Source organism: Saccopteryx leptura, chromosome 2 (genome assembly GCF_036850995.1).
Source record: "Saccopteryx leptura isolate mSacLep1 chromosome 2, mSacLep1_pri_phased_curated, whole genome shotgun sequence".
Taxonomy (NCBI): domain Eukaryota; kingdom Metazoa; phylum Chordata; class Mammalia; order Chiroptera; family Emballonuridae; genus Saccopteryx; species Saccopteryx leptura.
The window spans coordinates 106956233-107244590 of record NC_089504.1 but is presented as its reverse complement, the minus strand read 5'-3'; the positions used below and the strand labels follow the sequence as shown (position 1 = coordinate 107244590).

The 288358-nt window shown below is 37.9% G+C and overlaps 1 protein-coding gene, 2 non-coding genes and 1 pseudogene across 12 annotated transcripts; 2 read left to right on the top strand and 2 right to left on the bottom strand.

Annotated features, from left to right (window-relative positions):
* Window positions 1-15884: 15884 nt before the first annotated feature.
* TRNAT-GGU (transfer RNA threonine (anticodon GGU)) lies at window positions 15885-15960 on the bottom strand. Its single transcript has one exon. It is a non-coding gene; the product is annotated as a tRNA-Thr (tRNA).
* A 39356-nt stretch (window positions 15961-55316) lies between these two features.
* Window positions 55317-213124, bottom strand: PPP1R12A (protein phosphatase 1 regulatory subunit 12A). Of its 10 annotated transcripts, XM_066368491.1 has the most exons (27): window positions 212567-213124; window positions 158556-158686; window positions 136204-136322; window positions 127185-127344; window positions 122733-122877; window positions 115401-115475; window positions 114266-114354; window positions 114007-114164; window positions 100241-100365; window positions 92898-93014; window positions 92299-92514; window positions 91710-91804; window positions 90463-90591; window positions 89254-89421; window positions 88678-88854; window positions 82546-82636; window positions 81267-81467; window positions 80464-80632; window positions 78683-78804; window positions 75141-75206; window positions 71447-71463; window positions 70027-70162; window positions 67309-67413; window positions 63108-63155; window positions 60697-60727; window positions 59917-59967; window positions 55317-57492 (listed from the first exon to the last, which is right to left on the bottom strand). In XM_066368491.1, the coding sequence occupies exons 1-26, from the start codon at window positions 212801-212803 to the stop codon at window positions 59936-59938; spliced, it is 3159 nt and encodes a 1052-aa protein (XP_066224588.1). In that variant the 5' UTR covers window positions 212804-213124; the 3' UTR covers window positions 55317-57492; window positions 59917-59935. The 10 variants fall into 10 exon arrangements, with proteins under 10 accessions (XP_066224588.1, XP_066224586.1, XP_066224587.1 ...); XM_066368489.1 differs by lacking the exon at window positions 60697-60727 and having other exon boundaries at window positions 212567-213123; XM_066368490.1 differs by lacking the exon at window positions 60697-60727 and having other exon boundaries at window positions 90463-90567; window positions 212567-213121.
* Window positions 138646-138762, top strand: LOC136396359 (small nucleolar RNA U3; annotated as a pseudogene).
* A 22117-nt stretch (window positions 213125-235241) lies between the features above and the next one.
* Window positions 235242-235405, top strand: LOC136396240 (U1 spliceosomal RNA). The gene has a single exon (XR_010749632.1). It is a non-coding gene; the product is annotated as a U1 spliceosomal RNA (small nuclear RNA).
* Window positions 235406-288358: the final 52953 nt, after the last annotated feature.

The window sequence follows — 288358 nt, the reverse complement described above, 5'->3', positions numbered from 1 at the left end:
GGATTGCAGACTGGTGCAGCCACTGTGGAAAACAGTATGGAGGGTCCTCAAAAAATAAGAAATGGAGCTGCCTTATTTCCCAGATACTCCACTTCTGTGTACATATCTGAAGATACCCAAACACTAATTCTAAAAAATATATGCACTCCTACGGTCATTGCAGTGTGATTTTACAATAGCCAAGATATGGAAGCAACCCAAGTGCCTATCATTAGAGAAATTCAGTTGGTTAGAGTATCATCCCAAAGCACAGAGGTTGCCAGCTCAGTCCCCAGTCAGGGCATGTGCAGGAACAGATTGATGCTCCTGTCTCTCTCTTCCTCTCTATATAATTAATAAACACTTTTAAAAAGCTGTGGTACAGCCTGACCAGGGGTGGCACAGTGGATAGAGCGTTGGACTGGGATACGGAGGACCCAGGTTTGAGACCCTGAGGTCGCCAGGTTGAGCGTGGGCTCATCTGGTTTGAGCAAGGCTCACCAGCTTGGACCCAATGTTGCTGGCTCAAGCAAGGGGTTACTCAGTCTGCTGAAGGCCCACAGTCAAGGCACATATGAGAAAGCCATCAATGAACAGCTAAGGTGTCGCAATTAAAAAGTGATGATTGATGCTTCTCATCTCTCTCCGTTCCTGTCTGTCTGTCCCTATCTATCCCTCTCTCTGACTCGCACTCTCTGTCTCTGTAAAAAAAAAAAAAAAAAAAAAAAAAAAGCTGTGGTACATATATACAATGGAATATTAGTCATAAAATGAATGAAATCTTATCACTTGTAGCAGCATGGATGGACCTAGAGTATATGATGCTAAGTAAAGTAGTTAGAGAAAGACAAATACCATACTATTTCACTTATATGTGATATTTAAAGAACAAAATAAACAAAACAGACTCACAGGCACAGAATAGACTGATGGCTGCTAGAGGAGAGAGGGTTGGGAGCTAGGTGAGAAAGGTTAAGGGCTTAAGAAATGCAAATCGGCCTTGGCTAGTTAGCTCAATCAGTTGGAGCATCATCCGGAAACAACAAGATTGCAGACTCGATCCCCAGTCAGGGCACACACAGAAAGCAACCAATGAATGAACAACAAATGAATGCTTCCTTTCCACTTCCCTTCTCTCCCCTTTCCTCTCTCTAAGAACCAGTCAATTTAAAAAAAAGTACAAATTTTTAGTTACACCAAATAATCGCAGGGATGTAAAATACAGCATGTGGAATATAGTCAATAATACAGATGGGGGCAAAAGTAGGTTTATAGTTGTATATATGGAAAATAACACAATAATTTAAAAATAATGCAAGAATAAACTCTGTCCTTTGCATACTCACAGCTGTAAACCTCCTTTTGCCCCACTCTGTATTGTAATAATTATGTATGGGGCCAGGTCGGTACTGAAAATATCAGGTGGGAACACTTTGTAATTGCATCCGATTGTCTAATCGCTATGTTGTACACCTGAAATGAATAGGAAATAACACTGAATGTAATCTATAATTGAAAAATAAAAGTAAAAAAAAAATTTTTTAAGCCTTGCCCATGTGAAAAACAAAAACAAACACAGCATGACATGCTCCCTAACCCTACTTTAAATGTATGATCAGCCTGCCCTGGCAGTGGCGCAGTGGATAGAACGTTGGACTGGGACATGGAGGACCCAGGTTCGAGAGCGCAGGTTCATCTAGTTTGAGCAAAGATCACCAGCTTGGACCCAATGTCGCTGGCTTGAGCAAGGGGCCACTTGGTCTGTTGTAGCCGCACGGTCAAGGCACATATGAGAAAGCAATCAATGAACAACTAAAGTGCTGCAACGAAAAATTGATGCTTCTCATCTCTCTCCCTTCCTGTCTGTCTGTCCCTATCTATCCCTCTCTCTGACTCTCTGTCTCTGTCAAAAATAATAATAATAATAATAATAATATAATAAATGCATGATCATCGTTTTAACTAGGCAGTTCCTGCTGTTTGGCTATCCTGTAATCCTAATGAGCTTGCTCTCCAGAGCTCCAAAATAACTAGTTCACATCAATTCTTTAAATCTCCATCCCTCTTCATCCTAACCTCACTGTCTGTTGATGAACTTGCCTTCATCCTTCATTGACTAAGTAGAACCCATCAGAGTAGGGCACCTTATCTTGCCAAGACAATTCTACCCACTTTCCTCTATCTGGATCTACTCTCTGCCTTCTTATTTTTAAGGTTTTCTACTCCTCTCAAAGGCAGCTCTGCCATTTGTATCTTTCCTCTTTAAAGGGTTTTTGTTCCTATAATTATGCTTTCTTCTTGTTCATAATCAATTCCTTCCTCTCTATGAAATCATTCCCTTCAACACACAAAAGAACTGGTAATGTCCTCTGTGTTAATCTTCTATTTACTACTGTAATAAATATACAGACTTAGCATCTTAAACAATACCACGTTATCATCTTACAGTTCTGTAGCTAGAAGTCCTACACGCGTGGCTCTGGGCTAAAATCAAGGGGCCAGCAGGGCTGCCTTCCCTTCTGGACGCTCTCAGGCAGAACCCAATTCTGTACCCTTTCAGCCTCTAGAAGCCACCCACATTTCTCAGCTCATGGTCCTGTTTCCCGTCTTCAAAGTAAGCAATGTCCTCCTGTGCCTTTCTTCCAGTCACACATCCCTGATTACCTCTTCTGCCTCTCTTTTCCACTTTCATGTATCCCTGGGATTACTGTTATAAAAAATTCAAATGAACACATTTGAAGATCCAATTGGCTTTACTAAGCAATTCATAAATCAGGCAGCATAACTTCTTGCTTACTAGAAAGGTGTTTGGAGGGATTTTACAAAATTTAAGGTTTTTATAGAAAAGAAGGGTGAAGCAAGGAAGCTATAAGGAAAAGAAAAGAAAGGATTATTTTAGGCCAGGATTTTTTTTTTTTTTTTTTGTCCCAGAGAAGAAGGAGGATTTTATTATACAAATTGCCTCTTCTTTGGGGGAACGCAGATGGCCCTTGTGACAGGTAACATCATTGGGAATGATCAGAAAATTTCAGACTGGTTAAGATTACATTTCTGGAAAAGGTCAAAACTGCAATTAGGGTGTTAAATTCAGGTTTGGTATCATGGGCTTTTAGTACAAGTGATGCAATTTTGGACCTGTGGTTTTTCTTAACATTACACTGGGTCAACCTGAATAATCTAGGATAATCTGTTTTATTTCATTATTTTTTAATTGCAGGAGATTAAGTAGTGATTGAATTCTTTTTTTAACTTTTATTGATTTTTAGAGAGAGAGGAAGAGAGAAAGAGAGAGAAATATTGACTTGTTGCTCCACTTATGCCACATTGGTTGAGTCTTGTGTGTGCCCTGACCCAGGATTGAACCCACAAACTCGGTGTGTCAGGAGGATGCTCTAGCCAACTGACCAACTCAGCCAGGGCCTTTATTTTGAAAATCAACTGATTAGCAATCTTAATTCCATCATAAACCTTAATTCTCCTTTGTCATGTAACAATATATTCATTATTTCCAGGGATTAGGGCCTGGAACTCTTTTGGAAGCTATTATTCTGACTACCACACCCTCTTAGAAAAAAATAAATAAATAAAATAATGCCCTGGCCGATTGGCTCAGCGGTAGAGCGTCGGCCTGGCGTGCGGGGGACCCGGGTTCGATTCCCAGCCAGGGCACATAGGAGAAGCGCCCATTTGCTTCTCCACTCCCCCCCCCTCCTTCCTCTCTGTCTCTCTCTTCCCCTCCCGCAGCCAAGGCTCCATTGGAGCAAAGATGGCCCGGGCGCTGGGGATGGCTCCTTGGCCTCTGCCCCAGGCGCAAGAGTGGCTCTGGTCGCGGCAGAGCGACGCCCCAGAGGGGCAGAGCATCGCCCCCTGGTGGGCAGAGCATCGCCCCCTGGTGGGTGTGCCGGGTGGATCCCGGTCGGGCGCATGCGGGAGTCTGACTGTCTCTCCCCGTTTCCAGCTTCAGAAAAATACAAAAAAAAAAAAACAAAACAACACCTATCCTTGATTCTAGAATCTAATCTAGTCAATGTCCTATATCTCCAGTGATTAGACATTTATATAACTTACGAAGTGATCACCCCATAAGTCTAGTTTCTATCTGACACCATATATAGTTATTATAATATTATTCACTATACTCCCTGTGCTGTACTTTACATCCCATGACTATTCTGTAACTACCAATTTGTACTTCTTAATCCCTTCACCTTTTTTTCCTCACCCCTCCCCATCTGGCAACCATCAAAATGTTTTCTGTATCTATAAAGTCTCTTTTTGTTCTGCTTGTCCATTTATTTTGTATTTTAGATTCTATATATAAGTGAAATCATACAGCATTTGCGCTTCTCTGTCTGACTTATTTCACTCAACACAATACCCTCTAAATCCATCCATGCAGCACTGATTTTAATAGTGAAATAATGGGAGAGCTACCTGTCGTTAGCAGCAGAGTGGCTATATCAATTATAGCTTATTAGTACAACATTTATAGTACCTCAGAAACATCATAAAAAACATTTCAAATAGATATGTAAAATATGAGACTTCATAGAAATTTCTAAAATGTACAATAATATGTAGAAATCGTCTCATAAGAAAAGGTTTCATTTTAAAAGGCTGCAACTTTAACAAAATTGGACTTTCCCAACATGTCTTCGGGCAACCTTAAAATGTTGTTCTTTTTCTTTTTTTGTCAAGCAAAAAAAAAGACACAAAATTTTAGAAAGCTTAATGAATTCCTATACCTTGTAAATACCTGAATTCGTTTATGGTTTCCAGCAAAGGAAAAAAACTGAAGCCATGTCAATTTCAAAAGGCACCTTCCCTTTTGTATCACTAATCTATCTTTGTAATGTCTGGAAACAGGTCCCTAAACTTGCTGCTAAACCACTTTCCTTCAACAGGCAAAGCACTGGATGAAACAGGTGATGCCTCTCTTTATAACTAGCTCTTCATTATCATTGTTTATTTGCACCCTGGTGCCATTGAACAAGTATTCCAATTTTTCTGATCTCCTTTTAGAAACTCAACAAGGCATTGTCACCTTCCAAATAATGAAGGAAAACTTGATGTGGACAGAATGTTTTGGTTCTCTGGGCACCTTGAGAGGGAGCACCTTGAGAGCTCAGTAACACACCTGGTTGGGCTGCTTTCTTTCTTTCTTTTTTTTTAATTTTTTTAGCTTTTTTTTTTTTTAGATTAATTTTTATTTTTATTTTATTTATTCATTTTTAGAGAGGAGAGAGAGACAGAGAGAGAGAGAGAGAGAGAAGGGGGGAGGAGCTGGAAGCATCAACTCCCATATGTGCCTTGACCAGGCAAGCCCAGGGTTTCGAATCGGTGACCTCAGCATTTCCAGGTCGACGCTTTATCCACTGCGCCACCACAGGTCAGGCCTTTAGCTTTTTTTTTTTTTTTAATTTTATTTATTCATTTTGGGGAGAGAGAGACAGAGAGAGAAAGGAGGGAGGAGCAGAAAGCATCAACTCCCATATGTGCCTTGACGAGGGAAGCCTGGGGCTTTGAACCGGCAACCTCAGTGTTCCAGGTCGATGCTTTTACTCACTGCGCCACCACAGGTCAGGCTGGGCTGCTTTCTTGATGATGCTCTGCACATTGCCATGACTCAGGCTCTCAGCATCAACAGGAATTGGTCTGTGCCAGAAATAGTGAAAGGAGTCTTGTCTACCGCTGTGAGAGTCATTGACTTTATCAGAGACTTGTCCTGACCTCAACCTTTTCAAGAAATTTTGACTAGAAAAGAGATCAGAGTAGAAAGGTCTTGTCTCTTACACACAGTCCACTGACTTTCCAAAGAGCAAATCTTTTTATTTTTTTTTTTTTTTTTTTTTTTTTTTTTTTTTTTCATTTTTCTGAAGCTAGAAACAGGGAGAGACAGTCAGACAGACTCCCGCATGCGCCCGACCGGGATCCACCCGGCACGCCCACCAGGGGCGACGCTCTGCCCACCAGGGGGCGATGCTCTGCCCATCCTGGGCGTCGCCATGTTGCGACCAGAGCCACTCTAGCGCCTGGGGCAGAGGCCACAGAGCCATCCCCAGTGCCCGGGCCATCTTTGCTCCAATGGAGCCTTGGCTGCGGGAGGGGAAGAGAGAGACAGAGAGGGAAAGCACGGCGGAGGGGTGGAGAAGCAAATGGGCGCTTCTCCTGTGTGCCCTGGCCGGGAATCGAACCCGGGTCCTCCGCACGCTAGGCCGACGCTCTACCGCTGAGCCAACCGGCCAGGGCCAGAGCAAATCTTTTTAAAAATTAGGTTTTCTTTTCAATTACAATTGACATTCAATATTATATTTGCTTCAGGTGTATAGTGTAGTGGTTAGATGTTTATATAACTCACAAAGTCATCCCCCAATAAATCTTGTATCCACCTGACACCAAGTATGGTTATTGCAATATTATTGACTCTATTCCCTCAATAATGCTGTACTTTACCTCCCCCTGGCTATTTTGTAACTACTAGCATTGTATTTCTTAATCCCATCATCTTTTCCACCCAACTCCCCAACACCCCTACCATCTAGCTAGTTTGTTCCCTATATCTATGACTTTCTTTGTTTTGTTTGTTTATTTTGTTCTTTAGATTCCACATAAAAGTGAAATAATATGTTTTTGCCTTTCTCTGACTCATTTCACTTAGCATAATACCCTCTAGGTCTATCCTTGTTGTTATAAATGGTAATACTTCATTTTTCATGACTGAGTAGTATTCCATTGTATATATGTACCACAGTTTCTTTATCCATTCCTCTTTTGATTGGAACATTTAATCCATTTACATTTAAAGTAATTATTGGTAGATATGTAGTTATTGCAATTTTATTGTTTCCTGACTGTTTCTGTAGTTCTCGGTTCCTTTTATTGTTCACTTGCTCTCTTCTCTTATAGGTTGAGGATTTTCTGTTGTGTTGTGTTTGGATCCCTTTCTCTTTATTTCTTGTGTATCTCTTGTAGATTTTTGGTTTATAGTTATATATGTTTCACACATACCAAGCTATGTTAGAGCAGTCTATTTTAAGTTTATATATCTTAAGTTTGAACATGTTCTAAAACTTTTTAGTATTTTTCTGAAGTTGGAAACGGGGAGGCAGTCAGACAGACTCCTGCATGCGCCTGACCAGGATCCACCCGGCATGCCCACCAAGGGCGATGCTCTGCCCAGCTGGGGCATTGCTCTGTTGCAACCAGAGTTATTCTAGCGCCTGAGGCAGAGACCATAGAGCCATTCTCAGCGCCCGGGCCAATTTTGCTCCAATGGAGCTTTGGCTGCGGGAGGGGAAGAGAGAGACAGAGAGGAAGGAGAGAGGGAGGGGTGGAGAAGCAGATGGGCGCTTCTCCTGTGTGCCCTGGCCGGGAATCGAACCTGGGACTTCTGCACGCCAGGCCGACGCTCTACCACTGAGCCAACTGGCCAGGGCCTTTGCCATTATTTTAAACTTCTTTCATGTATGTACATGTATGTGTATCCCTTGACTTACTGTTGTTATTACACATGATCTTTTGCCTCTATTTTTTATTTTGCCTCTTTTTTTATTCAGTGAGAGGAGGGGATACAGAGACCAATTCCTGAATGTGCCTCAAATGGGGTCCACCTGGCAAGCCCACTAGGGGGTGATGCTCTGCCCATCTGGTGCATTGCTCCATTGCTCAACAACTAAGCTCTTCATAGCACCTGAGGCGGAGGCCATGGAGCCATCCTAGTGCCTGGGACCAACTCACTGGAATATAAAGCCATGGCTTCAGGAGAGGAAGAGAGAGAGAGAAGTGAGAGGGGGTGGGGTGGAAAGCAGATGGTCTCTTCTCCTGTGTGCCCTGACTGGGAATCAAACCCAGGACATCCATGCTGTGGGCTGGCACTCTACCACTAAACCAACGGACCAGGGCCTACTTTTGACTTTTATACTAGCTTTAGTGTTAGTTGGTCCACTGCTTTTATTATATGTTTGCCTCTGTCAGGGAGAATTCTTTTCATTGCAATATTTTTTAATTTATATATTTTATTTTCTTCTTCTTAAAGAAGAAAATTTCTTGTAACACTGGCTTGGTGGTGATGAACTCCTTCAGCTTTTTCTTGTCTAAAAACCAAAGAACAAATCTTAATGTAATTGAACTTCATGAATAAGTTGTATGTGTGCTCAAAAGGGAGAGAGATAGAGAGAGAAAGAGAGAAACAGAGAGAGAAAAGCTTTCTCAGAACATTTAACTACAAGGCCTTCATTTACAGTTTTGTTACATTGTAGATATCTTTTACCATGAGACTAAGATTAATCTTTTGATTCAAGGCCCTATCAGAGGTCCCCAAACTTTTTACACAGGGGGCCAGTTCACTGTCCCTCAGACTGTTGGAGGGCCGCCACATACAGTGCTCCTCTCACTGACCACCAATGAAAGAGGTGCCCCTTCCGGGAGTGCGGCGGGGGGCCGGATAAATGGCCTCAGGGGGCCACATGCGGCCCGCGGGCCATAGTTTGGGGACGCCTGCATGGATGCTGCTAAAGGAAACCTCACCTACTCTTATAGTTCAGCCACCATTTCAGGAAGTGAAGATGGATTGCAAGCAACATTGTAACCTTTCCAATGAGGAGGAACTTTCTGTGGACTCAAGTCCGTTGATAAAGTCTTGTTAGTTTTTCTGCAAGCAGAAATCATCAATACCACTGAACAGCATCGAAGTCTTTTGACTGTTACTTCCACTCAAATAACTTTAAAATTAAAACATGAACTCATCATCCTTTTTTGGCTCACAAAAAGCTTCAATACGTATACCTCACCTAATATGATTCCATTGATTTACAATAATAAGGCATGAATTCAACTCAGTTTTGGAGTCTGTTCTTTGACCTATGTAAACTAATGTTTGTTGCACTTTTTGCCATTTAAAATAAATCAAATGGATGATATAAACCAGTATCTTATTTAAATCAAAGGCAGCCTTGCCCTGGCTGGTTGGCTCAGTGGTAGAGCGTTGGTCTAGCGTAAGTCCAGGGTTCAATTCCCGGCCAGGACTCACAGGAGACGTGCCCATCTGCTTCTCAACCCTTTCCCCTCTCCTTTCTCTCCATCTCTCTCTTCCTCTCCCACAGCCAAGGCTCCAATGGAGCCAAGTTGGCCCAGGTGCTGGGGATGGCTCCATGGCCTCCACCTCAGGTGCTAGAATGGCTCCAGTTGCAACGGAGCAATGCCCCAAATGTGCAGAGCTTTGCTCCGTAGTGGGCATGCCGGGTGGATTCCAGTCAGGCGCATGCAAGAGTCTGTCCCCATGCCTCCCTGCTTCTCACTTCAGAAAAAATTTAACAAAATAAAAAAGACAGCCTTCCCTTGGCTAAATAGTTCAGTTAGAGTTTTGTCCCAGTATGCAAAGGTTGCTGGTTTGATGTTTGTGTCTCTCTCTCCCTCTCTCTAAAATCAATAAAAAAAATTTTAAAAATTTAAGTTAGCCTTTCACTGGAATTTACTGTTGAGAAAGGTTATGGTTGCCTTTTATTTTATTGACATTTGGATTTAATTCACATGAATAAAGATAATATTTTGCATAATTATATTTATAGCAGTAATTTATTGCCTTTAAAAGAAGGTAGTACTGTGTTATCACTTCATATACAACTTTACAGAGTTTGATAAGGATAGCACTTTTATTACTTTCCTTTCAGACATAAAACTGAGGCACTGAGAGAGATAAGTAACTTGTCCAGTGTTACAGAGTACCTGATACAGCCGATAGTTATGTCAAAGGAATTGTCAATGTAATAAAATAAATGGAATGTAATCAACTCAGTTTCTGTGCATTTCTGAAAAAATTTGTTTGGATTTCATCAGAATTTTAGAGCTTCTTAATCAGTGATCCTAGGGCTAAGAACAACTGGATGAGACAAGCCACGTACCATGGGCCCCTATGGGGCCCCTTCCCTCTCTTTGTGTTATAGTGTCTGGCATACAGCAGGTGCTCTATGTACAAATATTTGTCAGATGGCACACAGGCAGGATGGGTGTCCTCAGGTGGCCCAGGAAGTAGACTGTCTCCCAGGGCTCTACTTGGGAGGAGGGGGCAGTTCAGGGTTTGGGAAGTGTTCCTTGGTGTTTGTACCATAGCCAGCCTTTGATCCTCAGCTTTGCAGATTCAGAACTCTGATTTTATCAGCAATTAAAGAGCGTATTAATATCTGAGGGACACAGTCACATTAATGTAGCCTGCTTGCCTAATATTTAAGAGCCAAAAACTCACTGATTTATAATGAAAAATAGCAAGGCCAGAAACACAGGAATGTTGAAATTGTGAATAACAGGTATTCTCCAAGAAGGCAGACCTACATAGGAGAGAAGGCATAACTGGAAACTTACCTGGTAAATAAGGATGAACAACAGGGGTTAAATAGAGGAATCCAGTCTTTATCGGCCTCTGCTGAGAGAGACTGAGACATTCATCTCCACAAATAAGGACAGTCCTGCCAAACTTAACAGAATGGAATAGCTCTCCTCGGGACCTTTGCGTTCCGACTCTTGTTGGCCAAGGTGGCTGCTCACTCTGCCACTGATGGCAGTTGTTTCTTTGTCTGCGCCAATGATTTTAATCTGGTTATGGTCATGCTTTATTGGTGAGACCTCTTTCTGATGAATTTGCATCTCCCAATACAATTCATTCATTGACTTTAAAAATTTTTTTTGCCCTGGCCGGTTGGCTCAGCGGTAGAGCGTCGGCCTAGCGTGCGGAGGACCCGGGTTCGATTCCCGGCCAGGGCACACAGGAGAAGCGCCCATTTGCTTCTCCACCCCTCCGCCGCGCTTTCCTCTCTGTCTCTCTCTTCCCCTCCCGCAGCCAAGGCTCCATTGGAGCAAAGATGGCCCGGGCGCTGGGGATGGCTCTGTGGCCTCTGCCTCAGGCGCTAGAGTGGCTCTGGTCGCAACATGGCGACGCCCAGGATGGGCAGAGCATCGCCCCCTGGTGGGCAGAGCGTCGCCCCTGGTGGGCGTGCCGGGTGGATCCCGGTCGGGCGCATGCGGGAGTCTGTCTGACTGTCTCTCCCTGTTTCCAGCTTCAGAAAAATGAAAGAAAAAAAAAAAAAGAATAAAAAAAAAAAAATTTTATTTTTTGTTGATTTTAGAGAAAGGAGAGAGAGAAAGGTGGGGGGAGGAGCAGGAAGGATTAGCTCATAATAGTTGCTTCTTATATGCGCCCTCACTGGGCAAGCCTAGGGTTTCGAACCAGAGACCTCAGCATGCCAGGTTGATGCTTTATCTACTGCATCACCACAGGTCAGGCCACTGACTTTTTAAATAATTCTCCAGGGCAATTTTATTAGTGGGCATTCTACTATAACTTCAGTGTACTAATGATTACCTTTTTTTTTTTTTTTTTTGTATTTTTCTGAAGCTGGAAATGGGGAGAGACAGTCAGACTCCCGCATGTGCCCGACCGGGATCCACCCGGCACGCCCACCAGGGGGTGACGCTATGCCCACCAGGGGGCGATGCTCTGCCCCTCCGGGGTGTCGCTCTGTTGCGACCAGAGCCACTCCAGCGCCTGGGGCAGAGGCCAAGGAGCCATCCCCAGCGCCCGGGCCATCTTTGCTCCAATGGAGCCTCGCTGCGGGAGGGGAAGAGAGAGACAGAGAGGAAGGAGAGGGGGAGGGGTGGAGAAGCAGATGGGCGCTTCTCCTGTGTGCCCTGGCCGGGAATCGAACCCGGGACTTCTGCACGCCAGGCCGACGCTCTACCACTGAGCCAAACGGCCAGGGCCTTGATTACCATTTTCTTTCTTTCTTTTTCTTTTTCTTAGTGAGAGAGAGACAGACAGATAGGGACAAACAGGAAGGGAGAGAGATGAGAAGCATCAGTTCTAGCTGCAGCACTTTAGTTGTTCATTGATTGTTCATATGTGTCTTGACCGGCCTGGGGGGGCTCCAGCTGAACCAGTGACCCCTTGCTCAAGCCAGCGACTTTGGGCTCAAACCAGTGACGTTGGGCTTCAAGCCAGTGACCATGGGGTCATGTCTATTATCCCATGCTCAAGCTGGTGAGCCCGCGTTCAAGCCAGTGAACCCACACTCAAGCTGGCGACCTTGGGGTTTCAAACCTGGGTCCTCTCCATACCAGGTTGATACTCTATCCACTGTGCCACTGCCTGGTCAGGCATAATGACTACCATTTTCCAAGGCCACTCAAAAAGGTCTAGTCCCTTGATCTTCCAATAGAAAATTGCTTCTAATTTTAAAGTCAATACATAATTTCCATGAAGAAAAGGATTCTAGCATTCTCTCAATGAACATTTGGACACACACCTACTGTGTGCCAGACTTCTTCCACGCATGTTACTGTTAAGCAATGGAGTACAAAGATCAGTGACAGCTCCTGCCCTTAAGGAGCATGCAGGTGTGTAAACATATCTGTTAGGAAAAATAGACAGCATAAAAGAATATCTATACAAAAAGACTTGTAAACACAATGATGGTATTTAGTTCTAAATAGACATGAGAACAAATGACTGTGGAAGCAATATTCACCAAGAATGAATAAGAAAATTTTTTAGGTAGACAAGAGAGAAAAGAGTTTCAGTAGATGAAACAACGTATGCTAAGGCACAGAAGTGTAAAAGGAATGGAGAAGGTGGAGCCCCTGGTGCTGGGAGGAGACGGAGGTGATTGGTGGGGACACAGACAGAGGGATGAGGCTCTCGAGCTCTCTGGGGTCAAAGGTGCAGGACAGCTTTCTCACCACCCGGAAGCCCCTTCTCTCCTACCCGTGGGCCACTTGACTCTTCGTGTCTGCCTACTGAGCCTCTGGCTGTTATTTCTGTCTCTTTCAGAAGCTTCTGCTTTTCTTGGGTCATTTTTTTTTTTTTTTTTTTAATTTTTTACTTTTATTAATTTTTAGAGAGGAGAGAGAATGAAAGAGAGAGAGAGAGAGAAGGAGGAGGGAGGAGCAGGAAGCATCAACTCCCATATGTGCCTTGACCAGGCAAGCCCAGGGTTTTGAACCGGCGACCTCAGCATTCCAAGTTGACGCTTTATCCACTGCACCACCACAGGTCAGGCTCTTGGGTCATTCTTTAAATCAGTGATTTAAGAAAAATTAGTTTTTGAGTACTTAATGCATATTTACGGAACAATATTTAAAAGCTCTAGGGGCAAAGTGTGAAAAATCAGGTTTTCCTCCCCTCTGTGGTGGCCAGCTGCACAGTTCTGCCCTCCTAGTCTCAGGGACAACCACTTGTGCCATTTTCTGCATAGCTTTCCAGAAAGTCTCTGGATAGACAAGTGTATATGCTTATGCATGCACAGGTGTGTGTGTGTGTAGGTGTTTGTACATAAGTATATAATTATTTACACAAAGAATAATATACTATTGTGTCTTACTTTCCTCACTTAAAAACAATTTTTGGCCTGACCAGGCGATGGCGCAGTGGATAGAGCATCAGACTGGATGCAGAAGAACCCAGGTTCAAGACCCCGAGGTCGCCAGCTTGAATGTGGGCTCATCTGGTTTGAGCAAAGCTCACCAGCTTGGACCCAGGGTCACTGTCTTGAGCAAGGGGTTACTTGGTCTGCTAAAGGCCCGTGGTCAAGGCACATATGAGAAAACAATCAATGAACAACTAAAGTGTCGTAATGCACAATGAAAAACTAATAATTGATGCTTCTCATCTCTCTGTTCTTGTCTGTCTGTCCCTGTCTATCCCTCTCTCTATCTCTGTTAAAAACAAAAACAAAAAAAAACAACAACAACAATTTTTGGCCCAACCAGGCAGTGGCGCAGTGGATAGAGCGTCAGACTAGGATGTGGAAGACCCAGGTTCGAGACCCCAAGGTCGCCAGCTTGAGCGCGGGCTTATCTGGCTTGAGCAAAAAGCTCACCAGCTTGGACCCAAGTTTGCTGGCTCGAGCAAGGGATTATTTGGTCTGCTGAAGGCCCACGGTCAAGGCACATATGAGAAAGCAATCAATGAACAACTAAGGTGTCGCAACTGATGATTGTTGCAACTAAGGTGAAAAACCGATGATTGATGCTTCTCATCTTTCTCCGTTCCTGTCTGTCTGTCCCTATCTCTGACTTTCTCTGTTCCTATAAAAAAAAGAAAAGAAAAGAAAAGAAAAACAATTTTTGGTGCCTGACCTGTGGTAGCACAGTAGATAAAGCACCAACCTGGAATGCTGAGGTTGCTGGTTTGAAACCCTGACTTCCCTGGTCAAGGCACATATGGGAGTTGGTGCTTTCTGCCCCTCCCCTACCTCTCTCTCTCTCTCTCTCTCTCTCTTTCTCTCTTTCTCTCCTCTCTAAAATGAATAAATTAAATCTTTGGGCCCTGGCCGGTTTGTTCAGTGGTAGAGCATCAGCCCAGCGTGTGGATATCCCGGTTCAATTCCTAGTCAGGGCTCACAGAAGCAATGATCTGCTTCTCCATCCCTCCCTCTGCCCTCTCTCTCTCTCTCTTCTGCTCCCACAGCCATGGCTCAATTGGTTTGAGAACATCATCCCAGGCGCCGGAGCCACCCACTTCAGGTGCTAAAGGTAGCTCAGTTGTAGCATGACCCCGGATGGGCAGAGCATCGGCCCCAGACAGGGGTCTCCAGTGGATCCCAGCCAGGGTGCATGCAGGAGTCTGTCTCTCTTTCTCCTCTCCTCTCACTTGGAAAAGAAGGAGGAAACAGATTTTGGAGATATTTTCATATTTATTCATTATTTTATTTATTCATTTGACAAGTGCTTATTTAGTGTCTACCTGTACCAGGTACTCTTAGGTGGTAAAGATACAGCACTGGACAAAATAGGCAAAATCTCTGCCTTCATAGTACTTATATTCTAGTTGAAGGGGACATGAAAGACAGAGAAAAACCAAATAACCCTGGCCTGTGCTGGCGCAGTGGATAAGTGTTGACCTGGAATGCTGAGGTTGCCGGTTTGAAACCCCTGGCTTGCCTGGTCAGGGCACATACAAGAGGAGGCTACTGTGAGTTGAGTTTCTACTCTTCCCCCAATCTCTCTCCCTCTCTTCTCTCTCTAAAAATCAATAAATAAAATATTTTTAAAAGGGGGGCCACATCATCAGCATGGAGTGTTGTCAAAGTTCGTGATATTTCCCTATCTAATGAGTAAACCATGTGTTTAAGGGCCATTTTTTCTATCTACTTTGCCAAATTTTCTGTTATATATGTCTGTGTGCATGGGGGGGTATTGGTATTTCATTTTGCTTTGTTTCTGACTTGTAGAAATTCTTCTTAATAGAGCATTTACTTAGCAAAGAACTTATATCTCCTCTGGGATGTAGGGTAACAAATATTTTACCCAATTTGTCAGTTCTCTTTTGACTGTTTTTATAATTAATGACTTTGTGATGCAGAAAATTTTTATTTTTATATAGTCCTATTAAATCATCATTTTTATGGTTTCAGAAATTATTTTTTTAATTCCCCGCTGTTTCTTCTAATACATGTGTTTAAAACATTTAAATATTTAAATACTTTACTTATTTGGAATTCATTCTGTGTAATACGTAAGGCATCACTCCAATTATTTTTTTCCAGCTGGTTACCCAATTATCCCAATGCCATTTACTGAATAATTTCTCACTTCTCCATGATTTTTTTTTCTGTATTTTTCTGAAGCCGGAAACGGGGAGAGACAGTCAGACAGACTCCTGCATGCGCCCAACCGGGATCCACCCCACACGCCCACCAGGGGCGACGCTCTGCCCACCAGGGGGCGATGCTCTGCCCCTCCGGGGTGTCGCTCTGTTGCAACCAGAGCCACTCCAGCACCTGGGGCAGAGGCCGAGGAGCCATCCCCAGCGCCCGGGCCATCTTTGCTCCAATGGAGCCTCGCTGTGGGAGGGGAAGAGAGAGACAGAGAGTAAGGAGGGGAGGGGGGTGAAGAAGCAGATGGGCGATTCTCCTGTGTGCCCTGGCCGGGAATTGAACCCGGGACTTCTGCACACCAGGCAGACGCTCTACCACTGAGCCAACCGGCCAGGGCCTCCATGATTTTTAAATCCTGCTTTTTCACATGCCAAATTAATTAGGCATGTGTATGCAATTTGGATTTCCTATCAAATTCATTGGCAAATGTGCTTTATATGTGTCAAGCATCATTATATACAGTGGTACCTTGAGATACGAGCAGACCAACATACTTTTTTTAAGATACGAACTGCAACTCAGTCCATATTTTTGTTCAAGATCTGAGTGAAATTCCAAGATACGAGTCATGATTCAGGAAGCTGCCACTAGTTGGCGCGTTGGCGCACAGGTCCAGTATCGGCAGCACAACACCAGCATCTCGTTCTTTCTCACTTGTTACCCGCAGAGTCAAGTCGAATCTAGTGTGCTGTACTCGTTCTTGCATCATTTTTGCATTTTTTAATAACTTTTTGTGTGTGCTATCATGGGGCTGAAGAAAGTGAGTATAAAGGACATTGGTGAGAAGAAGAGAAAGATGTCGACAGAAGTAAAGCAAGAAATAATAGAAAAACATGAGCATGGTGTATGAATGATTGAACTGGCAAGGCTGTACGACTGCAATACATCTACACTTTGTACCATCCTTAAACAAAAGGATGCCATCAAAAGCACAAACCCAGCGAAAGGAACTACAATTCTGTCCCAGTTAAGGACAAATTATCCATGAAGAAATGGAGAAGCTTCTGCTGGTGTGGGTGAGAGAAGGAGCTGGCAGGAGATACAGTGGCGGAGACTGTAATATGTGAAAAGGTACGTATTATTTACAGCGACTTGAAGAACCATCCACCTCAAAAGAGGCAGCAAAAGATACTTTTAAGGCAGGTCACAGCTGGTTTGAAAATTTCAAGAAGAGATCTGGCATCCACTTGGTGGTGAGGCATGGTGAAGCTGTGAGTGTTGACGTTAAGGCAGCTGAGGAGTACATCACATGTTTTGCTGCACTTATCGCAAAGGAAGGCTACATCCCCCAACAAGTGTTCAACTATTACGAAACAGGATTGTTTTGGAAAAAAATGCCCCAGAGGACTTTCATCACTGCAGAGGAGAAGGAAGCTGCCAGGCCATAAACCCATGAAGGGCCGTCTGACCCTTGCATTGTGTGCAAATGCTAGCGGTGACTGTAAAGTAAAGCCACTGCTAGTGTATCATTCCAAAAATCCACAAACCTTTAAGACTCACAAGATTCTTTTTTTTTTTTTTTTGTATTTTTCTGAAGCTGGAAACAGGGAGAGACAGTCAGACAGACTCCCACATGCGCCCGACCGGGATCCACCCGGCATGCCCACCAGGGGTGACGCTCTGCCCACCAGGGGGCGATGCTCTGCCCCTCCGGGGCATCGCTCTGCCGCGACCAGAGCCACTCTAGCGCCTGGGGCAGAGGCCAAGGAGCCATCCCCAGCGCCCGGGCCATCTTTGCTCCAATGGAGCCTTGGCTGCGGGAGGGGAAGAGAGAGACAGAGAGGAAGGAGGGGTGGGTGGTGAAGCAAATGGGTGCTTCTCCTATGTGCCCTGGCCGGGAATCGAACCCGGGTCCCCCACACGCCAGGCCAACGCTCTACCACTGAGCCAACCGGCCAGGGCCAAGACTCACAAGATTCTTAAAGAAAAACTGTAGGTTATGTGGCACGCCAATGCTAGGGCATGGGTTATGCAGCAGTTTTTTATTGAATGGGTAAGTCTCGTCTTTGGTCCTGCAGTGAAGAAATATCTTCAAGAAAATAAACTCCCGATGAAAGCATTACTAATCTTTGATAATGCTCCAGCCCACCCACCTGGTCTTGAAGATGACATTCTTTTTTTTTTTTCCTAGTTTATATATTTTTTTTTATTTTTTATTTTTTATAAATAAATTTTTATTTTAATGGGGTGACATCAATAAATCAGGGTACATATATTCAAAGAAAACATTTCCAGGTTATCTTGTCATTTAGTTCTGTTGCATACCCATCACCCAAAGAGAGATCGTCCTCCGTCACCCTCTATTCAGTTTTCTTTGTACCCCTCCCCCTCCCCTTCCCCCTCTCCCTCTTTCCCTCCCCCCACCCTCCGTAACCACCACACTCCTGTCCATGGAAGATGACATTCTTGATGAGTTCAAATTTGTGAAAGTCCTCTATCTCCCATCCAACATAACTTCAATCTTGCAAACTATGGATCAGCAGATCATTTCCAACTGTAAAAGGATTTACACAAAGTACTTGTTCCGCCGCTGGTTTGAGATGACTGAGAATACAAATCTAACCCTTCGAGAGTTTTGTAAAGATCACTACAACATCATGATATATGTTTACACATTATTTTTTTTAAATCCTATTTTTGTGTTTTTTTTTTTCATTTTTATTTTATTTATTCATTTTAGAGAGAAGAGAGAGAGGGAGAGAGAGAGACAGAGAGAGAGAGGGAGAGAGAAAGAGAGAGAGGAGAGAAAGACGGGGGAGGAGCTGGAAGTATCAACTCCCATATGTGCCTTGACCAGGCAAGCCCAGGGTTTCAAACGAGCGACCTCAGCATTTCCAGGTTGACGCTTTGTTTATGCATTATTGACTTGGCATGGCATGAGGTTACAAGAAGAACCTTGAACTCAGCACGGTAAAAGTTATGGCCTGATGTTGTTGCAGACAGGGACTTCAAAGGATTTGAACCAGAGACTGAGATTGAGACTGAGGTAGAAGCATTGGAGGAGACTGTGTCCCTCAGAAAGTCGATGGGTCTGGAGGTAGATGCGGGTGATGTAAATGAGCTCATTGAGGAACATGAGGAGGAACTCTCAACTGAGGAGTTGAAGGAGCTACAGATGATGCAACATACAGAGCTTCTGCAAGAGATTAGTAGTGAGGAGGAGGTAGAGTCAGGTAGAGTTGGAGGAAGTGATTTCTACAAGTGAAATTAAAGACATGCTGGCAATGTGGGAGAAGCTCTCAAGTTTCATTGAAAAGAAACACCCAGAAAAAGTTTCAACTGGCCGTGCTTCAGCACTTTTTTTTTTTTTTTTTTTTGCATTTTTCTGAAGCTGGAAATGGGGAGAGACAGTCATACAGACTCCCGCATGCGCCCGACCGGGATCCACCCGGCACGCCCACCAGGGGGCGACGCTCTGCCCACCAGGGGGCGTCGCTTTGCTGCGACCAGAGCCACTCCAGCGCCTGGGGCAGAGGCCAAGGAGCCAACCCCAGCGCCCAGGCCATCCTCGCTCCGATGGAGCCTCGCTGCAGGAGGGGAAGAGAGAGGCAGAGAGGAAGGAGGGGTGGGTGGAGAAGCAGATGGGTGCTTCTCCTGTGTGCCCTGGCCGGGAATCGAACCCAGGACCTCTGCACGCCAGGCCGACGCTCTACCACTGAGCCAACGTGCCAGGGCCGTCAGCACTTTTTAATAACACTTATTTGTCACATTTCTGTAACATTTTAAAAGGCAGGCAAAAGCAAACCTCTTTGGATAGATTTTTATCCAAAAGTTTTGCAAGTGAAAGTGCCAAAAGTGCAGCCAAAAAGGCAAAAACAGGTGATGATTAAATGAAAAATATGTAATGTTAAGCTTAGGTTAAATTTAAAGTTAAGAAAGTGCATTTTTTTTACAATTAAGGTTTTGTAGTTTCATTTTGAGTAAAGAAAGCAGTTTCAGTTTTGTTTAAAGAAAATGCAGTTTTAGTTTACATTTAGTGTTAAGAAAGTGCAGTTTTAGTTTACGTGTCTACAGTGCCTGCATCTCTTCCTCCCTCCCTCCTCCTCTGCCATTCACCTCCATTATTAGCCGCACTCATCTATCTCCAAGGTAAGAAGAATACAGTACTAAATAACACTTTTTTTAAATTTCATATATTTTGTTGTGCATTGGTAAAGTATACATGTGTGTTTCTTAATTAAAAACATGTCCTTTTTCATAATTTAGGATGGTTTGGGGATGTTTCACAGGACTGGAATGGACTAAATCTATTTCAGTTATTTTAAATGGGAAAAATTTGTTTGATATACGAGTTGACTGACTGACGAGCTCATTACAGAACGAATTAAACTCATATCTCAAGTTACCACTGTACATGCATGAGTACCACATTTTAAAATATTTTAGCTTATAAAATATGTTTTACTATCTGAAGGAAAAATGCATCCTTTTGAAAAAGATTTTATTTATTGATTTTAGAAAGGAAAGGAGATAGAGAGCGAGAAGTATCTACTTGTAGTTGTTTCACTTTAGTTGTTCATTAATTGTTTCTCATATGAACTCTGACTGGGTAAGTACCAGCGACCTCAGCATTCCAGGTCAACACTCTATCCACTGTGCCACTATAGGTCAGGCAGAAAATGCATCTTATTTTTTAAAAGACTTTCTCTGGCTCTTTTTATTTGGTCATTTTCCATTTGAACTTTAGAATCTGTTTGTCTAGTCCCAAAATAAATCATCTTGGAGCCCTAGCTGGGTAGTTCAGTTGGTTAGAGGGTTGTCCAGATACGCCAAGGGTTGTGGGTTCGATCCCTGGTCAGGACACATATAAGAATCAAGCAAGGCATGCATAAATAAGTAGACCAACAAATCAATGTCTCTCTCTCTCTCTTCCTTCCTCTCTCTTTCTAAAATCAATATAATAAAAGTAAATAAATAAATTATATTGGTGTTTTTATTAAGATTACATGAAATTTATAAATTCATTTAGGGAGAATCGATTTCTTTGTCATGCTGAAGTTTCCTAAACAAGAATGTGATATCATTTAGTATGTTGTTTTTGTATCTCTCAGTAGTGCTTTAGTTTTCTTCATATAAACTTTTCACACATTCTATATCTTACTTTCTTTTTCAGTTTTTTTCTTATTAAGTGATCATATAAAAGCCCTTAGTTTCCATATATAAATTTTGAATTCTCTTTTTATAATTATTTTTCATTTGCTTCACTTGAATTTTCTGGCTAAAAAATCATATCATCAGCAAATAATTATCACTTTGCTTTACTTTTTAAATTTTTATTTGTTTCTATTATTTAAATATTTTGGTTAAATAACAGTGGTGATAAAGAAGACCCTATTCCTAATATTAACAGGAATGCTACTCTAATACAAACTTCTTTGTCATAGCTAGAAGCAGAAGTCTCCATTCAGAAGTTTTTAATAAACATTTGGGGTGCTCACCAGACATCAAACTATTTAAAAGTAAAGAGTTTTATAAAGCAGAGGTTCTCTCTAGTGATGGGGACTTATCATAAGGATATTTGGAAAAGTGAGAGAAACAAGGACGGCAGTGGGGTTGCTAATTACTCTTTGTCTCATTTCCTCCCCTATACTACTGCTATGCTAACATTTTTATATATAGTGTGGGGCAAGAGGTAACAGTTGTTCTTATGGAAAATAATACAATAATTAATAAATACTAATACAAGAATACACTGTGTTTCATGTACTCACAACTGTAAACCTACTTTCGCCTCACCCTGCATATGAGGTTGTCTGAAACCAGTCTCTTCAAGAGTTACAATGCGGAGGCAAAACACCCCCAAAGGAAACTTAATTGCAGGGTCTTGCTCTGAAATTTCTCATTCTTTAATGAATGTACCAGAGGAGAATAAAATTGCCAAACAAATTTAAAAAAGAGAGAGAGAAAGGGAGTATGAGATCCAAATAACCTAGTTAGTACGGCTATAATTAGCCAAAACTTGGCCTAAAAGAGACTATTTCTTTTTCATCTCAAACACAAAAAAATTTGGCCCCTGCTTGCCTAGTCTATCAATGCCTAAGTTTTCCTGTCTAGAAAAACTGCTCTGAGATTGTGCAAAGGCTTACATCTTTATCCTGCACAATGCCTTCAATATAGCAGGTATTTTAAAAAATTGTTGAATGAATGAGTGTTAGGTAATTAGTGTGCCCTGTGTGGTTTTATATTAGTGATGTGTTGCAATGTTTGTTGGACAAAAGGAAAAGCTTTAGTTACTCTGACTTTTGCATCAGCTTTTGAAAAGATGATAAATGTAGATGGTTTCAACGTGTCATATTACTATAAAGATATGTTTATGGATTGCTAATAATTGGATTTGTACTGAGACTTTATCAATCATTGTTGTTAAAACTTACTCTATCTTTTGCTGTTTTACTTTTAATTTTCCTGTTAAAATGCCCAGAAGGCACTTGTAACTCTCTAAATCTGTAACTAATTAACAGCTTGTATGTTGAGGTAAGGACATTTCCAAAGTCCCAAGTTGTTGACTTTTAAAGGTTTTAGTGTCTGATATTTTTCAAGTTGTAATGGTAGAAGTAAAGAGTTGAATAATTTATGTAATACTCTACATGTGATAGAGACAAAACTAGGAAAATTTTAATGGTCTGGAAAAGGCTTTTTAAAACAACCTCTTTGGTTTAATTCTCTAAATCAGGGGTCGGGAACCTTTTTGGCTGAGAGAGCCATGAATGTCACATATTTTAAAATGTAATTCTATGAGAGCCATACCACGACCCGTGTACGTTACGCATTATCCAATAAAAATTTGGTGTTGTCCTGGAGGGCAGCTGTGATTGGCTCCAGCCACCCGCAACCATGAACATGAGCGGTAGGAAATGAATGGATTGTAATACATAAGAATGTTTTATATTTTTAACGTTATAATTTTTTTTTTATTAAAGACTTGTGTGCGAGCCAGATGCAGCCATCAAAAGAGCCACATCTGGCTTGCGAGCCATAGATTCCCAACTCCTGCTCTAAATGCTATTTAGAAGATCTGATTGATTGAACTGTCACAATCTGAGCTTATGCATGCATGCAATTTCTTAAAACTGAAGCCACCTACATGTTTTATACCCTGATGTTTTGTTCTTAATCTATCCTAACCTATTTCATTCTGCTCTCTTCATTTAACAAATTGCTAGTTGTGACTTGCTAAATTGATTCATAAGTCTGCAATTAGGAAAAGGATACTGCCCTGGCTGGCTGGCTCAGTGGATAGAGTGTTGGCCCGGCATATGGATGTCCCAGGTTTGATTCCCGGGTAGGGCATGCATGAGAAGTGACCATCTACTTTTCTTCCCTTCCCTCTCCCCCTTCTCTCCCTCTTCCCCTCTTGCAGCCAGTGACTCAATCGGTTTGAGCGTCAGTCGCAGGCACTAAGTATAGCTTGGTTGGTCCAAGCACCGGCCCCAGATGGGGTGGGGGGATTGCCAGGTGGATCCCAGTCAAAGCAAATGCAAGAGTTTATCTCCCCTCCTCTCACTCAAAAAAATAATAATAAAATTAAAAAAAAAAAAGAATGTTGTAGTTCCATGCTTCTCAAATGTTAATGCTCTTGCAGACCACCTAGGGATCTTGTTAAAATGCAAATTCTGATCCTTTTGGTCTGAGATCTTACATTTCTGACAATCTAGTAGGTGATGTTGATGCTGTTGATCTGTGGACCACACTTTGGAGAAGCAAGCCTGATATTTGCTTTTGGTTCTTGCAGCCCAATTTCCAGTTTAATCAGTTGAGATAAAGGTGTTAGAATCTTAATATAAGTATAAAGCACGGCAATCTATGCACAAAGATTTTTCGTCACTTTTTTGGGAAAGCGTTGTGGTCAGGGTCAGCATTGAGAGCAGCACAGCGTCTGATCTGGCGCAGCTCCGTTTAGTCCAGATAGTGAAGACCAGAGCGTCCAGTTAATGAAAATATATTTGTTTTACACTTGCTATATGCGAGGCCCAATTCCAGGAATAAAAAAAAAAAAAGCTTTTCTTTTTGTATTTTATATGCTATTGGGGTGAAGAAGCAAATCTATCCTTCCAGGTGGTAGTACGTACGCGCAGCGAAGGGGCGCCGTGCAGGCGGGGCTGGCGCACGGGCACTGCCGGCCTCAGGTTAGGTTGTCGGCAGCATCTACCTGGGCCAGCGACATCTGCCAGGACCCGGACGGAGGGAGAAAACTGGAAAGATCTAGAAGAAGGACAGTTCCGGCAGAGAGAACAAGGACACAGGTCCCGAGGTTGGGAAACCATGGAAGTGGTCGGGTTCGGCACGAAGACAGGTCCGACCACAGGGTGTAAGGAAGAGAGAAAACATCAGGTCAGCTCTCATCATGGAGGACCGTGGAGGCTGAGGAAGTTTGGGTTTTATTCTAAGGGAGAGGGGAACCACCGGAGAGTTCTGAGCAGGGAAATGACATAAGAGGTCAGTTTCAAACGACCACACTGGTGGCCATGAGGTGAATGTGCCATAGAAGGACACGAGGAGAAATATAAAGGCTGCGTAGGGCATGCCAGCGGTAGACCTTACTGACGTTTCCACTGATAGGATTGTGCCCACATCTTTTTTAGAACAGGGGAGAAATGAAAACATTCAGTGCTGCTCAAGTACTATAAGGTTGAAAATATGGAGATACTCATTATTATGAAGAGCTTTGGCTGATAACTGACGTCTAACGATGTAGGATGCCCAGTTTAACAATAGGTAAGTCAGTGACAAAATGGAACAGCCTGCCTCACCCTTCCATGAACCCAGCCTCCAGGGTGGGCTCTCCAGCAGCAGACTGACCCTCACCCCCAGGCCCGGTTCGGGAGTTGAACACTTCATCTGCCTGGGATAACCAGGCACTCCCTGGGCAGCAGGCCAGGTGGCAGGACTGTGCTTTTTGTCTCAAATCATAAAGTAACTACAATGGTTCAAAGCACCATCCCCTCACTTCTCAAGGAAGGGAAAAGAATTATGATATGTTGAAAACATCAAGTATGCCTGACCAGGCGGTAGTGCAGCGGATAGAGCATCGGACTGGAATGCGGAGGACCCAGGTTCAAAACCCCGAGGTTGCTGGTTTGAGCGGAGGCTCACCAACTTGAATGAGAGGGTACTGGCTTGAGTGTGGGATCATTGACATGACCCTGTGGTCGCTGGCTTGAAGCTCAAGGTCTCTGGCTTGAGCCCAAGGTTGCTGGCTTGAGCAAGGGGTCACTTGCTCTGCTGTAGCCCCCCCGTCAAGACACATGAGAGAGCAATCATTGAACAACTAAGGAGCTGCAACAAAGAATTGATGCTTCTCATCTCTCTCCCTTCCTGTCTGTCTGTCCCTATCTGTCCCTCTCTCTGACGCTCTGTCTCTGTCAAAAAAAAAATCAAGTATATATATATTTTAAAAATGTTTATATAAAATTGCCATTTTGTAAATGGTTAAATATCATCAATTTCATATGGTTCAACCTAATAGCAAAAGGAAAGGAAACTGGAGGAAAATTATTTTTAAAAGTAAAAGATATGGTCAGTACTTGTTAATGCTTTGAAGGCCTCTATAAAAATGGAGGCACCCTTCAGTATCAGAATCAGCCAGTGGCTGTAGCATATTGGTTAGGATATGAATTTCAAGTCAGACCTCCTTTAATTGAATCCTGTGTATAGAACTTACTGTGTAATCTTGGTAAAGTTCTTTATTTCTTCTGCCTCAGTTTCTTCACCTGTAAAAGGGAAAAAATAAAGAAATCAGTCTTTGGAATCAAACAGATCTAGGTCATCTTTGGGGGCATTTATTTACCTTTTCTAAGCATCATCTTTTTCATCTGGAAAGTAGACAAAAGGTTATACCTAATTCATATGGTTGTTGTGAAAATGTAAGTAAAATCCTCAACAGATAAGTCATTAAATGCTTAATAAATTGTAGCTATTACCATTAATAATAAAAATAACTACATTGACTGTCACAAATATATCTTCTTACAGTTTTCTAAAATTAACCAACTCAAAAAAGAGATTCAAGTGTTTACAAATCTATGCTTGAATATTCTTTTTCTTTTTTTTTGTATTTTTCTGAAGTTGGAAACGGGGAGGCAGTCAGACAGACTCCCGCATGCGCCCGACCGGGATCCACCCGGCATGCCCACTAGGGGGGGATGCTCTGCCCATCTGGGGTGTCGCTCTGCCACAATCAGAGCCATTCTAGTGACTGAGGCAGAGTCCACAGAGCCATCCTCAGTGCCCAGGCCAACTTTGCTCCAATGGAGCCTTGGCTGAGGGAGGGGAAGAGAGAGACAAAGAGGAAGGAGAGGGGGAGGGGTGGAGAAGCAGATGGGCACTTCTCCTGTGTGCCCTGGCCAGGAATCGAACCCGGGACTCCTGCATGCCAGGCCGACGCTCTACCACTGAGCCAACCAGCCAGGGCCTATGCTTGAATATTCTATAATAGCCATTACCCTATTCAGTTCTTTAAAAAATTAATTAGAATTTTTAAAAAAAATCCATACATGCACTCAATTTATATAATTTAGATCTATGAACAATGTTGTAATTTCAAAATGAATACTATAGGAAAACAGTAAAAACAGTATTTAATGCAGCATAAAATCACAATTATGAAGTTTTATGTAGCAAAACAGTAAAAAAATGAAAAAAATACTGTTTGGTCTTTTGGTAAATGAAAGCATATTTTGTTGCTCTCTACAATGAAGAAAGGCAATAAAGGGTTGACAGAAGCCTGGGAAAGAGGCAGCTATACATCCAAGAGACAGCTATACATCCGAGAGACAGCTCACGCTCATTTCCCTTACATCTCTGTACGGTTCTGACACAGTACTGTCATGATTCACGGGCTTCAACTCCAAGGAGATAGTCTTTCAACTAGAATGCTCTTATAAGTGATATAATTTAAAAGGCAAAGAAGAAAGAGCAAGGACATCCCAAGAACATATATTCAATATTAAGACAGGCTCAGAAAATCAAGAAGGTAAGCAGATAGAAAACGAACAAGAAAAGATCAGCTCGGATTGAGTCTTCAAATAATTATGAGAGATGTTTGTTTAGGAAGACACGCCTATAGGGATCTACATGTTCAAAGAGAAAAAGAATGAATTCAAAGATGATATCATTGCCATGAATTTGATTAATGAAGAGGACGACATTAATGGTTATAGGAAAAGTGCTTTTATATAACTGAAAAAGGTAGAATTACTACACAACCGCATCATACTTCATTGACCAAGAATGTATTTTCCCCTGAGGCTCAAGAGCTCTAAAGCCACATAAAATATTTCATTGCCTTGTGACTCATAATGCTGGCACATCTTACATCATGTTCAATTAAAGAACAGTGCTTGTTTCCCTGCACCATCTTCCTACAGAGAAACTGAGGAATGCAAAGGCGAGTGACATTGTCAGAAATACAGTCTTCACCTCTACATTAAATATCCATGTTCGCAAATATATATAAATATATATATATATATCCATGTTCGCTTCCTGTTTGGAATTTCCACACCTCACTTTAAAGTGTCTGCTCCCAATATTACAGGGTGCTTATATAGTTTTCGATATTTATTAGTCTGCAACTGTTTAGTTTGGGTTTGGACTAGGCAGACTGTGCCTGGAGGTCCTTTCTCTATGCATTTGTTTTGCTTTGAAAGGAATGAGTCACTATGGCGAGGTAGTTAAGTTTAGTATTTAGTTTCATATAACACCAGTTCAAACACAAGACCTGTCTTATTTAGTTCAAGTTTCTACGTCTCACTTTACTCAACTGTAGAATAGAGAGTTGTGGCAATGCTTACTGCATTTGGTTGTTAAGAGCACTAATTGTGTGTAAGACAATCAACACATTGTCTGGCGCATGGTAGAAAGCTAAAGGTACAATAATTATATTTGAACTATTTATTAGATAAAGTTTGAAGGACTTTAGGAGTTATATGATGGCATTTACTTATTAGGATAGGAACTTAAGTCAAGTCCTTGCTTCATGAAGTGTTCCTAAGCTATAACAATCTCTTCTGCATGTGACACTAATTGCATGCTTTAAGATATCTTTATTATCATTTTTATGATGGGGTAGAGATTATTGCCTCATGGCATGAGTTGCAAAGATCATAAATGAGAGTTCTATTTCTGGGAAGAGGGAGTAAATATACCTTTTCCTACATCTTCCATTAAATATAACTTAAAACCATGCCCATCATCCATAAAACAAATATAAATATACTCTGAAAGGTGGAGAGAAGGCAGACCACCTGGGGACCTCAGGATCCAAGAAATGACATAGTGGTGAATTCCCTGGGTTCTCCTTCTTTTTCTTAAATTTTTTTTTAAATTGATTTTATAGAAAGAGGAAAGGAGAGAGAGAGCGAAACATTGATTTGTTTATTCCACTTGTTTATGCATTCATTGGTTGATTCTTCTATGTGCTCTGACTGGGGATGGAACCCCCAACCTTGGCATATGAGGGTGAGAAGCCTTCTGCCTAGGAACACCAACAGGCACATACAAAAATAAACAAAAACCCATGCTTTATCTAACCCAGTGCTGGTCAACCTGGTCCCTACTGCCCACTAATGGGTGTTCCAGCTTTCATGGTGGGCAGTAGTGAAGCAACCAAAGTATAAATAAAAAGATAGATTTAACTATAGTAAGTTGTTTAATAAAGATTTATTCTGCCAAACTTAGCGAAAATCCGACATAAAGTACTTGGTAAGTAATTATTATTATATGCTTTAACTTGCTGTAACCCTGCTTTACAAATTTCATAAAGTAAAGTTACTTTCCTACTTTATAAATCACCATTACTGTGGAACCGGTGGATGGTTAGAAAATTTTACTACTAACAGAGATACAAAAGTGGACGGAAGGTATAAAAAGGTTGACTACCCCCTGACCAAACTATCAAGAAAAGGCAGTCTAGCATGATAGAAAACTTTGAGACAATAACTAGTCTACTCCAGCCCAAAACCAAAGACAAAAGTCTCCTCACCTTTACTCACATCAGGCAAGCCCAGACACCCATCCTCTCCAGGTTGAAATGATGTATAGTCAACGGGCCCAATAGCGTGGGGTGGGAGAAGGCGAGGGAGGGAAGTGGGAACTTTTACCCCATGAAGCAGTGATGAGCCCTCACCCCCCATACCCCACAAAGACAGTATGAACCATTGAGGGGCCTGGACTTCCACTCCTGCCTGGCGGTGACGCAGACTTCTTCCTCCTCACTGTGGTGGTGTCCCGCAGGCATTGCGGAAAGACAGGACTGTCACCACTGCCCAGTGATAATGGTTACAAGGCCATTCTCCCTTCCCTATCTCGGTGTGAATGTAGTCCCGTGGAGAGTAGTGCGGAGGCACTCCTACCTCTCCCAGCCAAGGAGATATCAATGGAGGTCAGGTGGGAAGGGAGAGCCCCCACCCCCACCCCCACCCAGCAGTAACAAGGAGCCCCCACCTGTGCTGCCAATAGAGGCTGAGTACTAGATTCCCACTTCACCTGGAACTAACAGGGAGCACTCCCACTCACCTCTTCCGCTGCTAGAGTGCTATCAGAGGAAGCGAGCTAAAACGGGCTTAAATACGATTCAGAGTGTCATAACACAATGTCTAAAATGTCCCCACTTTGCCTCACCTGTGGTGGCGCAGTGGGTAAAGCGTCACCTGGAATGCTGAGGTTGCCGGTTCAAAACCCTGGGCTTGCCTGGTCAAGGCACATATGGGAGTTGATGCTTCCTGCTCCTTCCCCCTTTCTCTCTCTCTTTCTTTCTCTGTCTCTCTCTCTCTCTCCTCTAAAATGAATAAATAAATAAAAATAATTTTAATAAAATAAAATGTTCCCACTTCAAGTGAAATTCAGTCACCATACCAAGAACCAGGAAGATCAAACTGAATGAAAACAAAATAGGTACTATTAGAAGAACTAGCACCCAACACATAAGCTCTGATTTCTTCCAGAAAATAGAAGGAATGCTTCCTAACCCATTTTGTGAAGCTATTATTATCTTGATGCCCAAACCAGACAAAGACAGTACAAAACAACAACAACAAAAATACACACACAAGCCTGACCTGTGGTGGCACAGTGGATAAAGCGTCGACCTGGAACGCTGAGGTTGCTGGTTCAAAACCTTGGGCTTGCCCGGTCAAGGCACATATGAGAGTTGATGCTTCCTGCTCCTCCATCTCTCCTCTCTCTCTCTCTAAAAATGAATAAATAAAATCTAAAGCAAGCAAACAAAAAAACAACAAAAACACACACAGAAAAACAAAGAACTGAAAACCAGTATCCTTCATGAATATAGATGCAAAGATCCTTAACAAAATGTTACCAAATAAAATTCAGACATCCAAATCCATTCATATATATATATATATATATATATATATTAAGTAATATGTATATTACTTAAACACATAAAGAATTATACATGGTAACAGTGAAGTTTATTCCAGCGATGTATGCTTGATGTGATATTTGAAAATAAATGTAACTTGCCATCAATAGGCTAAAAATTTTAAAATTACATGTTTTTTTAAAATTATTTTTATTTATTTATTCATTTTAGAGAAGAGAGACAGAGAGAGAGAGAGAGAGAGAGGGAGCAGAGAGAGAAGGGGGCTCAGGAGCAGCAAGCATCAACTCCCATATGTGCCTTTACCGGGCAAGCCCTGGGTTTTGAACCAGCGACCTCAGTGTTCCAGGTCGACGCTTTATCCACTGCTCCACCACAGGTCAAGCCAAAAAATTACATGTTTATATCAGTTGATGCACAAAAAGCATTTGACAAAATTCAACACACGATAAAAATGTTCAGAAAAATAGAAATAGAGGACTTCCTCAATCTGATCATGAGCCTTTATAAAAAACCTACAGATAACATTATATTTAATGATGAATGAGAATACTTTTCCTCTAATATCAAGAACAAATAAAGAATGTCTACTCCTGGCACTGTTACTCACCATAGAGCTAAAAGTTCTAGCCAGGGCAATAAAGCAAGAAGAAGTAGAAAGACATATGGATCTAGAAGAAAGAAGAAAAAAAAGCTGTTCTTATTTACAGGTGACATAATTGTCTACATAGAAAATCCCAAGGGATCTACCCAAAATTCCTACAACTAATAAGTGAATTCATCAAAGCCACAGGATTCAAAATAAGCATAATAAAACCAATTATGTTTTATATGCTAGTAATTAATATGTTGTTACACAGTTGATTAATTAAAGACACAATACCATTTACAATCACTCAAAACGTTGAAATACTTAGATATAAATATTACAAAAACAGGTACAGGATTTCTACACTGAAAATGACAAAACATTGGTAAAAGAAACAAAAGGATGTTTAAATAAATGGAGAGACATACCATGATCATTGATTGGAAGACTCAATATAATAAAAGTGTCCATCTCCCTGGATTTGATATATAAGTTTAATGCAATTCCTATCTAAATTCTGGTATGATTTTTGTAGATATAAGCAAGATCATTCTAAAATGTATATGAAAAATCAAAGAAAGTAGAATAGTTAGAACAATTTTGAAAAAGAAGAATGAAGTGGGAGAAATCAGTTTATACAATTGCAAGATTTTTTTATACACTTCATTGATCAAGACAGTGTCTATCCACAGATAAACAATGAGATAGAAAAAACAGCCCAGAAATAAGTCCACATAAATATCTGACTTTTTAAAATTTTATTTATTGATTGGTTTGAGAGAGAGAAGAAGGTAGAGAGAGAGAGAGAAAGAGAGAGAAACATCAATTTGATGTTCCAGTTATTTATGCACTCATTGGTTGATTCTTGTATGTGCCCTGACCAGGAATTGAACCCATGACCTTGATATATTATGATGATGCTCTAACTAACTGAGCTTTCTGGCGAGGGCACTTATGTGATTTTTGACAAAGTTACAAACACAATTTAGTAAAAGAAAAATCACTTTAAAAAAATGGCGTTGGAGCAATTGGAGCAAATTCATTTTAAAAAGCAGAATTTCAACCTAAACCGAAAAGCTTATCTAAAAATTAACTCAAAATAGATCAACTACACAAGTGTAATAAAGAAATGATAGCCTGACCAGGCAGTGGCACAGTGGATAGAGCGTTGGACTGGGATGTGGAAGGACCCAGGTTCAAGACCCCGAGGTCACCAGCTTGAGCGCGGGCTCATCTGGCTTGAGCAAAAAGCTCACCATTTGGACCCAGGGTCACTGGCTCCAGCAAGGGGTTACTCAGTCTGCTGAAGGCCCGCAGTCAAGGCACATATGAGAAAGCAATCAATGAACAACTAAGAAGTCACAATGTGCAACGAAAAAACTAATGATTGATGCCTCTCATCTCTCTGTCCCTGTCTATCCCTCTCTCTGATTCTCTCTCTGTCTCTGTAAAAAAACAAAACAAAACAAAAAGACTGGTTTCTTTGCATTCTAAAAAAAAACAAAAACAAAAACAAAAGACATGATAAAAATTTTTAGAAAAACATACAATAAAAAAAAATCTTTGAAATCTAGAGACAAAGAGTTCTTAGACTTGGCACCAAAAACATGATCCATAGGAAAAAAAATTGATAAATTGGAGTTCATTAAAATTAAAAGTTTCTGCTTTGTGAAAGTTCCTGTTAAGAGAATGAAGAGACAAATACTAGTGTTTAAATACATAAATAAGTCTCAAAACTAACAGTTCAAAAAAAATCCAGTCAGAAAACGAACAAAGACACGAAGAAGCATTTCACTGGGAACATATAATATATATATAGCAAATGAGCACCTAAAAAGATGTGCCATGAGGCAAATGCACATTAAAACCACAATGATGTATCACTACAAACCTATCAGAATGGCTAAAATAAAAAAAAAAAGTAGTGAAAACAGCAAGTTCTGTATCATTCCTACATTGCTGGGGGGGATGTAAAATAGTATAAACTGTTCTGGAAAATAGTGTAGCAGTTTCTTAAAAAAACTAAACATGCAACTACATAATGACTCAACAAAACACTCCTGGGCATTTATCCTGGAGAAACGAAACCTTACCTTCACATAAAAACCTGTAAACAAATGTTATAGCAGCTTTACTCCGAAGAGCCAAAACCTGAAAAAGACCCAGATACCCTTCAGTGGGTGAGTGGTTAAAAATCTCTGGTACATCCATGTCAGCCATAAAGTAGAACGAATGTGTGATACACGGGACAAGCTGGATACATCGACAGAGAATTATGATGAGTGAGAATGTCAATCCTAAAAAGTTACATACGATTCCACATACATCATATTATTGAAATAAAAAAAATGAAAGAACTGGAGAACAGAGACACGGTTCCTGGGTGGGGCTGTGAAGGGGGAGGGGAGGAGGAAGTCTGTGCCAGTGGACAAGCACAACACAGGGACTCCTGTGCAGGTGCCACTGCTCTCTACTGTCCGAATGCCAATATCCTGGGAGTGACACGGTACTACATTTTGCAAATATCACCATTGGGGGAAACTGGGTAAATGGTACTTGGCATTTCTCTATGTTACTTTTTACAACTGCATGCAAACTTATACTTTTCTCAAAACGAAAAGTTTAATTACAAAAACACAAAAAAACAACAACAACCCAGTTCTGGATTCCAATCCCATGTGCAGGTAATTTTAAAAAGACAGCCACTTACTCAGCCTCAGGTTACTCATTTGTCTAATGGAGGAAATAACATGTGTATGTACTATATCCTGGAATTGGGCAAATAAAGAGAGAGTGTTTAAGAATTTGCACACAGTTACATACTTGGCACCAGGCTTCTGGAACAGAAGGAACTATGGTAATTTTCTGTTTTGTTGGTCTCCAGATTATTATTATTTTTTTGGACCCTGGAGACCAGGAGCTGGACAGTGTGGAGCGGGATGGGAAGGTAGAGCAGAAAGTGCCCGTACATGCTGCGCCTAACGTCCCACCCATGTGCCCCACCCCCGCAGCCCTGCTCTCCTTTGCTTTCCATACTAGAATTCTGAAGGGCTGTTTCTTTGTTTCGGGAGGCGCGCGGGGAGGGGGGGGGGTGTCCCATTTCCTGACTAGGAGACTGATAACCAGAAAGGTTTAATGACTTACTCAAGATACGAAGATTGTTGGTGGTGGAGCTGAAGACAACACAAGGACTACTGACCCCGAGTCCAGCGTTTTTTCACTGATGCCCTTGTATTTTGCTTGAATTCTCAATACAGTATTTTTGTCAAGAATGCAAATAGCTTCTTAAACAGCTAGTAACTTGCTGAAGTAATAACATTTATCACTGTCTAGAACCATAACTTTATACAGTGTTCCTTAAACAGATGGGTTGAATCTGTAGACCAGGGGTCCCCAAACTTTTTATACAGGGGGCCAGTTCACTGTCTGTCAGACCGTTGGAGGGCCGGACTATAAAAAAAACTATGAACAAATCCCTATGCACACTGCACATATCTTATTTTAAAGTAAAAAAATAAAACGGGAACAAATACAATATTTAAAATAAAGAACAAGTAAATTTAAATCAACAAACTGACCAATATTTCAATGGGAACTATGCTCCTCTTACTGACCACCAATGAAAGAGGTGCCCCTTCCAGAAGTGCGGCGGGGGCCGGATAAATGGCCTCAGGGGACCGCATGCAGCCGTGGGCCATAGTTTGGGGACCCCTGCTGTAGACAAATTTGTAGTGGTGGTATTGTTTATAGGTGGATAGAATTCTAGCAGTTGTCAGCACATATTTGAAAAAAGCTTGTTAGTGCCACCTAGTGGTCCAAGTGATAGACAACAGAGCAGTAATTCAAAAGATATTTTAGATTCCCCCTTTTAAGGCTATTTCAATTAATATACTAATATACTAAAAGTCATTGCCAACTACTTCAGCCACTTTGTTTCCATGTCTTAGGTGAAAATGCTTTTGAGAATGCAATGGAAATGTCTCATTCTTGGTTTAACTATAAAGTTAATCTCTGCTAATTGAAAGCGTTCGTCTTTGACAGCAAATTACTTAGAGGAACTATTTTTAAGGCCAAATTACTTGATAGTTCCAACTAATTTTTAAATCAGAATAGTGAATGCTGACTTAATCCAGATCCTTAAGATTCTTGTAAAACTAGTAGGTAGGTTACACTAGGAACTTAACAGTCTTTTTCTAAAAAGAATCTGCGATCTACACTTTTAAGTCTTACTCTGTGTAAAAGAAAATCTCTCAATCGTGTTGAAAACTCATGTCATAGTGTACAATTATAAATAAGTGTACAATTTAACCATTAAAAGTGTTTTAACTGTTTGAAGTTTTCTAATGAACATACATTTCTTTCAATGAAAACCTATACTTAATAGATATAATCCTCCTCCTAACATCAAAGCAATTATTTGAGCACACCAAACCCATCTTAACAACTATTGAATCCTTACAACACTTAATTACATCTATATTCTCACCATATAACAATTTTCTTTCTTTTATGAGGGGTCATGAAAGGAGTGAATCATAAAATAATTTGTTTGCCCAAGGTGTTATTAACTTTAGAAATTGCTGGTCTTCTGGGATGGCCCACTTATCAGAGCTCTTCTCAGAACAATTATGCCAATGATGACTAAATCGTTCAGTACATAAAGAAATATCTGGTAGCCAAGGATAAGGGAAGTTGTTAACAAGTCTGTGGAGGGAACTTGAATAAACCCAAGAACATGGGTTACAGAGACAGCCACTGAAAGGAATGAGACCAGTGACAGAAAGAGAAGAGAGAAAGGTGTTTGGAACAGAGGCGAGGCACCAGCCTGGCAGAAGCAGAGAGGTCTGAGACAATGCTTGGGAGGGCTACAGAGCTCAACAGGAGACGTTTGGAAAACAGTTTTATGTGCCCATTTAAAAGTTTCAACGCATGCAAATTATGCTTTCCGTTCTTCCAGATTTATTTTAATAACTGATTTTTTTAAAAGTTTATTTATAGATTTGAAAGAGAGAGAGGAAGAAAGAAAGAGATAAACATCAACCTACCATTCTACTTATCTGCGCATTCATTGGCTGACTCCAGTATGTGCCCTGACGGAGGATTGAACCTAAAACTTTGGTATATCGGGGCAATGCTCCAAACAACTGAGCACCCGGCCAGGACTTAATAATTAAAAAATTTTAAACCATTGACTAGATGTTTATTTCCACACTGCCAATTAAAAGAAATTACTAAGAAAGTATGAAGCAGGCCTGACCTGTGGTGGCGCAGCGAATAGTGCATTGACTTGGAATGCTGAGGTCACCAGTTCGAAACCCTGGACTTGCCTGATCAGGGCACATAGAGGAGTTGATGCTTCCTCTTCCTCCCCTCTTCTCTCTCTCTCCTCTCTCTCTCTCTCTAAAAATGAATAAATAAATCTTTAAAAAATATGAAGCAAATGTAGCCCATTTTCAAATGTTAAAATCAGCGATGAAGTTTACGGGTAGCACTCATTAGTTATGTCAGGCAGTAGTAAGTTCTTATTGTACATTACCAACTGACCAATTAAAGTTATTTCCTGCTTTAAAAAATATATCTGAACACTCTTGTAATATCTTCATATTTTTCCAGTTAAATAGTTCAGATAGAATATTGGAGACAGGTAGGAACAAAAGTAGGTCTCGAAAGGAAAGTACGTGAAGCCTTTCAGGTTGACTTTTTGAAGTTACAAGAAGTAGAATGGGTGTGAGTCAGATAGTGAACGTTTAGATGCTGGCTTCATGGTTTTTGTATGCCCTGAGCTCATGACTCCAGCTTTTCCCTCTGTAAACTGGGAATTATTCTTCCTCTTATGGTCATTGTGAGGATTAAGTGATATAAATATATTGTGTGCAAGGTGATTATGAATGCTTGGCACTCAGTAGGTGATCAAGAAATGTTCACGTCTTTCCCCTTTGAGACTAAACATACCAGGCAATATATAAAAGCAATCAGCAAAGCATTCGCAGCTCTTTCCCGTGGTCCTCTGGTTTCACTGGCAGCACAGACCTGCACTGGCAGAGAAGTCACGAGCTGTTTTTAGTAAGCGTCACATAAAACTCATAATGCCCTAAGAATCTATTATTGCACATAATTATAACAACTAGATTTTGTGTCTAGGGATCTATATTTTTAAATACAATAATTATAAGAGAGCAAAACTCACTTGTTCTATTTTAACTTGAGGTTGCTACTGTCTTAGTTTTAGAGCCCACATGGAACTTCTTAAAGAATAAGGAACGGTAAGTACGTAGGCTACAAAAAGAGCACTTTTAGTTTTAGAATCGGTATCAACCAAATGTGAAATGCTGCTGGTGTCTAACGAAATTTTTGTACTGAGATTTGAGAAAATACTCTTGCTTCCATGAACACGTACAAAGATGTGTAAATTAAAACAGATTATGCTTATTAAGGATTTTATTTGACTCACTAACCCTTCTGATGTTATTACCATCCAAATTCCAGAACATAAACGTGCTATCACTGAATAAATGTCACTATTGAGATGTAATGTCTACATTAGGGATCCTCAACAACTGTTTAATACTCACCCACTCTCATAATAATAAGTTGTGTTTATAGGCATATCCATTCTTAACTCAGTGGTTTACTGATGAATTTAGCAAAAGAAAAAAAAAAGGTTGGCATATTGAGAAAGGGCAAATTCAGCCCTTTGAAAAACAATCTGGCAATATTTAAAGTAAAACTATAATGGAAATTTAAAACTTTTAAAACTTTGAGTAATAATTATCTATAAGAAATAGTCTTTGCCTGACCAGGCGGTGGCGCAGTGGATAGAGCGTCGGACTGGGATGCTGAGGACCCAGGTTCGAGACCTCGAGGTCGCCAGCTTGAGCGCGGGCTCATCTGGCTTGAACAAGGCTCACCAGCTTGGACCCAAGGTCGCTGGCTGGAGCAACGGGTTACTCAGTCTGCTGAAGGCCCACGGTCAAGGCACATATGAGAAAGCAATCAGTGAACGACTAAGGTGTCGCAACAAAAAACTAATGATTGATGCTTCTCATCTCTCTCTGTTCCTATCTGTCTGTCCCTATCTATCCCTCTCTCTCTGCCTCTGTTAAAAAAAAAAAAAAAAAAGAAAGAAAAGAAATAGTCCTTAAGTATACCTATTTATATAGTTTGGCATTTGAAATCTTGCTTAACATTTTCCTTCTTAAGCCACGCAATGTATTTTGTCTCTTTATGTTTTTTCAAGTAGATCGTTTAAAAAATTAAAACCCCTCAATGTTGTTCTTTGCTTTTTAAAAAAATTTATATTATTCTCGTTATTTATATCTAATATTATTCTACTTATTCAATCATTTATTCATTCACTCCATTTTGGGTGTGTCTCACAATATAGAAGTTTGGATTATGCATAATTCTAGCCATGGCAGCTGGAGAAACATGTGCATTTCTTTAACTATTCTGAGCACTCCTCAGAACTTGCCTTTAGCTAGTCTTACACTCCTCTCTCTCTTCTTGTCTCAGGAAGAGAAGTATGGAAGTGAGTAAAAAAGCTTTCGAATGTCGCTCTGATACCCTAAATCCAAACGTAAAAAAAAAAAAAAAGGACATGTGTAGGGGTGAGCTGCACAGTCACCACTGGGAAGTGCAAGGAAGCTCTGAAGGTGTGAGAATGGAGGGGGCCTTTTCACACCGCGACTGTAGGTTAGCAGCACTCACTCCTCCCCCATCTTTGCTTTTCCGTCTTCATTCACACCTCTGCTGCGACACCCCAGCCCACCTGCTCGAGTCCTCTGGCCTGAGGAAGAGACGCCAATGCAGGCTACAAGAGCAATCCCAACTCTGCAATTTTATGGTGCTCACTAGAACTTTTTATTAATTTTTGATAAATGACAACAACTTCATTAAACATAGCTATTATTATAATATTATTTTGTTAGATTCAATGAGTATCTTTTGTTTCCATTACTGAACTAGTTTTACCTCTTAGGGTATCATACATTTTGTTTATTTTTATGCTTAAAATAGCCTCTAAAATGGATTCAACTTGGATTAAGCATAAAGGGAAGAAATGACTCATTTCAGGGCCTTCGACAAAAATAAGACGTGCTGCTGACACGGCCTCACAGGAGGAACTGATGAAGCTCATGGCCTATTATAACTCCTGGGGCAGAAGCAAAAAGTAGTGCGGTGGGGGACCCAAAGAGAACCAGACTTCCGCCCTGGCCAGTTGGCTCAGTGGTAGAGCATAGGCCCTGCATGTGGATGTCCCAGGTTTGATTCCTGGTCAAGGCACAAAAGAGAAGCACCCATCTGCTTCTCCACCCCTCCCCTCCCTCCCTCCTCCGTGGAGCCTCCACCTCAGGCACTAAAAATATCTTGGCTGCCAGCATGGCCCAAGATGGGCAGAGCAACAGCTGCCCAGTGGATCCCGGTTGGGGAGTGTGCGGGAGTCTGTCTCTCTATCTCCCCTCTTCTCACTTGGAAAACAAAACAAAACAAAAACAGGCTTTACAAAAGGAGGCCCATTTTAGCCGAGCCTTGCCGGCCATGCAGGAAACAGCGCAGATCATGGGAAAAGCATGGGAAGTCTGAGGCCTGTTCAGAGAGGGCACCGATGTTAGTGTGAATGGAGCGCAGAGGGGCTTTAATCATTAAGCCCTCAGGACAATGAGGTTCTGGTCAGCATCAACCAGTATTAAGAACAAAGCCTCCAGGCTGTTGACCACAGAAATAGAGTTGAAGTCAAACTAAAGATAACATCGAGGGCCCCGTTTTGTTTCAGCTGCAGAACCAGAAAAGTGGAATGACCCCACTGTCCGTATCCCTGAAAAGCCAGACAGAACAATGCTATGGCTGACATTGGGACCAGAGGCATTGGTCACCAACCCCTGCCTTGGCCTCAACCATTCAGTTGATACCATGACCCTCTCTCCTTTAGTCATCATGATTAATGATTTTCCCCCTATATAACCCTTTCCTAAAAGCCAGCAGGAATTTGAGATCTACTGCTTTAAAAACATCCCCAAATTTCACCTCTCAACAAATAAATTGTTTTCCTTTATCCATATCCCTTTCTGATTTGCACCCAAAGGCATCTATTAGTTAGATATGTATTTTTATTCATTATTTTGTATAATATTAAGTTGGAAATTTAGAATAAAATATTTAAGGTTTTCTATGACAGTATTCTTCTCCGATGTTAGGTAATTCAGCAGGTTTTAAATGCCGGCAGTAGATGATAAGTTGACAATAATTACCTTGTGTAAGGTAGGGTTTCCTAGTTCCTTCACACTTCACTTCCCCACCCCTGCAAAACCGCCCAACTCCCGCCTAACAGCTGACCCAAAGATGACTCAGGCTCTTCACACAAACACACCTTTAACTTAAAGTTATATACTTCCTACCTCTGAGAAGCCTCTTAGTCCATTGAAACTCTATTAAAGCCCTGGCCGGTTGGCTCAGTGGTAGAGCGTCGGCCTGGCATGCAGAAGTCCCTGGTTCGATTCCTGGCCAGGGCACACAGGAGAGGTGCCCATCTGCTTCTCCACCCCTCCCCCTCTCCTTCCTCTCTGTCTCTCTCTTCCCCTCCTGCAGCTAAGGCTTCATTGGAGCAAAGATGGCCCGGGCGCTGGGGATGGCTCTGTGGCCTCTGCCTCAGGCGCTAGAGTGGCTCTGGTCGCAACATAGCGATGCCCAGGATGGGCAGAGCATCGCCCCCTGGTGGGCAGAGCGTCGCCCCTGGTGGGTGTGCGGGGTGGATCCCGGTCGGGCGCATGCGGGAGTCTGTCTGACTGTCTCTCCCCGTTTCCAGCTTCAGAAAAATACAAAAAAAAAAAAAAAAAAAAAGAAAGAAAGAAACTCTATTAAAAAAAATGTTTAATCTAAAAAAATAAATGCCAGATCACAGAACATCTTATACATGTCCTACTGGGATGCCTGTCACTCCATGTAAATGCTATTCATTAAACAAAGTGTAACTTAAAAAAAAAAAATCATGAAATTTTGGAAAATAGAAGAAAAAACTACTACCTGTAAAGCTACTCCAAGTACTGTATTTTGGTCTATTTGGTAGAGCCTTTTTTAAAGCTAGTTTTTTAAATTGTAGAAGTGATACAGAGGTTTTGTTTCCAGTAATGACAGAGCACTTACCCTGGACTAAGCCTCCCACAAATAACAATTATGAACTCTGGACAAAACATAAAAAATAACTAGAGAGTGACCAAAAGCAGGCACAAACTGGGGAGACCTCAACCCTGGAAAAAAGGGAACTACACTTGGTGAGACCCATGGTTAAACAAATTTACTCTACTCCTGAGTGCAGCAGAGCATAGCTAGAGCTTAAGCTGAACTTGAAGCCTGAGAGTCAAAGGACAGAGTTTGGCACTGCCAGAACAACTGAAAACCAAGGGGTGTTTCTGGAAATAAGAGCCATAGAAAAGACAGCCCCAAAATCTGTGTATAAACTTCCTTCAAATTCTTGGATGACCTCTTCGTTGCACATGCATGGTTTCAAAAAAGCCCAGGATAGCAATGACTAGAAAATGCTAAGGAGGAATTTTGGTTGCTGCCTACCAGAAAAGAGACAGAGTCTGGATTTTTTATCGTATCTACATTTTTAGTCCATTTGGGCTGTTATAACAGCTATCACAGACTGGCTTAAAACTAATAATAACTTATTACTCACAGTTGCGGAGGCTGAAAGTCCAAGATCAGGAAGCATGGTCAGGTGAGGGCCCTCTTCCAGGTCACAGACTTCTCAAGGAATCCTCACATGGTGGACAGCTCTAGGGAGCTCTGCAGGATTTCTTCTATAAAAGCATTGATCCCATTTATGAGAGCTCTACTCCTATGACCTAATCACCTCCCAAAGACCCCAATTCCTAACACTATCACATTGGATGTTAGAATTAAAGCATGTGAATTTTAGGGGAACACAAACATTCAGACCACAAGTACCAACCAAGTCAGAGGGCTTAGTAAACACTTCAAGCTCTCAATCAAAATAAGAGTGAGACCACATCTTTGGAGGAAAAACCATTCCCCTAAAGTTTTGTTCTAAAACTAAGTTTTGTTCTAAAACTAAGAATAAATTAAAATAGTTTTTTTTTTTTTTTAAGTGAGAGGAGGGGAGATAGAGAGATAGGCTCCTGTATGCGCCCCTACAGGGATTCACCCAGCAACCCCTTGTCTGGAACCAATGCTTGAATCAGCTGAGCTATCCTCAGTGCCTAAGGCTGACGCTCAGACCAATCAAGCCACTGGCTGCTGGGGAAGAGGGAGAGGGAGAGAAGGGGGAGACAAAGGGGAAGAGAAGCTGACGGTTGCTTTTCATGTGTGCCCTGACGGGGGATCAAACCTGAGACGTCCGCACACCGGGCCAATGCTCTACCCTCTGAGTCAATTGGCCAGGACCTAGATACATCTTAAAAATATGAAAAGTCGCCTGACCAGGTGGTGGCACAATGGATAGAGTGTTGGACTGGGATGTGGAAGGACCCAGGTTCGAGACCCTGAGGTTGCCAGCTTGAGCGCAGGCTCATCTGGCTTGAGCAAAAAAAAAAAAACTCACCAGCTTGAACCCAAGGTCACTGGCTTGAGCAAGGGGTTACTTGGTCTGCTGAAGGCCTGTGGTCAAGGCATATATGAGAAAGCAATCAATGAACAACTAAGGCGCCGCAAGGAAAAACTGATGATTGATGCTTCTCATCTCTCTCCGTCCCTGTCTGTCTGTCCCTATCTATCACTCTCTTTGACTCTCTCTCTGTTCCTGTAAAAAAAATAAATTAAATATATATATATATATATATATATATATATATATATATATGAAGTAAACTTACAGAAGTTCAAAATCATCAGCCAATATCTTAGCTGCCTGCTAGAATGGAAATCAGATCTCTTAGAGGAAGATAAATTAATTCATGTTCATGGACACTATCTACAATGTCTTGGATAAAAAATATTAAACATGTAAAGAAATAAGATAATATGACTCAAGATCAAGAGAAAAAGTAGTCAATAGTAAGAGACCCTGAGATGACTCATACATTAGAATTAGCAAACAAGGACTTTCAAGCAGTTATAATTATTTTCAAAGACTTACAGGAAAAAATATTTATAATAAGTGAACAGATGGAGGAATTTCCGAAGAAAAATTAAAGCCATTAAAAAAAGTATTAAATAAAATTCTAGAACTGAAAAGTGCAGTATCTGAAATGAAGAATTCTTTGGATAGGCCTAATAACAGACTGGAGATGGCAAAAGGGTCAGTGAATTAAAACATCAACAGAAAAAATCCAATTTGAATAACAAAAAGGAAAAGGATATAGAAAAATTAGCAAAGCCTTAGTAAGCTGTTAAACAATATCAAGCAGCCTAACATGCATGCAATTGGAATCTATAAGAAGACAGAGATAATGTAACGGGAATAAGAAATATTTGGAAAAAGGATGAAAATTTCTCAAATTTAGTGAAAATATCAATTTACAGTTTCAAAAACTTCAGTGCTCTCCTAGCAGCCAAAATACAAAAATAAGTAAATAAATAAAATTAAACCAATGCACTACCAAACTGCTGAAAACAAAAAGTACAGAGAAAAGTCTTAAAACAACCAAAGGAAAAAATATGTATTATATATAGGGGAAAAGTAAACAAATTATAGCTGCTTTCTCATCAGAAAAAAAAACGAAGACTAGAAGACAATAATATAACAATTACAAGTGGCTGAAAAAAAGAAAAGAAATAAGTCAATTAAGAATTCTATACCCAGAGAAAATAATCTCCAATAATGAAAGGTAAAGTCATAAAGATAAAGGAAAGCTAAGAGGATTTAACATTATGGGCCCAGCATGCTTCTGCTGCGCAATCTGCTAGCGGCGAGGATTTAACATTAGAGGCCTCCACTACAAAGAATACAAAAAGATTTTCTTCAAGTTTAAACTAAAAGGCATGATATGAGAATTTGCATCTACAGGAGTACCAGTTCTGAAAAAGCAAATATGAAAGGCTATATTTGTTTCCTTTTGCTGCTGTAATACATTACCACGAAGTTGTCTTCACACAAATATATATATAGTTATCAAGTGAAAGGCAGGGAGGCAAAGAGACTGCCACATGTGCCCTAACCGGGATCTGCCTGGCAACCCCCGTCAGGGGCTGATGCTCTCTGTCTACCTGAGGCTCCTGCTCCATTACTCCGCAACCAAGCTATTTTAGTGACTGAGGTGAGGCCATGGAGCCATCCTCAGCGCCTGGGGCCATGGCTGCAGGAGGAATAGAGAGAAGGGGAGAGGGGGTGGAGAAGTAGATGGCTGCTTCTTCTGTGTGCCCTAACTGGCAATTGAACCCAGGACTTCCACGCACTGGGCTAACGCTCTACCGCTTAGCTAACTGGCCAGGGCCAAGACAAATATATTTTTAAGATATAACTCTGGAGGTCAAAAGTCTGAAGTGGGTATCAGTAGGTAGGCTAAAATTAAGGAGGGCTATGTTTCTTCTGGAAGCTTAGAGTTGAATCTGCTTCCTTGCTTTCTCCAGCTTGTCGAGGCCCCATTTTTCCACCTTCAAAGCCAGTAATGTCAACTTGTGTTCTCATGCTGCCATTTCTGCTTTGCCTCTGTTTCTCCATTTTAGGGTTTCCTGGAATTGCATTGGGCCCAGTTGGAAAATCCAAGACAATATCCCTGTCCTGAAGTCAACTGATTAACATTCTTAATTCTGTCTGCCATAATTCCCCTTTGCCATATAACCTATTCACAAATTCTGGGAATTAGGATATGGAAATGCTTTGGGAGCCATCATTTTGCCTTCCACACTTTTATTACTTCTTAATTTATTTAAAGGATAACTGATTATTATTGTAAAAATTCCAACATAGTCTGTGGTATTTATAGACAACTAGATATAGAGTGTAGGATAGCAAAAGCAGAAGGACTGAAGGGTGGTAAATGGAATAAAGTGTTGCAAGAGGCTTCCATTTTATATGAAGTACTATAATATTATTAGTGCTGGACTAGGATAGTTAAGGATACATACCGCAATCCTAGATCAGATTCTCTCAACTGGGGTTCCATGGAACCTCTGTCTCTGCAAGGTGTTGCTAGTTTTGTTTGAGGTCATGATTTCATGAGATGCCTGAAACAAACAAAAGACAAGATTCTTGTCTTCCTGTCTGAAACAAAAGATCTGTCTTAAAGGGACTCTGTTGGCATCTGGAGTGATGATGCCCTACCAATGGTTGGCTGCATCCTCTTGTTAAAAAAGAGAAAAGAAAAGCCAGGTGTTGATGTTGTCACAATATGCACTTTTCTCTACAGAGAGGTGCATGCCATTCAAAACTGTTAGAGATGCAATGCAGAACTGTTGAATGATGTTACAAAAAAATGGTTATGTTTATTAAACAAAGACCAATTTACTCAAGGAAACCTGGGCTAAGAGTGCATGTATTTCTTGCCATATGCAGTAACCCTGAGGCTTATCAGAGGAAGAGTTCTTGACAGGGTGTCTGAGCTTAAGAGAATTGCAGGAGTACTTTAAAGAAAATAGTGAGCTAGAGTTGCACAGTGCTTTGAAAGGAAGAGGAGTTTCAGAAATAGGCCTACTGTGCAGACCTGAAAAAAAAATTACATAACCAGTTGAACAAATCTCTGCAAGACCCTGTTGAAAACATTTTGATATCAAGTGACAAGACTCCTGGATTTGAAAGGGAATTGAATCTTTGGAAAAATCATGTTGCAAAAGGAAATTTTGAAATGTTTCCACCACTCCTCAAGTTTGAAAGTGAGGAGGGGTATCACCAAGTGTCAATTTTCTTGAAACCACCTGGATGAATTGCAGCAATAACTAAACAGTATTTTTCTTCCCTTCCAGAACAGGGTAATTCGGGAGGGTCCCTTACTCTAAATCTGTTCAAGACACTTCTCCCAGGAAGAAATACAAATGGCCAACAGATATATGAAAAGATGCTCAGCTTCATTAGTTATTAGAGAAATGCAAATCAAAACTACAATGAGATACCACCTCACCCCTGTTAGATTAGCTATTATCAACAAGACGGGTAATAGCAAATGTTGGAGAGGCTGTGGAGAAAAAGGAACCCTCATACACTGTTGGTGGGAATGTAAAGTAGTACAACCATTATGGAGGAAAGTATGGTGGTTCCTCAAAAAACTGCAAATAGAACTACCTTATGACCCAGCAATCCCTCTACTGGGTATATACCCCAAAACCTCAGAATCATTGATACGTAAAGACACATGTAGCCCCATGTTCATTGCAGCACTGTTCACAGTGGCCAAGACATGGAAACAACCAAAAAACCCTTCAATAGAAGACTGGATAAAGAAGATATGGCACATATACACTATGGAATACTACTCAGCCATAAGAAATGATGACATCAGATCATTTACAGCAAAATGGTGGGATCTTGACAACATTATACGGAGTGATAAGTAAATCAGAAAAAAACAAGAACTACATGATTCCATACATTGGTGGAACATAAAAACGAGACTAAGAGACATGGACAAGAGAGTGGTGGTTACCAGGGGTGGGGGGAGGGAGGACGCAGGAGGGAGGGAGGGAGGGAGTTAGGGGGAGGGGGAGGGGCACAGAGAAAACTAGATAGAGGGTGATGGAGGACAATCTGACTCTGGGTGAGGGGTATGCAACATAATTTAATGACAAGATAACCTAGACATGTTTTCTTTGAATATATGTACCCTGAATTATTAATGTCATCCCATTAACATTAATAAAAATTTATTAAAAAAATAAAATAAATAAATCTGTTCAGCTTGAGAACTTCCGAGTTGTACACTCTGTACATCTGGGTGGGTGAGATTTACTGATCTGCCCCGGGACAAGTTCTGGATTTCTTTAAAAACAAAAACAAAACAAAAAACAAATCCTGTAATTCATAAAAAAATAATGAACATCTCACTGCAGTTTTCAATTGCTTTCACATGTGAACAAGCTTATTTATTTCAGGTAAAAATGAAATTTGTACTTATCCCAAGTTCAACTCAGAATTAAAAGTACAGTAAAGCATATGTAGTCTAAGAATTTTACATTGATGTGCTCTGAATTCTTCCCTTCCATCTTTTGTGCTATTGTTGTAACACATTTTACTTTTACATGTTATAAACTCTCAATATATTGTTGTTATTTTTGAGTCAGTTATTTTAAGAGCTATTACATATAAGAAAAGATGTCCTTTAGATTTATAGTCTAAGCACTTCCTCAAATCTTCATTTCTTTGTGGAGATCCACATTACCCTATAACGTAGTATTTCTTCTGCCTCAAGAGCTTCCTTTAAACTTCTTTTTGTAATGCAGATCTGCTATTGAATTTCCCCAGCTACTGTCTGAAAAAGGGTTTTTCCAAGATAGTTTTGCTGTGCATAGTAATTAGAAATCAGTTTTTTTCTTTCAGCACTTTAAAGATGTCACTCTGCTGTTATTTGTCAGTTTCAGAGGAGTCTATTAGTCTCATCTTTGCTCTGTAGATAATGGATCTTTCCCCCCTTTTGATTGCTCACAAGACTTTCTCTTTGGTTGTCAGCAATTTAATATAATGTATCTAGTTTTATTTTTAAATCCATCTTGGCATTCTCTTGAGCTTTTTGCACCTGTGGTTTGATATGTTTAATTATTTTTGGAAAAATCTCAGCCACTGGTGCTTCAAATATTTCTTCTGCTTCATTTTAACTCTCTTCTCCTTCAGGGATTCAAATTACGCATATATTAGACCATATAATATGTTTTAATTTTTAAATCGTTTTTAAATTTTATTTTTGAGTTTTAGTTTGAATAATCTCTATCTTCAACTTTACTTTCTTTCGCTGTGCCAAATCTGATGTCTTTAGAAGGCATTCTCTGTATGTTACCATGATTTTTTATTCTACCCTTTCAACCCATCGCTTCTATACCTGCTGTGTTTCCTTGTCTGTTCATTCATACTGCCCACTTTTTCTACTGTGTTAGTCATAATGATTTCATATTATTATGACAAAGGTTTTCTTGGTTATTGTTTTAAAAACGGGATATTAATCTCATAATGATTTTAGATTTCCTATTGCATGGTTCTTATATGCCATCTCTAAATCTGGTTCTGTTGATTTCTTTGTCTTTTGACAATGGATCTGAAAATTTTAAAATATTGGCCCTGGCCAGATAGCTGGTTTGATTAGAGCATCGTCCCAAAGAGCAGAGGTTGCTGGTTCCATTCTCTGTCAGGATGCATGCAGGAACAGATTGTTGTTCCTATCTCTCTCTCTCTCTCACTTTCTCCCTACCTCTCTCTTTAAAATAAAATTTTTTTTTCTTATTTCTTGATGCATATATGTAGAACAGTAGAGAATAAGGTAAATGTATGTATTACTGTTAGGCCTGGGAAGTGCTGAGTCAATATAGTTAGGCACTTAAAAATATATATATATATATAGTTAGGCACTGAACTGGATTTGTCTTTTATGGTTGCTGTTTACCTTCCATAGATCACTTATTTTACATTTCATTGGATTTACTTCCGTTAGGGTGGGAACTGGTTTATCAGACTTTCTCAATGTTCCGCTTCTCCCTTGTCTTCTTTTTAATTTATGCATGCATGCATGTATGTATGTATTCATTTATATTTTAGAGAGAGGGGAAGGGGAAGAGAGAGGGACAGAAACATCAATCAGTTTCTGCATGTGCCCTGATCAGGGATCGAATAGGCAATCTTTGCTGGGATGACGCTCTAACCAACTGAGCAATCTGGCCAGGGCTTTTAAAACTTCTCTTTTAGTTAGTGCTTCAGAGGGGGTCTCCATTCTCTTGACCCTTCCCCAACCATACACTTTTGCTGCTTCTTACTTGGACATTATTTGGTGCTTGCTGGGGTGTGGGATGGGCAGAGAGAGACCAGAAGAGCTTTCTGTGGTTTTCCTTTTGCCTCAGATTTCACTAGACCCTGTATCCTGGTTTTAGGCACTAAGTTTTCTCAGTGATCCAGTATCTCACTCAGAGGCAAGACCCCCTAATGGACTGAAACTTCACTTGCATCTTGGTAAGCACTGAATAATAAACTCCATATTTTATAGTATAACCTTATCTCCCCCTGCCAAAAAAAAAAAAAATCTTGTTGGGTTCCTTTTGTGAAGACTCATTGAAGGTGATGCTCCTATACTTTAAGGTGAATCTGCTCCACTTCAGCTTAATTCATCTGATTAGGAAACCTCCCCAATCCAATTCAGTTTCAAGAGTAATATCTTGCTTGGTATTTTCCAGATTGAGTGGAAACGGTAGCACATTCTTGACATGGCTAGAGGTTTTTCACACACCCCACTAATAATTCTCTTGCCTTTCCACCAGTATACGTAGTCTTTGAGGAAAAAAGTGTATGTTTATATATATAAATGTATATGTTCTATTTCAGCCCAGGTGATATAGAGTTAAAACATGCAGGACAGTAGTTCTTAAAATTCAACTTTGCATCATAATCCATTGTAAGGTTTACTGAAAAAGATTGCTGGGCTCAATTTTCAGCTTCTGATTTAGCAGGTCTGGGGTGTGTCTGTGGTGGGGCTCAAGAATTTGCATTTCTAACACATCCCAGGTGTTGATTGATATTGGTCCCAGAAGAACCTGAAAACTTGAATGAATGAACTGCTTAAATTCACCTTCCCTTAATCCAAGGCAGTTTAGCTATAGTAAGTAGCAGCCTTGCTACATCTAAATGGATGCATTCAGATGAAGCAGCCCCCCACAGCACGCTGCGTGGTATTTGTAATGCACTACACGGAATGCAGGCAGCTTGAGCATAACAGGTAAGAGGACACTTTTGTTGGTTTTCTTGATCTAAGTTTGCAAGACACTTAGATTTTTAGGACATTTGCCTTTCCACCCGATAGTATTAGACTTACCTAAGAGGTAAGGGGATTGCTTCCCTCTCACCACCCTGACAAAGTGTGAGGAACTGTTGTCAGGATGCTTGTCTCATACAAAAAAAGTCCTTTTGATTTCTTGGTAAACTGGATTCAGTATGTCTGCATTTGGCAATCTTTCCCCAGCCAGGGTATATGTGCTATGATAAAACACGGGATCTTTTAAACTATCCTTGGTGTTACTTATTCAAGGTTTGATGTCTATATGATCTCTTACCTATTAACGGAGGATACTGTACCTACATTATAAGTTATCACAAGGGATTCTACTTCTGAATTCTCTTTCTATTCAGAAGATGAACTGTGGACATTAGAATGTTGTATGTCTTCAAAACATGGCCCTTGGACCAGCCATATCAGCATCCCCTGGGAACTTGATAGACGTGAAAATTCACTGGTCCATCCCAGAACCTAAATACTGAACTAGAAATGGGGCCCCAACTATGTCTGCAACAAGCTTTCTAGGTGATTCAAGTCTGAGAGCCACTGCTGTAATGATTAAGCTGACCATCCCTGGGACACGGCTAGGACAAGAAAAAATGGTGACTACACCCTTGGATTATGATACTCTGACCCCTCCTGAAACTACATCATGACATTTTTGGAAGTACACCTTATATTTCAGATTTTTCTTTTGAAAACAAAATTAAGAAATCAGCCTAACAGAAATACTACACAAAAAAAAGTAGAGACAAATGAAGACTGTATATTTACGTGTACAGACCACTGGTTAAATCAATGAGACAATTCTCATCTCTTATAAAAAATGATTTTAGTTTATGGGTAAGAATAGTAAAGTTCTTGAGGGAGTCTATCACTCCCAAGTGCCTAGCGCACAGTATGAGGTCAATGAATGACTCAGCCAAGTCCCTTGCCCCACTCTGCTGCCTCTGACCTTCTCTCCTGCTCTTCTCGCTCACTTGCTATACCCATTGTGCTACTGTTTGAGGACAGTATGCACAAGGCCTTTGCTCTTGTCGCCGCCTCTGCCTGGCAGTCCTTTTCTCCAGGGACCCGCAGTTATCCCTTCCCCTCTTCCAGTTTTGGCTCAATGTTGCTTTCTCAATGAGGCCTTCTGACTGGTTCTCTCCTCACTCCTGAATTCCTTTATCCCACCTCACACCTAAAATAGTGGAATTGCTTATTTTCAATCTACCTTTGAATGTAACCTCCACAAAGCAGGGGTTTTATTTTTGCCTGTTTTGCTTCTGGGTGTATTCCTACCACAAAGGCAAGTACGGGCCTGGATGTGCTAGCAAGTACTTACTGAATCACAGAGACAAGTCTGCAGAAATCAGAATGTTTAGATTTAGAAGCTTAAAAAACTTTCTTAAAAATCTAGATGCCATACTCTGGCCAGATAGCTCAGTTGGTTAAAAAGTGTCACCCTGATACGCTATAGTTGCGGGTTTGATCCTTGGTCAGGGCACATACAAGAATCAACCAATAAATGCATGAATAAGTGAAACAACTAATTGATGCCCCCTTACCCGAAGTTGATGATTTAAAAAATTTAGATGCTAGCAAAGATTTGTTCCTCCACAAAATTTGTTCAGATTTACTCCTTCCTTTTAAAAAACATTCAGTAAACACCAAGTAGGTGCCAGGCAGTGTGCTAACTGCTAATAACAAAGATGGAAAAGACCTCCTATCAAGGAGCTCACAGTAGAGTAAAATAGCTTAAAAAAATTAAACCTAGAAAACCAAGCTGTGTATAGGATCTGATACACAGAAAGTACTAAAATTCCACTCCCTTCCCTCATGGTTTTCCTAAAGTAAGTGCAGACACCAGAAGGTGCAGTCTAGCATGGGGTATGGGCAGGACTCTAATTTCAGACCAAGTAGGTGAGATTATAAATATCTTATGCAGAAGATCATTATGTTAACAAGGTTAGTCTGTGAAGGCTTATAAATGGCCCAGATAACTTCAGGGTATTGTATGACAATTATTATGTAAACTTTAAAAGCATGCAAATTAGTGACAACCCTGACATTCCAACAACTGTAATTTTTAATGGAAACAAGAAATATTGACCATCAATTAACTAATTATTCTCTATAGCAAATGCATTGTTGTACGTCACACCTGTAAGCTCCCTGCCGCTTCCCCATATTTCTCCCTCTCTGCTTATGGAAACTGGGGTCCATAAGTGGGTTAGATTCACACAAGTGGAGTCAGTGTCCCTGGGGCCCCTTAGATGTGACATGGTTACAAAGGTGTCCTTTCCTTTCTAATAATTGAAGGAAGTTCTTTGAAATCTACCTCCTTTTTCCCTAATTCAAGTTTAAAAAAATTAAGTATTTATGATAACTATAAATTATTCCAATATTTTCTTTTAATGTATTTTAAGAAATAATACTATTAATTTTATTTAACACCACAAAACTGTTGGGAATTACCTGTTACTAACATTTATCAAATGATCCTAGCAAAAATTATGTTCCAAAGTAAATTAGTACCTTGAAAAGTCATAATTAACATAATTTCTTCAAAGCACTAACATAATTCCATTTGTTCAGCATCTACCGACCAAACTCCAAGAACTACTCAAGGCACTTTATACAGGTATGTCATTCACCAGAAGTTATGCAATAATGATTAAGCAATCTGAGCAGGCAGTGTCACACCATTCTAGAGTGGTAAAGCTGAGATCTATGTCTAAATCTGACTGAATCCAAACCTCTTTCTACCTTGTGTTTAAAAATCAGTACCCCATTGATTTTACAAAGGTACTGTCTGGATCCCACAAAATACACTTAAGACACACACACAACTGTATAACACTGGAGAGCACTAATGGTCTATTTAGACTGCCTAGTTATCTCATTTTTGTGTGGAACTTTTCCTGTCCTGTAGTAGTTTTTTTTTTTTTTTTTTTTTTAAAGAGGGAGGGAGGGAGGAAGGGCCTGACCAGGAAGTGGCACAGTGGATAGTGTCGGACTGGGAGGCAGAGGACCCAGGTTCAAAACCCCGAGTTTGGTGGCTTGAGCCCAAGGTTGCTGGCTTAAGCAAGAGGTCACTTGCTTTGCTGGAGTGCCTCGGTCAAGGCACATATGAGAAAGCAATCAGTGAACTAAGGTGCCGCAACGAATTGATGCTTCTCATCTCTCTCCCTTCTTGCCTGTTCCTCTGTTAAAAAAAAAAAAAGGGAGGGAGAAGGCATCAACTTGTTCTGTTTTAGTTATGCCACTAGTTGCTTCTCATACGTGCAGTGAACGGGACTTGAACCAGTGACTCTGTGATCGAGCAGGCAACCCTGGGCTCGAGCCAATGGCCTTGGAACTCCAGGGTGGCGCTTTATCCACTGTGCCACTGACCAGGGCTGATTTTGGTTTTCTTTAGGCCAGAACTTACTGACTCACATAAACCAGTATAGTACTAGAGCAGTTATTATAAAATCAAGTGAGGATAAGGTGCACCTGCTCAGCAATACACTGGTCCTAAAACCATACAGGAAGTAGTGAGGTCATCATGCTTTTAGAGAGACCTATTCGGAGTATTCTTTTGGGGTGTGGTCATATCTATGAGTGATGTAAATACACATTTTATCTGTTTTACACATTGGTACTGTATTCCACTTTTTCATTGGAGGAGAAAAATTTGCTCCTAATACCACAGCACTTTAATATTATCTATCTTACTTGGGAATAAAAAAGGTTCTTGGGAATTTAAAACCATCTGTTTTTGAAGAATGCTAAATAAGTTCTTTTGCATGTAGGTATGTAAAATCTTTTACAAACTTATGATGGTCTACCAGGTACAGTTAGACTTCCTACAGGGAACCAACTAGCTTCTTGGGCACTATAGCATTTATCCTTAAGTCCCATTATAGGGCAAATGTTTTAGTAATAGGATGTGAAGGAGAGGATGTGGGATTAGAGAAAAAATGTGGAAAGAAAAAAAATCCAAGAAACACCTTTCTCAAAGATTACCAAGTTTTTAAGCCTAAAATATATACTCATAGGTAACTTATGCAAGTTCACAATCAAATAAACAATCAAACTGACACAGTGGGAAAAGTCCCAGATAAAGAGTTGGCGATAATCACCATCACCACTAATAGGGTTAATTAAGAGCTCTACTCCGCATGACAGAATGCTGGATCAGTTAATTGTCTAGAAATCTTAGTTTTCTCATGTATAAAATGGAGGTAAACTTTATTTACCTGTTTTAAGGATCAAATGAGATATTCTACTGAAATGGACTTACTCTAAGAACAACTAAGCATGTGGATGAGAAAGAAAGCAAGTCTCGCCTCTTTCCCACTACCACTCTCTGACCTCCAAGGACAGATCCTACTCGCTGTGTATTCTTCAGGCCAGAGTCCATTGATATTGCTCATTTCTTCTAACTTGTCTTTTTCTCCCTTTTTTCTCTTCAGCCTTTTGAAATGAAAATCTAGTTAATTTGAAATAAAATTACAACCAGACAGAATTGTTACCTCATTAAAGAATCTTACATTTCTGGCCCTATGTTTTTATTTTGCATTTCTGACTTGGTAATCTGGTCATTCTGTAGGCAAGCAATGACTCTGTCTACCACTTGGCTAAGAGAAAGGGCATTTGGTTGTTCATATAGCACTTAACTTTAGACTCTTTCCATAACGAAAGTCAAGAAATATATTGTTATTTATGTACATAAATAGAAAATAAATATACCCAATTCCTTTGGACAGCAGCTCTCATATGTACATTATCCCTGTTGAACAGGCATACTTCAAGATACAGAGACCGAATACATACAGCGTAAAACACGAACCATCACAGAGAAGATTGCTTATCAGCCAGCTTTCATCTCTGCAACCAAAACTTTTCATTAGCAAGATGTGGCAAATGGATAGTTAATAACTGTAAATGGAGTGTGCTCTGTATTCTGCATATAATGACAAAGCAAAGTACAAGGTACAAGGCTATTATGTCCTATGGGAAACACAGGTCCAAGTTTGAAGAAAACCTGTCACTCTGGGTATTTTCTTCTTATAACACACTAAGTGTTGACACTGGTAGTCATGACTGTTTCAGATTAGTCAGTAAAGACCAAGTGGTAATAAATCTTTAAGCAAGAGAATAAAGTAGCCTAATGAATTAATGAAGATCTATTTTTAGTGACTACCCTTCTAGATAGTTCTATAGCTGCTTTTCATTTGGTTTTGAAGTATTTGCATGGGAAATTATCTTTTTATGGAGGACAAACAACAACAGTAAAATCTATCATTCTGTGGGCATGCATGGGAAAAATACTGGTAAGCAGAAAGGAGAGATCCCATTTAGTTTTAATTTAAACACAGGCTTACTACAAATCCTCTACCGAAGTTCCCAACTGAAAGCAACTCTTAATTTAGTTACACATTAGTAGACTGGGGTTGAACAAATCTATCAATAGGTTGGAAAATGATCTAATATTGTACATTTCAATGGAATATTATCTTTATATGTATTCTCAAGCCTATGTTTGCAGCTCAGAAGAAGTACAGGTCAAATTCAGAAACCACCAAATATTTGAGTAAATGAAATCTTACGCTACAAAGCTACTATCTTGAAATTCACTGTTAGTATTTTTTACCCACTTATAAAAAACTAGTTCTCAGATTCTGCATACAGACAGCTTTATGTAAAATATATAAACATTTGTCCAAATTGGTACACAGATTGCATAAATATGGCAATTAAGATTGCATTTACAGATGTGCATGTACAATGTTATGCAAATTATCACAATATTACAATTTCAAAAATTATTCCAATTGGAATCAAAGTAAAGCAATTAGTGAAAAAATACCCATGCAGAATTTAAATATCTCAGAACAAAATTTAAAATGTCCCAGTAAAAGTTCACACATTTAAAATAGTTTTATTCATTTTATTTGTATATGTCAAAATACATTTTTATTTTCAAAATAGTGGGGTTTGCAACTAGTTTCATGCAGAAACAAGGTCTGCTCAATACTACCAATAAAATCAATATAGCACAGTAGCTGTTCAGTTTTAGATACAAAGAATAAATAACCTAAATACAAAACACTAAAATATTAGAAACACGTATTTAATCATCTTCACAGGCATCCAAACTTCACAAATATAACCTTAGCATGCCTCACCACTGTGCAAGCAGAACATGTTGCGGCCACTCAAGCTGATCAACTATCTGTATATGTGACGTCCACATAAGACCATGGAAATCCTCTCTATTCAGACCCACCACTCATACAGTTCAAATACAACCAAAAATAAAATTCCCACAACTATCCTTGTACCTTTAAAAATCAAGAATCCTGAGCTTGGTAGTAAGAGCATAACCTTATATCTTCATAAAACCAATCAAGAGAGAAAGGACTTGAAATCCTGCTTACCAAAACACCTTTTCCCAACCCCAAAGTAATCTAAAATAGGCAGTAGAACACAATGACCTTTTAAAATGAAGGGATACAAATTCACATTTAATATAGTATACAATCAATAATACAATTAGCTACTATAAGCTTTACAATGTACAATTTTTTCAAATGGCTGAACTGTTCAGTGGTTAAGGAGACAGTTATGTGCCAGAAAAGATGTAATATTTTTTGCATGGTTTAATGAAAATATAAAAGCTGTTTGTCCAAATAAAAGCCATCTCCACTATGTACTTGATTTTACTATTTTTTTTTAAAGGCCACTGAAATGTATAAAATGGTCTGAACATGATGGTGGTATCAAAGTCAATGCCTCTTCACATGGCAATACAGTGCATTTAACAGGAAAACTCACGGGGTTAAGTCTGCTGATGACTTCATCGCATTACTTTGGCGAGCACAACAGTTCTAGACAGCACTCAGATAAATATCAGTATGTGAAATGTGAAGCAATTACCTTATGCAACTTTAATTATGGTTGAATGCTATCAATTAAAAACTGAAAATAAAAGTAAAAGCACTTTACAGTAGAAAACTTTTGTAAAGATAGGGCTCCACATAATGTGTTACTTCTAAAGTCTGTATATCACATTGTTAGCAAATTTTGTTTTCAACAATATGATGGAGTAGCCTACTTTGCATTAACAGACATCTGAAATAAGAAAACAGTCAAGCATGCCATGTGGCGGTCTAAAAATCAAAGCAATACACTTATTGATATATACAGCGTCACTCAGTACCTGCTAAAATGAATGTGAAGATTATAGAATCTAACATCTTGTACTACACTAGTAAAAAAACAAAAACAAAAAAGTGACCAATGAATGCAGAAAAAAGGACTTAAAAATCTAATCTCAACTGACTTTAAAGCATTCATATAAGAAATAAATGCATATTGCACAAACAGTGAAAGCAAATGTTCCACCAAGCCATTCAGTTCCAGGTGGGAGACAACACAGCATCAGCGTAGTACATGACAATGACCTCAGAGGAGCAAGTGTTCTGTAAATGAAAACGCTGTGGGAACATAGAAGAGTCTGCCACATGAAGAGTTAGAAGGAAAAACATACAAACCCAAACTTAGATGTAAAGCAAAAAAAAAAAAAAAAATTAAATATTGAAAAACCGGAAACTGTGGCACATCAAAAAATGCTGAATAACTGTCTTCTGTGCGAGCTGAAAGTTTCTGTTGACACAAAAGTATTTATGTACAACTAAGGCTTACTGGTTAAATATCTGAGGCATATCTGGCCTTGAACACTTTCCTTGTATGCTGGAGCTGTAAACAAGTTTTCTCAGTCTTTAAAAAAAATCTTCTCAGCAGCTGCATTAACATGAAACAATGGTCTTGATACAAGAAAGAAAAAAAAACAACCCCAGAATATTAAACAAAACAAAACAAAACTCCAAGATAAGAGGGCATTTGGCAGGATATCCAAAAATGACAGTCTCCAAGGACTCACTCCAGGCTTCCAGTGACTGTCAATTATGGTCCACTGGGTTACTAATATGTGCAATTCCATTATGTGCTGCTTTTTTTTTTTTATTTGGAAAGTTTGCTTATAACTCTGATCAAGGCCCCATTTTCATCCTTTAGCCTCTGGTTATCTGCTTTTAGGTCTGGTAACATCTAGAAGGAAAAAAAACGAAGACAATGTTTTACTTCAATATAAAGATAAAATATTACTCTTAATAAATGTTATATTTTCACCACAAGACACATGAACAAGCTTTGTCAGTTATATATTTTTCTAGTGACTACAACATATATCAGGAAGAGAAAAAAACACAACCCCCAATGTATGAAGCTAATTAGTTTCATAAATGATGGAATGAAAGGTTTATTTTCTCAAAGTTATCAATTGAAATGTACTAAATCACTTGATATTATGACTCACAAGCACACCATATTAGAGCAGCCAAGAAAATGAAGCCTGTTTTTGGTTAGGAGAAAAGGGAGCTGGAAGGGAGAGCCTTTAAAAGTTCCCATCAGAACCTAAACCAAGGCCTTTAATTTAATTTACTTGAGACCTCAAACATAATACTTACACATTTCACAAGGAAACAAACCTATTTGGGAAAGTTTTGAGGGAGTCAACTTGTTCTAAACTATTAAAATTTTTAAACGAATTCACCTATGGTACTAAGTTTAAGTGCCTAGTACAATGTCTGATCCAAAAATAGGGTCATTACATGGTAACAAAGCAATTATTATTATAATAAGGCTAGAATAAAATAATTTATAAGCCAACTTAGTAAGCCTGTATTTATGAAAATAATTCAAGCATAAAAAAATAATCAGTTATTTGGAGCAAACAGAAAAACATACCCTCGCAGCTTCAAAATAAGGCAAATCAATTTTGTTTTACAGACAAACTGAAGGAGGGGGTGAAAATATTATAAATTACCTGGATTTTCTAAGAATGATTGAAACTACATGTGCTCTGCCAGATTTGCTAGGACATGGAACAGCTTATATTTTGGTCCCTACTTTTCAAGACATCTAGCAAAATATAAGCAACATCTATGTGAAGTTTAATTTTATGTGGACCCAATCAATTCCTATCTGTGTTCGAAATGTATGAATATAAGATACAGTAATCTGAAGTGTATGTACTAAGATACCTTTGTAACAGAGAACGAGGTGAAGATAACGATGCCTCTGACTGAAAGTGACATTTTGAAAAACAGATACTGCATAATCTTCAGCTTCAACATATGTGTAAAATACATGTCACATTATTTATGTTCCATTTTCTGTCTAGTTAAGAATTTTAAACATGACAGCCATATTTTTAAGCCTTAAAATATTTGTAGAGCCAAAATATGCACAAACTTTGCAAAAGTGCAGACAAGTCTTTTATTTAAATTCCAAAATCATTTCCTAAGTTTACTGTAGTTTAAGTTTAAATATACAATTAGTGACACTTTCTAACGTTCTGAAAAGCCATGCATAATTAAAGTTATATGATAAGCTCCAGACAAAATGGCATTAATTTGTAAAAGTGAAGTCAAGACACGCTTACTAATACAGAAACACCTGCCTGGCTCTGCCAGGAAGAAATGATGCAACTATAAATTACAGGTGCACAGACTGCAGGTTCCTACAGAACCCTGAGCGCTTGGCTACCACTCTGGTCAAGGCCCTATTCTCAGTCAGCAGTCGTTCATTTAACTCTCTCAGAGTTTGAATTTGCTTTATTTGGTGCAGATTCTGCAGGAATCAGAACATAAAGAAATAGAAAATAAAAAATAAGAAAATGGAAAAGAGTACAATAAAAGTATCAAGACTCACAGACAATAAAGAAAATTCGTTAAAAATCCCATTAATTTATCCTAAAATTTTAATCCTAAAATTGCATATCAGACAAAATACATTAGCAAACAAATCAAACAAATCTTTCCCAAAGGCATTCAATAAAAATGTTCTAATAAGTAATCAAGTGATTTAATAATCAAAATAAACATTTAAATCTTGAAATTCTAATTCTATGGGCACAATTTCCTCTGCATTAGTTCCTTAATTCATAATGTGATACGGATATTTTATGTAAGACAATGGGATAAGAGTTAGTGCATTAACTATGCTATTTTTTCCCCCTGCAAGTGTGTTCTTTCCAATCTCCAAAACAAAGAGCTGTTTTCCCAGGTAATGTAGTTTGATAAACTACAGCTCTGCTTGTCTACTACTCTAATGTCCTTTATTTTCAGAGCAGAATATTTTTATAGTGAAACCCCTCTACCACTTACTCTCCAAGAAAACAGAGCATGTGAATGTAAAGAATAATAAATCCCAAATCTTATAATCATTATTGCTTAATTTGTTCTATACCTGAACTTCAAAAGTACCATAAAAGTTGATTAACAAAAAGATGAGTTTCATATACTTTCCCAGTCCACTTAAGACCTGGATTTAGGAAGAAAGGGAAGCACAGCTATACGTAAATCACAAACAGCTCTGAGAACAATTATTGTAAACATAACATCTATAATAGTACTGTGAAATCTGAGTTCATAAACAGCACTATCTTTATAAGTAGCATGCTTTACTTACTTTGAGCTCTTCTTCCATTTCAGATATTCTTCTTTCTAGAGCTCTTCGTTCCTAGATCAATTTAAGGTACACACATTAATTATATAGTTATTATCTTCTTATATTATCTTCTAAATTGTGAAATAGTGCCGCTTTAGAATCAAAAACCAAATCAAGAGCAGTGTAGAAATAGATGTGATGCCAGTGATGTGTAAAGAGCTTTCCAAAATTTGATAGAAATAAACTGAAGGTCATTTGTTCCATTACTTTCCATAAGCTCTTTCTTTAAAGCTTTGACTTTCTGGTAAGATGCTACATAATATGTTCAAACAATTTTTTTAGCTCATGTAACTCAAGGATAGAGTAAACTAATACAACTGAAGATTGAGGATTGTATAAAAGGGAAAAAAGAAACCATGAAGATGCAATCATTCTACAGTGATAGGAGCAGAAAAGCAAGAAGCAAACGTGCCTAAGATATCTGTGCTTTAAAATTTCAACTTCTGAGAGAAGTTGATCTCTTCCACGCACATTATTAACTGGCCAGTATTTATCTAACAGACTTCAAAACTTTGTATTTAGGTTGATACTATGTAGCATTAATGCAGTGAATCTAATGAAGAAGCAACTGCAGCATTTATTTTATTTCAAACTACCTTATTTCAAAGAGTGACAGGCAAAGGCAACACACATTATTGCAGTGTACTGTTTTATTCTCCCTCAAATAAAAAGCATTCTAGGGTGTACGCAAAAAGCAAGCAGCAATAATTAATGTGCTGTAAAACTGTGGTTAGGTCATACCGCCCAGAAGATACTGACTCCTGCCGGTCACCTTTCAGATACAAACCATTTAAATTTAGTTTAATCACACTGAAACTATTTCCAAGACATTCTTTCCCAGATTAATAATTAATGTTAATATTTAGTGAAGCATTTACTGTATGTTAATGTTTTTACGGTAATTTTAAAAAACAAATGGAATCCTACTAACAGTCTTATAAGTACGTTATTCTTTATCAGCATGTTTAAGCATTATTACATAGACAAAAATGTTATTTTCTATAAACAGACTTTTCTCCTAGTTAATAATACAGTCACAACAAATTCATAAAAACCACTGCACTTCTCAAATGCTAGGACATACAGTGTCATATTTAATTTCCCTAATTTTGTGAAGTATCAGAAATAGTGTATTTTCACCGACAAATAACTGCCCTATTATCTTCAACTTTATTAGGTGTCTTCAAGGTTTTCCTACCCAGTGGTAAAGACAAGAACATCCAAACTGCCTTGTTGCCAAAATCACAACTGTAAAGTTATAGGCAATTTCTTATGTCTGACAAATAAATTAATTAACATTAAAGAATACGGTTATTGCCATGACTAGATAGCTCTGTTGGTTAGAGCATCGTCCTGGTACACAGAGGTTACTGGTTCAATCTCAGTCAGGGCACATACAGAAACAGATTGGTGTTTGTCTGTCTATCCCTTCCTGTCTCTCTAAAATCAATAAATAAAAATGAAAAAAAAATTATCTTTATTAAAATATGTATATACGGCTACAAGTAAATGCATGTAAAGTTATGAACAATATTTTATGCATTACAAATAAACTTATTAATATTAAAAAATATGATTAAACTGCATGTGAAGTGGTAGCCCAGAACCTGCCTAGCACATAAGAGTGCTGAGTAAATGTTAGCAGTTATTACTAACACTATGATTACCAATGTCTGTTAAACTGAGAGTGAATTAGTCACTTTGTAAATTTATCTGCATTTAACAGGCAGAAAAAAGTCAAGGTCCCTATAAGAATGTCAGAATCTGAAAACGTGCATCATGTGTCTAAGAGTAGGTAAAATGGAGGATAGACATTGAAATATCAGTTATCTCTCATGATAGAATTATGGATAATTTTATTTCTTTTGCTAAAATTTTTGTGATTAATATATAGTTTTCACAAGAAAAATTATTCTTTAAAAATGTGACTCAAAAATTATTTTTTGATTAAGTGTATTCTGTTATCTATGCCTTTTTATCTCAACCATTTATATAACAGAAGTTAATGGTTTTTAAGATTTCTACATATTTTAGACATAAAATTCAATAATAGTTATATTATAAAAGAATATAATACTAAATTTAATAAAAGAAGTGATTCTAAACTTTTAGCAATTATTAGTTATATCAATATTTTTTTAAACGGCCTAGAAACAGCTGAAATCATAAAACAAGTAGTTATTTCATGGTATAATTTAGTAAACAGCATAGACTTTTTACATTTATATATTCTATATTTTTGTGTCATTTCTCTTTTTTGGTGAGAAGGGTTAATTGACTATTTTAAAAATGAAATGCAAAAAAAACGTTTTAATATCACCTGCTCTTGACTGTTTCTTCTTTGATCTAGAGATTGCACATACCCAAGATGTCATTTCTTCTCTATCTGAACCTTTACAAGTGCAGTTACTGCTCACTTGCATTACTGACACTCTCTGAGCACCTGTCCTTTACCTTTTTTAACTTACACATTCTCAACTGCTCAGACTAAACGTGTAGAATTATTCCTTAGGCCCTGAGCAATAATAATAATATATGGAAAGAAATACAAATGAATATATCATACCCAGATGACAAATTGCAGGAAAATACAAAATGGCAAAAGAAATTTTCTTATAATAATTTCTTTGTTTAAAATAGTTTAATTAAGTTAAATATTTAAAGTCAAAATGAAACTATTATTAAATTAACTTTAAAAAGAATTTGAAAATTTGATATCACCCAAAGCTTTAAAAAATTTATTTCAAGAATGGAAGTATTTTAATTTTGCAAAGAATTAAACTAAATGTAGACAAGATTCCAGTGTTTTCAGTGTATTACCACAGATAATCAATGAGATAAACAGCATCTCAAAAAGAGCAGATTACTATAACAATGCGGACATTTTGGAATCAAGGCAAGATAGTTTTAATTCATTAAAGAATAATTTGGTAAATGAAGTGTTATTTAACAAGGCAATTTCACACCTAGAAGGACCCCATAGAATTCTTATCTAAAGAAGGTAAGCTAGAAAACATTCTAATTAAATTAATGAGTATTATTGTAAACTCATCAAAACTACTAACCACAAACACTAAAGGAAAAAAATCCTATCATTGCTTACACAAAATAATAAAGTGGGAAAAATGATATTCAATAAAATGGACACTCACCCTTTTTTCCATTTCCAATAGTGATCTATCAGCAAATCTTTCTTGTCTCTGAAAGAAAAGTAAATACACAAAGGATGTAAGTGTAATGAAAATGAAGGGGGGGATCATTTCAATTGCTAATTGTAATGAATCACTGAGAATTCTTATTATGATGAAACTGTTTCAGCTAATTCTGCTTTCCTTTGACATTTAAAAATTATATTTATATTTTAATTGCTAGAAATGTAAAACAAAGGCTAAATACCATTTTAGAACATGTAAATGAATCCTAAAAACACTTAAAAGATTGGAGAATTTAAAAATTACATTCAAAAGCACCTGAAAGAAATCAGAAATAGATGGAAAAATATAACCAAATAAAAGTAAAATAAATTTTAGATGGAAAATTAGTAGTTTACTGGGGATTTTTTTTCATATAGGACTGTCTTAGCAATTTTATGATTCATTTGCCAATTTCTTAGGTAAAAAAATTAATTAAAAAATTTTTTTTGGTAAACAGTCTAGTTAAGTGTTATATTAAAATCACAATCAGTGCCTGACCTGGCGGTGGCACAGTAGATAGAGTGTCAGACTAGGATGCGGAAGATACAGATTCAAGACCCCGAGGTCGCCAGCTTGAGCATGGGCAAAAAGCTCACCAGCTTGGACCCAAGGTTGCTGGCTCGAGCAAGGGGTTGCTCAGTCTGCTGAAGGCCTACGGTCAAGGCACATATGAGAAAGCAATCAATGAACAACTAAGGTGCCACAATGAAAAGCTGATGATTGATGCTTCTCATCTCTCTCCGTTCCTGTCTGTCTGTCCCTATTTATCCCTTTCTCTGATTCTTTTTCTGTCTCTGTAAAAAAAAAAAAAAAAAAAAAATTGCCATTAGTAAGTCTGGTGAATTGACAGTGGACAAAATTCATCAAACCAGTGTCTTGTAAGTTAGCTAATTTCTCTCCCTTGAAGACTGTACATGGAGGAGGGTAGCTGAGCTGAGGCAGGATTCAAGGATTCTAGAGTCCACTGGCTGAATACTATTAAGTACATCCAAACTTCAAGATTAATTATTAGTAGAAGCATAGTTCCCTTGGAACAATCCCACACAACTATCAAAACTGCTACATAGTGTATATTCATGAATAGTTGTGGAAGTAATGCTTAGAGAGAAATCAGGTATTCACAGTAGACTTAAACACTCAAGATAATCTAAAGTAGAAAAAATGTTTAATGCTATCAGTTTTTAATCCTACATATATTCTTAAATTTTAAAAATAATATTTATAGTTTTTCCAACTAAGATATTAACTTTGAATATTTACTCAATATGTTACACTTTGAAATACCCTTCCTATTATTAATTCAGCAGTGTACATGATACTCAATGCCTATGAAGGCAGAAACTGTCATATTTTCTTTTCTTTTTCTTTCTTTCTTTCTTTTTTTTGTATTTTTCTGAAGTTGGAAACCAGGAGGCAGTCAGACAGACTCCCGTGTGCGCCCGACTGGGATCCACCCGGCATGCCCACCAGGGGGCGATGCTCTGCCCATCTGGGGCATTGCTCTATTGCAAGCAGGGCCATTCTAGCGCCTGAGACAGAGGCCATGGAGCCATCCTCAGTGCCCAGGCCAACTCTGCTCCAATGGAGCCTTGGCTGCAGGAGGGAAAGAGAGAGAGAGAGAGAGAGAGAGAGAGAGAGAGAGAGAGGAAGGAGAGGGGGAGGGGTGGAGAAGCAGATGGGCGCTTCTCCTGTGTGCCCTGGCCGGGAATTGAACCCGGGACTCCTGCACGCCAGGCCGACGCTTTACCACTGAGCCAACCGTACAGGGCCCATATTTTCTAATACAGTGGTTTGTTTCTTTGGCCAGTAGATATGACCGAAATTGGTTTATGACTGAAAAACAGTTTGCTCTTAAGTTATCCAGTGTCCCATGAAATGGTCACTAAGAAGGCCATGAGTACTAACAGGATGGCTCCACACTGATAACTGGCTAATTCTATCAGTTCTCCTCTCTTAGAGTTTAAATGAGATGCAGAGGAAGAAACAGTTGAGAACAGAGAGGCAAACCGAGAAGGCAGTAGCTGAACACAGAGTGACTGAGTCAGTATGATAGAACACTACACTATGGAGCAGTCAACTTTTTATTTTATTTTATTTACTGATTTTAGGGAGAGAGGAAGGGAGACTGAGAGACAGACAGAAACATCAATCTGTTCCTTTATGTGCCCTGAACAGGGACTCAACTGGCAACCTCTACATATTGGGACGATGCTACCAACCAAGCTATCCGGCTAGGACGCAGCGAACATTTTTATTTGGAAAACATTATTACCAAATTTCTATAAAGTTATTTTCAAAAAGCTAGTTATACTATAAATTTTTATGTATGGAGGCTCATTAAGCTACCTTTCAACATGAGAAATGATGACATTCCAGTTTACCATGAAGCCTAAGTATTAGCAAGCAAGTTTTACCTTGTATAACATTACAAGTTTTTGACATTACTATGAAATGTGTTCTTGTTCTGCCTTACTTCTCTGCAGAGCTTTCTTTTTTCCATTTTTAAAATTAAATTCATTAGGGTGACACTGGTTAATAACACTATATGAGTTACAATTCTATAATACCTCATCTGTACATTGCATTGTGTGCTCACCACCCAAAATCTTGCCTCCTTTTGTTACCATATATTTGACCCCTTTACCTTCTTTATCCTCCTCCCACCCTCCATCCCTCTGGTAAGTACCACACTGACCTGTGTCTATGGGTTTGTGTGCTCTGTTCTGTGTATCTTGCGAGCAAATCCTCAGTAACTAATGGGCTGTGGAGAGCCTTCAAAACCTCTAGGCTTAGCCTGAGCCCTGGAACTCTAGCACAACTTCCATTCGGCATTGATACTCCTCCACAACATAATAGTGAGTAATAACAACAATAAAAAGGGAAGCTGATAACAAGTATAAGTTCAACACAGAAAACTAATTTTAAAAATTATAAAAAAGATGAATGTAAAAAAATGTCCAAAGAAAGTATGCAGAATCATTTACAAGTGGAGATGGCATTTTAGGTCAATGTGGTTAACTGGATTCCAAGAGTTGTACTGCAGATATGTTTATGCTAAAAAGTCCCATGTTAAATTTAAACACGATTGTTTTCTTAACAATTACAAGACCTCTTAGACCTTCTAACATATAAATAGACCCTGTAAAATCTCTGAGATGCAGAATATATAGTATTTCCCAAGTTTCTTGGATCATAAAGCTTTTTTGTTGTTGTTAAATGGAGGCAGGAGAAAAAGGAGGAGGGAATGTGCCTGTTACTGTCTTTCAGGACCAGTGTTACATGGAAAAAGAGCGTGGGAAACAGTTCCTAGATCATACACATCCTAGATCAAATAAACAAGGTTGTGGATTCTGCTTGGCTATCCCAATTTTCTGGTCTAAAATACTCTCCCTAGGCCACTGCACAGAAAGAAGGCAAAATGAGTTATACCTAAAATTATCTTTTTCCAGCATTACTACATCTAATCACCTTTTTTTGAATAGAAAATGCTCATAATGAATAAAAATTATTATGAGGAAACTATAACTTTAAGGAGATTCTGTATAGATGTGCTTAATGCCTTGCTACATCAAAAATGAGCCCTTCAGTTCTTCACATACCAAAACATAGGGATTAAAAGGCTTAACAATAGACTTTCCATTATGATGCTACACTTTTGTATTTTTAATTCACTTTAGAAAAAAGTAGATAAAATTATTAAACTATATTATTTTGTTTCCTTCTGATTAATTCATAAGCTATTATAAGTGATCAAACTTCTTTTTAGAACTCTATAAGAGAATACTTCAATGCAATCTTTTAGATCAGTGGTCCCCAACCCCCGGGCCGCGGACCTATACCGGTCCGTGGGCCATTTGGTACTGGTCCACAGAGAAAGAATAAATAACTTACATTATTTCCGTTTTATTTATAAAGTCTGAACGATGTTTTATTTTTAAAAAATGACCAGATTCCCTCTGTTACATCCGTCTAAGACTCACTCTTGACGCTTGTCTCGGTCACGTGATACATTTATCCGTCCCACCCTAAAGGCCAGTCTGTGAAAATATTTTCTGACATTAAACCGGTCCATGGCCAAAAAAAGGTTGGGGACCACTGTTTTAGATAGAAGAAGTCACAACCAGTACCTTTAGAGTAACAAAGAAAACAAGGTTCAAACCTGGGTAGCTTTCTCCAATTGCAATTTAAGATCGGTCAGTTCCATGTTTGTGTCATGTAGCTGTGCTTTCAGCTTTTCATTTTCAGCTAGAATTTGTTCATAAAGCTGTAAAAATAGGGAAAGAAACCAAATTACTTTTCTGCTTTCCTCATATTTTATTAAGATTTCCTATTGATTATTTTGTAATATTAAAAGTTGTACAGAAAGATTAATGTAACATCAGTGATTAAGAGATACATTAAAACATTTAATGTTCTATAGTTATAATGCAGAAATTTTTGATTACATAGGTGTTTGTCCTACATCAACTCTTTTTTTTTTTTTTGGTATCTTTCTGATGCTGGAAACGGGGAGAGACAGTCAGACAGACTCCTGCATGCGCCCGACCGGGATCCACCCGGCTTGCCCACCAGGGGCGACGCCCTGCCGCGACCAGAGCCACTCTAGCGCCTGGGGCAGAGGCCAAGGAGCCATCCCCAGCGCCCGGGCCATCTTTGCTCCAATGGAGCCTTGGCTGCGGGAGGGGAAGAGAGAGACGGAGAGGAAGGAGGGGGGGGTGGAGAAGCAAATGGGCGTTTCTCCTATGTGCCCTGGCTGGGAATCGAACCCGGGTCCCCCGCACGCCAGGCCAACGCTCTACCGCCGAGCCAACCGGCCAGGGCCCTACATCAACTCTTAAAAACTAGTTTCAGTATTTAAAATTTAAGACTTGGCTGAAAAATCTGACTTTTCAGTTTTCATGAAAAGAAATTCAGTTTTCTAATAAAAAGAAACCACAGTGGGAGCTAAGGAGACATTGTGATCTTTATTTGTGGTCTGTGAGCTTTTTGCCTATCATGCGATCTTAAATTTCTGACAGTGAAGAGGGAGTATCAGTTACTTTTATCATGACAGTTGTATTATTTTTCCTAAAGTTAAATGGCAAGTGAACTATTTCTCGAACACTTCCTTAACATCTAAACTTTTCCCCTCATCTCTACTACTACCAAGATAAATGAATATAATCAATCTCTTACCTAAACTATTCTAAAATGCTAGAATTATTCTTCAGACCTCCATCTAATCTGTTTTATACATAGCAGCAAAAGTTAACTTTTCAAAATGACAATCTCATTTTCATATAGCAAGCATTCCATGAGCACCTCCACCTCATGCACTGAAACCCCTGAGTAACTACCCAATGTTCTCAGTATGAGGACATCCTTACAATAGCTTGTAAGGCACCCTATGGTCTTGGTCCCAAACTACATACCTAGTTATAATCTTATATCATCATCTCTTCCCATTACTAGCCATAATAAAAATTTAACTACTTCAATGCATCGTGTGTCCCTGGCCAGCTGGCTCAGTGGTAAAGCATTGGCCTGGAGTGTGGATGTCCAGGGTTCAATTCCCAGTCAGGGCAAACAGGAGAAGCGACCATCTGGTTCTCCACCCTTCCCCTCTTCCTTCTCATTCTTCTCTCCTCCCACAGCCATGACTCAAATGGTTTGAGCAAGTTGGCCCCAGGTGTTGAGAATGGCTTTGTGACCTCTACCTCAGGAGCTAAAAATAGCTCAGTTGCTGAGCAATGAAGCAACGATACAGATGGGCAGCGCACTGCACCATTCCAGTATGGGAGGACGCATGTGGGAGTCTCTCTGCCTCCCTTGCTCTCGCTTAATTAAAAAAAAAAAGTGTCATGTACTCTTCCACCATCATGTCTATGTGCTTGCAGTTCACACCATCTGAAACACTTTTTTTCTCCCGTTTTTGCCAGTTAACTATTAATCACCTGTCTGTTCTTTGGTCAAAGCTTCACTTCCTTAGGAAATCCATCTTCAGGCCCTGTCAGTTTCCTTTGTATATACATTTATAAAACTGTTTCCCTACTCTATATGACTTTATATAATTTCGTTATACACTTTATAAAACTGTTTAAGAATTATTATAATTTTAAAAAAAAATATATATTTTAGTATGATTGTATGAAAATGTCTGTCTCTCCCAATAGATGGAAGATGCTCATAAAAGCAGGGACATTATCTCCATTTCCATTACCCACAAGTGGAAGTTCAATCTTGTAGCACAGTTCGGTGTTTACTTCTTTAATGAATAAAAGATCGAATCTTATCTATCATGTAAACTGATCCCCTACCTTCTCTTGCAGATTTGGTTTGTAAGAAAGTGGGTAATTCAAATAGGTGCCATATACCTGGGAACATATACAAATTCCACAAGCCTTCTTTCTCACCAAAAAAATCATCAGGTTCATTCCAAGCTCATAATATGAAGAATCATGACAGTCAGAACCCTATATTATTGAGCTTCCATTTAATTCCTAATCACTATCACCCTTAAATATTAACAGTAGTTGAGCTACTACAAGTTTTTCAGTTACCTAGGAACACCATATATTCTCTTAGGAAAAACCATACTCTTTGGCTGCTTCCTAGTAATAAGCAAAGTATATGTTGTGCATTTGTACACATGTGCATGTGTGCCCTGTCCCAATGCCTCTTTTCAGCTCAATCACAGCACTACAGCACTGGTCTGAGACACTTACATGTGAAATAAAGTCCTGGGTACTTTCCCCCTTCCTTTAAAATACAAACCAATGAATGAACGGCTATTTATATTCTACTTACCATTAATTGTTCTGAAATAAATATCAGAATATTTCAACATATAACTTAACAAACAGATTTTAAATTAAATTTAACTAAATAACCCAAGTACCTTTTTAAAGTCAGTTGAGTCATCCTTTTCAAGCCTGCTACTGTAAGGTTTTCTTTCTTCTAAGTAACTGTATGATCCAGAGCGACCCAGCAAGGAATCATACCGATCACTAGCTGATGTGGAACTGGTTTCATATCTTCAAAAGATGAGTTTAAGTGAAAAGCTTTATTATAGACTTTCACAACTTACATTAACATGCATCCTACTATATATTAACTTGCTTTCCCAATAGCAGGTGACATTCCCCCTCATATATTATCTAATCAACTTTTATCATATATAATAAATGGGAAGTTATTTTTAATACTACGAATTTCCAATATTTGAGGAAGGGATTTAATATTTCTATATGTAAAAGTCAAAACTGGTTTTCACATTATGATAAATTTCAAAAAATTTTATTTGTACATATTTTTCACATTTTAATATCTCTAAAACCAGAACATCACTTACAACTGATGGTGTATTGATTTATTTAGTAGTACTTTTCTTGTTTTTAAAAGTCGTACAAAATTGTGCTCTATAATTATAATATTTTTGATTTGATGAATGTAACTACAGTTTCTCTGAAGTGATGAACAGGTTTGTCCTAAACAAGAAAAACATTATCTTATTTGAAAATGAGAATTTTCTTATTGGGTTTTGAATTCAGGTTAAATTTTCTAATAAATGTTATTGCCTCTACATTTCAACTCAATACAATCATGAGTACACAAAATTTGTTCCTTGTTTTATAATATTTTAGATAACAATGATGGGTAAGAGAAATGAAATGGAGATTAGATTCAAGGAAGTTCTCTAAAAAGATCAACAATTTTGAGCTAGATGACACTTTATGTTTTCACTGGCTTTATCTTATATAAAGTAGAAAAGAAAGAGGATTCTGAATACTTAATGCAGTGGTTGGCAAACTCATTAGTCAACAGAGCCAAAAATCAACAGTACAATGATTGAAATTTCTTCTGAGAGCCAAAGTTTTTAAACTTAAACTATATAGGTAGGTACATTCCTTATCGAGGTAGTGCCTGCACGTGGTATTTTGTGGAAGAGCCACACTCAAGGGGCCAAAGAGCCGCATGTGGCTTGCGAGCTGCAGTTTGCCGACCAGGGACCTAATGAAATCAGTTTATGGCAGGTTTCATCAGCCTCTTATGTTAATAATGACATAGTCATTGTTGAACTAACTTAGGAAAACTTAAAAGTTATCACGCTTGTAAAGATTTAAGAAAAATTGTGACTATTGAACTAAAATTAAACTTTGACAAAGAAAGCTAGTAACAGTTACTAGATCATCTAAATATCGATAGATGTTTATTACTCAAAATATTTCAACAACTTATAAAATCCATAAATATCTAGCCAATATTTTTAGAAAGAATAAAAAAGAGAAGGTAATAAAAAGGTAAGAGGTAAGACATACCTAGAAATGGAATCCGTCTAGAAAAAAAGAGAAAAGCAAACATAGGCATACTCAATTTTTATGCTTCTTAAAGTAACTTGTTGATTAATCAAATAAATTTAATGTAACATCAATATGGTTTTCACACTATTAAACTAACATCTATTTCCTATACACGTTTTAACTTTAACATGGTTGTTCTTAGAAGTTCTAGAACAAGAGTTATTGTGTGTTTACATGCACAATACCATATAGTTACATTTGACAATTTATAGTCATCTTTTATGAGTTCCTATAAATGCCACCAGACATTATTAAATTAGAAAAAAATGAAAAATAAGACACATATGCATTATACCCACTCAGCAGAAAACGTAATATATTTATATTAAAAAATGTCAAGTTGCCCTGGCCGGTTGGCTCAGCGGTAGAGCGTCGGCCTAGCGTGCGGAGGACCCAGGTTCGATTCCCGGCCAGGGCACACAGGAGAGGCGCCCATTTGCTTCTCCACCCCTCCGCCGCGCTTTCCTCTCTGTCTCTCTCTTCCCCTCCCGCAGCCAAGGCTCCATTGGAGCAAAGATGGCCCGGGCGCTGGGGATGGCTCTGTGGCCTCTGCCCCAGGTGCTAGAGTGGCTCTGGTCGCAACATGGCGACGCCCAGGATGGGCAGAGCATCGCCCCCTGGTGGGCGTGCCGGTGGATCCCGGTCGGGCGCATGCGGGAGTCTGTCTGACTGTCTCTCCCTGTTTCCAGCTTCAGAAAAATGAAAAATCCCGGTCGGGCGCATGCGGGAGTCTGTCTGACTGTCTCTCCCTGTTTCCAGCTTCAGAAAAATGAAAAAAAAAAAAAAAAAATGTCAAGTTTACTATGTGCCAACTCAAGGCAACTACTTTTCTCATTTTTCTGTTTATGAGGTGATAACATGCAAGATAAACAAATGTCTAAGGTATTTGCTATATATAGTATATACATATTTTGTTTAAATCATAATAACCGAAGCAATAGTAGCCCCATTTTTGAAATAATAAATTATGTTAAAGTAATTCAAATTTTCTGTGATAAAATTAATTTTCTTTAAACTTATATTCTGAAGGCAAACGGCTTGAGCTTCATATGCAGTTTAGAATATTCAAGAACTTTCTGGCATCTGCCATATACTTTTCTTTGAAGAAAAAAATGTACATGCCAGAAAACCATTTTTCAAAATGGTTAACTTAGATTCTTCTGTCAACTCAATAGCAGTTTTGTTATCAAACACACTTTAGAGGTGATGACACTATTTCAGAAAATGAACAGAACTTTGTTGCTCATAATTTTTCACAGAAATGAAAGGGCTAATTCTACAAGTTTTCAAAAAGAGAGTAGCACACGTATGGGGTAGAGTACTTTTCTAGTTTATCATAGAAGACACTGCAGTACGTCTTAACTTCCTTCCTCCTTTTCCTCATGGTGTAGCAGTCACTGGGTTTAGGTGAGATAGTATGCAGCCACATTAGTAGCAGATGGCTGCAACACTGCACCAGTAGGCCTTGGCTGGCCTGCGTATTATCCCAGCCCTATGAGATGAACCAGCCTGACATAGAGTTGTGTAATATAACTGGAGTGCAATAAATTCTCTTTGTTTAATCCAGTTTGAGTAGTGTTTTCTGTTACTTGTAACTGAAAGAATGCTAGCACAAAGCAAGATCTAAACAATCCTAGATTTAAAATTAACAATTTAACTGTTTAAATTTTCTAGAACTAAGAAAACTTTTCCTTGAAACAATGGTCTGTTCAACTTTACTGTATTTCATGTATAATTTTAACAGTAAAACTTAATGCAACATGTAACAATATGTTTAAAAGTCACAACTCTGGAAGCCAGAATATCTTTCCTTTTACCCTAGTCTGGTGGGACACAGGATGTCCCATGTGTGATATGACAGTGAGAAGTGGCAGCTGGGGATGGTTTCCTAAGGAACTATCCATTGTTTTTCCTTAGAATATGGCAATTCATATGGTACTACTGGGAAAAATGACTTGGAAGTTTATAGAATATATAATCAGAGACATAAGTGAACTGGGGGAGTGTTGACAATTGATATACAAAAGGTTTAAAAGTGACAAAGCTTTAGCCCTGTAAATAATTTACTTTTATAAGTAACTTATTTCTCAATGTGTCTGTCAGGCCACATAAAGATAAAATAAAAGTGGCCTGACCTGTGGTAGTGCAGCAGATAAAGCATCAACCTGGAACGCTGAGGTCACCGGTTCAAATCCCCGGGCTTGCCTGGTCAAGACACATACGGGAGTTGATGCTTCCTGCTTCTCCCCCCTTCTCTCTCTCTTCTTTCTCTCTTTAAAAATGAATAAATACAGCGGTAGAGCATCGGCCTAGCGTGCGGAGGACCCGGGTTCGATTCCCGGCCAGGGCACACAGGAGAAGCGCCCATTTGCTTCTCCACCCCTCTGCCGCGCTTTCCTCTCTGTCTCTCTCTTCCCCTCCCGCAGCCAAGGCTCCATTGGAGCAAAGATGGCTCGGGCGCTGGGGATGGCTCCTCGGCCTCTGCCCCAGGCGCTACAGTGGCTCTGGTCGCAATATGGTGACGCCCAGGATGGGCAGAGCATCGCCCCCTGGTGGGCAGAGCGCCGCCCCATGGTGGGCGTGCCGGGTGGATCCCGGTCGGGCGCATGCGGGAGTCTGTCTGACTGTCTCTCCCTGTTTCCAGCTTCAGAAAAATGGGGGAAAAAAAAAAAAAGAATAAATAAAGTCCAAAAATATATATAAAAAAAGATAAAAGTATCCTTCGTGTCAAAACAGGCAAACTTGGCCCCAAAAGTAATATCCATAGTCACTACAAGTAACCTACTTCTGGTCACTTTAAATTATGATAGATCCTTGCTGACTAAAAGAAATTTTAACAGTTCTATTTAGGAACTCCAAGTCAAAATGAAGAAGATATGACCAGAATGCCATTTCAGGCTAGACAGTGCTGAGTATGTAAGATTAGAGCCAACTCATGTTGTTGGATTCTACCCCTTTGTGAATAGAGCTCTTTAAAGTATGCCAGCTTTCTGCACAACCAAGCAATTGGGAACAGGGTGGGGCAGGGGATGAGTTGGAAGAAATCTGCACCATTTGTTAGTTATGAAACCTCCAGTCTTTCAAACTTGCCTTAGATTTTCTATCGGTAGTGAGGAAAAAAACTGCCCTTTTCAGAAGACAGTTGGAAAGATCAGTTGCAATAATGAATGCCAAAGTCCCTTAGAGATACTAAATTTCTAAACAAATGTGAAGAAAATGACAGAGGTCTTCGCTAGAATATAATTCTGCCATTTAGAAAACTAAAATCTGGGTCTGGTAAGGTATGCACTACTTCTGGTATCCTCTACATACTTTTCTTTGGTCAATGGTATCGTTCTTTTTTTGTTTTCCTTTTCTACTTGATAGACTAATTTATATATGAGAAACCATATTCACTTAAACACTTTAATGAGTTTTGACAGTTGTGTACATCCATAAATTTACCACTATAATAAAGATTCAGAACATTTTCATTAATGTTCACGAAAACATTCTTTGTGGAGGGCCACCCTGACCACAGCAAACCACTGATGAGTCCATTCCCGGCACGCATGTCCAGTGTACAGTAACTGTCTTGCATGAATAAATGTGAACACAAGTAAAGATAATCCTTAGAAAATATGAACAATTCTAAACACAAAAAGGATTTTACCTGTGTTTCTTTCTTATTGGATCCCTCTTCTGTATCTGACTGTTGTTCTTGTTCATTTTCATCGCTCTATAATAGATTTTCAATTTATTTTAGAAAAGTTAAGATACATTTCAAACAGTTAATATTTAAATACTTTAGGGCTTTTCTAATTTAAAATGACCCTGGAGAAAAATCCACCAAGGAAATGGATCAAAAGGAACTTTCAAGTGGAAATTTTCCTACCCTATTTAGAGGAAGCCTATTTGTTTGCATGGTAGAATCTAAGTAGTTTAGCACATATGGGAAAAAAAGACAACCTGGATTTAGGAAATACTCATAATGAAGAAGAGAAAGCTGGAGGCTAAGCATAAGGAGAAGATATTCCACTTCATATTGTAATAATAATGCATTTATAATAGTCAATATAAGTACCATTTAGTCCTTAAACCATAATGAGGCAGCAGAAATAGAAATCCATCATCTTAAGGAAGAAAAGCTAGATTCTATAAGCTTAGGAAGGTGTATGTAACAGTCCTGTTATGTTTAGGTAGTTTATCCATCTGGAAATTCCTTGGGAGTTTACAGCATGCCAAACAGAAAACCAAAGTCTCAGCAGGTTAAAAGCCTAGAATTCCAGACTATGGATATGGGAATGTCCTATTATAAGGTCTTGAACATCTCAACAAACCTTAAAAGGATAAAAGAAAAGGGAAATGTGCATTCAAAAGTATCTGTCTTAGGCTCACTATAAAAACAGCACAGGTTTTAAAACTAGATCAGCCTAGTTTCACTTTGGTATAGCTATTTTCAGCTATGTGGCTTATGGCAAATGTATTTTAAATTTCTTTGAGCAATAGCTACCTCATACATAGGTGTAAAGATGAAAACTTAACAGAATTGTTCTAAGGAGTCAAGAGAATCTGTACAAACTAACATTTTGGTACCTAGTAAAAATGATATGTGAATATCAGGCTGGAAACAGGAGAAATCAATGCTGCTATTATTACTTATTAATATAATATGCTAATTCCATTAACATAAGCTATTTTTATGCACTGCAGTTTCATGGGAGAACAAAGGAATTGGAAATAAAAAAGGGAGAGGAGCTCAGAAGTCCTGAAAATTAGCAAAAAAAAAAAAAAAAGGAATCTAATAATACAATAGAATGAAAAGTTCACACCACCCTGTGATGACACAGACTATATTTTTGTATGTTGTATCATATAGGTGTGGTAATGCAGGGGAAAGGAGAGCTGTGCTTTGATGTCTGATTAGTACACAATTCAATGCGGCTCAAATTGAAAAGATGAGGATTGCCAACATGGATCTCAGAAAGGATCCTTATAGTGCCAGAATCCAGAGTTGAAGGGAGAGCTAGTCTGAATAATACAGGGGAAATACCTTGCCAAAAGAACTGTGAACCAGAATCGGCTCATTTCTCTACCGGCAACTACCAGGTAATAGGAAATAGAAAAAATTACACTTCAGGAATATGTAAACCCTGTCCATTAGAAAATAATCATAAGAAAAAAAGATAATGAGATGGAGAAACTTTGCAATTAAAAGAGACTCAAAGGGATAACTAATCACCATATATGGTCCGTATTTGAATCCTAACCAAACTAGCAAAGTATAAAACTACAACAAACCATTTATGGCACATACAAATTAACTAGACATTAAAACTGACTGGATATTCAATATTAAGGTATTAATGTTAATTTATTTAACAATAAGCATGATCATCGTATTGTGATTACTATGTGATAACATTGTGGTTATTATTTTAATTTTAAAAAAGATGTCATTATCTCTTAAAAATACATACTGAAATTTTTATAAATGAAATGATATACCTAAGATTTTCTCAAAATAATATGAGAGTTGGGGAAGTGGTAGAAATTAGCTTAAATAATGTATACCTGGGGTGGGATCACTATACTTTTCTGTTACTTCTGTGTGGTTGAATTTTTCTATATTAAAAATTAAAAGAGGGCCCTGGCCAATTGGCTCAGTGGTAGAGTGTTGGCCTGGCGTGCGGAAGTCCCGGGTTTGATTCCTGGCCAGGGCACACAGGAGAAGTGCCCATCTGCTCTCCCTCTCCTTCCTCTCTGTCTCTTTCTTCCCCTCCCGCAGCCGAGGCTCCATTGGAGCAAAGATGGCGCGGGCACTGGGGATGGCTCCATGGCCTCTGCCTCAGGCGCTAGAGTGGCTCTGGTCGCAACAGAGCGACGCCCCAGATGGACAGAGCATTGCCCCCTGGTGGGCGTGCTGGGTGGATCCCGATCGGGCGCATGCGGGAGTCTGTCTGACTGCCTCCCCATTTCCAGCTTCAGAAAAATACAAAAAAAAAAAAAAAAATTGAAAGAAAAAAAAAAGCTTGATCAGGTGGTGACACAGTGGGTACACGAGAGCCCAGGATGCTGAGGACCCAGGTCTGAAACCCCGAGGTTGCCTGCTTGAGCATGGGCTCATCTGACTTGAATGCGGGATCATATACATGACCCTATGTTTGCTGGTTTGAGCCCAAAGGTTTCTGGCTTGAGCAAGGGGTCACTGGCTCAGCTGGAAAGCCCTGCACCCTCCCTCATCAAGGCACATATGAGAAAGTAATCAATGAATAACTAAGGTGCCACAACAAAACATTCTTCTCATCTCTCTTCCTTCCTGTCTGTCCCTGTCTGTCTCTCACTAAAAAATAAAATAAAGTAATATAACAAGACAAATTCTGTTTGCCCTACTATAGTAGTATGCTGCACTGAAATAGTATAAATTTCTCGTTAATAGAGCTATCGTATAGTTATTTTTCCTGCATGTGAATGGCAATGACAGGCATACAACCTGGGATCAGGAATCAAATTCAGTTCCACAGAATTCATTGTTATAATTTGGTAAGTAAAGCACTGCTTCTATTGAGTATCACTGAAGATGGAAATAAATGTTATACATATCTTATGGTCATATCCATGAGAATGTAATCAAATATAAAGCATCTTTTTTTTTTTTTTTTTACAGAGACAGAGAGTCAGATAGGGACAGAAAGACAGGAACAGAGAGAGATGAGAAGCATCAATCATTAGTTTTTCGTTGTGACACCTTAGTTATTCATTGATTGCTTTCTCATATGTGCCTTGACTGTGGGGCTACAGCAGACCAAGTGACCCCTTGCTCGAGCCGGCAACCTTGGGTCCAAGCTGGTGAGCCTTGCTCAAATCAGATGAGCCCGCGCTCAAGCTGGCAACCTTGGGGTCTCGAACCTGGATCCTACGCATCCCAGTCTGAAGCTCTATCCACTGCACCACCACCTGGTCAGGCTCAAGAATCTTTAAGAGAGCAGTTTAGCCATTATAATTTTTATTCTAAAAGAGCTCCTGCTTTTAATAACAAAAATCTGAGTAGTTGTTAACTATCCTTTATAAAAGAACTTTTCCTAATTCATAATGTGGCTCAAAAACACATAGTTATGATCTAAAGAGTACAACCTGAGGCATGTAAAAAGTTACTAGAATGTACTTTTGAAAAGAAGCATACTATCAAGGAGTTCTATTTTAATAGGTTCTCACATCTTGTGTCCAGAATGAAACTCCAGTAGATCTTCTTTTCTCTCTCGGTCGCCGTCGTTCTCTGATTGATTTAGGCTGGGATTTATCTTCTCCTTCTTTCTCCTCTTCTCTCTTTTCTCCCTCTGTTAAGGATTACAATGCAAGACATGGTAGCAATGTACCTTGACAGTATTTTCCAAGGCAAATGTAAAAATAATTCTAAGTCTACCTCCTTTGTGAGGCCTTCTAAAATTCTCTAATCTATCAAATTTTGCCCCTCACTGCTCCTATAACACTTGGTTTAAACATGTATTTGTATCTCATCAGGTACATTCATGAGGATCAAGACAAGAACAAAAGTTCTGCTCAAAAGACACACTTAATATTTGCTGAACAGAAAATAACTGAATCCTAAGAAGAGAATGGGGCTCCACTTATTAATGTCTGATAGGGAGATAGTTATTATACCCAAAGTTAATACTTCAAGAAAACAAGACAGTTCTTAATGATGGAACAGCTAGGATGCATCCTACAGCTTTATCAGTTTCTGCTTCTACTATTCCTAGTTTCTACTAGAGAGCACCTAAGAGCAAATCCTTTTCTTTTTGGAAAAAAATATTTATCTTTTATTAAAAAAATCAACATAGTAAAATATTAGTCTTAAAATCTGTTTCCTTCTTGAGACAGTTAAAATGGCTCCAGATATACACACTAGAAGAATTTTAGGGACTTTGAATATGATTTAAGAAGTACATATATATGGAACAAAGCAATGATTTTTAAAAGGTTCCTTGTTTCATTAGCAAAGAGTCACAGCAAAAGATAACCCAAAAGTATGGTATTCGGAGGGGTTTTAAAAGTTATTTCTAGAATCAGTTTAGAGCAAAGATCTAAAACTCCAACACCTACAAGTGGCAATCAGGTAATAAAAATGTATAAAATGGGCCAAGGGGGTGGGGGCTGCTACTACTTGGCTTCAGCCAATTGACATGTGAGAGGAGTTCAGACCCACTGACGTTAAATCTTCACATTTTCAACAGAAGAAAAAATTTGAACCATTATGTAAATATCTATAATTTTAAACATTGGCTCAAGATTTTTATAAACATTATGTGGCCCTTTCAACTTAGTGGATGAAAGAACTGAAATATTTTAATGACCAACAAAAAAAAAGCAGCTAAAAATTGAAAAAAATTTAATTTTCTGAAGTCTATCCTACATGATTACTGCTATTATCATGACTAAAACTATGAGATTTTGCTTTTAAAACATAAAATGCCTATAATTAGAAATAATTTTATTAGTACCCATCTCTGATTTAAAGTAGACATTAATTAGAGTTTAAATAGTTTATGTGAAATAGAAAATAATAGTGAGCATCTGCAAACCAATAAAGTTAGGAAAAAAAAACCCCTCAAAAAAACAACTTTCCTTCAGCAAGGACATTGTATGTGTTAAATGATTTTAGTTTAAAACAATTTCACAAAAACATGTAAAAGGCAAGAAATAATTTAAAGCACTAATAAACTGCTCCACCAGTTCTTCTATATTGACTTTTATATATTGTAGACATAAAGATTTTTGTGACACCTTGGGTTACAAAGATAAACGTATCAATGTTAGTTCATACAATTTCCTTTTTACATTTTCTACTTTACTCATTCTCAACCATCTTATCATTTAGGTAAAATGAATCCCAGTTGAGAATGTTGTTTCCTTTCTGTTGAAATATTACTTAGGAAAAACAAAATCAAAGGATTCTTTGAAGGAAACAAAGTGTTTTCAAAATTTGTTCTTCTTACCTCTTTCATTTTCTTTTGTTAATCCTCTTGAGTAAGCAGAAGTTATACCTACAAGACTATTTGGCCTGTTTAGTTGACTTGAACCATACAGTGAACTGCTCATGGTAGAAAGTGAAGAGGATGGAGTGGTTGAACTTGAAGTTGATACTGATCTGTAACGCTGATAAGTCTGAAATATTAGATTCAAAATCCATTTGAAATATTTAACACACTTAAAAACAAAACACAAATTCATTTTAATGGAAAAGTAATGTTCTACTCATGCCAAAATAATTTAGATTTCTAATTAAAATACTTTTGAGTATTTTGTATATGGCTTGTTGGAATAAAATCTCTTTTGGATTTTGAAAATCACCAGAATTATTGCCATCATTTTTTTTTTCTTTTTTTCTTTTTTTTGTATTTTTCCGAAGCTGGAAACGGGGAGAGACAGTCAGACAGACTCCTGCATGCGCCCGACCGGGATCCACCCGGCACACCCACCAGGGGCGATGCTCTGTCCCTCCGGGGCGTCGCTCTGCCGCGACCAGAGCCACTCTAGCACCTGGGGCAGAAGCCAAGGAGCCATCCCCAGCGCCCGGGCCATCTTTGCTCCAACGGAGCCTTGGCTGCGGGAGGGGAAGAGAGAGACAGAGAGGAAGGAAGGGGTGGGGGTGGAGAAGCAAATGGGCGCTTCTCCTATGTGCCCTGGCCAGGAATCGAACCCGGGTCCCCCGCACGCCAGGCCGACGCTCTACCGCTGAGCCAACCAGCCAGGGCTATTGCCATCATTTGACCTAGCTGTGTTATTAGTAAACTATTACCTCATCATATGTCCTGGAATACTTTTGCTTATATTCATCTTCTCTAGATGTTTCTGACTCCTTTTTTTCTTCTTGCTTCTCTTTATCCTGTTTTTCTTTTTCTTCTTTTTCTTTTTCTTCATTTTCTTGTTCTCTGGTTCGGATAGAACGACTTCTTCCTATTGTTTTTTCAGCTTCCTGAAGATCAGTCAATGTCACCCCCTGCACACAAAAAAGATAAATTTAATTATGAGAGGCAATAAAGCTCGTTTCAAAGGAATACTTTATAAGCAGATAAAGTAAATGTGAATGTATTAAAAGTCAAATATGCATGTTTAGAATTGGTTTGCAAACAGAAACATTTCTATTTAGCTAGTCATATTATTCTACAAAGAATCATTAGCAGCAAACACAATAACAGGTGTAAGAAATAAAATATGTGTAAGTAATGTCTCTATATTCAAGTAATTAATTCAATAACTTGGGATGACAAAAATACCATATGAATATAAATATTCCCAATAAGTTCAGCAAAAGAAGGAAAAGCCAAAAATGCATTTCTCTATATTAAATTTATATGTATACTGCTCACAAAAATTAGGGGATATTTTATTGCTTCATATTCATTTTGAAATATCCCCTAATTTTTGTGAGCAGTTTATTTGTTTTTATACATGTATATGTACACAGAGATTTTAGTAAAGAAATAATATTGAAGGTTAAGCTTGAAGAATAGATTGGATTTCAAGAAGTAAAGGTTTAAAGACAGAAACATTAATAACAATGTTGAGATTCTAGCAAATAGTTTAGCTTGATATGTAAATAATAAGGATCAAACAGCTGAACCTGAACTCAGGTGCTCTATTGGAGGAAAGGAAAGACACAAAGGGATATACGGAATATAATTACACTGGCAAGGAGAAGGTAATGAGATGATAGCTAACTAGTCTGAATGACACATTTTTTCTCATACTTGCACAATAACTATTTTATATACTGAATAGACCTACTTCCCCCCAACTCCAAATATTCATGGAATTCATTTAAAATTATTAGACATCAAATATGATTAAAGCATCTTAACACTTATCAAATACTGTCAGATACTATATTACGAATAAAAAAATACACCAAGGTAGACATCTGCTAATTAGATGAAATATTATCAGTGTAACCATATTATAAAAAGGTAAAGATTTACTCACATTATATGCAGACATCAATATATTCACAAAAAAGAGAAAAAGAAAAGGTAGTTTGTTTTTAAGTTTCATATATATAGTATCCACATTAAATATACCTGTGTTGATCTTCTAGACTGTCTTGCTTGTCTAGATCTTGCTTTTCTTTGGGATTCTGACTCTTCATCTCTAACAGGAGTGAGGTATGATCTACAGTAATATATAATTGTTAGTTGGAAATACAATACCTGTCAATGTTATTACATATGAATATGTGAGTGATACATACAAGTTTAGCATTTTAATAGATTTTAAGAGTCTTCAGAAAATGGTTACATCCATTCTGAAATTCAACAATGCAATATAATTTTTATATGAGAAAGAACTAATCTTATTAACATAACACATTTTTCAAATTCCTCCTAACTACAGTTTTTTAAAAATTATATGTCATTCCTCTTACCACCTTTTAAAATTCCCCTTCCTAGACCATATGTGAACTTATGTGGCAAAACTCTAGACTATCTATGTCTTTATGGTACAATGATTAGGACTCAATGCAATATTTAGGCTATGGGATGATGAGTGACTAAGTAGTACTCCTTGCATTCATATCACTGTGCACTTATTAATAAAGTTTTTGGCAGACATCATATTCTTGTTCATACTATGAGTTCTCTAAAAACTCAAGTGGTTTTATATATGCATTGCTTTAAATCAGCATAACTCTTGCAAACTGATTTTCTGATGTAAAAAAGAGAACCTGGCATTTATTTCACTAAATTTTATCTTATAAATCTCAGCCTATCTTCTATCCTGTAATAGGACATGAATAATTTCAAAAGCATGAAATTTGTATCAAGAGTTAAGTAATTAAAGGATTGAACAGCAAAGATAACACAGAACCCTGCAATACTTGATAAGTTTTCTTTTTGTATTGCAGACTGTTTTACCATTTTCATACTGTCTATACATCAACTTTACCGTTATATGGCTTTTTATTTTAGATATGACAGATCCTTCCTATTTTTATAATATGCTAATGACTTTTCTGGGACAAGTAATACAAAAGAAGAAGAAATAACCAAGAAACTTGTTGCCTCACCAGGTGGAAGCATAGTGGATCGAGTGTCAGCCTGGGATGCTGAGCACCGAGGTTTGAAACCCTGAGGTTGCTGGCTTCAGCGCCAGCTCACCAGCTTGAACGTGGGATCACAGACAAGATCCCATGGTCGCTGGCTTAAGCTCAAAAGTCGCTGGCTTGGAGCTCAAGGTCACTGGCTTGAGCAAGAGGTCAATGGCTGGGCTGGAGCCCCCTGGTCAAGGCACATATGAGTAAGCAATCAGTGAACAACTAAGATACTGCAACTATGAGTGATGCTTCTCATCTCTCTCCCTGTCCTGTCTCCCCCCCCTAAACAAAACAAAACAAATAAACTTGTTATTAGTTTCAGAAAAATTAATTCTGGAATGTAATGAGGAGCTTGTTTGTTGATACTGGTGTTTTAATTTGGAAAATGCTATACATTCAAATATGTCCACAGGAAAATCACAACATATTAAAGGTCTGCAAACTACTGAGGGAAGAAACTGGATTTACTGTATTTAAACCCGCATTTCCCAAAATCATTTAAGTAGGGGATACTTTTTTTCCCCTTTTGATGGTATACTTATTAAATGTGGAAAAGTGTTCCATGAGATATCAGCTTGGATAAATACGGTCCAATGGCCATTCTTTTCATCCTTTCATTTAACACTTTATGCAACAACTGGCCCTATGCAATTTATTGCTTTTTGAACTTCTATCATATAAGGAGAAGAAAATAAAAAAAGGAGATGAAACCTAAATGTGATAGCAAATACAGTTAAACAGAAGTTTATAGCAGCCCTTATGGCTACATAGCACTTCATCATTTCATAAGCTTCTATAAAAAGTAAGCATGAAATTAACTAGTGCATTCTAACACTTACTATTTGTATGATCAAAGTTTTCATGTTTAATTTAGAACTGGGAAATTTGCATTGCCACTTTGCCCTTTTATTCCCATTAAATTACTAATCAACCATCATACTCTCTTCAGAGGAGCCATGATTCTTTTTCAAGTTTCAAGTTGCCATGAAAATTAATAAAGTTATTTCTTATATCTGGTTTAATATATGCAGGTTAAGGGGATAAAAATTAGTAGTGAGAAGACCTGTAAGATCTGTTCATTTACTTTTCTCAAAAGACATTTGCCTTAGATTAGCATAAAAATCTAGCCTATCAATTTCTAAAACACATATATACTGTATTTCATAGTCTCCATAAAATATTCAGTTCCTTTTTCCATCCTTGGGAGTGCCTATTTGAGCAAGATCTCTAAGAATAGGATGCAGAAAAAAAAAAAATGTTTCATTATTTATGTATTTTTAATTCCAAAGAGCTGATCATCAAAAAGACTATACCAGCCAAACTCCGTCACTGCTTTAATCATTATTGTGTCCTATTGTCAGAATGGATCTCTTTCATATTATTACATAAGGTATATAAACTTTCTCCCTAGTAGTCTTACATTGTTTACAATTTTCTGAGCAATCCAAAGGTTATTTTTAAATTAAGAATTTTTCCAATAAATTCAAATATTCCATATGTATTTTTTAATTCACTGGCATTCATTGGCTGAAATAGTTAATTTTTTTTTTAAAGATTTTATTTTATTGCTTTAAAGAGAAGAGAAAGAGAGAAAGAGAAAGGCAGGGAGAAAGAGGAATGGGAAGCACCAACTCACAGTTGCTTCTCATCTGTGCCTTGACTGGGCAAGCCAAGGGTCTTGAACCGGCAACCTCAGCGTTCCAGGTTGACTCCTTACCCACTGGTCAGGCTATATTTCTTTATAATGTTTGCATTTTGGTTAGTCAACCAAATTACATCTTTAAAAACCTGAATACCAACCCTTGTTTGTCATTAGCTTCTTTCTTTCCAGAGGGAAGCTAAATGGACAAATGGGAGCTGGCTGAGCAAAGGGAAAATGGTGAAAGAGTCGCTATACTAAAGCAACAGTTCCATGTGAATCCATGCCACAAACATGAAGTTATTAAGTTATTAAGAAGGTGCAGGCCTTGGCCGGTTGGCTCAGCGGTAGAGCGTCGGCCTGGCGTGAGGGGGACCCGGGTTCGATTCCTGGCCAGGGCACATAGGAGAAGCGCCCATTTGCTTCTCCACCCCCACCCCCTCCTTCCTCTCTGTCTCTCTCTTCCCCTCCTGCAGCCAAGGCTCCATTGGAGCAAAGATGGCCCGGGCGCTGGGGATGGCTCCTTGGCCTCTGCCCCAGGCTCTAGAGTGGCTCTGGTCACGGCAGAGCAACGCCCCGGAGGGGCAGAGCATCGCCCCCTGGTGGGCAGAGCGTCGCCCCTGGTGGGCGTGCAGGGTGGATCCCGGTCGGGCACATGAGGGAGTCTGTCTATCTCTCCCCGTTTCCAGCTTCAGAAAAAAAAAAAAAAAAAGAAGGTGCAGTCTTGCAGTTGGAAAAGACTATGGAGAATTAGAAATACTTAGACAATGAAAGAATTTGCTATCGTGCTCGATCTGTTTAAAGCCAGATTTTCCTCCTTACTCCACCCCCCGCCAAAATTAATCCAATGAAAATCCTATCTAACAAAAACAGGGCTCCTTATCCAATCCTGATCAATAAAAGCAGCAAAATTCTAAAATACAGTGGATATGAACAGTGTGCATGGTCATTTTACATGATATCCAAAAGTATATAATATCTAAAAGTACATTTTAGGTATGTAATGATATCCAAAATGGCATAAAGGTGTTGAAACTAATTTTTTTCAGGCCACAATATATCCTTAAATCATCTTATATACATTTTGGGGATACATTTTCAACCATATACATTTCTAAAAAATTAAATAAATTTATTTAAAAGACAAACAGGAGAGGCAAACAATGTATTCAAAATTGCAAACAAATACTTGACGTGAAACAAAACACAAACATTAATATTACTGCAAACATCACTGAAACAAGGTAAGACAAACAAATTATATGTAAGAAACCAGAAAACATATCAATAGGCACATTTTGTTTCTAATGCTGTTAGAATCTGCTCTGTCCTTACAAATCTCCAAATACTTAGTACTCAATCTAGGATTATTACTAAAAAGTTGAAACTTAACTTTCTATAACATAAAAAAATTAAAAATTCTGAGATTAAGAATAATTTGTTCTGAAACAACATATGATTCTGGGGAGATACTCATTAGACTTTGTTGTTGGAAAAATTTTATAAAGCATGGAATGCTAGAGTTAAAAAAGGATTCTAGAAGTTAAAAATTATATAAATCAAACACCTCATTTTACAAAAAAAATTCTGATTAGAAAAGACTCCTAACTTTAGGATTAAGGCAGAGCAAGGAGTAAAAACACCAATGACTTCTGATACTTTTCCCTCTTTATGCTCCCTCCTACCTCATAAAAGTGAAATCCTCAAATGTATTTTCACTAGAAAAGAATGACAAATGACTATGCTCCTCTAATTTTTGTTGGCTGTACGATCTCATTAAGAATACTTCAGTCCTGGCTGGATAACTTGGTTGGTTAGGGCATTATCCCAAAGTGCAGAGGCAGCTGGTTTGATCCCCAGCCAGGGCACAAATGGGACAGATCTATGTTCCTGTCTCTCTCTTTCCTGTTCTAAAATCCCCTCTTTAAAATCAATCTATTAAAAAAAAAACCACTTCAAAAACCTAAAACTGACTTAAATTTATAAAAAATAAGAAAAAGCCCTGGCTGGTTGGCTCAGTGGTAGAGCATCGGCCTGGTGTGCAAGGGGTCCCGGGTTCGATTCCCGGCCAGGGCACACAGGAGAAGCACCCATCTGCTTCTCCACCCCGCCCCTTCCCCTCTCCTTCCTCTCTGTCTCTCTCTTCCCCTCCCGCAGCGAGGCTCCATTGGAGCAAAGATGGCCCGGGCGCTGGGGATGGCTCCTCGGCCTCTGCCCCAGGTGCTAGAGTGGCTCTGGTCGCAACAGAGCGATGCCCCGGAGGGGCAGAGCATCGCTCCCTGGTGGGCGTGCCGGGTGGATCCCGGTCGGGCGCATACGGGAGTCTGTCTGACTGTCTCTCCCCGTTTCCAGCTTCGGAAAAATACCAAAAAAAAAAAAGAAAAAATATTTAACATTTAAAAATTCAACATTTTGTTACTTTTTATATATTCACCACAAATACTGCTGTAAGGATCTACATGTAAGGATGCACTGAGCGAGGCACCAGAGACCAAGGATGTGTAAGACTGTCTAGGAACACTATGTGCCAGAAATAAAACAGAGTTAATCTGGTCGGTATTTTACTAAGAAAATACCAGTTATGTAACTAATTTAACTTTGCAAGAATAAAATATAAAAAAGGTTACATTTAGCCTAAGATTTTCTTCTTTGTCAAGAGGAAAAGCAAAATTCAAAGCTAGAGACTATGAATGATATAGCAGAAAGGAGACCAGACTGCCTCTTCTGTAATCTCAGGTGTAGCCTTAGCTTTCACACTATAGAAAAGTGGAAAATTCACATAGTATCTCTGAGTCTCAGTTTCCTTCTGTAAATTGAGGATATCACAGAATAGATAAGTTCCTTTCTAAATCTCTGATTCCATTCCCTTACAGCAGCATACAAAATAAATTCATAGACTCTTAAAAAGATTTAATTAATGAGTACCTTTCATATACCAGAATTAAAGCTAAGTAAATGTATTCAACACAGTTAAAGTTATTTGGCTTATACATATCTACAAGAAGCCATTTTTCACCAAGAGAATCTTAAAATAAAACTCTCAAAAATAATAACATAACAGTTTAATATCCATCAGAATTCTTAATAATGAGGGGAATAAAAAACCCTGTTTTTGTTACGTTGTATTTGGTTTTCCAGGAGTATGCCTGCGTGTTAGGATCTTCATTACAAAAATGTCTTAAATTAAAGCACCATTAAAAAAAGTAAGATGGCTAACTAAGTAAGAGGCATCTGTCTGGCTCAATGCCTTTAAACAAAGACGTCACTTTTCTTCAAGGTGGGTTATTAAGCCTGAACACTAATAATGGCTAATTATACCAATTTACATAATTCTGATCTGATACAGGTTACTTCATTTATTAACTTACTGAAGAGATGGTAACCAACTTCACAAGATTAAAACAAAACAGAACAAAACAAAACAAACAACTTTCACACTGGGCAAGATATAGCAGCAGTCCTAGTAGGACCTTTACACACCTGCGTCTCTCCCTGACCTCTGATGTGGAGGAGACAGTGCCAGCAGTAGTTGTAGTCAGGGTTGTGGTAGAGGCTGCAGCATTTACAACAGTTGGAGCAACAGGAATGGTCACTGCCGTAGGAACACTGTCCTTTTCTTTTTCAGTACTATCCTCAGCCCACAAACGATTTGAGGTACTATAGCATCACAAGCAGCAACACAAAAAGAGAAAAGGAAAACAGCTAAACGATGAAAGCACTTTCTAGCAGCTGAAAACATGTGACTACAGGGATGGATTTTTTTAAAACACAAGGCAACACAGCTTTTAACTATGAACCAAAAAGCTCAACCAGAGCTGTCAAAGAAGGGGAATTTATATTTTAAGCAGCCTAATTCAAGGAATGTTTGTAATTCAGGAATCTAATTTATTTTCCCCAGACATGCATATCAGCCTCTTTTTGGAATAAGTTTTTGTTTGTAAATCATTTTAACAAGGTAAATGAAAAAATCCAGAGCCCCACAATCTTCTAAACAAAAATGCATGCACATACATAAGCACATAGTCGGCCTGAACACAAAATGTATCTGCAACTCACCTGCTTTGTGTGCCTGCTGAGGAAGAACCCGTGGTAATCTTTGTAGTAGTGCTTGTGCTGGAGAGCAGGCTTTTCTGAAGCCCAGCTGCAGAGGTAACTGTTGGTGTTGATGTGGTGCTTGGAACACTAGAACTAATCAAATCATCTTGTCTTCTACCAAAGGAGCAACTAAAGGAAAGAGTCATATCTATATAGGATGTGTTTGTATGTGTATTCTTTAGTTAATGTCTATACATTATACAGAGTCACAAGGCTAAGGAAAGTCCAAAAACTGTGTTCCTAAATACTCCACCAGCTCCAGCACCAAGAGTTGCACCTACGACCTGCTAGAGTTTAGATGATTTCACTCATTTGGTAGTGTATTATTTTACTGCCTCCCCATCTCCCCAACAAAGGCTGGCTCAAAGATGAGCTGATCTGATGGTTTACATTTCTGGAACTGTTCCAGATCACATGGTCATGCCAGGCTGGCTCTGAGAAAAACACTTTGGTTTGGATTTATTTGGGAAAGCTAAGACAGACATTTTTGAAGAAAATTGTTGCAGCAATGGGTCACAACCTCAGGAGCGATCCATGCCTATATTATACTTGTCTTTTACTCTTCTTTTTGGTTGCTTTAAGCCATGAAATAATTTATAGACACCCCCCCCCATGATATTACCAACATTCTAATTCAAGGCATTACCATAGTTCTGAGTTCTAAGACAAGTGAAAACATTCCAGGTCACAAAATGATGACCAGATCAATCAAGACAATGATCTACTTCAACTGCTCCAGTCAATTATATAAGGAGTTCTTTTTAATATGCTACTATCTAAATAATACTTCATAATATATCAAATTTAATTAAATAGATATACAGCAGGTCCTTAAATAATGTCATTTCACTCAATATCTTTTCCTTGTAAGACTGATGAGATGCTATAGAAACTTAGCCTAAGGTAAAATTGGTTTTGTCAAACGTCATTTTGCTTAAAGTAGCAGAACCTGTTCATGTGAGGACTCACTGTAATATAATAGGAAGGTATTACTAGGAGCAGTTTCACTCATCTTTAAATATATATTCTGTGTCTTTAATGAAGTTTTATTTAAATAACAAATAATATATTTAAGAAAAGCACATATTTTTCTTATGATATTAAATTGAGGATCCAATTGGCTCATATTTTTATAAATACCTAAAAGTTACTTAAGATTTATATTACTACCTTTTATGGTAAGTTGATCCTTCATTAATTGAGCTATTCTTTTTGAGATCGTCTTCCCATTTTCTTCTTGTATAGGAACTACTTGTTCGCAAACTTGAAGAGTCTCTGTAAAAAGAATATCCCCAGATTCTGGTAGATATTTTATAAATAGGGTTAACAAAGCTGTACATTAATAAACATTAGCAGAAGTAGAAACTAGAAAATCCTTTGGGAAAATACTTTGGATTATTTAGTAAGAAGTGGAATTAATTCCAGTTCTAAGATTTTATCCCTAAAATATAATCCTATTTATAGGGGAAAATTAAGATGTTTACACAAGTTTAATTTATGATCACAAGATATTAGATAATTTAAATGTTCATAGTTTGAAGAGGGGAAATGGTTACTTTAACCTCAACACATCTACTCTATGGAACATTACGTAATGATGAAAACAATGTTAACTGAAAATACATATTAGCACAGGGGTCCCCAAACTTTTTACACAGGGGGCCAGTTCACTGTCCCTCAGATCGTTGGAGGGCCGGACTATAAAAAAAACTATGAACAAATTCCTATGCACACTGCACATATCTTATTTTAAAGTAAAAAAACAAAACGAGAAAAAATACAACATTTAAAATAAAGAACAAGTAAATTTAAATCAACAAACTGACCAATATTGCAATGGGAACTATGCTCCTCTCACTGACCACCAATGAAAGAGGTACCCTTCCAGAAGTGCGGCGGGGGCCGGATAAATGGCCTAAGGGGGCCGCATGTGGCCCGCGGGCCGTAGTTTGGGGACCCCTGTATTAGCATATAAGACTGTGTATGAGATGTAAGATAAAGTCAAGATACAAAATTGGATGTATCATGATTATAACTACATATATTGAAAAGCGGACACACTCTATGTACAGAAACTAGGAAGAAACAAATTAAATTAACTATGGGCATTTTCCCACCCTTCTTCTTTCTCCTTTCCATATGTTCCACAAAACTGGAGAGCATGTACTAGTTTGTGACATCATTTGCCACGATTACCCCTCACTCTGAGCCAACCACAATCCCTTTGTTGTTGTTGCTATCTCATGAACATACAACCCAGAACTTCTCAGGAGTCTTCGGTGTTCTATTAGAAATACCCTCCATCTCTTCCCATAATCCATATCCCACATAATTACAATAATGCTCATGTTTTAATTCTCATGTTAGATCATAAAGATACCACAGTAAAAACATAAAGCAAATTATAATGAATCTACCTGTTTTCTTTCTCTTCAATGTCAGATGTACTGGCTAGTCGTCTTGGTATTGTAGGTGTAACATATGCAAGCCTAGTTCCTTTACTATCTTTCTCCTACACAGTAGAAAAGAAACCATGAATGAAAATAAAATCTGTGTGATAGTTAGAAGCAAGAGTACTTACTAAAGAAAGCATATTCAAAAATGTATAATTACACAGCCCTCACAATTTACTTTATAATATATTTCCATAGTTCCTAGCTAAACTCTAAAACAGATGTCTATCAATAATTCAAGTTCTAAACTTAGAAAAACTCCTAATAAATAAAATAAACTTGCTCCTTGATACATTTTATTGTAAATTCTCAAGATAAAGGGTTCTTTTAAATGAGTATGTACTCAAATCTGATTCCATATATATGGAATCAAAAACAAATATATATTTGTTTAAGCTAGGTACATTTGAATTAACATGTAATTCATTAAGTTAGGTGAATTAGGTTGATACATAAATCTAATGATTGATACATAGTAGAAAATCCAACAAATCTGATGTTCCTGGAAGACAAATCATAGTTTTTCTAGAAACCAGATTATGAAATAAAGTACCTTTTCTTTATTATCCAAAGCGGAGGAAAGTCTGGGACTTGAAGCTGAACGCATAACACCTGCAGTATCTTTTTCTTTCTGAGCCTCTTTAGCTGCTGTGATTTCTGCAAGGGCACCATAACTGCCAGTCTTTCTAAGTCCTAACCTCCAAGATGCAGGAGACTCATCTTTTCTCTCTTCTTCTTTGGAAGAAATTTTTGTAGTTGAGGCTGGAAACTGTTTTATATTTTAAAGGAAAAGAAAAAATAATTATCAAGACATCAGTCCTTAATAGAAATGATAAGTTTAGAGAAAAAAATGTTTAAGATTACAGTTAATAGTTTCAGGAGAAACACTTTTACTAAGTAGATTAGTTAATGTCTTAGTCAAAAGTGTAAAAAATCTAAAACTGTAAAAAGGAATGAGTTACCTTTCCAGAAGTTAGATTTAAGAAAACACACTCCACACTTTATATCACACAGAAAAATTATGATGCAAATACAGAGAACAGAAATGACACACCGTAAGAACTTAAAACCATGCATCTTTGGAACCAATGTTCACATTAAACTTGTTATGGCGTAACCTAACATAAACCCTTGCACATAGAAATGCCTCACCATAGATTTTTCACCCTTAGTGGGCACAAGAGCAATGCCAGTTTTGCGCAAGCCCTGCCTCCATGATGCGGGATCTACTGATTCCACCACAGGCATGATAGGAGCAATGAAATCATACTAAAGCCAATTAAAATAAGACAGGTAAAGAGATAAAGGTTGAAAGCATGAACACAGAAAAGGAAGTTATGAACAAAACACACTTTTCTCTTTTATAAAAGAATTTTATAATAAATTAAAACCCAATAATTGGATAATAATAAAATCTTTAAAAGTTACTGGGAACAAATTCCACTTTCAGCATGAGATCATCAGAAAGAATCTAACAGAAAAACTTTTAAAGCAGTTAAGGACATATAGAGCAGAAAATATTATAGAATGTGGGTAAACATACTACTGCACTTGAATTTTATTTTTATTCATTTATATATTTGGGTTAAAAAATTTAAATCCAGCATAATCAACAAAAAAAGTAATGTGACATTTTCTAGTTATAATATTTTTTCAGTAATATTTTAAATATTATAACTTTATATTTACTGTTTGATTTTCCACTAAATATTAAACATTTTAACTGAAAACTATTTTGTACAAATATTTGTTTCATTTCTAGGGCTTTCCTTCCAATAGCCCTAAAAATGAAACCCGTTATATCTTTAAATAGTTCATGTCAACAACTTCACTTACAGAATTTAAATATTCAATCAGAGTTAAGTATAGATGGGTGAATACAGAAACTAAGCAGCTGCTACAAGCATAGGATATCTAACAGTTAAAAAAAAATCCCTTTTTTTTCATATTTATTGCCGAAGTTTGATATACTCAGCAGTTTAATAGAGCTTGTTAGAGCACCATGATGTTGGAAGGTTACTCCATAGACAAAAGTGTTATAAGATACCTCTGGTACTTGCAGTAGTTAATTCCTATCAATAGCAGTAGGCCTGGAAACAGACTCGTGATATGCAGCATCCCCAGATTCCTAAGTGAGCACTGAGGCATTCCAGAGCGCCAGGACGAGACCTCAGGGGCGCTATGGGATGCTTTAAAGTTGTGAAAGAAGCACAGTGACATCTGTTGGGCATTGTACAACCTGTTATTATTAACTTATTTGCACTTAACTACTGAATAAATGAAACAAATTGTTATTTCTTTCAGCAAAGTAGCACTGTGAAAAAAAATTAGTAAAATGTTAAGGGCTCATGATTGAAAAAGTTCAGGAACCTCTGTAATGTTTTATGCCACAAGACAGGTGATTGGAACTGATTTCTGAGATTTAAAGCTGTAGTCCTCTAGAACAGAGGTGACAAACCCTTTTCTGTAAAGGGTCAAACTGTAAATTTTAGGCTTTGAGACTAGAGTCTTGGCTGTAGCTACTCATCTATGCTGTTGTAACATGAAGCAGCCAAAGGTGAAAAATGTGGCTGTGTTCCAATAAAACTTTATGTAGAGACGTTGGAATTTAAATTTATGTCACAAAAGATTCGTCTTTTGAGTCCCTCCCCTACAACCATTAAAAAAATGTAAAACCGGCCCTGGCCGGTTGGCTCAGCGGTAGAGCGTCAGCCTGGCGTGCGGGGGACCCGGGTTCGATTCCCGGCCAGTGCACATAGGAGAAGCGCCCATTTGCTTCTCCAACCCCCCCTCCTTCCTTTCTGTCTCTCTCTTCCCCTCCCGCAGCCAAGGCTCCATTGGAGCAAAGATGGCCCGGGCGCTGGGGATGGCTCCTTGGCTCTGCCCCAGGCGCTAGAGTGGCTCTGGTCACGGCAGAGCGACACCCTGGAGGGGCAGAGCATCGCCCCCTGGTGGGCGTGCCGGGTGGATCCCGGTCGGGCGCATTGGGAGTCTGTCTGACTGTCTCTCCCCGTTTCCAGCTTCAGAAAAATACAAAAAAAAACAAACAAAAAAAAAGTAAAACCATTCTGACTTGTAAGCTATACAAAAGCAGGTAGTGTGGGCCAGGTTTGGTCCACAGACCACGATTACCAATTCTTGCCCTATAACCTCCCCAAAACAGAAACAAATGTTATTTTCCATGATAAAATAGACAGCAGGTAACATTTACTGAGTGTTGTAACAGAAACTAACATTCAAGAAGTGTTTACTGGTGTCAGTCCATAAGCTAAGTGCTTCGCATGGGTTATCTCATTAAATTCTTATAACCACCCAGTGAAATACTACTATCACTACTATCTTAGAGTTGAGAAAACTGAGGCAGTATTATCAATTTTTAAACATTTGTCACACTATAGTGACTGATATACTTCCGTTCTTTCTAACATGAGTTTGCATTTAAGTTCTAGTGTATGTATTCAAAAGCACCTTTTGATTTTATTTGGTGCATAAGTGAATCTCTTTGAAATACTCAACTGTACCCACTCCCTCAAACTTTTATTTTGGCTTTTATAATAGGTCACTATTTTACTTCCTACTGTTCTGATCACCCTCTTTTTTGGTCTTCTTGTTGTTAGCAACTTCCCTTGTCATAGCCCTGCAACGTAAGTACATACTCCAAAAGTGTTCTCAGATCTCTTAAACTCTCTTTCTAGTTTCTTCCCCTGGAGGTTGGAAGTAGGGTGTTCTCTACTTCCTCAGGCTAAATATTAACTGTGTTCAGCTTATTCTCCAATATGTTACTCTCCAGCTCAGTCCTAACTTCTAAATTCTCATTCTTGAAATTTACCTTTAGCATGGCCTATCTAGAATGATAATTGGAACGTGAAACTCAGCATGTATGAAATCAAACACCTTTATTTTTATTAGATTTTTGTCATCTTCCTTCATTTAGAAATTAGGTGCCAAGCATCTAAATCTCTTCCTCTCCTTTATAGGCCACTGTAAGTTCTCTAGTTTGTATTCTTATTCTGGGCAACTTTACTGATTCTCTAATAGACCTTCACTCAACCAGTTTCTCACCTTCAAATGCACCTGTACAAAGTTTTCAAAATAATATTCTATAAAGAATAATTCTATCACGGCCTTGTTCAAACATCCATAATTCTCTACTATCTGTCAAACTGTAAATGAATGTTACCAAAGAAATAAAAACATTTCACAATTTGGCTTTACGTTTTCAGTTTTATTTTGCATATGTACCCTATAAATTAATCAAACTAGACAACTCATTTTTCATGCAAAATACTCTACATTATCCTTATTTGGTTCAGATTATTTTCGTTTCTCTCTTTCAACAAACTGTACAAACCTTCCTTCTCTGTTTAGTTGAAATATTGCCTACTTATTCTTCAATATCTCACATATCCTAATTCCATTACCTCAAACATGATTTCTTCCACTTTTAAACTATAATTCTACATTTGTACACTTAAAAACAAACTTTACTTAGTTAATTTAGGAGAGAGAGAACATCAATCTGTTCCTATAGGTGCCCTGACTGGGGATCAAACCTCTATGCTTTGGGATAAAGCTCTAAGCAACTGAGCTACTTTACTTATCCAGGGCTACATTTGTATACTTTTATTGGCATACTTCATATACCTACAGTGCACAGTAGTCTTTTCTTAAATTACTATTATGCTAAATAATTAGATTCAATTAACTAAGACATTTTTAAATTTTATATTTTATTTATTAATTTTGGAGAGGAAACAGAGGGTGTGGGGAGAGGAGCAGGAAGCATCAACTCTCGTAGGTGCCTTGACCAGGCAAGCCCAGGCTTTCCATACGGCAACCTCAGCGTTCCAGTCTACACTTTACCCACTGAGCCACCACAGGTCAGGCAACTAAAACATTTAATTCCAAGTAAATTCTGATTTTTATCACCTAGTAAAGAAAAAATAGTTTGCCTTATTGAAATCAAAAAGCATACAGCAAAGTAGGTAATCGTCTCCAGAGATCCCAGAAACATTTATTTGACTAGAGAGCTATATAAACTTATTGTTGGTTAAAATTTTAATCATAAAATCAAAGTGATGGTTTTATATCTAACATTTCCACAAATCATTGGCTTGTCTCACTACTACAGAAATCGTTCTTTATTTTTAGCTGAAGAAGTTGAGAGCTTAAAGGAAGATCGTTCAAAATAAATACATTCGTGTTTCTCTGTAGTTACTCTGACTTATTATGTAGAATAAAAATGATATTTAATACTGTTTTAGAGCTTCCTGGTTTGTGATCTATCCTTTACCATATGTGTGTATGTGAGGGCTCATGTGTAGTTTATGGACTGGTGGAGAAAACTCGAGAACTTAAGATAACTCTGTCTAAATATTAGAAGCAGAATAGTGAGTGGGAATCTAAAAATGGAACTCATTTGTAAAATCTTTAAAAATAATTTTACAAATTAACAACTCATATAAAGAAATTTGTATCCCTTAGGTCTCAAAGTTATGGGAAAAACCTTGCAACAAACTAAAAAACACTAAATTAAAAGTACAAAATATATTAATATTACTGAACATTAGTAAGAGGCTTTAAGTATCATACAATACTGATAAAAAGACTGCTCTATCCATTAAAATAATACTTCACATTTTTTGTACACTGTGAATGTATTGCATTATTTTAATTTTATTTTTTTAATGTTTATCTTATTATAGACTTTAGAGAGAGAAAGAGAAAGAACAGGAGAGAGACAGGAACATCTGTTCCTGTATGTACCCTGAACTGGGATCAAACTGGCAACTTCTGTGCTTCAGGACAATGCTCTAACCAATTGAGCTTTCCAGTCAGGTGGGATGTATTGTTTTGAATAAAATTTGGCTACAAACTTTAAAAAACAAAGACTAAAACAATATAATCTTCAAATTAAGTTATGTTTGAAATCGAATATTGGAATTTCTAAATATTCAAATTATAGAAGCAAATATTGTCATTAGATCGATTTAATTACAAAATCATAAGTAATTCTGAATAAGAATTTTATAAGCAACAGGTTTTTAGCTCACGAATCTAACAGAGTTATTAAGTATTTGCTTTCAATTAGGGTAACTGGTATAAATCAAGAAGTAAACTGCCATAAATCTGGAGTTATGCTTGAAAAAACTGTAATTAATCACAAGAAGTCTATTGTAATTATTTGACTGTGGTAAGAAAGACACAGCTTAGATAAATACGCAAAAGAATGACAGCCCGCCTGACTGGTTGTGGTATGGTGGATAGAGCGTTGACTTGGGAAGCTGAGGGCCCAGGTTTGAAACCTGGAGGCTGGCTTGATTGCAGGTTCATCAAGTTTGCATGAGGGCTCACCAGCTTGAGCATGGGATCATCAACATGATTCCAAGGTTGCTGGCTTGAGCAGGGGTCATTGGCTCAGCTGGAGGCCCCGGGTCAAGGCAATGAAAAAACAACTAAAGTGCTGTAAGTATGAGTTGATGCTTCTTATTTACCTCTCTGTTTCTGTCTCTCTCTCTCTCTCTCTCTCTCTCAAAAAAAAAAAAAAAAAAAAAAAAAAAAAAAAAGAACAACAGCCAGTTTATTGGCCAACTTCTAAAGGAATGGAGCTATTGGGAGCTTTTTATAATCCCTGTTCCAACAGATAATAAATCAAAAGAGCTGAAGTTTAGTATTCATTAAGTATACAGAAGTGCTAGGATTAAATACAACTTGAAAGCAGCACATGGTGACACCATTTATGTATGGCACGATAACGATCTTAAAAATTCTGCAGACAGTTTGCTTCTGGAGAATTCCATGTTCAAGCACAGAAAATTTTGATCATATGAACATGAGATCTGGCTGAATTCAAGAAGCCTTTAGGTTCTAGAAAAAGTTTAGACAAGTACTCATTCGTATACTTTATGGATATTCAAACTGTCCCAGTGAAACCCATATATTTCTACCACTAAAAATTCACATTACTGCCTTCCTTAGGGAAAGTCTGAGAAGAGGATTATTACTAACAATAAAGATTTTAAAACATACTTCTCTACTTTGTGATTTTAAAAGATGCATATTTTGACCACTTGAAGCCAAGTCCAAAGAATAGCAAGACTGACACTGATAGAAACACTATAGAGATTTAATATCAGACCTCAAACCCAAGCAACCCAAATAATGTCAGACAAGCGACAAAATAAAAATCCAAAGGCAGAGAATTATGACAATTATACAAGATGTACAATTTCTGAATGTATCCTTGATTTGAAAACAAACAAACAGAAAGATGTAACTGCAACTTGAAGGGAAACTGGGAAAATCTTGAGTGCAGTTTGTACATTAGTGAACATAGATAATAGTATCATATCAAAGTCATTTTTCCTGAGTATGACATTTTTAGTACGGGAGTAAAAGATAATGACTTTGTACCTAGGAGATACATACTCAAGTATTTAGAGGTCAAGGGTTACATTACTTGCAACCAATTCTTATATGGTTCTGCAAAAATAAGTATGTGTGTAAGTGTGTTAGTTTGTGTGTACATATACAGAGGGGCATGAGTGTGCTCATTAAAGGATAACTAAGGGGCTGGTAGAAAGAAGCCTTTAAAAAGAGATAAGCAGGTAAATAAACACACACACTCTCTCTCTCACATGCACACACACACCCGAATGCTTAATCTTTAAATCTTTAATTTGGGTTTAAAGAAGTACAGGTTCTAGACTAGCAGGGGAAAAAGAAAGTCTTTAAAAAGACTAACACATTAGTTAAAGAGCGGTTTGGTAGAGAAGAGGAAGCAAGAAGGACATAGAACAAATGGAAAACAGAGTAAGGGAGAAAAGGAAGATATGAAACTAACATTTTAGAAACTTCAGTCACTAGCCAGGCTCTCTCAACCAAAGCTTATAATGTTAACTTTGTTTATTATCTTTTCTTGGGGGGACAGATTAAAAAAAATAGTAACTTGGTCAAGGTATAAATTTACAACAGGTGGCGCCAGGTGCTAATCTCTGGTTTTTCATCAAAGATCATACCCTTACTGGTATGCCATACTTGCATGTTTGGATGGTGCTTTGTATTGAGTTAGAGAATGTAGAATCTAGTTTTCCCATTGACTTGTCATGGTACTTTCTGTGCTTAACTTAATACTCACATGAAAAGTATCAAAATGTACCTTTCCTTAAGAGATAAAAGATAAAAAGCCTGTGTTTCTCAAAGTTTCAACTGAAATAAAAACTACCCTGATTAATTTTCATATGAAAATTTTGATCTTTATACCATTTATTTCTAATAACTATCAACTATAATATCAACTGCAACAAGCATTAAAAAAGAATACAGTATGCTTCATAGGAAAATCTCAGCCAAATTAAAGGAAGAAAAATATATTCTTCTAAAACCTGAAATGTTTTTGGAATAAACAATACAAACTTAGAACTGTCTCAATGCTTTAGTCCAAATGGAACTTAAACAGGATATATGTATCTGTAGCAAACATAATTTTGGCTTACCTTTTTTATAGGTGATGTAGGCGTTGCTTGACCAGACGACACAGTAGGTGTTGTAACAGCTACAGGAGCTGCTTGTGTACTGGAAGTATTGGCATTAGTTACAGAAGCCATGGGTTTTGTCTTATCTATTACAAAAAAAAAAAAAACAAAAAAAAACATTATGAGTCAAAATTCTATATGAATTTGGTTTTAATGGCTGGGAAGCACTATTTTATATTCTATTTTTTGCTTAAGGTTTTGTTAGTCCAAAGTCTTCTCCCACTATTATTATTCCTTTTAACAGGTGAATTTTTAAGGAGTTTCTAGAAATGTCTGTCTGTATGCTAATATAAACAAGATAATATAAAGAAATACAACAAAGCTTCAAAGAATTAAAAGAATAACTAGAATTTGACTTTTGTATTTCTAATACAGTGGAAATTAAAAAACCCCATCAAATTAATATTTAAAATTTGAATGCATAAATACACTATATTAACTTCAAAAAATTACAAGAGTTGTACAATTCTCTAATGGATAAACAACTTATATATCTAAAACTGACGACTTCTCTTTATTCCAGGAAATCTAAAAGTGCTTTTGGTCAACAGACAGCTTCGATTCCTGACAAAAAGTATGCTTCAATGTCACAAAGAGCATGTTTTCACCTCTAAGAGTTAAATGAGCACAATATCAGGTTAAATCTCTTTTCACAATTGATTGAGACAATTTCAAATGGTAATGAGTTAGAAAAAAATTTTTTGTAAACATTAGAAAAATCAATTTAACGCTAGAAAAAAATTCAAAGGCTATTTTTGAACATACAAATCAGACTTTTACCAAAGTGTTGCCATATAATTGAAGTCTTTAACTATAATTTATAAGTGAACTAGAAAATCTTACTTTATAAATAGTCAAATGTCATTTTATCTAGTTTTAAGGTATTCCTTTAGTTTCAAAATGGGGTAGGACAGCTATCTTTTTATATTTTGTATGGAAGAAGTATAGTTAGTGCTTTAAAGCCCTATGAGATACTCATTTTCATTATACTACCTTCCTCCTTCCTTTAGATCATCAGTTTTCCAAAGAAATCTTTCATTTTAAGATATCATTATTATATGCTACTATACTTTATAAGTAGACAATATTTAAAAAGCCTTATCTTTAGGGCAAGAATAAACATACCACAATACTCTGAATTTACAATGATTAATTTAGTTCTATTCGTGACTACAAAAAACTTCCATAAGTTGTTAATAAGGTGAAAAATGTATCTCAAAATAGACCAAGGGACAAGGCCAAACTATCACATTTAAAACCTCAGGTTTCCAAATAAACGGAATTAGCTAGACTCAGTCTAATAAACTTTATTGTCACTGTTAAATAATACCTTTATTCCTTCAACAGAAGCTAAGCCTATTAGCATAGTTAAATGCACATCATGTATAACCTAATTAATAAGATCATATTCCTGAAAATATTCCACTTAATGGAGAAAGTAATTCAACAAACACTTACTGTCTCCATACTTCAAGCACTGTCCTAGGTACAAGGAATGTATCAATCACTGAAAAGACAAACTATCTTAACTGCAGAGAGCTTATACTCTATTAGAAGAAATAAATAATAAAGATAAAATTCAATAATTTTCTTCCAGCTTATTTTTTTCCTTTTCTCCTTTTGGTTTAAGAATTTGTTTTCATATCAGTGAATCTACACCAAAGAATGTATATGAATGTAGGTAAACATTTATATTTGGTTTAAAAATAATAATGAAAAAAAAAATAACGCAGGTGTCCACTATCAAACAAATAAACATTATTAATACTGCTGAAGTCTTTTTATTCATTTGATTTCAATAAAGAATGAAAATTTTCCCAGTCTGGAGGGAAAAAAAACGTAAAAGCAAAAATATGCTTCCATTTTCTTATTTCCTCAACTTTCACTCAAATTCATAAATCATTTAAAAGGATATTAAACTTTTCTTTAAATTCCTATTTTCATCTGATTTATTAAAAAACACTCATTAAAAACTGGTTTTATAAATAATTTATGAAAGATAATTCAGCAAACTAGTTATTCTATGTCCAAGAGTTTCCCAAGGAAATAACCATACAAAACTTAGAAAAAGAAAACAGTTTAGAAATTGTCAAATCAAGCTGTAGCTCTACAGGGAAATGGTTGCTTTCTTACCCTTGCCAAATAAAGTATGATAAAGCCTTGTTGATATTAAGAGTGAGAGAGAAGGAACCACACAGCATTTACATGGATTAATTCTTGAGATAGAGTCAAATTTTCCTGGCACAGTCCACTGTTAGCAACAGGAAGAACAAAATTAACATACTACAATGCTTTAGAGGAACATTTAAAGTTAGCTCAGTAAAAAACCAAGCAGAGCCCTGGCTGGATGGCTCGCTTGGCTGGAGCATTGTCCTGCAATGCAGAGGTGGCTGGTTCAGTCCTTGGCTGGGGCACATACAGACACAGATTGATGCTTCTATCTCCTCCTAACCCCCTCCCTTCCTCTCTCTGGATTCAATAAAAATAAAAGATTAAAAAAATAGAAAAAACAAAAGCAAAAACAAAAAACACCAAGCAGAGAGTAGTATGCCTAAGCCCTAGACAGGGAACTAATACAATGCAATTTGATGGTAATTAGTTCTGTTTATATTTATACAACAGTAGAGTTTAAAGAACTATACAGATTATCTAGTCTAATGCTTCTTTTTTACCAGCAAGGAAATTTCAACCAAAACATTGCCAGTAGCAAAATGGGCCTAATCTGGTCTTTTGTTTGTTTTAAATTGTTCCCACTGCCTACCACTAAACAGTGAATATCATAGAAGAGGAAAAAAAAAAAAAATTAGAAAACAAAATCTCAGAAAACTCTGTGAGATACTTGGACTTCCAGTTCTTGAATTTTTACTACATAGTAGTAAAAGATGTCACACATGGGATCCAGAAGCCTGCAACAGAGTAGGTGGATGTTACAACTCCCACCTCCCAGAACCAAAGTGGATTACAACTTAACTTGGGAACAATCATCTTGAAAAACCAACTTTGGACTAAACTAAGAGGAATCTATAACCCAACATCACCGAAGAAATCACACTGAGATTGGTAGGAAGGGCGGAGATGTGGAAAGGGCTGCCCCACTCCAAAGAGCGAGGGGCAGCCCAGAGGGTCTGTCATGGTGGGGTGGGTAGCTCAGAAAGTTGTGGGTCCTCAGCTCCAGGACTGGAGCCCCAGAAACTAGAAGAGGCATATGGACAGTATTTAGCTGAAAGAAGAGCCGGGTTACTGTTTGCGAGAGGGAGACAGAACTCTGAGTCCCAGGCTCCATCTTAAAGGGACTGTGCAAAAAACCCGTTCACAGCCACTTATCTGGGGCTCCGGGAGTGGGGAACACCAAGAGGACTGAAGATTTGAGAGAAGAGTGTAGTCTCAGAGGCACAGGGAAAGACTGTGGGTGACAGACACCCTAAACCCTATACTGGGTCACTCCCCAAACATAAAGTGGCCATTTGAAAAGCAACACCAGCAAAGGGAAGCAATTACCCCACCTACCAGAGGCTCTCCTACTCCAGTCAGAGCAAAGAGTCACTTAGAAGCAGGGGGTGCATCAGGGACATAGGTTTTGAGTACTGAGGTCTGCGCTACAACACCCCTACATGCTGCTGAGTACACTATAAACAGTGGGTGGGCCGGCTGCTTGTGGTGGCGGAGCATGGTGCCTGGCAAGGTGGTCCATGTGAAGGCCTGGGCTGTGCCCAGCGGTGCTGGAGCACCCAAGGAGGCGGCAGCGGAGGTGGGTCGGGTGACAGACCACACCTCAGGAGTAGAGAGGCCATACCCACTGGCCAAGAGTAGATAAAAGCCAGCCTAGGAGTGCAGCTGATATTTACAACGGCATCTTGACCCAACAGAAGCAGCCACAAATTGTGGATTGCTTGTAGCTCTAAGAAGGTTGCTAAGGGCCAGTCATAAGCAGTGACCCCCTACTAGTCAGCATCAAGTTCCGGCCAGGGAGGTCCAGGGCTGGCACATTTAGCGGCCAGATATGAAGAGCATCAGCTCAGGACCTAACAACCCTAGTTAGAGTGGTATCTTAAGGAAGGGCTGCTCAGACCTGACCCAACTAAGGCATAGAAAACGCCAACACATAGCAAAAAGAGTAGTAGCAACAGACAGGTAGACCACAGTGGATTATAAACAACAGCTGAGGCCAACCCAAAAAGATCTAGAAACAACACAACTGAAAGCTTGAGGCAGACAACACCAACCCTAGACTCAGCTAGCTATACAAACAGCACATCCAAAGGAGGAGTCTATAGACAGACAAAATGGGAAGACAGAGAAATGCAGTCCAAATGAATCAACAAGAGAAATCCCCAGAAAAAGAACTGAATGAGATGGAAATAACCAAGATACCTGAAGCAGAGTTTAAAATAATGTTTGCTAGGATGCTCAAGGATCTCAGAACAACAATGGACTGACATAATAAGCACCTAAATAGACAGCACACATAAAAAAGGACGCTGAAATCATAAAAAAGAATCAGACAGAGGCCCTGGCCAGTTGGCTCAGCGGTAGAGCGTCGGCCTAGCGTGCGGAGGACCCGGGTTCGATTCCCGGCCAGGGCACACAGGAGAAGCGCCCATTTGCTTCTCCACCCCTCCGCCGCGCTTTCCTCTCTGTCTCTCTCTTCCCCTCCCGCAGCCAAGGCTCCATTGGAGCAAAAGATGGCCCGGGCGCTGGGGATGGCTCTGTGGCCTCTGCCCCAGGCGCTAGAGTGGCTCTGGTCGCAATATGGCGACGCCCAGGATGGGCATAGCATCGCCCCCTGGTGGGCAGAGCGTCGCCCCCTGGTGGGCGTGCCGGGTGGATCCCGGTCGGGCGCATGCGGGAGTCTGTCTGACTGTCTCTCCCTGTTTCCAGCTTCAGAAAAATGAAAAAAAAAAAAAAAAAAAAAAAAAAAAAAAGAAATGTGAAAAAAAAAAGAATCAGACAGAAATGACAAATACAATATCAGAAATGAATATGCTAGAAGGAATTAAAGGCAGGCTGGATGAAGCAGAGGATTGAATCAGCAATTTAGAGGACAATGCAGGGGTCTCAAATTTGCGGCCCGCAGACTATGTGGATTAGTCTGCGGGCCGCACAAAATTGTTCGGCGGGCCGCATGCGGCCCGTGGGCCACGAGTTTGAGACCCCTGAGATAAATGAAAGCATGGAAGCAGAACAGCAAAAAGAAAAGAGGATCAAAAAGTCTGAGGAAACCCTAAGACAGCTGTGACAACATGAAGAGAAACAATATCCACATCATAGGGGTTCCTGAAGGAGAAGAGAAAGAACAAGGAATAGAGAACCTGATTGAAGAAATCATAGCTGAAAACTTCCCTAAATTAATGAAGAAAAAAGTCACACAAGTTCAAGACGTACAGAGTTCCATTAAAAAGGAGGCCCTGGCCAGTTGGCTCAGTGGTAGAGCGTTGGCCTGGCGTGCAGAAGTCCCAGGTTTGATTCCTGGCCAGGGTACACAGGAGAAGCGCCCATCTGCTTCTCCACCCCTCCCCCTCTCCTTCCTCTCTGTCTCTCTCTTCCCCTCCCGCAGCGAGGCTCCATAGGAGCAGAGATGGCCCATGCGCTGGGGATGGCTCCTTGGCCTCTGCCCCAGGCGCTAGAGTGGCTCTGGTCGTGACAGAGTGACGCCCCGGAGGGGCAGAGCATCGCCCCCTGGTGGGCGTGCTGGGTGGATTCCGGTTGGGCACATGCGGGAGTCTGTCTGACTGTCTCTCCCCGTTTCCAGCTTCAGAAAAATACAAAAAAAAAAAAAAAGGAACCCAAGGAGACTTGCAGCAAGACACATCATAACTAAAGTGTCAAGGTTAAGAGACAAAGAAAGAATACTAAAAGCAGCAAGAAAAAAGCAGTTAATTACCAACAGAGGAGCCCCCATAAGGATGAAATCTGACTTCTCAACAGAAACACTTGAGGCCAAAAAGGATTGGCACGAAGTATTCAAAGTGTTCAAAGCAAGAACCTACAACCAAGATTTCTTTATCCAGCAAGGCTATCATTTAAAATTGAAGGAGAAATAGAAAGCTTCCCAGACAAAAAAACAAACAAAACTCAAGGAATTCATTACAACCAAACAAATGCTGTAAGAAATGTTAAGGGGACTGTTGTAAACAGAAAAATGGGGGGGAAAATCTAGAAAAAGAGGAATGTAGATTTAAAGAATAAAATGGCAATAAACAACTACATATCAATAATAACCTTAAATGTAAATGAATTAAATGCCCCAATCAAAAGACATAGGGTAGTTGCATGGATAAGAAAGGAGGACCCGCCTCATCAGGCGGTGGCGCAGTAGATAGAGCATCGGACTAGGATGCAGAGGACCCAGGTTCGAGACCCTGAGGTCGCCAGCTTGAGTGCGGGCTCATCTGGTTTGAGCAAAGCTCACCAGCTTGGACCCAAGGTTGCTGGCTTGAGCAAGGGGTTACTCAGTCTGCTGCAGCCCCTGGTCAAGGCACATATGAGAAAGCAATCAATGAACAACTAAAGTGCCACAACGAAAAACTGATGATTGGTGCTTCTCATCTCTCTCTGTTCCTGTCTGTCCCTGTCTATCCCTCTATCTGACTCTCTCTCTATCTCCGTAAAAAAAATAAAATAAAAAAGAATTTGAAGAAAAGAGGACTTGGCCCTGGCTGGTTGCCTCAGTGGTAGAGCATTGGCCCAGTTTGTGGAAGTCCAGGGGTCGATTCCCTGTCAGGGTACACGGGAGAAGTGCCCATCTGCTTCTCCACCCTTCGCTCCCTCCTTCAACTCTGTCTCTCTCTTCCCCTCCCACAGCCATGGCTCCATTGAAGTAAAGTTGGCCCAGGCACTGAGGATGGCTCCAAGGCCTCCATCTCAGGTGCTAGAATGACTCCGGCTGAAACGGAGCAATGTCTCACATGGGCAGAGCATTGCCCTCTGGTGAGCATGCTGGGTGGGTCTCAAATTGGGCACATGCAGGAGTCTGTTTGACTGCCTCCCCTTCTAGCTTTGGAAAAAGAAGAAAAAAAAAAGAAAAAAAAGAGGACTCATACATATGCTGTCTACAAGAGACCCACCTCAAAATAAAATATACACACAGACTGAAAGTGAAGGGGTGGAAAAAAATATTTCATGCAAATGTAAATGAAAAAAAGCTGGGGTAGCAATACTTATATCTGACAAAATAGACTTTAAAACAAAGGCTATAGTAAGAAATAAAGAAGGTCACTACATAATGATAAAGGGAGCAATCCAACAGGAAGATATAACCATTGTAAATATCTATGCGCCTACTACAGAAGCACCTAAATATATAAAGCAGATTTTGATGGACATAAAGGGCAAGATCAACAGCAATACTATAATACTAGGGGATTGCAACACCCCACTAAAATCAATAGATAGATCTTCAAGAAAGAAAATTAACAAAGAAACAGCCGCCTTAAAGGACACACTAGATCTACTGGATTTAATAGATATCTTCAGAACATTTCACCCTAAAGCAGCAGAATACACATTCTTTTCAAGTGCTCATGGTATATTCTCTAGGACAGACCACAATAGGACACAAAACCAGTTTCAATAAATTTAAGAAGACTGAAATCATATCAAGCATCTTCTCTGATCACAATGGCATGAAACTAGAAATCAACTACAATAGAAAAACTGAAAAGTATTTAAACACTTGGAGACTAAACAGCATGTTATTAAATAACAAATGGGTTAACAATGAGATCAAAGAAGAAGTAAAAAATTTCCTTGAAAAAAATGAAAATGAATATACAACAACTCAAAGTTTATGGGACACAGTCCTGAGAGGAAAGTTTGTAACATTACTGGCATATCTTAACAAGCAAGAGAAAGCTCAAATAAACAACTTTAACCCTGTATCTAAAAAAACTAGGGAAAGAACAGCAAGTAAAGTCCAGAGGAAGTAGAAGGAAGGAAATAAAAAAGATCAGAGCAAAAATAAATGACATAGAGGCTAAAAATAAATACAGAAGATCAATGAAACCAAGAGCAGGTTCTTTGAAAAGGTAAACAAGATTGATGAACCTTCAACCTGACTCACCAAGAAAAACAGAGAGAGGACTCAAATAAAATTAGAAATGAGAGTGCAGAAGTAACAACTAACAGTGGAAATACAAAGGGGATTGTAAGAAAATACTATGAAGAACTATGCCAAAAAATTAGACAACCTAGATGAAATGGACAAATTCCTTCAAACATATAATCTTTCAAAAATCAATCTGGAAGAATCAGAAAACCTAAACAGACCGATGACAACAAATGAGATCGAAACAGTTATCAAAGAACTCCCAACAAACAAAAGCCCTGGGCCAGATGGCTTTGCAGGCGAATTCTACTAAATATTCAAAGAAGAACTAACACCTATCCTTCTCAAGCTATTTCAAAAAAATCAAGGAGGGAATACTTTCAAACTCTTTTTATGAGGCGAGCATTATTCTCATTCCAAAACCAGTCAAAGACAACTACAAAGAAAGAAAACTATAGGCTAATATCCCTGATTAACTTAGATGCTAAAATTCTCAACAAAATATTAGTAATCTGGTCCAGTAATACATGAAAAAAATTATACATCATGATCAAGTGGGATTTATTCTGGGGAGGCAAGCCTGATACAATATTTGCAAATTAATCTATGTGATTCATCACATAAACAAAAGGAAGGAGAAAAATCACATGATAACATCAACAGATGCAGAAAAAACATTTGACAAAATCCAGCACCCATTTATGATCACAATTCTTTAGCAAAGTGGAATACAGGAAACACCTCAACATGATAAAGGTCATCTATGACAAACCTACAGTGAACATCATACTCAGTGGGCAAAAATTAAAAGCAATCCCCTTAAGATCAGGAACAAGGCAGGGGTGCCCCCTTTTACCACTCTTATTCAACATAGTTTTGGAAGTCCTAGACACAGCAATAAGAAAAGAAATAAAAGGCATCCAAATTGGAAAAGAAGAAGTAAAACTATCATTATTTGCTAATGATAGGATACTATACATAGAAAACCCTAAAGTCTCAATCAAAAAGTTACTGGACCTGTTAAATGAATTCAGCAAGGTGGCAGGATATGAAATTAATATTCAGAAATCAAAGGCATTTTCGGTTGGCTCAGTGGTAGAGTGTCGGCCTGGCGTGCGAGGGGTCCTGGGTTCGATTCCCGGCCAGGGCACACAGGAGAAGCGCCCATCTGCTTCTCCACCCCTCCTCCTCTCCTTCCTCTCTGTCTCTCTCTTCCCCTCCCACAGCGAGGCTCCATTGGAGCAAAGATGGCCCGGGCGCTGGGGATGGCTCCTTGGCCTCTGCCCCAGGCGCTAGAGTGGCTCTGGTCGCAACAGAGTGACGCACTGGAGGGGCAGAATATCGCCCCCTGGTGGGCAAAGCGTCGCCCCCTGGTTGGTGTGCCGGGTGGATCCCGGTTGGGCGCATGCGGGAGTCTGTCTGACTGTCTCTCCCCGTTTCCAGCTTCGGAAAAATACAAAAAAAAAAAAAAAAGAAATCAAAGGCATTTTTATACAGCAACAATAAACTGTCTGAAAGAGAAATTAGAAAACAATCCCCTTCACTATTGCAACAAAAAAAAATAAAGTACCTAGGAGTAAATTTAACGAAGGAGGTTAAAGACTTATACTTGGAAAATTATAAAACATTGATAAAAGAAATTAAGGAAGATACAAATAAGTGGAAGCATATACCATTTTCATGGATAGGAAGAATAAACATCATTAAAATGCCTATATTACCCAAAGCAATTTATAAATTCAATGCAATTCCTATTAAAATACCAATGGCATACTTCAAAGATATAGAATAAATATTCCAAAAATTCATATGGAACCAAAAAACAACATGAATAGCCTCAGCAATCTTGAAAATGAAGACTAAAGTGGGTGGTATTACACTTTCTGATATCAAGTTATACTACAAGGCCATTGTACTCAAAAGAGCTTGGTACTGGCATAAGAACAGGCATACAGATCAATGGAACAGAACAGGGAACCCAGAAATAAACCCACATGTATACAGACAATCAATATTTGACAAAGGAGGTAAAAGCATACAATGGAGTAAAGACAGTCTTTAAAAAATGGTGTTGGGAAAATTGGACAGGTACCTGCAAAAAAATGAAACTAGACCACCAACTTACACCATTCACAAAAATAAACTCAAAGTGGATAAAAGCTTTAAATGTAAGTAGTGAAACCATAATCATGTTGGAAGAAAACATAGGCAGTAAGCTCTCTGACATCTCTTGCAGCAATATATTTGCTGATTTATCTCCATGGGCAAGTGAAATAAAGGACAGGATGAACAAATGGGACTATATCAAACTAAAAAGCTTTTGCACAGCAAAAGACATCACTAACAAAATAAAAAGACAAACCACACAATGGGAGAATATATTTGCCAATACGTCTGATAAGGGGTTAATAACCAAAATTTATAAAGAACTTGTAAAACTCAACACAAGGAAAGTAAACAATCCAATCAAAAAATGGGCAAAAGAAATGAATAGACACTTCTCCAAAGTGGACATACAGATGGCCAACAGGCATATGAAAAAATGTTCAACATCACTAATCATTAGAGAAATGCAAATTAAAACTACAATGAGATACCATCTCACACCTGTCAGAATGGCGCTCATTAACAAAACAACACAGAATAAGTACTGGCGAGGATGTGGAGAAAAGGGAACCCTTCTGCACTGTTGGTGGGAATGCAGACTGGTGCAGCCACTGTGGAAAACAGTATGGAGATTCCTCAAAAAATTAAAAATGGAACTGCCTTTTGACCCAGCCATCCCACTTTTAGGAATATATCCTAAAAGTACCAAATCACTCATTCAAAAGAAGAAATGCACCGCCATGTTTATTGCAGCATTGTTTACTATAGGCAAGATCTGTAAACAACCCAAATGTCCATCAGTGGATGAATGGATTAAAAAGCTGTGGTACATATAAATGGAGTACTACACGGTCATGAAAGAGAAGGAAATCTTACTTTTTGAGACAATATGGATGGACCTGGAAACTATTATGCTAAGTGAAATAAGCCAGGCAGAGAAAGAAAAACATCACATGACCTCACTTATTTGAGGAATCTAATGAACAATGTGAACTGAGGAACAGAATAGAGGCAGAGGTGGGATCAAAGGGACCAGAGGAAAAACGGACAGAGGGAAAGGGGATGAGAGGATAAGACCAGAGAAGGGAAAGAGATTAGTGAAATTATATATACATAACACAGTGTTATAGAGAGCAGAAAAGCAAATCCTGGAGTGAAGGGGGGAAGACATTGGGAGGAGGTGGCAAGGGAGTGTTGAGGGGAACACGGGGTGGAGGGGAGATATATTCGGTGGAACACGAATCTATGTAAACACAATAAATTAAAATCAATAAAAAAAAAGATGTGACACATGAGTTAGGAGATCTGGGTGCTAGTCTTGGCTTTCTTGTGGACATGTCCATATAGTTCAATTCATAATTATGTATTTTACTGTAGATTAGGGGCCAAGCATGTCATACAAGGAGGAGATTAACTACATAAAAAATAACTAAATACTAGCAAAAGTATCTGAGGTTATTTAAATTTCAATGCTATCATTTCATATCAAACATGGGAAATAGCATAAATTTAATTAAAGTGATACTAGGTTAAGCATGTATATTGGTAATACTTAAATCAGCAGTGTAGAATTTTATACAATTACTATAAAAAAGCCAACACATACAGCAACTGATTGTTATGTAGTACCCATACAATGCAGGTATTATTACTGTGATTTTAAAGAGAAATCTGAGATTAAATAAATTACCCAGTCTACAATTACATGCATGAAGTCTGTGTTCTTAAAAACTGTGCATACTGATTTTCATATATCTTGCTTTTATAATTAGAAATACTTGAATTAGCACATTATAGAAATAAATTATAATATTCAATGCCTACCTGTTGCTTTAGCTTCATTTTACCCATATTACTGTCTTGCCAAGGCAAAAGGTATATTACCTCATCTGACCAGCAATGTGACAGCAATAAATAAATAAATTAAAGCCCTAAATAGAAACTAGTTATTTGTATATATTAAAAACTGTGTACGTATTACCAAAAAATAATTTACTTGTACGATTAGCCAACTTAAAAAAAAAATAAAGGAATTCAAACATTTTACCTGGCAACAAAGTTAGCCTGATTCTGTTTAGCAACATCTTGTTTTTAATGGAACCAGAGTTATCAATAGTATGTCCCCTGACATAGGTTTATTTGGTAAACTTTACATTCTCACCTTTTCTTAAATGAAATATATTGTTGAGTAAAAATAAAATGACTCGAAATTGTTACTGCTGTTTTTAGAAGACATATAGGTAGTCCAAAAAATTATAAGGCTCCATTTGTGTTCCCATGACCACCAAACTGGTTTTGATAATGATGACATGTTTTTCATTAAACAAAAATCTTAATGGAAATGGTATATATTTTTTCTGATAGTTATGTTAAAACATCAGGTTATGCAACTCAAAGATGGCAAAATTAGATAGAGTGACTGATACAAAATAAGAAAATAAATATTAATTAATAAAAGAAACTTGGTAAAAATCTATGAAAATATGGAGAGGAAGAAATGCAGAAACAATATCCTTGATAATAAAAAGGAAAAGAATGTAAATTGTTATAGTAGCTTTGTAAAGCAATTTGGTAGCATCGACGAAAACTGAAAATCTGACTGATAATTCAATTTTAAGGTACAACTAATAGAGAATCTCCTGCACACAAGGAAGCAATTACATAAATAATCAATGCAGTATTATTTGCAACAACAAAATACTTGGAATAAGGTATATATCAGAAGAAAACAGATATATTTAATGAACATTATAAGAAATTAAAGGGATGTTACGTAGATAAAGCTATAGATATGAACAAATCTAAAAAATACAACTTTTGAGTGAAAAAAAGCAAGTTGCACAACAACTCCTAGGTTGAAAAAATAAAAACACAAAACCTTATAATTACTTTGCATTTATTTCTGAATGTACATGTAAGACAAGAGTATAAAAATGGACTGGAAGACTGCAGGAAAAAACTCATGAGAGTGATTGCCTTGGGAAAAGGAAAAAGTAAGTAGACTAGGGTACAAATAGAAGACAACTGTAATGTTTTAATTCTATTAAAAGAAAAATTTAAAGCAAATATAGCTATTAAGTTTGGTAATTAGAATATGAATGTTCATTATATTGTACTTTTCTGTGTCTTTAAAATTTCTCAAAGTACATTTCCCTACACCCCCACAGGAAAGTATCTTTACTGATCCCCAACTTTCTAAAATTTTACTATTTCTTAGGTATATTTGGGATGCTGCTAGGACATGCTTCTAAACTGTTGGGCCTGAGAAAATGGCAGAAACATTCTTGAATTGCTACAAATTCATTTACACCCTATCTATACCTTTCTGAGGGAGACTTAGAAGTCTCTTAGCCTTCAATCCTAAAATGGTCAGAAAAAAGAGTTCTGAACTAAAGCCTCCAGGTAATTAGAGAAAAATAAAATCACAACTAGAGTCCCTAAAAGGTAATTTACTGGCTTGGTACGTATCCAAACAAGTAGCAAATCAGTCTGAAAGTTTCAAAACTAAAGCCTGATCTCATCTTACTGTACACTGAATCAAAAATCACTGAATATCTTTTATTCCTTTAAATTTTACCTGTTTCAGCTTCTGATTCGGAATCATCTTCTTCATCTTCTTCACTAGAGCAGCTAGATTCATCTTTCTTTCCTTCTTCTTCATCATCAACCTTTTCTTGTTCCAGAGATTCAATACGGGATGCATTTTTCTCTGGCTCAATAATCAATGTCTCTTTGCTGTGAAAGAAAAATACTTTTAAAATCTAACAATCATGCCTGTGGCCATCATGCCAACTCATTCATTAAAATAAGAAAACCTACTTTATTATTTTACTCACTTCTTAAAGGTCTTCTGTGACTGATTATTGTCCATATTGGCTGTTGATTCAATTAATGGAGATTTCTTCTCCCGTTTTTCACTATGGAGCTTCATAAAAGTTAAAGCAAAAGAAAATAAGAATACTATTTAAATAATATTAATTAGTAAAATACAAAATTTTAAATAATAACAAAGTGGTTTTCCAAACATTAAACAAAAACACAATAAAACAAAGAAAATATTTACGTTTTAACATAAGAAAAAAGGGGGTGGGGGTTTGGATAAATAAAAAAAATTGTACAGTTAAAAAACTCCATGAAGGACAAAGTTAGATTCTTTTAGATCCCTGTCAACTTTAGTTCACTAAAAAGTCAGCATCCAATCATCAGGATGTCTGATGATATTTTACTTAAAAATCTGTTCCCGGCCCTGGCCGGTTGGCTCAGTGGTAGAGCGTCGGCCTGGCATGCAGGAGTCCCGGGTTCGATTCCCAGCCAAGGCACACAGGAGAAGCTCCCATCTGCTTCTCCACCCCTCCCCCTCTCTTTCCTCTCTGTTTCTCTCTTCCCCTCCCGCAGCCGAGGCTCCATTGGAGCAAAGTTGGCCCGGGCGCTGAGGATGGCTCTGTGGCCTCTGCCTCAGGCGCTAGAATGGCTCTGGTTGCAACAGAGCAATGGCCCAGATGGGCGGGGCATCGCCCCCTGGTGTGCGTGCCGGGTGGATCCCGGTCGGGCACATGCGGGAGTCTGTCTGACTGCTTCCCTGTTTCCAACTTCAGAAAAATACAAAATAAAAAAATCTGTTCCCTAATTAATTACTCCTTGTTTATCAAGGGCCTGCTATTTGACAAATCTGAGATTTTACAGCCTCCACGTTCTAAGTAAACTTTCTTATGAAATTAGAAGAACATGTTAAACTTCAGGAAATATACATTATAGAAACATTAATTTTGTGAAGGGCAAGTGAGAAAAATGGGGATAAGCAACACACAGGCAAAACCCACCACTCGTTCTCCATTCTCTCTCACTGTCATTATAGTTTGATGGCCAGAAAGTACAAAACATCACAAAAATACTCTTTTTAACTTGTCTGATATTCAAGCTATTAAGATAATTCACTAATGTTGACAATTTTTAGATAGTCATCAAGCATACCAGATTTTGTTTCTTTTGCAACTCTTCTAAATATCCTAAAATGTCTTCATCTGCTACATCAAATGCTGTCTGGCCCTATATAGGAAACAAGAGGGCCAGTGGTGATGTTAAAAAGTCAATATACTATAAAATGCCTTTGGTGATTCTGTATGATTACAGAGAAAAAAGTTAGATAACATTTTTATGGTAGCTATAAAACACAGTACTCATGACTCTAAGGAGATGTATAAAAAATCCACACGAGAGAGAAGCAGCTGATACACGTTTCCTTACTTTTTTGGTAAAAGTTTATTAAGATAAAACTCACATACCATACAAATAACCCATTTAAAGTATACAATGCAATGGTTTTTTAGAATAGTCACACAGTTTTACAACTATCAACACCATCAACTTTAGGACATTTTGATTGCCCCAACAGGAAACAACATCCGCATTAGCAGTCACCTCTGCTTACCCATCCCCAGGAGCTCAAGCAAACTCTACTTTTTGTTACTATGGATTTGTCTATTATAGGCATTTCATATAAGTGGAAACATAATATGTGATCCTTTGACTGGCTTTTTTTCACTTTGCATAATGTTTTCAAGGTTCATCCACGTTGTAGCATGTGTCACTATTTCATTCCTTTTTATTGCTGAATAATATTCCATTACATGATACACATTTGCTAATAATCTATTCATGAGTTGATGAACATTTGTTTTGCTTTCCGCTTTTTGCCATATATAATGAATAATGCTGCTATGAACATTCATGTACCAGTTTTTGTTTGGATATCTGTTTTAATTTTCTTGGGTGTATAGCTTACAAGTAGGATTACTGGGTCATATGATAACTCCATATTCAGAGACCTTACTATTTTTTGATACCTCTATAAAAATTAACCAAATTCTTTAGAGTAATAAAAATAAAAATATGCATTTCTAAACCGCTTAAAGTTCAGCCTCCCACAGGTATGGGTTAGTTTCAAAAATGAATCCAGATAGAACACCTGTCAATCCATTTTTATTCACTATGAAAAAGAAAATTTAAAAGAGCTGCTGACCAAACATAAGATTTTTCCTGCTGCCTGCATTAGTCTTCAGAATAACCATACTGGTATGAGTTTCCAAAATGCCAAGAAGTTCATTATTTATAATACGTATATTCTAATCTAACCTATATGTTAGCCAGTGTATGATCCTTTCTTAGAAAACATTTAATTTTTTTCAACTAGAAATCACTCCAAAAGGAAATTTAAAATTTCTTTCCTAACAGGTGTCCCCTATCCATGACAAAGTCAGATGGGTAGACAATAATAACCGCTAAAATCACACAAACGCTTCATTTAAAAACAAACAAAACTACAACTTCAATTCTATAACAATATCAAGATATTGACATTTACTTAGGAGTTACATTTCCCTACACTATGAAGCTAAATAGAAGCTACTCAATAGTTGAGCTAGTTTTTCCATTGCCTGCTATGACATATATAGTAAAAGTACATAAAATACTGCTTTATCAATAAAAGATTGGAGAATGTATTTAAAATAAACAAGGTTCAAAAACACTTTTATACCTGCCTTTTCTTGTTAGAAAGTGTTCCCAGTGGTAAGAGGCAGTCTATCCTTTCTTAAATAGACCAAAAGTTTTAGCTTTAATAAACATTTTCCCCATTTCCACCATGAGTATTAAATGCTAAGAATCAAATTCCTGAAGAATACTGAGCTTTGAGACAAAAATAACTGGCTCAATATTAGAAAATGGCTTTTAGATTTCTAGTGTATGTTAATCCTAGTTTTACAATATCATACTGTCTGTGTGATTAGTTCTATAATGTTACACATGCTGTACTTGTTAAGCAAACTGTGTCCAAGATTATGTTATGTGGAAATACCTCATTGGCTATTATTTGAAGCATTTATCAACCCTAGTCATAAATGAAATACCACAGATTGAACATTTAAAAAAATTTTAATAAAATTTTAGCACTATTAAATGCAATGTGCTCATGTTAGTAACAAAAAAATTTTCCTAAGAATAAGAAACAAGCTCACTTTACTCTTTCTTGTACTTTCTCCCTTAATAAATGAGTATACTTTGCAAACAGCAGCTTATACAGACTAAAACCTGGAGTAAAAAGTAGGCTATAAACACAGAAAAGTTTCTAATTTCAAAAGAGCACACCAATTAACTCAATCACTTAACCATGCTGTTTAAACAATTGATAGGACAGTTATGAAGCTAACCACCATAACTACTATAAGGCTAATATGGTTCATTAATGGAGTACTAACAGAAGATGGGCATATAAGCAGTCACTCAAAGCAACCAGGAAACCTAGGGCACAATGCTGAGGTATGAGGAAACAAAAACTCTATCAATCAAGAAAACTATCTTTAAAAAATTACTGCTTAAAAAATTAGTTCAATACATCTGTAAATTACTAGTCATCCTAGAGCCATTGTTTAACTGTGCCTCTTCATTCTTCCTTCCTTTTTTACTCTAACTGATCGCTTTTGCAGGTATGATCTCTTTTATCTTTACAACAACCAGTGAAGTAGTCAGGACAAGCATTACTAAGATTCCCATTGTACAGAAGAGGAAACCCAGATTTGCCCAAGGTCATGCAGGTAATGAAGGGAATAGAGTCTATGTTTCTATTGCTCCATTGTCTTTACAGAAAATAAGAATAAGCTTAGATAGAATCAGGAAAAAGAATCCTTGTGTCCATTAATAACAGCAACACTTCTGTTATTCATTTAAGTCTTTATGACAGCTATGAAGCTAAAAAGCGGTTTACTACTGATTGTAATACTGCAGTTGGAGAAAATTCCAATTACAAAGACACCTGAGTTAATATTTTAAAAGAGCCAATATTTGAGTATATTTTAGTAAAACAATTATTTTAATTAAAGAAACAAAAATATTTCTATTTAAAATCTGTATCACACAATTTAAAATAAGTTAAAATGACAGCAAATATGTTTTAGAGTCTACCAATAAGTTAAACAAGACAAAAATTTCTAAATATTGTAACTTTAGAACAATTTCCCCACTTTAATGTAGAAAAACTTTTAAGCTTTCATAATATAATATACTGCATTTTCTATATTATACATTTCCCAAAATCATGTTTTCTATTAGTAAAGAATTCATCCAAAACTGAAAGTACCTTAACTACATTTCTTGATATCATTAAAAAAAATTTAGTAAAAAATTTCAATTACATATACTGAAGAAAGTATCAAATGACAAGATAAATTCAAAGGCAGGCTTACACAATTAAGACTAATTTGCTTTGACTGAACATGAAGTATGACATGTTAATTTAAAATTTACTCAGTGAAAACAGATACAGCCTAAGTCACATAGGCAAAACAACAAATTAAAAATTAAAAGTCTTATAAAAATATCTTCCATTACTATAGACTATAATTCTAAAAACAAAAACAAAAAACCCACAAAACTTGTACCTGGGTATATTTATGCCACAAAAGCCTTCAGAATCCTTGTATATTATGTAGCCCCTTGCTCTAAAAAGAGGTCTTAAAAATCTTGACTTTTTTTTAGAGAGAACCAGAGAGAGCAAGAGAGAGAGAGAGAGAGAGAGAGAGAGAGAGGCATTAACTTGTTTCTCCTAGTTGCTTCTTTTAGTGTGTACTTATTTGACTGCTTCTCTTACGTGCCCTGAATGGTGATGTCTGGCATGCTGGGATGATGCTTTATTCAGATCCACCTGGCCAGGGCAAAAATCTTGGTATTTTAAAAGAAAAATCATATTTTGATTAAAATTTTAAAATCATATTTTTTACAACTTATGAGTTAGTATCAGGAAAAATAAAACATGAGAGCTCAAAAACTAAGAAATGTTATTACAGAAGAACTTAGCAGACCAAAGGAAACAATTATTAGGGCTTTATGAAAATAACTCGACTTCTCTGATCATGTTCCTGAATCTGCAAAACTCAGGTAACAACTTTATACTGTTGTTAAAAGGATAGCATTGTCCTGAAACAAGCTGAAAACCAAAAAAATTTTAAGGAATTACAAGACATAATTTTTTTAAGATCATATTACGATGCACTAAAGTGATGAGGAAATGAGATATTAAATTATAGGGTGACTCAAAGAACTGCTAATATAGTAACATGGAAACAAAGGAAGATAAAGCAAAATGATTTTTTTTTTTTTGACAGGGAGTCAGAGAGAGGGACAGATAGGGACAGACAGGAAGGAAGAGAAATGAGAAGCATCAATTCTTCACTGCGGCATCTTAGTTGTCCATTGATTATTTGTTCACTGATTGCTTTCTCATATGTGCCTTGACTGAGGGGCTGCAGCAGAGTGAGTGGCTCCTTGCTCAAGCCAGCGACCTTGGGCTCAAGCCAGTGACCATGGGGTCATGTCTATGATCCCATGCTCAAGCCAGCAACCCTGTGCTCAAGCTGGATGAGCCTGCGCTCAAGCCAGTGACCTTGGGATTTCAAACCTGGGTCTTCTGAATCCTAGTCTGATGCTCTATCTACTGCACCATTGCCTGGTCAGGCAGCAAAATGATTTCATATGTAGTTTTCTTCCTAGGGCATAATCATGAACTGTCTGGCAGAGGAGTTAGATAATAATAGAACAGATAAAAGATAAAATTTTTTTTTCTCATACATACTACATATTGAGTATATTTCACTAGCAAAACAATGTGTTTAAAGTAAAAAGTGCTATAATCTTTTGGAAAACCATTTCAAATAACAAGCTTCTCTCTTTTGGTCTTTATTTGGAGACCACTATCACTAAATGAACCAGTATCAGCACTACCCATGTCAGTGGACAAGTGCTCTGTATGGGGCAAAATGTGGGAGGCAGGAATGCAGAACAGTGATCAGAAAGTAACAAGTATTCATTTGCTAATTTCTTCATTAAAATCTCAACTGCTGGGGAAAATTTCTACACAGAAGAATATAAATTGTCAAGCTAAAATTGCTGGCCTTTAACTTAAATAGTATCAGCATTTACCTGTCCTGTAACGCTGATTATAAAACAGGAAACTGTTATAATAAAAAAAAGACAAAGCAAATTATCAAAAGTTGGCTAGTGTAGAGCATTGGCTTGGCTTGTGGATGTCCTGGGTTCGGTTCTGGCCAGAGCACACAGGAGAAGCGCCCATCTGCCTCTCCACTCTTTCTTGTTTCCTTTCTCTCTATCTCTTTCTCCCCCTCCCACAGTCAAAGCTCCATTGGAGCAAAGTTGGCCTGGGCACTAAGGATGGCTCCATGGCGTCCGCCTCATGCGCTAGAATGGCTTTGGTTGCGACAGAGCAACGCCCCAGTTGGGCAGAGCATCGCCCCCTGATGGGCTTGCTGAGTGGATCCTGGTTGGGCGCATGTGGGAGTCTGTCTTTCTGCCTTTCCACTTCTCACTTTGGAAAAATACAAAAAAAAAAGTTTTGATAAAAATTTAGATTTAAAAAAAATTTAGATTGAAGACAACTATTTGTAAAGGGCCAACCTATACTTAGATGAATCATTCTCAAACATTTTTTATCTTGACTTTCCTGATCTTCTTGCCTGTACATTTCTAATTTAAAATATATTTATAAATACATAATGAAATCCTCTAGGAAGTACAAAGAAGTTCAGAGGGCTTCTTTATCTCTTTGTGTCAGCATCTAGGTCAGAGGTAGTCAACCTTTTTATACCTACCACCCACTTCTGTATCTGTTAGTAGTAAACTTTTCTAACTGCCCACCGGTTCCACAGTAATAGTGATTTATAAAGTAGGAAAGTAACTTTACTTTATAAAATTTATAAAGCAGAGTTACAGCAAGTTAAAGCATATAATAATAATTACTTACCAAGTACTTTATGTTGGATTTTCGCTAAGTTTGGCAGAATAAATCTTTATAAAACAACTTACTATAGTTAAATCTATCTTTTTTTTTAATTTTTTAATTTAATTTTATTTATTCATTTTAGAGAGGAGAGAGAAAGGAAGAGAGAGAGACAGAGAGGGAGAGAGAGAGGAGAGAGAGACAGAGAGAGAGAGACAGAGAGAGAAGGTGGGGAGGAGCTGGAAGCATCAACTCCCATATGTGCCTTGACCAGGCAAGCCCAGGGTTTCGAACCGGTGACCTCAGCATTTCCAGGTCGACGCTTTATCCACTGCGCCACCACAGGTCAGGCCAATCTATCTTTTTATTTATACTTTGGTTGCTCCGCTACCACCCACCATGAAAGCTGGAACGCCCACTAGTGGGCAGTAGGGACCAGGTTGACTACCACTGGTCTAGATCCTAAATCTGCACTAGTACCCTTAACCTCCAAATACTTATCTGTGACCCATGGGAGAATCTCAGACATGTGATATATATCTCTTCCCTTTGCAGATCCCCAACTAGAAACTACAGCACCACCACTCATAGTTAATGAACACAACAGAATGAGATGTCCCTATTTGAATAAAGATGAGATCATTTTAGGGACCTATGCTAAGTATAATTTACTACACTAGCCTATCAAATGCAATACATATGGAATATTCAATGGAAATTAAGGATAATTAAGCTCACTAAAAGAAATATGTTTTGAGTTCTGCAACTGTGCATGATCCTTAACATCTACTGACACGGCGTGGGAGGGAACTAGTAAGAATATTGGTGACACTGGTGACTAACCGATGGCACTTGAAAGGGAGCAGAGTCGAAATCTAATCTAATAAGGAATCTGATAGCTTGAATATGTTCATGCTTTTGTGACAAGCCCTTGTAATATGACATTCACTCCCTCGTAAATCATTAACCTCACTAAACTTTTCTCATCCACAAAACTAGGAGACTAGATGAGGTCTCTCAATGATCTTATTTAGCATAAAAGTTTATGGTTTTTACCAATCTTACGTGATATAATACCCTACTATTCATGTCACTTAAAAAGCTACTATATGCAAGCTAATAAGACAATCAGGTGCAAAGAATTAGAAACTTACTTCTATATGTATTCCAACTCATAAATATAATAATGGAAGAAAAAATTCATTAGAGATGCAAAATTTTCTCAAGTTATGAATTCTTAATATAATTTCAATTGAAGTACCCAAATCTATTCTCTATGTATGGTAATATGAACACTGAAAAAGTAGTAATTCTTTCTTTGCAGAATAAGGCCAAAACCACCTCACAGGTAGCTGAAAAAGACTTCAACAATTAATTAATAATAAAAGTCAATAAGTAATTGACAATATATTGTTTTATATAGTTAATAAAACAATACAATTATATAACTTATATTCTTTTAATATTCTTAAGACTAAAATTATATTTCTAAATGTTTAGAATACATTTAAAAGGCCTACCACTTTGTTGACCATCTCCATATCACATAGATTGTCCACTAATATTCGACATGCTTCTTCTTTACCCCAGTGAGCTGCAGCATGAAGAGGTGTCCAGCCATCATAATCTTTAATATTAACATCATAGCCTGCCTGTATTAAAAGTCTAAAGAAATTATAGTAAGTTAGATCATTAAAATCTAGAAATGAACAAATGTAATCAATAGCTTTATACCATGCAAGTTAACAAGTATTTGCAATATATTTCTCTCTTCATCATTCAAATCCCCCCTCTCATCAATGAAATACGGCAAATGAAAGTAATTCTCAGAAAACACTGGCAAAGAGCATCTTGAGTTACTGCCATAATAATGCATTCAGCTTTAATTCATTCCTAATGACTATAAGTCTTATGGTTTGGTATGACACTGATTAATTCTTGTTAATATGACCTGTAATTAAAACTTTCAGAGGAAAGCCTATAATTTTTCAATGTGAGATCAAAAACTACTGGATCAATTTGTATGTTGGATTTATTGCAGGGAAGCCTTCAAGTATCCATACAATAAGTTATCTCAGGCTAAACGTATTCTAAAAGTATATACCTGGATCAAACAAGCTTACTCTATAGTGATTTTGTTTGCTGCTTTACAGTTGAGAAACTGGTTTGTGAAAGCTTTCACAACCTTCGTGATCAACCATGGGAAATTTTCCTAGGACAGTGACTTTCTGACTATTAGGAACAAAACAAAGCAGAATAAGTATTCCAAGGGGTCAAGTCTACTTTCCTACAGCCATAGAAAGCAGATATTCCAATCATCAAGAAAGCTAGAAAACAGGAATACATTTTAATACAACACAAAGAGTTGCACAAATTGTTAGTATGCCCTTCTAACTGTGTACTGACATCAACCTTTATTTTATTTAGAAATTAAGCTCACAGAGAGCAAGAGAATGGGTCTATAAATTGCACATAGCACAGCCCAACACACACAGGCAAAACACTAAATACTTTACAACCCAGGAAATCTGGTGACCTTTACCTTACTTTCCAAGATGTTGAGCTTGAGAAGGGCTTCTTTTTACCTACAGAAGGTGGTAGTGATAGCTAATACATAACCCTTCATTTATTTATGGTTTAAGAACTGGTTCCCTAATTCCAAACAGTATCTACAGCAGCTGTTTCCGATTCTGGCTCTGTAGCAGAACCATCTGAAAATTTTGTTTAAAAAAAATATTCCCCAGTTCCACCCCAGACTTACTGGATCAAGCAGCATACTGCAAGATGGGCCCTGTGAATCCGTATTTTTAAAGCCCATATGATTCTCATACCACTACCTGTCGTCTGCCTGAAAACCAATTTTAAAGAGCCACCAATCTTGTAAAAAACAGGCTAAAACATATAAACTATCAGAAAGTTTATAATGATAGAATTAATACTGGGATACAAGATAAAATATATCCCCCATCAAAAAATGTGAACTATAATAATATTAAATATCCTGAACAATATAAAATTATAAGTACCTGGGAGCCTATGTGGACAAGAAGAGTCAGGAAAATAGATATAGCCCCCCCCCATATATGGTTCTTTGTATATGCTAGGCCAAACAAGGACACTAAAAAATATAAGACAGTACTCATTATATTCAAAGAGCTTCTAATGGAGGACAAAAGTCAAGTAAAACAACAATTAACACAGACAGGTTCTAAGATGGAGAGGCAATCGGGTTGTGTGTGTTTGGGGGGAAAATGGTAAGTGGGGTATTTGAAAAAGATACCCTCTATTTATTTTTCATTTCACATATATTTTTATTAATGTATTATCATATGTAATACATTCACAAGGTTCAAAAATAAAAAAGAATAAATGGCTATACAGGGAAGTCACTCTTCCACTGCTGACCTTTAACCAGTTTCCCACTCAGTGCACACAGGAGAAGCTCCCATCTGTTTCTCCACCCCTTCCCCTCTTGCTTCTCTCTATCTCTTCTCCTCCTGCAGCTATGGCTCGATTGGAGTGAGTTGGCCCCAGGCACTGAGGATGGCTCCTTAGCCTCCACCTCAGGTACTAAGACTAGCTCAGTTGCCGAGCAACCTACTAATGGGCTTGCTGGGTGGATCTGGTCCGGGCACATGTGGGGAGTCTGTCTCTGCCTCCCCTCCCCTCAGTGAATAAAAACAAAACTACAAACAAAACATCTTAATGCTCTTTCCATATCTTGTAGTGTTTTAATTGCTAGAGTATTTGATGCCAGGTATTTTGATCTTTGTTAGTATGACAGATGATAAAATTACTTATTATAGCTTTATCTGCTCTTATTAAGAATGAGGTTGGGCATTTTACTTTTCATAGGCTTAAGGGTCTTGAACTAAGTCAAAGGATCAATAGAAATGTGACTCCAAATTAAAGAGATGGTGAATAAAGGTATCTAGACAGAAACAAGAATAGGCATTAAGACATCATGAAAGAACTTCAAGTGTATATAAATGGAGTAATGCATGCCTGAGGAGCAATGATAGCAGCTTAGTTTAAAAGAGGAGCCCATGACCAGATGACAAATGGTCTTATATGTTAAGTTGAGGAGTTCAACATATATCCTGATCCTCATTGAGAATCTTAATAAAGAATTTTAAAAGCCTGGATAACCTAATTACAAAGACCATCTGAAAGCAGTTTAAAATCTATTTTACAGTGTAATCCAGTACTCAAGTATATGTTTATAGAAAAAAATTTTAGCCTGACCAGGCGGTGGTGCAGTGGATAGAGCGTCAGACTGGAATGCAGAGGACCCAGGTTCGAGACCCCGAGGTCGCCAGCTTGAATGTGGGCTCATCTGGTTTGAGCAAAGCTCACCAGCTTGGACCCAAGGTCGCTGGCTTGAGCAAGGGGTTACTCAGTCTGCTGAAGGCCCCCGGTCAAGGCACATATGAGAGAGCAATCAATGAACAACTAAGGCAGTGGTAGTCAACCTGGTTCCTACTGCCCACTAGTGGGCATTCCAGCTTTCATGGTGGGTGGTAGTGGAGCAACCAAAGTATAAATAAAAGGATAGATTTAACTATAGTAAGTTTAATAAAGATTTATTCTGCCAAACTTAGCAAAAATCCGACATAAAGTACTTAGTAAGTAATTATTATTATATGCTTTAACTTGCTGTAACTCTGCTTTATAAATTTTATAAAGTAAAGTTACTTCCCTACTTTATAAATCACCATTACTGTGGAACTGTTGGGCGGTTAGAAAATATTACTACTAACAGAGATACAAAAGTAGGTGGTATAAAAAGGTTGACTACCCCTGAACTAAGGTGTCGTAACGAAAAACTGATGATTGATGCTTCTATTCTCTCTGTTCCTGTCTGTCTGTCCCTATCTATCCCTCTCTCTGACTCTCTGTCTCTGTAAAAAAAAAAAAAAGTTTTACACTCTTTAATATTCCTAATTCTTTCTTTTAAAAATGCTGTTGGGAAGTCACTAAGTTTATTTTATAACCTGCTAATGGGGTTTAAAAGTTTGAAAAGTTTTGGATTAGAGAAACCGATGGGGGACAAGGAAACTAATTAGAAGTTAATTGTACTACTTAGTATAGTGAAAGCTTAAATTACTTAAGTGGTAGAAATTGAAAAAAGGAAGAAATTTAGGGATAGTTGATACACTTAAACTGCTTAACTTTTTACTGAGAAGAGGGAATAAGAACATGACATTAGAAACGCAACAGGAATAAAAGCAGTATTAAAGGGTATAGTATAGTTTGCTAGGGCCAGTCTTATTTCCTCTCACATACACAGACAAAAGTTCTGCACTGAATTTTCATGTAGTTGTCAACACCTTTGCATTCCATAAGTAAAAAAAGAAAAAAATTTACTGTGTCATAAAAAATCTTTGCTCCAAGTAAATTTGTTGATCACTACATTGTCCTATATAGTCTAAATTGCTTCTGGCTTGATATTTAATATAGTATTATGCTAACAGCACTTGAATCCCAGTGTTCATGTAGTAAAAAGAAACTGTATTTTAGATAAATTACATGTATATAAATATTCAATAGGAACCAAGCTCTCAGAGTTCTGAGAATTAAGCTCTCAGGATATATAAACAAAAATATATTAATATATGATATTGATCTTAGTGTCAGAAATCAGAGTTTGCCAATCTGTGAACCTCAAAATGACTAATAATTTATTAGCCCAGGTGGGCTAATAAATAACATACTACGGTTGTCTGACACTTAGTAACTTATTGGAAAATTGCAACTATAGAAAACAACAGTAAAATAATAAAAATGTGAGAGTGAAAAAGCTTTAGAAACAAAGCAACAATATTCAAGGTAGTTTTTCTTTTTGTAAATGAATATTAAATGCCTTTCATAAGTTGTTTCAAAATGTTTGCAAGTATCTTAAGAAATGGAATACCGGAGTACCAGAGTAAAAACCAAAACAAAGTAGAACAATTGTGAAAAACAGTACTTACTTTAAAACTTCCGTATAGCCTTTAGCCGCTGCAACATGAAGTGCTGTACCTCCAGATTTAGCATGCCGAACATCATTTATATGACCACTATTGAGCCATTGTCTTGCATCTCTTAGCATAATCCGTTCTTCTTCCTTTCGAGCTGCTTCTATATCAACCCCTGATAAAATTAAAATTGTTTTTATTTTTCTTTATAGAAAATGTTCTTTCTATATTAGAAAACAAAATTACACAAAACATTCCAAGTTCAAATGAAAAGTCAAATTATATTTTTGAAAAATGGGCTGCTCACGGCTCCATTGGAGCAAAGATGGCCCGGGCGCTGGGGATGGCTCTGTGGCCTCTGCCTCAGGCGCTAGAGTGGCTCTGGTCGCAACATGGCGATGCCCAGGATGGGCAGAGCATTGCCCCCTGGTGGGAGTGCTGGGTGGATCCCGGTCGGGCGCATGCGGGAGTCTGTCTGACTGTCTCTCCCTGTTTCCAGCTTCAGAAAAATGGAAAGAAAAAAAAAGAAAAAAGAAAAATGGGCTGCTTATAATAAGTTGGTTAAATAAAAAATATGGGAATATTATATTTTATTAGAATTTTCTACTGATATTTTAGTCTTTGCACCACAATATTATTTTGGCCCTCTTTTTACCTTTTCTTTCTTTTTTCTTTATTTTTTTTGCCTAGACTTGACCTTTTTTCTGTTCTCCAGACTCTGACATTCAACTGACAACTTGATACCTCCAATTAGATGTCTATTAGGTCATCTCAAACTTCACATTTTTCATATTAAAAACTTTGTTTTTCATATTGCTCAGGCTAAAAACCTTTGATTCATCTTTGACTTCTCTTTTTCTCCTATGTCCAAACTAACAGCCAATTCTGTTGGTGTTCCTTGAAGAACCCAGTATCTTACTTCTTTACCATCTTCACTGCTATCAGCCTGGTTTTAGTAACCATTATCTCTTCCCTTGATGATTGCAATAGCATTCAAATTAACATTTGTTTCTGCCTTAACTTTAGTTTAAGGGATCCTCTTAAACTAAGTCATATAGTGTCACCTTGCTCATTGTAGATACCCTGGTTTTTCTCATCCAAAGATCTTTCCAGGCAGGCCCTGGCCAGTTGACTCAGTGGTAGAGCATCAGCCCAGTGTGTGGAAGTTCCAAGTTCAATTCCCGGTCAGGGAACACAGTTCGAGAAGTGCCCATCTGCTTCTCCACCACTCCCCCTCTCACATGAAATAACACCTTTTCCTTGTACTTTATAAAAACAATCAAGCATATACACTATATATTCGATAATTTTAATGAATAAAACATACTATAATTCTTCAACCCATCTTATTTAAGATGCCTTCTAATGTTATTCAGAAAAAATTATAAAACTGCATCGTAATACATTAAAAATAACCTTTTCACTAAGTGATTTTTCTCAGACTGATTTTTTTAATGTTTTATTCTTTTACTACGTTTTTAAATCATAAACCTCTTTATTTTCTTTATCCCTTTTTTGCCTTTACCATCTTAATAAACATTCTGAGTTTTAATGTCTTTTACTATTCTAAATTTCCTCTGGACTTGAACTTAAAAAAGAAAACATACTTCTTACTTATTGATTTACCTAATTTCATAACGTTTATCTAATTATAAAAAAATGATCTTTTTATTTCCAAATCATGCTTATAACTTGAATTACATAAAAACAAAAACACTTAAGTTTACAATTAAAGTATATGTAAAGGGAAATCCCTTGTGCTTAAGAAACTTCAGTTAGAAAAAAACTCTTGTTCTTAAAATTAAAAAAGAAATTACTGACTAGTTATAGACCCTATTTAGTTCATTAAAAAGAAAAAAACAACATACTCTCATTGTACTATATATTATAATACTTGTTTCTTATCCCAGTGCTTTAGTCAGTGACCTTGAGAAAGCCATAAGTTCTTTGAATATTTGTATAATGTGTTAAGAACAAATACTGAAATTAGACTGCTGGGTTTCAATCCTGATCTGCGAATTGACACTTACTAGTTTTATCTTGAGCAAGACACTTAATCTATGTTAATGTTCAGTTTCTTTATTTGTAAGATAGGGGTAATGAAAGTACCTTACCCATAGGGCTGTTGTAATGATTAAATTAATTGATGTATATGAAATGTTTAGATCAGAAGTAAGCACCAAGGTGTTAACTACTATTATCAGATCTAAAAGTCTATGATCTTGCTTTATTGTCTAGTAGAATGTAAATCTTATAAGGCTGGTTTTTAATCTACCTACTATAACTGCAAGGTTTTTAAACAATGAAAAAAAGATACTACAACTAAATTGGGTATAATATAACAAAGAGATTAGACTAACATCTGTCACTACTACTGAAAAACAAGTATTTGATTGATATGTAGCCAAATTTCTCAGTAAAAACAAACAAACTGAAATTTGGTCAGGTAAGAGATACAAAAACATGACTGTATCCCAAGCGAAAGAAATAGAATTGCATTAAAATGTAAAACAGAAATAGGTTTAGCTAGTGTTAAATCATTACTACTTTCAAAGGATATTTATTTAAATATTAACTTATTATTGATAAAATATATTAGAATAAGAAATAAGAGCCAAAAAATGATTAAAGAATTTAAAAATATTAAATAACTTTCATGCCAGGATAAACAATTTGAAAAACCTTATCACTACTAAAGATATATTTAGGGTGCTCTTTTTCATAATTATTAAAATCTATTAGAGCTGCCCCTATCTCTTGGTTTCTTTGGAATAAGTGTATAGTTATGCTATATAAATTCATATATTCCCATTATATAAAAAATGAACATCAAGTTTTCTAGGAGACCTCCTTAATAAATGCAGTCTGAGACAGTGATGTAGAATGTGGGCTCAAGATGTCTATCACACTGTTGGGACTGAACTACACACCATTTCCTACCCATATAACTGTGGGCAAATTACTAAGCCTCAATTTCTTATCTGAAAAATGAGGATAATAGTAGTATGAACCTCTTAAATTGTTATGAGCATAAAATGAATTGAGATAATGCATATGAAGCTCTCCTCTCCATACCTGGCATATAACTAACATTTAATAAGAGTCAGCTACTCTTATTAGCAATAGTGGTTCACTTTTCAGTTCCAGTCATCTCATCTACTATTTTCTAGAATTCTTCCTCATGTATTAATCTCCCACATTTACATTTTGTATCCTGACATCTCCTAAATTTCAACCAGCCACTGTTGTCTAGAAATGTTTACCCACCACAAACTTAATATATATCAAAACAAATGCACTTATTAAATCTTTTCCCCGCTTCATCTCACATTTTGCATATTAATTCATCCAATCGCTTCATACACTGGAAACTTCAGGAAGCAAATATTTTTTTCCTTCATCTCCACATTCAGTTCCTCACCACACTGTTTTAATTTTACTTTAACATTTCCTCAAAACAGCCCTACTTTCCCACTTGAAATGTAAGTTTTGGTCCTTATCATCTTCTACTTGGATTTAAGAGCCTTCTTAAAAGAAGGCATGTCACCATGCGCCCCCACCCCCATTTAAATTCACCCTCCAAAACATCATCAGCTTTAATACTAAAAACCAAATCCAATTAACTTCCTGCTGAGATCCTTGGTGCATCTGTCTAATGCCTGCAAAATACATGTCCTTTACCATCTGGCTCCAGCCCACACTTTTCAAGCCTCACCTCCAACTCCTAGTAATTCCATCCTGATTTCCTATCTCCATTACAATTCTAATGAATTCTTCACATACGCTATATTTCCAATTCCTTTTCTTCACACGTTACTAGTCTCCCTGACCTGCCTTTTCTGTCCACTGCCTCTCTTTGCTGCCAATCAAACTCCTCAAATGTTATCACTTTGAAACTTTTCCTGACTACTGCAGTAAGTCATAGCCACTCCTGTTCTCCCACAACATTCTGTTCCTATCTGTATTTCAGCACATAACACACTGCATTGTGAAGTTGTTTATATATTTGCCACCGTAAAATTCTTGAGAACAAAAACTGCCTTACGTTTTTCCTTCAATACTCAACACTCAGAACATTTGCTGACACATTGATCAATACTGAATAAATCAGTACAATTAAAACCAGCATTGCTAACAGTTTCTTTTATATAAAAGGAAGCTAAAGGCAAGAAGTTTCCAGTACATCTCCATGCCTTTTAACCACTGTTGTACAGGCAACTTAACTATCTGAGCACTCATCAGGGCACGATGGCAAATGAGGTACTCCTCTTTCTAGCTCATGATACTTTCTATCTGTCCCATTACTCCAAAATGCCTGCCTGAACCCTCTCTGTACTTACTCAAACTTCAGTTTAAGACAACAATTCTAACGTGTCCTGTAGCACCTGGACTCCAGGTATCTTCAACCACTTGTTATAATGCCTCAATTCTATTTTGGCATTTAACTATTTTCTCAAGTTTTAGTGCCTAAGATTTTTCTTTTTAAACAACTGAGTGGTCACTATGAATTTTCCTAATCTCAAGTAATAAAAATCTCTATTCCAGGGACAACTGAATAGTCATTATAAAATTTCCTAATCTCAAGGAAAAAAAAACCTCTTTCCAAGGAACTGGCTTAACTTCTATTTCCTACTGAATGAAATACACTTCAGCAGGAGTCAATCCTCTAAACCAGTTGTTCTCAAAGTGTGCGCCAGGGCACACTGGTACACCCTAGAAAATTTCCAGATGCACCTTATGGTATTCCAGAGAAATATGTGCCTGTTGGGGACCAGAAAACCAACACGGTTTTTGGAGTTTAGATATTTGGGGGACAGAGGTGTGGGGAATTGGCTGTAAGCAGACAGTCTGCCCAACCCCTCACCTCACTTGCCTGATTAGGTTGCAAAAGGCTGTTAAGCTGTGGTGCTGGATTGTTTACACTACCCCCCATGTTCCCCAGAAAGACTGGAGGCAAGTTTCTTCTATCCTTTGTTTGGTGTAAAGTTAAGATGATATGTATGGTGGGGGTTTTCTGCACTTGGTAAAATTCTTGGGTTGCCTTGGAAACATGATCAAAGATCTCATTGATTTGCTAATGGCCCACTTTGCCCTATAAATAAAGCAAGATGCGGTTTTTGGGCGCTCTTTGTTCCTGCCAACAGCAATTACAGGGCCCTACAAACCCCGTATTTTCTTAATTCCATGTATTTTCTTAATTCTGCACCATTCCCACTCGGGACCTGGAATTACTAGCTCTGCTGGTTTGCGGCATGTGCCCAGATAAAAAAATAAATATAGTTACTCTATTATACCATTTCATTATGGAAATACTACTCTTTTTGTTAATACATCATTATTATATTTATTATTAACACATCATTATATTATTTAATACACCCAAATAAAATGGATAGATTTCTCAAAAAGAAGCATGATATTGAAGAATCCGATTCTGGAAGTGAGCAAAAGTTAAGTGTAAATAAAATAAGACTTTAAGGCTGATGGGCAGAATTTAATTTATAGCATTTTCCATCATTTAACAGTGAATAATATGATTGGATTAGAAACTATTCATGAAAGCTTCAAGTGATTTTGGTTTAACATTAACAGAAGAAGAACTGGCAACTATATCCACTGATCGTGGATTGATGATTAAACATAAGGAATTGTCTCTTGAAGCCTTTTGGATTTCTATAAAAGATGAATATGTGGCAATATCTAAAAAAGCTTTGAACATTTTACTACAATTTTCAACATCCTATTTATATGAATTAGGATTTTTTACCCTCAACACAATTAAGACTAAAAAGAGGAATTCTTCAATGTATTGACGAGGAAATGAGAGTTTGCCTTTCAAATATATGCCCAAACATTGAAGAAATCGCTAGGACACATCAGGCTCATGTTTCTCATAAACACAAGAATAAAAAAACTTAACACATTCATGCTGGGTCCTGCCAAATTTACTAAATCTTACCAAGAATGTATCTATATATATAAAAAGATAACTTTTTTGTTGTTTTTTTTTAACTCTTTTTTACAAATTCTAAAAAGCATAACAAAAAATATAACATAAAAATGTTTTTTAATGTCAGAACAAATTTAATTTTGTCATATTTAATTTTGTTTAATTACCATAAAAACATGCTTGGACTTTATACATGTTTTTCTTTAATATTTGACTTAATTATTATAACATATTTCTCAGAAATTTGTATATAGTGCGCCTACAATTATTTTTAGGATTTTAAATGCGCCCTGACTTCAAAAAGTTTGAGAACCAATGCTCTAAACCAATATTCATACCTTTCCTTTATCCTTTAACACATTAGTAAAACACATTTCTCTTCTGGTAATACCCACTTAATCACTGCCATAATAAAATATAGTGAGAATCACACAGAGTAGTTTTATACACACGCACACACACGTATATGTATATATATACAATATTAATAGTAAAATAACACAAAATGTGCCACCTTAATAACCATTTTTAGTTTAGTACTGTTAAGTATACTTATATTGTTGTGTAAACCAATCTCCAAACTACTTTTCATCTTGCAAAACTGAAATGCTATACTCATCAGACTCAATCCCATTTTCATCTCCTCCCAGCTCCTGACATTTATTATTCCACTTTCTCAATGAATTTGACTACTTGAGGTATATACACCTCATTAAGTGAAATAAACCATACAGTATTTGTCTTTCTGTGAGTGCTTATTTCACTTAATATGCCTTCAAGGTTCATCCATACTGTAGCATGTTTTGAAATTTCCTCCTTAAATGTACAGTATCCAATTGTATGTATATACCACATTTTGTTTATCCACTTATTCGCTGGACACTTTCTGTGCCTTCATATTTTGGTTATTGTAAATAATGTTGTTATAAATATGGGGGTATAAATAGCCCTTTGAAACCTTCCTTTTAATTCTTTGGGTATGTACCCAGAGGAGGAATTGCTGAATTATATATACAGTATAATATGTAATATTTAATATATATTATAATATATATAAATATATAAAGTTACTGCTTTATTGAGATATACTATTTAAAGTGTTCAATTCAGTGGTTTTTAGTAAATTATAGCCGAGTTGTGCTATGATTATTATAGTTTTGGAACACTCATCACTCTATCTATAAGTAATCAATTCTCATCTATAAATTGACACTTCTCAAATTCATATTCCAAATTGTACCTCTCTTTACTCACACATTCAATTGCTTGGATAAATAATAGGTAAAACAAAAATAGAAAAAACAGTAAAACAAACAAACAATGTTCTTTTTTGTGTGTGTATGACAGAGAGAGAGAGACAGAGAGAGGGACAGACAGGCAGGCAGGGAGAGAGATGAGAAGCATCAATTCTTCATTGCGGCTCCTTAGTCTCCTTAGTTGTTCACTTATTACTTTCCGATATGTGCCTTGACTGGAGGACTACAGCAGAGCCAGTGTGACCCCTTGCTGAAACCAGCGACCTTGAGCTTCAAGCTAGTGAATCCCCGCTCCAGCTGGATGAGCCTGTGCTCAAGCTGGCGACCTCAGGGTTTCAAACCTGGGTCCTCTGTGTCCCAGTCTGATGCTCTATCCACTGCGCAACTGCCTGGTCAGGCCAAACTTAACAGTTCTTGAAAATGAACCTCTAAACCAACGGTTCTCAACCTGTGGGTCGCGACCCCGGCGGGGGTCAAACGACCAAAACACAGGGGTCCCCTAAAGCCATCGGAAATACATATTTAAATATTTTATTTAAAAATGTATTGTATAATAAATATGTATTTTCTGCTGAGAGGTTGAGAACCGCTGCTCTAAACTTTCATTACAAAATCTGGTTTTCCCACAATACTCACTTCTTAAATTGAAACAAAAATCTTGGAATCTTCCCTGCTTTCTTTTGCCTTACACACCTTACATAAATCACTCAATAATCCTCTTGGCCAAAACTTCCAAATAAAAATGTAACCTCTTCTCATCACTTTGTTTACCATCACTCTACTTCTGCCCTTGCTTTCCTACACTCTATTCTCAACACAGCAGCCACAGAGATCCTGCCTGAAGTAAGTCAGATAATGTCACTTCTCTACTCCAAACCCTGGGCTCCCAACTTCACTCAGATTAAAGGCCGAAGTCCTTCCAATGGGCCATAAGGCCTTATATAATGTGGTCCACTGCTACTTCTGTGACCTCATCACCTTCCGGTCTCTTCCTTGTTCTGCCTGTTCCAGTCACACAAGTCTACTTGATGCTTCTTTGAATACATGAGATACGCTTTGATCTTTGCATAAGTTGGTCCCTGTCTGGAATGTTTTTTCCCCATACCAAGATGATTCATTCCCTCACCTCATTCAGATACCACTTGATCAGTGACAACTTTTTTTGGATGACATTAGTTAATAAAATTATACAGGTTTCAGGTGCACATCTAAAACCCATCATCTGTACACATCACTGTGTGTTTACCACCCTAAGTCAGGTCTCTTTCCCTGACTACTTACCCTCCCTCTACCCTCTTCTATATCCCCTCACTTCTCTGTCCCTCTGGTAATCACCAGACTGCTGTCTGAGTCTATGAGCTTTTGTTTGTTTAATCCCTTCCCCTTTTTCACTTAGGCCCCATCTACCTCCCCTCTGACAAGTGTCAGTATGTCCTCTGTATCTATGAGTCTGTTTCTATTTTGTATACTAATTTATTTTGTTCATTAGACTCTTCAGTGAGAACTGCTTGACTGCTTTAAATTTACAATGTGTCACATTTATCCTACCCACATCTTACCTTTTTTGCCTATTTTATTTCTCTCCAAAGCTCTTATTATTCTATGCCCGATAATACTTCTTTCAACTTTAAAAATAATAAGATGTAGAGTTGAGAAGCATATACTAAATTTTTCAAATAGAATGTTATTGCACACTGTTAGGTAAGCTGATTTTTTTCATTCAAATTATAATTATCTTTCGATGTCAACAAATATTTTACTGAAAAATTATCAGGTTCTTTCTAAAATAGTTGTAAACATTTTCCCATTCAGGCTGCTTTTATAGTACCTTGCCGATTAACTTCATTTTGAAGTAATTCTTCCATTGCCTCCTCCTCAGCAATATCTAAAGGTGTGTCTCCTTCACTGTTGACAGCTCCTACATGTGCTCCCTGACCAATCAAAAACCTGTAAAATCAAAGGGAAGATAGTTAAGTAATGATATCATTGAAACAAGAATAAATGCATAGCCAATGAGGAAAACTATGTAAGAGCAGCAATAAAAAACCAAGGAAAGCCCTGGCCGGTTGGCTCAGTGGTAGAGCGTCGGCCTGGCGTGCAGGAGTCCCTGGCTCAATTCCCGGCCAGGGCACACAGGAGAAGCGCCCATCTGCTTCTCCACCCCTCCCCCTCTCCTTCCTCTCTGTCTCTCTCTTCCCCTCCTGCAGCCAATGCTCCACTTGAGCAAAGTTGGCCTGGGCGCTGAGGATGGCTCCATGGCCTCTGCCTCAGGTGCTAGAATGGCTCTGGTTGCGACAGAGCAATGCCCTAGATGGGCAGAGCATCGCCCCCTGGTGGGCATGCCGGGTGGATCCCTGTTGGGCGCATGCGGGAGTCTGACTGCCTCCCCGTTTCCAACTTCAGAAAAATACCAAAAATAACACAAAAAAACAAACAACCCCTCCCCCCCCCAAGGACAGGATATATATTATTTAAGTTTTAAAAAAGCCTGACCAGGCGGTGGCGCAGTGGATAGAGCATCGGATTGGGATGCGGAGGACCCAGGTTCAAGACCCCGAGGTTGCCAGCTTGAGCGCAGGCTCATCTGGCTTGAGCAAAAAAGCTCACCAGCTTGGACCCAAGGTCGCTGGCTCAAGCAAGGGGTTACTCGGTCTGCTGAAGGCCCATGGTTAAGGCACATATGAGAAAGCAATCAATGAATAACTAAGGTGTCGCAACGAAAAACTAATGATTGATGCTTCACATCTCTCTCCGTTCCTATCTATCCCTCTCTGTCACTATAAAAAAAAAACCCAAAAAACAAAAAAACCCACAGAGAACATTTTAGTTTTTAAAATTTATATTTCCTAATTTTTCTATAATGTATACATACATTGCCTTACTAATACAAAAAAAAAAAGGTGATTTTAAATAATACTTAGAAAGTCCTTCACAGGATCATTTCAGATTGCCTCCACTAAGATTTTTTTTTATTATCTCCATATTGACTGGTTTTCTAACTAATTTCCATGCTCCCTATCCTGTGTCATAACCAAGATTTAACTTGGAGTCCATGGACAGAATTCTGAAGACCATTCCACTGATGCAGATACCTTAAAATATTATTTATGCCCGCCACTATTTTGAAATTAAAGTAGTTATTAGACCAACCATTAAGGCTTTTCATTTAATGTGTTAATAAAGAAGCACATATAGCTCTGGCGGGTTCATTTAGTGGACAGTGTCACCTGGTATATGGATGTCCTGGGTTCAATTCCCGGTCAGGGCACACAGGAGAAATGACCATCTGCTTCTCACCCCTCCCTCTTCTCCCTTCTTCCCTTACCACAGCCAGTGGCTCAACTGGTTCGAGTGTTGGCCCTGGGCACTAAGAATAGCTCAGCTGGTTCTAGTGCATCAGCCTCAGGCACTAAAAATAGCTTGATTGATTTGAGCATCTGCTCTAGACAGGGGTTGCCAGGTGGATTCCCATCGGGGTGCAGGTGGGAGTCTGTCTCACTATCTCCACTCCCCTAACTTAAAAAAGAAAAAAATAGTACATATAAAACTATACCACAAATGTGTTTTTCTAATATTTTGAGAAATGAAATCCAATATAATTGATTTTCACTGTACTCTGTATTTTATGTATCCAAAATACAACCCTGTGGAAGTAATCACAGGCTTCATCAAACCTGCCAACGGGATTCAGACACAAAAGGTTTTCAGTCACTTTCATGTGTCTACTGCATATCGAGAATCATCTATTTAACATGACCTTTGTAAATTCCCAACTAAAAAATTTCTGAATGGTTGTACCATAGTAGGAGAAAACACACATGGCATCTCTGATTTTCCTTTTTTATATGTAAAGAATGGCTGCTTTTCTCTTTCCATAAACAATTTAACTCATTTGTATTTTTTTCCACAAACTACATAATATTCTCATTATAAAAACAGTAAAAATAAAAGCTTGCAAAGTGAGAAAGAAATAGGAAAGACATCCTTTAAACCTTTTCTACTATCATGATCGCTTAGAAATAAACACTACCAACAGCATGGCAAAGATCTTCCCAGTACCTTTGTTATGAATTTATATGTGAGTATAAAAACATATATACATAGTCACTTTTTCAGGTTCTTTTTGTAAAACAAAAACTAATGAGACTATTTTAAATGCATGGGAATGTAATGCTTCTCTTGTAATAGCTGAAAATATTCCACAGTATGGCTGGCTGATACTTTTATTTAATAACATCCTCCTAATGGGCATGTTTTGAAACACTTAGTTAAGACTATACTTTCAGGGATCATTTCTATAGTTTGTGAAACACTTAGTTGACATTATCAATCTTTAAAAATTCCCTCAACATGATGGGGATGAAATAATCACTGTTTTATTTCCTGATTACACATAAGGTTGAAATATGTTTACTGGCATTGGTATTCTATCCTTTTGTGAACTTATTTATATTTTTTGCTTGTATTTCTAATGTGTTAATTAAAACAAATACTTACAGGCTGTTGTTACGAACTCAATGTTTTATTCCCCTAAAATTCGTGTTGAAACCCCAACCTTTAATGTGATGGTATTAGGAGGTTGGGTTTCTGGGAGGTAATTGGGTTTAGATGAGGTCACGAAGGTGGAGCAGACCTGATGGGACTGGCATTCTTATAGAAGAGGAAGAGACTAGAGCTCAGTACCTGTATGTTGGAGGACACATCAACATGGCAGCCATCTGTAAGACAGATAGAAAAGGGGTCCTCACCATATACAGAGCTGACCAGCACAGGGGACTCTCTATTTTCCAGAACTGTGAGAAACGATTGCCTATTGTTTAAGCCACCCAGTCTATGGTATTTTGTTATAGCAGATAAAGTTTACTAAAACAGGTGTCCAGTATGTATCTAGCATTATGTTACATGCCAAGCATACAATGGTAAGCAGACACAAACTTGGACCCTCCCCTTACAGAACTTATAGTTTAGTACAAGAGTCAGATGAATCACTCAAATGTAAAATTATGGTAAGTTTTACGACAGAGAATTTTGTCATATCTAAACCTGAATAATAGAATAACAATTTGGTGGTTAGGAAAGAATTCTAGGAAGAATATATAAGTATTAACAAAGATAACTAAAAGAGTACGTTCCAAGGAAAACAAAAGGAACCCAAATCTGGGAACAAGAAATGTGTACAGCTAGACAGGGGCCAGTTTCATTTTCATGAAAGCAACTGAAATGACTGACCAATCTCTATTTCTGTTGCTGATACACACACACACACACCCATCCATCAAAGTTAGTAATGTCTGTATTTGTAAGATGCTTACATGATGAGGTATGTGTTTCAAAAAGATCACTTTGTGTGGTATGGAAAACACATTAGAATGGAGAAAGAATGAAAGTACGCAGACCAGTTAAGTCGATATAGCAGTAGTACAGAACAATTATGGTGGAAGCTTGAATTTGATGGAGAAAATGGATCAATTCCAGAGATACCTAGGAGATACTGGGAGAGTAGCTGGATATATAAAGTGAGGATGAAAAAGGTATCTAAGATAAGAGTCATTTAAAAAAATTTTTTTTTAAATTTTATTTATTGATTGTAACAGTGAGAGAGGAGGGATGGGGCAATGAGAAGTATCAACTCATAGTGCTCACTGACTGCTTGTTGTACGTGACTAGAATAGGCAAGCCCAGGGTTTTAAACCGGCGACTTCAGTGTTCCAGGTCAATATTTTATCCACTGTGCCACCACCACAGGCCAGCCTAAAGTTCTTGACTTACATGATGTGATAGGTGGATAATGGAACTAACTAATGACACACAAAAAACTTATTCTGTGCATTTGACTAATAGATGTGTTGCAAATATTTTTTCATATTATCGCTGCATTAAAAAAAAAAAATCCCACCACTTTTTTTTTTTATCATATTTTGTGGCCCTGGCTGGTGGCTCAGTGGATAAAATGTTAGCCCTGCACATGGACGTCCTGGGTTCAATTCTCAGTCAGGGCACACAGGAGAAATGATCATCTGCTTCTCTCCCCCTCCTCCTCCCGTTTCTTTCTCTCTTCCCCTCCCATAGCCAGTGGCTCATCTGGTTCCAGTGTCGGCCCCAGGAGCTGAGGATGGCTTGGTTGGTCTGCACATGCCAGCCTCAGGTGCTAAAAATAGCTTGGTACTCAAGCATTGGTCCCACATGGGGTTGTCAGGTAGATCCTGGTCAGGGTACATGTGGGAGTCTGCCTCACCATCTCCCCTCCTCTCACCTAAATAAAAAAGTATAGTATTTTGTGTTTTGCTAAATTCTGAAGTTTTTACAAAGTCATGTTTGTCAATCTTTTGCTTTAAGAATGCCTTTACTCATCTAGCTATATGTATTTATGTGGAGATATAACTTTCATAGATACATATACATACACACAGAAAGACAAAGAAAAATAAGAGGATATACATTAAAGTTAACAGAGATCACCTATAAGAGGTAGGAATTAGGAGGGATTTGTGTTAGCTGTGGGTTTTGGTGAGAAGAAATTTTTGTTATCCAAACTAAACAAGAGCATTTATATATAACAAATATTGATAAATGAATATGAAGCAAAATATATATACTCCAAGAAAACATGAAACTACTCTGCTAGGCAAAACCTTGATCAATAGGGCTATTTACACACAAAAAAACACTTTTATTTTTCTTAGGTACAATATTAGAAATCATTCACAGGCTATAGAGACCGAGAATAAAAGAAATACCTCAACCCTACTCGGTGGCTCAGTAGACAGAGCATCATCTGGGTGCACTGAGGATGCAGGGTTGATCTCTAGTCAGCACACATACAAGAAGCAACCAATGAGTGTACAACTAAGTGGAACAAGTTGTTTCTCTCTTTCTTTCCCTTCTCCTCTTTCTCTCTCAAATCAATGGGGGAAAGAAAAGGAATACCTCAATGTAGCTGCTGTGCTTGCAGCAGACGGGAAGTAGAGTCTCAAGGAAATACCAGGTCAAAGCCAAATACAGACAATCCAAAATTTATATAAACAGGAAGGATGTTAAGAGAAAATAACAAGAGTAAAGTTCCAAAACTACAGGCAGGAAGCAGGGCCTGGAGCAAACCCTGAGCCAAAAATTTAGGTAGGGGGGGTGGGGGGGTGGTGGGGTGTGTGTGTGTGTGTGTGTGTGTGTGTGTGTGTGTATACAATTCACAAACCATTCCTATACGCCAGAACTAGTGTTTGCAAATGTAAATATACATTTAAAAAGGTATATTAAATTACATAAAATCCCATGGTATTAATTCCTATCTGCCATGAATAATCTCAAAAAGCATTCAAATGTTGGTTGTATGATAAAAAGCAAAAATGTTTTAAGTTCTACAGACTTTGGGTTGGACTCCCACCTCTGCCTGGACAGCTGTGTGACATTCACTAATTCAAAACATTCGAAGCCTCATTTATAGGTCACTTATAGGGCTGTGTGAAGTTTATATGAGTTAACACATGTAATGTCTAAAAATAAAATAAACAATTTGTTACCACTATAGAGACAGATGAGTATAGCGACAGCCAGCGGGAAAGGGGTGTGGGATAGGTGGGGGTGGGCAAGGAGGTGGGGAATGGGGACAAAAAAGAATTTGCTTGGAGTGGAGGGTACATGGTGCAGTGTGCAGTTGATGTTTTGTTGAGTTGCACACCTAAACCTGTACCCCAATAAATTCAATTAAAATAAATATTAAAAAATTTAATCACGTCATACAAAATCATGGCATTTAGAAAGTAGTGTTTAAGGTAATGTGAAACAAAACTTGCTACCTGGAATTACAGAAATTCACTTTGAGAGACCCTAGAGATACTAAAAACAGATGGCTAATTTCCTTTAGAAAAAATAATTTGAAATATTACAAATAGCTCATGCAACTGCTAATTAGAAAAAATATACTATTTACTTTAAGATTTCTTGGAAAGAAAACCCCCCCAAGATTTCTCATATGAGTTCCAAACTGAGCTGAATGATTGCGCTATTTCTCAGATGGAAAACTTTTTTGATACCTCAGGTAAATGATTAATAATTTATTCAAGTAATGCAAAGGAGGTGAAAATAGAAAATGTCACTTCATAAATGATGACATTCTTTATGAGTTGTATAAGTGAAAAATGGCAAACTACCAGGTTATTGAGATTTATAATAATCTAGCAGCTTTGAGTCAATAAATAATTTTGGATAACAGATCTCAAAATGAAGACATGATCCAAATGGATTTTTACCAAATTATTTTAAAAACTAAAAAAAGGTATAAAGTTGTTAACCAAGTCACTGGTTATAATTTGGATATGGCATATTAAATAAGCAGGTAGAATTCTATCTGTATTAGAATTACACAGTGATGGGAGGGGGGTGGAGGTGGGTGGAAAAGGTGAAAGGATTAAGTTAGAGAATAGTCCTGGGGATATGTACAGTACAGCATAGGGAATAGAGTCAATAATATTGTTAATAACTGTATGGTGCCAGGTGGGTGTTAAACATTATAAGTTATATAAATGTTAAAGTCTATAACCACTGTGCTGTATACCTGAAGCTAATATAATAATGCCAACTGTAATTCAAAACAATTTTTTAAAAGAATCACTCGGTGTTAACTAAATTTATAAAACAAATTTTGATAGTCTATTAATTATCTTGGATTCTGAGTTTTGTCAAAAATCAAACAACAGATGAAAGTGAGGGAAAATTTTTTTAAAATTTGATCTTTTACTTAAAATTCTTTAAATCGGAAGCTGAGAACACAATGATCAAAGAAACAAAGAGAGCCTGACCTGTGGTGGCGCAGTGGATAAAGCGTCGACCTGGAAATGCTGAGGTCGCCGGTTCAAAACCCTGGGCTTGCCTGGTCAAGGCACATATGGGAGTTGATGCTTCCAGCTCCTCCCCCCCTTCTCTCTCTCTGTCTCTCCTCTCTCTCTCTGTCTCTCCCTCTCCTCTCTAAAATGAATAAATAAAAAATAAATAAAAATTAAAAAAAAAAGAAACAAAGAGAAAAGTAACTATCAGCAAGAGCTGAATACATTTAGTGTCCAAACTGAATGAATACTGAGTTTCTTATGTAGTGCAGGAAAACTTGTATCACCCAATAGCACAAATATCAGCTCTTTGTTATAGCTCCACAGGCTCATGATGCTCTGCTCATTTTATTTTAGTCTATTTTCTCTGCTGCTGAGATTTGTTAATTTCTACTGCTCTACTTTTCAGGTCACTAAACTCTTTCTTCCATCTCTTCCATTCTGCTGCTGGGGCTATCCACTAAATTTTTATTTATTTTGGTTATTAATTTTTAAGTTCTAAAATTTCCATTTGGTTCTTCCTAATATCTTCCTTGTATTTCTTTTCAGACTTTCTATTTTCTATTTTTTGCTGAGAGTTAATTTTTTCATGTTTTAAGCATGCTTGTAATTGCTTATTGGTACATTTCCACGGTATTTGCTCTATAATCATTGTCACAATTTTAAGATTAATATTGCTGTCATAGCAATGTTGGTTTTTATTGATTATCTTCTCTTGAGATTTTCCTTAGTATGACAACTGATTTTCAGTTGAAATATGAACACTTCAGGTAATGTGTTGTGACTCCAGACCTTGCTGAAATCTTCTATGTCAGCTGGCTTTGTCTGGCCCTGCTCTGTCAGAGGAAGACCGGGGTGTAAGTCCAGGCTCCCCACTCACCCTCCAGAGATACCAGAGATGGGGCAGCTCTTTGTTACTTCTGGCTCCCTGTCAAACCTACACTGATACCTCCTGGCTGAGAAGGATATCAGTGTCTCACTACTATTCGCCATGTAGCCTCCAGTACAAGGGGAGAGAGGTAGGACTCTTTACTGCTTGATGTTGGTGGTAAAAGTACACACCGTCCATTAGGCCCACCACCCCGCCAGGAAAGAGCAGGAGCTCCTCATTATTTGCAGGTGGGGGTGGAAGTCATGCTTCCCACATGGTCTCTACTACGCATGCGGGGAGGGGGGGAGAATTAATCATCATCAGATGGGGATAAAAGTCTTATCTGGCTCTGTATCTAGCCTAATCTGACATCACTACAGTGTGTGTGTTGGGGTGCCTTGTTACAGTCTGGTAAGTGTGGAAGTCTACACTCCCCAGCTGGTTTTTGCTGATGTGTGTAACTAAGATTTTTTTCCCCAAGTATATTGTTGGAGTAGAGTGGTTATATTATTATTACTTTTAAGTTTTCTGCCTTGCAAGTGTGCCCCTCTCTACATATCTGGCTAAAGAGATCAAGCTTCTGTTGTTGTTTTTTTTGGTCTGCATCTTTTGGTGCTTTGGGTTACCAACTTTTTCAACTCCATGTATAGGACACATGAGACAAAAAGAAAAGCCAGAAAACTCATCCCTATCATTCTCTAGTTCTTGAGATGCCTAGATGCTCTGCCTTCTTCCCTCCACCTTTTAGTTTCCTTATGTTTATATATATATTAGGGTTTTTAGTTGTACTTAGCAGAAATAATAGGGGAAAATCAAACATTCTAACTGCCCAGAGGCAGAAATTCTCTCTCCCATTTTTAATTGTCAAGAAATTGCAAAGTTTATAACGTTACCAATATTTAACTTTTTAAAAATTTCAATTTGCCGAAACACATAGGTCGAAGTACTATTTTTGTATATAAGTCATGTTATTAGTACATTTGTTAGTAGTCCTGACACCTTGCCAAATCTTAATTTCTGACATCAGAATTCTACAATTACGCTACAGATATAACTGATTATGCCAACAGAAAAGACCAGGTAAATACCTATGAGAGAAATGAATCTATTTGTGAAACTAGGCTCTATTTTCCAGTTGTTGAGGCAACTGGGTTGTAATTTGTAAACAAATTCAAAATGTGGGAAAGTATTTTAATTCCTCTTTTCTCTTTGCAAAACCACCTTTAAATACAGAAAATCCTGAAGATTCTGTCTTTAGCATTTCCAATTTCTCTCAATTCTTCCCGAGAACAGTGCCTCTATATTTCTTTGATCATGCACTAACTACTAGAAACATGTGTTTAAATAAATTAAGACTTTATTACTGTAGCTCCCAGTTCCCAGAGACAAAAATCCTACAAATTGTATAACTCTAAGATGTACATTTCCCTTACATTTTAATATCACTGAAATCTTATATAATCAATAAATCTTAAAATAAATGATGTTGTAAAATGGATACTAGCCAGGCTGTAGACATGTGTTGTCCTCTCTGTCTTCATATGACCCTGGATGGTCACTGCTATTAATATTATTTTTACTTCAACTGACTTATGTGCATTGTTATTTCTTATTTTTTGAGCTTGTCTGAAACTTAAAATGATCTCTTGGATGTTGTCAGAAACATTTTTTTTTATACCTTCTGGTAAGGTCAAGAAAGCACCAAAATCATATCTTGTAGAACGCTATCAGTGGCTTAGAAGAAAATCCCAAAGGTAACAACAGAACATTCCTACACAGTGTGACACCAGTAACACTAAATTGCCCAAAGGATAATAATGTGTAGAAACAAACAAACCAACCTTAGGTGATTTAAATGTTAAAAGAACAACACTATCATAGTTTTTTTTTTAACCTTTTAAATTAGTACATAAAATATTGGTACTGTGTTACAACAATAGCATCTTAGATTTGATAAAATCTAGTATATGCATTATAAACATATCCAAAATATTCTGGTTTCCTATGGCATCTTTACCATTGGGATCTCAGATTAGGCCAATATAAATCCACATTCCACTACCCTCTCTCCTCTGCTTTCCCTATCTTGCTCTTTAGATCCTTTAATAAGTTTAATATCATATAATCATTTTCCCAACTACAAAGGCAAGATAGAAAGGCAGGATAGTATAGTGGATAAAAGTGCAGACATGAAAAGTCAGACTGTGTAGGTTCAAATCCTATTTCTGCCATGTACTGTATGATTTCCCTCTAAGATTCAGTTTCTTCATTTATAAAATAAGAATTATAATGTAGGTCTATCATCACTCATCCAAAACAATCACTCATCTAAAAATATAAAATTATTCGTATGTTAGAAAGATACTATAGATTAAGTAACAACTCCACTGAGTGTGAGACAGTACTCTATAACAAAAAACACAATATTGTTAAAAAATAAATTACAGTAAGCAGAATAAACAAAGACTTCCAGTCTTATCTTCTACTCTCTCCACTAATGCTTTTCTCCATGAAAAACTATATCTACAAAGAAATCTTTTTATCCAATACAAGCAGGCCCAGTATTTAGTTAACCAGAAAAGCTGATTAAAATAAGAAATTGTAAAACATAATACATATATAAAATAACTAAATGTAAAGAAGACAATTATTTCAATATAAAAGATATCGAAGAATGTCTCCAATGACTTAAATCCATGCTACCTTCCTTGCCATAAACCATACCCATAATGTTCTAAGACTTTAACGTGTTTTTAAAGTGAAGGAAAAACTTGAAGTGAACAGAAAAACAATCTAGGTATTTTTTCTTTTAGTCTTTCAGTTGACAGCACACATCTAACTAATTTAATTTAAGCAACTATAATTTTAGGGCCTTGCTTTTATTGACTCTGTCCAAATGTTCAATTCAGTTATAGCAACAGTTTTCTTTTTTGTACATGTTTCCTCAGTTTGAGGTTATCTAATAAAATTATATAATCACTAGCAAGTTCAACATGTGTTAACAGGCTAAAACATACACAACTAACTTTTGGTAGTCTTGCATTTCTATTGGTGGGAATGAAAGTGAGTGAGCTTAGCAGAAAGAAATAGCCTATTAGCTGCAATGTTCAGTTTTTAAAACTTCATGGGAATCAGTAACTTTATGGGAATGTTTTAAACGAAAAGGCAAATGTCAGTAAATACAGTAAGAAGACAGCTAAAAGTTTTATACATATTATTTCTCACTCAGGAGTAACATGACTTCCCTCAAACAGCTCTCAACTCCCAAAGGCAAAAACTCTACTCATTTTATTTATTTTTTTTACTATTATTTTTTTCATTGGTTTTGAGAGAAAGAGAGGAAGAGGGGAGAAAGAGAGAGAGAGAAAGAGAAGCATCAATTCCTTGTTCCACTTAGCTGTGCACTCACTGATTGCTTCCCGTTATAGGCCCTGACCGGGGATCGAACCCATAACCTCAACACACTGTGATGATGTTCTAACCACTGAACAACCTGGCCAAGGCCTCTACTTATTGTTTCTTTAGAATCTTTCTCTTGTTGGCCTAAATAGAATCAATCAATTCTTCCTCAATGTTCTTATTCATCACTTGATCCATTCATTCTATCTAGTTAATTGACTCACATGTATCTGTAAGCACAAAGATTAGACTGTTGCAGTCACTTTTATATCTCCCAAATGCATGACAGTAGGAAACAGTTGTGCTACAATGGAAAGAATATCAGAATTTGTATTTTGAGAATGAGGATCCAGGTCTGACTGTGAAGTGGAAATATAATGAACATTCCCATAAAGTCGTTTAAAAAATGGAATAAGAATGCAGATGAGAGCATTATCTTTATAGTTTTAGACAAATATACCTCATTGTCATTACGGCAAGATGAGAGTACCTCTCAAATAAAATCTTACTATTTTCACAGGAGCCTAGATTTAGTTTTACCTTCTGAGACTTTTAATCAAAACACATGGTCTGGTTTACACTAACCAAGAATCATTTTTGACAAAAATATGTAAATAAAACCAAAACTCACAGATTAGCCCACTCGTGAGGCTCATAATATCCACATATCAAAATAATTATGATAAATGACTACATTTCTCCTCTGCTCTTCTTATCTAGTTAGGTTTGAACCGAAAATTATAATCCAGGAGAACTAGAGGCTTATCTTTTTTTTTTTTTTTGTATTTTTCTGAGGCTGGAAACGGGGAGAGACAGTCAGACAGACTCCTGCATGCGCCCGACCGGGATCCACCCGGCACGCCCACCAGGGGCTACGCTCTGCCCACCAGGGGGCGATGCTCTGCCCCTCCGGGGGGTCGCTCTGTCACGACCAGAGCCACTCTAGCGCCTGGGGCAGAGGCCAAGGAGCCATCCCCAGCGCCCGGGCCATCTTTGCTCCAATGGAGCCTTGGCTGCAGGAGGGGAAGAGAGAGACAGAGAGGAAGGAGGGGGGGGGGTGGTGGAGAAGCAAATGGGCGCTTCTCCTACGTGCCCTGGCCGGGAATCGAACCCGGGTCCCCCGCACGCCAGGCCGACGAAGAGGCTTATCTTTTTGCACTAAAAGTAGTAAACAAAAATGGCATTATCAATAAGAAGTAATTTAGCTAACATTTACTGAATACTAAATATGTACCATACATTGTGCCAATTGTCTTACACATATTATCTCATTCAATCTTCAAAACTATCTTATAAAAGTAGAGACAAATATTAAATTTCCATTTTATAGACAAGAAAAAGAGGTTCAGAGAAGCTGATAATTTGTTCAAAGTTGAACTCAGGGTATTATAATGTTTCTCATTAGTGTGGTGAAGTTTATACAGTTCTTAATTGATAAGAACTTCTGATCCTTTTACTAAAAATAACTATAGTATTTAATTACAGACAGAGGAATCAGCAGGTTCAGACTATGAAGTAAGATGTCTAGTTAGTTTAGACGCTAAGCAAGGAGACCAGACCACTGTGACTAAATGAGAAAGCCTGGAGAAGCCTGGAGAAGAGTGAAGGAAATGAAGTCAGAAAGGTGAAAGAGACCAAACAATAGCTCTGTCAGCCACTAGAACTCCGGCTTCTATCTTGAATGCATTCTGAACCTATCGGAGAGCTCTGAGTAACAATGTGATGCCACGCCACTTACCATATTTTAAAAGGATAATTCTGGCTGCTATATGCCAAACACATGGGGAGAAGAGAATGTATGTTTAGAATTATTGCAAATGTAGTAATTCCAGTGAAAAACAACAGTATCCTGGATCAAGGAGAAATGAAAGAGGTGATGAAAAATAGTTACTGGGTATATTTTGAAGGTAAAGCCAAGAAAAATCTTGAGGATACTGTTGGATGTTTATGGAATAAAGGTTAAAAAAAAAAAAAGTCAAGCTATAAATAAGCCACCAAAAGTATTTAAAAAATGTAATATCCTTAGATTTTTAATAATCAGGTTACAAACCTAATGAAACTTTTTCCAAGCTGTAAAAGAAACCATGAAAATATCACTGAATATAATCTTATCATCATTTTATAATGATACAAAATCAACAGTAGTATCTTTAAAACTACTTCAAACAAAAGTACATTAAATATATTATTTAATCAATATTTTATTCTATATATTATGAAACTACATAATGTTAGCCTAATACAGGGCTGATTTTCTCTATTGTAAAATATTATAGCAAACATTAAAGCAACTCAAGATTAAAGTGTTCCTTAAGCATCTGTAATGAAGACTTAAAAAAGAAATGGAGTGATGAAATTAAAATACAAAAGATTACATCAGAATAATAAACACATCAATGACCAAAACATTAATAAAACAAGTCATTTAAGTTTTATTATTCAAATACAAAATATTTTTCACAAAAATATAAAAATTCCTATCATTAACAATAAAAAAAGTACAAACAAAGAAAAACCAGTTACAAGGTTAAAACTGTAGTCATTCAAATAACATTCATTCATTGGTCAACCAAGAAGGACAGACTGAATAAACTACAATGACTTTTACTACTCAACGCAATACTAACCCTAAAAAGGACAATGAGAAATATGTCTATATTCCACTATATAGTATTCTCCATAATAAACTGTTGAGTGAAAAAAGCAAAGTGCAGAAATATGTGTACGATGTTCTACCATTTATCTACAAAGAATAATACTTATTTTAAAAAACACATTTAAAAAAACAGAGCTAAAATATAAAATTTAAAAATTATAGGATGTGGGAGGGTAGTGGGTGGTAGAACAGTGATAGCCATTAGAACCAGGTATTTTATATAAATTATAACAAAATTCAATGTTAAAAAAGCAAACTCTAAAAAACTAAATAAAACAACAAACCTAATGATACATTTAGTTGGTGGCATGACCAAACAAAAAAGAACTATTTCAAATGACTTCAACACAGTAATTTCATGGTATATTTCAAGTGTGATACATTAAAGACAAAAAGAAAATTCTTCCCACAAAACCCAGCCACCCACCCACCTACCCACCCACCCAACCATCCAACCAACCAACCTTCAAACTACTTTTAGTAATCATATTGTTGCTGTTGGTAGTATTGTTAAGTAGTATAATGTATGTGTTGTAATATATCATGAAACAAACTAATTATGTGTTACTTCAATCTTATACTTCCTGGCAATGAAATGAGGGAGAAAGGAAATATTGATACAAGATAGAAGAGATTAAAGGAAAACACCTGATGCTGAACTTAAATTGGAAACAATTTTAGTACCCATTCCAAAGAAGGGGCTCCTTGGAAAAAGGGCAAGTCTAGACCCAGGGCAGGAAATGTAAAAGATGCCTGGAATATCTTGTAATACTAAAATACAAGGAAGCTTTTATTATTTTTATTAAAAACATGTTTTTTAGATTTCATTTATTCATTTTTCAGAGGGGGGGGGAGAGAGAGAGAAAGAAGGGGGAGGAGCAGGAAACATCAACTCCTATACATGCCTTGACCAGGCAAGTCCAGGGTTTCAAACCAGCAACCTCAGCATTCCAGGTCAACGCTTTATCCACTGCACCACCACAGGTCAGGCTAAAATACAAGGAAGCTTTAAAAGTTCACTTTATTTGGTTATGTCCCCAGGACTCAGAAGCTAATATGAAGATACTCTTAATGACCAAAGTTGATACAATTTACTAATCAATAAGGATAATATAACTGCAGTGGAGTGAAACACAAGTATGTTTTAATGCAGGAACTTCTAAAGTTACTTAGATCGCAAAAGACCAATCAGTCTATTTTGAAGGTATCTAGAGAACCAACTCATTATCTTTGGGGGATATATATATATATATATATATATATATATATATATATGGATACACACACACAGAGAGAAGAAAAGAATAAATAATATGCCCTGTGTTTCCTATAATACTTGTACTAGGGAGTAACCAAATAGTAGATATGAGGAAGTTTCTTTTTAAAAAATATTCTAGCTAATAAATAAAAAAATAACAATTAAAATGCTGCCATTGATAGGTCTTATGTTTTCACCTGATTATTTTCTCAGAGGACTTGGTTTTCAATGCTTTATACATAATGATTTGCATATATAATTTAGTTATCATTTATGGTTGGAGAGCTATAAACTAATTGTTACAGATTCGAACAATAAATTCAATACATGTTTTCTTCAGCTCCACATTCACTTGCCTTTCCTAGTATGTTCAAAAGTCATACTATTTGGCCCTGGCCGGTTGGCTCAGCGGTAGAGCATTGGCCTGGCGTGCAGGAGTCCCAGGTTCGATTCCTGGCCAGGGCACACAGGAGAAGCACCCATCTGCTTCTCCACCCCTCCCCCTCTCCTTCCTCTCTGTCTCTCTCTTCCCCTCCCGAAGCCACAGCCGAAGCTCCATTGGAGCAAAGATGGCCCCGGGTGCTGGGGATGGCTCTGTGGCCTCTGCCTCAGGTGCTAGAATGGCTCTGGATGCAACAGAACGACGCCCCAGAGGGGCAGAACATCGCCCCCTGGTGGGCATGCCAGGTGGATCCCGGTCGGGCGCATGCGGGAGTCTGTCTGATTGCCTCCCCGTTTCCAGCTTCGGAAAAATGGAAAAAAAAAAAAAGTCATACTATTCAATTTTACTTCTAAACTATAACCCAATGACATTAACACTACAATTATTATTATTATTATTATTATTATTATTATATTTTTACAGAGACAGAGAGAGGGATAGACAGGGACAGACAGACAAGAACAGAGAGATGAGAAGCATCAATCATTAGTTTCTCATTGTGCATTGAAACACCTTAGTTGTTCATTGATTGCTTTCTCATATGTGCCTTGACCGCGGGCCTTCAGCAGACAGAGTAACCCCTTGCTCGAGCCAGCGACCTCGGGTCAAAGCTGGTGAGCTTTTTTGCTCAAACCAGATGAGCCGGCGCTCAAGCTGGCAACCTCGGGGTCTCGAACCTGGGTCCTTTGGCGTCCCAGTCAGATGCTCTATCCACTACGCCACCGCCTGGTCAGGCTACACTACAATTATTAGGGAAGAATACCTTGATATGACAGTGAGAATTTTATACTGCCTATATTAGTTTGCTAGTGTCACCAAAACAAAATACCATAGATTAAATGCTTAAACAATAGAAATTAATTTTCTCATACTTCTAGAGGATGGAAGTCCAATAAGGTGTTAGCTAGTTTGGTTTCTCTTTGGCTTGCAGATGGCTGCCATCTGTGTGCACACCCCTGGAGTCTCTTTTTGTGTATATATATCTTCTTAAAAAGGATACTAGTCAGACTGGATTAGGACCCACCCTAGAGGTCTTATTCAAAAATAATTATCTCTTCAAAAGCTTTATTTCTACAGTCACCTCTGGGGATTAAGTTTTCAATATATAAATTTTGTTGGGACACAATTCCAACAGTAACACTGTCAATTTGGCACACCAAAGGAAGAGAATGATATTAATGCACACATTTCAATACCTGACCCACCAGTGTTTAGTAAAATAATCATATGCTGAAAATTAACATGATATTCCTAAACTCACCTCATTTATACTTTCTTTAGGCCACTCTGGAGAAGAGGCATTATTAAACAACCTCTATTTTTAGTTCCCTACAACTTCTACCTTATTCAAAGCATAGAGGTTGAGGGTAATTATCTTGGTGAAAGGTGAGATAATGGAGCCAGAATATGAAGAACTATCATTTATCTATTCTCTTGGCTTTTGCTAGGCTACAGACCAAATATGAAATTGTTAAATTTCTAAAAACTAAACTGTAACCTCATATTCTCTGCTCTCCTCTCTCCCATAAAAGTAAAACATTTAGAACTCACTGTACGCTAATAAGCCTCAAGTTCTCACAGTAAACTATATCAATTTCACTGTTTCAACTTTCATTTCAATAGGGATGAGTTAGCACTATTCTGTGCATAATACAGTTGGTAAAGAAGCATATAAACAACTGGTAAGAGAGAGATGATGATGATGAGTAAGCCAGGAACATCAGAAAGGGTTTTGGAGGAAGTGACCCTTACACAAACTGCATCTAGAGAGTATGGTAAGAACTGATCAAATAACGAAATGAGGCAAATGAACCACTACACACAAAAACACTCTGATGTGAATCATCATGTAATGGCAGGAACTGAAAGTAGCCCAGTATTGACACAGGAAAAAATATGGAAAGCAGTATGAGAAATAAGAACTAGGAAGATGCCACATTGTTCCTAATAATCATATTATTTCATAAATAATATTAATCATAGAGGCTAAGTAACTTGGCCAATGGCACAGAATTAGTGAATGCAGAAGCAGGATTTGCAACAAATTTAACACCAAATACTTCACTTAACATAGTGACTCAATTATCGTATTTCTACTTTATAACTGTTGCCTCTACATTATTATTAACAGAGCCTTTTACCCTACAAATGCTCTGATTTGGGGGATATCTTTACCTTATCACTTCTTCTTTTTTTTTTTTTTTTTTTTTTTTGCATTTTTCAGAAGCTGGAAACAGGGAGAGACAGTCAGACAGACTCCCGCATGTGCCCGACCGGGATCCACCCGGCACGCCCACCATGGGGCGATGCTCTGCCCACCAGGGGGCGATGCTCTGCCCATCCTGGGTGTCGCCATGTTGCGACCAGAGCCACTCTAGCGCCTGAGGCAGAGGCCACAGAGCCATCCCCAGCGCCCGGGCCATTTTTGCTCCAATGGAGCCTTGGCTGCGGGAGGGGAAGAGAGAGACAGAGAGGAATGCGCGGCGGAGGGGTGGAGAAGCAAATGGGTGCTTCTCCTGTGTGCCCTGGCCGGGAATCGAACCCGGGTCCTCCGCACGCTAGGCCGACGCTCTACCGCTGAGCCAACCGGCCAGGGCACCTTATCACTTCTTAAGCCACTATGCTATATTTTTCTAAGCCCAAGAAAACTAGAGTTTCATTAACACCTCATACTCATTAGTGAAATTAATTGTTTAAGGAGATAATGCAGATAGAAATAAACATGCATTTGGAAAAGCTGGAAGGTATTATCACCTTAATAAATAACTCAATATGTATTAGCAAAATTAATTTTTATAAACCACTGTCATTATTTAAAAATTCAGACGGCAGAAAGAGCAAAAAAGACAAAGTCATCATTTTTTTATTTTAATTTGATTCAAAGAAACTATGTATTTAAATACTTCAGTTATACCACAGCCATAAACTCTAACTGCTTCAATGGAAGGGAGTTAGATCAGCGAAATTCCAGTCAACCTTGGTAAAAACACATGCCTCTCGTTTGCACAAGTCCTGTGAAGCACATATTCCATGTCCCACCTTCCAAAAAGCGAAAGCTGCAGTCAGTCTTTTGAAAACATTAATATTTGAGCAGACTGCTCACCCCCACATAACTTGTTTACTGGCATGTCAAAAACGGAGTATGCCTGAGGTCTTCTTGACATGCATAGAATATGGAGAAGATATTTCCCACTTACTACCCAATTTGTATTTTGCTCTTGGGATGTGCATATGGAAACACACAATTTAGGAGTTGTGACAATCATTTTGTGACCAGGAGGGAACGGGGGTAAAAATAAGGTCTATATTTGGAAAAGTCAGAAGAAAAACACTAAAAGACCCCAGGCTCTTGATGACATCAGTGAGAAGTTTAATAAACCTAATGCCCTTCCTTTAATGCAGTGATAGTCAACCTGGTCTCTACCGCCCACTAGTGGGCATTCCAGCTTTCATGGTGGGCAGTAGTGGAGCAACCAAAGTATAAATAAAAAGATAGGCCCTGGCCGGTTGGCTCAGCGGTAGAGCGTCGGCCTAGCGTGCGGAGGACCCGGGTTCGATTCCCGGCCAGGGCACACAGGAGAGGCGTCCATTTGCTTCTCCACCCCTCCGCCGCACTTTCCTCTCTGTCTCTCTCTTCCCCTCCCGGAGCCAAGGCTCCATTGGAGCAAGGATGGCCCGGGCGCTGGGGATGGCTCTGTGGCCTCTGCCCCAGGCGCTAGAGTGGCTCTGGTCGCAATATGGCGACGCCCAGGATGGGCAGAGCATCGCCCCCTGATGGGCAGAGCGTCGCCCCATGGTGGGCGTGCCGGGTGGATCCCGGTCGGGCGCATGCGGGAGTCTGTCTGACTGTCTCTCCCCGTTTCCAGCTTCAGAAAAGTGAAAAAAAAAAAAAAAAGATAGATTTAACTATAATAAGTTGTTTTATAAAAATTAATTCTGCCAAACTTAGCGAAAATCTGACATAAAGTACTTGGTAAGTAATTATTATATGCTTTAACTTGCTGTAACTCTGCTTTATAAATTTTATAAAGTAAAGTTACTTCCCTATTTTATAAATCACCATTACTGTGGAATCAGCGGGTGGTTAGAAAATTTTACTACTAACAGAGATACAAAAGTGGGCGGTAGGTATAAAAAGGTTGACTACTCCTGCTTTAAAGTATATTTATCCTATACCTATATAACAAGAGCTCTTATTCTTTAGGGCTTTTTAAACTTGATAACACTTATTTGAAGCTAAGTTATCCAAGTGACACAATGGGTTATCAATCAAGTCTCCAGAAATTATTCCACAGAAAAAAAATTCAGGACAATTGTTATTGTCTTTTCAAACTTAGAAGCATAAATAAAAAGAAGAAAACATAAGGATTAAATATCTAAAGAAAGAAATTGGGTTTTCACTTTTCAGAAGAGATAAATGCGAAAATGGTTAAAAGTTAATATACAGAGTATTTCCTATATGCCAATTACACTAAATGAGTTACCTCAGTTAATCCTCAAACCTAGGAAATATAATATTATTCTTATTCTATAGCAGAAGAAACTGAAGGTTATAAAAGTCAAACAAGGTCAGACTGCTTGAGAGTAGTTGAGGAAGCCTTCATAATCCACATCAGTAGATTCCAGAACCTATGTACCAAATGTATATATATATTGTATTTTACTGAAGTGAGAAGCTGGGAGAGAGAGAGACAGACTAACGCATTTGCGCAACTGGGATCCAACCAGCATGCCCACTAGGGGGTGATGCTCTGCCCATCTGAGGCGTGGATCTGTTGCAATCAGAGCCATTCTAGCGCCTGAGGTGGAGGCCATCGAGCCATCCTCAGGGCCTGGGCCAACTTTGCTCCAATGGAGCCTTGGCTGCAAGGAGGGGAAGAGAGAGAGAAAAAGGAGAGGGGGAAGGCTGGAGAAGCAGATGGGCACCTCTCCTGTGTGCCCTGGCCAGGAATCAAACCCAGGACCTCCACATGGTGGGCTGATGCTCCACCACTGAGCCAATCTGCTAGGGCTAAGTACCAAATATTTAAAGACAGCTAAACATAAATGCACATTAGCTATTCTTTTCTATAATGAAGAAGTTCAAGTCCTCTGATGAGCATGAGAAGAACAGAGGGGAGTAAGAAACTTCTGAACCATAATTACGATTATGAACAACCACTATTGCTTTGCAATGGCAAAAAGACCCCATTTTACACATAAAGAAATCAAGGTGCAGAAAGAGGAAACAAACTACTAAAAAACGTAGTACAGCCTCACCTGTGGTGGCACAGTGGAAAAAGCATTGACCTGGAACGCTAAAGTTGCCAATTTGAAACCCTGGACTTGCCTGGTCAAGGCACACACGAAAAGGAACTATTATGAGTTGGTTTTCTGCCCCCCCCCCCCAATACAATAAATAAAATCTTAAAAAAAAAAAAAAAAGATGCAGTGCAATTAGTGTTAAGAGTCAGTAATAGCCTGATCAGGCAGTGGCACAGTGGATAGAGCATCGGACTGGGATGTGCAGGTTTGAGACCCCAAGGTTGCCAGCTTGAGCGCTGGCTCATTTGGTTTGAACAAAGAGCTCACCAGCTTGGACCCAAGGTCGCTGGCTCCAGCCAAGGGTTACTCGGTCTGCTGAAGGCCCATGGTCAATCCACATATGAGAAAGCAATCAATGAACAACTAAGGTGTTGCAACAAAAAACTGATGATTGATGCTTCTCATCTCTCTCCGTTCCTGTCTGTTTGTCCCTATCTATCCCTCTCTCTGACTATCTCTGTCCCTGTTAAAAAAAAAAAAAAGTCAGTAATAAAACTCAATGCAGATCTTTTGATTTCCAGGCCAGAGCCTTTTCCATTTCACCAGACACTGTGCCCCTTTAAGTTGAAATATTGTATCTCCACCTTTAAATTGAAATATTATATCTCCAATATACATGGAGTGTGGGGGAGTGAGTAGGAGGGAAACATACAAAGAAATAAAACTATGAAGGCTTACTGAGAGAAATACACAGAGTAGAACTCTCATATTCAATATTTATTAGTTAAAAAGCTTTGATGCGAACAGATATACAACAAAAGCGTTCATAGTATTGATACATAGTAAGAAAAAATTAACAAAGAAAAAATATTTTTTCAAGATATACATACTTCCTGTTAAAAGCTTAAAGAACTGAATTTTCTTGGAAAATACCCACTCTTTAAAGATAGATAATACAACAATTACTTCTTACTGAATTTTACAAAAACAGTATTTTGAGAAAACAATAAAAACTAAGCCAGCATAAATTGACTAAATGGAGAACTAAGCATTATATTCCCCGATAGCAAAGTAATCAAATTGAAAACAAACACTACTTTCCCCTAACAATTCATAATTACATAGGGATAGACTAAATATTAACCTTGAATCATAATTACATTGGGATAAACTAAATGTTGAATCATTTGACAATCCTCTACATATACTCAAAAAAAAAAAAAAAGGAGATGGGGTGGAGCATATATACAATTACATATTAATACATAGTACTAAAAGCCAAAGAGAGTAGGGAGCCAGGAAGATGATCTCATATCAACAGACTCAATATTTGGATGTCCAAGAACCACTTATTCTCTTTCCTAGGAATAATTATTTTTGGTGAGTTACAGAAACATAAAATATCACTCATTTACCTTTAACAACAATTTCTGTAAAATCTCAGGTCTCTATAATTGTATTTGGATAAAAGTAAACAGAGAACTGGCTTACTCTGCAATATCGAGATATCCACAGGAAGCAGCTGCATGTAGTGGTATCCAGCCTTCATTATCAGGTTGATTAATATTTGCTCCATTTTCTACCAGAAACTTCACCATATCAACATTATCATCGATGCAAGCCTAAAAACACAAAAGATTACAAATGATTTGAATCAACACTCCCAATAATATACCAATGGAATAAAATTCCTACTTTGCAGCTGTTACAACATATTCTCTGTAAATAAGTCTGCTATCTTGTTTGCAACTGCCATCAAAAGGTTAAGAGTTCTTGCTTAGATACATGTACAATGGTAGTGTATGTGACTACTATGCCAACCTCATGAGGAAAACAAGTACACTTCATTAACATGAAAACAATCAAAACGTTATAATTAAGCACTAAAAACATTCTCTATAGCAGGGGTCGGGAATCTATGGCTCGCGAGCCAGATGTGGCTCTTTTGATGGCTGCATCTGGCTTGCAGACAAATCTTTAATAAAAAAAAAAATAACGTAGCCTGACCTGTGGTGGCGCAGTGGATAAAGCGTCGACCTGGAAATACTGAGGTCACCGGTTTGAAACCCTGGGCTTGCCTGGTCAAGGCACATATGGGAGTTGATGCTTCCAGCTCCTCCCCCCTTCTCTCTCTCTCTCTCTCCTCTCTCTTCCTCTCTGTCTCTCTCCCTCTCTCTGTCCTCTCTAAAAATGAATAAATAAAAAATAAAAAATAAAAAAAAAGTGCAAAAATTAAAAAAAAAAAGTTAAAATATAAAACATTCTCATGTATTACAATCCATTCATTTCCTACCACTTATGTTCATGGTTTGTGGGTGGCTGAAGTCAATCACCTCTGGGACAACACCAAATTTTTATTGGATAATGCCTAATGTTGTATGGCTCTCACGGAATTACATTTTAAAATATGTGGCGTTCATGGCTCTCTCAGCCAAAAAGGTTCCCAACCCCTGCTCTATAGCAATGGTTCCCAAAATGTGGTCTGCTGAGGGGGGAGAGATCCTTTCAGAGAGCTGACATGGACAAAACTACTTTCAAAATAATACTAAGATGATATTTTCCCTTTTCACTGTGTTGACATTTGCATTTGAGGGCGCAAAAACACGAGTGGTCAAACTGCTTGTATGGTAGGTAGCACAAATTATTACACAGCAGTAAAAATCATAAGTTTCAGTAAATTTTCACTCTTAAATACATACTTTTTTAATATTCTGTTGAACTTGACAGAAGTAAGCATAAAGTACTTATGAGTATTACAACTGCCCTGATGAAAAGTATTGATACTTGTACGGCTGAACTGCAAGCTGAAACCGCCGCCTTCCCATGCAATATCGCTTGTACTTAAATGACAAACCACAGTTTGTCTAACTTGAATTTCTGGCATTTCAAGAAAAAGAATCAACAGTATTTGCTGCCAATAAAACCTAAACTTCTAAAAAGAGCAAAATAGTTATTTTAATTAAAAATTGTTAATATAGGTAAATATTGCTATTTTGAAATGAATAAATACTTAAAATTCTCAGTTTTAAGTTCTAGCATTGTAAATTCACAGAAACAAAAGCCCTTTTCAATAATTTTTAAGAGTTTAAAGGGGTCCTTAGGTGAAAAAGTTTGAGACCCTCAGCCTATAGTATATAAGGGGACTTTTACCAATGCTTACTTTGTGTCAAGTAGCGTGATTGTTCTTTATTTTATTTACTTATATGCATTATCCTCACAAAAACCCTCGTAAGAACAAGAATTTTGCTGCATCCTTAGCACCACATACAGTTCTCAGAATGTAGTAGGGGCTCAATAAATGAATGAATAAACAAGAAAATGAAGATTCAAAGAGACTATAATGAAAAAGCCACACAGGTGAGAAATGATAGAGCTTGAGATTCCAACGCACATGTTCAGATTCCAAAAAATAAGCTCTTTCCAAACTTATCACTGCTTTCCACAAATGCTCCTATTCATCAATGTACTTCTCACCTATTGTAGTCTCTGTAACAGGATACCATACATTTTAGGCACTTAAGTGTTTGTTGTATAAATGAAACCAATTTTCCTTTCCCTATCACAGAAGCAATCAAAACGGTAACACTGATGTGAAGAAAAGCAGTAGGGACAAAGTATCTTATATGTCAAGTCAAAAGGCACTGACTGGGAATCACAGCTTCTGGCTCTAGGCTTTAGTTCTGGTTCTGCCACAAATTTTGTGGCTCTGGACAAGTAATTTGTTTTGGCGTTTGGTATCTTTCTTTCGAGTGGAGAAAAAAAATTAAAAGTCCCTAACAAATTTAACATTCTATGTATCCATGATTCTTCCTCTTGAAATAAGTTATAAGCAACCTTTAAGTATATAGTGCTTGGAAAAAGAACTTTTTTCAAACAACAGTGGTTAAAGAAACGGTAGGAGAGATTTGAGAACTATAGCTATGTAATAACAAAAGAATAAAAATTCTATTGTATTAGAAAGTAGTTTATGCTATTAAAGATAGCTAACGACTCACAGTGGCTTAAAATAACAGACCTATTTATAAGCTAATTATTAATTATTCTTGAAAAAAGACATTAAATTGTATTCTTTTTTCTCAACCTCTTTTAATTCCTATAGGCTTCAAAGCAGTATTCTGATTTTTATCATCAGTATAAAAATATAAAACACTATTTAGTAAATGTATCTAATACAAATATGATTATTGGTTTTTAAAAGTGGAGAATGTCACCCTGGCCAGATGGCTCAGTTGGTTAGAGCATCCTCCCAAAGCACAGAGGTTGCTGGTTTGATCCCTGGTCTCAAGGCACACATAGGAGCAGCTCTCTCATTCTCCCCTCCTCTCTTGCTAAAATCAATAAATAAAAATTCAAAAAATTTACATATGTGTGTGTATATGTAGAATGCCAAGCAAACAAAAAATGACTCTTGGCTCTGGTTGTTGGCTCAGTGGATAGAGCGTTGGCCCAGCGTATGGACAACCCGGGTTTAATTCCCAGTCAGGGTACACAGGAGAAGCAACCATCTGCTTCTCCTTCTCTCCCTCTTCCCCTCCCACAACCAGTGGCTTGATTGGTTTGAGTATGGCCGTGGGTACTGAGGAGAACTCTGTTGGTGCGCACCAGCCTCAGGCACTAAAAATAGCTTGGTACTTGAGCATCAGCCCCAGATGGGTTTGCTGGGTGGGTCCCAGTTGGGGTGCATGGAGGAGTCTGCCTCACTATCTCACCTCCCCTCACCTAGAAAAAAAAATGATTCTTTATAAAGGAATATGGGAAAATGTCTCAATATATTAAGTTTCTTAAAGAGGATGTGAAACAAGTTGCCTAATGAATGCAATTTTATTAAAAGTTTGTACACAAAATGATTAAAGTATACTAAATGTTAATAATCATTATCATTGGTGTGAGACTGAATACTTTTTATTTACTTCTTTAAATGAAGAAAATTTTCCTCAATATGTTAAAATAGCTTCCTTTAATTTCTATCTCCTGCCTCCTGAAGCTTCATATATCAAGTGGAATTCCTCTTTCAACTGATAACCTTAAATATTATAAAGACTTTCTCCCCCTAACAATTCCCATGTATTTTTAGACTAAATATCCCTAGTTTCTTTAGCTACTCTTCAAATTACATATTTTAAAAACTGTAAATGCCAATGCCCTAGGAACATAGGGAATGGAAAAGATCACATTATAATATAAGAGACTAGTCTATAAATAACAATGATTATATAAGGGCATAATAGCATAGGCTAGAAAGTTCTAAAATATCATTGGGTACATAACCAAATATTCTTATAACTATGATCATCCATACAGGTCTCACTAAAAAGTATGTATTTGAGCAAGATTCTAAAGATCACGTAGAAGTTGTTCACTTAGAAAGTTAACTGCAAAAAACTTCAATGAGCAAATGCACTATGATTTTTAAAATTCAAGAAATAAACAAGCAGCAAGTCATCCAGTGGTATAAAGTATCTATAGATTGCAAAACAATATAGGACTAAATGGTAAAAGGTCTGAATATATTACAGGCAAAAAATCTGAATATAGTGTAAAGATGACTAGACTTGACATTATAGGTTGTTTTAAATCTGCTTTTCACTCTTATACATCAAGGGCAAATGCTATATTCCTATCAATGATAGTGGCTTAGTTCAGCAGTAGGGCGAAATAGGAGAAAATATTTTAGAATTTAAAGATGATGATGTCTGAAAAGCTATTGTTGGGCAAATAAGTTTCTGAAATGTGATTTTTATGCTCACTTTGTTAAAAATGGTGCTGCCCACATGAACGATGCTGCCTAGGTAAAATGGCTAATTACCTTCCAGCTTGGGAAGGGGCTTTGTTATGCTAATGTATGCTGGAGGAGAGGTTGTCATGTCAAAAAGTTTTAAGAAGAAGAGGAGGAGGAGGAGGAGGAGAAGAAGAGAAGGAGGAAGAAGGAGGAGGCTATTTTTGCAGAGTGAAAGAAGGAAGCAGCCAAGATGGAGGGGTGCTGAAGGAGAAGCCAGTTTGTACAGAAAGAAGGAGATGGGAACCAGAGAAGACTGAGCTGGTGGGGTCTTTGATTCTAGGAAAACCGGGATGTGTCAGTAGCTTTGTAAGCACTGAATGAGTGGGGTTTGGAGCCCTCTGTGTGTTTGTGTTTACTCGCCAGCTGGGTGCGAGGCTAGAATAAAGGAATGGCCAACCAGTTTTTGGTCCGCTGTTTCCTTACCATCTGTCTGAATCTCTAATGGGAACCTGCACGTGCCTGGCTGTGATGGCAGCTGTGATGGCCGTGACTACTGGCCATATAGCTAGCTACTCAGAGTTTTTAAGCAGCGGGGATGACATGATAAGGTCATTTCAGAAAAATTACTGGAAGGAATATGAAGAGGGAAAAGTCTGAACTGAGCAATATCAGCTACTCAGAATGGATCTATATTAAGAAAAGCTTCGGAGACAATGTGCAAGATTAAGTAAAGACTGAATATGAAAACTGAAGGACAGAGAGAAGTCAATTCATGGAAATAAATACCACAGATTCGAGGAGCAGGTTGGAAAAAGTAAGATGATTTTAGCTTTGGGTTTATAGGTATCTGCATACCTATCTAACCATGCATATCTAGGGGTCAGTTGGATATGCAGATTCTGAAAATAAATGTAAAATGAAAATACCAATTTGGGAATGAGCTGCACTGAGGTAATAATTAATAAACAAGTGGACCTGAAATCACTTGGGAGAAAATATACAGAAGTGATTATGACAACATTAAGAAAAGGGATAAGATTAAATCATGATCAGTAATTTTACTTGGAAGATGAGGCATTTGTGGTATTTTATTCATTTAGTTAAAGAGATAGAAAGTTCTCAAGTCCACCATCTGGTAAGAAGACATATAGACATATAAGTAGATGATTATATCAAAAGGAATGTTACAAATACAATTATAGAACTCTGAACTGCTTACTTTGGAAGTTTAGGGGGGAAAAAAAACTAAGGAGGCACTGCATCTGAGCTTAATATATGAACAAGTGACCAACACTTCCTGGTACACGAAGATGCAAAGTTGCACACTATGAGGGTAAAGGAAGGGAGGATCCAAAATAGTCGCATTTGCCTTATCTGAGTATTTATTTCACATTGAAGATAAAAATTTTTTAGAAGGAATTGTTAAGTTTTAAAGTGTCCCCATTTTAAGAAGGTGACTGACCTAGATATTTGAAAAACACTTATGTTTTTCAGTATAATGTAAGAAAAACCAACAAAAATATCTAGTACTGTTAAACATACATGTTCATTTTGTTACAAGTTTTTGAAATGTTTTAATATGAATTAAGTGCTAAAAACAATGTCACAAAATATACATTATATATGCATCTCAAGTTTGTGGTGTAAATTGTTCTAAGTATTCTCTTGAAGATTTATACACAAGGAACTGGCAAAGCATGTCCATAAAAATATTATTGCTAAAAGAATCAAAAACTAGCACATTAAGAGACACATGATTTGCTAACTTTAAATATTTGACTAAATATGGAAAGAAACAGAACTCAAATAAACTTCCAAAATCTTATCTGACATGGTTTATCTTAAGTTTTTCTTGAATACATATCCAGAGCAATTACCAATAATGAATGGCTGTGTGAAGACATTTTTGTCATTTAAATCGAGGTAGAGGCAGCTTTGTCAACTTGAGCTGTAAACTAATTCAATAAACTAGTTCAAGTATATAAAACATCAGTTTTTATTTTAAAAGGGGCCTATTATTTTTCTCAGGAATTTAGCTAAAGGACAAACTTGATTCCCTACATATTTTAAGGAAAAAGTTGAGAAGCCTAATAACAAAATATTGAATAATGTTGGCTCAAAGTAGAGAGTCCGTAGCTTAAAGACAGATTTTAGGTGTGGTATGTGTATCTTAAGAAAATCATTAATTTTGTTCCTTGACCTGGCTGGTGGCTCAGTGGATAGAGTGTCAGCCTGTCACACGGATGTCCAGGGTTTGATTCCCAGTCAGGGCACACAGGAGAAGAGACCATCTGTTTCTCCCCCTTTCTTTCTCCCCTTTCTCTACCTCTTCACCACCAGCAGTCAGTGGCTAGATTGGTTTGAGGGTGACCCCAGGCACTGAAGATAGCTCCATAGGTCAGTGGGTCAGTCTCTGGTGCTAAAAATAGCTCAGTACTCAAGCACGGGCCTCAGGTGGAGTTGCCAGGTGGATCCCGGTCCAGGTGCATCTGGGAGTCTGCCTCAACTATCTCCCCTTCTCTCATCTTAAAAAAAAAAATCATTCCTAAAAAATATAGAAACAAATGTGTTTATCAACTATGGAATTTAACTGAGTAAAATCACAGTAACAAATTTAGTGGCGTCTAAAATATATTCTAGTATCATTATATTCCTTTTCATGAAAGGCGTTTTGTTAAAAGTACAGACTAGAGCTATTACTGTCTAGGATTAATCCAGTTCTGCCACTTATTAGCTGGGTGTTGTTGGGTAAATGACCTAAAATTCTGTGTGCTACCGTTAGTTCTGGAAAAGGAGAATAACAGTACCTATCTCAAAAGTTCACTATGAGAAATGAATTAATACATACAGCACTTAATGAGTACTACCTGTCAAACACTAATGCTACTATGTTTATATTAATACATGAGCCATGTATTATATCATGCATTTAAATTTCTTTTTATATTCTTATCCAAAACTTCCTTTTTCATCCTTCTATAAATTACAAAGATATATAGTGCAGAGTTGTCAAATATTCCTTTTAGTATGACTACCTTTGGTAGAAGTCCCATCCACCAATGCTTTTTAAGAGGATGATTAAATTCTTATCTTAGAAAATCTTTAAAATTACAACTCTTAAGACTCCTTAATAAGGAAAAGTCAGTTCTGTTCAACTGGTAGGAGCAGGAATTTGTAGCTATACTAGAAAACTGCCCATGCCCTAAGCGTTCAGGGCAACACAGAAGTCAGTGAGTACACTTAAAGAGAAAGTTAACTAAAGATATCCCAGCAAGTTTTTGGTCTATTTTAAAGAAAACTGGATTTGGATATATCAAGAGAAATTATGGGTATGGTTTACACACACACACACACACACAAAACAATGAAAAACTGCAAGCAGTATTCTCACACTAAATAATAAAAACAAACCTTGGTCTTGAATTAAGACTGGCAAATAAAAGAGTACGGATAATCTCAGGACGTCATCTATCATACTCAGTTATAAAAACAGCTAACAATTAGCATTGCATTTAAGGTTAATTGAAATGTTTTCGCCTTTCTACTCTTATCACATATACAAGTTGGAAATTTAGATGTAAAAATAAAAACCTGTCTTCATAATAAATCATATTCAAATGATAAAATTATGAAACAATAAATTCTAAATAGATTATATACAATGGCTGGACCATGGAAAAATTCTTCATTTGGGTTAAGAAAAGTTCAGACTTATGCATAAACAGTGTCCTAGAGAAAATATAAAAGATAATATATATTTGTGGATTAATGAATTAGATATGGCAAACAGACTATAAGACAATCAGAAAATTTTTTTTGAGATTTAAAAAAAGAATGAAAGTGTCTTGAGTAAAAGTAACCTAGAGATTGCTTAAACATTCATACATTACCCAATAAATACTAAGTACCTGAATGAGAATGCCAAAAACTGAAAAACATATTCAAAGATTAAAGTTTGCCTTAATCTACTTTTACCACATAGCATTGGTATTTCCTTTAGTGATGAGTATCCGTAAATAGAGGACTAAGCTGAATCTAGATCTCTAAAGGCCAATACTATAATATGAGGACTTAGTAAGGGAACAGCATTTCCTCTAGAGTTTAGAATTCTTGAGGACATTTTAAAAAATCAACTGCAAAATCATTCTCTTACAAATAATTCTTACTGGTTGCCTATTATATATAATGGATTCAGTTAGCCATTTTGATGGATACAGGGATCAGCCCTAGAGAGTATACATATACCGGTATATTCTGTTTCTCCTCTGCAAAATGCCTGAAATACAGCAGGCATATAATAAATATATGTGGAATGAATTAAATAAAATGCCAATTTCTCATTAAAAAGTAGGCATTTATGACCCACTATGCACATGAGTACATAAAACTGTACTACTAAGTACTGTGTAAAATATGATGCCTTTATTATTGTTTCAAGCATTCTAATTTTTTCTGCCAACTAGATTACAGTCCCTTAAGAATGTACCCTGGCCGGTTGGCTCAACGGTAGAGCGTCGGCCTAGCGTGCGGAGGACCCGGGTTCGATTCCCAGCCAGGGCACATAGGAGAAGCGCCCATTTGCTTCTCCACCCCTCCGCCGCGCATTCCTCTCTGTCTCTCTCTTCCCCTCCCGCAGCCAAGGCTCCATTGGAGCAAAGATGGCCCGGGCGCTGGGGATGGCTCTGTGGCCTCTGCCCCAGGCGCTAGAGTGGCTCTGGTCGCAACATGGCGACGCCCAGGATGGGCAGAGCATCGCCCCCTGGTGGGCAGAGCGTTGCCCCTGGTGGGCGTGCCGGGTGGATCCCGGTAGGGCGCATGCGGGAGTCTGTCTGACTGTCTCTCCCTGTTTCCAGCTTCAGAAAAATGCAAAAAAAAAAAAAAAAAAAAAAAAGAATGTTAAGTGCCTTAGGCCCTGGCCGGTTGGCTCAGTTGTAGAGCGTCGGCCTGGCATGCAGAAGTCCCGGGTTCGATTCCCGGCCAGGGCACACAGGAGAAGCGCCCATCTGCTTCTCCACCCCTCCCCCTCTCTTTCCTCTCTGTCTCTCTCTTCCCCTCCCGCAGCCAGCCGAGGCTCCACTGGAGCAAAGATGGCCCGGGCGCTGAGGATGGCTCCTCGGTCTCTGCCCCAGGCACTAGAGTGGCTCTGGTCGCAACAGAGCGACGCCCAGGAGGGGCAGAGCATCGCCCCCTGGTGGGCAGAGCGTTGCCCCCTGGTGGGCGTGCCGGGTGGATCCTGGTCGGGCGCATGCAGGAGTCTGTCTGACTGTCTCTCTCCGTTTCCGGCTTCAGAAAAATATAGAAAAAAAAAAAAAAAAAAGAATGTTAAGTGCCTTAGATACTTCATAATACGTACCAGTGCTAGTCAATACATTTTTGTTAGTAGACTGAAATAATCATGTAGTATTCTCCTTAGGATGCTCATAATCTAATTAGGATATCAAAATAAACGGATGAAAAATACAAAGCAATTTATATAGGCAATATAGCATTAATAAAGTAAGAGTCGATATGTGAGCAGAGATAAGCTAAAGAAAAAAATCTTTTTGGGGAAAATAAGTATTTTGCCAGGTTTCATTACTAAGCACTGACAAGAGACAAGAAAGTAGCTACAGACAACTGTTTTCCTTGATAAATTATTATTTTTGTGACAGAGAGAGGGACAGACAGGAAGGGAGAGAGATGAGAAGCATCAATTCTTCATTGCAGCTCCTTAGTTGTTCATTGATTGCTTTCTCATATGTGCCTTGACAGGGTGAGGGTGGGGGTGTTAGAGCAGATCAAGTGACCACTTGCTCAAGCCAGCGATCTTGGGCTCAAGCTGGTGATCTCAGGTTTCGAACCTGGGTCTTTTGCGTCCCAGTCCAATGCTCTATTCACTGCGCCATTGCCTGGTTAGGGACCCTTGATGAATTCTTTAATCAGACATGGTCAGAAACTAAGAGGCTTTAATCACTGCATATATACTAATAAAAAAGAATTTAGTTTCAGGAGACAAAATAAAAGCATCTGCTTACTATTTTATTCAATTAAGTTAAAAAAAAAACCCAATAAGTCACAAGAGTATGCATTATATGACACATTTCTTGCCAGTGATATGCTGAGTCAAGAGTCTGAAAGAATATATGCTAAAATATTAATTGGTAGAAGTCAAAGTCATTGAGTTATTTTCCAAAAGCTTGTCTATAGTAAGAACATAAAATTATTATGGTTTTCCAAAACAAATCAAAATATTCATATAGTTCTCAACTACCTGATTCTTGATGAATTTCTTCCATGCTTAGCAAAATATGTGGCCAAGAAAAAGCACAATTGTTCATAAATTCAACCAATAGGAGATCAGGGGACGTGAAGATACGCCAGTTCTTTCAGCATTTTGTATAGTTCATTTTCACCAATGAAATAAAAGTTGGTTCTGCATCTCATTTACATAACTGAACAACTTTCTTTGACTTGTCATTTGCTTTTCTGATGTTCTTGCTTAAATTAAAAAAATCAAATGCTTTTTTTTATCGCTTCAGTCATTTTGAAATATCCCCTAATTTTTGTGAGCAGTGTATTTATTGAGTGCCCACTAAAGCCAGATATTATGCTTGTTGTTAGGAAAACATTGGTAAAGGATACTGGCCAGATTTCTGCACTCAAAGAGCTGCAGAATCCTGTAGGCAAGACAGATAAGTAAACAAACAATAACAAGAAGAGGTAGGATAAATGATATGTACTATACTTAACTAGAGTACTAACCCTAGATTTGGGAGAAATACTGTAGAATAGAAATCAGAATCTCCAAGGGTAGTCACCACGAATTTCCACTTTAAAGAAGTTCCCTAACTAATTTATAAAAACACACTAGCTTGAGAAACACTGATATCCATGATAATTAAAGCTGGAGAAATAAATGACATGGCATAAACTGCATATGTAAAAAGAGTAAGAAAAAGAATATGTCAAATCTGAGGGACCATGACTATTTGAGAAAGTAGGGACAAAACAAAATGGGGGGCAGGGGTAAAAAGTATGTAAATATGCAGAAATCCAGATAGAAAGAACAGTATGAGAGAAAATATAAATTGACAAAACAGGAAATGAGCAACATTTTGGTGCTACTTAATAACATACTGAATAAAACACAAGATCAAAGGTAAGATGATAAACCCTATTTAAGAATAAAATCTAGCCAATGAAAAGAACAAAATAAATTCAGAAATGAAGACAGGGTAGTTACAAAACTAATCATAACTGAATCAAGAAGAAAGTAAGCCTGGTCTGTGGTGGATCGTCATCCTGAAACACTGAGGTTGCAAGTATAAAACCCTGAGCTTGCCTTGTCATGGCGCATACGACAAGCAACCAATGAACTACTAAAGTGAAGCAACTATGAGCTGATAATTCTCACCCCTGCTGCCCTGTAAAATCAATAAATAAAATCTAAAAATAAAATAAAATAATGCATTAATAAAGATTATAAATTCTAGCAAGGTAGAAATATTAATATGACTAACAAAATGAGATGAGGGGGAAAAAAGTAGAAATATATGCATGTCAATTTCCTCATCTTTCCTTGTATCTTTCTTAAATTGGAACGTGGCTTAAAAAATCCTATTGCAGGCCCTGGCCTGTTGGCTCGGCGGTAGAGCGTCGGCCTGGCGTGCAGGGGACCCGGGTTTGATTCCCAGCCAGGGCACATAGGAGAAGCGCCCATTTGCTTCTCCATCCGCCCCCCCCTCCTTCCTCTCTGTCTCTCTCTTCCCCTTGGGCAGCCAAGGCTCCAGTGGAGCAAAGATGGCCCCGGGCGCTGGGGATGGCTCCTTGGCCTCTGCCCCAGGCGCTAGAGTGGCTCTGGTCCCGGCAGAGCGACGCCCCCCCCCCCCCAGGGGCAGAGCATCGCCCCTGGTGGGCGTGCCCGGTGGATCCCGGTTCGGGCGCATGCGGGAGTCTGTCTGACTGTCTCTCCCCGTTTCCAGCTTCAGAAAAATACAAAAAATAAAACAAAAACAAAAATCCTATTGCAACATATTCATAGCCTATTTTCTTAATCTTAAAAAAAAATTATGAAAATATTTTCCAGTTGTAAAGAAAACTAAAATTTAACCATTATTCTATTTTTCTTTTGGCAAATTAAATTTAATGCAATCTAATTAAAATAGTTTGTAATGTGTCCTTTTACATAGAAGTATGTCAAAAGATTTGCACATTCTGAAATGATGTTCCCTAAATGAATGATTAGTTATATTCAACATCCAATAAGCAAATATAACATTATTCCTTTTAGCATACAACACAGTGCTTGGTTTGAAGTTTAAAAAAAGCCAAACTCTGCTTTCAATAAACTCATAGTCTAATTAAAATAAACTTAAATGTAGATAAAATTACAAAATGACATAACCTCTCTAAATCTCTATTTCTCCTCATTCTAGAATACATGAATTATTTCATAAAACCTCATGAATCAATGTTAAATTTTAAGGAAACTTAGGTTTGTGTGTGTGTGTGTATAACTTCAAATTGTGGTAAAAGAGGAGATGTTTGAAAAGAGAAAGATATTTTTTTGTCATGCCATGATATGAATACGAGGACTAAAAGGAGGGAAGAGAGCTATATTTTTAAGTCTTCTTCAGAAAGGAAAGAACAAAGATATATCTAACGGGCTCCAAACCTGGTAATTTTTGCTGTATTCAGATATTCTTTAGCAAAAAATATCAGGATGAAGTAAAAAATATATAATCCAGGGTCCTGGGGAAGAAAACTGAAAATAATCTTATTTGGTTACTTTAACCAAATATTATTTCCTATTTTGGACTACTAAGCTACTCTGTACTTCAGGGACCTCTGATAAAGGAATTAAGAAAGCAGAAGTTAATAATTCAAGTCACAAAATAAGAAGGGCACCAAACATTTGAATGGAGAGCGGAGGGAAAAGAACAAGCAAAGATATACAGATAATTCATTTCCAAGTGTTTTGTTGAACAGTAAGAAAGGCAGAAATAAAATGTTTCTAGTAAGCAAGCATAGTAATAGGAAACCAACTGTTAAATATTTATTAATATAAATGGAGGTATGTAAAACTCCATAAAAAATTATTTGTAGTTTGCTACTATGGTAGCCTCTAAGAAGGCAATGCTCTTCCTCAAGGTAGTCACACCCTGTGCAAACTCCTTGCCTTGAGTGTGGGCTGGACCAATAACTTGCTTCTAACAGACTGAATGAGGTTGATGTGATGGGGTGTCACTTTTGAGATTAGATTATAAAAGACTATAGCATTCATTTTGTCATGCACTCTCTTGCCCTCTCTTGGATTACTCACAACCTGGGTGAACTCAACTGCCATGTCAAGAAGCAATCATGCTGAAAGGCCCATGTGGCAAGGAAGCAAGGTCTGCCAATAATGACGACACGCATGAGCTTTGAAGCCCCTTTAGTTAAACCTTCAGATGTGACCACAGTCCATGCCAATAGCTTGAGGGCAATCTCATGTGAGACTTTAAGCTAGAAACACCTAGTTAAGTCACATCCAAATTCCTGAACCTTAGAAAATGTGAGATAATAAATGTTTAGTATTTGAAGTATAGGGGTAACTGTCTACACCATACCACCCTGAACGCGCTTGATCTCGCCTGAAGTATAGGAGTAATTTGTTATGCTGCAATAAATAATGGCTACACTGCAGATTTTTTAACACAAAAGGCATTTATTCTTACCAGTTTTTATTACTTTAGCTTGTATGTATTCAAGCATCATATTCTCTTCTATATTTAATCTCTAATCCGTCTTTTCTCCTGCATTTCAACTCCCCTTACATACTATCAGTTAGTCCTTACATTAAAAAGCTATCTAAATTTAAACCTATCTCTCCGTTTCCACAAATTTAAAGCTCTAACACTGAACCATCCTTCATTTCTTGAAATTCCAAAAACAATCTGAGATTATAACTTCATAATAAAGAACAATCATCTGATAATATGTCAGTGCTCATGCTTGATGAGTAAAAGAGCTTAAAAATACACTTTTAATTAATAAATAATAAAAATTTTTATTTCTTTTCTATTTACTTTTTAGGAGGGAGGGCATGACTACCAATTATAAAATCCTTTACATTGAAGAAAAGGAATTTTGTATTGCATAATTTATTAATTTAATCACTTTTCCCCAAAATGTTATGAAAAGGTGCCATTATTTTTACAATTACAAATAGTGTATTACAAAAATTTACCATAATATTTCCAACTGTTTCTATGAAACTACTGAACTAGAAAAGTTAATAAATGATTCCTTTTTTTCCTTTTTAAATGAGAGGGGGGAGGCACAGAGACAGGCTCCCGCATGTGCCCCTACTGGGTAATGCTCTGTCAGCTGGGGCTGCTGCTCCGTTGTCTGGAAACTAAGCTATTTTAGAGCCTGAGGCGAGGCTATGGAGCTATCCTCAGCACCCAGGGCCAACTTGCTCAAACCATTCAAGCCATGGCTGCAGTAGGAGGAGAGAGAGAAGGGGGAGGGGGGTGGAGAAGCAGATGCTTGCCTCTCCTGTGTGCCAACTGGCCAGGGCCAATATAAGTGGTTCTTAAAAAAAACTAGATTTAGAAAATATTGGAATAAAACAGCTTTACTTCAGAACTTATCAACAAATCCCTTTTCCCACTATTTTTATTACCAAAATCTATTTTTATGTCCAAGTTGAAGCTCACAGTCTGGTAATCATTATACCATACAATCTATCTATTGTATAATAAATGTATATATCACTGCACTGTGAATTCTAAGTCTCTCTCAGATACAGATAATTGGTAATTAATAATTTCATCATTTTATACTATTTTTCACCTTTAGGAGGAAAACTTTGGACATACATTTTATGCTCCGATAACTACATGGATCTAAAAGACTTCTTTTGGGATGGTTCTCAAGCTATCTAAAAAACTTGGACACACATAGGTATTTCTGCCAGAAAGACAGGAGCTACAAAATTCTGCTGAGGTACACATGGCAAAGAAAGGGTCTTCAGATAAAATAAAACCCAGTACTAAAAACCCTACAAAAAGCACATTCTTTGCTCTATCACAAAAAGTGGTTGGCGGGAGGAGAGGGTTGAGTCATTGCCAAGAAAAAGTAACCTGATAATAAAATTTCAATTCTTTCTAACCATAAGAATTAACTAAGGTAGTGTGAAACTTTATAACAGGGGTCCCCAAACTACGGCCCGCAGGCCGCATGTGGCCCCCTGAGGCCATTTATCCGGCCCCCGCCGCAATTCCGGAAGGGGCACCTCTTTCATTGGTGGTCAGTGAGAAGAGCATAGTTCCCATTGAAATACTGGTCAGTTTGTTGATTTAAGTTTACTTGTTCTTTATTTTAAATATTATATTTGTTCCTGTTTTGTTTTTTTACTTTAAAATAAGATATGTGCAGTGTGCATAGGGATTTGTTCATAGTTTTTTTTATAGTCCGGCCCTCCAATAGTCTGAGGGACAGTGAACTGAACCCCTGTGTAAAAAGTTTGGGGATCCCTGCTTTATAACTTTGCAGGAGAAAGACGAAAGAGTAACCCTGATTAATGGCTGATGCATTGCTGGATCCAACAGACTGCTCCCCAATTTAGTCTTTTAACCATCGTAATCCTTTTTTCTAAGGCCTTCTCCAGCCTATGCAAATGTAACTAGAGTTAAATCATTCTCTCTTTCCATTTTCTGTAATATTATGAAAATAACCTATTCTAACAACATGTCAGACACGGAACCATCCTCCATTTCTTGAAATTTCAAAAACTATTTGAAATTAAAACTTCAGAATAAAAAACAATATTCTGATAATATGCCAGTGCGCATGCATATAATACAGTGCTTAGAACACTGTATTATAATCTACCAATATGTACTTTCTTTGCATTCATCCCTTTTGCCTCTACTATTCTGAGCTCTCAAAGGCAAGTACATATAATGAGTACCCCATTATATATTCATAAGAGTATCTAGAATACAAATGACAGTTATCAAATATTGAAAGGAGGAGCCTACAAATATGGTTTTAGCTTCACAGGTAGGATTCAGAGATAAGTTGCTGATTCTTTGTGACTTGTAGATGGTAATATTAGAGAAATTAATTTTTTCCCTGCCATTTCTTACTACAGGAGGATAGATTAGTTATAACACATTTTGTAATCTTATGTTGAGGGGAATAATACCTTCTCTTTCCCTACAGGAAAAATATGTAATTTATACTAAGAAATTTAATATCTACAAAATATTAAACAATCTTGGAGTTAAATGTACAGAGGAGTGATACTCATAATCACTCAAAAGAAATCACATCCTTCAGGCCCTAGCCAGTTAGCTCAGTTGGTTAGAGCATCATCCCTAAACACCAAGGTTGTGGGTTTGATCCTGGATAGTACACATAAGGGAAGCAATCAATGAACGCGCAATGAAATGGAACAATAAATGAATACTCCCCCCCCCGTCTCTAAATATATATACATACACACACACGTGTGTGTGTGTGTGTGTGTGTGTGTGTGTGTGTGTGTATTAAAAAAATCACAATCTTCAAATAAGAAAGATGACTAGGTCTAAAAATTAGATCATACCAGTGTAGAAATAAGCTATTGTTTTAGCAGCCTTTTCTTGGCTATCACTGCCATTCTTGAATGTTCACCCCTCCTCCCTTGTTTTTTAGGTAAGAAGAGGGGAGAGATAGTGAGGCCAACTCCATGTGTCTCAACTGGGATCCACCTGACAACAATATCTAGGGTCAGTGCTTAAGTACCAAGTATTTTTAGAGCCTGAGGCTGATGTGCTCCAACGGAGCCCATGGCTACACTTGAACCAACTGAGCAACTGGCTGTGGAAGGGAAAGAGGGAGAGAACGGGAGAGGAGGAGGAGGAGGAGGGAGAGAGGGGGAGAGAAGTAGATGGTTGTGTCTCCTGTGTGCCCTGACTGGGAATCAAATCCAGGACATCCATACCCTGGGCTGATATTCTATCCACTGAGCCACCAGCCAGGGCCAGGATGTTTACCTTTTTTACCTATCCCCTAACCAGGCTGCAGGAGTTCCAAGGTAAGAAAGACTGGAAGTAAATAATTTCACTTTCACTTTCTCTAATACCTGTCATTAAAGAAACTAGAATTCCCACTGTACCATATGTAGATATTATCCCCTCATAAAATAAACCAGAACTGCCTCTAAGCTTCCTTTAAAAAATCAAATGATATAACCAACAGCATTAGCAATCTAGCATAAAACTACTGCCACAAAAGGAATTCCTTCCACTAGTAAGACAGACTAGACTCCCAATGCACATAAAGTTCTTAGTAAGTTAGCTACTGTGTTAACAAAGGCAGCCAAGAAGAGAGCACCGAAGACAAAGTGAAAGCCAGCTACTCTGGTTTTCTTTCTTTTTTGGAGTGGTGCCTTGCATTTCACTGAAAGTCTAAAAGCTAACTCTTGACCATATAAGGGCTTGGGATTCCCATAGATGGAAACGCCTAGTCAAATCTAATAACCTGAAAATACATGAAACACAGGCATTAAACTACTATGATAAAATTTTAATTTTTTTAATTCTAGCTTCACTTAAATATATTCTCATAGATAATATCAAAAGTGTTCCTGTAAAATATGATCAAGTCCACAAAATTAAAATATATAAAGAAGAGTACATATTAAACACTGAAATTTCCTTAAAACACAAAGTTTTAATGGAAAATTTTCATCTTATTATACATTCCTTTGTTACTTTAAACAAGTACAAAAAGACGTATTTAACTTTATTAACTCATTATGGTATCAACTATTAAACTCTGATGTTTTCCAATAATGTCCTTGTTGCCAAAAGTTTATGCAGCTAAAATGATAACTAAAATGCTTTTTGGGAGCATTAGCTTTTAACAGATTTTCTGCCCTCTATCTTGCTTTCATCTGTTTACTCTTTAAGCTCTTTAATGAAATCTTCATTTTAATTTGTAGCTCTTAATTTGCCAAACGTTTAAAAAAAATTGAGCCAAAGCAAAAGTATACATAAACCATGTAAGGGCTTCTCCAAGTAAATTAAAACACTTGGGCTTAAGTGTGTGGATTCTGCAATGTATGTTTCAGTTCTATGAGTAATGCTTATTTTTCAGTTATTTTTTTAGGTCATAAAGTTTCTAATATGCAAAAAAATTATCAGAGAAATTATGCCTGGTAAAATGTAAAGGGCTGACCTAAAACTAAGTAACATTAAAACTGACAAAAGAAGAAGAAGAAGAAACTAAGAACAATCATGTAACATAAATAGTGATCATTTCAGAGCTTATGGACAAAATACTGGTGACCCTAAAAAAAATGATCAATATATGGCAAGTTCTGTATTTTGTAGGCACTCAGAGAATAGAAATAGCCTAGGAAAGAGTCAGGGCTATTGAGAGAAACTAAATCTGTGTCTTTAAGGATAAGAAAAAATGATGAATGCTAAATATTTTCCTAAAGGGGGAGTAGCAGTATATAAGATAGAGAGCATTGGCATTGCTGAAGGATCATACAAGTGCACGAATGGATGGTAGGAAGAATTAAGTAGTAGAGATGAGAAGAGGAAGATTGGCCTTATAAACCAGGCTCAGGAAACTAATGACTCTGGACAACAGTATGTCAAAAATGACTATTAGGGATACCTCTAAAAAAAAAATTCCCACAGATTTCCCTAAAATTGACTGAAATTTTATTTCTCATTTTCTTTAAATAGCTACCAACAAATACTTGGGCCTTTATACATGTTTAGTACATATATAAATCAAAACAAATTTCTAAATGTTCTTTACATTTTTTTCTTTAGTTTGCAAAAGGAGTCTTGTGATTCTCATTTGTCTACAAATTGAACCGCACCCATCGCAACCAAGACATTTTCATTAAATTCACCTTGGTCTTTCCTCATTTATCTATGACAGTTAAATCTATTATATTGGTACCAACTCCAACATAACTGCAAATGTAAGCAACTGAAACTAAAGAGGTATTCAGTTGTAAGACAATCAGTCATTCGTTTGTCTATCTACCCATCTATGTAGCTATTCATGTTTATGTATTTTACATGATCTTCACAATGAAAACTAAAGAATTACAACATTCTTGTTGAAATGGAAATTAAGAAACAAAGAATTTTAAGACTCATAAATTTCTGGCTAATATGATTAGGTGGAAGATAATGCCACCACTTCCAAATGCCTCACCACTAAGAGCACCATATCGCATCCTCCCATCTTTCTCCCCCCCCCCTTTTTTTGGTCCTCATTTTGAATTCCTGATTCTTGACCCCTTCCAATTCTTCCAAGTCCACCATCCACAGGCTTTACTTGCCTACTCTCTATTTCAACTATCCGTTCACCACCCCAGAATTTTTTATATCTTTTACCAAAATCTCTATGGCTGAGTAATATCATCCATTTGCTCTCAGTGCTCGTATGCAGATGCTGCCAAGCAATGCTAGACAAATCATGAGACCAGGCTGGTTTGGTCCACTATAACTTCACCCTAACCTCACTGTAATATTTCAACCTTATTCTTAAATGTCTTTTGTCTGAATTACTATAACATTGTATTTACCACTCCAATTCTCCTCCCATCTCTTTAAGATCCCATTGATATTAAATCCTACTGCTCCACAATGCCACTTAATGATAAATACAAAATTACTATATACTCTTACACTATCAAGAAAATAGAAATGATCAATGGTAATTTTCTAAGAATCTCACTCTTTCTTCCTTTCCTTTGGACTAGAGAAATGTCCTACTTCCTAAAAAAAAAATTCCTAATGATTTCCTAGACAAATGCCTCCTACTTTTTCTATGTTCATGTTTTAATATTTTATCCTGTGGAGCTAAACTGACCTATTCACCAGTCTAATTCTTATCCTGGTATTTCTTTTAATGGTGCTCCTTTCTCCTACAATGCTTTCCCTATACCTCACCACCCCAAAATCTTTTACATGCCTTTACATCCTAAAAACGAAATAAAATATAAAAATACTTCCAGATACTACCTTCTACGTGTAATATTCCCTTCTTCTCTCCATATTTTATTATAAAATTGTTCAAACATACATCAAAGCTGAAAGAATTTTACTGTGAATACCTATGTATCCATCATCTAGATACTACTATTGACAAGTTACTACTTGCTCTGGCATATATCTATCTACCCTGTCATTCCTTTATCCATGTAGTATTAGTCTAGCTACTTGAAGTATACCTGAGGTATAAAACAGTAGAAATTAGTGTAATTAGTAAATTATCTCCTTAAATACTTTAGCAATGGAGTATTTGCTTAGTTTCTTTTTTATATAACACCCCCACCCTGAATCAACCACTATTCTGTTTTTCCCCCGCCATAAATGCAAGATGTGGCCATTCTAAAATGCATAAAAGTGGAATACTAGAGCAGATCTGTAATTTGGGAAAGACTTAAGCAAAATATTTATGAGATTCATTCATGTAGCTGTGGGTACCAGTAGTTTGTGTGTGTGTGTGTTTTGTTTTCCTGCCTAGTAGTTTATCTGTTTCCCTATTAATAAATACCTGGGTTGTTTCCTATTAAGAATAGTTGTTTCAACTATTAAAAATAAAGCTGCTTCATATGAACATTCTGGTACAAGTCTTTTTAGAACATGTTTTCCTTTGCCTTGGGTAAACATCAGGAATATAATTTCTGGGCAAGTGTACATTTACTTCTTTAAGAAAATTGTAAACATTTTCCCAAAGTAATTGTGAGAAATTTTACAGCACTAACAATGAGAGTTCCAACTATTCTACATTTTTGCCAACATTTGATGATTTGAGTTTCTTTCATTTAACCACTAATTAATATATATAAAACATCACCCTTTGTTGATATAATTAGCATTGGGTTGTACCTTCCATCTTGTTATATATGGTATTACTTATATGTGCACTGGACTTACCTCTATTAGATTATATGCTACTACAAACTGTATTTACTGTACCCTCATTTTCCTCCTACAATGTTTATAGCAGAGTGCTACATGCTGGATCAATAAATATCAGTTTAATCAAAATTGCTTATTAAGCCTGACCTGTGGTGGCGCAGTGGATAAAGCGTCAACCTGGAAATGCTGAGGTCGCCGGTTCGAAAGCCTGGGCTTGCCTGGTCAAGGCACATATGGGAGTTGATGCTTCCAGCTCCTCCCCCTTCTCTCTCTCTGTCTCTCTCTCCACTCTCTCTCTCTCTCTGTCTCTCACCCTCTCTCCTCTCTAAAAATGAATAAAAAAAAATTGCTTATTAAAATTTACTTGTCTTTCCTGTTCTAGTTAAGCCATAGGGGAAATAAAAATCCAAAAGGCACACCTGTGAAAAAAGGCTACAGACAATCAAGGTTTGGTAACTACCCTCCAATTTAAAGTGCGACCGTAAAGTCATGGTGCACTTTTGGCCAGTCACAGGAAAGCAACAAAAGACGACAGAAATGTGAAATCAGCACCAAATAAAAGGAAAACTCTCAGCCCTGGCCAGTTTGCTCAGTGGTAGAGCGTCGGCCTGGTGTGTAGAGGTCCCGGGTTCGATTCCCGGCCAGTGCACACAGGGGAAGCGCCCATCTGCTTCTCCACCCCTCCCCCTTTCCTTCCTCTCTGTCCCCCCCCCCCCCCCACAGCCGAGGCTCCATTGGAGCAAAGATGGCCAGGGCGCTGGGGATGGCTCCTTGGCCTCTGCCCCAGGCGACAGAGCGACGCCATGGAGGGGCAGAGCATCGCCCCCTGGTGGGCAGAGCATCGCCCCCTGGTGGGCGTGCCGGGTGGATCCTGGTCGGGCGCATGCGGGAGTCTGTCTGTCTGTCTCTCCCTGTTTCTAGCTTCAGAAAAAAATAAATAAATAAAATAAATAAAATTAAAAAAAAAAAAAAAGGAAAACTCTCCCAGTTTCATACCTATTCAGTGCAGTTTAATGTGGGCTCACGCACAGATTTTTTAGGGCTCCTTAGGTAGCTATCCCGTATAGCCTCTACAGACTCGTCACTGACGGATGGCCTACCAGAACGGGGTTTCTCCACCAAACTGCCGGTTTCCTTCAACTGCTTATCCCATCGAGTAATGTTATTCCTATGTGGTGGCACTTCTTTATAAACGCACCAATATTCACGTTGCACTTTGGTCACGGATTTGAATTTAGCAAGCCACAGAACACACTGAACTTTCCTCTGTACTGTCCACATCTCGACTGGCATGGCCTTGGGCTGCTCCACTGTATACACGGTGTTACATCATCATCTGTGCATGCGCACATGCTGCCACATCATCCTACAAAAACTGGGAGGGTTTTCCTTTTATTTGGTGCAGATTTCACATTTCTATCGTCTTTTATTGCTTTCCTGTGACCGGTCAAAAGTGCACCATGACTTTAGGGACACACTGTATGTAAAGTTAGGTTCCTTTCTGGGATTTAAAATATTTTCCAAAATGCGTCTTCACACAATCTGGAATGGTAATTCTCCTTAAGTACAGAATATGACTTCAGGAAGTGCACTCTCTGAATTTTAAAGAAAGGAGAAGGCTTCTGAATGGTCACAGCAGATGTAACAAATCAAGCCAGCAGTTAATGAGATGTCCTGTACCATAATATAGAAAAATATCCCACCTATTAAAATATCTTAATTTAACTATTTTCTTGTATATCTATACATCAAGTAAATTAGAAAGATTTTCAAATGTCCACTTCTATTCCAAGCCCTAAGATTAAAATCTTTGAAATAGGTGATTGTAAAGAAAATTCTTCATATCATTAACCATTTCCTAAATGTCTAGTAATGAGTATTCTTGGTAATGTGCTAGGTACTAGGGCTACAAAGACAGAACAAAAGAACTTAAATTTTAATGAAACAAACAGTCAAGTAAATTAACTGTTAACAGTAATAAGAGTTCAAGGACAATACATAAGAAAGGCTCTAGATCAGGAACAAGTTAGGATAAGTTTCTTGGCAAAAGTGTCTGCATGATATACCTAATCACGTGAGCCAGGAGCAACTGAAACTCTTCAGACTGTTCATAGTGTTCTGAAGGGTAAATGAAGGACATTTGGGTTCTTGATGTGACAGCTAAGGGGCATACGATTTGTTTTCAGTTCTCGGTTATAAATAAAACCACTATAAAAACTTTCGTACTATTTTTTGTATGACTATATGTTTTCATTTCTCTTGAAGAGGCAAAAAAGTAAGCTTTCTATAATGCGCTGCTTAGTTTTTGCAGTCATTACCCCAAATCCCCCCAAACTGTAAAGGATAACTGCATAGCTTCCTTAAAGGTAAATATTATCATGCAGTAATAAGTTATTTACTAACTAAATCTAGCAACAACAAAAGAAATAAGAAAGAGAAAAAGAAGAAAAGTAAAAATTAGATTAAGATCCAGGGAGAAGCTACTAAATTTTTCTTTTTAAAAAAGTTTGCTCAGTGGATAGAGCGTTGGCCTGGTCCAATGCCTGGTCAGGGCACAAATGAGAAGCAACCATCTGCTCTCCCCCTTCTCTCTTCTTTTGCAACCAGTGGCTCTACTGGTTCTAGTGTTGGCCCAGGGCACTGAGGAGAGCTTGGTTGGTCTGAGCCTCAGTCTCAGGCACTGAGGAAGGAAGGCTAGGTTGATTTGAGCATTGGCCCCTGATGGGGTTTGCCAGGTGGATCCTGGTTGGGGCACATGCGGGAGTCTATTTCCCTCTTTTCACTTAAAAAATAAAAATAAATTTAATGTAATGGGGTGACATTGGTTAATAACATCATATATGTCTCAAGCGTGCAGTTCTATTATACGTTATCTGTATACTGCCTTGTATGCTCACCCTCTTAACATATATTTGACCTTCTTCACTGTTCATCTTACTCCCACTCCTCTTCCCTCTGGCAACCTTAATACTAGTGTCTGTGTCAATGAGTTTATTTTGTTTGTCCATTTGTTGCTGTTTTATATCTCACATATGAGTAAAATGATATGATTCTTGTTCTTTTCCATCTGATTTATTTTGCTTAGCATGATACTCTCAAGATCCGTCCATATGGTCAAAAATGGCAGTATTTTGTCCTTTCCTATAACCAAGTAGTATTTCATTGTATATATGCACATCTTCTTTATCCAATCATTTGCTGAAGGACACTTAGGCTGCTTCTATATCTTGGCCACCGTGAATAATGCTGCGATGAACATAGGAGAACATATATCTTTACAAAATATGTTTTCAAATTTCTGGGGCAGGTACCCAGAAGAGGAATTGCCGAGTCATATGATAGATCTATTCATAATTTTTTGAGGAGCATCCATACAGTTTCCCACAGTGGCTGCACCAGTTTATACTCCCACCAGCAGTGAATGAGGTTTCCTTTTTTTCCACATCCTCTCCAACACTTATTTCTTGTCTTACTGATAAAAGCCATTTTAACAGGTATAAGGTGGTATTTTAGTGTGGTTTTTTTTTTTTTTAATTCATTTTTAGAGAGGAGAGAGAGACAGAGAGGGAGAGAGAGGGAGAGAGAGGGAGAGAGAGGAGAGAGAGACAGAGAGAGAGAGAAGGGGGGAGGAGCTGGAAGCATCAACTCCCATATGTGCCTTGACCAGGCAAGCCCAGGCTTTCGAACCGGCGACCTCAGCATTTCCAGGTCAACACTTTATCCACTGCACCACCACAGGTCAGGCTAGTGTGGTTTTGACTTACAATTTCCCTATGGCTCGTGAGGCTGAGCAACCTTTCATGTATCTGTTGGCCATTTGTAGGTCTTCTTGGGAAAAGTGTCTGTTCAGATACTCTGCTCATTTCTTAACAGGACTGAAGCTACTGAGTTTTTAATCTTAATCACCCAACAATTACTTAGTGAGTGTTCACTGTGAGTCAAGCACTATGATATATATATTCATGAACTTCACTGGTAGACAAGTAAACAAATAAATGTATAATTACATACTAAGAGAATAAGTGTGAAAGAACAGGGTGCTAACAGGGAAAGACAGGTTTGTGAGAATAAGCCAGGGAGTCAGTGAAGGCTATTAATGAAGAGGAGTTAGTCAAGAGGTCAAGAGGTTGTTCCAGGCAAGAGGAAAATATACAGGGGCTGAAGGTATGAAAGAGCTTAGCATATTTTAGGCACTGAAGGAAGTGTAGCTAGAATATAGATAAACAAGGGTAAGAGACCACAAAAGTCAGCAGGCCCCAATAGGTTTTGTTAAGGATTTGGAATCTTATTCCCTAACAAGTCTGTTCAACTGGATAGAGATGAACTACTTATATACCTCATTAAATACTTTATACCTGTACACCTCACAATTCATTTAAGAGAGATACAAATTTTGAAGTGGCTTTCAATTTCAAGTCTACAATAAATGTTCTCTAACAAAGAACATCATTTCCTTTAAGCTTCAAGTGTTACTGATAATATCAGTACCAATGTTTAAGATGAAAATTTGACATTTCCTCTTAAGCTTTTTTATTAGTATTGCTTTTTATACATTTAGTATTTCATTTAATCCATACAACAGGTCCATTTTTTTTCTAGCACATGCTAGATTTCTGAAATCTTTGATTCCCAATTAAAAAAAAAAGTAAGAGATTCTTATTTTTAAATTATAAAATGCAGTTCAACAAACATTTATTTATCTGATACACAAAAGATGACTTTCAAAAATATAAACAATGAATGTTGGACATTAAAAGTAACTTACTTTTTCTAGCAAGTCTTGCATCCAACGCTGTTTACCTCTTAAGTTATTTTTTACCCGATTCTACCTAAAATACTAATAAAGCAGAACCTAAATTTTTGTATTATTCTAAATATCACAATCTGGATCTTAATAAAAGTCCCCATCTTGCTATCTAGTTTCATGCATATATGCTTTCTTTTACACTACAAAACTATTACTATATAGCTAATCCAGTTGACCCTCTGCCTCCCCCTCCACACCCCACTGATTTCCACCCACTGAAAATCTGCTTGTGTATATCATCTACAAACATAAAAGTAATTACTTTTATGAAAAAACTCTTTCTGTTTCTTCCCAATTCTGCTGGACTAGAATAAAAGGATATCATTTATGTGGTTTCAAATGGTATAACATATGGTGTTTAGTTAAACAGAAAATGCTCCAAAGTCATTTCAGATACAGTCATTTTGTATCACTAAATAGACTACTAACTCAAAGGCATCAGCTACGTGCCACAACACCTGAAGGTCTGGAGGCCTTGGCTGGATAGCTCAATTGGTTAGAGCATTGTCCCAAAACATCAAGGATGCCAGTTCCATCTCCAGTAAGGGCACATACAAGAATCAACGAATGACTGCATAAATAAGTGGAATAACAAACTGATGTCTCTCTCTCTCCCCCCTACCTCTCTCTCTAAAATTCAATTAATCAATAAAAACAAATAAATAGAAAAGGTCTGAAACAGAGTAGTGACTTAAATATTAACCCTCTTTCCCTTTAGTGGGAAAAGCTGTGCTAGGTACTTTCACATATATATACTATCTCATTTCATCTTCTGACAACCGTGTTGCAGAACATTATTCCACTTCCTTTACAAACTCTGAAGGGCAAAGGACTCAGAAAGATTAAGTAGCTCACTGCAGTGGTACAAGTTCTTCCCTTTACACTTCACTAGCCCTGTATTTTTAAAATGCCTAGGCTACCCTACAATGTAACATTTTATTAAGCATTTGACTGTCTAATAAACTTGAAAATATCAGATTTCATTTGCTCTACTCAAATTTTCAAAAGGCAACAGCTCTAGGTGCTTATACAGAAGGGTCAAAGAAAAGTGTGTGTGGTATAGAAGCAAGCAGAACACAAGGGGAGAAATAACTACATATTTTACTTCTTCAAGACACACTGAAGCATCTTTACTTTGCTTGAACTGAATACCAAGACCATGCAAAAGTTCAAATAAAAATATAAAAACATTTCCAAAACCTAAAATAGCAAAATTCATGTTTGAAAATCCACTTTAACACATTATACTGTAATTTAATTCACAGATGGCTTGGCTAATCTTTCTTCCAGCTGCCATGTTACTAAAATAATCTTTTTCCACTAATTCTATTCATGTTTTACTATAGCTATTATTTTACTGCCTGATATACTTCAAAGCCTTCAAGTAATTTTTTATAGGCTACTCTGCAAAATTCTGTGTAAGCATTCTAGCATAATAAAACTGAAAATCCCACTAATCTAAAGATAGCATAACCAGAGCTTAATACACTAAAACAAAAATATTAACCGAGAGCTGATGCTACATACAGAAAAGTTGTTCCAATATTCTACTCTGGAATCTTTTTTTCTTTCTTTTGAAAGGGGAGGAACACAGGAACTATGTATTCCAAATGTTCTTTCCTGCTTTTCCTGGCAATCATGTTCCAGGCTTTCATCATCCACATTTTACAAAAGCAGAGATGAGCTCAGAGAGGTTTTTTAAGAACAGAGAGGGAATAAATGGCCCAGGAAAGATTTAAACCTAACACAGAACCAGTGTTCTTTCCAATTATCTCCCCTCTACTTGCAGTTTTAAATTTGACTCATTATTTGTTATTATAGCTTTCTTTCCAATTAAACACATTTTTTTTTTAATTTTATTTATTCATTTTTTTTTTTTTAGAGAGGAGAGAGAGAGAAACAGAGAGAGAGAAGGGGGAGGAGCTGGAAGCATCAACTCCCATATGTTCCTTGACCAGGCAAGCCCAGGGTTTTGAACCGGCGACCTCAGCATTTCCAGGTCAACGCTTTATTCACTGCGCCACCACAGGTCAGGCCGAATTAAACACATTTTGATTGCACATTTGTTTGTGTTTTTGCTTTGTCCTTAACTCTTCTATATACATTTTTAATTATGATTCTGAATAAAGCATTTTCTGAAGAAGAAACCACAAAAATAAATTATGAAATGGTATCATATACACATATTTTTTAATTCACATAATCTAGCAATAGTAATATATTTACATGCTAAAAATCAAGCATATCTCTACATTTATCTGAGTAAAAATAAAACAAACTCTCATTTCAAGAGGTCAATTAGATTGGTTGTAGTTAACTGACCTCAAGCCCTAATCCTTTTCTTGGTTCTACTGGAACTCATTTGCTTATGAATTTTAATTTACAATAAACATACCTTGGCTCTCAAAGACAACTAAAAACATAAACTAAATTCTAGGCCCTGTCTGGTTGACTCAGCGTTGGTCCGGCGTGCGGAAGTCCTGGGTTCAATTCCCGGCCAGGGCACACAGGAGAAGCGCCCATCTGCTTTTCCTTCCTCTCTCTCTCTCTCTCCCCCTCCCGCAGCCAAGGCTCCATTGGAGCAAAGTTGGCCCCAGGTGCTGAGGATGGCTCCATGGCCTCCGCCTCAGGCACTAGAATGGCTCCAGCTGCAACGGAGTAATGTCCCAGAGGGACCCGAACATCGCCCTCTGGTGGGCATGCCACATGGATCCCGGTTGGGTGCATGCGGAGTATGCCTGCCTCCCGGCCTCTAACTTCGGAAAAAATAAAACACACACACACACACTACAGAACACTAATATTATCATTTTCAAAACTGGGGGAGGAAATTGAGTGTCTGAAGATATTTAGCCTGTGCTAACAAAAAGATCAAGTTTAAGAAAACAAAATAAAACAACAAAGTTAAAGTGTAGACTACTTCCTTAGGAGGGAATGAAAGGCGAAATTAGTAAACAGAGCAAGCAACTTCAAAGGAAGATAAAATAAAAGTTCATTCTACTACTGTTTATTTAATGGTAGGCATACCCTAATTTTATTACTTTAAATCAGAGATTTTCAATCAGTGTGCTGGAAGAATTTTTAAAACATGAAAATCTGACAATTTAGTCATGGGCATAGACCTCTTTTCCCTTAGATTGTCAAATAAAAAAAATGACAACAGCCAATACAATAGCCGTCTGATGTGAATAAATCAAAATTACACTTTTGTCAGATAAGCAAAAAATATGTATTTCGGTGTGCCGTTGAATTTTTGTGATTAGTTCCAGTGCGGCATGAGATGAACAAAGTTGAAAACCTCTGCTCTGAATAAAAATCTATTTTCTTTAGAAGTTGGAAAACAGCGATACTGTTTGGTATATAAGTCAATAAGGGTTTATAATCTTATAAATGGAGTAGCCTCCATTATTAAGTAAAGCATCAATTAGATTGCTTGCTATAGTAAATTTCTGGGAAAAAAAATAGACTATTTCTTTATATAAATGGGTCTCCGGGACTAAAAACATTTCATTAGGATACTACTACCTCACAATTAATTTTTCTTATAGAAGGCTATCTTTAAACAATGTTATATTTTACAGTGTCCTGCAGAGTAATTAAAGAGCAGATTCTTTCTTGAAAATTCACTTCTATTTAAAACAGGGTGATGAACCAAAGCATTTAGTTATTTCAGATCTTCAAAGAGCATACTGCTTGCAGTACTGGATCTATAACTACCCCATACCTAAACTAGGCACTAATTTGACTTTTATTCCAAAATAGGAAGAGAATAGTTAATAACAGAAAAAAAAGGATGCCTTTGAATTTTCTGCTGAAACTAGGAACTGCTTTTCTTGTGGTCTTTTAGTTTTTTATCTCCCTGTCATCCACAGTCCTATAAAACGTAGAAGTTCTAAACTTGGAATCAGATTATCCAATAAAAACAAACAAGCTTTTAGTAATGGAAAAAATTACTTAATGCAGGAGCAGAAGCGAACAGAAAATCAGGTATGAGATCTCATATACGTAAATTAAAAATAAAAAGCATTTTATAAGGCTTTTTATACAATGTCTTCTAACATAAGGAACATTTTAAAGAACTTAATGAAAAATGTAAAATACCTAAGATCTGTGACCTGCTAGTTCTATTATATTTTAGGCATTATATGTTCAGTTAACATTTCTTAGATAATGGTATTTAAAACCAAGGACTGAAAATATAACCATACCTACCAGAGCCCTAAATTTCTTGTCTAATAGCACCTAAGATCCTAACAGCAAGCCCTGGGAGAGTAAAGCATGCGAAGTGGCAAAAGCTAGACCTTCCCATTCCCTACCTGTATCCAATCAGTTTCCTGGAACACTCCATTGGTACAGCTTTAGAAAATAACTGACCTTAGAGGATCTGCTCTGGCCCATCATATAGCCCTACAAGTTAGCCTCTGGGTTTCCTGAGGATACTATAGAGATAGAATCTGGTGATTCAAGTAGTCCAGAGGGAATAAACATGCTGTTTAAGAGAACAGTGTTGAGTCAAACTTCCCAGGTTTAACTCCCAGCTCTACAATTTAATGGCTTTGTTGTGACCTTGCAGTCACAAGTGTACCTCAGTTTCTTAATTTGTATAATGGAGTAATAGAATAAAAGATATTTACTTCATATTTTTGAGACAATATTTTAACTGCCTAAAACAATGCCTATTATATAATACTTTATAAAAGTGTTTTTACTATTTATTATTCCAACAAACTAGGTCCCTCTGAAGATACAGAAATATTTTAAGAGCCTGTTATAAAAGTTCTACGCCCTAACCATAGCCCTTTTTAAAGCCATATCGTTTTCACAATTGAAAGAAGAAGAATCATTTTTTAAACTGATAACAAGTCATATTTATCACTTGGGTTGTAGTACAGACAAAGGAGTTTATTGGGTGAGAAAATCGCCCATGTAAGTTAGTCTAAAAGACTTAACTAAAACAAAATGAGATGGAATAGATATGACATCTAATTAAAATAAACCTTAAAAGTCTATTTCAAAAGATAATCTACATGAATTACTTTGTTCTTAAAAAAATTTTTTTTTATGATCTAAGAGATACATAAAATTAAACTGCCTTAAATCTGGTTTATTCTACTATGAAAATGTATAATATACTAGTGAACATACTTTTAAAAACCCTTCAACTTCAAGGGTTAGGCATAGTACAAGATGAGAAATAACAGTTCCAATTATTTAGAAACAAGTATATGACCTTCTATTAAACACAGAACATAGCTAATGGCTATGAAAGCTAATATTACTGACTTGAAGAGAAAAGCAGAAAAAGATTTATCAATCAATTCCTAACTTCTTATAGCTTCTAATACAAATCACTTTGTAACTTAAGCACAAAATTCTAAAGATTAAAAAAAAGCATTGGTTCAAAAAAACCCTCTTTTTGGGCAAATAGGAAACTTACAGTATCAAATAAAATCAAAGGAAGACCCAAAGGTATGTCTTTGTCTGAGATGAACTACTGAAATGGCTTCCCAGCTGCTATGTCCTAATCTATTTTCCATAACTATTAAATTAATTCTCCTACATAGACCTTAGTTCATTCACTCTACTGTTACAAATTCTTTACCAATTTATCAATCAAGTGTATGTTTCCAGACCTCCCAGGATCTGTCCTCCCAACCTTTCTTCGCAGACCATTCCTCCATTACCTAAAATAAACCTCCTTCAGGCAAATACACCCATTCCATTTCTGTCATTTGGGTTCACCACCTTCCTCACTCATGCCTTTCAGCACATTTTAAAGACTGAATAATTCTGACAAAATCTGCTTAAACTTTTGTTATGAAACATCTCAAACATATCAACCAAAAATTTCTCCACCTCTAGCCACTTCAGCATGCCTTTTAACATTTTGTAAAATATCAAGTGTTCAATTGAAGAGCCATCTGTGAACATATCTCTAGTCTAAACTACTGCAATAGCCTTAGCAACTAGTCTCCTGGTTGAACTCCATTCCCACCCCCATCCTAATCTTTTCTATAGGCAGAAATTGTCTGTTAAAAATGAAAATCTGACTACATTAAGGTAATTACAAGTCTCAAATGCATTTCTAGAGCTCTTTGTATAAAATGGATTTAGCAAGGCTTTCTAAGTCCTACTAGATGTGAGGCTTACCCTAACTTCTCCAGATCTCTTGACATACCATTCTTCCCCTTACCACTGTGTCCAGTCACACTTCTAGTGTTGCTATTGAGCCTTGCCCCCTTTCCTCCTTCTTATAAAGGGCCTTTATATATTATTTCCTTTAACCAGAAACTATTTCTCCACTTTCTACCACCAAAAATTTATTTTTCCACCTTCTACCAACTCTTTACCAAATGATACCTATTCATGTCATTTCTCAGTTCAATCATCACTTCTACAGTGATCCTGATAGGGGAACTCTTGAATTTAAATTTTTAGCTTTAGTTGTAGACTTAGTGTTTAACACTTTAAATTTTAGTTTTAATGAATGGGTTTAGGGATTCATGCATGTAAATAAATAGAGTACTTGTTGTTACAGGCAATTAAGCATTTGTTCAGAGGTCTGCAGCCAGCAAGCAAGCAGTTAACCATTTGTTGTGAGGAGGACTAAAAACCGATCAAAGTACATAGTATCTGAAGTGCCCGACCTGAATCTGCCTTCAAGGAGGCCTAGAAGCAAACCTTTTCCTTCTGTTTCAAACCTGTAACTTCTCATTGTAAAAGGCCAGTCTGAGATGAGATGTTAAGACAGTTTTTAGGGTACAAACCTGCTGTCTTCTCAGATCACAAGCACTCTGAATAAAGCAAAGATTCAATTCCTGTCTCTGCCTATTAGCACACAGTAACAGGCAGCATGAATGCCGCCTTCTGGTTTCAATCTCATCCAAAATCTCGAAACCCTCTGCTCCCTTATAATATGTGTATTATTTATTTAGGGATATACACTTGACATACACAAGGTTGGGCAGAGGTAGTTTACTGTTGTGAGAATGTGAAAGTTTATTCTCTTATTATTTCTTAATTATTGTTATTATTTTAAGATTTTATTTACTGATTTTAGAGAGAGGACAGAGCGAGAAAGAGAGAGAGAAGGGAAGAGTAGGAAGCATCAACTCAGTAGTTGCTTTTCCGTATGTGCCTTGACTGGGCAAGTCCAGGATTTTGAACCAGCGACCTCAGCATTCCAGGTCAGCGTTTTATCCATTGTGCCACCACAGGTCACAAAGGTCACAGATATTTATTGTATTATTTTCCATATGAACTGTAAATCTAATTTAGCCCTACCCTATAAAATATTTTATACTTTCCCTTCAAAACACTTAACACAAATCACATTGAATATTTATTATTGAGAGCAAAGTCTCTTGCTAATCTCTGTATTTCCCTAGCCCCTAAAAACAAGTCTGGTACATACAAGACACTCAACAGTCATTAAATTCATGAACAGTGACAGTTCAATCCCCACCTAATCAGTATAAGAGAATATCTACCATTTATAAATAGAAATTCTTTTTTTAAATTTAATTAATTGTGTTTACATAGATTCTAGGGTCACCCCGAATGCATCCCCCCTCTTCCCTATTCCTCCCCTCAATATCTCCCTTGCCTCCCTCCCTACAGCGCCCTACCCCCTTCCCTTCAGGTTTATCCCATCCTATCATCCCCTTTCCCTCTGTCCTCTTTTCCTCTGGTCCCTTTGATCCCTCCTCTGTCTCAATTCCGTTCCTCAGTTCACATTGTTCATTGAATTCCTCAAATGAGAAATTCTTAAATTTATATAATCAGTTTAACAAAAAGCCTCAGCAGAATTTTGTGAAATTTTAGCTTTCAAATGTGCATTAATCCACAGAATAAATGATTCCTTTGGTATTATGTATGTCCAACTCAGTTGGAGAAACAAGTTTTAATATACTTGAATACATATAAAAGTCACATACTTCTCATACTAGCAGTGTATGAGAACTCGAGTTTCTCCACATCTTCCTCAGCATGTAGTATTAGTCTTAATTTCAGCCATTCTGGTGGATATATACTGACACCTATTGTTGTCTTAACTTGCATTTATTTGATGAATGATACTGAATAACTTTTTGTATGTTGATCACCATTTGTATATTTTCTTTTGTGATGTACCAACCAATATTTGCATCCTTCTGAATTCATTCCTTAAATTCTAGCTTTATGTCTCTCTCATCTCTTCAAAATACATACAGTTAGAATTATATAGTTAGAGTAGGTATGTCTGTTTAAAGGGATCCAGTCCCACCAACCACTGCTGATGACCTAAGGTGATACAGGAATAACCTAAGGTGGAACAATTCGTCCCTTCCTTCAAATCTAGAATTAGAATTCAGAAGCTCAACATCTCTAGATATGGAGAAGAGAATATAAACTCTGGAATTGTTGGTGACCTTATATTTTGACTTCTGAACTGGGAAAATAAGAAATCTAGTTTGCTATAAAAAAGAATAAAGTGAATTTGTTGGAAACAATGAAAAACTCAGAGGACTACCTGCCTGCATACATTTCCTTGTTCTAATTCATTTCAAAAACCCAAATTCTATGAGATTATTTCTATAATCTTAGAGTAAATTAACTTTACTTGGGCTAGTGATGGCCTTTTACTACTTAAAATAAAAACCCCTAACAATAATATGCAAGAGATCCTTTTATCATTTTCCTACTAGTGGTTGGTGTAAGTAAGCTGCTTTGAAAATGGACACTTTTCTTTTTTTAAGGGGTTCAAAAGAAATAGTTGAGTTGATGTTGGGGGGGTGGTCTTAGGACGTATGAATAACTGCAAGTATGTGTGTAATTATGTACAAATTTGTTAATAATTCTAGAAAACAGTATTGGAATATAGTTTTTTTTCTTCTCTGTAGAGCTTTGTTAACAAAAGCCATTCCTCCGGTGGGTAATCAAAAGAGGGCTGTGATAAGAGCTGCTCAAACAGTAGCAAATATCAGGTGACAGAACTAGACACAGTTTTATGGATAGGATATCACAGTAAAAAGGAATAATTTTTTTTCTTTAAATATAGGCTAAAGGCTAAATTTAATTTAGTTTTACACCAAAGTAGTAATATTTTAAAATTATTATACTGTTGTCAGACCCTGAACTTGATTTTAAACTTTCAGTAACTTTTTTCTCATGTTTGCCAATGATTTCTACTAAACTATACTTACTCATCAATGCTTTAATGCAGAATTTTACATTCATCTTTTTTGAAGTTCTCAGCTCTACAGTTTTATCTACTAAAATATTGAACAGAATAGGTTCAAAATTAAGAATACAAAGATCACTACTTTAGTCTTCCCTCTGGGTTGACACTGAGTGATTAATCAGTAGGATGACGTGTATACAGTAGTTCATCTGTGCCACATTTTTGTCATGTTAACATCAAAGATCTAACAAAAGCCTGTCCAAGTGTTTTACTAAAAATCAAGCTATACTCAGTTTACAACATTTTCCTCATTTATTTATTTTTATTTTTTATTTAGTGAGCAAAGGGGAGGCAGAGACAGACTCCTGCATGCACCCTGACCAGGATCCACCCAGCAAGCCCACTAGGGGGGATGCTGTGCCAGTCTGGGGCATTGCTCCGTTGTTTAGCAATTGAGTTCTTAGCACCATGAAGTCATCCTTAACACCCAGGGCCAACTCGCTCCAATTAAGCCAAGGCTGCAGGAGTTGAAGAAAGAAAGAGAGAGAGACAGAAGTAGATGGGCGCTTTTCCTTTGTGTCCTGACCGGGAATGGAACTGGGGACATCCACAGGCCAGGCCGATGATCTACCACTGAGCTAACCAGCCAGGGCAAACGTCCCTCATTTAAATACACCAATCTTGTAAAAAAAAAAAAAGGAAGTAAGGATAGATCAATATAACCTGTTTTCTGAAACCTCAAACTGGCATCTAGTGATCCAGACATTATCTTCCAAAACTACCTGTTTTAGAATGTATTTAGAATAATGAATGTATTTTTGCCTTTTAGAGTAGAAGACCATTTTAAACAAATGTTCATGTAAATTAATTGCCTTGCTGCTAGTTACTTTTTTTTCTTGCTCCAGTTTACAATTCTTAAAAGCCCTTTTTTCATTATATTTGAAAATATTTTCACAAAATTCATGTAACTCTGAACTTCAACATTTTAAAATCTATTCTTAGAGTTTTGTGGACTTTTTTTCCAATTCATTCTTAAAACAGAGATTCATTATTAAATGCTTTTTATAATCGTATAAAACAGAGCAAAAGAGTTCACTGTATTTAAACACAATTGCTTTTCTAGATCTTTCCTCTACCTGTCTTACACTGGAATTGTTTAAAATTCTGAAATCTACACTGTGTCTATTAAAATCCCTTTATCCCTCAAAAACTAGTTACCTTTTGAGGAATCATGCTTATATGTAGTCCACTTGTCAAAAGCCTCAAAATGCATCTTACAAAACTTCTAATTCATTTTCTTCCTTGTTTTAAACTCTCCCAAGGTGTCCATCACAGTGCCACTCAGTCTTTCCTTCTGACATAAAAAGACAGTATCGTAGAAGTGTTTAACCATCAATTCAATACTAGTTTTCTTGAGTGGCCAAAGACTAAAATTCATTAATTATGTTAATGTTTCTACATTTAATCCTTAACGGAGGCAGTCATTTAGGCATTATTCTCCATTTCAGATTCATCATCTTTTTTTCTGCTTGTTGTAAAAGATTCAAGTATAATTTAAAATCTGCTATATTTTCCTCCCAATAAAGCACTGATAATAATTAAGGTAATTTCCCCAAACTTTTTTTTCCATATAAACAACTTCTGCCTCCAAATGGAATCATACCACACATGTTGCCTTGCAACTATCTTTTTGACACGTGGTTTTTGAAGAACAATTTATATACTATCAGTCCATTTCACACATAAAACAAGCACATTACCTTCCCCTCCCCACACCTCAACCCTAAGATTGGCTTTAAATGACAAGGGTAAGTTAAAAAAGGAAAAAGATACCACGTTAATTTTGATTTAAAGTTTAAGATATATAACCACTTGTTTAATTTGAAACAAGTCGAATTCTGCTCGCTGACAGTCAAGATAACCCACAGTCTTTTTGTACAACTGCTACTTTCCTCATTAACTTTGCAACTTTAAAAGACTAAAATTTCAACAGTCACAAATACAAGTACTAAAAGCAACTACTCAACTACTCAAATATTTCAAGCAAGAAAAATTATTAATATATTAAGTAAAACAAAAAATATATCAAGGTGTAAGTTTCTTAGTTATAATATTTTATCTTTATTTTCCCTGAAAACACTATTCATTAAATTTAGAAACCAAGGGAAGTTACAGATTATTGAATAAATTCTTTAACTGTTCTAATCTTAGCAAAATCCAACATGCTATGAGAAAATGTACTCTCACCTCTTATTTTAACCTCTGACCTTATTTTCACAGTGCACTACTTCAGGCAATAAAGTCATTTAGACTGTTCCTGCCACTCCTTTATTACTCTCCAACAGGTCTGCACCCCACCGCTCCCATACCTCTTAATCGCGTACTCTGCCCTTCCTACTATATCAGAAACGTCAACTTGGTCCTAGTTAGGGGTCTTAATTTTTCTAAACTGAAAAGTACAGGAAAACAAAATTTTGCATGTATTTTTAGACAGTTCACCAAACCCTAAACACATCTATCAATTTTCTGTGGTTTTCCTGTAGCCTCATAAATTGTTTTTGCATTTGGTAGTCACACTTTCAGATAACCAGAAATATCCAACAAGCTAAGTACAAGACAAAACAAAACAAAGCAAAACAAAAAACCATCTCCAAACAAGATTTTGACATATTATTTATAGTTAGGCCACCCCTTCTCCATGCTAGCTCAACAACCTATATATCCTTCAGCATACATTTCACACTTGATTATAATTTCTTGTTTACTGCCTATCTTCCCCAATATCATTCAAATATACCCTGTCCCTGACCTATCGAGTAAGCACACTAAGTATTTATTAAGGGATTGCATGCTGTGAAAAACATCTTCATTCACCCAGCTGTCCAAACCAGAAACCAAATTCACACACCTCTATTCCCTCAAGCCAATCCATTTCCAATTCCTACTATTTCTTGAATATGTTGAGTCCATCTGTTATTGTTTTACTCCATTGACATTAAGCTAGTTCATTTTCCTTACAGTACTCAACTTCTTAAACTAGTCTCCCTGCCTCAGTCTTGTCCTCTTTTCCCTGCATTCTCCACACAGCAGTCCAGGTGAGTTTTCTTAAAGAGAAAATTTGCTTGTTCCTTTAACCTGATAAAATCCTTCAATACTTCTGTTCACCTCTGGCTCTTTGCATAAGTTATTCCCTTTTTCTGAAATAAGTTTCCCATACCCTTCCCTCGTTCACAACCTGGACTAACTTTTCCTGATCACTCCAGGAAGAATTTCCCCCTCCTCAAATTTATGTGAGATGTACCTTTATGAATTTCCATAGTACTCTGTATTACCACCATTAAATATCATTACACATAACTGATATAAATGTAGAAATGCTTGTGTATCTATCTATATATCCAAGTGCACTACAAGCTGTGTTAGGTCAGGAATAATGTATTCTTTGCCATCATAACTACAGTGATAAACACTAATCTTATGCTGGGATTGGGGGGGTGGGCAGAATAAAATTATAGCCTCTGCCAGTGCCTCAATTTTTAGTGGTGAACACTCATCAATACATAAACAATTTCATTCTTTAAATAACTTAACAGCCCTGGCTGGGTAGTTCAAAAAGTTGAAGTGCTATCCTGATACACCAAAGTTGCAGGTTGGATTGATCTCTGGTCAGGGCACGTACAAGAAACAACCAATGGAAAAAAACAACAACAACCAATGAGTCCATGGATAGAGGTAGAACAACAAATCAATGTTTCTCTCTTTCACGTCTTTCTCTCTCTAAAAGCACGAAAAAAATATATATATATATAACAGCTTACTGACACATAATTAATGCATCACACAATAACTGATTTAAATGTACAGTTAAGAGAGTTTTCGTATATCCAGAGTTGTTCAATTGCTATAATCAATTTTAGAACATTGTTATCACCCTAAAATGGAATGTTATACCCAGCAGAAGTCACTACCCACTTTCCCTCAAGACCTCCACCCTTTGGCAACCATTAATCTATCTCCTGAACATTTCATATAAGTTGAAATCATATAATACAGTATGTGGTCTTTTGTGACTGGTCTCCCTCAGTTAGCATAATGTCTTCAAGATTTATCTATGCTGTAGCAAGTCAAGTATCAGTACTCTGTTTCTTTCTATTGCACAATAATATTCCGCTGATTCCAGTAACAAAATACACATTTTATTTATCTATTCATCAGCTGATAGACACCTGTGGTGTTTCCACTTTCTGGCTATTATGAACAATGCTGTTATAAACATTAATGTACATGTTTTGTGTAGACATCCTTTTTTAATTCTCACAGATCTATTTTTTAGTCTCATAGGAGTAGAATTTGCTGGGGTATATGGCAACTATTTTAACCTTTTGAGGAACTGTAAGGCTGTTTTGAAAGTAGCACCATTTTATATTAATTACCATCAGTAGTGTATGAAAGTTTAATTTTCCAATACCCTACTCAATACTTGGTATTATCTTTAGTATTTATTATAGCCTTCCTGGTGGTTATGGAGTAGTAACTCATTATGATTTTGATTTGCACTTCCCTGATGGCTAAGTAATTTCATTTAACTGTGAATTCCATGAGAATCGGGTTACTATCTGTTTTGCTTTAAAATATATCCCCCCCAGCACTTAATAGTGTATGGCACAGAGCAGGACTTTAATTCTGTTAAATGAATATTTTGGTGTGGTGAACACAAAATACAAAATACAAATGATGTATTATAGAATTGTACACCTGAAACCTGCATAATTGTATCAATGTTACCCCAATAAATTCAATAAAAATTTTAAAACTGAAATAAGAAATATTTAAAGCTAATATGAATTTGGGAGTATTTTTTATTTTTTAATATTTATTTTCTTGATTTTAGAGAGAGAAGAAGGGAGAAAAGGAGACAGAGACAGGAACATCAATCTGTTCCTGTAATGTGCCCTGACCCGGGATCAAACTGGTAACCTCTGCACTTTAACCAACTGAGCTATCCAGCCAGAGCTGAATTTGGGAATATTTCTTCTGTAGCAGTTCATGTAATAGTTACTGACTGTACATAGGAAGTAAAGGAGAAAACAGAAGACCCTGAGATTTTAGTTTAGTAAAAGGAAGAATAAATGATGTAAAAAATAAGAAGTGGATTACATAGGAACGAGAACAGATTACATAAAAACTGTAGAAACTGTAAGAATGAATAATATGGAAAAAGTAGACATGTAACAACCCTGAAACATTCTTTAAGAAAGAAATAGATCAGGCCCTTGCCGGTCGGCTCAGCGGTAGAGTCTGTTCGGCGTGTGGAAGTCTCGGGTTTGATTCCTGGCCAGGGCACACAGGAGAAGTGCCCATCTGCTTCTCCACCTTTCCCCCTCTCCTTTCTCTCTATTTCTCTCTTCCCCTCTTGCAGCCAAGGCTCCACTGGAGCAAAGTTGGCCAGGGCACTGAGGAGGGCTCCATGGCCTCTGCCTCAGGTGCTAGAATGGCTCTGATCACAACAGAGCAGGGCCCCAGATGGGCAGAGCAACGCTCCCTAGTGGGCAAGCCAGGTGGATCCCACTCGGGCGCATGCAGGAGTCTGTCTGCCTCCCTGCTTCTCACTTCAGAAGTAAAAAAGAAAGAAAGAAAAGAAAAGAAAGAAATAGGTTAAAAAAATGAACAGATGCATTCAGAGGACAAACAAGGAAGGAATGGGGCTCAAAACATCTGTTAAATTACCTGTAATTTAAACATAACTTTCTCGGGGATGTTTTCCCTAACAGTCTAGGTTAAACCTCCTAATAAAAACTTCATCTCACCCTTTACCTCTATTCTAACACTCATTAAACTAGAAATTATTTGTTTACACTGCCATTTCTATAAGACTGTACACCACATGTAGGCAGGGATCACTGTGTTTAGAGATTAGTACAGTGCCAGGCATACTATAAATAATAATTTATCTATTTGTTGAATGAATGAGTGAATAACTAACTTAACAGCATCATAATCTGTAAAATACAAACATTATATTAAAAACTTATTTATATATCAAAAATTTTATTAACATAGATGGACTAACAAAGTAATAAAACAGATTTTTCTATGGGTGACGTAACGAAGAAAGATGTTACCATCACATTATGAATGAAACAGGTATGTGTCGGCAGGACTACATTCGAAGTTAATCTTCTACACTAGATATACTAGAGACTTTACTAATAATGTATTTTGCACAAATAAACATTATAACAGTATTGTATTTTGAGCAAACAGACATATATAATTGCCAGTAAAATTTCTGAGAAACAATCCTAGCAATACAATGTCAAAAAGGAGAAAAGATGTACATCAGCAATTTTCAACCCTTTTCATGTCATGGTGTACATAAATTAATTACTAAAATTCTGTTGCACACCAAAACACATATTTTTTGCTGATCTGCCAAAATAACCAAAAACAAAAACAAAAAATTTTGTTTCATTGGCATAATTTTGATTTATTTGTACCAGACAGCTATTGTTGCATTGGGTGTTATCATTCTTTTTGACAGTCTAAGAGAAAAAAGGTCAGTGTCTTTGACTAGCTAGGTATTGTATGTTTTAAAAATTCTTGTGGCACACCATTTGAAAATGCTGGTGTACATAGTATAATATTCATCATATAAAAAAATTGGAAATATACTAAATATGTATTCATCATCAGATGACTAAGAAAATAAATTTTGGAATATACATGTATATGCACACACATATACACACAGTGGAATCAATATTCATTAACAGAGATATTTCTAAAAATGTATAATATAAAAAGCAAGTTATAAACAAGAAAATTAAATAATTATAGAAAATTATATTAGATAGAGAAAGGTAAAATAAGTTTACCAAAGTTTTAAATGGGGCTAACCTCCATGCCTGAAACTTTAGATAGCACTAAATTTATTTATTTATATTTCTTGATGCTTTAATTACTTAATTATTTTTCTTAAATTTTTTAGATAAAATACATATAGAATTGCGAACAACTTGAAAATAAATCATGCTTAAAAATAAAACAAATATGGGCCTAAGCAGACAGTGGTGCAGTGGATAGTGCGTGGGACTGGGACGCAGAGGACTCAGGTTTAAAACCCTGAGGTCGCTAGGTTCAGCGCAGGTTCACCTGCTTGAGCAGGGGGTTGCTGGCCTGTGCGGGATCACAGACATAACCCCATGGTCGCTGGTTGAGCTGAAAGGTCGCTGGGTTTGAAGCCCAAGGTCACTGGCTTGAAACCAAGGTTGCTGGCTGAGCAAGAGGTTACTCGCTCTGCTGTAGCCCCCCCCCCCCCCCATCAAGGCACAAATGAGAAAGCAATCAATGAACAACTAAGGTGCTGCAACAAAGAATTGGTGCTTCTCATCTCCCTTCCTGTCTGTCCCTATCTGTCCCTCTCAGTCTCTGTCAAAAATAAATAAATAAATAAATAAATAAATAAATAAATAAATAATAAAATGAATATGAGAAAGACAAAAAGTAGATGGTATTGAAGGTGTAATAATTACTTAAGGCAGTTCATGTACAACATAGACAAATAAAAACTGAGATAAGAAATGTAAAGGCATTTTACTGTAAAAAATTATGATTGGAAGAGTTAAGTAGAGATAGATATTTTGAAAGTTTAAAAAAACCTTGATGAGGCAAAGATTTATGCAGATTATTTCATGTACTTGGAAAGGATATAGAAATTGCTGAACAAGTCATCTGTTCAAATCTTTTTAAGAAAACCTGTACAAATTAACATATCTCTGAGAAAACAAGCTCTTAATAAAAATACAGTGTCATTATCTGGCAAAAGCAGCATTCAATTCATCTATGGAAAACACAAACATCTACAAAAAAGACCATGTTCAAATCACAAGCTACAACCCTGAATTTGTTTCATGCAGAATTTAGAAAACAAATGAAGAGTACACTAGATTAATCATAAAGAAACTTTGAAACATACTCAAGGCCAAACAACATGAAAAGAGTTAACTATGTAAAATACAAGATGGCCTTTTTATGATCATGCTCCAATTAAGAATAAGCTTTATAGAAAACATCATCTAATCATGGCAGTATATACTAACCATGATTACCCATGATCTACCTAACCACCAGACCTGTTTCCAAATGACTATTATTTTCAAAATTAAACAAGTCTCCTGAAAAAATTAAACAAATAAACATAAAACCTCAACACTGAAAATATTTAAAAGAATGCCCTGGAACTGAAGCTCAACTAGAAGATTTCCAGAAAAGTTCCAAGCAAAAGTATAAATACTGAAATAAGTTTATAACTGTCTAAAATAATTCTGAAACAATATACTTTAGTATGCTTAATACAAAGAAAGGATAATTGGTGTGTGTGTGTGTGTGTGTGTGTGTGTGTGTATTTGTGTGTTTTAACAGTTTAATACAAGAAAATATTGTATTTTCCCACATGGTTAACTTCTAAGAGGTTCTCAATTCATATCTCATAAAATTTCTCTTTTGCCCTATGCAAGTATTCATGAAAATGACACAACTTTCTACAGCCTTAGATTTCTTTTGTTAAAGAACATGTTTAAAAAAAATGTAATCTCATATGAGTTAATAATCATGTAAAAGTAATGCTTTTTATTCAGTGAAGCGCTCCCTGCAGAATATCTCACTCAGTGCATATAATGCATTTAAACAGATTATTAAAAAGGTGGCAGCTGAGGAATGCTTCATTTCTTTCCATGGTTTCTACTGAGTGTCATTTCAGAAATGCCTACATGACACATGACAATGTGGAATGTCTCCACCCATGAAAGGACATTCAAGTCAAACAAGCACACTTAGGGCAGTAACACAGAGCTCATATTTGTCTTTTTATGGTTAGCCAGCATAACAATGAAAAGATAAACAACCAAAATACTAATAAGGTCAGAAAATACTGATATACAGGGACCTATAGTAAAAATGTTATTGAGAAAAAAAGTATGGTTAAAATTGTTAGAAAACATGAGTTAGCTTCAAATGTCAGTATGCTAGGGATTCCTTTTCTAAACAAATACCCAATGATTTGTTTAACGAAATTCATTTTTAAAATGTTACATAAACTGGGCAAAATTCTACTTGTATTGGCAATCAGGAATATATTCTCTTTCAAAAATAAATCCAAAATCCTGACAAATTTTGACTGTAATAACAGATACCTTTACAAGTATTATAAAGGTTATTGGTATACACTTTTTTTATCAGAACATTTTTAATGTTAGCTCTGTCATCACTTTGTTGTCTACGAACTCAGCTCATTGGCAGATTAGTTGACATTTTGTTCAAATGTTTTAAATCAACAAAAATTTACTGTGCACCTACAAAAAACATGCAGTCACCAAGGGAATTTATAGAAAAATGAAACAAAGTCCCTACTTGAAAGAATTCACTACTTTATCAGGAGATAAGATACACTAAGTATAGTAGTTAGTGTATAAGTGCCAAATTTAGGGTTTAAATAATAAGTTAGAGAATCATTGTGCGCCCATTGGTTAAGCAAGTCCATTCTTTGTGCTTTGAGCTGTGCCTTAATATAAATAAGCTGGGAAGTATATTCCAGAGAAAAATTACATGTATAAAAGCTTATGGAAGTATAAATATAAAACCAGTCATTCCTGGCCCTGGCTGGTTGGCTCAGTGGTAGAGCTCCGGCCTGGCGTGTGGAAGTCTCAGGTTCAATTCCCAGCCAGAGCACACAGCAGAAGTGCCCATCTGCTTCTCCACCCTTCCCACTCTCCCTTTTCTCTATCTCTCTCTTCCCCTCCAGCAGCCAAGGCTCCATTGGAGCAAAGCTGGCCTCCGCCTCAGGCGCAAAAATGGCTCTGGTTGCAACAGAGCAATGTCCCAGATGGGCAGAGCATAACCCCCTAGTGGGCTTGCAGGTGGATTCTATTGGGGCCGCATGCTGGAGTATGTCTCTCTGCCTCCTGGCTTCTCACTTCAGAAAAATACAAAATAAATAAATAAACAAATAAATAATAAAACCAGTTGTTCCTAAAGAAAGCTTTCACCAACCTCCTGAATCTCATCAGGCAAATTGTAATTTCTGCTCCTTATTGGGTGATCAGTGCCAAGTGCTTGCACCCTGATGACCTAGCCTGCCACACCACCTGCACTCTGATATACTACCAAAAGAACATAAGGAATAGTTATGAAATCTGTTCACCCTCAACTACTCTTTCTACTTATACAAAAGAGCATCAAGAATATGCTATCAGTATTTCAATACTTTTCGATTAATATAAGACCCGCACTGTCCTTTATTTTAACATACTCATATACTATATTCTTTTGTTGTTAAAATATTATTTTTCTTTATAAAATGATGTTAGAAGGTGATCAGATTGTTGGTTTTAATTCCCAAACATGGCAAAATAAAAATTAGACTATCTTCTCTTAGTCATCAAAAAATTAAAAAGCAAGTTATTGGTTTACAAAATGCAAAATTCTGAGAATTGATTTGATGGGCAACAAGCAAATCACATTTCAAATAGTGCTCTCACATTTAAGTAAAAAGGAAAAAATATTCTATTGCTTTTTCCAAATTAAGATCTGAAATATAATTTGACTAAAGTTTGCAAAGTAATTTAATGAATGGAATATTCTTTTAACCTGGCTACTCCTAATAATAAAGGCTTCCAATTAAAATCAAACCTGATTAACATATAAAAGTTTGATTTACTAACTAAGGAGTTAATTCAAGTAACTTTATTAGCTTTTCATGTGTCTCAAGTCCTATTTATAAATATCAATAATCATTGCACAGAAAGTAAATTGCAGGTTAAGTTGAATGGTAGTGACAAACTGGAGGTTATTTTTCTTTCTTTCTTACTATCAGTGATAGGAATTTACCTAAAAGTTATCTCTTTTCATTAAAAGAACTAAGAATGTGTATATTCACCACTTTTAATATGTAAAAATGCCTAAAGCAATAATGCAAATTATGACAATAAAAACATAAAGATCTTTAAGGATTAAACTCTATGTCTTATAAAAAATAGAGTTTTTGTTGCTATTTTAACTTCCTTTGAAAGGTCCCAAAGCACTTGATCAAATATTCTGCATAGAATGGCTAGTTAAACACAATATTGGCAGTCTTTAATTTTTAGGACTCTGAGATTAATTTAGGTATAATACCACTGCATTTAAACTACCATAGGAAGTTCTTAAAAGTGTTGGCTAGGTAAAACAAAAGTGATGAAGAAAAAGTTATTTGCCTGACCAGGCGGCAGTGCTGTGAATAGAGCATCGGACTGGGATGTGGAGTACCCAGGTTTGAGACTCCAAGGTCACCAGCTTGAGTGCGGGCTCATCTGCTTTGAGCAAGGCTCACCAGCTTGAGCCCAAGGTCGCTGGCTTGAGCAAGGGGTCCCTCGGTCTGCTGTAGCGCCCCCCCCCCCCCCCGCCACTAAGGCACATATGAGAAATCAATCAATGAACAACTAAGGAACCGCAACAAAGAAGTGATGTTTCTCATCTCTCTCCCTGCCTGTCTGTCCCTATCTGTCCCTCTCTGATTCTCCCTGTCTCTGCCACTAAAAAAAAATAAAATTATTTGATTCTCTGCTGACTAATGGGGGAAACTTCCAACTACTAATCATCAAATATAATGACTAGAAGACTTAAAAAATATGTATTTTCTTTTTCAGACTTAAAAGCCATCTAGAATGAGGTATCACCTCACATCTGTCAGAATGGCTACTTAACAAATAATGTTGGGCAGACTGGTGCAGCCACTATGGAAAACAGTATGGGTTTACTCAGAAAATTAAAAATGAAACTGCCTTTTGATCCAACAACCCCACTTCTGGGAATACATCCAAAGAAACCCCAAACACCAATTTGAAAGAAATACATGCATATCTATGTTCACTGCACCATTACAGTATTTATAATAGCCAAGATCTGGAAAGAGCCCAAGTGCCCAATGGTAGATGAGAGGAGGAAAAAAAGCTCTGGTACTTTTACACAATGGAATACTACTTGGCTATAAAAAAGAAGGAAATCTTACCTTTTGCGACAGCCATGGATGGACCTGGAGATGATTATGCTACGTGAAATAAGCCAGTCAGAGAAAGACAAACACCATATGATCTCACTTATATGCAGAATCTAATGAAAATAAACTGACGAACAAAACATGGACAAATGAAACAGTTTGACAGCTGTCAGAGGGGAGGGGATATGGTAGACTGAATGAAATAAGGTAAAGGGATTGAGCAAAACCCCCCAACATATACATACATACATATATGTATGTATACATAAAAAAACACATAGAGAACACTGGGTAAAAGCCAGAGGAAAAGAGGAGTGCGAAGTAGGTGGAGGTGTGTAAAAAAGGGGAAAATGGGGACAGAAAGAGACTTTGCTTGGGGCAATGGGCACAAAGTGCAGTGTGTAGATGATGCTTTATTAGGCTGAACACTTGAAACTTGTACCCCAATAAATTCAATTTAAAAAAAAAAAAAAAAGAAGAGCCTGACTAAGTGGTGTCACAGTAGATAGAGTATCAGCCTGGGATAATGAGGATCCAGGTTCGAAACCCTGAGGTCGCTGTCTTGAGCACAGGCTCACCAACTTGGGGGGGGGGGAGTCAGGGGGGTTGCTGGCTTGAGCCCAAAGTCACTATCTTAAGCAAGAGGTCACTGGTTCCGCTGGAGTGCCCCCCCAATCAAAGCATATATGAGAAAGCAATCAATGAACAAAGGTGCTGCAACAAAGAATTGATGCTTCTCATCTCTCTCCCTTCCTGTTTGTGCATTTCTCTCTCTCTCTCTAAAAAAACAAAAACAAAACAAAACAAAAAATATATCTAGCATAGTGTTAAGTTTTGGCTTTTGCAACCAGACAGACCTGTTAGATCCAAGCTATGCTGTTTATTACCCTAGTAAGCTTGATCAAGAAAAAAGGAACATTCTGAGAATTAAATGAGATACTGGTTGCAAATGTACCTACCATAGTGTTTCACAAATAAAAAATCCCCAGTAAATGTTCACCAGCCATTTCCATTCCTCAATAAAACACTGTGATAAATCACGGCTACTACATATTTAACTTCAAATTAGAATAAACACAAAGATGACTGTTGGAGGTTTTCAACCTTTCAAAGATGTATACCGAAATGGCAATACTCCAACTTTTCAACATAATTGTTGAACCTCACAAACTTTCAAAAGAAAAGTGGGGGTAAATGGCAAATTTCTGCAGGCAGAGATGCAATAAAAATAGCAACTTTAGGAAGTGTCAAGAAGTAACATGTTATAGCAGTAACAAAAACAATATTTTCTACCCCCTCCCTAAAGAGTTATATATTAAAAATCATCTAACCAGATTTTTTTTAAAGTACAGGTACTTTTCTTATTTGAACAGTGTTTTGTAAAATATGGTAAGAAATGCATGATGAAAAAAAATTCTCTATTCCATCTAGTGCTTCTTCTACCTGGCTATATTAGAAAATGCTCAGTCACCTCCTGCAATCACACTGTAGCTGAAGCACATGAAAGATGGTCTTGGTTGTGACACTTCAAAGTCAGACCACAAACTGTTGCCAGGAAGCACAAAGGCGGCAACTGCAGAGAAGGCATTGTAACAGCAACAGTGTGGGCACTGCTGCCCTACCAGCACACCCCATATATGGCTAGGGCTGTCCATTTAGTTGCAGGAAGTGAGGGGCCAGTATAAGGTTAGAAGTTTTGCTTGTTTGTTTAGGTGGGATTTTTTTAAAAATGAATTTAGTGTAATTTCAATAAAACAATGTTTAAGAGCCATCAGCTTTCTGACAAGAAAAGTATGTAGAGAAAAATAATTTAAACTGCACATACTTTTAAACACATATTTAACAATATTTATAAGTGATCCCACAGATTCTTCCAAGATTTTAACATTCCTCCAACAAAAAAAGGGATAAACAATTATAAACTCTATATTCAGTTTTAAATAGATGTCTCATATACACCAATTACACGATTGTCTAACAAGAGACTCAGTATCAGCTGCTTCCAGTCTCTTTTCCTTCTGCTTGGAAAACACTTTAAGTAGCCCTATTAGAATACTTTTAAAAAGAGAGTTACATTTCAGATTACAGTTCAGTGAAAATGGATTGGCTGAGAAGATTAAGCGCTTAAGAAAAGATTGCACAAAAGTATTCCTTTTACTGACAAGACGGGAGTCACATATTATTACAAAGAAGCTTCAAATGGCTCCCTTAGAAGTTGATAAAATTTGTATTTTAAGGGCAAAGGGACTTAATACTAAACTTATCTGCAAGTCTGTATTGAAAAGTATAAATTCAGTATTTAAAATTATAATCGCATAGAATATGAATCTAATTTTACTTTGTATTCCTCCACAGACCTAGTTCAGACCCTTATAAAGAAGGCAGCAAATTAATGACTCAACTGAATATTTTTCTATCACTTAAACAAGATTTAAACAGGTTTTGAATTTTTTAATAGAAAGGGGTTAATATAAAATTTTTTTTAAATTTCAAGATAATAAAGAGATTTGTAGAAGATCCACAAGTTCTACTCAGTGCAAGAACAATACTCTAAGTATCTGAATATAAAGGTTTTAAAGATTAATCTCACAGCATACAAATAACTATAAAACTTCATATCTATGATATGAGGCAAAGGATAGAATTCAATAAATCTTTAGTGAGCATCTATTATGTGTCAGGCTCTGGAAATACAAAATGTGAAAGATTGGGTCCGTAGAGCCATCCAGGAAAGACAAACTTACAAACACTATCCGGTAAGAAGTGTTTTAATAGCAACAGCGAGGCAAAATGTAAGGTACAGTGAGCACCCCACAGGAGTGTCTCTCTAGTGCCATATGATACTCTAGTGGTAGAAAAGGCATGACCATAAGCATGGAAATAGAAAATAAAGAGTAAAAGTTATAACACAATGAACATATATCATGTATAAGCTAAATAATGAAACACTTGAAATCTAAATTTATGAAGAGTGATACAAAGTGGTATCATTGAAAGATTAATCAGATAGCAATATGAATGCTCGATGGGACCAGGGAGAGGAGAAATGGAGAGAGCAATTAGATATTACTATACTCTGGGCATAAAAATAATAAAGGGATGAACTTAGGTCGACAGCGCGAGTGGCAAAGAAAATAACTGATGCAAAGGCAAGTGTGAAGAAGACCAATTGGATTTAATGTAGACAAGGGAATGAGGAAATAATTAAAATGTTTAAAGCTTGATCTAGAGATTAATGACATCGTTAATACAGAGGCTTCGGTGAGAAGAGTAGACTTGGTGAAGAAAGATAAGTTTAATTTCAGGTTGAAGCAAAAAAAGTAGATTATAAAAGTGAATTACAAGTATGAAAATCCATCCATGTTTGAGTAATAAGATCCTTTGAAGAAATCACTAAAGTATATGTAAATACAGTACAGTACTTGTTATTCTATGGCAAAAGAATGGACCTTTATTTACTGTATTACAACTTAAAGATATATTTTTAAATATAAATCACAATACATTAAATAACAAATATTTCATTTTAAGTCAAAACTTCATCAGTAGAAAAATGGAACTGAGGAATTGGAGGAGCTCTGCAAAACTGTGAGTACTGGAAACTGACTGAGAATCATTTGCACAGAGGAAGCAGACAGGATTTTTAAGGTAAAAAACAAAAGGCTAAACTAAAAACTATTGGAAGAAATCTCAGTCCTGCATTTTATTCACACCAATATTAGTAAGAATCAGCAATAAAGTATTCTATGGAAAACTCTATTAGTCTCCTAAAACCTTTATAAAGTAAACTGAAATATAGACCACATAAGTGTAAAACTCCCCCAGGTAGCTATAAAATCAGAGCTGATTATCACCCACTGTAAAATCTATTCTAGTCCTTAGCTCTGGAAAAATAGATATTTGTATCATAATTTCCATGTGGGTTTCTAGCTATGGGGGAGTGGGGACACTATTCTAGAGTCCAAGATAGGAAGTCTGACAATAAACTGTTTATTTCCCTATATGCATGATGGATTTCTATACAGAATAGTTGAAAACTGATTATCTTTTGTAACTTTTTAAAATTTTTTATTTATTATTTTTTAGAGAGAAGAAGAGAGAGAGAGACAGTCTGTCCATCTGTTCATGTATGTGCCCTGACCGGGGATGGAACCCACAACCCTTGTGCATCACGACGATGCTCCAACCAACGGAGCTATTTGGCCAGAACTCTTTTGTAACTTCTAAGGAGATACATATAACCAATTAATAAAGGAATTTCTAAATGTAAGTAAAATATTAGATTAAGAAGTATATTAGATTAAGAACTATATTTGTGTGGTGTCACATCCCTAAAACTTTCCTCCTGACAGTGAAACTTAGGACACTTGATCAGAACCAAATAAGTAAATGAATATTCCAAGACTAACCAGTGATTAATCTAGTAAAAAACATTTTAAGTATTTTATAATCTTTCAAGAGGCTAAATAAAAAAAACTATTCAAGGACTATTAAAACAGTAGGTCAACTTTAGGTTTTATAATTTAACTATTTAAAACAAACAGCATTCAAGAGATTCCATATAGCTTAACATTTTCTTGACTTTCTTTTTATTGCAATTCTTTGAAAAAAAGTTTTATTTATCACCTTTCACTATCTGTTGTCCTGAATTTGCCCCAGGCAAACTCCTTGTGCTCACAATCAAAATGGGGAAAAAGTACAAGAGTTAATAAAGGAGAAATGAGAGTGGAGAAAGCATAATAAAAATTTTAATGCTTGATATTTTAAAGACTTTGGTTTCATTGATCTAAGAACTATGCAGATAAATCACCAAAAACTTTTATGCAAATTATTATGCATAAACTTGGAAACTTCTGCTGAATAGCTTATACTATACTATACCTATATAATGCCATATTACTATTCCTATATAATGCCAAAATAACCACTGAATTCAGTTATTCAGGAAGACCTTGGAATGTCCGCAACATGTCCAAATTGAGAGAAAATTAAAAAAAACTTTAAGGAGCCTGTTAAATGTTTTTTCTCTGCCTACCTAAGTCAATAATATTATTAGAAATTTTCCTCCACAAATTGGACTCCTATACAACAGTAATAACTTTACATTTCTATTTGACACTTTTAATAGAACATATTGATGTAAACCATTATCCAATTGTATCCTGACCTCAGGCATACAGTAACCGTCTTTCAGAATCAATTCCATATAAAAATGTGTTAATCGCACTTGAAAGAAATTTGAAAAGATTCATCTTATATAAGTACATCATCGTTTTCAATGCCAAACTTATTTTCACTCTCAACACCATGTTTTTAAAATTTAGAGCTATGTTATGCCTTAAAATAAACCTCAGCCAAATAAAAACCTTCACCTACATCACAGACTCTGAATTAGTGCAACAGAGAAAGCTCTCAAGACCATGGTATATTTTCACTGGGCGCCACATTCTGAATTCCAGATTTGTCCCGCAATTTGTCAGTCATTTCAGTTCATCTAGTCAACTTTGTAAACTAAGGCTATAAGCCAAGTTTGATATGAAAATTCAATTAAAACTTAAAAGCGATTGTCATTCATTAAAGAGGAAAAAATAAAAGGAAAAATGCCACTATACACCTCTTTTTTAAAAGGCGGCAAGATGATATGCACAAATTATAAAGTCTTAACTTTCAATTTCCCAAACAAGTTTCTGTTACAGTATTAATCAAAATAAAGCGACAAACTTCTATATATAACCAAGGCAACTTTGAGATACTGTACAAGTCTTTACAATGTAAGGGGAGGCTTTGCTATAAAGTCGTTTTCCAAGTTGCCCACTAAGAAAATGGAAAGTGTCTATGTCTTGTCACCTATTACCATCACTAAAATTGCTTTTTATGCAGAACTCTCTGTGGTTGTGTTGCTTTTGGCCTGTTAAAGGCAAAGGAACATTATCTCTGGATTGCCAATAGTTTCTCCTTATTTGGCTAACATTGAGAGATCCCAATCAGACTATAAAACTTTAACATGCACAAAGCATCCATTTTGAGAAAAGTTTGTGACCAGCTTTCTTTTATCCTATCCCAGAAAGAAAAATCAGAGCCTGGTAAACTGGTTTTGAAAAGACTGTCCCGTGTTTATTCTTCTCATTCTAACCCCAGCGCACACCCCAGGACCTGGGCTCAAGGATCTCTGACACTGCAGCAAACTCTTCATTCAAAACGGTCGGGTCCGGCGGCTGGCGAGCCCTTGCGCACCCTTCCTTACCCCATCCCTCCCTTTCAGACGGGTCAGATCAGCTAATTACACCCCGTCTACCCCTCCCCAGTGACCCAGAGTAATAAAGGAGAAAACAGGAAATCGTCCGTTCAGGGCACTAAGGTGAGCGCTCTTGATTATACTATTACCATCATCAACATCATCACCATCATCGTTGGTAATCAAGTCCTCCCCACCACAACAAATCCAATACCCCTATAGCCAGGGACGTCCAACTGCCCAAGTGTCCCCAGTGCCCCTTGTGGGTCGTTTTCGGTAGCATCCCCCGTCCTTGCAAGTCTATCACTGACGTCGGGGCCCAGGCACAGCCACACTACAACCCTCCGGGTCTCGACCCCAAGTCCCAGACACACGTTCACGTACGGCCTGGGGGCCCCAAGCCGACCACAGTCCCTTTTCCCCTCCGCCCCGGAAATCGGCCGGTACCCAACTCCACCACCAACTGGTCTGAAGGGGGCCTCCAGCCCGGCGCCCTCCCTACACCCGTTCTCCCTCCCTCCCTCCGTTCGTCCACCGCGGGCAGCCGCCCCCAGCCTCGGGCGGCCCGCAGCGCGCGGAGGCCCGGGCGGAGGCCGAGGGAGCCCCGCAGCTCAGGGCGCCGGGCGCAGGGCGCACAGACCTGATGCAGGGCGGTGAGTCCGTCCACATTGGCGTAATTGATGTCGGCGCCGCGGTGCAGCAGCTTGAGGACCTCATCCGTGTCGCCGCTGGAACAAGCAGCCAGGAAGACGGCGCCATCGTCGAACTTCACCTTGGTCTTCTGGCGCTTCACCACGGGAGGCTCGAGGTCCGTCTCGGAGCCGATCCAGCGCTTCAGCTGCTCGTTCCGCTTCTGCTTCGCGTCCGCCATCTTCATCCCCTCTCCTGCCGCCGGGTCTTCTTATCGCGCGGGGGGAAGGGGGAGGCGGAGAGGGAAAAGAGGGGAGGCAGGGGGTGTGTGACTGCTTCTGTGAGTGCGGGCCAGAGCAGGGCTGGGAGCCGGGAGGAGCAGCGGAGACTTCCAGTATCCCACAGAGCACTGGGGCGGCGCGCCCGGCCGAGCGGACCTCCCTTTCCACCACAGAAGCCCTCCCGCCCCCGGCCGGCCACCCGTCACCGGCCGCCAATCTAACGTAATTTCGCGAGATCCGGGCAGGGAGGCGCCCAGCGGCCAGGACGCATGCGCCGTCGGGCCGCGCCGCCCCAGGAAGAGCGCTCCCGCGAACTGCGGCGGGGGCGGCCAGGCCACCGGAGGGAAGCGGGTGTGGTCCAGGCCGCCGGGGCTGCTGGGGATGGGACCAACCTGGAAGGGCGGAGACAGGGGAGGAAGGTGGTTCTACCGGGCTGAGGTTCCTGCGGTTCCGGAGGCCGGCAGTCGGGCGGTACGGCGGCCGTACGGGGCAGTCCGGCTGCCAGCGCTGTCACGGCTCCGCCGAGTCGTCGGCTGCATTATTTGAATGGAATGGAGGATAGGTTGTGAATTAAGCGCTTGTGATTTCTCTTTCTGAGGAACTGGGATGAATTTGGGCCTGTCAGTATGGATAAGAACGTTTTGAAAGTTGGGTCTGTTGTAGCGAAGGGCTTTGGTGGTAGCCAGATCTCAGCAGAGGTGACCGCTGGTGACCAGGGGCGCCCTGCGGTAATTGCGGTGGCTTCCTGCCAACCTCAACTATAGAAACGTCTTTCCTCTTACGCCTTTTCTTCTTGTTGTTACTTTGTTTTTTCTTTCTTCAGTGCTTTAAGCTTGTCTGTTATTACCCGTGAGCTCAGCCCTGTTACTAGTCCTGACCTTTTTAGGGATTTCTGTTCCTGCTCCATCGCTTTCTAAGGATGGGTAAAGACCCAGCTGCTTCTCAAGTTCAAAAGGAAAGTTAATATTACACAATTAATTCAACCGGTATTTATTGAATACTTACTATGAGCCAGATATTGTTCTAGGCACTATGGATAGAAGAATCACGATAATGACATATTTAAACCACTTCTTGAGGTCAGGTGTTCAAAAAAGGACATAATTCATCACACAGAAGTCTTTTTAATTTTGTCTTTATGATGATACCACACACCATTTGTAACAAATACTAATGTGTTTAAATTTTGCTTTAATTTTTCTGTTAAAGTTGATGTTCAATATTAGTTACAGGTATACAAAATAGTGGTTAGACATCTGAGTATAAAGTGATCCTTTCCAGAAGTCTGTTAACCACCTGGCACCATACACAGTTATTATAATATTATTGACTGTATTTCCTATGCTGTACTTTATACCCACAGGACTTTTATAACGGCCAATTTGTACTACTTAATCCCTTCACCCTATCCACACCCCCTACCCCCCAATAATGTTTTTGAGCTATTTTCGATCTCCACCAATTGATATTGTTCTAAACGTGCCACTGTTTTCATCTACTGTTTTTCAGAGCATTTAGAGGCAAAATAAAAACTTGACCACTGTACCATTGACTGGAACTTTAGGGATCACTAGACTGAGTTCCGAAAGACTGACATAATTTCTTACTCAGCATCAGGAACAGGATTTGTTCAATAAATATGCACCTGGACAGGGTCAGGGGTCCCCAAACTTTTTACACAGGGGGCCAGTTCACTGTCCCTCAGACCGTTGGAGGGCCACCACATACAGTGCTCCTCTCACTGACCACCAATGAAACAGGTGCCCCTTCCGGAAGTGCAGCGGGGAGCCTGATAAATGGCCTCAGGGGGCCACATGCGGCCAGTGGGCCATAGTTTGGGTACGCCTGTATGCTGCAGATACAGCAGTGACAATTAAGCTTTTCTTATTCTCCAACAGAGTAATCACAGCCTATCCTGTTGAGAAATAAAATAGTCGAGTAAAATGTGACTAGGAAACAACCTGCCTGTAAGACTGAATTTTCTAAGCTGCAATTACTGAGATAGTAATAGAACCTGTTAGGATGAAAGTATTTACTCTGAAAGTTTGTAGAAATAGAAAGTGAGTATAACATGCATAAAATGCATCAGTGGTAATATCGGACTTTTGAATATGATGATGTTAGGTGATGATGAATTCTGTTAGCACTAAAATACAAAATTGCTATTCACTTAAAAAACTCCAGACTATAGCTCTTAAAAGATAGGAATTTGAGGATTACCTTGTCAGCTACTCCTTCTACCTATAAAAACTGACAGCTTATCTTACTCTTTTCCAAGAATGTTATGGTTTATTTAATAGCTCTTTAAAGTGCTTTGTAATATAGATTGCTATCTCAAGTTTTCATTTAAGTATCAGTTTGGTGGGAAGTATGCTATTTCTATTCAAGCACTTCAGGATATGAAATTAATAAACAAAACGAGCTCATTAATGAATAGTTACTCTATTTCCCCGTGTATAAGACACTCCCATGTATAAGATACACCTTAATTTTGGGGGCCCGAAATTTGAAAAAAAAAAAGTATTACATAAAGTTATTGAACTCAAGTTTAATTCATCATAAAATTCATGTAACTCCTCATCACTGTCAAAACTCCCATTAGCTTGTCCTCATCTGTGTCTGATGACGAATCACTGTCTTCAACAATGAGTGCAAAAGCAAGTGCGAAAAAGTGGGAAATGCAAGTAAAAAAAAATCTACAACTGCTGTATAAGGCATACCCAGTTTTTAGACCCTAAATTTTTGAAAAGGGGTGCGTCTTATACATGGGGAAACATGGTAAGTATCAGTTCCCAAAAGGGACCAGACAAAAACAAAACAAAAACCCACCTGGGCTATTAATGTATGCAAATTTCACTATCACTTTCCTTCCCCAGCTCTACTTCCTAGTTCTATGTTCATCTCATTGGAAGCACTCTTCAACTGCCACTGGCTTTGGTTTTCTTTTTTGTAATGTTGTTATTGAATTAATGACATTGAAGACCTATGGCTAATTCCAGAACAGGTCAAACTTTAAAAAACCACACAGAGCCAGTTGTTAACCTGAGTAGCTAAGTGAACTTAAAATTTTAAGCAGAAGAAGAAATTGAGAAATGCAAATATTTTCATTTCCTAATGGCCTCTAAGTAGATTGGGGTGTGAGGATACTTTTAGCATCTTCAAAGCAACTGAAGCCTTAAAATAGAAGTCAAACATTAATTTGCTAATTGTTTTTCTTTGTTGCAGCAAATCATTAATCATGTTGGGGTAATCCACACATATCTTTATCAAAGCTTAATTACATTACAGATATCCCCTACTAACCATCAATTTATTTGTTAATTATGTTCAATTTGAAGAACTTTTAATTAAATTATAAATTTAAATGCACACATGCAAAGCTTGGATCTTATCTCTTTGCTCTCTCTCTGATGGACCATCACCTAAAGAGTCCAGTGTAATCTGTTGCTATAGTTAGAGTCAAGTTTATTTTTAGCAAAACAACTGGAGAATGTAATACAAATCTGTATGTAAGGCCTTAGTACCAATTTAAGCAATGTGAAGGTTTATTTATTCATTTATTACTTAACTTAAACATGAAAATGTTATTTGATTATGTTACAATATGTGAACATGGACAAGAAAAGGAAAATTTTAAAGTCAACCCAAGCAAAAATACAAACTTCAGAAGTTTGTATTTTTTGTTCATAAAAGGTTAATTAATTGCCATTTGGTAAAAAACAAAACAAAAAAGTCACCTTTTTTTATATGTAACAAGTTAGTTTCTGTTGTAAAGAAAATACCAACTCTTGTGATCTAAGTTGTTTCTTTGCATGTTTAATTGGAAGTCCACTGCTTTGCTGACCATTACATTCTTTATAAAATAATTATGAAGGTATGTATAATTAATACAATGTAATATACTAAAAGTTCTTATAAACCAACTTTCTGTTCAGTAAATCTTTTTTTCCCATTTACTTTTATTATATAGTTGGAAATGTATTTTGGTACAAAAACGTACATAATATATTGATAGGTATTTTTAAGTCATATATTTAAGTTCTTACCCCTAGTCCAAACCTGAGATTCTAACTTACATTTATACATTTGAGAATAGAATAGTTAGCAGGCAGTTTGGTCTTTTCTCCTGTACTCTACACCTGACCTAGGCTCTCTTCCACTGTATAATTATTTCTTTCCAATGTTGTTCTTAGGAACTTGAAGAAAAGTTTATAATTTGCTAGCATTATAAAATAGTTCTACCCAGGCTGTTGACTGAAACCAACACTGAACCACCCTAAATTACTTCAGACTTCACTTTTAGACCAATCCTAATTTCTGGGTCATAGCATCTAACCCTTTGCCTTACCTGTGGGTTACGATGTCAGCCTCATTCCCCAGACCCAATAGCTCTTTCACTATGAAAGTCAGCTCACTTTTACCTGTTCAGGGTATATTCTCTGTCCCATCTATCTTCTTCCCAACAACCTAATCCCAGGGCAATTTCTTGTGGCTGATATATCCATGAAGCTCTTTTGGTCCCCACAAGTAGGGAATCAGATGAGTGTCTTGACAACAATCCAAAGTACAGGCATATTTCTAAGGTGATAACTTGCCTCTCATGCACATGACCTGCAACCTGTTTCATTGTCAGTGTCAGAACATCACGTGGCCATTCATATAAATTGTTTAATTTAGTGTTTCCAAAACTGTCATCATTTTTGCTTGATCCAGGAAGCACAAACATTATTAACAAATACTATATTATTAATAAACATTGTTAAAAATCTTTTAAGAAACTTAGTTTTATTTTAAAAGGGAACATATCCTTTGTTAAATAGAAAAAAATTCCAATTGGCAGAAAGAAAAGACCTTAAAAACAAGTGCAGTGAAAACAAAATGTTACTTCAGTTAGGGAGCCGATCAAGGATCTGAGCCCACAGCTCTCAATTCTTTTTATCAGAGGATTGGTAAGGTTTGTACATATTAGTTTCAACCTGACATTTTCCTACTTAATGTAATTGGGTAGATTAAAGAGTATTGAAAAAGAAAAGCATTTTTGCTGAGTGGCTTCACTGGTGTTTTAATGTCCCATCCATCTAAAATTACCTCATGTAGATCAGGGCAAGCAGGAGCCAAATGACAAGGAGGAGGATTAAGCCCACCCATCCCCTCTGGACTGGGGGAGTGTCTAATTTTCCAGTCAGATAATAAAACAGATGAACACTTTTTTTTTTTTTTTGTATTTTTCTGAAGCTGGAAACGGGGAGAGACAGTCAGACAGACTCCCGCATGCGCCCGACCGGGATCCACCCGGCACGCCCACCAGGGGCTACGCTCTGCCCACCAGGGGGCGATGCTCTGCCCCTCCGGGGCGTCGCTCTGCCGTGACCAGAGCCACTCTAGCGCCTGGGGCAGAGGCCAAGGAGCCATCCCCAGGGCCCGGGCCATCTTTGCTCCAATGGAGCCTTGGCTTTCGGGAGGGGAAGAGAGAGACAGAGAGGAAGGAGGTGGGGGGAGAAGCAAATGGGCGCTTCTCCTATGTGCCCTGGCCAGGAATTGAACCCAGGTCCCCCGCACGCCAGGCCGACGCTCTACCACTGAGCCAACCGGCCAGGGCGAAAACAGATGAACACTTTAAAAAAATAATAAATAAAATTACCTCATGTACCACCAAGTATAGGAAGCACTGGCTGGTTTAAATTACTATGTATAATAATTATTATAATTAATGCAGTGAAGGTTACAGGAAAGGCCTTTGTGGCACACCCATATCGGGATACCACGGCAAGCTACTGGAAAGCCAATTTATATGGAAGTATCTGTGAGCCTTGGGTGAAAAGATGAAGGGAATTTAACAATTAAGAATCATCCTCCGGAGCGCTGAAATTACAAGAATAACTAAAAGCTGCTTCAACAACTGGAGGGAGACTTTAGGTGCATGAGCACTATCTTGGTATACCAGCATTCAGTTGAGGGATTCATTTATATGTCCTTCAACTTAAATCCTAGGGAAAGCTTCTAAATACCTCCAGAGAACACAGTTCAAAACCGGACAGAGTGGGGCACTATTCAGAATAAACATGTACCGTGGTAATCAATATAGCATCCCTGGTAATGACTATGTTTAGTTTTGGCAGGTGGGAGTAATATCAGCGCCATGTGGTTGTTTTAAGATTAAATGAATAATGTATGTGAAAAAATAAATTGAGATCTTAATTGTTTCTTTTTTTTTGTATTTGCCTCTTTTCCTTCCCTCATTTAAGCTGATAGCAACTCTGCCTCCTTGCCTCAGGGGATGTTTGTGGCAGGGAAGAAAGCAGAAGTCACTTTCAAAACTCCTTCCCTCCTAACTTGAAATGGTCACCCCTTAATTTCTATTTAATGAGTTTAGGGCTAGTAATATGGTTGGAAGTAGTGTACCACGTGGCTAGAAATTTAGTTGTATAGTATTATAAATCAATGCAAACAGGAACATTTTCTAAATTTGTTTTTATTGTCACTTTAGAAAATGTTAATTCCCCTGGGCAGTTAGTTAAGTCAGTTAAGAGCGTCATCTTGAAACGACAGTGTTGCAGGTTTGATCCCTGGTCAGGGCACACAAGGGAAGCAACTTATGACTTACTCTCTCTGTCTCAAAAAAAAAAAAAAAAAAAAAAAAAAAAAAAAAAAAAGCCCTGGCTGGATAGTTGGGTTAATTGAAGCATAGCCCTGGAGCATGGAGATTGGCGATTCCATTCCTGGTCAAGGCACATACAGGAGGAGCTCAATTTCTTGAGCTCTTTCTCCCAGCTTCTGTCTCTCTCAAAAAAGTTAATTTATAATATATAATATTTTTATTTAAGGTGGAGAAAGAAGGACCAAACAGAGAGATTCTGCCAAGCCATACTTGGGTACTGTCATGGGCAAGAAGGATTCACTGAGATAAGAACCGATGCCCAGGCTAACAGGATGAGAAGGACGGTGATGTATCTTTAGAGCAGTGCAGATTTGCTCCCTGATCCCTGGAAGTGTCCTCAGAATGTTACAGGATCTCAGGCTGGAACCTAGGCCTGAATTTCCCACTAGGGACTCCTACTAGCAAAACATGGTTGTGCCACAAACTTGGCCAGTGCTACAGTCTGAATGTTTATGTCCTCCAAAAACTCCATGTTGAAATCCTGATCCCTAGGGCAGTAGTATTAGTAGGCAGGACCTTTGAGAGGTTGTTAGGTCATATTACCGCCCTACCGAAAGAGGCCCCAGAGTGCTCCCTGGCTCCTTCCACCATGGTGAGGCCACAGTGTAAAGATTACCATCTTCAGGTAAGCTCTCACCACACACCAAGCCTTATGAGCTTCCAGAACTGTGAGAAATCAATATTTGTTTATAAACTGCCTAGTTTAGGGTATTTTGTTAATAACAGTCTGAATGGACTAAAATATATAGCTGGAATGTAGCAGTTTGGTAGACATGATATGGATTGGTCAGTACATACTGACCCCTTGTTGGGCAGATAAAATGTATTATGCTCACTTTTTTAAAAATGGCGCTGCCCACGTGGAGGCCGTTGCCCAGGTGATATTAATGTGTGTTGGGGTGGGCTAAAGGCAGGCAGAATCCTTGTAGCCTGGGGCTTGGTTTTGGGATTAAGCCTTTCCTACCCTTTTTGATGTGGGGTGGTACAATCCAATCATGCCTCAGAGAAGTGACTTTGTATTAGAGACTTCCCTGTTTTGTATATTGGATTAGAGGTTGTGAAGCTACACTATAAAATAGGGGCAGAACGGGAGCTTGCTCTCTTGGTTCCTGAGATGATTAGCATGAGAGAGCAGAGGGAGCAGAGCAGAAAGAGGCCATGTGGCCAGGAGAAGCAGCCAAGATGGCAGAGTGCTAAGTGAGATGCCAGTTTGTGTAGAGTTTGTATCTGGGATAAGGAAGGAGATGGGGAAATGAGGAGAATAAGGCTGGTGAGCTAGAAACCTTTGATTCTAGGAAACTCGGATAAGTCAGTAGCTTTGTGAGCACTGAATGTGAGTGGGTTTTGGAGCCCAGTGTGTATTTTTACTTGCCCGCCAGGTGCAAGCTAGAATTAAAGGCTATGGCCCACCAGTTTGTGGCTCCATTGTTTCTTTACCGACTGTCCGAATCCAATGCGAACCTGCATGGGCCGGGCTGCTGTGATAGTGGCCCTGGCCGTGGCTCCTGGCTTTACACCCCTATTATTTATCAGTTGTTATTCAAATATAAGTATAGTGAAAAAATTAGGTCAAGAGAGAAAGTAAAAGACAATGTTTAAAGTTACTTGTAAAGCCAGTAGCCATGGCCACCATCACAGCCGCCTGGCCTGTGCAGGTTCGCATTTGATTTGAACAGACAATAATGAAACAACAGAGCCAAGAACTGGTGGGCCATCATCTTTATCCTAGCTTGCACCCAGTGGGCAAGAAATACACACAGTGGGAAAACACTTCCCTTTCCATTCAGGGTTCCCAAAGCCAATGACTTATCCGAGTTTCCTAGAATGAAAGTTTTCTACCTCACCATCCTTATTCAGCTCTGTTCCCCATCTCCTTCTCTCTTCACAAACTCTGCACAAACTGGCTTCTCCTTCAGCACTCCGCCATCTTGGCTGCTTCTCCTCTCCTCAATATGGCCTTTCTCTGCTCTCCTTTCTCTGCTCTCTTCTCCAGTGCTAATCTCAGGAACCGAGAGAGAGCAAGCTCCTGGTCTGCCCCATTTTATAATGTAGAAATAAAAACCTTTATCCAATATACAAACAAGGAAGTTTCTGATACAAAGTCACTTAGGGTAGGAAAGGCTTAGTCTTAAAACTAAGCCTTAGAGTATAACAACCCTGCCTGCTTACAGCCTGTCCCCCATACCCAATGCAAACTATAAGCAAGCAAACCTATATATCATGTTTGTAAACTTATTTGACCAACACTTGTCAGTTAAAGGGATGTGCTGATAGGGAAGAGGAATTACTTCACATTTTTTAAGTTTTATTGATTTTATAGGGAGAGGAAGGGAGAGAGAGACGGGAACATAAATCTGCTCCTGTATGTGCCCTGACCAGGGAACCAAACCTCAACCTCTGTGCTTTGGGCCCATGCTCCAACCAACTGAGCTATACAGCCAGGGCAGAAGAAGAATTACTTTAATTAGTTCATCAGTCAAGTTCTGAGCTGAGGGGGTATCCAGGTTTTGTGGTGCCTGACATTGGTACAGTTTTGGGATTCTTCTTGAAAAAGGATATACAATCGCAAATTCTCAACTAAGTATAGGACTTTGGAAAGAACTCATTTAATTGAGAGGCCTTGACGTTGTACAGTAAATCTGTCCTTAGCTGGGACTTAAACATCAGGAATATACCTGAAGAGGTCATCCAGGCTAGAATAAATGTTCCATTAACTAGTTTGCACATTAACTAGTGTGCAAACATGACTGGTGACCATAATAACACTATGTGGCATGATCTCAGAAAGTTGTCACATCTCTGGTAGAGGTGAAAGACCTCCAAGAATGACTGATACAGAGTTTCTTACTAGCCAGCAGTGAAGGTTGAAATTAAGTTCTTTATTGAAAATTAGAAAAGATGAGTCTTTAAGTGAAATTTACTTCCAATACATATGTAGTGGACATACAGTTCATTTTCTATTGATGCTATAAGAAATAACTAGTATAAGATGTCATCTAGGTAACATCTAGTAATAATATTCATTTATTATTTCACAGGTCTGTAAATCAGAAGTCCAGATGGGCTCAGTTGGGTTTTGAGCTCAGGGTATCACAAAACCAAAAACAAGGTGTCAGCCGGGCTGGGTTCTTATCTGGAGGGGTTTTGGAGCTCATTCAATCTGCAATTGTAGGTCTGAGGTCCCCATTTCCTTGTGGGTGGTAATCTGTGAGTCCCTTTCAGCGCCTATGGGCCTCTGTTTTGTACACATCACCCCCTCCACCCTCAAAGCCAGCAGGGGTAAAATCCTTTTCATGCTATGCTTCCTCTTTTTGACTTCCCCTTCCCTTTCAGATACCTGAGAGAGGTATCTGTTTTTAATAATTGCTGGGATTAGATATTGTCCCTATTTTAAGGTCAATTGACCCTATAGCAGAGCCTAATAGTAGGAGAGATACCATATTTACAGGTTCCAAGGATTTAAGCAGGAATATCTCTGAGGGACTGTTTTAGAAATCCTGATTGACACAGGCTCAATAAATAATAGTTCCTTAACATGTTATGTTTCAGTGAAAATTCCTTGATCACCTACTATAATCCAAGAACTAAGTTTTAAAAAATGAATTAAGACATTGTGTTTTAGGTTAATGAGTTTACACATTAGTAGAAGAAAGTGACACTGAAAAACATAATTTTTTTTCTTTTATTTTTGGGTGAGAGGAGGGGAGATAGTGAGGCAGACTCTCTCATACACCTCAACTAGGATCCACTAAGCAACCCCATCCCAGGGCTAATGCTTGAATACCAAACTATTTTTAGCACCTGAGACTGATGCGTTTGGACCAACTGAGCCATCCTCAGTGCCTGTCCATGCTCGAACCAATTGAACCACTGGCTATAGAAGGGGAAGAGGGAGAGAAGGGAGAGAGGGAGGGGAAAAGAAGCAGGTGATCACTCTGAGTGCCCTGAACAAAGAACCCAGGACGTCCATAGGCTGGGCTAATGCTCTATCCACTGAGCCACTGGCCAGGGCTGAAAAACATAATTTAAATGCGACAAGATTTAATAGTTATACTAATTGTACTAAGTGCCTATTCATTTTATATTAAGCAATACACACACATACACACACACACACAAAGAGATACAGATGAAGCAGTGTATACTGTTGTAGCACAGAAGAGTGTACTTTGTGGGAGGGCCTAAACGGAAGGGCAGAGGAGTGTAACCTGTTAAGGAAATCTTTTGAGAATGCAATGATACATAAACTCATCCTTAAGGAAGAGTAGGAATTGGCTAGGTACAAACATGATGTGTATGTGTGTAGGGGGTAGAGAGTGGGGATTTTATATGAAAAGGCAGAAAGGGACTGTTAAATACTATGAGAACACAATACATCAAGAAAATCATAGCAGTACAAAGCTGGGGAAATAGAAAGTAACCTTATCATGGAAGATCTTGTATGCCAAGGGGCATATTTATCATAAAAACCATAGAGCTGACTGAGGACATTTTAAAGAATTACACAGAACTAGTCAGCGTAGCTCAGATAGCTATAGATAAAATGTGAAGAAAACTTAATTTGTCTTTGAAACTTTTCTCTCCTTCCCAAGCATTTATCCTGTGACTCATTCTTACTATTAGCAGATAAATCAATCATTGGCATAAACTAAGAATTTAAATCTTAGCTAATGAAGCTTAAAATATGACCTATCTCACTTTAAAAGAAAATTCTCAAAGAATGGCATTGGTGTGATGACAAGCCACCAAAACCCTCATATATTTTGACAAGAATGGAAAGTGCTTTTTCTTTATATTTGAAAGACTAGTTTAAATGGCAGCTGGAGTTGTAGAGGGAAACTAATGGGATGATCTGAGGACTAGGTGTCCTGCTCTCTTTCTCTGTTCATTTGTCCATTCTAATTGCATGTAGAATTCTGGGCATATCCTACTGGGCTGTCCCCATTCCTACTTCAGTCAAATGTTCTGGCTCCACTACATGACCTCACAGATCATTGGAACTTGCAGAAAAAATTTATTTCTACTTCACCCTCAGAATTTAAAGATAACAAACGAAGACTTGGAGCACCAGTATAAGACAGTGGAGACTTGTGATTAAAAATTAATACTAAAAAACTAAGAGAAGATTAGATATAAAATAATATGTAGATAACCAATTAAGTTTTAAGTTAAATATACATATACACACATACATACATCTGATTTGTTTTTTTATTTTTTTAGATTTTTATTTATTTATTCATTTTTATTAGAGAAATAGAGAGGAGAGGGGGGCAGAGAGAGAGAGAGAGAGGAAAGAGATAGAAAGGACAGGGGGAGGAGCAGGAAGCATCAACTCTCATATGTGCCTTGACCAGGCAAGCCCGGGATTTCGAACCAGCGACCTCAGCATTCCAGGTCGATGCTTTATCCACTGCACCACCACAGGCCAGGCTGTGTTTTGTTTTTTAAATTTCACCTGGCTGGCATGCTTTTCCTCATTCATTAATAGTAATGCATAGGTGTAAAGCCAGTTGCCATGGCCACCATCACAGCAGCCTGGCCCGTGCAGGTTCGCATTGGATTCGGACAGACGGTAATGAAACAATGGAGCCAAGAACTGGTGGGCCATCATCTTTATCCTAGCTTGCACCCGGGGGGCTAGAAATACACACAGTGGGAAAACACTTCCCTTTCCTTCCGGGATCCCCAAACCACTGACTTATCCAAGTTTCCTAGAATCAAAGGTTTCTAGCTCACCAGCCTTATTCACCTCTCTTCCCATCTCCTTCTCTCTGTACAAACTCTGCACAAACTCTGCACAAACTGGCTTCTCCTTCAGCACTCCGCCATCTTGGCTGCTTCTATCTTCTCCTCCATGTGCCCTTTATCTGCTCTCCTCCTAGAATATAATCCCTCTTCTCCCAAACAACGTGATCTCTCCTTTTAAAAACCTTTTGGTGCGAAAGCCCTCCCCCAACACACATTAATACAATCACGCCTATCCCAAGTAAGAAGGGCAATTAATACTAACACCTGGGCGACGGGCTTTCATGTGGGCAGCGCCATCTTTAACAAAGTGAGCATAATATATTTCATCTGCCCAACAATAGGTTTTCCTGGAAGGGAGAGGAGATTATTTATTTCATGGCACAGAGTTTTGGAATTATCTGTTAAGATTCTCTGGCCAAAAGTAGTTACATGAACGGGTTTTAGATTGCAAATAAGAGGCTAATGCTGTCTATTTGTACTATTTTATTGCTGTGCAACAAATGACCACAAATTTGATAGCTTAAAACAGGGGTAGTCAACCTTTTTATACCTACCGCCCACTTTTGTATCTCTGTTAGTAGTAAAATTTTCTAACTGCCCAACAGTTCCACAATAATGGTGATTTATAAAGTAGGGAAGTAACTTTATAAAATTTATAAAGCAGAGTTACAGCAAGTTAAAGCATATAATAATAATTACTTACCAAGTACTTTATGTCAGATTTTCACTAAGTTTGGCAGATAAATCTTTATAAAACAACTTACTATAGTTAAATCTATCTTTTTGTTTATACTTTGGTTGCTCCGCTACCACCCACCATGAAAGCTAGAACACCCACTAGTGGGCGGTAGGGACCAGGTTGAGTATCACTGGCTTAAAACACCACAAATTTTTAAACCAGTTTCTGGGGGTCAGGAATCTGACACATTGTAGCTGTAACATCTGCTTAGAATATTTTAAGGTTGAAATCAAGATGTTGCCAGCTACCTCCTCAACTGAGGCGTGGGGTTCTTTTCCAAGCTCACTGATTATTGGCAGCATTCACTTCTCTATAGTTGTGGAAATGATATTCCCATTTTCTTTTTGGCTATTAGCTGGAGGCTGCCCTCAGATCCTAGAGTCTGCCTTCAGGTCCTCGCCAGGTGGCTTCCTCCATGGGCAGCTCACAACACAGTGTTCAGGCCAGCAGGAGAATCTCCCTCCAGGGAGGCCAAGTTCCTCTTTCACAAGCCTTTTCTACTAAGTGAGGCCCACTCAGGATAAAATAAAATTACATTTTGAGATTTTAAGTTAAAGAATATTTTTAGCCTGATCAGGTGATGGCACAGTGCATAGAGCATTGACTTGGGACACTGAGGACTCAGGTTCAAAACCCCTGAGGCCCTCAGCTTGAGCACAGACTCATCCAACTTGAGCATGGGTTTACCAGCTTAAGTGTGTGGTTGCTGGCTTGAGCGTGGGATCATAGACATGACTCCATAGTCATTGCTTTGAGCCCAGAGGTCGCTGGCTTGAGCAAGGGATCAATGGCTCAGCTGGAGCCTCATGGTCAAGACACGTATGAGAAAGTAATCAATGAACAACTAAAGAGCCACAACTATGAGTTGATGCTTCTCATCTCTCTCCCTTCCTGTCTGTCTCTGTCTTGCTAAATAACAAAAAGATTTTTTTTGTTATTTATGTTCTAAGATGTGGTAATAATGTTGTGATGATAAAATCTGTCCTTAATTCTGGGAGATGCATCTATAAAGTCTCATAATTTTGACCACTTTGTTTCAACTGGTCGGCAAAATAAAAAAACAAATAAATACAAACATACATAAGTAGATTAAGCAAATTGGCAAGATATTAACAATTTCTGAACCTAGCTAATGGGTATTCAAGTGTTCATTATACTATTTTTTTTTAATTTTTTCATAGAAAAATGTTGGGAGAAAAAAGATCCTATTGTGTGTGGTTTGTAGTTTTGTTTGTTTGTTTGTTTGTTTTTATGTCCAGGGGCATTTGGAAATGAGAATGGGTATATTTCTGGTTATCAAAATGACTGGTGAGCACTACTGGGGTTTACTGAGAAGGGAGGTGGCAAGGTGCTAAATAACTTGTAATGTGAGGGAATTCTCCACACAAGAATGAATCAGGTTCTCAAAATGCCAATACCTCCCCTGTTGAGAAATACTAAAAGTAAACTAATAAATAGCTCTTCCAAAAATATCTTCTCTTAACACTGTATACAATTCTAGAGTTTCTTTTAATCCACAAAAAATAATCAGATATTATGGGAATGTGCTGTGAAAACATGCAGAGTTAGGACAACAATAAGAGACAGCAAGGTGCCCTAGGGCGAAAACCCAGAAAGGACGGGAGTCCAGGGGCGCTGGAAATAGCAAAACAGCAGGATAAGATTTAGGAACAAAAAAATGTTTAGGCTCTCAGAACAGAGATTAGGAATCAGCATGTTCCTTGTCCTTTATTTCACCCCCTGAAAACTTCTGCTTCCCTGAGTTATTTGGGGCTTCAGTCCTTCGATCTGCTGACTAGGACTGCTGCCTCCTCTTGGCCCCTTGGTGCATTTCATCTGGTCTCCAAGTAGTTTTTGACATTGTGACAAAATAGAGTAACTTTACTTAGAGTTTCTACTTTCTCATTTTTTACTCATTCCTTAATTCACTCTCATTTGGTTTCACAACCACCTTTCCTTAAAAACTGGTCTTATCAGATGGCCACTGATGTTATTGCTAAATGCCATGGACATCTTGTAGTATTTGCCAAGATAAATACTTCCTCCTTCCTGAAAATTTCCCTCAACTCCATGACACCACTTTCTGTAAGATTTACTCCAAATTTTCTGACTACTTTTAAAACTCCTTTCATATACTCTTTTATTCGCTTACATCTTATTTCACAGGATTTCATTTGTAGCCTTCTTTTCTTCCCCTTTACGAAGTTTTTCTCAGATCCCCACTTCAAGGCCAGATATTGCATCTAATTTCAATACCTATTTCTACAATTGCCTGCTGACATAAAATACCCAAGTGTACTAAACACAAAATGAAACTTTGCTCCTTACATACATTTGCTTCTTCTCTTAGTCTTTATTTCAAGTAATGACTGGATTTTACTTAATCTTTTGGGAGCCCCCTGTAAAGACACCTATCCTAGAAGACAAAGGAGGTTAGGAGTGGGAACAGGGGTGGTTTTTGGAAGGAGATGACTCTTAAGGGAGAAATTCCTCAAAGAGGAATTTCATGAGGTGTTTGGCAGTGATGCAGTGTGAGAAAAATGATAATTCATCAGAGAGACAGAGGCAGAAACACAACAGCAAGTACAACTCATATCTCCTGGAACTGAAGGAAATTCACAATTGATGAAGCACACATCTTTTTTGGGGGGAAGAACTGGCATGACACAGGGTTGAAAAGGTAGGCAGGAAATGGATTATGAAGAGCCTTTTTTTTTTTTAATTTTTATTTTTTTTTGTATTTTTGTATTTTTTTGAAGCTGGAAATGGGGAGAGACAGTCAGACAGACTCCTGCATGCGCCAGACTGGGATCCACCCGGCACGCCCACCAGGGGGCGAAGCTCTGCCCCTCCGGGGCGTTGCTCTGTTGCGACCAGAGCCACTCTAGTGCCTGGGGCAGAGGCCAAGGAGCCATCCCCAGCGCCCGGGCCATCTTTGCTCCAATGGAGCCTCAGCTGCGGGAGGGGAAGAGAGAGACAGAGAGGAAGGAGAGGGGGAGGGGTGGAGAAGCAGATGGGCACTTCTCCTGTGTGCCCTGGCCGGGAATCGAACCCCGGACTCCTACACGCCAGGCCGATGCTCTACCACTGAGCCAACTGGCCAGGGCCATGTGAGCCTTTTATGCCATGCTCAGGAGTTTGGATTTTGTCCTATCAGTCAGGTCAGAATTGATTGATTGCCCACAGGTTACAGAGGTGGTTTGTCTGGATCATGCTGTATGTGTGTGTATGTGTTTTAACTGAATAAGTTGTCAACATTTAAAAATTGAGAGCCCTTGCTGGTTGGCTCAGCGGTAGAGCGTCAGCCTGGAGTGCAGGAGTCCGGGGTTCGATTCCCGGCCAAGGCACACAGGAGAAGCGCCCATCTGCTTCTCCACGCCTCCCCCTCTACTTCCTCTCTGTCTCTCTCTTCTCCTCCCACAGCCAAGGCTCCATTGGAGCAAAGTTGGCCCGGGCACTGAGGATGGCTCTGTGGCTTCTGCCTCAGGCGCTAGAATGGCTCTGGTTGCGGCAGAGCGACGGCCCCAAGAGGGGCAGAGCATCGCCTCCTGGTGGGCGTGCCGGGTGGATCCCTGTCGGGCGCATGCGGGAGTCTGACTGCCTCCTCGTTTCTGGCTTTGGAAAAAATACAAAAAAAAAAAAATTGAGAAATTTCACATACAAATCTGGATTTCTAGCCTCTCCTGAAGAATTGTGAGTTCTGACCACATTTTCCCCAACTTGACAGACTCTGCTCACCATTCTGCAGTAGTTTCCATCTGACCTGCTTTATTCAACTGTTACTTAGGCAACCTGCATGATCCCTGTGGCCATCAGCAATTGTTACTTTGGTTTCACACGATGGGGAGCCACTGAAGAACAGCTGTCAGGGGAGTAGTATCATCAGATATTGGGTCAGAAAGATCATTCTGAAAAAAACATCGAGGTTAGATTCTGAGGCATACAAAAAGGCTGCCATGAAGAAATGAAACGAGATTCTGGAGCATGGGTCTTGTACTCGAGAGCCGTTCTGGTGTTTTTACTGTGGCACTCTCTCCGGCGTCCTTAATCTTCAACACTCCATCACAGTTCAACCCTGTGTACCTCATTTCTAGAGATGAACGCTAATATAGTGTAGTTTTCTCGTAAAGGCTTTTGGTATGTTATTAATTCTGGAGACAGATGTTTCCTCTTGCCTGGGTAAGGGAAAATAAAAAAGAGTAATACTAATCTTTTGAAGTTGTTCTATATCTTGATTATGGTGGTGGTTTCCCAATGGCATACACTTGTCAAAACTCATAGAAGTGTATGTGAAAAAAGAGTGAAATTTCCTATAGGTAAATTACTCCTCATTAAGAAACAGCCAACTAGGTTCTAAGACTGTCAGTGTTGCAGCTAGAAAAACCCAAGCCATACTCATGAAGTCACATACATAACTTAGATGATAGTTTTCCCGTTCAGATAGTAAATACTACTAATATAACCTTCAGGAGAGCTTATTCTCCTATTGAAAGCTTTGGAAGAAAACAGTGAAGTTCTCAAAAGCCATCTTACATTTGTTTTTTTAGAAGTTTAAATTTAAACTCCAGTTTACAATATCAGACTGGTTAACTGAGATAGAATGCCTCCAAGGGAGCCCTGAGTGAGTCTCACACGTCCTGGTGTTCACACCCTTGTATGGTTCACTCCCACAGTGAAAAGGGCTGACTGTGTAACCAATAGGATAGCCTAGGTCAAAAAAGCATTCAAGTTTCTGACTTGCTGTCTCAGGAATCACTGGCTCTGGGAGAAGCCAACTGCCATGTTGTGAGAACACTCATGAAATTTTCCATATGAGGGAATCCTCTTGGAAAGGGATCCTTTAGCCTAAGTGACTAATGTCTTGAATACAAACTCATAAGAGATCTAGAGCCAGAATCATCCAGCTATGCTGCTCCTAAATTCTTGACCCATAGATACTGTGAGATAATAAATGTTAATTATTGTTTTAAGTTGTTAAGTTTTAGAATAGTTTGTTACATAGTGACAGTAAAAACACTAGTATCTTATTTTTCTGAAATGTGTTTAAACCTAAATATTCCAGGCCATACTTCATTGATGTGGAGTGCAATCCACTGGAATTTTAAGCTTTGTTATATTAATTGATAAAGTGAGGATACTACAATATGTAGACTTGCATTGAGTCTAATTTCTAGTACTTAGAAGATGGTCAATATGCAATCATCGGAGAATATATTTTTAGTCAGAGACTGTTTATTCATAAAGAACTGAAAATCAAAGTAGCTTAAATAAAAACAGGATACATAGAAAGGATGAACCTCATAAAGGTATTCAAGAGAAATACCTGGATTCTTGGGAATTAGAAAGTCATCAGGTAGTATATGTCTCCCTTCCTTTTATCCCTGCTTTTATCTATTATTCTGTCTTTATGCATCTATTTCTCTACCTTCTTCTCCCTATATTTCTTTTTCTTTGAGTCTGTTTCTCTCTTTCTCTCCACATCTGTTTCTCCTTTCCCCACTGTTGCTTTAATTTTTGTTTCTCTTCTTTTCTTGTCCCTTTCTCTGCATCCATTCTTCCTCTTCTCTGAATATTTCCATCTCTCCTTCCCTTTCTCTTTGTTCCTAATATCCTCACCTCCTCTTCCCTCCTTCTTGCCTTCTCCTCTTCCTTCCCTATTCTCTTTACTCTTCTCCCCCTTTCCTTTTGTATTTCTTTTTTTTATTTTGCATCATCTTTGTTTTAATTTCACTTACTAGGGTGCAAGGTCAGGTGTACAACTCAATAAAACATCATCTGCACACTGCATCATACGCTATTGCTCCATTCAAAGTCTCTTTTGTTCCCATTTACCCTCCTTTGCTCACCTCCCACCCCCAGCCCCTTTCCCTCTGGCTAGCACCACAGTGTTGTCTGTGTCTATGTGTTATGTAAATATATCTACATATATATTTATATATGTGTTATATATATATATGTGTGTGTGTGTATATATATATTTTTTGTTAATCCCTTCACCTTCTATCATCCTCCCTGTCCTCTAACAACTGTCAGTCTGTTCCATGTGTCCATGCCTCTGTCCTATTATGTTCGTCAGTTTAATGTGTCATTAGATTCCACATATAAGTGAAACATATGGTATTTGTTTTTCTTTGACTGGCTTATTTCACTTAGCATAATGCTCTCCAGGCCCATCCATATTTTGCGTCATCTTTTATCATTTACTCAATGTGTCTTCTTTACCCTTTTCTTCTGAAGGATGCCTGCCTTCAAACTTAAAATATTAGGAAGATTTCTAAAATCAATTTAATAGCTCCCATCAAAGTGTTCTGAAATGCAGAACACCTCAGAACTCTGAAGATGATGAAACACTCAACCGTCTACAGCAGTGGTCCCCAACCTCTGGGCCGCGTGGGTCATTTGGTAACCAGTCTGCAGAGAAAAAAATAAATAACTTACATTATTTTCTTTTTATTTATATTTAAGTCTGAACGATGTTTTATTTTTAAAAAATGACCAGATTTCCTCTGTTACATCCATCTGAGACTCACTCTTGACGCTTGTCTCAGTCACGTGATACATTTATCTGTCTCACCCTAAAGGCCGGTCCGTGAAAATATTTTCTGACATCAAACTGGTCCATGGCCCAAAAAAGGTTGGGGACCACTGGTCTACAGCAGCATCTAGTGTCTGGAAGATGAGAAAGGCCTCAGAGAAGCCAATGTCAATGTCTCAAAAGCCCATGAACCTGTGTACCTGACACAAGAGAGTTCCTATCTTTTCCTATTCAGGTTCTCATTCTTAACCTGCCACAAATTAGAAAAAGAAGTGAGAGGAGGATGTTCCTAAAGTCACGTTCTTGGCAGCAAATGACAGGTAACACCTGAAAAGCAAAAGATTATATAGATTAAAAACTATAACAGCAAAAAGCGGAAACAAGGACTGGGAAAATGTAATAGCAGGAGTCCAATCAATGAAGGGGCAAACAGACCTATACTCTTCAGTAGTCTGTAACAAATATTTGTTTCATAGTGGATACTCATTATAATAAACTGTGGGGAAAGTATCACATTTTATTTAGACAATTAAGAAGGAAGAAATATACTTTGAATATTTTGGTAAAATATTAAAAAGTGTGATCCTTTACATATAAGCTCTGGACATTGAGAAAATTTAGATGTAAGGAATATTGCCCCTTCAGATAATTTAAATAAAATGCTGATTATATTTAACAAAGTCTGTGAGAGCTTCTCCATTATTGTAGGAGAAAAAAGTAATAAATTCATAAATTTAACTTTTGGTAAAGTAGAATGTAACACATCCTAAGACACTAATGCCTTTAGAATTAGACATAGTAAATGATATACAAGTATGGGAGATCTGCATCAACCCCATTTTATGCACAAACATGAAACTGGTTCAACAAGTAGCTAAAACTTCCTTCTGCTCATGAATGTAAGTTAGCAAGTTTTACATTCCTTACTAGTTAATAGTAAAAATTAGGTATGTTTTCATTTTCTAGTTGGTTTTAAGGTCCTTTAAGGCAGACTCAATTTCTTCTATTCTCCTATGTTGTGTTTCTCCAATGTAAGAAAATATCATGTTTCTTACATTGTACAGGCTTGACAACTGCTTGTAGCTGATTAATCGATATACTGTAGCTTGCAATTGGAGCTGCATCAAACATAATAGACTCCTTTCAAATGTGCTATATACATGGACATTGCAATTATTTCTCAGGATCCATAGAATAATTTTTCCCAAATGCCCATCAAAGTTATTTTTTTAAAGATTTTATTTATTGATTTTACAGAGGGAGGGGCAAGAAATATAGCTTCAGTTTAATTCTTCTTTGCTTACTTGTTGCTTGTTGTGTGTGCCTTGACCAGGCAAGCCCAGGGTTTCAAACTGGTGACCTTGGCATTTCAGGTCCATGCTCTATCCACTGCACCATCACAAGCCAGGCCAGACTTGTTTTTAATAGTTTTCTTTCTGATTATAAGGCTAATTTTATCTTCATTGAAAAATTATCAAAAAATCACAAAAATGAAATGGAGAAAATAATATCATTACAATTCTATTACTCAGAGATATGCTAACATTTTCATACAAAATGTATTTTTCAGATTTTTTTCTTTGAATATATTCATGAACACATGCATGCTTATTTGTTTATTTATTATCTTTATTGAGGTATAATGGACATAAATTAGTTTCAGATCTACAACATAATGATTTCAATATTTGTATATATTACAACGGACCAGCACAGTGAAGCTAGTTAACATCTATTGCCTCACATTGCTACAGATTTCTTTTTCTTATGGAAAGAACTATTAAGATTTACTCTTTTAGTCACTTTCAAATATTCAATACAATATTATTAACTGTATCACCATGCTGTACATTACATCCCATGACTTATTTATTTTATAACTGGAAGTTTGTATCTTTACACATCTCCCATCACTTCAGTCCTGCCTCTGGCCAACACCAATATGTACCTATGACTTTATTTGTTGTTGTTGTTTTTTAAGTAGATTTCACATATAAGATATTTATTTGTCTTTCTCTGGCTGATTTATTTCACTTAGCGTTATATCTTCAAGTTCCATCCATGTGGTCATGAATGACAAGATTTCCTTCCTTTTTTATGGCTAAATAATATTCCATCATAAATATATATGTGGTGTGTGTGTGTGTGTGTGTGTGTGTGTGTGATATCACATTTTCTTTATTCATCCACTGATAGATGCTTGGTTTAATTCCATATCTTGGCTACTGTAAATAGTGCTGCAATAAACATGTGGGGTGCATATATCTGCATTAGTGTTTTCATATTTCTTGGATAAGTATCCAGGAGTGGAATTGCTGGATCATATGGTAGTTCTATTTTTAATATTTTGAGGGAACTTCATACTGTTTTCCATTGTGGCCATACTGATTTACATCCCCACCAATAGTGCATGAGGGTTCCCTTTTCTCCACATCCATGCCAACACTTGTTATTTCTTGTCTTTTTGATAATAATCAACAGGTGTGATGTGATACCTCATTGTGATTTTGAACAGGTTTATTTTTAAAGGAACAAAAATGATAACATTTTACACATAGAGTTTACTAACCATCTTTTTCATTTAGCCATATATCATGGACATCTTTCTATGTCGATGACAATGGATATGTCATTCTGTGTACTTTTTTTATTTAATCGATATTCTTTTGGTGATTTTTTCAGGCTTTTTACATATTTCTTTATTATAAAAAATATAAAGTTATACTTACCTGGCAGGGGAGATACCATGATCATGAAGGTAGTTTTCCCAGGGTGAGGCTAACCCATTGCATTCCAGGTGTGCTGACCCCTACAATTTCCCCAAATGTGGGAAACTCAATTGCATTACTTGTGGTAGTGAGGGACTGCATTCATGTTCTCCCCTGTTAAAAATAAATGGATAGTTTAACATCTTTGACTTACCTTTCTTAAAGAAAAACTTCTTGAAATGGAATGCACAAGAGAAGTTTAAGATCTGAGCATAAGATCAGTAAATACTGATTGATCATTATGACTATATGACTGATTCTAGGGATACAACTATTGTTTAGCTAATTTAGAATGGTTAATTTTTTAATCATATGAAGGTATATTATAAAAGTACATTTTTTAGGTACTTCTAATTAGCTCCATTGACATCTAGTTTGAAATGGTTGTTTAGTAAGGAAAATAATTGAGAATCTTTGTGGTAAAATGTTAGATAAACTCAATACACTGTTAACCATCAAAGTTTGGATATCAACATCTGCAATAGGGAAATATGAAACCACAGTTCTTGTGGCTGATAAGAGCTGTGATGTTAAGCATTAATAATGTTCCCCACCAATGATAGGCTGACTCATTATAACTGTAGTTGGGTTGTCACATATCAGTGGAAGTAGTAAATTCAAATTAAATTTTTTTTTTTTGGTAACTCAAGGATCTTGAGCAGATATTGACCTTCTACCCTTATGTGATGATCTAGTTTGTTTAGTTTTCTACATAGCTTTTTAATAAACTTATAATCAGCCAAATTTATGAATTCTTAAAAGTATTATGTGAGACAGTTAATATAACAAAATTAACATAATGTTAAGGACCATGGATAAGTTTTGATATTTGGCAACTTGGAATAGAATCCTCCCATTTTCACTAGGGCAAGTAATAGCTTCTTTAAGCATTAGTTTTCTCATTTTTAAAAGTGGAATAATAATATAACCTTAGAGTTGGTGAGAGGGTCAAATTAAATAATTCAAGGTACCAGCCAGATGGTAAACAGTCACAAAATATTAGTCTCGCCCTGGCTGGATGCTCAGTTGCTTAGAGCATAGACCTGATACACCAAGGTCATAGGTTCGATCTCTGGTCAGGGCACATACAAGAATCAACCAATGATTGCATAGATGGCTGAAGCAACAAATTGATGATTCTCTTTCTTACTTTCTCTCTCTCTCTTTCTTCCTCTCTCTCTAAAATCAATCAATAAAATTTAAAAAATATTACTCTCTTTCTTATAATCATAATGATGGTCTACATCAACTCATTAATGTTATTGAGAGATGACTGTACAAACTCAATGATTATTGAATTAATTAACATTAAATTAATTCCATATGCATATAGAGTTTTGAATACTTTTTTATATCCTTTTTTAGTATAATCATATAAATATGTAAAATCACACTAATTTTATTGATTGTTATAAAGAATCCAGAATTAGGAAAAAGCATGAATTAGAGTTTTTAAAAAGTAAAATAGTTATATTACTTTTAAATTTGTTTAATGACTTTAAGTAAACTAAAGGAGGGTTGTCAGTAAGTTCTTTCTGGCAATAGATTTTGTTATAGAAGTAAAACTAGTGCTTTTGCTCTTCCAGATTCCTCGTAAGTTATTGTGTGTTCTTGACACTTCTTGCAGTACCAACACACCTGAAAAAGTAATATAAAACATTCTTCTCCCCAAACCTCATTTTCTTATAGAATATTTTACTCACAGACAACATTTTTCAATCCATATTTTAAATAGCACAAGTTGACTTACTGTGATTTTCTCACTGTGTGAGAGTTCCTTATATAAGCTGGGTTAAAAAAAAATGGGTGAAAAATAACATTCTCTGAGGCCATTTATATTTCATTTTTAAACTTAATATTGAAAGCAATATTAGTTTTGAACTAAAACACTGTAAAACAATGTATTAGAGATCCTGGTGCAACTTCAGTCTAATTCAACTAATAAATATATATTAAGCTCATATTGTGAGTTAATGCTAGGAGGGAATTGAGAGATAATTTAAAACAAACCCCTTAACAGACAGAGGAGGAATTTAAGGCCTCTGAGAGATGAGTGGCTTACGTAAATTGGTAATAGAGCCAAGGTTAGAACACTTCCAATGTGGTATTCCTTGTATTGCCTCACACATACTTCCGAGAAGGTTTTACAAAAGATACCTGGTATACTTTTCACATGTGCTAAAGCTCCTGTGGCCAGGCTGTCCCAACATAGCAGGTTGGGAAAAAATTCATGATCGTCAGCAGCTCAAAATAGCAACAGGTCACTGCAGCTTTGTCCCTAACTCTGCAAGATAGAAAGAAATTCTAATTATACAACTGGCACTGGACAAATAGTCCCTCTCAACAAACATCTGAGTACTTGCTATGTGCGTGGCTCTGTGTTACAGCCCAGCAGTATAAAGTAGACTCAACACAGCCCTTCTCCTTAAGAAACTAGTAGCCCAAAAGAGGGAACAAACCTTAAGGAGATCGTTTTAGTAACATTACCCAGCCCAAACCAGTTGCCTAGGACAATGCATACTATTTAAAATAAATCGCTATTTATTATAAATTTTTTTAAATTTTATTTATTCATTTTTTACTTAGTGAGCCAGAGAGAGGGACAGACAGGAACAGAGAGAGATGAGAAGTATCAATCATCCATCCCCCATTTTGTTATAATTTGGGTGTTTTAGCCAGGCACAAGTAAAATTCTATCTGAAGAACCCTCCAAAATGTTTCTGTGCTAGGAATATGCAAAAGAAGCAATGGGCAAGTAAGTTCAGCATTTTGGCCCTTCATCTCAACAAAAAGGACTCTGATACACTAAACTAGAGTTTCAGGGGATAACCCTTTTCTTAATCTAATTGGATTTAAATAACCTTAGGCCAAAGCACCATCTAGCATCCAAACTCACATTTTTAATGTTATTCTGGTCACATTAAGCCAAAATAAGTGTGAGATCAAGATGAGCTAGCTGATTAAGCCTCTGACATTCTGGGCCAGCCTTAGTGCTAAATCTCGATTGCCTGGAAAGGGGAAAAATCAGACAGAGCCCCTATCTTTGATGTTTAACACTTGGAAATCCACTCACTGCCAATACTGACTTATCAGTGACTTTAAACTTCATCAACCCTCCTCCTGACTTGGATAGTTTGCTGCCCTTTCATACGGCATTATTTCCTTCCTACAGTGTTCTTTTCCTTTCTTCTTGCCAGAAAATCTCCTTTAAACTCTGCTTAAATTTTATTTATAAATTTTTTTTTAAATGTTAGCATCTTTGAATTAATCCTTTTCATAATTACCTTATCACATCTTATGGTTATAAATAGATAAACACCTAAGATGTTTAGATCTAGTTTGCTTTCCCTAGTTAACAGAAGAGTTAAATTTTTAACAAAACTGACCATCCATAAAGAGCTTTAAATATTTCTAGATGAGTCATGAAAGTAACACAAACATTGTGAATGATTACAGCTTTACAGTTCTACTGTGAACCCATTTTTTACTTTTGAAAATCTTTTGCCAGTTAACCTTGGCATTACACAAGAAACAGACAGTCTGACATAACGATGATTATCTCAGGAGGAAGTACAGTTACATACAATAAAAAGCAACAACATGGCAATCCATGATGCAAGGTTTTTGCTTATTAAAGTTTACCAATTTTTTTTTTTTTTTTTTTTTTTTTTTTGCATTTTTCTGAAGCTGGAAACAGGGAGAGACAGTCAGACAGACTCCCGCATGCGCCCGACCGGGATCCACCCGGCACGCCCCCCATGGGGGGACGCTCTGCCCACCAGGGGGCGATGCTCTGCCCATCCTGGGCGTCGCCATGTTGCGACCAGAGCCACTCTAGCGCCTGAGGCAGAGGCCACAGAGCCATCCCCAGCGCCCGGGCCATCTTTGCTCCAATGGAGCCTTGGCTGCGGGAGGGGAAGAGAGAGACAGAGAAGAAAGCGCGGCGGAGGGGTGGAGAAGCAAATGGGCGCTTCTCCTGTGTGCCCTGGCCGGGAATCGAACCCTGGTCCTCCGCACGCTAGGCCGACGCTCTACCGCTTAAAGTTTACCACTTTTGAATGACATTGGGCGGATAAATTTTTGCCTGTCAAGTCTCAGTGGTTCTCCCAAAACACCTTTTAATATTCCCATGGAAAGAAGTATTTAATTAGCTTGCTTTTCAGAATACAATCTGCAGGAGAGTTTTATGTAGATATTCAATTCCACTGAACATTGACTGTGTGCCTACTGTGTGGCAGGTTGTATGCCAGATGCTGGCAATCCAAAGATGGGGAATTCAGTGTGTAAAGATGGGTAGACTAGAAAGCTATAATAAAGTACAGCAAATGCTATAGGAGCATAGTGCTAAACAAAGATAGAACATGGAGGCATACTTCTTTCTGGGTGAAAGGGAGAGTCCTGGGGAAAAGCAACTATTGTGATCATTATCACTACAATATAGTGTCCAATTTCAGCATCTCCCAGAGGGCTCCTGGACATTCTGATTGTACACCCCAATCTAGCTGCTTCTTTCATGCTCTTCCTTAGCTATTCCAACATTCACCATCTTTTGTGTAACTCAAACTTTTTCTTGTGTTTTATCTTCCTTTCTTCACTCTTTCCTTTCAGTAAACCACCAGGAAATAGTTTCTTTCACATAAACTACCTCAACTTTCTGCTCTTTTTCTCTCCCACTCCTTGTATTTCAAATGATATTTGAGTGAATGCATGTATTCTCCCATAATGTCCAGCTCAAAGCAGTGACTCAGTTAAAACTTAGTGTTGTGATTAAAACATTATATGATGACTATTTTTTTTTTTTTTTTCTGAAGCTGGAAACGGGGAGAGACAGTCAGACAGACTCCCGCATGCGCCCGACCAGGATCCACCCGGCACGCCCACCAGGGGGCGAAGCTCTGCCCACCAGGGGGCGATGCTCTGCCCCTCTGGGGCGTCGCTCTGCCGCGACCAGAGCCACTCTAGCGCCTGGGGCAGAGGCCAAGGAGCCATCCCCAGCGCCCGGCCATCTTTGCTCCAATGGAGCCTTGGCTGCGGGAGGGGAAGAGAGATACAGAGAGGAAGGGGAGGGGGGGGGTGGAGAAGCAAATGGGCGCTTCTCCTATGTGCCCTGGCCGGAAATCGAACCCGGGTTCCCCCGCACGCCAGGCCGATGCTCTACCGCTGAGCCAACCCGCCAGGGCCTATGATGACTATTAATATGGAGGTTATTGGTTATTAAACCAGGCTGATGATCAGAGTTTTTAGGAAAACTTTAAAAAATATGGACTCTAATTCAGGAAGATTACATTTGTATTTGCCATTTGACCCAGCAATTCTATTTCTAGGAATGAACTCTGGAGACTGGTTGATTTAATGAAGTATGATACTGCCATTTTAATTATTATTCAGCTATAAAAAGAATGAGAGAGGTCTCCATGATGTGTGGCTAAGTGAAAAAATTCAAGGTGCATATATTTTGTTTATTTTTGCAAAATGAAATGTTGGTAGTATAACAATGGAACTAGAATAATGGTTATCCATCGGGTGATTTCAGAATGGAGTGGAGGGGGAAGGGAAAGATGGAAGACTTAGAAATCTAGGAATGCTTTTAAATTTAATTTAGTATTTGAATCATGTAAATATTTTATATATTAAACAAGACAGGATTAATTTTTTAAAATATCTAAAATTGAAAATAAGCAAATAAACTATAACTGTATATCAAATTGCTAACATAACCACCCAGAGGGAAAAAAATACTTCCAGTGAAATTTAAATGTAGTATTTACTCTGTGCATCCTTAGTGAGATATAATCTAATTACTAAAAGGACGACAAAGAAAAGTTAAGTACTACTTCATGATTTTAGTGTTAGTAGTGATATTGCTATTATAATTTTTACTCATTATTGTATATTTTGGGGAATAATAAGTATTTTGGAAAATAGGATTTTATGTAAGAAAAGAACACACAAATATGAAGTCAAAGAAGTTAAGGAAAAAAATCCCTGTAATGTTAATTTGCATTGGAAATATTAGCATGATATGTCTTATGTCTTTTTATCAGACAGTCTAGAAACAATGACAACTCTGGGGTACCTAGATCTTGATTATTAAATTCTCTGAAAGAAACCAGATTTACCTAAAGAAATGGCTGATTCCAAGTGTGAGGCAGTTAGGTAAAAGTTGAGCATACAAGATCTTGTGGCAGAAAGCCTGCAAGTTCTCCAGTACAGGGACCCTCCTGAGGCAGCTTCCATCCACTAAATTTAGTACAAGCCAACCACCCATAAATAATAACCAAATGACTATAAAACATTGAATAAAATTAATCCATGCTTTATGGATTCCATTAATTAAATGTGAAACCAATTAAGCATCCCCTAAAATAAACAACCATAAAATACTAAATAAATAAAAAAAATCGATAAGCTTTTTTCTTCTGTGTGACAGGGACAGAGAGAGGGACGGATAGGGACAGACAGACAGGAAGGGAGAGAGATGAGCAGCATCAATTCTTTGTTGTGGCTCCTTAGTTGTTCATTGATTGCTTTCTCATATGTGCCTTGTCAAGGTGGCTACAGCAGAGTAAGTGACCCCTTGCTCAAGCCAGGGACCCCGCACTCAAGCCAGATGAACCCACACTCAAGCCCTTGACCCCAGGGTTTCGAACCTGGGTTATCCATATCCCAGTCTGATGCTCTATCCACTGCATCACCACCTGGTCAGACTTGCTTTTTGTTTCTGTTGTTGTTGTTTTTTTAGAGGGTGGTTAGGGTGGGAGAGAGAGAGACAGATAGGAAGGGAGAGAAATTAGAAGCATAAAATCATAATTGCAGCACTTTTAGTTGTTCATTGATTGCTTTCTCATATGTGACTTGACCTGGGGGCTCCAGTTGAGTCAGTGATCCCTTGCTCACCTCTCGCTCAAGCCAGCGACCATCAGGTCATATCTATGATTCCACGCTCAAGCCAGAGACTGCATTCAAGAGGGTGAGCCTGCACTCAAGCCTCCATCTTGGGTTTTGAACCTGGGTCCTCAGTGTCTCAGGGCAATGCTCTGTCCACTGCAACACCACCTGGTCAGACACACAAAAAATCCATAAGTTCTGAGGGAGAGATAGAGAGAGAGAGAGAGAGAAAGAGTGAGAGAGAGAGAGAAGCTTCATTTCCACCTTTCCAACTTTGAAGGTAATATTATATATTATATCAACACTTTACTCTGGAAATAGGTAAAAAAGTACTTATACTGTTCATTGAAATCATTAATGTGTGAAAACTCCTCCTCCCTTTTTTTAAACAAAAGAATGCCAGCTCATTAATATGTAAGAAATAATAGAATTATAAAAATCACCATTTGGAATCCCTAATGCAATTAGAGATTTGGGCAAAGATCATTAATAGAAACCAAAATCATTCGGTGAGAAGCTGCTGGGAAAGAGGGTATTCATGTATAGTATCCAAGAATACACACACTACTTTTTGATTGCAAAGGGAAAAAGCTTTTACCTTTACAATGGAGATACTTGAGCTCTTAATTTAGCGATCAAACCTGGTGTCAGTGATGGACAAGTTAAATTCCATGGTTCTGGGTGTGTGGTAGCAGGATTATAGTGTAAGTATGAAGTATTTGTGCCAAAAACTATTTAAATTAAATTTAATCAAGTTTTAGATTCCATTCTCAGTTATATATATATAAAAAAGAATAAAAAAGCTCAAGTTTAATGACACCAGAAGGCAAGTCAAATTGCCAAAAGGCAGTTTTTGTACATAGCTAGCAAGAGGTTGAGGGGTTTGAGCAGAGAAACATGAAGGACCTTTGCATTTTGAAGGTAGGCAAATAGGGTTGTTTCCCTCGGGTTTATTCACAGCCCCTACTCCTTCATCTGGGTGGCGTGCTGCAGCTGCTGTTGGTCAGGGTGTTTTATCCAAATGTAAAGAAATATTTTTATGTTATACAGAAAACAAGTGCAATTTCAACACGAGGAAGCAATTGAAATTTGGGAAACATTGAGCTCTTCCTAGAATGGAGACCTTTCTCCAAATAAAAGAAGAAACTGTTCTTGTCTAAATACGGGCATTTGATTGTGAGGTTCCACTGATCCCTTGTTGCTGCTTGCTCCATTAAGCACTCATTGAATGTGCACTTGCCTTCTTAGCAGTGAAAGCAAATTAATCTCCAACATTGATTTTTAAAATGTTCTTTAGACTTTTAACTGGATCATTTCTGGTTGAGGCTGTTACACTGCTATGACATTTGGACTTAGTGAATATCATCTTAAATTATATTTATGCTCAGGTAAAATAGCAGAGAAGCATATGATTCTGTCCTTCCCCACAGGATGGAGAGAGCCTCGAGGAAGAGTTCTCCTCAGTTTGGAGGGGAGAGCGCTGGGGAGATGGCCGAGCAGCTACATCCTGTTTTGGAGAGGAGAAAATTCAGGCTCACCCTTTTGGAGCTGCCAGGCAGCATAGCTTCTGAGCAGAACTGCCCTAATTCTGCCATTGGCAACTCCACCCTTGCCACTCCCAGAAACACCCTCTGGTTTCTCCTCTTCTCAAACTATGCCATTTTCTTCCCCTACCGGTTTGCATATGTCATTATTGTTTAATACTAATTAAATAACTTTTTTTATAGTTCAGAGAAATCAATTTTATAATCTTGTTACATTCATGTTAAATCTTAAGTAGCATTTCTATCTTGTGTACGTGGGCATATATAAGAACTAGGCTACCTGTATATATGGATAGAGCTCTTTGTAGCCTTACAATCATGTACTCTTATGGTCTGAGCTAATAGTTCTCAGTGTGTAATTCTGGACTGCAACATCAGCATCATCTGGGAACTGGTTAAAATAGCAAAATTTAGGGATTTGGAGCCAAGGAATCTGGATACGGAACCAAGGAATCTGTATTTTAACAGACATTTAATCTAGGTGGTTTCCTGTGGACACTAAATTTTGGGAACCTGTTTAAGCCATGAGATCCCCTATGTTCCTTTATTAAGTCAGCAAGTATGTTTAATCATTTCTGTGTACTATGATCCATTAAAAAAATATAACAACTTCTGTCCTGAGAGTAGGAAGATGGTGCATTGAGATACAGGTTCACACAAAAAGCTATAGCAGGCTCTGCCCCGGAGGGGCAGAGCGTCGCCCCCTGGTGGGCAGAGCGTCGCCCCCTGGTGGGCGTGCTGGGTGGATCCCAGTCGGGCGCATGCGGGAGTCTGACTGTCTCTCCCGTTTCCGGCTTCAGAAAAATACAGAAAAAAAAAAAAACCTAAAAAAAAAAAAAGCTATAGCAGGCTCTTATAATCATCCCAACTACTGGGTGTTTCCAAGTTAGCTTCTGTAGGCACGAGTGGATGAACCACGGTAGCCAGTGGTGAGGAGACTAACCTGGCATATGTGGTGTAGAAAAGAACAGCTTCTGATGTGATTGAAGATAAAGGGGGAGTTTTCAGACTCTGAGCGTAGAAAAGAAAAGACCCTGTTTTATTTCATATTGGGAAAAATGAACTAAGAGAGAGCTTTGAGAAATGGTAGGAGAAATGGTAGAACTGTGATGATCTGGCTTGAAGGGAAAATTTAAATTATGGATAGTCTGTGTGAAAGCATTATCTGTCCTTAGGCTGTAGACTAAGCTGGTTAGAGTTTTCTACTGAGGGCAGTTCCCTACAGAGACTAGAGAAATTATTCCTGTTCTTGGCCCCAGTCTATGTCTCACAATCCAAGGTGGAATGTGGCATTCGGAAGGTTGTAGATCATTCTACATTCATCTCTATTCCTGGGCAAATAACTGAAGGCTGCTGAAGGTAGGTACTAGCACCACATTTGTAAGACATAGTAAATAATAAAAAGGAAATCTCCCAAATTCTTTCCCAAAGCTTTCATTGGTACAAAGAGTTGTTTTTCTTCAGGCAAAATTTACCTTTGTGAAGAAAGAACATCATAATTTCCCCCAGAAAGTTATTAATGTTTGACTTAATCTTTTATTATTTTTATGTTATATAATTTCTCAAATGTTTCATCTGTAAAATTAGCTTATTTAAATATTTATATCAGCACATAACCATGTGTCTCTTTTTCTCTGCACATGAAAGAGGTTTTAAAGATATTAAAAAATTTAGGGGTTAATCTCTTGCATCCTTATAAGGACACAGAAAATAAATGTCACACTTTTAAATATAGCAGATGGCATCCACAAACATTAGTTAGTTAAGGATGCCACAATTTTTCCATTTAAAACGTTCTTCCTAGCTCAACCTTAGGAAAGTGACTCAAGGTAAAAGTTCAACGATTCATATATCTTTCAGCAGACTGTTTCATAAAGTTTCTGAGTTGAAAGTTACCATGAAGATGGACAGTGTGGTGGTGTATTCATATGCCTGCTTTCTCCTGCATGTAATGCTGGAACAAATATAAAAAGTTCATTGTGGACATAATAATAATAATGAAAATCAGTGGCAAAAAAGAAATTTTTCTTTATATTTTTCCATCATCAACATACTTTAAGGAAAAACTCCAAAGATTGCTTTTAAAATAATCAGTTTTAAAGAAATAGAAAGCAAGTTTATACACACATAGATACTTCCACAAGCTGATGGCTGGATGTTTGATCTTAGGATGCTTCATGGAAATATTCAATGCTTCATATACAAGAATAATGCTATTTGTCAACTATCATTAAGACTGTTTTTCTAGTAGAAGGGTAAATAATTATATGGAAATTTGAACTTACAAAAATATTTTTTTAAGAAACTGATAATCCATTGAGTAGAAAGGCTTGGCTTTCTGGTTTTTAAAACAACTAGAAAAAGAATTTTTTTTCTTTTTGTTTTAGGATAAGAGAGCCTTACAAAAGACTATTTTGAAAGCTAATAACAGGATACTTTAGTCAAGGTATCAATATCCTCCACAATAAAGTAGGAAGAAAACAGAGAAAATTAATTTTTGATTAACCAATCTACTAGATAAGCAAATTAGACTCCCTAAGAAAACAAGGGGTTGGAGCCTCAAGTATCGCAGGAGCCAGGCGGGTAATATGAATGACGAAGCAGCCCATGGACAGCATGGGGCCAGTCTTTGAACTGGAGAGTCATACCCAGCCTAACGGAAGTAGCAGTACCTACTCGGCTCAGTCTATACAGGAATGAGTGTCCAATTGTTCCAGATCTTTTGATTGTCAAGAGAAACTCCAAATGTAGATTTTAAAAATAAAATCTGCAAATCATTTTATGCTGGGAGTTAAGCAGTTTTTAAAAATACTGTGTCAAACAAAATATATCCACTGGATAGATTTGCCCTATTAAAGAACTGATCTACCAGTTTCAATTGACCCTTCATTTCAACCCTAAATTGTGGTATTCTCACCTATCTTTCCCTGCCACATAAAACCCTAAATGCCAGATGTAGATACTGTAATCACAAGTTATTGTAAAATATAAGGAAAAGACTCACCACTATTTAATATTTGCTGAATAGTTATTAGAAATACTGATACAATTTGTATATTTTTGGCAAAGCCTTCACCAGTATCTGCACACACTTCATATGAACTTATGAAACATATGAGCTTGTTTCCACTGAATGAATGAGATAAGAATGTTAATTTTACTGATCTAACACCACTGAATCACTGGGGGGTAGGGGGGAGGAACCTGGTCTTACCATCTCTCTCAGTCCTTCCTCCTCCTTCCTACACACACACACACACACACACACACACACACACACACACACACACACACACACACACTGTAACAGTAAATGCATTCGTAGAAGTCACTGTGCAATTGCAAGTCTAAAAGGCCAAGGTCCATATTCTTAAAGAAAAAGTTCTACTATAGGATCTTCAGCCTAGTGTTGGGTGGCTAGTAAAACATGTGCAAACATTTAGTGATTAGAGTTTCTAAGAATTTAAGAGAGCAGGCCAGTTGAAAGTGACAGAGATCTTACCTTTAAAATTCTTCATTTAACTTTTAACACGATTATGGATCATTAGAAACAGGCAGTCCTTGCCAGAAATAAATGAGCTTGTTTTATCAATTAAAGAGATTTAGATTTATGCTGAGGAAAATATAAAGAATGATGAGTTTTATTTTTTGTATCGATAGTTTAGAATTGTCATCATCACTGGTGCCTATTAAATGTATTAGAAGGTATGCATTTTTTCAAGTATAATGCATACATACAGAAAAGGGCATCAATCATTAAATAGCTTAAAAATATCTTACAAAGTAAACACAAGGCTGTGTATTATTTTCAAAGGATCAAACTTTAAATCTTTTGGAATGGCTTAATGCATTTTACAGATTTGTTTACGTCTGAAAATATCATTATCTGGAAGTTGTGCCTTTTTGTTTTGCCATTAACCCTTTGGTGTGTCTATGAAGCATCTATCATCTACAGTCTTTTCATCACACAACACGAAGGCTGCATCTGAAGCAAATTCATCAATATTATTTCAAAGTTACACACTGAAGTTACAACATCAACATTCTCTAATATGACACTTATTTTTTTAAAAAGAAGGGTCATTTTAACCTGACTTGTGATGGCATAGAGGATAAAGTATTGCTCTGGAATGCTGAGGTTGCTGGTTCAAAACCCCGGACGTGCAAGGTCAAGGCACAAACTAGAAGCAGCTATGAGTTGATGCTTCCCGCTCCTCCCCAGCCCTTCTCTTGCTCTCTGTTCACTCTCTAAAAAAAAATAAATAAATACAATCTTTAAAAAATATAAAAGAAGGAGCATTTGCCACAGTACCTGAAAATGCATAAATATTAGTAAATACTTTTACCCTTTCAAAATGATAGTTTTTTAAATTTTCAAATGAACTTTTTTGCAGAGAAGAGTAAGAAGAAAGCACATTAAAATAATTCTCATTATTAGAATTAGAGCCTATCACAAATTCATCTAAGCAAATTTACTACAAAGTACATACCTATAAACATATTATGTAATGTGTCTTGTCTGAATAGCTTAAGCAGGTCACATATCACATCAAAACAAAGATAAACACATGTGGTAACTTAGAAACTTGATTAAAAATTTCATTATCTTACGTAATCAAAACATCATTTAAGTAGGTGAGCCAAAATGATTACATGCAACTAAGTGTATTAATCCATAAATTCAGAAGAAAATTTAATGTCCGTGGTTAAAATGTTATGCTCCTGCATCTATTTGGAGATTTAGTTGATTATTTAAATGAGGTTAGACTATTATGGTAGAGTTTTTAAATTAATGCTTCAAGAGACCCTGGATCTTCTCCAGAAGGATGGTGCAAAGTAGGCTATCTATAATTATAATCAAGGGAGACAGCCCAAGTTTGGAATGTTTTTTTTTCATCTTCAGAGATATAGTATGCATATTATAGAACCACAGACAATTGCATTCACAGATTGTTGATGAAAATAAATCATGCCACTGAAGCAAAAAATTCTAATAAACTAGAATTTTGTCTGTTATTTCAGAAACAGTCTGGTCCATTGCATTGTGAGTGTCAAGAAAAAGTTTTTACACTATGGTTCCAAGACAACCCACTGTTAATGTTTTGTGTATGCCCATGTGATTAGCGGAGAGATGAAAGTATCTACTAATCCAGTCTTGCTTTTAAGGATATAAATACTCAGTGATTAGGTTCACTTCAATAGATACTATGTTAGGTACTGAGTATTCAAAGATGAAGTCTCACATTTGAGAAATTCAGCACTTAGTTATTAGGAGGTCTGACACCTAAACTCATAATGAAAATATGATATTGTAAATGTCAAATAGAAAGTATGGGAACATAGAGGAACTATGTAGACCGTGGTTTTCAGGAATGTGTCTCAAAGTAGGGGATCCAGTCAGGTGGCAATTGCAGTGCTTTTCACAAATGCTGAAGGCCTGTATCAGGGCAACAGTTTTGGGGGGTGGAGGAAATGAGATGGAATCAAGAAGTATAGAAGAGGAAGGGTTTGATGATTGACCAGATAGCAGAAAAAATAGAAATACAGAGAGTGACAGAGACAGAGAGAGATAGACGATAGACAGATTTCTGGCTTAGATGAGTGCTATTAAGACTGGCAATAGAGGAGAAAAACCAAATTTTGAGAGAGATACTGTATTGGTTGGGGCAAGAAGAAGTGATACTTGTCTTTCTCTGACTGGCTTATTTCACTCAGCATAATAATCTCCAGGTCCATCCATGCTCTTGCAAAACATAAGATGTCTTTCTCTTTTTTTTATGGTTGAGTAGTATTCCATTGTGTGAGTGTACAGCCACTTTTGTATCCATTCATCTGCTGATGGGCTCTCGGGCTGCTTCCAAATTTTGGCTACTGTAAATAATACTGCAATGAACCTAGGGATGCATATACTCTTTTGAATTAGTGCTTCGGGTTTCTTTGGATATATTCCCAGAAGTGGAATTGCCAGGTCATAAAGCAGTCTCGTTCTTAATTTTGGGGGATAACTTCATACTGCTTTCCACAGTGGTTGTACCAGTTTGCATTCCCACCAACAACGCATGAGGGTTCCTTTTTCTCCACAGCTTGGCCAGCACTTGTTGTTTGTTGATTTATTGATATGATTTCGCTTATATGTGGCATCTGAATCTAATGAACAAAATAACACACAAAATAGAAACAGACTTATAGAGAAGGAGGACAGACTGACAGCTGTTAGAGGGGATACAGGTTGGGGGGCTAGGTGAAAAAGGTGAAGGGAATAAGCAAAGAAAAAGAACCTTTTATCACAGAAAACAATATGGGAATTGCAGGAGAAAAAAGGGGTGGCTAGAGGAAGAAAGTGAGGGGATACATGGTGATGGAGGGAGACTTGACATGGGGTGGTGAGCACCCAATACAATATACAGATGATATATTATAGAATTGCACACCTGAAACCTGTATAATTTTATTAACCAAGATCAAGCCAATAATAAATTCAATAAAATAAAAAACTATGTGGGAGACAAAGTGGGAAGTTGATATGGGTTACCTGTGGCACATCTTTATAGATAATAGCCAACATGCAGTTTAATAGAAAAGTCTGGCCTGATTGGTGGTGGTACAGTGGATAGAGCCTTGACCTGGGACACTGAAGTTTCTGGTTCAAAACCCTGAAGTTGCCAGCTTGAGCATGGGGTTGCTGGCTTGAGCAAGTGGTCAATGGCTCTTCCTGAGCCCACCCCCTCCCCATCAAGGCATGTATGAGAAGCAATCAATGAACAACTAAAGTGACAAAACAATGAGTTGATGCTTTTCAACTCTCTCTTCCTTCCTCTCTCTCTCTCTCTCAAATCAATAATTAAAAAAAAACACCTATAAGAAAGTATTAAGTGTCTGCAATAGCCTTACCAGGAGATGGCACAGTGGAGAGATGCTGAGGACCCAGGTTTTGAAACCCTGAAGTCATCGGCCTGAGTGTGGGCTCACGAGCTTGAGTGTGGGGTTTCCAGATTGAGCATGAGATCATAGACATGACCCCACGGTTGCTGGCTTGAGCAAGGGGTCACTGGTTCAGTTGGAGCCCCCTAGTCAGGGCACATATGAGAAAGCAATCAGTGAATAACTAAGGTGCCACAAGTATGAATTGATGCTTCTCATCTCTCCCCCTTCCCATTTGTGTGTTACTCTTTCTCTCTCTCACTAAAAAAAGAAAAAAAATGTTTGAAACAGTATTTGTAGAGATATTTAAGACACAGCAAAATAAGAGGTAAAAAAGAGGTCCCTATGGTGACACTTTGACCTTTATTATCTACATCTAACATCTTAAATGCTTCTGCATTCTCTAATTCATCACTGAATGCTACCACCTCCTTGGCTTCACCAAAGCCAACCATGTTCTTATTCAAAGGAAGCATCTGAGAGAGAACTGAACATCAAATCAGACTGTGGCTGGTCTCATTTTAACTTCATCCATGGTCTTGCCCTTCCCCTTAGCTTTAGTAATGGTTCTTAATTACACTGGCTCATGACTGAGCCATAATTCTGTGGTTATCTCAACCTATACTCTAAGTGTGCCAGTATTGCTTTACTCTTATCAATCCTTCCAGGGACTGAAACCTTACCTAAACCTAATTTTGAGGTTCTTGACTCAGGGTAGTACCCTCGTGCCCTATTGGCTTTAGACAGTAGGCATTTTGCATTCTCTTAACTCCTGTGATTGGCTCTAAAAGGGGGTATAATTCAAGCAGAGGTAATTCAATATGCTTTAGCTCTAATTCATGTGTGTGAAGGACTTCTCCTTTTTTCTATTGGATGAGACGAGGGAAGCTTGTAGTCCTGGGAAGTGCTGGTGGTCTGAGAATGGAGTTATCCAAAGGAAAATGGAGAGATCACATCTGGTAATAATATCTGGACCATGCATTTAGCTGCTTCTGAAGTCTGATCTAAACCTGGACTCCTCGGTTATGTTCTTTGATTGTTGTTAAAAGAATTTGCATCGGGGCTTGTTATCTTCAACTGAAAAAAAGTTAATTTGTTCAATAAATAATCATTGATAATGGACCAATATAAAGAATAGGCTAGGTGTTATGGAAATGGGAAAGAATACTAGAGACAGTTCCCGTCTTTGCGCAGCTCATAGCTGACTGTAGGACCACAGTTAGATTTTCCTGACATTGACCTCCTGCATGGTTGGACTTTTGCCAGGTCTTCTGTTGACAGAGACCTCTGTTCTTGGCTTGGTTTGCCAGGTCTTCTAGAGTGTCTGTCACTGAACATGCAAAGAATTTATTCTCTTGTCTGAAGAGCTTCATAGTTGTAGGCCACCAGCAATGTGGGCCATCTCACTCTGGTAGATTTTCTAGACTCAGGGTCTCAACTATTACCTGTCTGACTTATACTACTGCTATTCTAGCTTCAGAATGGTATTCTTCATGTTTCACTTTATTTGCTGGTTTCAGATGTCATTAAAAAAATAAGAGTTGAATTATTACTTTAAAAATTCACATAATGAGAAGGAAGGTGGGGACTGTGAAGAGTTAGGAGAAGTTAGGTACATATTCATTTATCATACATGTGTTCCTTCATAGAAGTATTTCAGAGCCACATTGGTGGGAAAAAAAAGTGAATAACAGTGATTATAAATTAATATTGACTAAGCACATAATCATCCTCTCTCCTTCTTTTCTTCCCTCCCTGTATCTCTCTCTCCTTCTCCCTCCCTTCTCTCATCCCTTTAAAATATATTTATTAAACTGATTCTTAGTACTGTTCTGAAGGCTGAAGAACAGATATAGACATACAATATTCTTGTCTTTATGAAACTTGCATTATAGTATAACAGGGCATTGAGTTCAGAAATGTTCATGTAATTCCATTTGAACTATACAATAATTCATTTTTACCAATAAGGAAATGGAGTCTAAGGGGTATGGGTATGTAATTTGTCCAAGATCAGAGGAAAGGCAGAGGCAGAATTCTAACCCAGGGGAATCTGACTCTAAAGCCCATGTTTGTAGCAGAAGAAATCAAACTAAGCACTTAAGTATTATAAAGAAAAAAGAACAAGGAATATAGGATACAGAGTGATTGGGCCAGAGGTAGAACAGGGATCTGAATTAGGCCGTGAAGAAACCTAAGCTTCGCAGGCAGAGGGAACAGCATGTGCAGCAGGGCCATGCTGGCTGTGTTTGATGCCCTCAAGGAGGGTAGTGCCGGGGAAGGGAGTGCTGCGGGGAAGAGGCCACAGGGAGAGACAGAGGCTTGATGATGAAGCATCTCCTGGACCACAGTGAGGACACTGAGTTCAATGATATTTGTCACTATGATTCAGTTCTAGAAATGCTAGTGCTTCCTGTTCAAGGTTCAAAGGGTTGAGAAAGAATGAATCAGAGACAGAACTTTGAGAGCTCAGGGAGTAGGTAAAGCGGATGAGATAACAATGCACAGGCTCTGGCCAAACTCACATCGCACAGTTTAACCACACCCTGCTTGCTTTTCATTTCTACCTTTGAACTGCAGTTTGAGCAATTGGGAGTGGAGGGCCAAACGGCCTCCCTATCAGAATTCTGTTCTGATCTTTCTCCACTCTGCCTGGGCGGAGAAAAAGGAAGACCGGCACAAGTAGGTGTGAGATCAGAGGAGAATTATGCAGCTGATGCTCTGTTTAAAAAGAATTCCAGTGTTTGCCCCCATTCCAAAATATCAGGGGGTATTTATGCCAACACAAAGGTTTACACTGCAATGTTATACTGATTCATTCCTCACTTTATCAGGAAGTACATTTGTATACCTCTTTTTAACTCAACGACATGAAAAATAAATCAAACAGAAGATCCTACATAATCTGATCTCCAAACTTGTCCCTACTTTGTGGTTTAAAGCAAATCTCTCTGAAAGTATTGGCTAATTTACATGTTTAAAAAAAATCTTCATTATTTGCTTTAAAGGTTAGACCCAAGAGTGCTCTTTCTCTTACATTTTATTTGTTGATTAGGAATTCACTCCATAGTGAGGGGAAAAACCTTCTTAAAATAAGGATGATGCCATAAATAATCTTTGTGGAAAACATCTGACGTTAGAATTGGATGGAAATAAACGGCAGATTTGGGGTTGGCAGGCAGAAGAGTCGAACAGAATAGAACAGAGTAATAGAATAGAATCAAGTATTTTGAGAGCTTAGATATTCTCTGAAAAAATTAAATTGGAGAAGTTAAGCTTAAAAGTTTGTCTTCCAGGTCCTGGCTGGGTGGCTCAGTGAATAAAGCTTCTTCCTGGTGCGCCAAGGCCACAGGTCCCATCCCAGTCAGGGACATACGAGAAGCAATCAATGACTGCACAATTAAATGGAGCAACTAAGTGGAAAGATGAGTTGATGCTTCTCTCTCTCTCTCTCTCTCTCTCTCTCCCCTCCTCCTTCTCTCCCTTCTTCTCTCTCAAATCAAGGAAATATTAAAAAGAAAAGTTTGTCTTCCAAATTTCAGGTAACCTGTTCTTTGTTCTAACTTACAGCTATTACTGAGCTTGTCTAAGGTAATCATTGTTATTATATTTTTGTAGATGACCATGAATATTGTGGTGGAGAGTACCTTCCATAGGGTTGGTGATAATATTTTGTGGAGAGTTTGCCAACTATTTCTTGTATATATTTTTATCTCTATATTTATAATCATATTTATATCTATATCTGTATCTATTTTTTAAACTTATTCACAGAAATAAATATATTTTATATTAGGACCCAGCACACGTACACATGCACACACACATACAACTAAACCTAAAGTTTTCTTTCTTCTATTTGTTTATCTTTTATACCCTTTAGATCTATTTTATTATTTGCTGTTTAATTAAGAGCTCTAGTTCCAACCTACAGAAATGATTTTTATTAATCCACAATGAGTCTTAATTCATAGGTAGAAAAGAGGCATAATTTTAAAGGGAAAAATTGGCTAATGATAAAAAGTCACGATTACTATGAAAATAAGCTTTTTTATTTTGGGATTATATTTCTAGGCATTGGTGGTTGTTATCATAAAATTAAACTATTCTCTATTCCTGGGCTAGATGGGTAACAGCCATGAAATTTGTATTTGTTATCTTCTTATCTCTTTGTTCTTGGTGTCATTAATTAGCTGAATTAACTTTGAGATATAAGAAAAAACAGATGCAAGCTTGAAGCACTTGCTGTTTACTATAATCTGTAAGTATATGCTTATAGTGTTTTTGTTTGTTTTTTTAGGTGAAAGGAAGGGAGATTGTGAGGCAGACTCCCGCATGCACTCTGAGTACCAAGCTATTTTTAGCACCTGAGGCTGATGCATTCAGGCCAATTGAGCTATATCCTCAGCGCTCAGGGCCATACTTGAACCAGTCAGCCACTGGCTGCCAGAGGGGTAAGGGGAGAGAAGGAGGAGAGAAAGTGGAGGTGAGAAGCAGATAGTTGCTTCTCTTGTGTGCCCCGACTGGGAATTGAACCTGGGATATCCATATGCTGGGATGACGCTCTATCCACTGAGTCATGGGCCAGAACTGTTTATAGTTTTTAATAGCTAGAAAGAAAGAAATTAAAAGAGAGCAAAGTTCATTACTGTATTCACACATGAAACTCAATTATCAGTCCAAAGTTCACTTAGAAGTTTCAACAAACTGTGAAGACCTTAATCCTATTCAACAAATTAAAATCACATGAATTCTACAGCAGTTAATGATCTTGGATAGATCTGGAGCTAAACCCTCTTATAATACATAGCATCATGTTTCTACCTTTTTTCATTAGATAACAGCACTGTGTGGAAACTCACAGTAGGGGACAGCTTTTGTTTTTGTCAGCTCAGTATCCACAAACTCTTCCTTTGCTAAAACAGTTGCTCACGTTCCTTCTGGGGAACTGTCACCACCACCCCCTTCCCTTCCTAGGTCTTACAGTGTAAGTCAGGAGGTTAGGGATCAATTCTCAGTGCTGTTGGCTGGATTTTACAAAAATTTTCTCTTTAGTGCTAATTGTACTTTAACCCCAAGGCACAGTCAACCTTGCCCAAACCTTCAGGACCAATATTGAGGAGAGAGAACAGTATTCTAAAAAATTTTGTGATGCAGCGTTATGATTTTTGCTCCTAAATTGGTTTCTGACTGTGTGCCTCGATTCTAATAATGGGCCACTCAGCTTGACATCTGGGACTTAGTCACTGTATGCAATTTGTCCCTGAAAATCTAACATTTTACCTTACTCTTGTTTGTTCCCAGAGACAGATTATGACTGAATTGTCTCACTGGTACTGATAAGTTGACTTACTGGCTCTCTTATTTTTTTCTGACAGTTTCTGGAGGATGAGATGACAGTCATTAGGCATCTCACGGTTAGGAGTGTTCCTGTTTCCTTGTGAAGGTCACCTCAGGGACAACTTCCTTAGGCCACCTCCTCTTGTTGTTACAGATACTGAGTCCTCTCACTGGGCCTTCTCCTGGCACCTGTGGCTGAGTCGGTTCCACTCCTATGGATTAGTCTGTTATCAGAGCCAAGTCCCTCCTTTATTTCCTTCCTGTTAACTGGACCATATCTGATGGAATCTCAAGATATATGAAGCTAAATTTTTGTTATCTTTCCCCATTTCTAATATAATACCTTGCTCAGAAATTAGAGGTTAAAAAACAGGAAAAAGCAGCTGAAAATTAGTATCATTTGTTACACTTATTTTGTTGGAGGGGTTAGAGTGACTCACAAAATGAAAATTTGTCACCCTGGTCGGTTAGCTCGGTTGGTTAGGCATTGTGCTGATACACCGAAGTTGTGGGTTCGATCCTTGGTCAGGGCACATACAGAACAAATGGGTGTTTCTCTCTCTCTCTCTCTCTTTCTCTTAAATCGATTTTAAAATAAACAAAAGACAGGTTTTTTGTTTTTTTTTTTTTAAACCAAATGTCTTTTTTCAGAATACATATTTTATTTATAACCTTATTTTAACTTTTGAACTAAAATTCTGGGTCTGGAGTGTTTAAAAGATCATGGGTCTTATAGATGCTCATATATAAATTAATCTGTTTGTCATCTGTTTCCTTTTTCCTTTTTCTATTAAGTGGTCCTTTTCATAAATACAGGAAAATATCATTACATGAAAAATACAAGATCTTGCATTATTTTCTTCATTCTCTCTTGAAAATATATTTCTAGTATTGCATTCCCCATTGGAATACCTCATAAGGCATCAGGGAGAAAATAAAAGAGGAAAAAGAAACAGAAAGACAAGAAAGACTGAATCTCATCACTAGAATTCACCATGAAAATCTCAGTGTAACAGAATTCTTACAAAACTTCCTAGACCAGTGCCTTAGAGAAATGAGATCTCCAGGGAAGAAAATGGCCACCAGGGAAGGCAGGGACGGATGTGGGGAAACACGTTCTGAGGAATATATGTATTTTGTCTGCTTTTAATCACAATGGAATTTTTAATTCATAAAATATTTTTTTTGTAAAGAAACTTAAAAACAGTAAATTTAGCCAGTCATTTGTGTCATTTTTAATAAGCTGCCTCTTTTTGATTGTTTGTTTTTTGTAACTTTAAATGTTGTAGATTTGAGAAAATTGTACCTTGATAACTGTTTTAAGTGAGAAAAGTTTAAGAAGATGGGTCTACTTTAAGATTAGGAAATAAAATGTAAAAAAGATCAAGTTCAAAAGGATGTTTATTTAACTCAACATTTAAACTTTTTGAGTGTGTTAGTGTAACTTAAAATAGCTTTAAAATATATTTATTACAATGTGAAAACATTATATTATTATGATATGAAACTGAAAAACACAGCAAAGTAAATGGTAAAAAGAAAGAGAGGAAAGGAAAGGAAGGAAGGAAGAAAGAAAAGGAAGAAAGAAAGGAGGGAAGGAAGGAAGGAAGGAAGGGAGGAAGAAGGGAAGGAAGAAAGAAAGGAAGGAAAGAAGGAAGGAAGAAAAAGTAAGAAAGAAAAGAAAAAAGTCAGGTTCCATTCTAGTCCCCTGATGGTATTCACTAATGCAGAGATTGTGAACTCTATGGTGTTTATTTAGGAACACTATTTTGAAGAAACAAAAAATTTGGTTTAATTAGTATTATAATGTGCCAAATTTCAGTTGGAAAGACAACATTCTGTTAACAGAGGGAAAGCAGATTTTTCTGTTCCTAAGGAAATGCGTTAGATTCAGAGTGCAATGATGGGGTGCATTATGTGGGTAAGTTAAAGGTAAATTGACTAATAAGGATATCTTAGTTACATTTTCTCGAAAATGCACACAAGATTAAAAAGTTCTCTAAAGGGTGTTTGTGGGTTTGGTTATTCAATAATTTAAAAACACAATTGAAATATTTATTTGGCCTTTCTTACAGATAAGCTTATCAACCTTGTACAGAGATGTTTTCTTTTATGTCTAGGTGTGAGAGTAGCAAAATAGAAGAGTCATCAGGGAAGGGATAAGTGCAGAAAGAAAAATTGGTGGAGCAAGAACACAGGACAATTTAAAGCTACCATTGCTTTAAATGCAGCATCATGGGTGATTTGCATTTTTGCCAATTCTGCATAAGCACCAGAATATTAAAACTAGCTTTCAAGGACTCTCTGTTACAGGTACAGAACTTGCCTGTGTTGAGGTAACACTTGTTATATCCAGGGTCACCAATGCTGTGGGTGACCGTGATTGGGTATGAACTGGTCCTAGTTAACAGGATGAAAACCACAGATGTTCTAAGGAGCAAATAGAGTCTGGGAAGTGAAGGTGATCACCTGTTGCCTGAAAGAAAAAAGGAAGAGGAGATTGGCACTGGCGTGGTTTTAAGGAAGCTCTGAAGTGGGAGGAGTAGTGGGGGGGGGAGCTAAAAGGAGATGTGATAGTCTTCTTGGCTGAGGTTGGAGAGATGAGTGAGAGGTGGCAATGACCCAGAGGGTAGCAGTCTCCTCTAACATGGGTGAGGGTGAGGGTGGGGTCGGGGCCGGGTTTAATGGCCCAGAATGATTAGCCTAGATGGAAGATTGTTTGGTATATCCATGGCACTACACTCCAAAAACTGCAGGAGTGTGAGGGAGACTGCAATGTCCATTTCAAGGCAACTTTAAGCCGCTAGGTAGACGCCATAAGCATAGCTCACCCTCCAGAGTTGAAAAGATTTAAGGACAAGAAATCATCATGAAAATTTAACAGTAGGAGACATGTCCAAGGAATATTAAGGGGATTTGATCTCTTTATAAATCCAATAGATGAGTGTGTAGAGATCAAAACTAGGGCCACAGAACAATATTGGAGCAGTGGTAATACAAGGAAGTCGTAACCTCATGTTAGAAGCCTCAGAGTATAAACAATGACTGGGTTCTGCAGAGAAATAACTGCTTCCACATGTCTCCTCTCCAAAGGGCCTGTTTTATTGTGGTGTGAAAATCAGATCATGTACATTAGTCATATTAAATTCTTTTATTAAAAATAAAAACTCTGATGATTGCTAAGAACAGGTCCAAATCCTCTGACTGACATATAAAGTACCTTCCGACTTACTTCATGCCAAAAACCCCTTTTCCGATATATATTTTTCCTAGAGCCACACCAGACCATTCATTGCTTCCCTCAACATGCCCGGCACGGCCACACACAAATGCCTTTGCTCTAGCTGTCCTCTGGCCTGTGATGCCTTGCTTCTTCTCTCCCTCCAGCAAATTCTTACCCCTCTTTGGGATGTATACTGTGGAGCTTTCATGGCTCACTTACCCAGAGAGTGTATCTCCCATTCACTGCTCTGCCATGATATTATCATATATTCCAATTATTCGTTTGCAAGTCTGCCCTTGTGCTCAGACAGGAGGAGGAGGAAGAGGAGAAGGAGGAGGAGGAGGAAGAGGAGGAAGAGGAGGAGGAGGAGGAAGAGGAGAAGGAGGAGGAGGAGGAGGAGAGTGAGATAAAAATATCAACTTGTTTCATTGATTGCTTCTCATAAGTACCCTGACTGGGGATCAAACCTGTGACTCCTGGTGGGCAGGTTGAACACTTTCTCCACTGAGCCACCTGGCCAAGGCCCCACCATCTGTTCCTGAATATAAAGCTTTACTGAAACACAGCCATGTTCATTAACTGTCTATGACAGCTTTCATGCTAAAAGAGCAGCATTATGAACTTGCAACAGAGACTATATGGCTTAAAAAGTCCATATGCTTACTATTTCACCTATTACAGAAAAAGTTCGCTGACCTCTGGTGCAGTCAAGTGCTTCTTGAACTACCTGTAATGAAAGATCAGTTCTATTTTCTATTTTATTTTATTGTGAGATGACTGCTTAATGTAAGATCTAGTCTTTTAATCAATTTTTGGTGTAAACTATATTACTGTTGACTATAGGTACAGTGGTGTGCAGCAGATCTTTAGAATTTATTCATATTGCATGTCTGAAACTTTATTGATTAGTGACTCCCCAATTCCCCTCTCCTCAGCTCCTGGCAACCACCATTTCACACTTTGATTCTATGAATTTGATTTTTTTGGATACTCCATGTAAATGGAAGTATTTAATACAGTCATGTATTCCATAACAGCTGAGATACATTCTAAGAAATGTGTCATTAGGCGATTTTGTTGTGCAAACATCACTGAGTACATTTACACAAACCTAGAGGGTATAGCCTCCTGCACACCTAGGTTGTGTGGCATAGCCTATGCTTCTAGGCTACAAACCTAAACAGCGTGTTACTGAATACTGTAGGCAATTATAATGCAATGGTAAGTAAACACCTCAGCATAGAAAAGGTACAGTCGGTCCTGGCCGGTTGGCTCAGTGGTAGAGCGTCGGCCTGGCGTGCAGGGTTTGATTCCTGGCCAGGGCACACAGGAGAGGCGCCCATCTGCTTCTCCACCCCTCCCCCTCTCCTTCCTCTCTGTCTCTCTCTTCCCCTCCCACAGCCAAGGCTCCATTGGAGCAAAGATGGCCCGGGTGCTGGGCATGGCTCTGTGGCCTCTGCCTCAGGCGCTAGAATGGCTCTGGTTGCAACAGAGCAATGCCCCAGATGGGCAGAGCAGTGCCCCCTGGTGGGCATGCTGGGTGAATCCTGGTTGGGTGCATGCGGGAGTCTGACTGCCTCTCTGTTTCCAACTTCAGAAAAATACAAAAAAAAAAAAAAAAAAAAGGTACAGTCAAAATACAGTCTTTTTCACAGGTTTTGAGGGTTAGGGCTTTAGTGTATCTTTTTTTTTTTTTTAAATTAAATTCAACAAGGTGACATTGATCAATAAGAGTACATAGGTTTCAGGTGAACATCTCTATAGCATTTGAACTATTGAATGTGTTGTGTGCCCATCATTTTCTGTCACTGTGTATTTGTCCCTCTTTATGCCCCTGCCCCTTGCCCACAACTTTTTCTCCCTGGTAACCACTTCACTTTTGTCTATGTCCATGAGTCTGTTTTCTTTTTTTTTTGTATTTTTCCGAAGCTGGAAATGGGGAGAGACAGTCAGACAGACTCCCGCATGCGCCTGACAGGGATCCACCCGGCACGCCCACCAGGGGGCAATGCTCTGCCCACCAGGGGGCGATGCTCTGCCCCTCCGGGGCGTCACTCCGTTGCGACCAGAGCCACTCTAGCGCCTGAGGCAGAGGCCAAGGAGCCATCCCCAGTGCCCGGGCCATCCCTGCTCCAATGGAGCCTCGGCTGCGGGAGGGGAAGAGAGAGACAGAGAGGAAGGAGAGGGGGAGGGGTGGAGAAGCAGATGGGTGCTTCTTCTGTGTGCCCTGGACGGGAATCGAACCTGGGACTTCTGCACGCCAGGCCGATGCTCTACCACTGAGCCAACCGGCCAGGGCCCATGAGTCTGTTTTATATCCCACCTATGTAGGTTATATATTTGTCCCTCTTTACTTCCGACTTTAGCATATTTTATTTTTTGGAGGGAGGTACAATTTAACCCACAAAAGACTTTAATATCATTTTTACATTTGATCCTGCAAAAATAATAATGGAAGAAGGAGTCTGTTGGGCGAATGAGTTTGTAAAATCTGTATTTTCTGGTTTTGCTCACTTTTATTGTTAAAAATGGCCACTACCCACGTGAAGTGCACTGCCCAGGTGAAACTGCTAATTACCTTCCTGCTTGGGAAGGGGCTGTGTTATGCTAATGTGTGCTGGAGGAGGGTTTTTGCACTAAAAAGTTTTAAGAAGAAGGAGAAGAAGCAGCAGCCAAGATGGCAGGGTGCTGAAGGAGAAGAGAGTTTGTGCAGAGAGAAGGAGATGAGGAACCAGAGGGGACTGAGGCTTGTGGGGGGTCTTTGATTCTAGGAAAAACCAAAAAGATTCTCCTGGTTGTGGAACCAGAGAATGTGTGAGTGGGTTTTGGCGCCTTGTGTGTGTTTCTTTCTTGCCTGCCAGTTGCTAGGCTAGAATAAAGGCATGGCTCAGCATTTCTTGGCTTCGTTGTTTCTTTACCATCTGTTCGAATCTAATGGGACCCTGCACCTGCCTGGCGGCTGTGATGGGTGCTGCTACTGGCCATACAGAGGCTTTGCCTCTTTCTTTTAAGGACATTTTCAATAGGGTATACAGAAATATTTTGCTTACAGGGGTCATACTTGGGTACAAGGTCCAGCTTTGTGCCCAGCTAAATTAGAGGTTCTGTTACTAAGGAAGAGGGAATGAACTTATATTGGGTGACAGCAAGCAGTCTCTGCTGTGTGGTCTAAAATAGTTCTTCAAACCAGTTACACTTATTACTTTTTCTGATCTATTGAATTGCAATGTTTGGCCCTCTCACAGAAAGCTGTATAAGCATATCATCTGTTTTAGGCTGGGACAGAGACACATGGCTTCCTAGAAGTTTCTAGCAAGCTGCTCTCAGAGTTGTGTAAATTAGTGATGTTATCTTAAACTAGTTAGTAAATTTCTCTGATTTTAATTTTCTAATTTCCTGGTATAAATAGGTCCTTTATACCCCTTGTTAATATTAACCCAGAAAGGGGAAGATGGATGGAAAGAGAACAGGAAGGAGGAAGGAAAAGAAAAAAATTGCTTTTTGGATATAACATTCTAATGAAAAGAAAAGCTTATATGAGAGAAATGTGTATTTTCTTCAGTGTCCTTTGAAGTAAGTCACGGTTCTATTGAGAGAATATTGATCTATTTGCTTTCAGCAGTTCTTTTGATGTGATAGAGAGTCATGCCACACAATTTGAATTATTACTTGAGGGTAATTTTTACCCAGTCAAGTGAGAAAACAATCATTGAACAGATAATTGTACATGACCTGATCAAGTGGCAGTGATTGTCACTGTATTTAACTGAGTAGTAATCCAAATGATTACTTTGACATTGAATAGGTAATGTGGTCAGTTTTTTCCAATAATCATTGTAGCAGAGTCTGCTAGCTTCCCTCCAATATCCAGTCCCATCTCTTTTTCCATGTGGTTGGATTTTTAGGTGGGACATGTGGCCACCCACTAACTGACTACATTTCTCCGTCTCCCTTGCCACTGGGTGTAGCCCTATGATGAAGCCAAAGGATCTGAGCATAAGTAATGGGTGCAACTTCTGGGTCATGCCCTTAGGAGGGAGAGGCATAACTTTCTCTGCTTCTCTTCTCTCTTGCTATCTGAGAGGTGGATGCAATACTGAGACTTCTTTGATGAGGGCAATTACTTCGGAGAACAGAGTAAAAAGATAACATAAGCTTTGATTTCTAATACCATGAAGCCGCCATATCAACCAAGTTCTGCTTAAAATTGGATTGTTACATTAAAAAAACCCTATTTTATTTAAACCACTCTTATTTTGGGTTTTATTATAGCAACTGAAAAAAAAAAAACAGAATTTGGTACCTAAAAGTGGGCATTGGCTGAGTGATCAGGTGGCGAGTACACGAGCACAGTTACCGCTGTCCAGAAAGCCGGATACCATTATTATATAGAGGAAAAACATTTGAAAAGCTGTCATCTGAAATAACCTGAACCAAACGCTCATGAATACCATAACTCTCAGAGAAAAGTTAAAAAATAATTCAGGGTGTTGGGATGTATTGGTTGTTAATTTTTTCAGTGAAATGTTTAAGGTAAGATATAAATTCAGAGTGGATTGAATCAGTTGCAAGCACTTTCTTACGAGAAGATCTCTCCACTTAGGCCAGCAATCGTAAATTGACTAAGCACTGAGTAATTTAGGAAGGACTGGAAGAATCAACTGCATCTGCAGACCAAATGGTAGGAATGAGAAGCGTGGCTATGAACAGAAGTGGCAAAAAGTTGGGTCTAGTATCTTATTTATCTCGATCCAATGCATCTGAAGCAAGTCCAGATAAAAATAGTAATACATTTCCAAGCCAGTTTTTTAATGTTTAATAAAAGCAGCATTGCAAAACTTTAATGGTTTATTGATCGGCACAAACAATCTGTATAAAATAATATGCTTACTGTTTAAATGGAGTCTCAGGTAAATTTATCTAGCTCAAAGATGCCTGGGATACAAGATTTCCCTGTGGGTTCTTGGGCACATATGACTTTATGAAGGCCAATTTATAGATATTAAACTTTCATGTTTATTTTTTCTAAAAATTGAGCTACTTGAGAATTTCTGCATGGTCAAATCACTACTTTTTTCTGCCTTTTCTGTCACAAATTTTCCTCTTCCCACTTGATTAAGAAAGCTCTACTAACTCTCTCCCATCTCCCAATTGCAAATGTGCAATACTGTATAATGATTGCAGTTATTGATAATTAATACTAACGATAACCAGAAGACTTTTAATGAAGCATTAGATTACTATGATTATAGGGAAAAGAATCCCACTTAATGTCAATTTATATACATATGTAGTTTTATTGCAAAGAAACATTACTAAGGTGATTGATATGAGGCAGAAAACACTGAATATATTACATTATACAATTTTGTGAAGGATGTGAAAAAGAAATAAGAATTTAAGGAACAAAAGGAACCATTAAAGAAATTGTTCACGTTTTTTAAATAAATGAAGGTGGTGTCAAATCACTACTTATTTACATTCTTTCTGATATATTTAAGACTTTAACCATTTTATTTTTAAAATGTCAAAAAATACAATGTGTTGGATTTGCATCTTTTGTTATTATATAAACTTATATGAGAAAGAAATGGTATATTTAGATTTAAATATTTGATAGGGTCTTTATAGTATTTAAATGTTCTTTTAATGTATACTCAAGCAAAAATTTTTGCCGACCTCCCTGCTAGTCCCTGTAGTAACTGGATCACTGCCCATAATACCTTCCTATAGAATTAGGGACTCTCTGTTGCTACAAGCAAATAATGCCTTTGTTTAGAATTGCCAATGACTTCTGGATGGTTGCATATTGTCTATAGGAGCCAAATGAAATCGGTAGAAGTTTTGTCTGCATAAGGGGTGGAGGAGGTTAAGATTCAGACTTGGGTAGAATGGATGGACCTTTCAGTTTAAGTATAAACAGTAACATTAAGTTATTTGAGGTGAAGAAACATATACTATATGGAAACAGTAACAATGCATGTCTGTGTTTTTTCTTCTTTTGATGAGGTTTCCCTTTTCTTTCAGAAAAGGTTAAAAGTATACTTTTTCATTTGTCCCATATTTCATACTGTCACATGGAGATAATCTTGCTGAAACAATGTTATTCTACATGCTTTTCTTGTATCCAAAGCAAACACTAGTTTCCAGTTCTTTGTATTTTTTCAAATAGGACTGTTAAGAGATCCCAGTTATGAACTGTATTCATTCTGTTATAGCTAGAAGGGTTGGCAAGTGTTTTTTAATAAAACATTGTACACCTTATTAGGTTTGTTACTTTTTTTTAACAAAGGAGATAGGAAAGAATAAGTCAATGGAATGTTTTAAAAACACCGTAGCTTGATTTTCTAATAAGGGAAAAAGAATTAGACTTGTATTAAGCAAACTGATCACTTTTTAAAAATATATGCAGATGGAGATTGAATATCATTTCAATAAATCTTTAATTTCTCTTGAATAGAAATGTCCTCTCTATGATAGTTCATAGTAATTGGTCTTATTAAAGCCAACTATGAAAAAGACTAAAAAAGAGGATGGTGTAATTTGTCTTCTAATTGGAACATACTGGTTTTACACCAATTTGTTCTACTGAACTAAGAGAAATAAAATTTGCATCTATTTTAGCTGTGAAGTTGGATATTCAGTGGGGAATCTATTTAGGCCAAATTTCTCTGGGAACTTTCCATTCTCCCACAAGGATGTCTCCCTTCCTAAACAGTCTTATGTCTATGAAAAGACCCATTTCCAAACTACTGAACTGAACAGACCAGGAATGGCATCCCTCCCATTCTCCCCAACCTGAACTGAGCCAATCAGACTTTCTTCCAGACTCCTTTAGAGCCAGAGCGGAGAAACTGGAGTTTGTGCTTCATGGGTGACTGAGCCTATTACTTGTCACCTTGGTGCTGGGGATACAACCTACCTCTTGAAAAGAATTCAATTATCCTTAACGGTAAGGGACCAAGAGCAAGAGTATAGATTGTGCCCCCTCATATCATGTTTAAGTATTGAAGAGTTATAAATTAGGAAAAAAATTATTAAATTATATATTTTTCATTGTTCTATCTTAACAAATATAATTTATAACAACCTGGGAGGTGAGGTTTGAAAATTTTGAATTGAGGTGCCTTAGAATTCCACAATGAAAAGTGACTTTGGGGGAGAGAGCTGGTCCATAGACTCTCCTCTTTTTTATCAGTACCACAAAGGGCCATACATTACACGTGCATGGACACTGGGAGCTCATTCAGGCACCATCTATTTATCTCGACCAAGCTTTGGGACCAGAGGGACATACATGCCGAACAGTCTGTCCTTGGGAAGACAGACCCAGGAAGGAGGCTGGTGCAGGTCTTAGAAATAAACTCAGACCCCACTGAGGGTAGGGAATTCTGGGACCTCAGTGCCCCAGATCATGTTTGGGAAGGGGCTATATGGGTTCTGGAAAAAGAGATTTTAAAAAAATTAGACTTTATTTTTTAGAGCAGTTTTTTGTTTACAGCAATACTGAGCAGAAGGCAGAGACAGTTCCTATGCACTCCCTGCCTCCACACATACATGGGGGAAGCTGTGCCCATGTGAGGATGTAGCTTCTTAAATCCATCTACCCCTTGCCTCATGGGGACGGCCACGGTAAGGGGAGAGCAAGAGCAGAGCCCTCTAAAGTTCTGAGCCTGGGGCAGACGTCCTTCCTGCCTGGGTCCGAGGGCACTATTGGAAAAGAATCAAGTAGGCTAAACTAATAAAATAAAATAAGAGACAAAATAGAGTCCTAAGGATCTTCCAGTTTCTGGTTCTGGTAACTTGTAAGGCTCTGCTGTGTTCCTGCTCTAGTTTTTTTTCTTTTTCTTTTAAGGTATCAAGGTATTTTCTCTCTTTTTTTATAGTTATATTTTAATTACAGTTGACATACCATATTATAACAATTTCAAGTGCACAATGTAGTGACTAGACATTTATCTACCTTATGATCACCCTGATAGGTCTAGTAGCTATCTGGCCCCATGTATAATTATTAGGGTATTATTAACTATATTCTCTGTGCGTGCTTTATATCCCCAGCTACCACAGCATTATTATAAAATATTTCTATATTTTTTAAAAGCTAGTTTTATATCATTTGTATTACTTGTAATCAATGAAACCTAACTAAGAAAATCAGGACATCCAAGAGGAGACTTTGAGTTGTCTGTCCAATTACAATTTCATTACCTGACTTTATATGATGTATGAAGAATGAATTCACATTCACTTTATTATCTTTACACCAGCTGTAAGAAAACAATCATTATTCCTATTTTGCAGATATTTAAATGGAAGCTCAACTAACTTGTCCAAATTTCCAAACAAGATTTCCTTGTGGTGAAGAAAGGAAGCTCAGGTATATTGTTCTCCAGATATTGTTGTGCACGAGAAATTGTATTAGCTGGTGCTAACTGTGAAGTCAGCACTCCCTTTCCACAATAACTATTAAGAACTGTAGATTAAAACATTGTTTGTATCCATTTTAAAAGCAAATATGATCCTTTGGAAATTTTGCTGCCTGAGAGTGCAAATAGCAAGAATAAGAGACTTCAATGGGTAACAGCCTTTCACTGGTGGCCTACATCATGCGCTGAGCCAAAGGTACCCTTTCTAAGTGTGGATGTGCAAGAAGTAGGAATGGGGGAGGGAAGTAGCTAGTACATCTCTCCTGGGGTATGTATGGACGCCTCAGAGTTATAGAAATCCATGGGAATCTGGTACTGTTTCTGGTTACAGAATGGAAGTGAAAGTATGCTATGTGGGCACAGGACTCTTCTCTGGTTTGGGCAATGTGCCTCCCTGATCATGGGGCAGGTGCACAGAGAATGGGTCTGCTGGAGGTGAACAGCCCTTGAACAGCCTAAGGAATGGTGTGTACATGTGTGTGTGTTTGTGTGTGTGTGTGTGTGTGTGTGTGTCCCTCAAGCCACATAGTATACCAGATTGGTGTGGAGAAAACAGAATCCAGAAGATTAAGTATAAACAAAATAAATAAATATTACATAAAATGAGGTCTATTATGTTGCCTGGATACAAGCTGTGGGAGTTAGGACTTTCAGAGATTTTCTAAATGACTATGGAATGGGAGCTAAGGTGAGTTAGTGTTCAAGTTCCCTCATCTCAGGACCTGAAGGATAAAGCCTCAGTAGTGATCATGGCATTAAATAAATAGAAATGGTCAGTTTATTAGGGACTCCTTAGTGAAAGTTTAGGGTGCAGCATTGTGATGGGTGTGGAGGATGTGAACTGATGGGAAGGGGGCCTGATAAATAGGCCTTGCTTCTTCTCCTTCTCCTTCTCCTTCTCCTTCTCCTTCTCCTTCTCCTCCTCCTCCTCCTCCTCCTCCTCCTCCTCCTCCTCCTCCTCCTCCTCCTCCTCCTCCTCCTCCTCCTCTTCTTCCTCCTCCTCCTCCTCCTCCTCCTCCTCCTTTCTTCTTTCTTTTTCTTCTTTCTTCTTCTTTTAGAGAGAGATAGAAATCAATTTCTTCTGGTGCATATTTCAGACTTCAGACACAATGCTGTCCCAGGCTCTTCTGAGCCCTGCCAGAGTCTCCTTCCCACCTGCTCATGAGTACTTGTACCTCCAGGGCGGGGAGTCCAGCCCTGCTCTCCACCCCAGGTACCCCGGGGGACTCTGCACTGGTCTCTGTAGGCCCTGGTGCCCTGCATTTCTCATCAAGGGGCAGGGCAATCTGGAAAGCCCTAGAGCCAGCCCCACACTCTCTTCTATGGTTCCGTGGCTTTGCAGTGCTCCTTGAAGTCACCTTTTCTCTGGGCCTCGCAGCCCGGCACTGCACTAACAGATAGGCTGGAAGCACCACAGGTCTGGGCTCCTGGACAAAACCCTGGAGGGTGGGCCAGACCCCGCCTCCTCCAGAGCAAGGGCAGGTGGCCTCTCCAGGCCCCTGCTCCCCAGAGTGAGGCAGGCCTATCTTTCTGGGAGCTGGAGGTGGGTTGCTGAGGAGGGAGACACAGAACTTCAATCAATCTTTTCTACTTTCACTACCTATCTGCCAGTTTTGTGTGACTTCTGGTGTGAGGTGTTTTGGCCAAATCACCTATATTTAGGTTCTTGAAACTCTTTGTTATATAGCTTTGTTTTTTCTCTGCTTCAATACATTAGTTGCTCTTGGTCATTTTGAAAGAGTTTTGTATGAGATTAAAAAAAATTCAGTATAAATATTTGGTAGAATTCACTGGTGAAGCCATCTGGGCCTGTAGTTTTCTTCAATAGATATAGGGATATCCATAATTATTATTTCATCTGTGTTAGTTTTATGATACATTTTTGAAGGTATTTGCTCATTTCACTGAAGTTGTTTAATGTATGACATAAAATTACTTATAATATTTGTTATTGTTCTTTCAACATGTCTAGGATATGTAGCGGTATGACCTCTTTATTTTCTAATATTGATAACTGTGTTCTTTGTATTTTCTATCAGCCTAATTATGGGGTCGTCAATTTTGTTGGTCTTTTCAAAGACTCAGCTTTGGCTCTGTAAATTTTCTGTAGTATTTGTTTTTAATATCATTGATTTCCTCTCTTTGTTATTTTGTTTCTTTTTCTAGGTTTTATTTGCTCTTGATTTTCTGGAGTCCTACAGTAATTTTGTATCATTATTCCTTTCTAAGATAAGCATCTGTAAATTCTCTTTTAAGTACAAATTTTGACCTGTTGTATTTTCCTTTGAAATTCCACAAAATTTGAAATGTTGTATTTCCATTGTTATTATTTTGAAAATATTTTCTAATTTCCCTTGTGATTCTTTTATTAATGCAAAAGTTATTTCAAAGTGTATTACCTTATTTGCAATATTGGGGGTATTTTTGATATTCTGTTATGATTGGTTTCTAAATTATATTCATTATGGTCATAATATGGTCAGAAAATAAACTCTTGACTATATTTCAATCCTTTACATTTACTTAGACTTGTTTTAGAGCCTAAAACATGATCTATTTTGGTCATTGTTCCACATACACTTAAAAAGAATGTGTTTTCTTCTCTTGGGTGTAGTATTATATAAATATCTTTAGTTCAAGCTGGTTGATAGTGTTGTTGAATTCTCCATGTTTTTATTGAGTTTGTCTTGTTCTGTCAGTTGCTGAGAGAGGGGTGCTAAAATCTCCAATGGTGACTTGTTTATATTTCTACTTAATTTTGTCAACTTTTGTTTCATAATTTTATGCATGCACACTTTTTATTATCGTATACTGCTGATGATTGAGCTTTAAATTGTTATGAAATGTCTTTATCTCTGGTAATGGTCTTTGTCTTGAAGTCTGTTTGGACAGATGTTGACATGCCTCTTTAGTATTCTTATGCTTGTTTTTTATATAATATATTTTTCCCCCACCTAATTACTTTCATCCAGTATCGGTATTTATATTTAAAGTTGTCTTTTCTAGGCAGCATATAGTTGTTGCTTTCTAATCCATTCTAATATTTTTTTATTTTTAGCGTGCGGAGGACTTGGGTTTGATTCCTGGCCAGGGCACACAGGAGAAGCGCCCATTTGCTTCTCCACCCCTCCGCCGCGCCTTCCTCTCTGTCTCTATCTTCCCCTCCCGCAGCCAAAGCTCCATTGGAGCAAAAATGGCCCGGGCGCTGGGGATGGCTCTGTGGCCTCTGCCTCAGGCGCTAGAGTGGCTCTAGTTGCAACATGGCGATGCCCAGGATGGGCAGAGCATCGCCCCCTGGTGGGCAGAGCATCGCTCCCTGGTGGGCGTGCCGGGTGGATCCCGGTCAGGCACATGCGGGAGTCTGTCTGACTGTCTCTCCCTGTTTCCAGCTTCAGAAAAATGCAAAAATGCAAAAAAAAAAAAAAAATTATTTTATAATTCTGTTTTATATATTGTCTTATTTGGTTGGTAGGATCTTCAGTAGTATATTGAATAGTAGCAGTGATAGCACTATATATGCCCTGTATTTCTCTGGGTCCTAACAACAGATATCTAAATTTTCACCATTAATTGTAATATTTGCTTTAGTTATTTTGTAGATAGCCTTTACAAATTAATGAATTTCTACTTCTACTGTTTGTAGTTCTTCCTGCATATGTGTTAGATCAATCAAATACTTTTTTTGGATCAACTTAAATTATTATTTTTTGGTATTTTTTTATTTGAATTTGGAATAATAATATGAGTTAGTTGTTTTAATTCTTTGGAATAATTTGTAGAAGGGAGGGATTACTGGTGCTTCTCAAAAAAAATTTGGGAGCATATACATGTAAAAGAGTTTACATGTGAGTTTCTTTATGGTTTTTCAGGAGGTCTTTGATTAATATTTTAACAATGGATATTAAATTATTCAAGTTTTTAATTTGTATTTTAGTTTTAAATTAAATTTGTAAATTTTATCTACTTTTCATATTTATTGGCATATAGTTGTTTATAATATTTTTTCAACCACTGTCATATTTGTAGTTGTTTTATTTTTATTTCTCTTCTTTTGTTTAATTTATTTTAATTAATTTTAATGAGGTGACATTGATAAATCAGGGTATATATGTTCAGAGAGAACATCTCCAGGTTATTTTGACATTTGATTATGCTGCATTCCCATCACCCAAAGTTAAGTTGTCTTCCGTCACCTCCTCATAAAAGGAGTTTGGAAGTCTTTCTTCTTCTTGAATTTTTAAAAATAGCTTGAGAAGAATAGGAGTTAGTTCTTCTTTGAATATTTGGTAGAATTTACTTGTGAAGCCATCAGGCCCAGGACTTTTCTTTTTTGGGAGTTTTTTGATAACTATTTTGATCTCATTTGTTGTAATCAGTCTGTTTAGACTTTCTGATTATTCCAGATTAATTTTTGGAAGATTATATGTTTCAAGGAATTTGTCCATTTCATCTAGGTTGTCTAGTTTTTTGGCATACAGTTCTTCATAGTATTTTCTTACAATGTTTTGTATTTCTGTTGTGTCAGTTGTTATTTCTCCACTCTCATTTCTAATTTTATTTATTTAAGTCCTCTCTCTTTTTTTCTTGGTGAGTCTAGTTAAAGGTTCATCGATCTTGTTTACCCTTTCAAAGAACCAGCTCCTAGTTTCATTGATCCTCTGTATTTTTTCTTTAGCCCCTATGTCATTTATTTCTGCTCTGATCTTTATTATTTCCTTCCTTCTACTACCTCTGGGCTTTACTTGCTGTTCTTTTTCTAGTTCTTTTAGATGCAGGGTCAAGTTGTTTATTTAAGCTTTTTCTAGCTTCTGAAAGTGTGCCTGTAATGCTATGAACTTCCCTCTCAGTATTGCTTTTGCTGTGTCCCATAAATTTTGAGTTGATGTATGTTCATTATCATTTGTTTCTAGGAATTTTTAAAATTGCTTCTTTGATCTCATTGTTAACCCATTCAATATTTATTTATTTATTTATGTATTTATTTTTTTTTGTTTTATAAAGATTTATTCTGCCAAACTTAGCAAAAATCCAACATAAAGTACTTGGTAAGTAATTATTATTGTATGCTTTAACTTGCTGTAACTCTGCTTTATACATTTCATAAAGTAAAGTACTTTCCTACTTTATAAATCACCATTACTGTGGAACCAGTGGGCAGTTAGAAAATTTTGCTACTAACAGAGATACAAAAGTGGGCAGTAGGTATAAAAAGGTTGACTACTCCTGATTTGGGGGTATATTCTTCTGTCTCCCCATTTTGTTTGACTTTCTGTTTTTGTTCCTTTGAGTTGAATGGAATAGTCATCTCGCTCAGTCTTGAACATGTCTGTGTTACATTGTGTGTTGAACAGTTTCAGCCTGCAAGCTGTAGTTGGGGGGAGGTGCTTGCAGTGCCTGTCCTGTCACCTGGCCTGAAGGAGTGGGTTCTGAATGGGCCGCCTGGGGTGTGTGAGCCTCCTTGCCTTTTAATCTGGGCAGGGCTCCTGGTGTAAAAGGGGCTGCATGGTGTGTGCTCTGTGTGTCCTGTGTTAATTATCTGTTGTCAAAGCACGGTCTGTGCTGGGTTACTTGATTGCTTTCTTGTATCTCACCCCCCATTAGATCCACCCTTTGTCCTGGTGGGGTAGCCTGGGTGCACACACAGCCTTAATTTGTTCATTCTTCACGTTCTCGGGGCTTGGCAGCCCTGCGCACATGCACAGCATTTCCCCCCTCACTCCACACTGGGCCACAAGGTTTTGCTAGCTTTGTGCTTTCTTGGGTAGAGCAGCCCAACCAGTGCGTGCAGCAGTGCCCCCAATCTCTGCACTTTCTCTGATCAGACAGTCCAGTGTGCAGACCATAGCCCATTTGTTGGCTCCCCGGTTTCCAGGAGGGGTAATGCCAGTAGTGACCCACTAACTATCTCTGCACTTTCTCTGCGTGGAATAGGCCTGCAGCTGGTACCAGAGTTTTTTGCTAGCTCTGCACTCTCTTTAGAAGGGGGAGGCCCACATGCACATGCAGCTCAGTGGGTGAAATGTCGCCCTGCCATACCTACCTTCTGGGTCGATACCTGGGAAGAGCAGCTCTCTTTACACAAGCTAAGCTGCCCTCCTTATTCTGTTGTATTTAGCTCCAAGAGGGGTGGCTGGATATGTTCTGCAGTGCCCTGCGGGTGGCCATAGAACCTGGATGGAGATTCTGTCTTCTATCCACATGCCCGGGAGGTGTAAACAGTGGCGCTCACTGGTCTCTTAGGTCCTAAGCTGATCCTTCACCTCCTGCAGAGCTCTCATGGTTCCTCAACCTTCTCTATGCACCCCCCCTCTCTGTCTCTCTCTCTCTCGCTTCCTCTCTCTCTGTCTTTCTCACTTGTTGTAGAGAAGCTGTTTGTTTCTCAGTTGTATATCAGGAGGAATTGTTCTAAGTCAGTGGTTCTCAACCTTTCTAATGCCGTGACCCCGCAATACAGTTCCTCATGTTGCAGTGACCCCAAATCAAAAAATAATTTTGGTGGCTACTTCATAACTGTAATTTTGTAACAGTTATGATTCGGAATGTATTCTCATTGCTTTAGGCGACCCCTGTGTTTTGGACATTCGACCCCCGCCGGGGTTGCGACCCACAGGTTGAGAACTGCTGTTCTAAGTAAAGGGGTACACTGATGGGTTTTGGGAGGGTGCAAGCCCAGCGTCCACATCTGCCACCATCTTGGACCCACTGGAGAGTTCTTAAATAAAGTTTCATGTTGGCTGCAGCAACAGGCTTTTGCTCTGATATGCTCTTATTCCTCATATTTGAATGTGTATACAATTTTTGAGACATTGGTTTTCCCTCTGACTTCAATTAGTTGTTGGATCCAGGAGGAGTAGTTTATTTTCACCTTGTTTAGTCTTTTTGTCCTGTGAGGATGGGCATGATAACTTCCAAGCCTCTTACTTGTAGGACCAGAAATCAGAACTCTTGCAGTAGTCGGTTTTGTTTCTTGGCTTCGTGTTCCCTATTTGTAAAATAAAGGAATCAGATCACTCCATGGTGCCTAAACTCTCCTCTAGTTCCAGCATTCCGTTCATTCCATAAGCGCTGACTTGCGTGAATGACATTTGCTATCATTCTACAGGTAGACCTCGCTGCCTCCGAGTCCATTCTTCATGCGTGTCCTCCACCGCGGGTCTGGTGGCCTGCCGGTGGTGAACCATGGAAGCAGTCCGAGGGGCTCTGAGGCCTGAGGCTAGGCCCATGCCTTGCTCACCACTCCCTCAGTGCCACCCCTCGAGCCCCCATTCATGTCCATTCTCCAGGCACCCCGCACGCACGCCCAGCCCGACGTGCCTGCGCAGGAGACAGCACTGAAGCTGACTTCCCATTCGATATTTAATAACATGCTATTTAGTTTCCAAGTGTTTGAGTATTTTTCAGTTTTTTTGTTGTGGTTGATTTCTAGTTTCATGCCATTGTGATCAGAGAAAGTGTTCGATATGATTTCAATCTTCTTAAATTTGTTGAGGTTGCTTTTGTGCCTAACATGTGGTCTATCCTAGAGAATGTACCATGAGTGCTTGAAAAGAATGTGTATTCTGCTGCTTTAGGGTGAAAGGTTCTGAAGATATCTATTAAATTGAGTTGACTTTGTACTTTAACTCTACTGTTTTTTTGTTAATTTTCTTTCTTGAGGATCTATCTAGTGATGTTAGTGGGTATTGAAATCTCCTACTACTATAGTATTGCTGTTGATCTCGCCCTTTAAATCCATCAAAGTCTGCTCTATATATTTAGGCGCTCCTATATTAGGTGCGTAGATATTTATAATGGTTATATCTTCCTGCTGGATTGCTCCCTTTATCATTATGTAGTGACCTTCTTTATCTCTTACTATAGCCTTTGTTTTAAAGTCCATTTTGTCTGATGTAAGTATTGCTACCCCAGCATTTTTTTCATTTTCATTTGCGTGAAATATTTTTTCCATTCTTTTATCTTCAGTCTATGTGCATCTTTTGTTTTAAGGTGTGTCTCTTGTAGACATCATATGTGTGGGTCCTGTTTTCTTATCCACACAGCTACCTTATGTCTTTTGATCGGATCATTTAATCCATTTACGTTTAAGGTTATTGATATGTAGTTGTTTATTGCCATTTTATTCTTTAAAACTGTATTCCTATTTTACTATGTTCTTTTTCCCCTTTCGATCTGTTTACTACAGGCCCCTTAGCATTTCTTGCAGCATTGCTTTGGTTGTAGTGAATTCCTTGAGTTGTTTTTTTTTTTTTGGTCTGGAAAGCTTTTTATTTCTCTTTCAATTTTAAACGATAGCCTTGCTGGATAAAGTAATCTTGGTTGTAGGCTCTTGTTCTGCATTACTTTGAATATTTTTAGCCATTCCTTTCTGGCCTCAAGTGTTTCTGTTGAGAAGTCAGAAGTCATCCTTATGGGGGCTCCTTTGTAGGTGATAGTCTTTTTTTCTTTAGCAGCTTTTAATATTTTCTCTTTACCACTTAGCTTTGGTATTTTAATTATGATGTGTCTTGGTATCGATTTCTTTGGGTTTCTCTTTAATGGAGTTTTCTGTGCTTCTTGAACCTGTGAGACATTTTTCTGTCTTAATTTAGGGAAGTTTTCAGCTATGATATGTTTGAACAACGTCTCTATCCCTTGTTCTTTCTCTTCTTCTTCAGGAACCCCTATGATGCGGATAATATTTCTCTTCATGTTGTCACAGAGCTCTCTTAGAGTTTCCTCAGACTTTTTGAGTCTCTTTTCTTTTTTCTGCTCAGCTTTCATGCCTTCATTTATCTTGTCCTCTAACTCACTGATTTAATTCTCAGCTTCATCCATCCTGCTTTTAATTCCTTCCATTGTGTTCTTTATTTCTGATATTGTATTTGTCATTTCTGACTGATTCTTTTTTATTTTTTCAATGTCCTTTTTAATATTTGCTATCTCTTTATTTAGGTGTTCATAATGACCATCTATTGTTGTTCTAAGATCTTTGAGCATCCTAACAATTGTTATTTTAAACTCTGCATCTGGTAATTTGGTTATATCTGACTCATTCAGGTCCTTTTCTGGGGATTTCTCTTGATTCATTTGTGTTGCATTTCTTTGACTTCTCATTTTGTCTGTGTAAAAGAAGGTTTTGGCCACTGGAGTCCACTGGGTGTGGTCTCTGTGTTCCCTAGGTGTGGTCTGTCTGCAGGCCCACCATCCCCTCTGCTGCTGCTGCCTAGGGCGTTTGGGTATGGGCGTTGCAGGTGCCTGCCCACTGGGGCTGTTGCTTGGTTTCTGCCTCTCCTTCATGAGAGGGGCTGTGATCATGTGCTCGGGTGTACAAGCCTCAGTGGCCTTGGCCTTTGCCTCGCCCCCACAGGTGGGGTTATGCTTGGCCCTGAGGACAGGGGTGAGCTCCTTTGCTCAGCTGTGGGTCTCTGCCTGATTTCGGGCTTTCACCCTGCCCCTGCAGGAGGAGCTAGCTTGCGGGATGGCTGCAAGCCTTGGCTCCATGTGCCTGGTGGAGCTGCGTGCCCATGCTCAGTTGTGGGACTCCACCTGTTCTGGGTTTTCGCTCCACCCCTGCAGGAGGAGCCGGCTCCCGCATCAGGCCACAAGCCTCAGTTCTGCCAGGCGGCAAGGCTGCGCTCCTGCGCCCTTGCTCAAGGATGGGTCTCCATCTCTTCTGGGGCTTCTGCCCTTCCCCCACAGGCTGGATTGCAGGCAGCCCGCAGCTGGGCTTGACCACTTTCACACATCTCTTCCTCCCCTGCTGGGCAAGACCGAGCTCACACCTGGGCCTCAGTGGTAGCCAGCTGGCTTCCGCCCTTGCTGACAGAACTGCACTTCTGCATCCCACTGCTGCCTGCCCTCAGGGAGCCCTCAGCCGTGTGGGTGGCGGTGCTGCAGCTCAGACCCTAAGACTCACTACTGTAGTCCTGAAAGCTCCCTCCTTCTAAGTGACTGCTCTAAGTACCACAGGAGAGCTTGTTTGGCTGGTGCCCTGCTTCTCTTTGCTGGTATTGCTGTTTCCAGGGGAAATATTCACTTCAGATTTGAGGAGTGACTCGTCCCAGGGGTTAGAGTGGCTGTCTCTCAAAGAGTTTCTCCCTGTGCCTCCTAGATTACACTCTCTTCCCACTGCTCCAGTCCTCTCCTCTCTCCTCATCCCCTGGAGCCCCAGGTGAGTGGTTGTGAGAGAGGTTTTCTGCGCAGTCCCTTTAAGAAGAACCCTGGGTCTGAGAAATCAGTCTCTTTCTCACAAACAGTATCCTGATTTGTTTCCAGCTAAATACTGTCCATACACCTTTTCTAGGCTCTGGGGCTGCAGGCTGGAGCTTTGTTCCTGGGACTCAGGACCCTCCCCTCTCTGCTAAACTCACTTTCCGCTACGTGAGTCTCTCTGGGCTGCCGTTCGCTCCAGGGAGCTGGGCAGCCCTCTCCGCGTTTCCACTTTTCCTACCAGTTTCTTCAGTGTTACTTGGTTAAAGAGTCCTCTTAGTTTATTCCAAAGTTGGTTTTTACAGATGATGGTTCTTAAAATTAAGTTGTAATCCACTTTGGTTCTGGGAGGTGGAAATTGGTACGTCCGCCTACTCCATCGCCATCTTGTTGCCTCTTCTTTTGTTTAACTTTAAAAGGCCTAAATTATACTCCTCTGAGTGGGAGAGAGGAGGTAATCCTCAGTGTGGAGGAACTCTGGACTGGACCACTTTCATTCATGTGGTCATTTCTCCCTCACCGTCTTCCATCTGGTGTTCCAGTCCAGTGGATTTTCCCTGTGCATGGATCTTTTAAAGAAGCTGTTTTCTCAGCTGTAATGGCAAATTATGGCAGAGTGGCAGAGAGGAATAGGAAAAAGAGTAAAGAAATGAGGGAAAGAAATGCTTATGATGGGTTCCAGCCCACTAGTACTAATATAGTTTTTCATCGTGACTCTAGCTGAACTCTCCTAAGGCTATTCTCCTCCATTCTGTTGGTTCTGTGCTGATCTGTTTTACTCTGGCAAAGAGATGAGCAATGGCATTTTATGTTAGTGTTATGGAAGTATATGGGCACCATTAGAAAGTTCTAGGCCAGACTTTTCTCTGTTATTGCATCTCAGTCTTATTCATTTGGTCGCTGTATTACACTCAATCTCCCTCTCCCAGTTATAACAGGCTCTGACCTCCATCCTTAAGAGCTTGTCATATTTTGGTGCAGAGCTCTGCGATTCCTCAACCTCCATCTCATTCCTGTAACATCTTCAGAGTTGGGTTTCAGGGAAGGTAGCCTGAAGCTTTTGTTAATTTGCCATCTTTTCTATGACAACTAGAAGATTATTGTAAAATGGAGACTCTATTTACCATGTCACTAATTATTTTTTAATTTATTTTTCTTGATTGTCCTAATTATCCACGATCATTATAATAGTTTTGGTTTTTCTCCTGGGCACAGGGTAGGACTATACTTCCTCACCTCTTTGCTGCAGTTCAGTGTAGTCAGATGTCTTGCTTTCGGCAATGCAAAGTGAGAAGTTTATGTGCCACTTCTCAGTGGAAGCCCTAAGAACCAATGTATGATTTGTCCTTTTTTCTTTTACTGTCTGCCATGCTGAGCAGCAATGCTCTAGGTCAAGGGTTGGCAGAATTTTTTTGTCAGAGACCACAGAACCAATATTTTAAGCTTTGTAGGCAGTCTGGTCTCTGTTGCAACTGCTCTGTTGTTGTAGAGCAAAAACAACCATAGGAAATATGTGAATGAATGAACAGGGCTATGTTCTGATAACATTTCATTTTTGGACACTGAAATGTACATTTCACATTATTTTTATATAGTTCTCATAGAAAATATTATTCTTTAAAAAGTTATTTTAACTCAATATATTTAAACCAATCTTATCTCCTGGGTCACACAAAATCAGGCAGCATGCCAAGTTTGGTCTACAAACCATATTCTGTTGGTCTTCATTGTAATTGGAGGCTACTCTGTACACCTGATTCCTAAGGGGAGGCTAACACAGAATGAAGCTCCCAAGTAATCCACTGAGGGTATTTGGTGTGTGAAAAAATACAACTTGATATTTCAAGCCATTAGGATTTTCTCTTCTCTCTCCCTCTCTCTCTCTTTATTATTAAGTGAGAGCAGGGGACACAGAGAAAGACAGACTCCTGCATGTGCTCTGACTGACAGGGATCACACAGCAAGCCCCTACTGGGGGATGCTCTGCCCATCTGAGGTTGTTGCTTTGTTGTTCAGCAACTGAGCTATTTTCTTTAGCACCTGAGGTTAGGCCATGGAGCCATCCTCAGCAGCTGGGGTCAACTCACTAGATTTTAAGCCATGGCTATGGGAGGGGAAGAGAGAGAGAAAAAGAGAAGTGGGAGGGGGAGGAGTGAAGAAGCAGATGGTTGCTTCTCCTGTGTGCCCTGACCAGAAATTGAACCTGGGACATCCACATGCCCACCATCCACATGCCAGGCCGATGCTCTACCACTGAGCCAACTAGCCAGGGCCAGGATTCTTTTTCAAACGACAGCATAACCTAGTCCAATCTGATACATTATTTTCTTTTTAATAATAAGGCAGCATGAATAACAAGAAGACAAAAGTTAATAAAAAGAAAAAGGGAAAGAGAAGCTGAGAAAGAACCAGGAGGAATTTGGACTGAAAGTTAAAGACCTCATTAAAAGCTTGAAAGATTATCCATTCTTTTCATCTGAACCCTGTGCTTTCAAATCTCAATCATTTGCCCATTTGCACACTTAATATTGTATCTTCCACTCTTTTTGAAATTCTGGAATGTTGATTGCTTTAAATAATTAAAAACAAAAAAAAGCCAGGGAAATATTTTAAAGTAGATCTAAAAACTGCGTCAGAAAGTCAGGAAGGCCAAAATAAGAAGCTCTGTTAGGAGACATTCCATCAACAAAAATATCTCTTCTCTTCTTTGCCATGGCAACTCCAAAATAGTAAAGAATATGTAATATGCAGTATCCTGATTTGAACCAGGATGCTGAGAATTGTGCAGCCACCAAATGTTTATTTCGGTTGCAAGAAGGGGCCGATTTTGAAAAGAGATTGTACCGATTCTGTAGCATTTGATGAGGTTTCCCAATTGTCAGTGGCAGAATTCCAGAGATGCTCAAAGTATCCACTTTCCAATGGCTTAAAGCTGTATATTCACCTTGTGCGTCTTTGCAATTGTTAGAGCCCTGAACCTAACACTGCTGGTGTGTGTTAAATAATCTTTTTCTTTGGACGTGCCAGAGCAGGAAAGAGAAGAGATGTTTGTGGTGATAAAGGTTGCACTTGTCAGAGCCTCTTGTCCTAGAAATGTTGGTGGGGAAACAGTCCTTATTTGATCATTTTTTAGAGTGAGGGAAATGAAAATAAGTTGTGTGCAGAAGCTGTAACTCCCTCAGGGCAGTTGAGTGGGAGAGAGAGGCTCAGTTGGAAAACCTACAGTTTATTCTTACAAAACAATGTAGCCTCTAAGAAGTTGAAACATTTGGAGAAAGTTCAGAAATGAAAAGCATTATTGTGTGAAGTTCAAAATCTCAAGGAAAAAAAAAGTGTTCTATGAAAGGTCCAGACTTTACTTTTTGCTTTGGAAATCCTCTGGCCTACAATAATATGATTTGTTTAAAATATGGCACTTAAATATTTAAATGTAGCAGGCCCTATGTGTTTAATTTCTTTGTTTAACTGATGCATAGTTTCCCAACTATGTAGTGACTGGTGAAAAGTGTGAGGCTGTTCTATATTTATGTGGTTCAGCTTCCCAGAATATTTGGAGACTGGCCTTAAATACGTACAGTTTCATTCCTTTGCAGCAGTGTTGACAATGCCCAAATATATTATATTACATAGCCCACTTTTCTGAAGCATGATGAACAATGAGAAAAATAAATAAAAAATTTCAAGTAGTTTCTTAAAAATGCAGAGAATTACAAAGTAAAATTTCTACTTACTTTGTAGAAAGTCTCATGCCTAGTAAATTATCTACTTATTTAAATTTTAAATGATTATGACTTGGCTATCTGGATTCTTTGTTTGATGTCAGTATGTATTCTGATGGAATTACAGTCATTTAATAGCATGAAATAGAGTGAGGCAGTAAGAATGAAAAAATAATCATTTAGCTGTTATTATTATTTTTTTTAAATCAGAAGCAATGAAAAACGTTTTTGAAGGAAAGAAGAAGTGAAATGTTACTCCCCAGTGAATGGCTTTGCACAGAATGAATCTGTCTTCTAACAAAGGTTTGACTATACTGGTGCCCTGTTGCACTAATATATTCTTATAAAATGTAGAAAGTGAATGTGGGCACCATGGTCTGAAAATGACCTCTCTGGATACATGATACCTTTCCCTGGGTCTGGCTTTCACTAGAGTGAGGTCAGTGACAAGAATTTGGCCTTGAAGAAATCATAAATGAATGAGCAAGCAGCGAATATCAAACAGTACATTTTCTACCAATCAACCTTATTAGTCCCTAGGAAGAGAGCATATGTTTTAGAAAGAGGAGTCCCTACTCCTGGGAATTGAAGCCCAGAGAAAAAAATGAATGAAAGAATAGAAAAACAGGCTGAGAGACCAAAGAAATCAAATAAGAGTTGATAGTATAAAGCACATACTGGATTCCATAATACAACGTTCAAAATAAACATAGTTTTGAATAATACAGGTGTTCCCAAGATATAAAGCGTTTTGTCATTCTAAGAGTTCCTAGGCAGCTGCACAGGTTTTAGTAGAGCAATACTGTAATATAATGTTTTTGTGTATTCTATAGGACACCATTAATCCAAAAGATTCTGTACAACTTCCTGAAACACTTTATCAACTATAGAAAAACCTGTTTTTCTTTAAAAATAGAGATGGTGGTAGACAACACTCTGAATGTATTAAATGCTACTTTGGATTTTTATTTATTGATTGATTTTAGAGAGAGAGAAACATTGATTTGTTGTTCCACTTATTTATGCATTCATTGGTTGATTCTTGTATATGTCCTGACCAGGGATTGAATCTGTGACCTTGGTGTATTAGGATGACACTCTAACCAACTGAGCTACTCAGTCAGAAGAAAAGGCTGTTTTAAGAGATTATTTTTTCTTATGTTTTTGTTATTAGTCTTAGTCTAATTTTAGAGAAGACAAGTGTTATAAGCTGAATTGTGCCCCAAATTTATATGTTGAAGCCCTAAACCTCAAATACTTCTGAATTTGGAGATGGGACTTTAAAAAGGCAATTAAGTTAAAAAGAGGCCTTAGAGTGGGCTTTAATCTGATCTGACTGGCACTATCTCTTTCTCAGCTCTTGGCTTTGCCAACTTGTTTTACTGTCGGACCACTCCATTAACCCCTAGATTTTGGTGTGTGGATTAGAAGCATGGATTTGGTGTGTGTTTGGACCTTTGACCTTGATTCCAATTTTAGACAATCCACTGGCTATTGGTAATGCAGCCTGCCCTCCCAGCTCTGAGCAAGGCCCTCCTAATCCCCCAGGCCTGCTGCAGGCATGCCTCGTGCCCAGATTCCACCTTGTGTGTCGTCAGTTGAGAAAATCTTTTCTAAAAAAGCTACTTAATTGACCTTCCTCCTGGCTGGGTGTTCCATACATCCATAAAAGTAAATCTTAAAAAAAAAAAAAAGTAACAAAATGTTCATTTAGTCAAAAGTTTTGACTTTCATAACCACAGAAAACTTTTTTCTTTTCTTTCTCTCTTTTTTCCTTCCTTTCTCTTCCTCCCTCCCTCCCTCCCTCCCTCCCTCCCTCCCTCCCTCCCTCCCTCCCTCCCTCCCTCCCTCCTTCCTTCCTTCCTTTCTTTTTCTATATTAAGTGAAGGGGGAAGGCAAAGACAGACACCCGCATGCACTCTGTCCAGGATCCTCCTGACAAGTCCGTACCAGGTGATACTCTACCTATCTGGGCCCCTGCTCCATTGCTTGGCAACCGAGCTATTTAAGCACCTGAAGCAAGACCATGGAGCCATCCTCAGCACCCGGGACCAACCGACATTTCTCAAACTATTTGAGCCATGGCTGCATGAGGGGAAGAAAGAGACAGAGATGGGGTGTAGCATGGAGAAGTAGATAGTCGCTTCTCCTGTGTGCCCTGACTGGGAATTGAACCCAGGACATTCAAAAACTTTTTTAAAAAAAGATTTTATTTAGTGAATTTTAGATAAAGGAGGGAGAGAGAGAGAAAAGGGGGAGGAGAGGAGCTGGAATCATCAAATCATATTAGTTGCTTCTCATATATTCCTTGACCAGGCTAGCCCAGGGACTTGAACTGGTAACCTCAGAATTCCAGGTTGATGTATTTATCCACTGTACCACCACAGGTCAGGCCACAGAGAACTTTTAAAACCTTTTTATACCTTCCTTTCTATAACTTTAAGAAGTACTTAATGGCTATAGCTCTATGATTCAGAAATACACAATATATATTTTTTTATGTTTGCAGTTAAGTAAAAGCTTATTTTCTTTATGTTTTTTTTCTCTTTAGAACACATTCTTACTTTTGAAGCTGATACAGGATGGGCGAACATTTTTGGATACCAGATTATCAGGAAAATGCAAAGAAGTAAGACTACATAAAAGTATTGATTAATTTATCTTAGAATTGTGGCAAAGTAGTTGATGCTTGTTAAATCCAGGAGTTGGTAGAAGAAATAGTGCCCCAAAGTATTTACAGTTCATAAAGGCATGGATGGAAAAAGCTGAATGATAGCAGGAGAGCAGTATCAGCTCACAAATGTGTATGTCAGAAGCACACCATGTATATATTTTCTGTGATTGGAATGGATATCCATTTTGAGCACTAGTTACATAGAGTGGTTAAAATAGCATTTCAGTCAGCTCAGGATGACACCACCCCTTTCCCTAAGCTAGTGGCCAAGTTCCAGCTCTGTTTATGGAGTACCAATGCAGTAAGTGGATGTTCTACAACTTGCCTGATGGTTTTGACCAATTCACTGTAGCATGTGCTGAGATAGACATTATTTATCTGGTCCTGCTCATCATCCCTTGCAAGTTGTACTGAATTATCTCTTGTTCGTAGCATGGTGGGAAGGAAGAACATTTGGTTGCTAGTTGAGACCTCGAGGGGCATGGTCTCTTTGTGAGCTGACTTGGCTTCTCTCTGCCTCTACATTCCCTGTAGCCAATACTACTCATCTTGTCCTGCACTGTACTGAGTGCTAGAAGCTCAGAGTCTTGCTGTTTTCTTAAGTATCAACCTGTTAAAGAGAACTCCAAGCCCCTCTTATTCCCATTGCCTTGACCAAAATTCTGGATTTAGTCCACAGGTAATGTTAGGACATAGGACTCCTATAGAGACCCAGAGTCCATATTCTTTTTTTCTGTTCTCTGAGTCATTATCTTTCTCATATTTGATTTTCAATGAGCTATAAGTACTGCTTCTAACTGATAATATCAATTCACAGAGATATTATTTATAGCATATGTTTATGCCCTGAGTTACTTATTTTACTTTTGAATATAAAGCCCAGGTCTTAAAAGCTCAAAAGTTAAAAAATTTGACACTTTTGTTGTTTTTTGTGCTAAGCTGCTGAAACTGTTGCCTAAATGGGCAAATGTAAACAGGAGACATGGTAAAATGAAACCAAACCAAACCAATCAAAACATGCAAAATTAGCAATTATAACAAAACTAGAAGAGTACATAGAATTAAGACTTAACTACTAACTCAAGTTCCTGAGCCAAAAGTCCAGTTACCAAAGATAAAAAGATAGTCCAAAAACTAGACAAGTTGTTGTCTGTCAATCATCTATCATTTTTCTATCTCTCTCTCATCTATCTATCTATCTATCTATCTATCTATCTATCTATCTATCTATCTATCTATCATCATCTATCTATCTATCTATCTATCATCTATCTATCATCTATCTATCTATCTATCTATCTATCTATCTATCTATCTATCTATCTATCTATCTATCTATCATCTAGCTATCTATCACAGGGGTCAGGAACCTATGGCTCACGAGCCAGATGTGGCTCTTTTGATGGCTGCATCTGGCTCGCAGACAAATCTTTAATAAAAAAAATAATAACGTTAAAAATATAAAACAGTCTCATGTATTACAATCCTTTCATTTCCTACCGCTCATGTTCATGGTTGCGGGTGGCTAGAGCCAATCACAGCTGTCCTCCAGGACGACACCAAATTTTTATTGGATAATGCATAACGTACATGGGTTGTTGTATGGCTCTCGTGGAATTACATTTTAAAATATGTAGCGTTCATGGCTCTCTCAGCCAAAAAGTTTCCTGACCCCTGATCTATCATCATCATCATCTATCTATCATCATCTATCTGACTTTTGAAATCCATGAGCCTAGAAAGGTTTAAACAGACACAGATTGTACATGAGGTTTAGTTCAGTGATAATGAAAGAGGACCAAAAGCAGACCTAGAATAATTTTAAAGGTTCTTTAAAGGAAATGACTTCCTGTTTCTGATTGTATTCAGGTCCTGTGGTCATGGATGAGGGGCAAGTTCTGAGAGGTTCAAGGTAAGAAATGGATAGAAGTTCTGGCTACTATGTCAGTCTACAGATAAAAGTAGAGTCCACTTGGCTCCAGATAGGATCTATAGCAAGGCCTAAAAGGAGTTCATTCCTTTATACTTAGAAGTTCATAATGACAATGCAATGGGTTGAGAAAAACAGAAATCACACTGAGAAATAGACTCACAGTTTGCATGACTAAGAGTGGTGTGGCTCAGTGGTTATGAAAATGTACCCTAATGTCTTATATCTCTGGAGCTGGAAACTTGGCTTTATAACTTACTAATTTTTTTTTGTCTTGAAGAAATTTTATTGCCTCTTTGAATTCTCTTTCTTTATCTGCAAAAATGAGAATAATAATAGTAGGTACCTGGTGGTTGTTGTCAAGGTTCAATGTTTAAATGAATGAATTTATTTAATGTACTTCCTTGAATCTTTCATAAAATATAAGCTGTTATTATATTATCATTATTATATGACATACTATGATATAAGATATAATATGTATATATTATGATATATATTATGTGATGCACAACATTAACTCCTGAATCTTTCTACTAGAATATTGGCAAAATTCTTATGGAGGAATCATTTTGGGAAATGTGTTGATTTTTTTCCTGTAGTTCTTTCTAAGTTTATTCCCCCTGTTCACTGTTACTGACTGTCCTCTGTATTCCTTGCTAATTCATTTTCCATTCTTGTCTATGTTGGAATGGTTACTTTACATTCCTGGTAACATCCCCATCTTTTCTTTTTCCTACTTACAGAAGATTGCCAATCAGTTTTTCCATCAGCAGTTGTGCAGAATTCAAGCTTTCAACTGTAGTCAGTATCAGCTGTATTTCTTCAGCTGTCCTCCTTTATAATACTGTACAAGCATCTGTACAATTGCTGAAACTTGTAGAGGTTGGAGCTCATTCCTTCAGCAGGATTCCCAGAGATTCTGATATGTGCTAGGCGCTGTGCCAGGTGTGGCAGCATAGGGTTCTTGCCCGCCTGGGGCTTCCAGAGTGACCTCGGGCTATTACAATGCCTGTACAGTTGCTCCTTCCTCTGGGATTGGATGGCTGAGAGGCACTTTTCCTTACCCAGTCTCCTTGCTCTGTATGTTCTCTGATATGCTGATGAGGTGAGAGAGATTTTTCTATTCTGCCCTGGCATTGAAGTAGGAGCAAAAAAAAAAAAAAAAAGCCCACTTTCTCTCTACTGCACAGGGCTTACTCCTTCCATAGTTCTTATTGCTGTATTGCGAAATTTGCCTCTTAGGTTCTAGCAGCTTTGAAGACTTGTTGCTTTTGTCCTTTCCTGTCTATTTTGTGTGTATGTGTGTATGTGTGTATGTGTGTGTGTGTGTGTGTGTGTGTGTGAGAGAGAGAGAGAGAGAGAGAGAGCAATCCAATGGGAGACTGGGCTTTTTTAAGTCTGTATATTGAAAATATATGGAGTTGGAGTAGTAGAGTTTATTTGGCAGCCAGATAAGCTGGGGCTATGATCGTGATTCTTTAGCACGTTAACCATGTGTCTTTGGGTAGCATTATTCTATATGGTACCCAGACTCCTATTTTCTCATCTATCAAAGGGACCAGTAACCCCCATCTTGAATGGTTGCTGTGAGAAACAAGCTGATGACTCATTCCCTATGCTGCAAATATTCTATGAAGGTCTCAGAAAATGTTAAGTTCATTTATATGGAGTAAATAGTAATATAAGGGATACATTATTTATATTTGTATAACACATTTTGATTATTTTTTTCCTCTTTAAAAAGAATAGATTTTTGAGAGAGAGGAAAAGGAAGGGAGAAGAGAGAGTGAGAATCATCAACTTGTAGTTGCTTCATTTTATTTATTTATTGAATATATTTTTTAGATTTTATTTATTCACTCTTAGAGAGAGATGAGAAAGAGAGAGAGAGAATGGGGAAAGGAGCAAGAAGCATCAACTCCCATATGTGCCTTGAGTGAGCAAGCCCAGGGTTTTAAACCGGTGACCTCAGCATTCCAGGTTGACATTTTATCCACTGTGCCACCACAGGTCAGGCTGTAGTTCATTTTAGTTGTTCATTAATTACTCTTTGAATATGCCTTGACAGGGGTAGGAGGGTCTCAATCCAAGCCAATGACCCCTTGCTCAAGCCAGCAACCTTGGGCTCAAGCCAGTGGCTTGACATGATCCCACACTCAAGCCGGCAACACTGTGCTAAAGCTGATGAGCCCGTGCTCAAGCTGGCGACCT

Excerpts from the sequence above, each read along its gene's own strand:
- PPP1R12A (XM_066368489.1), bottom strand. The coding sequence starts at position 212,803 with ATGAAGATGGCGGACGCGAAGCAGAAGCGGAACGAGCAGCTGAAGCGC. Across the intron at positions 122,878-127,184 it reads GGCTATACGGAAGTTTTAAA|ACTTTTAATACAGGCAGGCT; the intron begins GTAAGTACTGTT and ends TAATTTCTTTAG. Across the intron at positions 67,414-70,026 it reads ACTCAACTGACTTTAAAAAG|CTTTATGAACAAATTCTAGC; the intron begins GTACTTGGGTTA and ends CTATTTTTACAG.